The sequence below is a fragment of the Leucoraja erinacea genome, chromosome 13 (assembly GCF_028641065.1).
Source record: "Leucoraja erinacea ecotype New England chromosome 13, Leri_hhj_1, whole genome shotgun sequence".
Lineage (NCBI taxonomy): Eukaryota > Metazoa > Chordata > Chondrichthyes > Rajiformes > Rajidae > Leucoraja > Leucoraja erinaceus.
The window spans coordinates 1,834,869-2,094,736 of record NC_073389.1 but is presented as its reverse complement, the minus strand read 5'-3'; the positions used below and the strand labels follow the sequence as shown (position 1 = coordinate 2,094,736).

The window sequence follows — 259,868 nt, the reverse complement described above, 5'->3', positions numbered from 1 at the left end:
AATCCAATTGAGAATTTGTGATCAATTACGGAAGGAAAGGTCAGCACAAGTGAGCCATAATTTAGCTGTGGTATCAAGATGAAAAACATCAACTTAGAATGAGTTAGAGATTACTGAAGGTTGCTCATGTTTATTATTAGTCAGAGTCCTATAGTCTTACAGCACAGAAAGAGGCCCTTTGGCCCAACTTATCCATGCTAACCAAGATGCCTCATCTACACTAGTCCCACCTGCCTGCATTTGGCCCATATTCCTCTAAACCTTTCCTATCCAAATACCTGTCCAAATGTCTTTCAGATGTTGTTATAATACCTGCCTCAACTACCTCCTTTGGTAGCTCATTCCATATACATGGATAGGATAGGTTTACATGTATATATAGGCCAAATGCAGGCTGGTGGGACAAGTGTACATGGGGCATGTTGGTCAGCATGGACAAGTTGGGCCAAACGGTCTATTTCCATGCAGCATTACTCTATACCCACCAAAGAATTGCCCCTCAGGTTCCCATTAAATCTTTTCCCCCTCATCTTAAACCTATGCCCTCTTGTTCTTGATTCCCCTACTTTGGGTAAAAGGCTCTGACCATTCACCCTGTCTATTCTCACTCATGATGTTGTACACCGCTAAAAGATCACCCCTCAGCCTGCTGCACTCCAAGGAATAGAGTCCTAGCCCACCCAACCTCTCCCCGTGGTTCCAAAGATGCCGTGTGCTTTCAGAGTCACCGTCCCCTTTCCATAAGTACATATTCACAAACCTTCACAAGAACCAAGCATAATGCAAAATACATTTTAGACCTTGAAAATTAAACTTGCATGTGGGAATGGGACCAATCTCACCCGAGAATCTCTCGGCCGGTTGACGTAGGAACGAGATATTCTTTGAAACATTTGTTTCATCCACTGCTCTTGCTTCTTCCCATGTGTTTCTGCCACTGACAAACCAGCAATTATTCTGAACATCAACTAACAATGCGGAAGGAGATACAAAGTTTAAACAATAGAAGAAAGGAATTGTTAGGCATTTTTATTCAAAAGGCAACTCTTTATGAACCTGTCTTTCAGCAAGTCTAAATTAGAAAAGCAACATATTAATGCAAAGTGAATGCATTTAACGTCAAAGATACTACGGATTTACTATCCCGAGTGTGCAGTTCTGGTCATCCAGCTGCCACAAGGGTGTCATTAAGTTGACATTCCCATCCCCCTCCCCTTGTGCCCCAACTGTACTCACGCCGACCTCTCCCCAATCCTTCCACCTGCATTCCTTCCTCTAGCTTCACAATTCACAACTCTTCAATCCTTTTGTCTCACACCATCTTCTTTTCATCTCTGGGCTTTGTTCCAATCATCAGCTTATCGAGATAACCTCCTCATCTGTATCAACCTATTACCTGCCATTCTTTGTTCTGCCCCATCTCTCTTCCAGCTTTCTTCTCCCAGCCTGAAGAAGGGTCCCAGCCCGAAACGTCACATATCCATGTTCTCCAGAGATGCTGCCTGACCCGCTGAGTTACTCCAGCACTCTGTGAAACGTCACCTATCCATGTTCTCCACAGATGCTGCCTGACCCGCTGAGTTACTCCAGCACTTTATATCTTTATTTGTATAGATATTTGGATAGGAAGGTTTTGAGGGCTATGGGCCAAATGTAGGCAAACGGGACATGCAGAGTGTGCCAACTTAGTTGGCAGGACAAGGTGAGCCGTAGGGTTTGTTTCCGTGCTGTACAGATCTATGACTCCATTTGCCTGTCAAATATCTGAAATGTAGGAGTAAGACATTGGTTGGAAAATGCACAGAGCTAGGACAAAATGTCTGCAGGACGGTTTGGGCCCAGAGTGACGTGCTTGCAGTGTGTTGACACACACACTATGCACGTGACCTGTATGCAGAGGTTCAACTTGCCCATGATGACCAAGATACCCCATCTACATTAGTTCTGGTCTGTGTTCCTCTGAACCTTTCCTATCTATGTACCTGTCCAAATGTGTTCTCAATGCTGTTATAGGATCTGCCTCAACTACCTCCCCTGGCAGCTCATTCTATTTCCCCACCACACTCAGTGAAAATGTTGCCCCTCAGGTTCCTATTAATTCTCTCCCCTCTCATCTAGGTTGGTTTAAGAGGCATTCAAAACACTTTGCCTTGTAGCTGAGATGTGAAACATATGAGCTGGGAGGTTCTGCAGGAAGGAGGCAATGCTGGAAAGACTTTGTGGGGTTCTGCTAACCACACTGAAGGATCTAAGGCAGGGGTCGGCAACCTTGTTCTGCATAAGGGCTAGAACGCGTGTTGGATAACAGTAAAAGGATTAGTCTGTCAGCATGGATTTATGAAAGGGAAATCGTGCTTGACTAATCTTCTGGAATTTTTTGAGGATGTGACAAGTAAAATGGATGAAGGGGTGCCAGTGGATTTAGTATATCTAGACTTTCAGAAAGCCTTTGATAAGGTCCCGCATGGGAGACTGGTGACTAGAATTAGAGCGCATGGTATTGGGGGTAGGGTGTTGACATGGATAGAAAATTGGTTGGCAGACACGAAGCAAAGAGTAGGAGTGAATGGGTCCTTTTCAGAATGACAGGCAGTGGACATCCTTGTGATTGAGGCAGTGCAGCGTAGGTTCACGAGATTGATCCCTGGGATGGCGGGACTGTCATATGAGGAAAGATTGAAAAGGCTAGGCTTGTATTCACTGGAGTTTAGAAGGATGAGGGGTGTTCTTATAGAAACATATAAAATTATAAAAGGACTGGCAAGCTAGATGCAGGAAAAATGTTCCCCATGTTGGGCGAGTCCAGAACCAGGGGCTTAAATTTAAGACTGAGGTGAGAAAAAACATTTTCACTCAGAGAGTTGTGAATTTGTGGAATTCCCTGCCACAGAGGGCAGTGGAGGCCAAATTATTGGATGGATTTAAGAGAGAGTTAGATAGAGCTCTAGGGGTTAGTGGAATCAAGGGATATGGGGAGAAGGCAGGCACAGGTTATTGATTGGGGATGATCAGCCATGATCACAATGAATGGCGGTGCAGGCTCGAAGGGCTGAATGGCCTCTTCCTGCACCTATTTTCTAAATGTGTATGTGAGTGGATGGCGGGCCACATCTATCTATCGGGGCGCCGCTGCTCCGGGCGCTCAGCGGGCCGGATGATTCCGGGAAAAAATATCCGTCTGTGGGACGGATGATTTTGGGTTACGGGCTGCATTCGGCCCGGGGACCATTGGTTAGCCAACCCATGGTCTAAGTTATACTTAAAAATCTGGAGGAACTCAGTGGGTCAGGCAGCTTCTGTGGAGGGAATAGGCAGACAACATTTCAGGTCAGGACTCTAATTCAGACCGATTGGAGCAGGGGGGAGAATGCTGGAAAAGAAAGGTGGGGGCAGGACAATGCCTGGCAAGTGAGAGCTGGGGCTCAAGGATCTCCACAGATACTACTTGACCCAAGTGAAGGGTGTGTGTGATTGGCAGATGAGTGGTAAAGGGCTAGAGATCAGGGCAGGATTTACATGTAAGCTTGATAAACTTAAGCTCAGGGCCTTGAGATCTAGGGGGGCCTCGCAGAGCCAGATTTACCACTAGGCATCATAGGCTGAAGCCTAGGGCCTTGAAATCTAGGTGGCCTCCACCCAAGACAGGACACCTGCTGTTCAAATCTCCCCCCCTGCGGGGCCCCCCTCTCTATCTCTCCCTCTCTCTGTCAATCTCCGTCTCCGCCCGCCATCCATATCCGTGTCCGGGCCGCCGGGTCTCCGCTCTCCGCTCGCTCCTCATCCGCCGGCACGGCCGGCCGGCCACCTTGCACATGCGGACTGCCACGACCAGCACGTCCTCCCCTGCACATGCGCACAACCACGGCCAGCACAACATCGGCCGCCCTGCGCATGTGCACTGCCACAGCAACTGGTCGGCGCTGGGCACTTTCTCCCTCGCTTTGAATTGTGGGAGATCTGGCCGCCATTGCTGTCCGGTCACCGCCTCGCCGCGACCGCTGAAAACCAACATAGAATTACTCTCTGACCCTGGATCTGGAGTAACTCCCTGGAGTAACTCCCTGGAGTAACTCTTGCTTCTGGTTTCCTGGTCCTCCATAAATATTCTAAATGGAATTTAAACTGGAGGTGGTGGAGGGCTGAACAATAACAGCCTATTGCATTTTATCTGTTCATTCATTGTGTATATATATGGTCTATGGTATATAGACACACTGAACCTTTATCTCCTGTTCTGTATTATATTTACATATTCTGTTGTGCTGCAGCAAGCAAGAATTTCATTGTCCTATCTGGGACACATGACAATAAAACTCTCTTGACTCTTGACTTGGACTTAAGTAAAAAGGGTTCTTGGGGGAAAAAGAGGTACCTTAAAGTTGCGTCTGGTTGGGTAACTATGGTAGGGTGAAGACTATTCCATGCTTTAATTGTGCGGGGGAACTCCATGGAGCAGCCAGCAACTCTGGATAGAAGAAATTGGGTGACGTTTCGGGCAGAGACCCTTCTTTATACTCCCTCTGGTTTTAGTGTTTGTAGTTTAATTTAAAGATACAGTGTGGAAACAGGCCCTTCGGCCCACCGAGTCCACGCCGACCACCGATCACCCGTATTCTAGTTCTATCCCACACATTAGCGGAGTAAGCCAAGAGTCATGAGTGTTTTATTCTCTCACGTCCCAGTTAGAACAATGAAATCCTTACTTGCAGCAGCACAACAGAATATGTAAACATAGTACTCTGTAAACAATGTTATAAACGAGAAAACAAAGGTGTATATTTATATATGAATAAATACTGTATGTGTGTAACTCAACAGGCCAGACATAATCTGGACAAAAGGAAAATATTAGGTTTTGGGTTGGGTCTGAAATAGGTTCCTGCACATCTTTGGAATGTGGAAGGAAATAAAAGCACCCGGAGAAAACCCATGCGATCAAAGGGAAAAGGAGCAAACTCCACACAGCAGCACCCATATTCAGGATCAATTCCGGGTCTCTGGCAATTTTAGGCAGCAACTTTATGGCCAATGTACTGCCCCATAGTCTTGAACTGAATTAAAACCTACAGTAGCTGTAAAGGGGGACATAGCGTCATTTAGAGATTTAAGACTGAAAATGGATAGTTTATTTTATTTAGTAATCAAAGTTATTAACGTATAATTTTGTGTGTGTTGGAAAATAAAATATAGTGGCACAGCTGGTGGACTTGCTGCCTCACACGCCAGAGATCTGTGTTCGATCCTGTCCTCGGGCACTGTCTGTGTTGAATTTGCACATTCTCCCTGCAAGCGTGTAGGTTTCCTCCCACATCCCAAAGACCCATTGGCTTTGTAGGTTAACTTGTCTCTGTAAAATTGCCCCTAATGTGTAGGGAGTGGGTGAGGAAAGTGGGATAACAGAACTTGTGTGAATGGGTAGACGAAAATGCTGGAGAAACTCAGCCGGTCAGGCAGCATCTATGGAGTGAAGGAAATAGGCGACGTTTCGGGTCGAGACCCTTCTTCAGACTGATGGGAGGGTGGGGGGGGGGGGAATGGGAGAAGAAAGGAAGAGGCAGAGACAATGGGCTGAGGGAGAGCTGGGAAGGGGAGGAGAAAGCAGGGATTACCTGAAATTGAAGAAGTCAATGTTCATACCGCTGGGGTGTAAAATGCCCAAGCGAAATATGAGGTGCTGCTCCTCCAATTTACGGTGGTCCTCACTCTGGCCATGGAAGAGACCCAGGACAGAAAGGTTGGATTCGGAATGGGAGGGGGAGTTGAAGTGCTGAGCCACCGGGAGATCAGGTTGGTTATTGCAGAGCAAGCGGAGGTGTTGGGCTACTCTTGGTCTCACCGATGTAGAGCAGCTGACACCTAGAGCAGCGGATGCAGTAGATGAGGTTGGAGGAGGTGCAGGTGAACCTCTGCCGCACCTGGAAAGACTGCTTGGGTCCTTGAATGGAGTCAAGGGGGGAGGTAAAGCGACAAGTGTAGCATTTCCTGCGGTTGCAAGGGAAAGTGCCAGGGGAGGGGGTGGTCTTGGTGGGAAAGGACGAATTGACCAGGGAGATACGGAGGGAGTGGTCTCTGCGGAAAGCAGACAGGGGAGGAGATGGGAAGATGTGGCCAGTGGTGGGATCCCGTTGGTAGACAAAAAATTGAAGTGCTGCTCCTCCAATATGCAGTGGGCCTCACCCTGGCCATGGAGGAGGCCCAGGACAGAAAGGTCAGATTCGGAATGGGAAGGGGAGTTGAAGTGCTGAGCCACCGGGAGATCAGATTGGTTATTGCGAACTGAGTGGAGGTGTTGTGCAAAGCGATCGCCAAGCCTGCGCTTAGTCTCACCGAGGTTGATCATACGCTGAATAATCCAACCACATTTTTGTTTGGAAGTGGAAAGAAATAATAAAAATTGCATTCATTGCAAAGAGCAAAAAGAGTTGAGATACTGTATTATAATTTTGCTGCATATCATTGTGGTATATATCATGTCTTGATTGGTGAATATGTTTAGTTTGTGACTTTATTTGAAGCAGAAATAATATGTGAATGCTTCATTGAGCATAATTCCGACTGGTAACTACACACTTCGTCCGAGCACATTATCGCACGTGTCATGCAAGCCGTCTTAAATGACCACCTAAACTGTCATTTGGCAACTTAAAAAGCTGCCAAGGTTGCCCGGCTGGCAACAGGGAAAAAAGGTTAAGTGAGAGGTGTATAATATTTTTGACACTGTCATAGGCCTTTCTTACATATGCTGTCACAACGCACTGTAGTCTCTAAACAACCCTTCAGTAATTTTCCTTGCCCTCCATTTCAGAATAATAGCGTTTTAAGCCAATAACTCGACACTAGCACTGGCAATAAATAAATAAATAAATAAATAAATAAGCGCTCGGCTGCAAATCGGTGTCAATCTGGTGGACCATCTTCCTCTAGTCGTGTGGGTGGGGGATTGGGAGGGGCCTCACAAGTGGAACCGCTTAGGGCCTCTCTTCATCTAAATCCAGCCCAGCTAGAGATGATAAGAGGATGTCACCTGTCCATTCCCTCCACAGATGCTGCCTGACCTGCTGAGTTCCTCCAGCACTTTATGTCTTACCGTGCTTTGTTCTGCCCCATCTCTCTTCCAACTTTCTTCTCCCACTCTTCAATCAGTCTGAAGAAGGGTCCCGGCCCAAAACGGCACCTATCCATGTTCTCCAGAGATGCTGTCTGACCTGCTGAGTTACTCCAGCACTCTGTGAAACATAGAAACATAGAAATTAGGTGCAGGAGTAGGCCATTCGGCCCTTCGAGCCTGCACCGCCATTCAATATGATCACGGCTGATCATCCAACTCAGTATCCCGTACCTGCCTTCTCTCCATACCCTCTGATCCCCTTAGCCACAAGGGCCACATCTAACTCCCTCTTAAATATAGCCAATGAACTGGCCTCGACTACCCTCTGCGGCAGAGAGTTCCAGAGACTCACCACTGTCTGTGTGAAAAAAGTTCTTCTCATCTCGGTTTTAAAGGATTTCCCCCTTATCCTTAAGCTGTGACCCCTTGTCCTGGACTTCCCCAACATCGGGAGCAATCTTCCTGAATCTAGCCTGTCCAACCCCTTAAGAATTTTGTAGGTTTCTATAAGATCGCCCCTCAATCTTCTAAATTCTAGCGAGTACAAGCCGAGTCTATCCAGTCTTTCTTCATAAGACAGTCCTGACATCCCAGGAATCAGTCTGGTGAACCTACTCTGCACTCCCTCTATGGCAATAATGTCCTTCCTCAGATTTGGAGACCAAAACTGTACGCAATACTCCAGGTGTGGTCTCACCAAGACCCTGTACAACTGCAGTAGAACCTCCCTGCTCCTATACTCAAATCGTTTTGCTATGAAAGCTAACATACCATTCGCTTTCTTCACTGCCTGCTGCACCTGCATGCCTACTTTCAATGACTGGTGTACCATGACACCCAGGTCTCGCTGCATCTCCCCTTTTCCTAGTCGGCCACCATTTAGATAATAGTCTGCTTTCCTGTTTTTGCCACCAAAATGGATAACCTCACATTTATCCACATTATACTGCATCTGCCAAACATTTGCTCACTCACCCAGCCTATCCAAGTCACCTTGCAGTCTCCTAGCATCCTCCTCACAGCTAACACTGCCCCCCCAGCTTAGTGTCATCCGCAAACTTGGAGATATTGCCTTCAATTCCCTCATCCAGATCATTAATATATATTGTAAATAGCTGGGGTCCCAGCACTGAGCCTTGCGGTACCCCACTAGTCATTGCCTGCCATTGTGAAAAGGACCCGTTTACTCCTACTCTTTGCTTCCTGTTTGCCAGCCAGTTCTCTATCCACATCAATACTGAACCCCCAATGCCGTGTACTTTAAGTTTGTATACTAATCTCTTATGTGGGATCTTGTCGAAAGCCTTCTGGAAGTCCAGATACACCACATCCACTGTCACCTATCCATGTTCTCCAGAGATGCTGCCTGACCCGCTGAGTTACTCCAGCACTCTGTGAAACGTCACCTATCCATGTTCTCCAGAGATGCTGCCTGACTCGCTGAGTTACTCCAGCACTCTGTGAAACGTCACCTATCCATGTTCTCCACAGATGCTGCCTGACTCGCTGAGTTACTCCAGCACTCTGTGAAACGTCACCTATCCATGTTCTCCAGAGATGCTGCCTGACCCGCTGAGTTACTCCAGCACTTTATATCTTTATTTGTATAGATATTTGGATAGGAAGGTTTTGAGGGCTATGGGCCAAATGTAGGCAAACGGGACATGCAGAGTGTGCCAACTTAGTTGGCAGGACAAGGTGAGCCGTAGGGTTTGTTTCCGTGCTGTACAGATCTATTTGCCTGTTAAATATCTGAAATGTAGGAGTAAGACATTGGTTGGAAAATGCAGAGCTAGGACAAAATGTCTGCAGGACGGTTTGGGCCCAGAGTGACGTGCTTGCAGTGTGTTGACACACACACTATGCACGTGACCTGTATGCGGAGGTTCAACTTGCCCATGATGACCAAGATACCCCATCTACATTAGTTCTGGTCTGTGTTTGGCCCATATTCCTCCGAACCTTTCCTATCTATGTACGTGTCCAAATGTGTTTTCAATGCTGTTATAGGACCTGCCTCAACTACCTCCCCTGGCAGCTCATTCTATTTCCCCACCACACTCAGTGAAAATGTTGCCCCTCAGGTTCCTATTAATTCTCTCCCCTCTCATCTAGGTTGGTTTAAGAGGCATTCAAAACACTTTGCCTTGTAGCTGAGATGTGAAACATATGAGCTGGGAGGTTCTGCAGGAAGGAGGCAATGCTGGAAAGACTTTGTGGGGTTCTGCTAACCACACTGAAGGATCTAAGGCAGGGGTCGGCAACCTTGTTCTGCATAAGGGCTAGAAGGCGTGTTGGATAACAGTAAAAGGATTAGTCTGTCAGCATGGATTTATGAAAGGGAAATCGTGCTTGACTAATCTTCTGGAATTTTTTGAGGATGTGACAAGTAAAATGGATGAAGGGGTGCCAGTGGATTTAGTGTATCTAGACTTTCAGAAAGCCTTTGATAAGGTCCCGCACGGGAGACTGGTGACTAGAATTAGAGCGCATGGTATTGGGGGTAGGGTGTTGACATGGATAGAAAATTGGTTGGCAGACACGAAGCAAAGAGTAGGAGTGAATGGGTCCTTTTCAGAATGACAGGCAGTGGACATCCTTGTGATTGAGGCAGTGCAGCGTAGGTTCACGAGATTGATCCCTGGGATGGCGGGACTGTCATATGAGGAAAGATTGAAAAGGCTAGGCTTGTATTCACTAGAGTTTAGAAGGATGAGAGGGTATCTTATAGAAACATATAAAATTATCAAAGGACTTGACAAGCTAGATGCAGGAAAAATGTTCCCAATGTTGGGCGAGTCCAGAACCAGGGGTCACACACAGTCTTAGAATAAAGGGGAGGTCATTTAAGACTGAGGTAAGAAAAAACATTTTCACCCAGAGAGTTGTGAATTTGTGGAATTCCCTGCCACAGAGGGCAGTGGAGGCCAAATTATTGGATGGATTTAAGAGAGAGTGAGATAGAGCTCTAGGGGTTAGTGGAATCAAGGGATATGGGGAGAAGGCAGGCATGGGTTATTGATTGGGGACGATCAGCCATGATCACAATGAATGGCGGTGCTGGCTCGAAGGACCGAATGGCCTCCTCCTGCACCTATTTTCTAAATTTGTATGTGAGTGGATGGCGGGCCACATCTATCTATCGGGGTGCCGCTGCTCCGGGCGCTAGGCGGGCCGGATGATTACGGGAAAAAATATCCGTCTGTGGGACGGATGATTTTGGGTTACGGGCTGCATTCGGCCCGGGGACCATTGGTTAGCCAACCCATGGTCTAAGTTATACTTAAAAATCTGGAGGAACTCAGTGGGTCAGGCAGCTCCTGTGGAGGGAATAGGCAGACAACATTTCAGGTCAGGACTCTAATTCAGACCGATTGTAGCAGGGGGGAGAATGCTGGAAAAGAAAGGTGGGGGCAGGACAATGCCTGGCAAGTGAGAGCTGGGGCTCAAGGATCTCCACAGATACTACTTGACCCTAGTGATAGGTGGATACAGGTGAGGGTGTGTGTGATTGGCAGATGAGTGGTAAAGGGCTAGAGATCAGGGCCGGATTTACATATAAGCTTGACAAACTTAAGCTCAGGGCCTTGAGATCTAGGGGGGCCTCGCAGAGCCAGATTTACCACTAGGCATCATAGGCTGAAGCCTAGGGCCTTGAAATCTAGGTGGCCTCCACTCAAGACAGGACACCTGCCGTCCAAATCTCCCCCCCTGCGGGGCCCCCCTCTCTATCTCTCCCTCTCTCTGTCAATCTCCGTCTCCGCCCGCCATCCATATCCGTGTCCGGGCCGCCGGGTCTCCGCTCTCCGCTCGCTCCTCATCCGCCGGCACGGCCGGCCGGCCGCTTTGCACATGCGGACTGCCACGACCAGCACGTCCTCCCCTGTACATGCGCACAACCACGGCCAGCACAACATCGGCTGCCCTGCGCATGTGCACTGCCACAGCAACTGGTCGGCGCTGGGCACTTTCTCCCTCGCTTTGAATTGTGGGAGATCTGGCCGCCATTGATGTCCGGTCACCGCCTCGTCGCAACCGCTGAAAACCAACATAGAATTACTCTCTGACCCTGGATCTGGAGTAACTCCCTGGAGTAACTCTTGCTTCTGGTTTCCTGGTCCTCCATAAATATTCTAAATGGAATTTAAACTGGAGGTGGTGGAGGGCTGAACAATAACAGCCTATTGCATTTTATCTGTTCATTTATTGTGTATATATATGGTCTATGGTATATAGACACACTGAACCTTTATCTCCTGTTCTGTATTATGTTTACATATTCTGTTGTGCTGCAGCAAGCAAGAATTTCATTGTCCTATCTGGGACACATGACAATAAAACTCTCTTGACTCTTGACTTTGACTTAAGCAAAAAGGGTTCTTGGGGGAAAAAAGAGTTTACCTTAACTTTAGTTGCGTCTGGTTGGGTAACTATGGTAGGGTGAAGACTATTCCATGCTTTAATTGTGCGGGGGAACTCCATGGAGCAGCCAGCAACTCTGGATTGAAGAAATTGGGTGACATTTCGGGCAGAGACCCTTCTTTATACTCCCTCTGGTTTTAGTGTTTGTAGTTTAATTTAAAGATACAGTGTGGAAACAGGCCCTTCGGCCCACCGAGTCCACGCCGACCACCGATCACCCGTATTCTAGTTCTATCCCACACATTAGCGGAGTAAGCCAAGAGTCATGAGTGTTTTATTCTCTCACGTCCCAGTTAGAACAATGAAATCCTTACTTGCAGCATCACAACAGAATATGTAAACATAGTACTCTGTAAACAATGTTATAAACGAGAAAACAAAGGTGTATATTTATATATGAATAAATACTGTATGTGTGTAACTCAACAGGCCAGACAGAATCTGGACAAAAGGAAAATATTAGGTTTTGGGTTGGGTCTGAAATAGGTTCCTGCACATCTTTGGAATGTGGAAGGAAATAAAAGCACCCGGAGAAAACCCATGCGATCAAAGGGAAAAGGAGCAAACTCCATACAGACCGCACCCATATTCAGGATCAATTCCGGGTCTCTGGCAATTTTAGGCAGCAATGTTATGGCCAATGTACTGCCCCATAGTCTTGAACTGAATTAAAACATACAGTAGCTGTACAGGGGGACATAGCATCATTTAGAGATTTAAGACTGAAAATGGATAGTTTATTTTATTTAGTAATCAAAGTTATTAACGTATAATTTTGTGTGTGTTGGGAAACAAAATATAGTGGCACAGCTGGTGGACTTGCTGCCTCACACGCCAGAGATCTGTGTTCGATCCTGTCCTCGGGCACTGTCTGTGTTGAATTTGCACATTCTCCCTGCAAGCATGGAGGTTTCCTCCTACATCCCAAAGGCATATTGACTTTAAAGGTTAACTTGTCTCTGTAAAATTGCCCCTAATGTGTAGAGAGTGGGTGAGGAAAATGGGATAACAGAACTTGTGTGAATGGGGAGACAAAAATGCTGGAGAAACTCAGCGGGTGAGGCAGCATCTATGGAGCAAAGGAAATAGGCGACGTTTCGGGTCGAGACCCTTCTTCAGACTGATGGGAGGGTGGGGGGGGTGGGGGAAGAAAAGAAAGGAAGAGGCAGAGACAATGGGCTGAGGGAGAGCTGGGAAGGGGGAGGAGAAAGCAGGGACTACCTGAAATTGAAGAAGTCAATGTTCATACCGCTGGGGTGTAAACTGCCCAAGCGAAATACGAGGTGCTGCTCCTCCAATTTACGGTGGGCCTCACTCTGGCCATGGAAGAGACCCAGGACAGAAAGGTTGGATTCGGAATGGGAGGGGGAGTTGAAGTGCTGAGCCACCGGGAGATCAGGTTGGTTATTGCAGACCAAGCGGAGGTGTTGGGCTACTCTTGGTCTCACCGATGTAGAGCAGCTGACACCTAGAGCAGCGGATGCAATAGATGAGGTTGGAGGAGGTGCAGGTGAACCTCTGCCGCACCTGGAAAGACTGCTTGGGTCCTTGAATGAAGTCAAGGGGGGAGGTAAAGCGACAAGTGTAGCATTTCCTGCGGTTGCAAGGGAAAGTGCCAGGGGAGGGGGTGGTCTTGGTGGGAAAGGACGAATTGACCAGGGAGTTACGGAGGGAGCGGTCTCTGCGGAAAGCAGACAGGGGAGGAGATGGGAAGATGTGGCCAGTGGTGGGATCCCATTGGTAGACAAAAAATTGAAGTGCTGCTCCTCCAATATGCAGTGGGCCTCACCCTGGCCATGGAGGAGGCCCAGGACAGAAAGGTCAGATTCGGAATGGGAAGGGGAGTTGAAGTGCTGAGCCACCGGGAGATCAGAGTGGTTATTGCGAACTGAGTGGAGGTATTGTGCAAAGCGATCGCCAAGCCTGCGCTTAGTCTCACCGAGGTTGATCATACGCTGAATAATCCAACCACATTTTTGTTTGGAAGTGGAAAGAAATAATAGAAATTGCATTCATTGCAAAGAGCAAAAAGAGTTGAGATACTGTATTATAATTTTGCTGCATATCATTGTGATATATATCATGTCTTGATTGGTGAATATGTTTAGTTTGGGACTTTATTTGAAGCAGAAATAATATGTGAATGCTTCATTGAACATAATTCCGACTGGTAACTACACACTTCGTCCGAGCACATTATCGCACGTGTCATGCAAGCCGTCTTAAATGACCACCTAAACTGTCATTTGGCAACTTAAAAAGCTGCCAAGGTTGCCCGGCTGGCAACAGGGAAAAAAGGTTAAGTGAGAGGTGTATAATATTTTTGACACTGTCATAGGCCTTTCTTACATATGCTGTCACAACGCACTGTAGTCTCTAAACAACCCTTCAGTAATTCAGTTCCTTGCCCTCCATTTCAGAATAATAGTGTTTTAAGCCAATAACTCGACACTAGCACTGGCAATAAATAAATAAATAAATAAATAAATAAATAAGCGCTCGGCTGCAAATCGGTGTCAATCTGGTGGACCATCTTCCTCTAGTCGTGTGGGTGGGGGATTGGGAGGGGCCTCACAAGTGGAACCGCTTAGGGCCTCTCTTCATCTAAATCCAGCGCAGCTAGAGATGATAAGAGGATGTCACCTGTCCATTCCCTCCACAGATGCTGCCTGACCTGCTGAGATCCTCCAGCACTTTATGTCTTACCGTGCTTTGTTCTGCCCCATCTCTCTTTCTTCTCCCACTCTTCAATCAGTCTGAAGAAGGGTCCCGGCCCAAAACGGCACCTATCCATGTTCTCCAGAGATGCTGTCTGACCTGCTGAGTTACTCCAGCACTCTGTGAAACATAGAAACATAGAAACATAGAAATTAGGTGCAGGAGTAGGCCATTCGGCCCTTCGAGCCTGCACCGCCATTCAATATGATCATGGCTGATCATCCAACTCAGTATCCCGTACCTGCCTTCTCTCCATACCCTCTGATCCCCTTAGCCACAAGGGCCACATCTAACTCCCTCTTAAATATAGCCAATGAACTGGCCTCGACTACCCTCTGCGGCAGAGAGTTCCAGAGATTCACCACTGTCTGTGTGAAAAAAGTTATTCTCATCTCGGTTTTAAAGGATTTCCCCCTTATCCTTAAGCTGTGACCCCTTGTCCTGGACTTCCCCCACATCGGGAGCAATCTTCCTGCATCTAGCCTGTCCACCCCTTAAGAATTTTGTAAGTTTCTATAAGATCCCCCCTCAATCTTCTAAATTCTAGCGAGTACAAGCCGAGTCTATCCAGTCTTTCTTCATAAGACAGTCCTGACATCCCAGGAATCAATCTGGTGAACCTACTCTGCACTCCCTCTATGGCAATAATGTCCTTCCTCAGATTTGGAGACCAAAACTGTACGCAATACTCCAGGTGTGGTCTCACCAAGACCCTGTACAACTGCAGTAGAACCTCCCTGCTCCTATACTCAAACCCTTTTGCTATGAAAGCTAACATACCATTTGCTTTCTTCACTGCCTGCTGCACCTGCATGCCTACTTTCAATGACTGGTGTACCATGACACCCAGGTCTCGCTGCATCTCCCCTTTTCCTAGTCTGCCACCATTTAGATAATAGTCTGCTTTCCTGTTTTTGCCACCAAAATGGATAACCTCACATTTATCCACATTATACTGCATCTGCCAAACATTTGCTCACTCACCCAGCCTATCCAAGTCACCTTGCAGTCTCCTAGCATCCTCCTCACAGCTAACACTGCCCCCCAGCTTAGTGTCATCCGCAAACTTGGAGATATTGCCTTCAATTCCCTCATCCAGATCATTAATATATATTGTAAATAGCTGGGGTCCCAGCACTGAGCCTTGCGGTACCCCACTAGTCACTGCCTGCCATTGTGAAAAGGACCCGTTTACTCCTACTCTTTGCTTCCTGTTTGCCAGCCAGTTCTCTATCCACATCAATACTGAACCCCCAATGCCGTGTACTTTAAGTTTGTATACTAATCTCTTATGTGGGACCTTGTCGAAAGCCTTCTGGAAGTCCAGATAAACCACATCCACTGTCACCTATCCATGTTCTCCAGAGATGCTGCCTGACCCGCTGAGTTACTCCAGCACTCTGTGAAACGTCACCTATCCATGTTCCCCAGAGATGCTGCCTGACTCGCTGAGTTACTCCAGCACTCTGTGAAACGTCACCTATCCATGTTCCCCAGAGATGCTGCCTGACTCGCTGAGTTACTCCAGCACTCTGTGAAACGTCACCTATCCATGTTCCCCAGAGATGCTGCCTGACCCGCTGAGTTATTCCAGCACTTTATATCTTTATTTGTATAGATATTTGGATAGGAATGTTTTGAGGGCTATGGGCCAAATGTAGGCAAACGGGACATGCAGAGTGTACTAACTTTGTTGGCAGGACAAGGTGAGCTGTGTGGTTTGTTTCTGTGCTGCACAGATCTATGACTTCATTTGCCTGTCAAATATCTGAAATGTTGGAGTAAGACATTGGTTGGAAAATGCACAGAGCTAGGACAAAATGTCTGCAGGAAAGTTTGGGCCCAGATTGACGTGCTTGCAGTGTGTTGCAGCTCTTTATGTCTTCTTTTGTTAACCAGGATCAGAAGTTGTTTCTTTCTACTTGGAAAGGTCTACCCTAACCGCCCGAAACCTCATCTGTCCATTCCCTCCACAGATGCTGAATTCCACTAGTGCCCCACCTGTACTCACACCGACTTCTCCCCAATCCTTCCATCTGCATTCCTTCCTCTAGCGTCACTTGTGGTTTGCATAAGATTACAGCACCTGCTGTTCCTTGTGTCTACAATTGTCTAAGTTTTATGCGTTTTCTTTGGAACAGGGGAGACTGAGGAACGACTTAGTTGAAGTTTATACAAGTATGAGCAGTCTTAATAGAATAGAAAATGAAAAATTTAAACAACTACAGTAGTTGAAAATCTATTAAACAAAAGAAAATGCTGGTGACACTCAGCAGGTCAGTCCGCATCGGGACGTTGGCGCAGCGGTAGAGTTGCTGCCTTACAGCGAATGCTGCGCCGGAGACCCGGGTTTCATCCCGACTACGGGCGCTGTCTGTACGGAGTTTGTACGTTCTCCCCATGACCTGCCTGGGTTTTCTCCGAGTTCTTCCGTTTCCTCCCACACTCCAAAGTCGTAAATGTTTGTAGGTTAATTGGCTTGGTGTATGTAAAAATTGTCCCTAGTGTGTGTAGAATAGTGTTAATGTGCGGGGATCGCTGGTCGGCACGGACCCGGTGGGCCGAAGGGCCTGTTGCCACACTGTATCTCTAAACTAAACTAAACTAAACTAATCGGTGGAAGGAGAATGAGAGTGAATGTTACTGCATGGAGACTCAGGGGTCAGAAACAGAAAGGAGTCAGAAAAAGCTTGTAAAGCTGCAGGAAGTGTGTGGAGTAGGAATTGTCTCTGACAGGGTGAGAATGTGGAGAACATCCTTGCAAGAAAAGACACAGAGTGCTGGAGTAACTCAGCGGGTCAGGCAGCATCTCTGGAGAAAAGGAACAGATGATGTTTCGGGTTGACTGTCCCAAATGTCACCTATCTATGTTCTCCAAAGATACAGCCTGGCCTGCTGAGATTCTCCAGCATTTTGTGTCTTCGGTATAAACCAGCATCCGCAGTCGCTTCCTACACAAAAGAATGTGGGAGTTACAGAACACAGAGCAAAAGTAGCAGCAAGTCTGGGTATGTCCTCCACTCTCAGAGAGAGAGAGATAACTGGTTTATAAAAAAACACAACAAATGCAGGAGTAACTCAGCAGGTCAGGCAGCATCTTTGGAGAACATGGGTACGTGACGTTTAGGTCAGGATCCTTCTTACAAAAAAAGATACAAAGTGCTGGAGTAACTTAGTGTATCTGAAGAAGGGTCCTGACCCGAAACGTCACCTTACCATGCTCTCCAGAGATACTGTCTTGACCCGCTGTTACTCCAGCACTCTGTGATTTTTTTGGGGGGGATTTCACTAATGCCCCCGTCCCACTTAGGAAACCTGAACGGAAACCTCTGGAGACTCTGCGCCCGACCCAAGATTTCCGTGCGGTTCCTGGGGGTTGCGGGTAGTTGCTCAAGGTTGCAGGTAGTCGGAGCAGGTTGGGAGACTGACGAAAACCTCCGGGAACCGTACGGAAACCTTGGGTGGGGCACAAAGTCTCCAGAGGTTTCCGTTCAGGTTTCCTAAGTGGGGCAGGGGCATAAGGACATTGGTTGGGGATGGGGAAGGGAGGTTGCTACTTTGGGCTTTTTAAGGTGTCCTTCCTGGATCCAGCAAGATAGTTCAACATTGTGAGTTTACTGGGCTCTTTCCTCAGCCCTGCCTTTTTCAAACCACAGCAGGCTTCTCGTGACTACGGTCGGGCAGAGAGAGAGAACCTTGAACCAGCCAAGGCCCTGGCCATGAGTTTCATTACTCTTGTCAGTTCAGCAGGTTAGTTGTTGAAAACAGCCCTTTAATGATTAACATATCATAGATAAACCATGTTATTTTATAGATCAGTTTGGCATGGAAGGATATGCAGCTCTTTGAATCTGTGCTGGATTATTCTTTCAATATAGTTTTTGATTGATCGAAAGAGACAGCATGGAACCAGGCCCTTCGACCCACCGAGTCCATGCTGACCATCAGTCTCCCATTCACACTAGTTCCAAGTTATCTCACTCAGACCCACTCCCTGCACAGTTTTTATTGAGGTTAATTAACCTGTGTTACAGTGGAGCAGCTAGTTGAGCTGCTGCCTCAACGCACCAAAGACCTGGGTTTGATCCTGATTACAGATGCTGCCTGGACAGAGTTTGTACATTCTCTCTGTGACCACGTGGACTTCCTCCAGCTGCCCTAGTATCTTCACACACTCTAAACACATGCCCCTAGTGTTAGGGATAGAACTAGTGTGAATGGGAGACCGATGGTCAGGGTGGACACGGTGGGCCGAAGGGCCTGTTTCCACACTGTGCCTCTAAACTAAACTATCTTTGCAGTGCCTTTTTTGTGACATTACGCACCAATACCGCATTCCACCAATAAGATAAATGTCATTATTTTATTTTGCGGACACGGACACTGTTATTTATCGATGGTTGCCGCACGCCTCTTTTTGTTTACAAATCAAAAAGCACCGCATCTTTGAGAAGAGACTCAAGCAGTCACAGGGAATATGCATTAATTCTGCACAGATTGCATGGGATGTCAGGATCAAACCTGGGGTTACTGTGAGGCAGAAATTGTACTAAAAAGGACACAGAGTGCTGGAGTTACTCAGCAGGTCAGGCAGCATCCCTGGAGAACATGGATAGGTCACTTTTCGGTTTGCGACTCTTCTTCAGACTGATTAACTGCGCCACTGTGCACCCCCCCTAATAATATTTTGGTTTCATAATTCAGCAGCTGATGGTTCAGAAGTGGGCACAAAAAAGGAAAGCTTTTTGAAGAACCTTGGAGCCAGTGCTGATGCCTTTCCTATCCTGCACTTGTTCTACCACAATTCACTTCTGCATTGCTTGCAAATGAGGCAAATGATCAAAATGTGTTTATATGTAGGTTGATAGCTGTTAATATGGTAGGGTGCTCATGGCATGGAAACTGGCCATCCAGCCCAACGATATGATTCTATAGACAGGGTGAATGCACAGTCTTTTACCCAGAGTAGGGCAATCAAGAACCAGAGGACATTGGTTGAAGGTGAGAGGGGAACGATTTAATAGGAACCTTTTCACACAGAGGGAGGTGGTTATATGGAACAAGCTGTCAGAGGAGGTAGTTGTGGCAGGTACAATAACAGCATTTAAAAGACATTTGGACAGGTACATGGATAGGAAAGTTTGAGAGGGAAATGGGCCAAATGTGGGCAAATGGGACTATCTTAGATGGGGCATCTTGGTCGCCATGGACAGGCTGGGCCGAGGGGCCCGTTTCCATGCTGTATGAGTCTATATGTGGTGGTGGGACTGGCAGAGCTCATCCTACTGAAGAAGCTTGTTTCTGATCCGGATGCAGCCTCTGTGTATGATCTCGCTTTTCAACCTCTTGCATTTACTTTGTTTATGCCACAAATCAGGCACTTAATGAACATTCAACCTGATTTAGTTTGGAGCATAATTTATTTTACTGAGCATGGCTTCATCTCTTGGTATAGGCACAAGCAACTGGAGATGCTGGTTTGCCAAGAAGTACACAGAGTGCTGGAGTAACTCAGCAGGTCAGGCAGCATTTCTGGAGAACATGGATATGTGACGTTTCACAGAGTGCTGGAGTAACTCAGCAGGTCAGGCAGCATCTGTGGAGAACATGGATACGTGACATTTCACAGAGTGCTGGAGTAACTCAGTGGGTCAGGCAGCATCTGTGGAGAACATGGATACGTGACATTTCACAGAGTGCTGGAGTAACTCAGATTTTTGGTTATTGAGTAGAGCTACTACCTGTGGAAAAAAAGCTGTTTTTATGTCTGGCTGTGGCAGCTTTGACAGTCCGGAGTCGCCTTCCAGTGGGAAGTAATTCAGAGATTTTGTGGCCAAGGTGAGAGGGGTCATAGATGATCTTGCCTGCTCGCTTCCTGGCCCTTGCAGTGTACAGTTCATCAATGGGGGGAAGGTTGCAGCCAATAACCTTCTCAGCTGATCGGACGATTCGCTGCAGCCTCCGAATGTTGTGCTTGGTGACTGAGCCAAACCAGACCATGATGGAGAAGGTGAGGACAGACTCTACGATGGCCGTATAGAATTGGACCATCATTGCCTGTGGCAGGTACACAAAAAAGCTGGAGAAACTCAGCGGGTGCAGCAGCATCTATGGAGCGAAGGAAATAGGCAACGTTTTGGGCCGAAACTCTTCTTCAGACTGATCGGGGGGGGGGGGGGGGGGGGGTGGGGACAAGAAAGGAAAAAGCAGGAGGAGCCCGAAGGCTGGGGGATGGCAGGAGACAGCAGGGGAGCTGAGGAAGGGGAGGAGACAGCAAGGACTAACAGAATTGGGAGAATTCGATGTTCATGCCCCCAGGATGCAGACTCCCCAAGCGGAATATGAGGTGCTGTTCCTCCAATTTCCAGTGTTGCTCGCTGTGGCCATGGAGGAGACCCAGGACAGAAAGGTCAGAGACAGAATGGGAGGGGGAGTTGAAGTGCTGAGCCACCGGGAGGTCAGCTTGGTTATTGCGGACCGAGCGGAGGTGTTCGGCGAAACGATCGCCCAACCTCCGCTTGGTCTCACCGATATAGATCTGCTGACATCTAGAGCAGCGGATGCAATAGATGAGGTTGGAGGAGATACAGGTGAACCTCTTTCGCACCTGGAACGACTGCTTGGGTCCTTGAACGGAGTCGAGGGGGGAGGTAAAGGGACAAGTGTTGCATCTCTTGCGGTTGCAAGGGAAAGTGCCCGGGGAGGGGGTGGTACGAGAGGGAAGGGAAGAATTGACAAGGGAGTTATGGAGGGATTGGTCTTTACGGAAGGCAGATATGGGGGGAGATGGGAAGATGTGGCGAGTGGTGGGGTCACGTTGGAGGTGGCGAAACTGACGGAGGATTACTATTTGTATGTGACGGCTGGTGGGGTGAAAGGTGAGGACTAGGGGGACTCGGCCCTTGTTGCGAGTGCGGGGATGGGGAGAGAGAGCAGTGTTGCGGGGTATGGAAGAGACCCTGATGCGAGTCTCATCTATGGTGGAGGAGGGGAACCCCCGTTCCCTGAATAGTGAGGACATTTCAGATGCCCTTATGTGGAACGCCTCATCCGTGGAGCAGATGCGATGTAGACGGAGGAATTGGGAGTAGGGGATGGAGTCCTTACAGGAAGCAGGGTGGGAAGAAGTGTAGTCCAGATAGCCATGGGAGTCAGTGGGTTTATAGTGGATGTCGGTCAGAAGTCTATCACCTGCACTGGAGATAGTGAGGTCAAGGAATGGTAGGGAAGTGTTGGAAATGGTCCAGGTGTATTTGAGTGCCGGATGGAAGTTAGTGGTGAAATGGATGAAGTCAGTCAGTTGTGTGCGGGTGCAGGAGTTGGCACCAAAGCAGTCGTCGATGTAGCAGAGGTAGAGGTCGGGGATGGGGCCCTGGTACGTATTGAACAAGGATTGCTCGACATAACCGACAAAGAGGCAGGCGTAGCTGGGGCCCATGCGTGTGCCCATAGCTACGCCTTGTGTTTGGAGTCAAACGAAAAGTTATTGAGGGTAAGGACCAACTCCGCTAGGCGGAGGAGAGTGTCAGTGGCCGGGTATAGGTTGCTTCTCGGGTCGAGGAAGAATCGGAGGCCTTTGAGACCATCCTGGTGGGGGATGGAGGTGTAGAGTGACTGGACGTCCATGGTGAAGATGAGGGGGTGAGGGCCTAGAGAATGGAATGCGCGGAGACGACAGAGAGTGTCTGAGGTGTCTTGAACATAGGTAGGGAGGGATTTAAACAAGGGGGATAGGATGGAGTCAAGGTATTTGGAAATGCCTGTGGCAGATTGTGCTTCCTCAGCTGCCGCATGACGTACATCCTCTGTTGTGCCTTTTTGACTATAGAGTCGATGGTGACCCCCCATTCAATGTCCTTGGAGAATGATGGTTCCCAGGAACTTAAAAGACTTCACAGATGTGACTGTGGTGTGGTTTGTTGGTGAGTGGGGTCAGGGGAGGGGGAGCTCTCCTAAAGTCTACAATCAATTCCACTGTCTTAAGAGCATTGAGCTCCAGGTTGTTGAGATGCCCCAGGATGCCAGCTGTGACACTTCCTGGCTGTAGGCAGATTCCTCCCCATCCTGGATCAGTCCAATCAGGGTTGTGTCGTCCGCAAACTTGAGAATCTTGACAGAGGAGTCTGTGGAGGTGCAGTCGTTGGCGTAGAGAGAGTAGAGGATAGGGGAGAGTACGCAGCCTTGCGGTGCTCCCATGCTGAGAGTTTGCGGGTCCTAGATATGCTTCCCCAGCCACACATGCTGCTTCCTGTCTATCGGGAAGCTGGTGATCCACCGACAGAGGGGTTCAGGCACAGTCAACTCGGAAAGTTTGGAGTGTAGTAACTCTGGCACAATGATGTTGAATGCAAAGCTAATATCAACAAACAAAATCCTCGCATAGGTCCCCTGGTGGTCTAGGTGCTGGAGGATGAAGTGCAGGCCCAGGTTGACTGCGTCATCCACAGATCTATTGGCCCGATATGCAAACTGCATTGGGTCCAGCAGGGGGTTTGTGATGTTTTAAAGCTTGGCCAGCACAAGCCTTTAAAGGGACATCATGACTACAGTGGTCAGTGCGACAGGCCTGTAGTCAATAAGACCAGTAATCCTTGCCTTTTTGGAATGGAGGTGGAAAGGGAAGAGGACAAATGGGTGCGCATCCAGGTGAGGCACAGGGAAGAGAAGAAGAAAAAAGGAGGGGGGAGGGGGGCGGGGGGAGAAAAGGGGGGTGTTGTTTACCTAAAATTGGAGAATTCGGTGTTTATATCTTTGGGTTGTATGCTACCCAAATGGAATACGAGGTGCTGTTCCTCCAGCGTTTGTTCTCACCCCCACCTCTCTTTCATATTTCCCCCAACTCCTACAATCAGTCTGAAGAATGGACCTGACACAAAAAGTCACCTATCCATGCTCTACAGTGAAGCTGCCTGACTCGCTGAGTTATTCAAGCATTTTGTGTCTTTTCAAAACAAAATCTCTTCTGAGGCAGTCTTCAAGGATCAAAGATGATTTATTTCCACTGCTCATACACTATCTTCTGTGGCCATGAATTTAGTGGATATTTAGCAAAAGAATGATGTCATTTGTCCTTGCTGATAGCCTCCAGATGAATAGACAGGGCCATGGACGTAGCAGTCATTGAACAGTTAATCACTAGAAGCATTGCCATCATTTATTTGCATAAAGGAGGAGTCCTTTGAAATTAACTTTGGTATATAAACAATAATGAACAGTATCCAAGCTACAGAGCCAAAGCAACCTCCGCCTAACCGCTGGTGTACAACGTTGACTGTGAACACTAAATCACCACAATGTCTGTTTCTGGAGACATCTACCTTGTGACGGGAGGAAGTGGATTTCTTGGAAAGGTTATCATTGGACTTCTGATTGAGAAAGCTTGCGATGTCTCTGAGGTCAGATTGTTCGACAAAGTAATACACGCAGAACATGTGGCGAGTTTACAAGGTATGTGACCCTTTACAGAGCGATGACTTGGTTCCACATTGTGACTGCCCCACTGCATAATCTCCTCAAGGTATGCCTACTATGCAACGGTAGTTCTGTTGGACACAGAGTATTGGAGTAACACAGCGGGCCAGCCAACATCTCTGGAGAACATGGATCAGTGATGCTTCAGGTCGGGACCCTTCCTCAGACTGTCGGACACTCTCACTCCTCCTGCTCTGTGGCTCCTGCTATTATTCAACCATGTTTCGGCCCAGACTTAATACCACACCCACGTGTCTTCCCGCCAGTCACTTGCCTCACAGCTTTTGTCTTTTCATTTCAGCCTTTGTCCACCATCTACCTATCAAAACCCCTCTCACCTGTATTCATCTGTCACTTGCCAGACTTTATCCTGCCTCTCCTCTCTTCCAGCGTTCTTCCTCCCCACTACAAACGGACTGAAGAAGGATCGCAATCTGAAACATCACCTATTAATGTTCTCCAGAGAGGCTGCCTGACTCACTGAGTTACTCCAGAACTGTGTCTTTTATATAAACCAACATCTGCTGTTGTGTCCACGTCTCTCTAATAGAGTTATTTCAGTTGATTTTTTATCAATAATTGCTTCTTGAAAATTGTGCAAGGCATCAACATGTAATTCAGTGAAAAAAATCTGACGGCTTGAGTGAAATTAATGCAGGGCTTAACCATTCATTATAGACATTAACAATCTTAATACCAAAGAAAGACACAGAGTGCTGGAGTAACTCAGCGGGTCAGGCAGCATCTGTGGTGAACATGGGTAGATGACGTTTCACAGAGTGCTGGAGTAACTCAGCGGGTCAGGCAGCATCTGTGGGGAACATGGATAGGTGATGTTTCACAGAGTGCTGGAGTAACTAAGCGAGGTGGGGTGGGGGGGGGGGGGGGGGGGGGGAGGGGAGGGTGGGGTGGGGTGGGGTTGGGGGTTAATAGGCCAATAATTGAACAAAGGCCGGAGATGGACAAAACACAGAAGATGTGTGACAAAAGGGTTGAAGAGTTGTGAATTGTGAAAGCAGAGAAGGAATGTAGGTGGAAGGGGAGAGAGAAGGGCAAGTCCAGATGGGGATAGGAGGGGAGGAGGAAGAAGAGGGGTGTGGAAGAGAAAGGTGTGGGGGAGGGGGCATTGGAGGTTACCTAACATTGGAGAATAAAATGTTCAACATTTGTCAATTTGGAATCTCCAATATTATTCGAGCTGGAATGTCGTCGGGCAAGCATGGAATATTTGAAAACACCCCTCCATGAAATGTTATTATATTTATATGCTAACTACAGTAAGAAAGATTCCATTGTTTTGAAGTTTTGCATTGTTTTAAGTATCTCTAGCGTTAATGGTTATTTAGTTCTGGTCTTGATACCGAGAGTTGAATGATTTATACTGATCTGCAACGGAAACATTTTGTTAAAAACAGACACAAATTGTTGGAGTAACTCAGTGGGTCAGGCTGTATCTCTGGAAAACATGGAAAAGTGTCATTTTGGGTTGGGACCCTTCTTCAGACTGATTTTGTGTGTGTGTGTGTGTGGGGGGGGGGGGAGGAGGAGAAAGCAGCAAGAGAGGATGGCAGGACAAAGCCTGGCAGATAATAGGTTGATACAGGTGAGGTGGTTTGATAGGCAGATGGCTGGACTAAGGCCAAAGATGACAAGACACAAGGTGCATGAAATAAGGGTTGGAGAGTTGCCAATTGTGCAGTTTGAGGAAGGAATGTAGTTGGAAGGGGAGAGATAGGTGTGAGTCCAGGTGGGGCAGAGGAGGGTGGAGGACGGGGGGGGGGGGGGGGGAGGAAATAAGATGGGGCATATGGGGGAAGAAGGGAGAGAAGGAGGGTTATGTAGTTATGTAAAATTGGGAGAATTCATTGTTCATATCATTATGTTGTGTGTAAGTCACTCCAGCTACTCCAGCACATTGTGTCGTATATTTTTTCCTCCCCTCCTCCATCTAACTGCCTGCGTACCTGCAGAATCAGGTGGGCTCTGGGCTTACCCAATCTACCCTGGTAATCCATGGCAAGTTTACATTGGCAGTCCAGTCTCACTCACTGTCACCCCTAAAGGTGTTTGTCACTCTAACAATGTAATGGTCTCACCAAGATCGCTGTGCAGTAATGCTCAGGCACTTATTATTAATCTGGTGGAGTAGGACTTCACATTGTCACATCCGAAGAAGGGTCTCGACCTGAAACATTACCCATTCCTTCTCTCCAGAGATGCTGCCTGTCCCACTGTTACACCAGCACTTTGTGTCTATGTTTGACATATTGATTGATAGGTACAGCATGGAACCAGGCCCTTCAGCCCACCCAGTCCATGCTTACCATTGATCACCCATTCACACACATTGCATGTTATATCGCCTTCTCATCCACTCCCTACCCACTAAAGGCAATTAACCTACACACCTGCATGTCTTTGGGATGTGGGAAGAAACTGGAGCATTCGGAGGAAACCCACATGGTCACAGGGAGAACATGCAAACTCAACACACAGACAGAACCCAAGATCAGGATCAAACCCAGGTCTCTGGCGCTGTGAGGCAGCTGCACTACCTGCTGCACCGGACAGTGGGAAAGAAGAAATGCATGGGACTCTTGCAGCAAACAAATATCTGAAAAGATTCAAGGAACGTACTGAAATAAGAGGAATGGATTGGGTAGATGCACAGAGTCTCTTGCCCAGAGTAGGTGAATGAAGGACATAGGTTTAAGGTGAAGGGGAAAAGATTTAATAGGAATTTGATGGGTAACTCTTTCACACAAAGGTTGGTGGGTGTATGGAACAAGCTGCCAGAGCAGGTAGTTGAGGCTGGGACTATCCCAACATTTAAGAAGCAGTTAAACAGGTACATGGATGGGACAGGTTTGGAGGGATATGGACCAAGCGCAGGCAGGTGGGACAAGTGTAGCTGGGACATGTTGGCCGGTGTGGGCAAGTTGGGCCGAAGGGCCTGTTCCCACACTGTACCACTCTATGAATCTAGATTCAAGATTCAATTTAATTGTCACATGTACCAATTAAGGTGTAGTGAAATTTGAGTTACCATACAGCCATACTAAGTAAAAAGCAAACATACACACAGCAGATCAAATAGAGTTTAACATAACCCCCCACCGCAGTGGAGTCCACATTCCTCACTGTGATGGAAGGCAATAACGTTCAGTCATCTTCCTCCCGTGTTCACCCGTGGTCGGGGCCTTTGAACGGGGCTGTTGCCGACAGACCCGCAGTTCAAGTGGTCGGAGCTCCAACACTGGCGATCCTCGGCAAAAGATCCCAGGCTCCACGATGGTAAAGTCCCTGTCCCACTTAGGAAACCTGAATGGAAACATTTGGAGCCTTTGTGCCCCACCCAAGGTTTCCATGCGGTTCCCGGAGGTTTTTGTCTGTCTCCCTACCTGCTTCCACTACCTGCAACCTCCGGGAACCTCATGGAAACCTTGGGTGGGGCGCAAAGTCTCCAGAGGTTTCCGTTCAGGTTTCCTAAGTGGGACAGGGGCTTTAGTCCGCGCCGCTCCCCGCAGCTGGAAGCTCCAGGCCCATCTCCAAGAAAGGCTGCATCACTCCACGTTGTAGGCTGCAGAGGGGGGGGGACGGAGATGCAACACGGAAAAAAATCGCATCTCCGTCGAGGTAAGTGACTGGAAAATGTTTCCCCTGATTCCCCCTCCCCCGAACCCCCTACATAAAACATACCAAGATAAATTAAAACAAACATATAACTGTAAATAGCACAATCTATTGTCAGTTAAGTGCTGGATTTGAAGAGATTTCCCTGCCTGCAGCACTGGCTGGATGTTTATGGCACACATCCACAGATTCTGTCTGTTCCATTAGATGGTAAACTTTGCTCCAGAGAAACTAAATAGCTGTAGTTCAGATTATCCTTCATGTGGACCAAGCAAAGCCTATGATATTTTACTGGAGTATTCAGTTATTAATCCTTGTCCTTGAACCCAGAGTGTCAGAAGGTTGTTTGTGCTATGTGTGCTGAGAATGTCATCCAGCTTGCAGACTGTGCAATGGCCTTGTACGATATGATACAGACCTCACAAGGAGCAAGGACTTCCTTTGGCAAGCTCTGCCAGTGCATGGTGCATGAAGGGAACACAGTCTGTGTGATTTGTCCCTCAAACAGTTCTGGGCAGAGATGGCAATCAGCGTTCTGCTGCATGACTGGAGCCAAAGGGACCCGCTACCTGACAAGAGACCTGCTTAAAATGCAGCCCCCAGCCGGAGCGACTGCCAACCTCGCGTTTAGGTTGTTACCACCAGGAACCACGATGGGAAATCACCCATCAACTGTAGACATCTGGCCGGCAGGGGTGGGTAGGACCTGCGATCAGTACAGATGCAACAAGGGCAACACTGGGGAGCTGGATAATAAAGGGCCTGGATACAGTGGATGCGGAGAATATGTTTCCACTAGTGGGAGAGTCTAGGACCAGAGGATGCAGCCTCAGAATAAAAGGACTTACCTTTAGAATGGAGGTGAGAAGGATGGGGTTGAGAAGGAAAGGCACATCAGCCATGATTGAATGGCAGAATAGACGATAGGCTGACTGGCCTACTTCTGCTCCTATGACTTACAGGATGAATGTCTTTAACTAGAGGGTGGTGAATCTGTGGAATTCATTGCCCGAAACGGCGGTGGTGGGTAAGGCATTGGGTATTTTTAAAGTGGAGGTTGACAGGTTCTTGATTAGTTAGGGTGTCAACGGTTATAGGGAGAAGGCAGTGGAATGGGGTTGAGAGGGAAAACATATCAGCCATGAATGAATGGCGGAGCAGACTCGATGGTCCAAATTGTATCATTCTGGGGATGGGGATCATCTGCGACCTGAGGTCATCTGTGACCAGCCCCGATATGTTCAGATGTATTTCTTTGCTTCCAGTTTTTTCCCCACTCCCTCTACTACAATCAGTCTGAAGGAGGGTCCTGAGCTGAAACATCATCTACTCGTGTTCTCCAGAGATGCTGCCTGATCCGCTGAGTTACTCCAGCACTCTGTGTCTTTCTCCGATTGAAATTGTCAATTGGGTGGTGGTTGGTAAATGAAGGGGGAGGGGATCTTCAGTTGGAGGCAGCCTGAGGTCTGGCAAACTGGTTGTTGGTCAGGAAGTGGTTTAAGGTGGGACTGTCATGCTGTGAGATAGCATTGGACAGATAGATACAAGTAGAGGAAACGTTAACAGAGATATGGGCCCAATGTGGGCAGATGGGACTAGCGTAGATAGGGCATCTTGGCAGCATGAGCAAGTTAGGTTGGTGGCCATGTTTCCGTGCTGTATTTATTTACGACACAACCAACTGGTTACTAAAAAAAGACACAAAGTGCTGTAGTTATAGATTTTTCACTGAATGAATTTCACTGTACCTAGGGACAGATGACAAGAAAGTACCACTGAGTAACTCAGTGGGTCAAGCAGCATCTCTGGAGAACATGAGTAGGTGATGTTTTGAGTCGGGCCCCTTCTTCATACTGTTTCATATTGTGTTTTAAGATGAAACTTTAGTTCTCTCTGCCCATTTAGCTCAGCACCACACGCCATCCCATGCTGAACGAACCGACAGCTGACATTTTGTCCTATCAAGTGGAGCTATGCATGAGAATCAAAGGTTCACCACCGAGAACCTGCAAAAGTATTTGCAAGTGTCTACAAAGCAAAATATACAAAGCAAGATCAGGTGGATCAAGTTCTCAAGTGCATGCGTGAAAATGGATGTAATAAATCTAATGATTTTGTTTCCTTCATAACATTTGTTTTGCAGCTTTGGTTGGAGGCAGAGTTAAGCTGAAGGTGATCCAAGGAGATCTGAGAGATAAAGAGGTCGTGTGGAAGGCCTGCCAGGGAGTTGACTGCGTAATTCACACCGCTTCCTTGATCGATATCTGGGGTCTCTTCAGCAATGAAGAAATAGAAGCTGTCAATGTTGAAGGTATAACGTGAAGTAAAGGACAGCAAGTCATGGAAGGCTCCCGCATCCTAGTCATTGTACTAGTTTCACTGTCATCCTGCTGAGTTTCACTCTTTGTACTACTCATTATCATCTTCCTCACCGCCAGCAATGGGCCATTGTGGGCTCCACCTTTCCCTGATCATCGTTGTTGGCTTTGATATCTGCATATCTTTCATTCATTTGTTCTCTCTCCCACTTCCCCCTCCCCTGACTCTCAGTCTGAAGAAGGGTCTCGACCCAAAACGTCACCTATTGCTTTTCTCCAGAGATGCTGCCGGACCTGCTGAGTTAACCCAGCACTTTGTGTCTTATTTCTTTGTGCCCACACCGATTTGACAAATTTGCAGTTCACTTTTTTGCTTCCTATTCTGCAAATTTGGATGGATTGCAACACTAACATGTGCCCATCAGTCTGTGCTTGCAAAACCTAGAACAAAGCAATTGCAAGAACTCTTAAAGCTGTCCAAGCTCACCATTTCATTGCAAGGTATAAAACCTTGTGTTTAGGATTTCACCCATTAATAGAACATAGACTGTAACCAGGGGCAGAAAACCCGGGGGGTGGGGGGGGGGGGCAGAGTGGACACGTCCCCCCCATGTTTTGAGAGGTGGGGGACATCCCCCCCAAGTTTTTGTGATCCAGATTTTTTAACACGGAGAAATCTCCGCTTTCCGAAGGGCAGGGGGGGTGGGACTGATGATCGGGGGCGCCGATTTGACGAGAGACATAGGTCAGCAGGCAATGGGGACGGGTCATGATCATTCAGCGCGATGATTGGAAGAGGGAGGAGTGGGGGGGGGAGGGGGGGGGGGGGGGGGGGGGGTGGGACTGAGGATAGAGCTCGATGAATGCAGGAGGGAGACGTGGCACAGATCTGCACCTCATCCGCAGCCAGGGTCTCCGGCGCTGTCCCGAGTACCCGCCCCCCACCGGTGGCCAGAGAGGTCGGCAGCAAAGATCTTCCGCTATAGGATCTTTGGCCGGGAGTTTGACGGGCGCGGTGCCCCCAGGCCCACAGCCAGTGCAGAGAAGCAGCGCTAAACCCAGCTCAACTCTGCCTGTCCCGCCAGGTGAGCCTACAGCCCTCCCTGGACTTGCGGGAAATATGGCCAGCGCTGAGAAGCAGCGCTGGTGTCCCGTCAGTCCAGGCAGGGCTGTAGTTAACCCGGTGAGACAGGCAGAGTTGAGCTGCATTTAGTGCTGGATTGAACCTCCGAAGCCTCATGTGTGTGTGTGTGTGTGTATGTGTGTGTGTGTGTGTGTGTGTGTATGTATGTGTGTGTGTGTGTGTGTGTGTGTGTGTGTGGCCACCAAAAATTGTGTCCCCTCCATGTTTTGATAGCGAGTTCCGCTCTTGAGTATAACAGCACAAGAACGCGCCCTTCAGCCCACGATGTCTGTGCCAAACATGGTGGCAAAACCATAGTTGATTTACCTGCATATAATCCATATCCCCCCATTCCCTGCATATCATATGCCTATCCAAAAGTCTTCTATGGTATTGGATATCGTTTCTGCCTCAACCACCAACCCTGGAGGCATGTTCCAGGCACTCACCACGCTCACAAGTAACAAACTTGCCCCATACATCTCCTTTAAACTTTGCTCATCTCACCTTCAAGCTATGGCCTCTAGTCATTGACATTTCCACCCTGGAAAAAGGTTCTGACTGTCTATTCTATCTATGCCTCTCCTCATTCTATATACTTCTATCAGGTCTCCCCTCAACCCTCAACCTCTGACGTTCCAGAGAAAACAATCAAAGTTTAGTTTAGTTTAGTTTAGTTTGGAGATATAGCGCGAAAACAGGCCCTTCGGCCCACCGGGTCCGCGCCGACCAGCGATCCACGCACATTAACACTATCCTACACCCACTTGGGACAATTTTTTACATTTACCAAGCCAAATTACCGACAAACCTGCACGTCTTTGGAATGTGGGAGGAAACCGAAGATCTCGGAGAAAACCCACGCAAGTCACAGGGCAAATGTACAAACTACGTACAGACAGCGCTCATAGTCAGGATCGAACCCGGGTCTCCGGCACTGCATTCACAACAAGGCAGCAATTCTACCGCTGTGCCCCCATGACCGAGTCTGTCCAGCCTCTCCCTGCAGCTGATGCTGATAATACAGGCAGCATTCTGGTATATTGCACATGTTTCGGTCACCAATGCTTTTACCCCCAAGGTGAAATACAGACCATCTACTCAATGGTGTTGGATATCATTTCTGCCTCATCCACCAACCCTGGAGGCATTGTCCAGGCACTCACCACACTCCTACGTCATATCTGTTTGGCTCTGAGATCCATTGGAATGGTTGCCTCTCATGTTAGGAATGTCTGGTTAGAAACTGAGTGTGCCTTGTGAACTAGGTTCCCCATAGACCTAACATGCCTTGCGGCGTGGACTTTTTTATTAACCACCCCATTGGGTCGTTTGCCTAGGCTGGGTGAACTCAGCTCAACCCGCTGAGTTCTCCCAGTGTTCAGTTTTTGTGTTCCAGATTCCAGTCTCTGCAGTTCCCTTTTGTATTCAATTAATAGCAATATCCGTAGAAACAAGGAACTACAGATGCTGATTTACCAAGGAAAGACACAAAGTGCTGGAATAACTCAGCAGGTCAGGCAGCATCCCTGGAGAGTATGGATAGATTTCATTGCGGTTAGGACCCTTTTTCAGACTGGAGAAGGGTCCTGACCTGAAACATCACCTATCCAATAACAACCTCTGGTTCAACAATGCTTAAAACTCATATTGCATGGTATACTCAGTTCCTAACCAGACAGTTCCAAAATGTGGCCTCACCAATGTCTTATACACCTGTAACATGATCTCCCAACTTATATACTCAATACTCAGACTGATGAAGACCTATGTGCCTTTTAACTGCAGTTGTACAGGGTCTTGGTGAGACCACACCTGGAGTATTGCGTACAGTTTTGGTCTCCAAATCTGAGGAAAGACATTCTTGCCATAGAGGGAGTACAGAGAAGATACACCAGACTGATTCCTGGGATGTCAGGTCTTTCATATGAAGAAAGACTGGATAGACTCGGCTTGTACTCGCTAGAATTTAGAAGATTGAGGGGGGATCTTATAGAAACGTACAAAATTCTTAAGGGGTTGGACAGGCTAGATGCAGGAAGATTGTTCCCGATGTTAGGAAAGTCCAGAACAAGGGGTCACAGTTTAAGGATACGGGGGAAGTATTTAAGGGCCGAGATGAGAAAAACATTTTTCACGCAGTGGTGAATGTGTGGAATTCTCTGCCACAGAAGGTAGTTGAGGCCAGTTCATTGGCTATATTTAAGAGGGAATTAGATGTGGCCCTTGTGGCTAATGGGATCAGGGGGTATGGAGAGAAAGCAGGTACGGGATACTGAGTTGGATGATCAGCCATGATCATATTGAATGGCGGTGCAGGCTCGAAGGGCCGAATGGCCTCCTCCTGCACCTATTTTCTATGTTTTTATGTTAACCACTGCTACCTGTGACGCTACTTTGAAGGAACTGTGTACTTACACTCCTCGATCCCCCTGCTTGACAACCTTCCCCAAAGCCCTAGTCAAAGTATTGTCGGGTTATTGAGTTTAGAAGTTAGGATATTATGTTATAATTGTACAAGATATTGGTATCGCCGCACTTGGAGTATTGTGTTCAATTTTGGTCATCTTGTTATAGGAAATATGTTGTTACGCTGAAATAGTACAGAGATGATCCATGAGGATGTTGCCAGGACTTGAAGTCATGAGCAAAAGGGAGAGGTTGGGCAAGATAGGACCTTATTTGTTGGAGTTCAGGGGGCTGAGGGGTGATGTTATAGAGGTGTATAAGAGGGGAATAGATAGTGTGAATGCATAGAGTCTCTTACCTGGGGTTGGGGAATCAAGAACCAGTGGGCATAAGTTCAGGGGGAGAGGGAGGTGGATATATGGAACGAGCTGCCAGAGGTGGTAGGTGAGACTGATAATACAATAACATATAAACGACATTTGGACAGATACATGGCAGGAAAGATTGGGGGGAATATGGGCCAAACACAAGCAGATAGGACTAGTGGAGATGGGGCATGGTCAGAATGGGCAAGTTGGGGTGTAGGGCCTGTTTTCATGCTGTGTGACTCTCAACATTTATTAATAAGTATTCTTTTAGAGATACAGCATGGAAACAGGCCCTTTGGCCCACCAAGTCCGCCCGACCGACCAGCGATCCCCGCACATTTACGCTTTCCTACACACACTCGGGACGATTTTACATTGGTAACAAGCCAATTAATTAGCCTAGAAACCTGCACATCTTTGGAGTGTGGGAGGAAACCGAAGATCTGTGAGAAAGCCCACACGGTCATGGGGAGAACGTACAAACTCCGCACAGATAAGCGCCCGCAGTCAGAATTGAACCCGGGTATCTGGGGGCGGTGAGGCAGTAGTTCTACCGCTACTCCACCGTGCCGCCCTTTACCTATTGAGGTTATTTCTTGTTCATTGTTTAAGTGCCGTTTGTGTTTCTAATCTGCTCTGTGTGATGTTGTTGGATCTATTTTGGCAGGAAGTCAGTTCTTGCTGGAGACCTGCATTGCGCTGAACGTGAAGCGCTTCATCTACACCAGCAGTGTGGAGGTGGTGGGGCCCAACGCAAGAGGTGATCCCATCTACAATGGGGACGAAGACATGGTGTATGCCAGCAATCTGAAGTTTCTGTACAGCAGAACCAAATATGTGGCAGAGCAATTAATCCTAAAGGCAAATGGGTCCAGCCTACCTAACGGTGAGCAGATGGTGACGTCTGCCTTACGGCCCATGTACATCTACGGTGAGAATAGTCGCTTCCTCCTGGGACATTTGGATGAAGGAATCATCAACGGGGACGTCCTACAGAGAACATCCAAGAAGCAGGCTCTTGTTAATCCGGTCTATGTAGGCAACGCAGCTTGGGGCCATGTTACATTGGCCAGAGCTATGAAAGAAGAGGGCAAGAAGGAGATAGTTGGTGGGAAGTTTTATTACATTACAGATGACACCCCACACATGAGCTACTCAGATTTTAACCAAGAGATGATGAGCGTTCTGGGGTTCTCGCTTTCACCACATCTCCCCTTGCCCCTGCCGCTCTTCTACTTTGTCGCCTACTTAATGAAGACGCTGGAGTTTCTGCTCAGGCCTTTTGTCAAGTATGTGCCCAAAATAACCCCGCAACTCATCACAATGCTGAACACCAGGTTCATCTTTACCAGCGACAAAGGGCGGAATGACTTTGACTATGCCCCACTCTACAGCTGGGAAGTGGCAAAAGGAAAGACCATTGCATGGTTGGCCTCCGTTGTACAAGAGCGAAGAGAGTTTTTAAACAGGAAGTAACACCTACGCTGCCTGAAGCCTGGGCGTTAGTGGGTAGAAGTTTGACGTCTGAGTGGTTTATCTGGTTAAAGTCTTCCCAAACAATTTGTTGTCACTTGTATAATGTGGTTGGAATTTAAAGGCAGAGTACTCCCTCATCACTTGCCATTCAAAGTTACCATCGGACAAAGACATTGGAGCAGAATTAGGCCATTCGCCCATCGAGTCTACTGGGTTACAAGTCCACAGTACTTTAGAATGGTCACCCTGACAGGTAGTGATTATAGATATTTCTATGGATAATATCTGCAGGTGATAATAATAACCCTAACCTAACCTAACCTAGTTTCAATTTGTTGGCAATTGATGTCGAATTGGTAATTTTAATATAGGGTATAGAATCTTGAGTATGATTTGATCCAAGTTAAGTCCTATTCAGCGGTCACAGAGCGGTACAACGTGGAGGCAAGTCCTTCGGACAGACGTCCATGCTGACCAAGTCCATACTGGGCTTGTCCCATTTGCCTGCGTTTGGTCCACAGCCCTCCAAACCCTTCGTAGAACCACTTGCAGATCTAATCATCGTGGAAACATTCTTTGCTAGTCTATCCAATCATTTGCACATATCCTAGGAGTGTTTATATAGAACTATACAGCACAGGAACAGGCCCTTCAGCCCACAATGTCTGTGTCAAGCATGATGCCAAGGTAAACGTTTCTCTGCCTGTATGTGATCCACGTCCCTCCTTCCTTATCTGCCTGTGTAAAAGACTCTTGAAACGCCACTGTGGTATCTGTGTCCACCACCCGCCCTGTGTAACAGTACATCACTGAGTAACCTTTAACCGTGATTATTTGTTTTTGAAGGCAGAGACCACACGGACAGTTCACTCAACCAGTGCGAGATTTATGGCAGTGGAAATATTTATACTCAACAACGCCTGCTGCCCCCCTGGGAGAGCGGAAGATTTTGTCCACAGTGTGATCCGCAGTTTTTCCCTTGGCACCAGTCATGACCTGGTCTGAGGGTGACGTCCCAACTACAGAGAGTCCTCCAGGCAAATGTAAGCCCCTCGGGCACGTGCAAACCAGCACAGCTCATTCTTTCATCAATCTCCCCGGCTGGCTGCTTCGACATGGCTGCTGCCCCGTATGTAATCTGCCCCAGCCCTGGAACAGTTGCTTCCCCTGTACTAATGCACGGTCAACTCCCACCCCCCACTAGCATCCTCGTTAAAATTACATATCAGATATGTCATGGCAAAGCAAGGAATCACTGCTCACGGTCTGTGATTTAACTCTTCCCCAACAGCCTGGTAGTGCATTCCAGGCACTCACCACTCTCTGTGTGTGAAATACTTGCTGTGTTAGAGTGTGGCAGATCTTAGAGTGCTGGTTCCAGAAGAGGATTTTATTGTCAACGTTTCAATGTTATTTTATTGTCGCATGGATTTCAGTGGGGTGAATATTTTTTTTTTGTGTGCAGTTTATACACAATCTTACTATACATAAACGCAATCAAACATACGCACAAGAGTGTAGGCAGTAGATTACACTCAGGCAGTACATAAGAGTCGCCATGTTTCCAGTGTCATTTTGTACCTTCAAGTACAAAGTTGCTATAAATGTGGTCTCAACTTGGCCGTAAAGGCCCGTTACCCTGGCGACGGCACCAGGTCGGTCGGAGTTGCAGGGGTCAGCCTGGCCAGGCAATGTGTCTGGGTCCTCCTCCGCTGCTCCGCCACTCCATGCCACTGCAAGTCGCGCCTGATCTAATCAAGCCCCAGGCTGCTGTCGGGCCTCCCGTGGCCTACTCCACTGATGCCTCGATCCTGACACCTCACACATCATTTCCTTGCCTTAGTCCGCCACCACTCCAACTCCGTGAGGGTTTGTAGGTTAATCGATCTCATTAAATTGCCCCTGGTGTGTAGGCAGTGGATGAGAAAATGTGATAACAGAAAACTAGTATGAATAGGTGATCAATGGTCGGCATGCACTCGTTGGGCCGATTTTATATCAAAATATTAGTTTTGCTTTATCTCAGCAGTTTGGCTGGGGTTGTATATTTCTAGTTTGAGCTTACAGTCTGAAGAGACGTCACATTGATTACAGTCTGAAGAAGGGTTCCAACCCAAAACCTCACCTATCCATGTTCTCCAGAGAGTCTGTCTGACCTGCTGAATTACTCCAGCATTTAGCCTTGTACTCACGATTGTAGCATCTACGGATCCATGTGTCTCTGACTTGGTTATAGTGATGTGTTGGGGATTCACTCCTTGTGTATCAATTTATGTACTCGCTGTGGATAAATTGCAGAGATTTAAATCAATCAAGCTATTTTGTTGTGGGATTAATAGAGGAAATGTAGCTGCCACTTGCCACGAGAAGAAGGGGAAGTCCTGGAGGAAAGACCTTGCAATCTGTGCAGACGTGAAGATCACCACCCCTACAATCAGAGATTTGCATTCCCTGTACCCATAATTCACATTTATGTATCGTATCATTTATGAATAAACTGAATACATATAAAGTTGATGATTCAATTTAATTGTCACATGTACTAATTAAGGTACAGTGAAATTCGAGTTACCATACAGCCATACTACAACAGAAAGCAAAAATACACACAGCACATAAAATAGAGTTTAACATAAACATCCACCACAGTGGAGTCCACATTCCTCACTGCGATGGAATGCAATACAGTTCAGTCATCTTCCTCCTTTGTTTACCTGTGGTCGGGGCCTTTGAATGGGTCTGTTGTCAACGGTCCGCTGTTCAAGCCCTCTAGTCGGGATGATCGAAACTCCGGGGTCAGGATGGATCGGAACACTCTGCGGCATGTAGCTCTAGAGTCGACCATTACTTGCCGGAGACCACGGGCTTCATGATGTTAATGTCCACAGGCCCCGCGGTTGGAGCTCCAACACTGGCGATTGTCAGCAAAAGATCCCAGGCTCCACGATGGTAAATCCGCGCCGCACCCGTGACTTGAAGCTCCGGGCCGGTCTCCAAGAAAGGCCGCATCACTCCACATTGTAGGCCGCAGGGGGGGACGGAGATGTAACACGGAGAAAAATCATATCTCCATCGAGGTAAGTGACTGGAAAAAGTAGTTTCCCCTGATCCCCCCCCACACCTCACATAAAACATACCAAGAAACATTAAAACAAACATTCAAGACATACATAAAATATTAAAAACAGAGAAGGGACAAGACAGACTGCTGGCGAGGCGGCCAAACATCAATTGTGACATTTACATTAGAAATCAAAATATTTAAATCTAATTTTACAGTGCCAATTTTAAGGAAGGACAGATCAAGTTTAATTATTCCGTTCATTTCCTTACTTATGCAAGAAGAATAAAAGTTTAAACAGAGCTCCCAATAGATGCACGGCTAAATTAGTAACAAAAACAAGAAAATGCTGGGAAATTCAGCAGGTGAGACAGCATTTGTGGAGAAAGGAACAAACTTGGTATGGCACGTTGTCACACGTACAGTGAAATTAATTTCAATACTTGTAGACAGTCAAGTATTGAAATTATTGTTGCAGTCAAAAACACTTCATCAGAATGATGATACATTTAACCAACTTAGTCACACCTTCCAGGACTCAACATACTTTATTTAGAAATACAGCATGATAATAGGCCCTTCTGCCCACCATGTCCATGCCGACCATTCATCACCAGTTCACATTAGTTTCATGTGATCCCACTTTCTCATCTACTCCTCACACACCAAGGACAATTTATTGAGGACCAATTAACCCTATAAATTGGTCTTTGGGATGTGGGAGGACACTGGAGCACTCAGAGGAAACCCACGCAATCACAGGGAGAATGTGCAAACTCCACACAAACAGAAACAATATTCTTTCATTGTTTTTTTTTATTACTGTTCTTCGCCTTACTTTGTATTGTATTGTATTGTATTCAAATTTATTGTCATTGTCTCGGTTTGAGACAACGAAATGAATTTCCCTTACAGGCAGTATCATAAAAAAAAATCACAAAAAAATAATAAAAATAAATAAAAAATAAATAATAAAACATATTAAAAATAAAATTGAAATTGAATTAAAAAAAAAGCACAAACACAGAAAGTCCACGACACAACATAACATAAATGGCACCAAGGTGAGGAAGGCACCATAGTCCAGCCAGCCTCCCCTTCGTGTTCATCCGTGGTCGGGGCCTTCCGAGCACCCGCAGTCGCCGCCCCGGGTGGCCCGATGTTCAGGCCCTCACGCCGGGCTGGTGGAACGCCGACGCCGAACCCCGACGGTGAGCATCCTCCTCCTCAGCGGCCCGGACCTCCTGATCAGCCGTCTCCCGCTGCCGGAGTCTGCCGCTCCTGAGTCCGCAGGCCTAGCCGCCAGAGTCGCAGGACCCTGCGCTGTCCATCAGCGCCGCTCGCGTTGGGAGCTCCGCAAACCGCAGCTCCATGATGTCGGTGCAGCAGGTCCAGCACTCCGGGCTCCAGACGGCGACCCCCGGTAAGGCATCGCCAGCCCCGCGATGTTCCAGCGCTGTCCCGCCGCTGCTGGAGCTCCGGTCGATCCCGGCAGGAAAGGCCGCGCCAATCCAGGTAGGTAGGCCGCTGTGGGGGGAGGGGGGAGGGGCGAGGACGCGGCTCGAATAATAGTCGCGTCCTCACCAGGAAGCGGCTGAAGTACGGTATCCCCCGCACCGTGCCCTCTTCCCCCACATAAAGACACAAAAAAAACACAAAAAAACCCACTTTTACATAACTAAATAAACAAAAAAACAAAAAGATACCGGGCTGTAGGTGGAGGCTGCTGGCACCAGCGCCACCGGAAGTACAACACCAATTACAAACAGATAATTAATCCCCTTAATCCATGCATAGAGGCTGAACAGCTGGGGGCGGCAGAATTGAAGTTTAGTTTATTGTCACATGTACCGGGGTACAGTGAAAAGCTTTCATTGTGCGCAAACCAGTCAGTGGAAAGACAATAGGGTGGTCAAAAAGCTTAGTACTAACTTAGTACTAACATGATACAGGTGCACAACCTTTTATCCGAAGATCCAAATAACGAAAACCTCCGAATAGCGACATTTTTTCAGTCCTTGAAAAAAGGTCCTTGAAAACGTTCACCGAGGGCGGCCCGCAGAGGTGACAGCTGAACCTCCGGTCGGTCCTCGAAGAAAGGGGAACTAAATCCCCATTCATAAAAGAGGTGAGGGTATATTGCGCGGGAGGGTTAATAATTGACAATCTGCTGCTGCCTGCCCGCTGAGGTTAAAAAGTTCCCACGGTAGACTCACGATACACAGTGTATCGTGAGTCTTGCGTGGGAACTTTTTTAACTCAGCAGGCAGCAGCAAATTGTCGCTCCCTTCAGTTTCACCCCACCTACACCCCTCTGCTTCCCGGCCATGTGTGTGACCCCTTCCCTCCCCTCTCCAGCTCCCCGCGCATTGCACCGGCGCGGGGGGTTTGCACTGTCTTCACGTCGGAGCCAGTGCCAGTCACCGGAGACGTCAGGACCAACGGGACACCGGCCCCCAGGCCCACTGCAAGCACAGAGAACCCAGAGACCCACAGCCAGCAGCAGCCCAGCCCCGTTCCAATTCCAGAGGAACACGCTCTCCGCTGTCCCCGTAGGGACCGAAGCTGATGGTGTGCAAGGTACGTCTTGGTCTTGAGGTTGCGGATGAGGGGGCGCAGCTCGGGCTGTGGGCGAACTGCCACTTGTCGCTGTAGCGGCGCATCGGGGAGCGGGTTCCTGTTGGTCCTGACGTCTCCGGCCATCCCCCTGGACAGGAGCTGAGAGACGTCAGGACCACCAGAAGCCGCTCCCCGATGCGCCGCTACAGCGACAAGTGGCAGTTCGCCCACAGCCCGAGCTGCGCCCCCTCATCGGGACACCGACCCCCAGGCCCACTGCAAGCACGGAGATCCCAGAGACTCACAGCCAGCAACAACTCTAGCCCAGCCCCGCTCCAACTCCGGAGGAACCTGGGTTGCGGATGAGGGGGCGCAGCTCGGGCTGTGGGCGAACTGCCACTTGTCGCCGTAGCGGCCCATCGGGGAGCGGATTCCTCTGGAGTTGGAGGGACAGGGAGACACAGCGGCTTTTGAGATTGGTGGGCAATCACTTCCAAAGTTCTGCCAACACAGTCAGTACACCTCTCCTACACTTGTCTCCCGCACTAAGATCATCTCGCAGAGAAGGATCCCAGCCTAACCCTCCCTATTCTCTCCTATTCTGCAAGAAAAACCTACATTGAAGACTCAAACTCGCGATCGAGTAACTGCCGGGATCGAGGCGCAAACTCGCGACCTTACGGATATGAGCCGAGCACTCTACCACTGAGCCAGCCGTTAAAATCTACGCTAAAAATCTTCCATTCCGAAAACCGAAAAATTCTGAATTACGAAAAGTGTCTGGTCCCAAGGCTTTCGGATAAAAGGTTGTGCACCTGTACATCTAACTAGCCATATACTTAGTACAGGTGCACAACCTTTTATCCGAAAGCCTTGGGACCAGACACTTGTCGGATTTCGGACATTTTCGGATTTCCGAATGGAAGATTTTTAGCGTAGATTAGGTAGGTAGCGCGGGCGGCTTGAAAAGTCTGGAGCAGCTGGGGAGCAGCTCTGGAGACCGGGAGAATCATTGCATAAATGTTAGTCAGTTAGTTTGGAGGGAGTTTATGTGGTGGTGGTAGAGTAGGGGTGAAGGAGGAAGGGGGAAACTTTAATTCTTAGTCCCTACCTGGTCGGCGACTCCCAACCTCGCGGAGCTGGGGGCTCCGTCTGGCCGCGGGCTGCGCCGGTTGGAGCTCCGACCTCGGCAACTCTACCCCTGGCTGCGCGGCTCCAAATCCAGCGACGCTCCGCGAATGTTGGGGAGTCGGTGGCCACAGCGCTCCGGAGCTTGCCGCACGGCGACCCGGTAAGGCATTGCCCGCTCCCCGCTGGTGTCCCAGCGCTGCGACGCCGCCGACTCCCAACATTCTCGGAGCTGTGGCGTCAGGCCGCGGGCCACGCTGGATTTGGAGCGCCTCGCAGCCAGGGGTAGAGTTGCCGGGGTCGGAGCTACAACCGGCGCCGCCCGCAGCCCCACCGGCCACAGCGCTGTGGAGCTTACTGCACGGCTACCCGGTAAGGCATTGACCGCTCCCCGCCTCTCCGACCAGGTAGGGGACTAAGAATTAAAGTTTACGCCTTCACCCCTCCCTTCACATAAAAGCCCTCCAAACTAACTGACTAACATTTAAGCAATGATTTACAGATGTTTAAGTGTCTCCCGGTCTCCGGGGAGGAGGCAGCCGCTACAGTAGTACAGACCTGGGTTGACCGTCGGTCGTTTCGGGTCAAGTTTGGCGCCAAACGCGAGCTTTGGTGCGCAGACGACATCTGGAAAAAATGGCCGGTTTTCGGAGTTTTTCGGTTTCCGGAACACCGGATAAAAGGTTGTGCACCTGTACTAACATGATACATCTAACTAGCCATATACTTAGTACTAACATGATACCACATCTAACTCGCCATTATTCCATGTACAACTTTATCAAAAAACTACAAGCAATAATCACGTTCAGCAGTAATTGCCCATTTTGCATTGTGTAACCGTCGGTGTGTTCAATCGATCAAAGCACCTATTCCTGCTCTGAGCCTGATATCTAGGTAGTGTAAAGTGGACATTGTGTTTGTTTTGTTCAGTCTCTTATGCGAATGTTTATTACTGAGATTGCACCTGCTTCTATGTGGCATTGTGTGCCCGTCCCTGTGCCAATCACATCTTTTCAGATGGTACATACATATATGTTGAGAGAAGCGTCATTATTTGAATTGCTGAATTGCTGAAATACAACACATACTTGGCTGCAGTTTGGGTTACTGATCCAGGCAACCCAACAGTTTCAAGAGACAAGGAACTGCAGGTGCTCGTTTACAATAAAAGACACAAAGTGCTGGAGTAACTCAGCGGGTCAGGCAGCATCTCTGTAGAACATGGGGTAGGGGAATCAGTGGCTTTTTGTAGTCATCAGTCCCCTGTCATGGAGACAGAGAGTTCAGGAAAGGGGAGACAGGTGTCAGAGATAGTCCTTGCGGGCAGGGTGAAAGTCAATGGTGAAGTTCATGAAAACCTGAGTTCTGCACAAATACGATTGTGTGGAAATCCAGAGGGGGACCGGGGATGGGGGGAGGGCTGTCCCCCCCATGTTTTGAGAGGTGGGCAACAATCCCCATGTTTTGTGACCTTGGTGCTACAGCCTGTCCCAGGGCAGCTCACCTGCCCCACATACCAAAGACATGCAGGTTTGTAGGTTAAGTGCTTTGGTAAATTGTCCCTAGTGTGTTGGATGGTGCTAGTGTACGGGGTGATTGGTGGTCGGCGCGGACACGGTGGGCCAAAGGACCTGCAGCTCCCAGGTTGCCTGCCCCAGGTCTGGCCACCTGCGTGACCCGGGACTGGCTGCAGTTCCCAGTTCGCGAAAATGAACTTGAAAAAAACGGCCTGCGGGCCGGATGATTTCGGGTTACAGCCGGATCCGGCCCGTGGCCCATAGGTTACCGAAGCCTGCCCTAGATGTTAGGCCTTTTTTGTGTCCCCCCCATGTTTTAAAAGTGATTTCCACCCATGCCAGCCTCGATGCAGTCTTTGATAAAGCAGAGGAAGGGTTGGGGGAAGGTGCCAGAGTACGTTTAGAATACAGCTTCAGCATTTGCCTTTTCCAAAGTTGCTCCACAACATTTACTTAAAAGCAGTTCAGAAATAAACAGGTAAGAATTTCATTGTTCTGTTCTTAGTATATTTGACAATTTTACTTCGGAGTCACGTGAGTGACTACGTGAAGAACCCGCTCAGCGCGCATGCGCGGCATTAACACCAGCAGTGCAACAGGAGTTAGGCGCTCCCGCTACAGAATGAAACGGACCGTCAGGTGAGTACCCTGAGGTTGGGTTTCTATTACAGGGGAGCCTTTTTTCTGCTTGTGTTTTACAGGCAGAGAAAAAGGCTCTGGAACAAAACTGTCCCCCGTTCATAGAAACATAGAAACATAGAAATTAGGTGCAGGAGTAGGCCATTCGGCCCTTCGAGCCTGCACCGCCATTCAATATGATCATGGCTGATCATCCAACTCAGTATCCCGTACCTGCCTTCTCTCCATACCCCCTGATCCCCTTAGCCACAAGGGCCACATCTAACTCCCTCTTAAATATAGCCAATGAACTGGCCTCAACTACCCTCTGTGGCAGAGAGTTCCAGAGATTCACCACTCTCTGTGTGAAAAAAGTTCTTCTCATCTCGGTTTTAAAGGATTTCCCCCTTATCCTTAAGCTGTGAGCCCTTGTCCTGGACTTCCCTAACATCGGGAACAATCTTCCTGCATCTAGCCTGTCCAACCCCTTAAGAATTTTGTGAGTTTCTATAAGATCCCATCTCAATCTCCTAAATTCTAGAGAGTATAAACCAAGTCTATCCAGTCTTTCTTCATAAGACAGTCCTGACATCAGAGTAGGAGTAAACGGGTCCTTTTCACAATGGCAGGCAGTGACTAGTGGGGTACCCCAAGGCTCAGTACTGGGACCCCAGCTATTTACAATATATATTAATGATCTGGATAAGGGAATTGAAGGCAATATCTCCAAGTTTGCGGATGACACTAAGCTGGGGGGCAGTGTTAGCTGTGAGGAGGATGCTAGGAGACTGCAGGGTGACTTGGATAGGCTGGGTGAGTGGGCAAATGTTTGGCAGATGCAGTATAATGTGGATAAATGTGAGGTTATCCATTTTGGTGGCAAAAACAGGAAAGCAGACTATTATCTAAATGGTGGCCGATTGGGAAAGGGGGAGATGCAGCGAGACCTGGGTGTCATGGTACACCAGTCATTGAAGGTAGGCATGCAGGTGCAGCAGGCAGTAAAGAAAGCGAATGGTATGTTAGCTTTCATTGCTAAAGGATTTGAGTATAGGAGCAGAGAGGTTCTACTGCAGTTGTACAGGGTCTTGGTGAGACCACACCTGGAGTATTGCGTACAGTTTTGGTCTCCAAATCTGAGGAAGGACATTATTGCCATAGAGGGAGTGCAGAGACGGTTCACCAGACTGATTCCTGGGATGTCAGGACTGTCTTATGAAGAAAGACTGGATAGACTTGGTTGGATAGCCGCCCGAAGAGGCATCCGGCAGGTGTTCCCGATTTCGGACGGGACGTCTCTCCACCCGCACGGGGGGGGGAGAGAGAGCCGCCTGAGCTGCTGGAGCGGCTCTCGGAGCAGGTGCCTGCGAGACGCGCTGCTTGAGGGGCGCTCTCACTTCTACAAGGCACAAAAGCTCTAGAAGAACCTGTCCCCCGCTCGACTCCAGCGGAGGAGCGTTCCATTGCAGTGGGGGCAGCAACAGGCGGTAGGAACTATTACCGGGCGCTCCGCTATCCCCATCACTGCACCGAGCCCAGTCCCGCTAGTGCCTGAGCTGCGGGCTGGATGTTTAGCCATCCGAAGAGGCATCCAGCCGGTGGCTTCTGACTTGTCGGAGGGGACGTCTCTCCACCCGCATGGGAGGAGAGAGACAGCCGCCTGAGCCGCTGGAGCGGCTCCTGGAGTAGGAGCTCCTGCGAGACGCGCTACGTGAGGGGCAGTCTCGCTGGAGGGTTCAGGCATACCCTCCACAGTGCCTAGGCACTGCCCATCGCTTCCTCCTTAGTGTGGTTAGCTTTGGGGTGACCAGGGCTGGCTGGGCTGGTCATGAAGAGGGGTCACTGGCTGAACAACATCGGGAGTATGCTTGAGGTACAGGATCAGGAAGATGCTGGGTGTGGCCGCTATGTGGCTTCACCACGAGCGAGATGGCTTTTCAGTCTCAACTGATGGCCAGCCTATTACTTGTCTTTTCCAAAAAACCTCTCCAAGACAGGTAGCCATGAGGCGTTGGTTTTATCACGCCTCCCCTAAATTGCATTTACTCAAAGTGCCCGCTATTATTGGGGGATACATTGAGCAGCGCATTTCACCAAATATTTTAAAAATGCATTTGATACCCTGACGTCGGCTATCATGTCCACCTGCTCATTCCAGAAGGGCAGGGTAGTATGGCAAAACACCTAACCCTACTGTTCAACGGTATACCCCATAACTTCTCAAGTGAAGTCACAAACCTGCCCTCAATCTATGAAATTAACAGGACTATGAGAACGCCGACCTCACAAGCACAGATCCTGCTACCTGGCACTTACCAAACCAGTCCTAAAAAACTGGACGAAGTGTTCAAACTATTCGGCACAAGAGGGCAGAGTCTGGAATGAGCACCACACAGAAGACCAGACAGCAGTACCTCTACGCGTCCACCAGGTGCATCTACCTCATGGTAATGGTGAAAGCTCGGGGCCTGCATGCCAAACCCGTAGCATTTTAAGCCACGGCCCAGAGCAGGCCCCAGGGAAAATGTGCCACCCCCAACAAACATCGTCCCTACAAGAACAAGGAACCAGAAACTGAAGAAAACAACAATGAAGACAGATAAGTATGGTTCCTACCATCACATAAAGGTGAAGGGTTGTACTAACAAGGGGTGGGTGAATCACGCCTGGTTAGGAAGCTATCATTCTTGGTAGTTATATACCAAAAAATAAATACAAGGGGAATAGAATTAATATCTTGCCACCAATTCATCAAGCACCCCAAGGGGTCTACCCTCCCACGATGGTGAATGTCGCACCATCATTGATAAACCACTGGAGTATTTCACCAGGTATACCCATTCATGGGATTTGTAACTACTACCATGGAACCAAGGATACTTTATGGTAGACATCGACCTTGAAGATGCATACTATTCAGTACCTTCTCATATACGTTTCGGATATACCGCAATTACCTGGATGGAGTAACCATGATGAGCGTTGCGGCATTCAAGTCAAAGCTATCCAGTATCAACTAGCCCTGACACTTAGAAACATTCCGTCATGGCATGTCTATATATTAACGACAGACTATCCTTGGATACAGTTTTAACTGCATCACTTCTCGGCCTTTTGGCTAAGATCAAGTGTAGTATCTGTTCTTATCAGTTTAATATCTGATACGTCCCTTATCTAGGGACCATATATTAAATTGATTTTTGGAACAGGGAGATGGAATAGGGGCTTGCTCCGTCCACTCCACGCATCGACCCAGTATTGCAGTGCCTCTGGGAACGGTGCACAAAATATAGATCCAGATATTTACGTTGTCCATCCACAACTTTGTCATCTGGTATTCATTAAGACTATCAGTTATGGTACATTAACCACCAATCAACTACGTGGCAAAGTAATTGGGATAATAGCAGCATTACCAGCTACTGAAAATTGTACCTTTCCTATGAGCTGAGATACTAATGTTCAAAACGATCTCCATACCTGTAATATGGGGGCAAATGGATTAATCTGGAGTGTAATCATGGAATTTATCGGGAGGGAGGATTATGGTTGTACCCTTCCACCTGTTTTGAGTAACATCTTATGTGTCCTGATGTGTTACTGAGCTTGTAATACTTAATGCCAATGTGAATTGACTTAAACGTGTTATATATTAACTTAATTCTAGTGAAGCATTTGCTCAGTAATCCACCAAATTTGCATGTTCGTTTATAAATTAACAACATCACAGTGGTGGCATATACCAAACCACTTGGGCGGAGAACATCGATATTAGGAGACAATTTATTAACAATTGGTAACCGTATGTCGTCAAACATGTTTGACCATCAGTAACTCACCTATCAGGTGAGCTAAATACTGTAAACATACATTTAAACCAAAAATATTTGCTGAAATTACTAAGCAATATGGACACCAGATAGCGATTCCTTATATCCAATTAAATCACCACGTACTAACTTACGTCACATGAAACCAATCTCAAGGCAGCGGCAATGGAGACATTCCCGCGTATTGAGGGGTGGGGGGAATCTAATCTCTATGTTTCTCCTTTCCTTCTACCTCTTCAATAGGTACTATGGCTTCATCAGTCGGGTACTACGCAAATTACAGTGGACCAAGTCCACAGGCATGGTTCCCAGTGATCCTCGATATGGTCATTAAAAGAATTGCAGAATTGGGAAGACCATTGCTGTGCTTGGATCAGCAGCACTATCAACCTGATGACAGCATTCCGTCGCATATCCTAGGGAACATACCTGAGGAGCATCAAGAAATGGGACACTGTTTTCCAAAACAGGAATTACACATTCAACTACAACAAAAAAACTGTACTGGAGCTCCTGGCAGGTCTTCACCACAATGAAGGAAATGTTCTGTCAGCCTACTCAACTTGGGTACTGCTCACTGGTGATCAGTTACAGGAGAGGTATATTCAATCCATTCCCCAGAAATAGGTACACCCAAATTGGGATGTCAGTGAAATCCTGACATACCTTAGGGGATGATCACCAGCCAGGTCACTCACCCTGGAACAGCCTACCCTGAAGATGGACATGCTGGTGGCCTTACCTCAACACAAAGAGCCAGTTCTCCCATCTACTGCGATTGGACAACATGGTTATAACACCAGATAGTGTCACATTCCCATTCAAGGGTTGGCCAAACAGAACAGACCAGGAACATCAGGTCCAGTCATGAAATTCCGGACATACCCACCTGAACCACGTTTTATGTGTCATGACCCACTTAGAGATCTGCATCGACACATTAAGGAATACCGAGGGAGAGGAAAAAGCCTTATGGGTCAGCCACAGGAAACCTCTTGGTCGGGTGACGAGCTAAACTATCTCTAGTGGCTCAAGCAGGTACTGGGAGTTGCTGGAGTAAATACTAACGTGTATAAATCTTATTCCACCAGGACAGCTTCCACGTCAGTAACTAAGAGGATGGACGAGCCTATGGACCACATCCTGGCGACTGCAGGGTGGTCTAGGGAGTATACGTTCCAAACTTTTATAACAAACCACTGACAGAACCTGTATCGTTTGCAGAAAAAGAATCTGCAAAAAATATATAATTTAAGCCCGGGGGAGCAATTGGTCTTGTTGTTGTTAATAACACCATTATTGTTTTTTACAAACAGATTCATGGTTGATTACGATAACATACTTCCTCCCTCGAATGACTTCGGCAGCGAGTGAAGTATGAACTGTTACACGGTTTGAAATCACAGAGCTTTGAAGTCTTCACGTAGTCACTCACGTGACTCCGAAGTAAAATAGTAAGATTAAATGAGAATTTACCAGTTTGAAGTTTGATCTGTATTTTATGAGGAGTTACGATGAGGGATTACGTGCCCTCCGCTCCCACTCTCAATAATATGGATCAAACTGATAAACTGATGTCTCCTTGTCTTACTATGTTTATTTCAATAACTGTGTCTATCTGTGATTCCAAACCGCTGCTTTGAAGTATGCCGCGCATGCGTGCTGAGCGGGTTCTTCACGTAATCCCTCATCGTAACTCCTCATAAAATACAGATCAAACTTCAAACTAGTAAGTTCTCGTTTAATCTTACTATTAAACATGATAGACACAAAATGCTGGAGTAACTCAGCGGGTCACGACGCATCTCTGGAGAACATGGACAAGTAATGTTTCAGTTCTGGCCCACAACGTCACCTATCCATGTTCTCCAGAGATACTGCCTGACCCATTGAGTTACTCCAGCACTCTGTGAAACGTCACCCATCCATGTTCTCCGGAGATGCTGCCTGACCCGCTGAGTTACTCCAGCACTCTGTGTTGATCTTTGGTATAAACCAGCATCTACAGTTCCTTTTTATTATATTTTATAACAATTAAACATTCTGGACTCTTCCAGGCATTATGTCTAGGGAAGAACTGCAGATGTTGGTATAAACTGAAGGCAGACATTTAATTTCTTCATTTTTCCCATCCAAAATGTCGCCTAGAATGGCAATTAGTGTCTTCAGTGAATGGAGACACAAAGAACTGCAGGTGAGATATCTTAAGCAAAACACAAAGTACTGGAGGAGCTGAGCAAATCAGGCAATGTCTATGGAGGGAATGAACAGACGGCGTTTCGGGTTGGGACTCTTCTGAGAATGTTGTTAGATTAATTCTATTGTTACATGATGAATCACACAGCTTTAATTTTTGAATTGTGTCACATAGCCTAATGCACCATACCTTCCATAAATCCTGCCTGTTTGCCACTATGGAATGCCAAATCCGTAGCAGTCAAGCCATGTGCTCGATGCCTCCTGCTGGAGAGAACTGCAAATTACCTCAGGCATAACCACCAAGCTTGAAATAAAGTGCTGGGGGAACTAAGATGGTCAGGCAGCACCTGTGGAGGGAATGGACAGGCGTTTCGGATTGGGACCCTAACTCAGACTGACAGGTGACATTTTGGATTGTGACCCTAAATCATAACTGGATTCTAGTTTGAGATGACAGTCGGGGAATGAGATGTGCATCACAAGAAAGAAACATTGAAAACATGTACTGCAGGCCCACCACCGATTTTCCAGCAACTGATGATCCGGCACCTCTTTTAATCCAGACAAAATTACGAATTGGGAATGATTCTTTGCAGCAGCAGTATATCTGCGCGTCCCCCTCTTCCCCATGTCTTTGGGATGTCTGAGGAATCAGATTGTGAGTGTGAATGAGCCGGAGGGCCGATGCAAGATTAAGTGAGTGGGCCTGGCTGGGACACAGGCGGAGAGCATAGCAAGGCAGTCCCTGAACAGCAGCCCAGCTCTGACTTTAAGTTGTGTACTGATGACTGTGCCCCCGTGTGTCCCATCTTCTCCCTTCTTGTTCTCCGGATAATTCACCATGTTGAGCAGGGATCACCATATTATTATTATTATGAATTATTATTACGTGTCCTCTGTTGGTCTGGCAAAACGGATAGTGCGGCAAGGCTGTGGAACCAAGGGTGCCAGGAAATGGGTGGTGGACCTGCGCATATTTATTGATTTTCAGTCACCAGCTCTCCTTTATAAGCAGTTTGCAGAGATATGATAGAATAATACTCCAAAGTACCAAAGTTTACAGCACCTGTTACTTTCTCCCCGCTGATGACAAGCCAGGGAAAGCTGGGAAAGTAAAGCCAGTCACGCATTCTGTCATTAACCATCTCTCTTGCACTCATCAACCCAACTAGTTCTCAACACAGGAGCTGTTCAAAGATCTGTAATAAATGGTGAACTGAAGGATACACAAAAATACCATTTTAATGAATGAATGAATGTTGAGAGAGAACAAAATGTAGCTAACACTGGAGGAAGGCATGGGAATTGTATTAGGTAGGAACATGGAGGATTTGATGAAGGAGCCAAAGGTTCCTTACATATGTTATGTTTGAGGCCATGGCGCACAGTAGTCTTTGGGGAGGGAAAGCAAGTCTTGGTGCAAGATAGTTAAAATGGATTGGGGTTTAACAGGTATGGTAGCTGAAAGAATTCATAAGTAACTTGATCTTGAGTCTTTTCTCAATTTAACATCATAATTTTAAACAAATCATCTTTCTGTAAAATAAAGTTAATAGTTTCAGTACATTTTGTTGATTTTATTATTTATCACTACAAAGTTTAGATAAGAAAGTCAATTCCCCCCAGAAATCTATAATTACTAAATTTGGGGTTACATTATTTTTTATTTGGACACAGCAAGAAAATGTTTGCATCGGAAGTTTTAACAATGGTTGGTTTGAATTGTTAGGCAATTCATGAAAATGGGTGGAAATTGCATGAAAATTGTCCGTTTCATGATAAGTCAGGTTCCACATGAGACGCAGCTCCCAACTGCATCTGAAACAAAGAGAAAAGGACAATCACTATTAAGATACGCCAGATCTTAAATAGTAACAGAATAATATTCTCACAACAAACTATCAGCGAGTCGGACAGCAATCCATTTTCACAGTGACATGAGAGACTGCAGATGCAGCAATCTTAAATGAAAAATAAACTGCTGGAATAACTCAGTGGGTCAGGCAGCATCTTTGGAGGGATGGATAGGTGACGTTTCAGGTCAGAACCTTTGTTCCAGACCAGAGGAAGGGACACGACCCAAAACATCATCTGATGCACAGACTGTGCCTGATGGATTTATTTAGATTACCTTAGAGTTTAGAGATACAGTGTGGAAATGGGCACTTTGGTGCACTGAGTCCATGCAGACCATTGATCACCCGTTCACACTAGCTCCATGTTATCTTATTTTCCCATCCACTCTTTACACGCTCAGGGCAATTTACAGCAAGCCAATTAACCTACAAACCCGCACGTTTTGGGGATCTGGGAGGAAACCCACATGGAGAACATGCAAGCTCCACACAGGCAGCATCCAAGATCATGATTAACTCGTATCTCTGGCGTGGTGAGGCAATTTCATTGACGCTTAATTGGCTTGAGGCTAAATCCATCGCGAAGCAATAAACTGAGAATTGATGAGCCATCAATGTTTTCCCGTTTCAGGTGTAATCCCTACCTGTTTTCAGAACTTTGTGAGAACGAGTGATGTCTGTGCGATAGGTGGGGTCAGTACACATCAGTCTCACTCCTGCACACATTCCACCCTTTGGCAATTCCACCGGTCTACACTTGTAAACGCTTTCTGTTAAAACTGGTGACGTTTGTTGAGGACTCAACATTTTTATGTGTCATTCTGCATTCAGACATGGCTCCCAAGCCCGGCGACTCTGTGTGCTAGTCGCAGAAGTGGATCCGCAAATCATGCATTGCAATCGCTCCACTCTTTTAAATCTGCAGTCCGACTGCAACATTTCTTACTTTAACTATGCTCTTCTTCATCTCCTCAGTTATTCCCTTTATCCTGTATCTGTACACTGTGGACGGCTCAGTTGTAATCATGTATCGTCTTCCCACTGACGAGTTATGGCCCTGTCCCACGGTATGAGTTAATTCCAAAGCTCTCCCGAGTTTGTCCTGATTCGAACTCGGAGATTTACGGTAATGGCTGCTCGTCGGTACTCGGGGCTCTCGTGGACATTTTTCAACATTTTCCAAGAGCTCTCCCGAGCTTATCTGCCGTTAGCGAGTCTTACGAACTGCTAAGAGACGTCACCGAGCTCTGAGGTACCCGCTACGTATATTCTCCGTGCTTACCACGAGTTTGATTTTTTTTAAACTCGGGAGAGCTCTTGGAATGAATTCGTACCAAGGGACAGGGCGATTAGCACGCAACAGAAAGCTTTTCACTGTAGCTCAGTACACGTGACAATAAACTCAGCTCAACTTAAGACAGCGCTTTCATAAAGTTGGGTTTTATTTTTCTGAAGGACTTGATTTTATTGCAGGCTATTCCAGCTGGTGGAATAAGATAAGTGTTGCCTGGACAGCTGATAGACAGCCTGTAGATGCAAGATGTGAAAGATGCTTTGGGATTGCTCTTCCTCAATCGCCCCCTCTCAACTGAGAATTAGCTCGAACTCGAGCAACCGCTGATAGTGAACATTGAAAGGATATTTGCAGTAATGGGGAGGAACAATTCCTCTGCCTCAGTCTGGATGCCCAAGTGATGACAAAGGTAGCCTGCGCCTTCAGTACACTCCAGACCAATCGCTATGGCGTACAGCTCAATCTCCATATCAGTCTTCAAGCCTGCTGCTACCTGAGAAAGTAAAGTGTTTAGTTAGCAAGAATGCTTTGGAGCATTTCTTACCCAGTGCAAAAACACATTGCTTTGGTTCACAACAAGACATACAATTATAAAGTGAGACAGATAGTATTAAATGTAAAACACAAAGTGCAGGAGGAACTCGGCAGGTCAGGCAGCATCTAGGGAGGGAATAGACGGGTGACATTTTGGGTGGGGATCTCAATCAGTCTGAAGAAGGGTCCCGATCCAAAATGTTGCCTGTCCATTCCCTTCGCAGACGCTGTGTGACCTGATCAAGATTCCAGCATCTGCAGTTTATTGTGTCTTTCTTTGACATTTTGGTGGTTTCAGTTGCACATAAATAAAAATAATCTTTTACATTTAAAGGTGACTAGACAAAGTGGGACCGTTAGGTCCCGTCCCCTCAACGGGCGGTTGCGGGGAGTAGCCTTCGGCTTCACACACACTAACCACCTCACACACACACACTAACACCCCCTTGATATTATATTAACATTATTCATTCGCCCCTTTTACCCCATACCCCGCCCTATCCACTCACATATAATCCCCAACTGCGAGGGAGGGGGTAGGGATTGGTGGGGGGGGGGGGGGGGGGGGGCGCGGAGTCACAGGGGAGGGCTGGTTCCCGAACGCAATACTCCACCACTCACCCATAGGTCCCAATACTCACCACACCCTAGAGAGGGAGGGGGGGGGGGGGGGCAGAGAGGGAGGGAGGGGCAGAGAGAGAGAGGAGGGGGGTCAGTGAGGGAGTGGGTCAGTGAGGGAGGGGGCAGAGAGGGAGAGCGCCGAGCGGGAATAATCAGAGAGGGAGGCGAGCCAGAGAGGGAGGATACAGCGAGGGAGGGGGGAGAGAGGGAGGGGGCAGAGAGGGAGGGGGGGCAGAGAGGGAGGGGGCGGAGGGAGCAGAGAGGGAGGGGGCAGCCAGGGAGGAGGGACAGAGAGGGAGGGGGGCAGCAGGGAGGGAGGGGGGAGAGAGGGAGGGGGGTCAGTGAGGGAGTGGGGTCAGAGAGGGAGGGGGGCAGAGAGGGAGGGGGGGGAGAGAGAGGAGGGGGTCAGAGAGGGAGGGGGCATAGAGGGAGGGGGGCAGAGAGGGAGGGGGCAGAGAGGGAGGGGGCAGAGAGGGAGGGGCAGAGAGGGAGGGGGCAGAGAGGGAGGGGGCAGAGAGGGAGGGGGCAGAGAGGGAGGGGGCAGAGAGGGAGGGGGGAAGAGAGGGAGGGGGCAGAGAGAGAGGGAGGGGGCAGAGAGGGAGGGGGACAGAGAGGGGGGGGGCAGAGAGGGAGGGGGCAGAGAGGGAGGGGGCAGAGAGGGAGGGGGGACAGAGAGGGAGGGGGCAGAGAGGGAGGGGGGCAGAGAGGGAGGGGAAAGAGAGGGAGGGGGGGCAGAGAGGGAGGGGGCAGAGAGGGAGGGGGGCAGAGAGGGGGGGGAGGGGGAGGGGGAAGGAGAAACAGAGAGGGAGGGGGAACAGAGAGGGAGGGACAGAGAGGGAGGGGGCAGAAAGGGGCAGAGGGAGGGGGGCAGAAAGGGAGGGGGGTCAGAAAGGGGGGGGGGGTCAGAAAGGGAGGGGTGTCAGAGAGGGGAGTGGATTGCAGAGAGGGAGGGAAGGGCAGAGAGGGAGGGGCATTTAGAGGGAGCAGGAGGTAGAGAGTGAGGGGGTAGAGAAGGAGGCGGTAGTGCGAGGGGGAGGGGTAGAGGGATGGGGAGGGGGTAGAGGCAGCCCCTACCCATGTCATAGAGCAGCAGCCTCCCCACCAGGCAGCGGAGGGCTGGCCGATTGTGGCTTCCGCGAGGGGAAGCCCACCCACCCGCGTGACAGACGACCGGGCGGTGGAGACGGAGAGGAGGTCGTCCCCCGTGACGGCTAGAAATCGACAGGTTGGATCCGGATCACCGGCGAGGAAAAGGCTTCACGATTCCCCGAGTCCCTGCGATCGACGGAGGAATCGCAGGTCTCCATAGACGGCCTCTCCCAGAGGGGGTAATGGCCGCTAGGACCACCTTCCCACCTTGCTGCCTCGGGCTCTCACCCGCGCCCGGGACCTCAGGAGGGCTCTGGAGCTCGGAAGAGCTCGGGAGTGCTTGGGAGCTGCAGTACAGAGCTCACTTGCTCGTTCTTTCTGTGTCTTTTGAAGAACCGGGGGGGAGGGGATGACGTCACTCGCTGCGTTTGGAACATAGCTCTGCAGGCCGTGAGGAGCAGAGCCATTGTGACGTCATCAGCGAGACCAACTCGTTTATTTCCCAAGTTATTTGAGACGTGAACATTTTCATAAATAACTCAAGAAATAATGTATGACATTTTCAGAGAAGGCGATTTTTTACTTCACGGCATAGATCTCTATCAGAAAATTTCACCATTAGCACGTCGTGTTTTCGCGGGGAGATGTGAATCGCACACGAACATCACAGAAATAAATCCACATCCAAGATCAGAGTTTTATCGTTATAAAGGCATACAATCTGCACATATCAAACAAATCGTGTACTCTCCTCACATTTCCTCACAATATTTTTAAATTAATGATTGCTTGCAATAACTTCCCATTATAGGAAATGGAATGTGTCCATTCACAATTACAGCTCTCTTTGCCTTATCTGTTCTTACGGCCTCATCTATTGGGCATCAACCTGATAAATATACGTTATTGTATTCTGCTTTTCACATTAATTGAATAAAGGATTATCAAAAACATGGTTTATAAGTTTAGTTTAGCTTATTGTCACGTGTGCCGAAGTACTGTGAAAAGCATTTTTTGTTGCAGGCTATCCAGTCAGTGGAAAGACTATACATGGTTACAATCAAGCCATCCACAGTGTACAGATACAGGATAAAGGGAAAGTAAAAAATGTTGCTGATACGGGAATAAGGGAATAATGTTTAGCACAAGATAAAATCCAGTAATGCCCAATTAAAGATCTTGTGGTGCGTGGGTCTCAAAAAGGAAGAGAGGAGTCAAGTATTTTGAAAGGCACATTTAATTATGTTCATCCTGGTTGTAGGGAGGACCAAATGAGAGAAAGATGGCACCCAAACCCTCTGGTTAAGGGCCGCCTCTGGACTGAACCACCCCCGTGCCGAGGGGTTCGACAGCTATGATGGCGCGACCCTTGGTAGCCGCCACAGGACCCCCCCGCAGAACCTGAGGCACGAAACGCACCGGTGGGCGCACGATCCGGCCAGCCCGCGTGCGGAAGTCAGCGGAAGATCGTGGGGCTGGCAGAGGCATAGGTGGATGGACAGGTCGAGGGAATGGTCGAGGGGCCAGCGGGAGGACAGGTGGAGTGACAGGCGGAGGGAGCCATGAATGGGGGCGCCCTCGAGGCCGAGGTTGGGCAATGTCCAGGTGCGCCAGCTTCAACCGGTCGATCGACACGGCCTCCGGCCGGCCCCCCATGTCCAGCACAAAAGTCGTCTGCCCATGTTCCAGCACCCGGAATGGGCCCTCGTACGGCCTCTGGAGTGGCGTCCGTTGGGCATCACGGCGCAGGAAAACATACGGGCAGTCCCTGAGGGCTGATGGCACATGCGGGCGAAATGTCCCATGGCGGGACGTCGGGACGGGTGCGAGCCTGCCAACTCGCTCGCGAAGGCGCTTTAAGGTGGAAGCGGGCGTTCCCTGCTGCCCCGGCGCCGATGGCACGAACTCCCCGGGCATCGTGAGTGGCGACCCGTACACGAGCTCCGCCGATGATGAGGCCAAGTCCTCTTTGGGAGCGGTCCGGATGCCCAGCATGACCCACGGCAACTCAACCATCCAGTCTGGGCCGGAGAGTCGCGCCTTCCGCGCTGCCTTTAGCTGCCGGGGAACCTCTCCACTAGACCGTTAGCTTGCGGGTGGTAAGCCGTCGTGTGGTGTAGCCGCACCCCCAGCAAGCGAGCCATGGCTGACCACAGCTCGGAGGTGAACTGTGGCCCCCGATCTGAGGAGATGTGCGCCGGCACCCCGAAGTGAGCAATCCAGTGCGCGGACAACGCACAAGCGCACGTATCCGTTGAAGTATCGGCCAGTGGAATGGCCTCCAGCCACCGCGTGAAGCGGTCCACCATTGTGAGAATGCGGGTGATGCCCCTGGACGGTGGAAGGGGCCCCACAATGTCCACGTGGAGATGGTCGAATCGCCGGTGAGGTAGACCAAACTCCTGGAGAGGCGCACGGACATGGCGCTGGATTTTTGCCGTCTGGCACGGAATGCAGGTGCGAGCCCAATGGGCAACTTGCTTGCGCAGACCGTGCCACATGAAACGAGCGGCCACTAGCGCCGTTGTTGCCAGGATTGATGGGTGAGACAGTCCGTGGATGACTTCGAACACCCTCTGGCGCCAGGCGGCAGGGACGATGGGGCGCGGCTGACCGGACGGTACATTGCACAGGATCATCGTTCCTCCAGGACCGAGAGGGACATCCTCAAGGCGGAGGCTGGAGATGGCAGTCCGGTAGGCGGGCATCTCATCGTCCATGAGCTGTGCCTCTGCCAGAGCAGAATAGTCCATTCCGGGCGCCACCTCAAAAACGGCGTTGATAGCGGGGCGGGAAAATGCGTCGGCCACCCGGTTCTCCTTCCCCTCGACGTAGCGGATAGATGTCGTATACTCCGAAATGTAGGCCAAATGCCGCTGCTGTCGTGTGGACCAGGGGTCGGAAACCTTTGCCAGGGCGAAAGTGAGCGGCTTGTGGTCCGTGTAGGCGGTGAACGGGCGGCCCTCCAGGAAGTAGCGGAAGTGGCGCACTGCCAGGTACAGAGCCAGGAGCTCGCGATCGAACGCGCTGTATTTCGTCAGCGCGCGGTTGAGGAGCCGGCTGAAGAAGGCCAGGGGCCGCCAACCTCCGCCCGTCAGTTGCGCCAGCACGGCACCAACCGCCGACTCCGAGGCGTCCACCATGAGAGCAGTCGGGGCATCTTCTCGCGGGTGCACCAGCAGTACGGCCCGAGCAAGGGCCTCCTACGCGTCGCCAAATGCTGCCACTGCCTCGTGGATCCATTCAACGTTCTTGTTCTGCCCACCCGCCAGGAGCTGATACAGCGGACGCATGATGTGGGCCGCGGATGGCACGAAACGATGGTAAAACGCCACCATACCGACAAAATCCTGCAGGCCGCGCACCGTGCGTGGGCGGGGAAACCGACGGATGGTGTCGACCCTGTCAGGCAGGGGAACCGCACCTTGTGCAGTCACGCGGTGGCCGAGGAAGTCAATCTCGGTTACCCCAAAACGGCACTTGTCGAGGTTGATCGCCAAACCATGTTCGCTGAGCCGCTGACAGAGCTGCAGAAGGTGGGCACAGTGCTCCTGCTGCGAGCGGCTGGCCACCAGGATGTCATCCAGGTAAATAAATACGAAATCGAGGTTGCGACAAATCCCGTCCATTAGGCGTTGAAAAGCCTGCGCAGCGTTCTTGAGGCCGAACGGCCTCCGTGTGAACTCATAAAGTCCGAATGGCCCTGATGGACGGACACCGCATGTGTCTGCTATTCGAACAGTGAATTTTATTTGAAGCAGAAATAATGTGTGAATGCTTCATTGAGTATAATTCTGACTGGTAACTTCGCGCTTCGTCCGAGCACATTATCACACGTTTCATGCAAGCCGTCTTAAATGACCACCTAAACTGTCATTTGTCAACCTAAAAAGCTGCCAAGGTTGCCCGGCTGGCAACAGGGAAAAAATGTTAAGCGAGAGCCCTGCATAATAAAAAATCGAAAATAGATGTTTATACATTTTTGCAAAGTAATTAAAAAGAAATCATTTAAATATCATATTTACATAAGTATTCAGACCCTTTACTCAGTACTTTACTCAGTACAAAGGCACCTTTGGCAGTGATTACAACCTCAAGTCTTCTTGGGTATGATGCTACAAGCTTGGCACACCTGTATTTGGGTAATTTCTCTCATTCTTCTCTGCAGATCCTCTCAAGCTCTGTCAGGTTGGACGGGGAGCGTTGATGCACAGCTATTTTCAGGTCCCTCCAGAGATATTCGATTGAGTTTATGTCCGCGCTCTGGCTGTGCCACTCAAGGACATTCACAGACTTGTCACGAAGCCACTCCTGCGTTGTCTTGGCTGTGTGCTTCGGGCCGTTGTCCTGTTGGAAGGTGAACCTCCGCTCCAGTCTGAGATCCAGAACGTGCTCTGGAGCAGGTTTTCATCAAGAATCTCTCTGTACTTTTCTCCGTTCATCTTTCCCTCGATCTTGACTAGTCTCCCAGTTCCTGCCGCTGAAAAACATCCCCACAGCATGAGGCTGCCACCACCATGCTTCACCGTAGGTATGGTATTGGCCAGGTGATTTCCTCCAGACGTGACGCTTGCCATTCAGGCCAAAGAGTTCAATTTGGGTTTCATCAGACCAGAGAATCTTTTTTCTCCTGCCTTTTGGCAAACTCCAAGCGGGCTGTCATGTGCGTTTTACTGAGGAGTGGCTTCCGTCTGGCCACTCTACCATAAAGGCCTGGTTGTTGGAGTGCTGTAGATATAGTTGTCCTTCTGGAAGGTTCTCCCATCTCCACAGAGGAACTCGGGAGCTCTGTCAGAGTGACCATTGGGTTCTTGGTCACCTGCCTGACCAAGGCCCTTCACCCCGATTGCTCAGTTTGGCCGGGCAGCCAGCTCTATGAAGAGTCCTGGTGGTTACAAAGTTCTTCCATTTAAGAATGACGGAGGCCACTGTGCTCTTCGGGACCTGCAATGCTGCAGAAATTGTTTAATACCCTTCCCCACATCTGTGTCTCGACACAATCCTGTCTCGGAGGTCTACAGACAATTCCTTTGTTTTCATGGTTTGTTTTTTTTCTCTGACATGCACTGTCAACTATGGGAACTTATATAGACAGGTGTATCATATAATCAAGTTGTAGAAACATCTCAAGGATAATCAATGGAAACAGGATGAACCTAAGCTCAATTTTGATTGTCACAGCAAAGGGTCTGAATACTTATGTAAATGTGATATTTCAGTTATTTATTTTTAAATACTTTGCAAACATTTCTAACCTGTTTTCACTTCTTCATTCTGGGGTATTGTGAGTAGATTGATGATTAAAAAAAATGAATTTAATCAATTTTAAAATAAGGCTGTAACGTAACAAAATGTGGAAAAAGTGAAGAGGTCTGAATACTTTCTGAATGCACTGTAGATCTGCACTCTGTATCTTCCCCTTTGCTCTACCTATTGTACTTGAGTTTGCACTGATTGTATATGCGTATCTGTTTGGATAGCATGTAGAACAAAGCTTTTCACTGTACCTCGTTATGCTTGACAATAATAAACCCAAACATAAACTATGGTGATTTAATGCCTGTTTAATAGAATGACTACTTACGGGTCCTGGTTTATAGTACACTCTGAGTCCAGTGGCTGGTGGAGGCTGTTTCACTCGAAATCTACACAGAAATGATCAACCAGTTCAAGCATTCCGTTTTAGCCATGAGCATGAATTTTAACCATTAAAAGAAACATACAAATAGTAACAACAGTGCCAGTTTTGTGGATTATGATGATATTTTGGCGGATGCAAAGACGGCACTAAGTTTTCCGAACTGATTTATTAACACAATAGCTCCAACCCCCGGACGCTTTGGGCACCATATGCAGAGGGGAAGCCCAAGGGCTATACGAACAATCGCCGGACAATCCCCATGCCTTCCATAAGCTGGAACTCGTCTCGCGCGATGCGCAGTTTATCGGGCGGGAGGCGGCGAGCGTGGGCATGAATCGATGGGCCCTCAGTGGGAATGTGGTGGACCACGCCATGACAGGGCGCGGCCCCATCGAACCTGGGCATGAGCAACCCTGGGTATTCGGTGAGAACGGCTGCGAAAGGTTGCTGGATCTCAGCCACCTCGTTGAGTTGCTGTTGGGGCGTGAACGGATTTCGCGGCTTGGCAGGGCACAGGTCCAACAATGGAACCATTCGCCCGCCATGCACATCGACCAGCAGGGAGAACACGCGCAACGTCAGCTGGGCGACGTCAGCAACGGTGAACTTCCACCTATACGGGTGGGAGTCGAAAGTTAAGTCCAGGGTCCGCGTACCGTAAGTGCGAATGTCGCTCCCGTTAATGGCCGAGAGGACGTGTCCTACCTTACCGACGCGGGTATCTCAGGCAGTCGGTGGTATGTTGGCGATGGCACTGGTGTCTACCAGGCAACGGTGGCCGGAGTGGCTATCACGGACGTAGAGGCGTTCGTTTGAGCCGATCACGATCGCCTCTATAGGCGATCGGCCGAGGCATTTCCCAGTAACGAACGGGGGCTTTGGCATCTTCGGGCTTCCAGACCGTAACGGATATGGTAGTAGCACCAACGTTGTTGGCTGTAAACCTCCGGCAGCGGCGATGCTTCTTCAACGCTGGCCGGATCCTGACCTTCGTCCCGATGTCGTCTCGGTTGCACCTGTGCTGTGGCAGTGGGGTGGATGAAAGAACAAACGTCCCGCTGTCTGTGGGTCCACAACTTGTCGGCTCTCTCCGCGAGGTGCTGGGGATCGCTGAAATCGGCCCCGGTGAGGATCAAACGGACCTCGTCTGGCATCTACTCCAAGAACGCCTGTTCGAATAGCAGACACATGCGGTGTCTGTCCATCAGGGCCATCATCTTCGCCATGATGGTGGATGGATGCTGATCGCCGACACTGTCTATGTGCAGGATCTTTGCCGCCCTGTCCCTATGGCTGAGACCGAAGTTATGTAACAGCAGGGCCTTCAAACCTTCATACTTTGCGATCGTCGGTGGGTCTCTAATATACGGCAACAGCCTCGAGGCACAATCCTGTGGCAGAGCTCCTACCACATGGAAGTACATTGTGTCATCCGCAATTATTCGATGCAGATGAAACTGTGCCTCAACGTGGGCGAACCCGAGGTTGATCTGGCCAAAAGGAAGGTAGCTTGAAGCCTGGTGAGCCCTGCCTCGTGCCGGCCGATTCTGTGGGGACATAGTCCTCCTGCATGATCTCTGGTCTAACGGCGGCTGGACAGGTCGGGGTCACCAATTTGGTAGATGCAAAGACGACAACCAAGTTTTCCGAACGGAACAATAGCTCCTTGGCTTACAGGTCTCTGCAGACACGTCTGACCACAAAGGTGGTCAGCAACACAACTGTGGCGCAAAAGCGAAACCGCGCAAAAACAGCAGCCCCTCCCGAGTCACATGACCGCGGCTTCCGAACGCCGGGTTCGATACTTGCGTGTGCCAGCAGGCGCCGCTACAATATACCATTTGAAGTTACTCTTTACATCCTTATAAAATGCCCTGATAGTGCGGAATATCTCAGAATAAACGGCAAGAATAAAGTGTTCTATTGCATATAAAGTGCTGGATTAACTCAACAGATCAGGCAGCATGTCTGAAGAACATGGATAGGGGATCCTTCTTCAGCTTGTCTTGCTGAGTTACTCAGTTACTCCAGCGCTTTGTGTCTTTTTTTGCAATCCGGCATAGCAATTCCTTGTGCCTCCTTAGTGTGAAGTATGACTCAAGCCAACAGAGGCCTTGCCCATTGACTTCAGCCTCACTGTGTCTTTACTTACTGCAGCTGTTGATGAACTGGGGTGTTTAAAACCCTCTGTATGGTAATTAGCAATAAATATTCTAACAAATTAAAATTTAAATGTTTCACCTTCAGTGAGATTTCAGTGAGATTTCATGGTGGTCTCTCGTGAAAGAGGTCTATTTTGCGTCATGTTTCATCTCTCCGGTGCAGTCACTGTTTTGATTTATGCCCACATTTGAACCACACATGAATGGACAATGATGAATGTGGCAAGCTGTTTCAGGAAATACCCACTGTCTTCCACGAATAAAAAGGACAACATCTTGCATCTGAAGCCATTTTAGAGGAATAAATGATTGACTGACTTCTATTTGCCTTCAGGTGAGTGAGTTGTTGTCTGTAACCTCTGCTTGGCATTTCTCTGCAGCACATCAGCTGAGTTTATTGGTGGATGGGGAGATGGTCAATGGTTGAGTGTGCACGGCACTGACACACACTGAGCTGTGAATGGCCTGCTGTGGCCAAAATGTTGAGGAGTAGCGGAATGATAACGACTCACCCTAGCCTATAGAGATGACATGTATGTGCCTCCACCACCAGGATGTGGCAGTTTCTACTCTGTACCAGCAGAAGGGCTTTACTAAATCCTGATCCTATGTTCCCACTTTCCAATAAGGAAATTAAAAAAGGGAAACTCTTGTGTCACTCTTCCACACCGAGTTTGAAAAGGAGAAGTTGTACAGAGAATGTAATATGTTAACATAATTTTTGTACCAATGTATTGTACTTACTTCTAATAAATAAATTAAAAAAAAAAGAAAAAAAAAAAAGAAAAGAAGATATTAATATTGGAGAAGAAAATACCTGCAAGAGTCTATTCCAACGTTCTTCAGTAAAATAGTGTAAGCGTAGGTGAAGCCTTCTTGTAGGATACCAAAATTAACCTCCCTTGGGAACAGTTCAAAGCCTCGTGTTGGTTCCTTCCACAGACCACCCGCTACAGGTCCAGCAACAGAAACTGTATTGACTTTTCTTCTGACTGGCTCTTCTATAACTGCAAACTGTAAAGAATGCAGACATGTTAGGAGTAGTCTTAATCCTGTTTATTTTCATGCTGGAACATAGAAGGTGGAGCAGTACAACACAAGAATAGGCCCTTCAGCCCACAATGATCATGCTGGACAGAGTCAAACTGCATAGAAACAGGCCCTTTGGCCATTCCAATCAAGCCCTATCTATGCAAGTCCCACTTGCCCACATTTGGTTCATATCCCTGATTCCTGTCCTGTCCATGTATCTGTCCAAGTTCCTTTAAATCCTGTTATTGGAACTGCCTCAACTACCTCCTCTGCCACCTTGTTCCATGTACCCACCATTCTATTTGTGAAAAGGTTGCCTTTGGTTTCTAATAAAATCTTCCCCTCTCACCTTACACCTATGTCCTCTGTTTTTTGATTCACCAACTCTCTGCATTCACCCTATCTATTTCTGTCATGATTTTGTACACCTCTAGAAGATCACCCCTCGGTCTTCAAATAAAGTCCTAGCCTAACCTCTCTCTATAGCTCAGCCCCTCGAGTCCTGGCAACATTCTTGCAAATCTTCTCTGCACTTGTTCCAGCTTAATGACATAAACATGATGCCAAGTTAAGCTGATCAACTCTGTATAACCCTATAACTCGACACATTGTGCAGAAGCCGGCTGGGCTAATTAATTAATTGTATCACAGTGAAGTCTCTGGTCAATGTGACTCTCAGAATATCAATGGAGGGGTAGATGCAATGGAATGCCATTGATTACAGAGGGAAATTCAACTTTCCCCTTTTGGAAATAGTCATTGCTTTGCATATGTGTTTCTTGCTAACTTTGCAAATGTTTCTTGCTAACTTATCATCCATGTCTTAATCTTGAGCTTGCTGCATGCGGGCATAGAAGCATAGAAAATAGGTGCAGGGGGAGGCCATTCGGCCCTTCGAGCCAGCACTGCCATTCATTGTGATCATGGCTGATCGCCCCCAATCAATAACCCGTGCCTGCCTTCTCCCCATATCCCTTGATTCCACCAGCCCCTAGAGCTCTATCTAACTTTCTCTTAAATCGTCTAATTTTCTGTATTGCCTCATGTATCGCCTCATTTTCTGAGGACTTGCCAATGGATTTATAACGTGTGAAATCATCAGCAAATATCCTCACACTGGTGATAGAAACAGGCTCATTGATGAAGTGCCTGAAGGCAATTGGTCTGGAAACCTCCACGGGAAAGTAGTGCAACTCAGGCGATCCATCTCCACATTACTTCGCCACCTACTTTGGTAAATTGGTCCTATGATATTGAAGATAGACACAAAATGCTGGAGTAACTCAGCGGGACAGACAGCATCGCTGAAGAGAAGGAATGGGTGTCGTTTCGGGTCGAGGCCCTTCTTCAGACATTCCAAACGTCACGCATTCCTTCTCCCCAGAGATGCTGTCTATCCCACTGAGTTACTCCAGCATTTTGTGTCTATCATTAGTTTAAACCAGCATCTGCAGTTCCTTGCTACACGCTCATATGATATTGATATAGTTTAGTTATCATATGCAATATTTAATGTAACTCTTACCCTCTGATTAGGCAGCGAAAATGGCTTTGAACTCAAAATGGCTGCTGGAAGTTTCACCTTCTCCTTCCGTGGCTGGTTGGCTACATCAAGCACCAGGCTTTTGTGGAATATAAGGTTACTTCCATCACCTGGTAACTCTTCTGGCTTGTATTCCACCATTCCATTCACTTGTCAAAGGGAAAGATTTACTTAGGATAATCAGAATATTCCAAATACTGCTAAATCCTTCACATTACAACATGAATTGTAATTGTAATTAATTTGTAATTGTAATTAATTTATTAGCTAACTTATCATCCATGTCTTAATCTTGAGCTTGTTGCATGCAGGCATGTATCGCCTCATTTTCTGAAGACCTGCCAATGGATTTCATCGTGTGAAATCATCAGCAAATATCCTCACACCGGTGATAGAAACGGGCTCATTGATGAAGTGCCTGAAGGCAATTGGTCTGGAATCCTCCATGGGAAATTCCTGCAACTTAGGCGAGTATGTAAACATACAAGTAATTTGATTTCCCAACAAGCCATTGAAACAAGGTACTCCCATTGTGACTACAGTGAAGCAATTCCCAGCACAGTGGAAATAATTAAATTGAAGTTATTGGAAATACACTGGAAATGCTGGAAATACTGGCATGCTGGGCAGCAACTGCGGGGAGAAAATCAGAGCTAATGTTTCAGATCAGTGACTGTTCACAAGAAATAGGAAGAGTGAGTGGAAAAACAGGTTTTCAGATGCAAAGAATAGGGGAAGGAGAAGGGAGCGTGAACAGAACACAAAAGGTTTCTGCCCTTTCATATATTATCTGCACCTCATCACCTGTCTGTCTCTAACTTTTACCAATTTTACTTTCTCTGTGGGAAATAAATATTAAAAGCGAAGCTCTTCCAGCATTATGTTTTAGTTTGGGTTTTTGGGTAACATTTGTCATTTATTGCTGACAGTAAACTTGAGATTTTCGAGGCAGCACTTTTGGGCATTTCTAAAATTTGCAGCCTAATGCAATTTTCTCCATGTTGTAGTGAAACACAAAGTGCTGGAGGAACTCAGCGGGTTCACAGATGCAGCCTGACCTGCTGAATTCCTCCAGCACTTTGTGTTTTGATCAGGATTCCAGCAACTGCAGTTCCAATTTGCCTCCATTTCTCCATGATTTATTTGTATTACTTACAAATTTGTATTATGTACTGGGGAGAGTTTGTGTTTAATTCATAAGTTCATAAGTGACAAGAGCAGAAACAGGCCATTTGGACAATCAAGTCTACTACACCATTCAATCATGCCTGATCTATCATTCCCTCTTAACCCCATTCTCCTGCCTTCTCCCCATAACCCCTGAAACCCGCACTGATCAAGAATCTATCTATCATCTCTGCCTCAAAAATATCCATTGATTTGGCCTCCACAGCCTTCCGTGGCAATGAATTCCATAGATTCACCACCTTCTGACTAAAGAAATTCCTCCTCATCTCCTTCCTAAAGGAACATCCTTTAACTCGGAGGCTATGACCTCTGGTCCTAGACTCTCCTCCTAGTGGAAACATCCTCTCCACATCCACTCCGTCCAGGTCTCTCTATGTAGGGCATGCTGAGATACGTGTGCCGGCATGTTTATCCCCAATATGTTGTACGGCATGTCGTGTCTTGTCACTATGCCACTGTCAAAATCCATTCCATTGACTACAAAGGAATGGAATGCCTCTGAATGAATTTCAGAAGCAGAGTAACGCCTGAGAAGTCAGCCAAGAGGGAGAGAAAACAAAGCTGGAAGTGGAAGCTAGAAATGCAGTTGGTAACACAGGCAGTGGCTACAAAAGCCAGTAATTAATAGGGTCAGAGTACATAAAAAATGTTCAAAAGTACAGCTTAAAGGTACTATATACAGATGGGCAATATCTCTGTAAGAAGGTGGATGAATTCATAACATAAATAATCATAAAAAGGGAAGACCTAATTTGCCATCATGGCTATGTGGTAAACAAAGCAGGTAACTAAATATTCCAATGCTATAAGATATATTTTCACGGTTTAGGAAAATATACTATGACTCAACTCTAAATTTAGTCTAAAATATGAAATGACAAGAGATCGATACTAACTTGCCCCGATATCTTTCAATTTATTCGCAGGAATGGAAAGTGGTTTGTGCAAGGAGCAAGGGTTGTTTGATTTCGGAGAGCACTGGTCCTGTTCAACAATTCTATGCCCAACAGATTTTGCTAAAGAAACAGAAAGAATGCTGGTCACATTTCTATATTTAATGTTCTTCATCAGCTTGCATCATTATTGTTATGATCCAGAAGGAAAGACCTAAATAAACATTCAGTTATCATTCTTCCTGTGTCCAAGGAAATATACTGACATGTAAGTAAAGTTTAGTTTAGGTTAGAGACACAGCATGGAAACAGGCCCACCACGTCCATCCATTGACCATCAATCACCCATTCACACTAGTTCTATATTATCCCACTTTCGCATCCACTCCCGACACATTAGGGACGATTTACAGAGGGCCAATTAACCTACAAAGCTGCATGTCTTTGTGATGTGGGTGGAAACCAGAGCATCCTGTGGAAACCCACGTGGTCTCAAGCAGAATGTGCAAACTCAACACAGACAGCACCCAAGGCAGGATAGGACCATGGGTTTCTGGCGCTGGGAGGCAGCGGCTCTACCCACTTCAAACACGAAATCTAGACGGTTCTGTCCAGATGGGATTAGAAAAGGTGATGATGCTTAAAATAAAGAGAGCGATAAGACTGCAGGTGGTCAAATATAGGGTGAAATTTTAACTTCCTTGGCTGACAGTGCTACAAAATTCAAAGATTGTATTAACTGTCTTATATCTACTCTCTAACCACTGGATGCTAAGTGTGCTACCTTCAGGAAACCTAAAGCAAGAGAAACCACATTGAAATATTTACCTTAAGATCCGGATTTCAATGCCAGTTTTCCTCAACACGGAAAAAGTTGCAACTGAGAGTGCAGTATTCAAAATGCCAGTACATGGAATCAAGGCCACAGATTTAAAAAATCAGTTTAGAACATGGAGGAGTACCGCATGGGAACAGGCCCTTTGGCCCACAATGTCTGTGCCCAACATCATGCCTGAACATGTTTACGGACAGGGGGTCCATTTCACGGTGGCAGGTGATGGTGAGTGTGAGGTGTTGCATTTTGGGATGTTGAACATGGGCATGATCTACACAGTTAATGGCAGGCCTCTGGGTAGGGGTTATAGAGCAGCAGAGGGATGTACTCCGGTGGGTTGGTGCCAGCTGCCTCCCACCTCACAGCCCCCCCCCCGGTATCTTTTGGTTTTTTTGGTTTATTTAGGTGTTGCATTTTGGGATGTGAACATGGGCATGATCTACACAGTTAATGGCAGGCCTCTGGGTAGTGTTATAGAGCAGAGGGATCTAGGAGTACAGGAAAGAACTGCAGATGCTGGTTTAAATTGAAGGTAGACACAGAATACTGGAGTAACTCAGCGGGACAGGGAGCATCTCTGGAGAGAAGGAATAGGTTACGTTTCGGATCTTTGGGCATTTTGGCCTTCATCAGTCGGAGTATTGAGTATAGAAGTTGGGAGGTCATGTTGCAGTTGTATAAGACGTTGGTGAGACTGCATTTAGAATATTGTGTTCAGTTCTGGGCACCTGTAATAGGAAAGATATTGTCAAGCTTGAAAGGGTTCAGAAAGGATTTACGAGGATGTTGCCAGGACTAGAGGGTGTGAGTTATAGGGCGAGGTTGAGTATGCTGGAATGCAGGAGGATGAGGGGGAATCTTATAGATGTATACAAAATCATGAGAGAAATAGATCAGGTAGATGAACATAATCTCTTGCCCAGAGTAGGGGAATTGAGGACCAGGCGACATATTGTATGTTCAAGGTGAAGGGAAAAATATTTAACAGGAATCCGAGGGATAGCTTTTTCACACAAAGGGTGGTGGGTGTATGGAACAAGTTGCCAGATAAGACAGTTGAGGCTGGGACTATCCCATCGTTTAAGAGACAGTTAGACAGGTACATGGATAGGACAGGTTTGTAGGAATATGGACCAAGCGCAGGCAGGTGGGACTTGTTTAGCTGGGACATAGTTGGCTGATGTTGGCGAGTGGGGCCGAAGGGCCTGTTTCCACACACTGTATCACTCTATGACTCTATGACATGCGGGTACCATACACATCAGAGCTTGGGCTAAACTTGGGCCAAAATATAGATCAATAAATGGATGAGGGCACTGAATGTTATATTTACAGGTTTACCGTCTATATGAAACCTGGTGGAATTGTGAGCTGGAAGATGGACAAGGCTTCAAGTTGAGGTTGACGAAATGAGTGATTGGTAACTATACAGCGGGCAGAGTATAATGTGGATAAATCTTAGAATTGTACGGTACAGGAATGGGCCGTCTCTGCCCAGCTGATCAGGCCAACCCTGATGTCTGTCTATGCTAATCCCATTTGCCTGTGTCTCTACAACCTTCCTATCCAAGTACCTATCCAAATGCTGCCACCAGCTCCTCCGGCAACTTGCTCCAGATCACCACCCTCCACGTGAAGCATGTACCCCTCTCACCTTCTAGTCATAGAATCCCTGCCCTGAGAAAATGATTCTGACTTTCTACTCCATCTCCTCAGATTATAAATCTCTGTCAGGCCACCGCTCAGCCTCCTGCATTATAGTGAGAATAACCCCAGCCCCTCCAATCCCTCCTTATAACCACAGCCCTCCAATCCCAGCGAATCTCTTCTGCATCCTCTCTTTCGCTGACTTCAGCTTCTCCCTCTGTTAAACTGTAGTTTCTGGACTAGGATTGAGGAGGTGATAGGGATCTTAGAAAGCAAACGTCTAAATCAGATAGAGCCATTGCTGTTTTTTGTGACTATGCGGTGACTGAACAAGCTGTAAACTAGATTGATGTATAGCAGGCAGTAGCTGTTATATGCTTCCCAGCAAAGTGGCACAAAGGTGCAGCTGCCTCACAGTGCCAGAGACTCCGGTTTGATCCTGACCTCTGTGTGGAGTTTGCACTTTCATCCCATGACCAGTATCTGCAGTTCCTTGTATCTCCTATAGACTGTGGTAGTTCTGCGTGCTTGTGTCAATAATGTAATTAAATAAACTATAAAATATTGTAGGTGACCTTTCACCATTCCAGCATCTGCAGTTCCTTGTGTGTGCACCATAATGTACCTGGATTGTAACATTGACCTTGAGGGAACGCCTCCTGTGTTGGGCAGCCTGATCTCTTGAGGCAGCATGTGTCCGCCACTGAGTGATGAGCGGCAGATAGCTGGGTCAGTCCGTTATTGTTTTCTGAAGAGTAGAAAGGTAGAATGAGACTAAATACCTGCACCTCACTCAGTTTGCACACATGGCTGCTTATGTAAAACAATTCACCCCTACTCTTTTCCTGGAATCAAACCTCCCCATTTTTTTGCATTGATCCTTTAACAGAACATATTGATAAGCAATCAAGAAGACTCCTTCCACTATTGCCCCTGAACCTGACTTCAATTGCTCCATGTACCAGCTGTTTGTTTGCCAGACTTCAACTCCCTGACCACCTGATTCCTTCAATGTCCTTTCCCTGTCAACCTCCACTCTCTCCTCATACAGACTTCCCAATAACTCTCCTGTGCCTCTCCACTATACTAGCCAATGTCCCCTGACTTCTGGCCAGCTAGTTCAGTACTCTGTTCAGTAGCAAATGAGCATTTGGGTGATGTCACCTTCCGCCCTTCCACCAGGGACAGCATTTATTCCTCCATAGCCAGAGAGAGTCCACACACAAACTGGAGGAACAGCGCCTTATATTACAACCTAATTATATGAATATTGAATTCTCCAACTTCAGGTAACTAACCGACCAACAATCCCTTTTTTTCCCCCCTCCCCCCTCCTCCGCCTCACCCAGACACACACACTTTTCTCCCCAACCTCCCCTTTCCAACTCTATTCCTTCCCCTGGGATCAAAATTTGCACTTCTTCTATCCTTATCTTACCCTTCTCTTTTCATCTCTCATCTTTGTCCTACCCTCTGCCTATCAACCTCCCCCCCCCCACCTCTATCCACCTATCACTCGCCAGGCTTTGTCTTGCCCTTCCTCTCTTTCAGCTTTCTTCTCGTTTACCCGCTCACTCCCCACCAGTCCGAAGAAGGAACTTGATCTGAAACGTCACCGATCCATGTTCTCCAGAGATGCTGCCTGACCCTCACTCAGTCATAGTGTTCAAGAAGGAACTGCAGATGCTGGAGAATAGAAGGTAGACAAAATTGCTGGAGAAACTCAGCGGGTGCGGCAGCATCTATGGAGCGAAGGAAACGTTGTCTATTTCCTTCGCTCCGTAGATGCTGCCGTACCCACTGAGTTTCTCCAGCAATTTTGTCTACCATAGAGTCATAGAGTGACACTGTGTGGAAACAGGCACTTTGACCCAACTTGCCCACATCCCCCAACATGTCCCAGCTATACTAGTCCTACCTGCATTAGTTTGGTCCATATCCATCCAAATCTGTCCTATCCATGTACCTTTCTAACTATTTCTGAAACAATGGGATAATCCCAGCCTCAACTACCTCCTCTGGCAGCTTGTTCCATACACCCACCACCCTTTGTGTGAAAAAGTTACCCCTCAGAGCCCTATTAAATGTTTTCCCCTTCACCTAAACCTATTTCCTCTGGCCCTCGATTCACCTACTCTGGGCAAGAGACTCTCTGCATCTGTGATCCACTGAGTTACTCCAGCACTTTGTGTGTTTTTTTTTGTAAACCAGCATCAGCAGTTCCTTGTATCACATTTTGACTGTGGTAATTCTGTGATGATCTTGCTAGTATTATGATGAAAAAAAAACGATGAAATATTTTACTTGACATTTCATGATGTGACCCATCTCCAGATTGAAAAAATATCCTGACCCGAAATGTTACCTGTTCCTACCCTCCATAGATGCTGCCTAACCCACTGAGTTACTCCAGCACGACGTGTTTTACACAGGGTTCCAGCAAGTGCAGTTCCTTGTGTGTGCACCAGAATGTACCTGGATTGTAACATTGACCTTGTGCGAAAGCCTCCTGTGTTGGGTAGCCTGATCTCTTGAGGCTGCATGTGTCCGCCACTGAGTAATGAGCAGGAGCTGACTGTGTCAGTCTGTTATTTTCTGAAGAGTAGAAAGTTAGAATTTGTTATCTGAGAAATTAGACTTATTAATATCACATCAGTCAGTTTGCACATGTGAATGCTCATGTAAAAAAACTCACTTCTCTTTTCCTTGAATCAAACTTCCGCAATGTTTACACAAATCCATTAACAGGCCATATCAATAAGCAATTGAGGACCCACACCTCCTACCACGATAGGAGCAGGAAGGTTCTACTGCAGTTGTACAGGATCTTGGTGAGACCACACCTGGAGTATTGCGTACAGTTTTGGTCTCCTAATCTGAGGAAAGACGTTCTTGCCATAGAGGGAGTACAGAGAAGGTTCACCAGACTGATTCCTGGGATGGCAGGACTTTCATGTGAAGAAAGACAGGATAGACTCAGCTTGTACTCGCTAGAATTTAGAAGATTGAGGGGGGATCTGATAGAAACTTACAAAATTCTTAAGAGTTTGGACAGGCTAGATTCAGGAAGATTGTTCCCGATGTTGGGGAAGTCCAGAACAAGGGGTCACAGTTTAAGGATAAAGGGGAAATCTCTTAGGACCGAGATGAGGAAAATATTTTTCACACAGAGAGTGGTGAATCTGTGGAACTCTCTGCCGCAGAAGGTAGTTGAGGCCAGTTCATTGGCTATATTTAAGAGGGAGTTAGATGTAGCCCTTGTGGCTATAGGGATCATGGGGTATGGAGAGAAGGCAGGTACAGTATACTGAGTTGGATGATCAGCCATGATCATATTGAATGGCGGTGCAGGCTCGAAGGGCCGAATGGCCTACTCCTGCACCTCTATTCTATGTTTCTATGATTGCCCCTGGTCCTGCCTACAACCGCCCCATGTCCCAGCTGTGTGATTGCCAGACTTCCTGCTTCATGAAGGTCCTCTCCCTGGCAACCTCCACAGCCTGTGAATGTTGACTTCCCAACACTTGTCCTACACTGCTCCATGATATTTGTCAATGTGCTCTCACCACTGGTGCAGCCCTGACCCTTACACCAGCCGTAATTCTGCCCGTTTCAGTAGCAAAATGAGCAGCAGAATGTTTGGGTGATAAGACTTTTTGTTCTTCCATCGGGTGTTCCATTAAATCATCAGCTTTCATCAGTTATCAGTTTGGCTGCCACTTCATCAATTGATTCTTTCGTGTTATCCCATTGTAATCAAGATATACCCAAATGTTGACTTTCCCTGATATTAGGACAAATTTGCAGCATTGACAGATGCTGCCTGACCCGCTGAACAGAACAATATTTAGTAAGGTAAAAGAAACACACTGCGATCATTGAATCTTACATGTTCCCATCAACACTCTCGTAGATTCACAAATAATTACAAAATAACCCAAATGTCAAATAATAACCCCCTCTGCCCCTCTGTTTCCCGTTCCCATCATCTTGATATGTGCACATTTCTCCCAACATCTCGCACCCCACACACACCAGTCACTTTGCTCCTTTCCCCTTCTTCCCACACTCAGCTCCTATTCGACAGTCCTCCATTTCCCTTTTATCTCTTTTCTTTCCCCTTGCCATCCTCTTCCACCCATATCACTCCCTCCATCTTCACACTTCACTTCTTTTCTCTCCCTATCTGACACGCTTTTGTCTCCTTTTCACCTCCAGCCTTTGTCACTTACTCCACTCATCTGGCAATCCTCCCCCCCTCACCTGTATCCACCTATCACTTGCCAGGCTTTGTCCCGCCCCCACTTCCCGTTTCCAGCTTTCTCCCCACATCTCTATCAGTTTGAAACGTCGCCTGTCCGATTCCTCCACAGATGCAGCTTGACAAGCTGAGTTCCTCCAGCACTGTGTGTTTCATTGAAGATTCTTGCATCTGCAGTTCCTTGAGCCTAGAACATAGTTACCCTGTCTGGAGTACAGTTGTTGAGAGACAATCGCATGTTGAGTGGAGCTATCTTTTCTTTGGAAGCTGCAAGTGCCTGTCCCCATTCCACGAGCTGGCATTGGATCTGCTGGGCTGTGAGTAACATCTATCCAAATAAAATGACACAATATGACCAGGGCAAAGCATCTGTTATTCCATGTTCACAAGTTATAGGAGTAGAATTAGGCCATACGGCCCATCGAGTCCACTCCGCCATTCAATCATGGCTGATCATTGCCTCCATGCATTGTCCTGCCTTCTCCCCAGAACCTTTGACACGTATTCTAATCAGGAATTTGTCTATCTCTGCCTTAAAAATATCTGCTGATGGCTTCCACAGCCCTCTGCGGCAATGAATTCCATAGATTATCTACCCTTTCCTCACCTCCTTTCTAAAAGAGTGCCCTTTAATTCTGAAGCTATGACCTCTGGTCCTAGATTCTCCCAACAGTAGAAACATCCTTTACACATCCACTCTTATCTATGCCTTTCTGTAACTTATTCTGTGAGTTTCAATGAGGTCCCCCCTCAACCTTCTAAACTCCAGCGAGTATAGACCCAGTGCTGTCAAACGCTCATCATATGCTAACCCACTCATTCTTGGAATCATTCTTGTAAACCTGTTCTGGACCCTCTCCAGAGCCAGCACATCCTTCCTCAGATATGGGGCCTAAATTTGTTCACAATATTCCAAATGCAGCCTGACCCAGCGCCTTATAGAGCCTCAGCATTACATTTCTGTTTTTTGTATTCCAGTTCTCATGACATAAATGCCTTCCTTACTACCGATTCGACTTGCAAATTAACTTTTTGGGAGTCCTGCACCAGCACTCCCAAGTCGCATTGCATATGCCAGTTTGCAGAAATGAATGAAACAAACTCAAGAAATGTTAGAAACATACAGCAAGAAATTCAGAGAAGAATTGTTTCTCTCCAAGTGGTGCAGCAGGTAGAGCTGCTGCCTCACAACCAAAGATTGGCTTTGATCCTGACATAAGGTGCTGTCTGTAAGAGTTTGCACATTCTGCAATTGATGGCGTGGGTTTTCTTCGGGTGCTCTGGTTTCCTCCTACGTCCAAAAGATGTGGATGTTTGTGGTTAATAGGCCCTCTGTAAATTGCCCCAAGTGTGTAGGGAATGGATGAGAAAGTGGGATAACATGGAACTAGTGTGAACGGGTGATTGATGGTCAGTGTGCTCGTGGTACATGGCCCAATTTCTCCCAAAGACTAAATCTTTTGTGTCTGACAACATCATCGTAAATCTACCCTGCACTATTTCCAATCTTTTCTCGAGGGTCTATAGCATCTTTTCATTAGCAGGGCCACCAAAACTAAATGCAATACTCGTGTGGAGTATTGTCATCAATGCCTTATACAACTGCAACATACCATCCCAACTTCTATACTCAATGAAACAGAAGCACAAGTAGTTGGAGTAACTCAGCGAGTCAGGCAGCATCTCTCGAGGACATGGATAGATGACGTTTCAGGTCAAGACCCTTCCTCAGATTGAAGAAGGTCCCGACCCGAAACCTCACCTATCTCCTCCAGGGCTGCTACCTGACCCGCTGCATTACTCCAACACTTTGGGTTTTTTTTTTGTTGTAAACCAGCATCTGCAGTTCCTCATGTCTCCCCTCTATACTCAATGTTCTGACTGATGAAGGCCAGTGTGCCACGAGGCTTCTGGTGATGTTATTCATTTGCTGCTTATGTGTTCATTCTTTTAATATTTCTCACTGACTTATATTAGTTAAACTAATATTTTTCTTCTACATTGTAGCCACAAATAAACTGGTCTTGATACTATTTGCCAAAGCTGGTGGTTCCGTTCTGGACGTGGGCAATAAGCAGTGGCAGTGCCAATGATGCCCAAAAATCATACAGGGGCAACACATTGGTCAATTGTGAAAATAAACTTCATCTAAAGCCTGCCACTGATCAATGAATGATTGAATACAGAATGTTCAGTGCTCTGGAATGTAGAATATTATATATTTGGATTTACTGTAAGCTGTACCATTGACATTGACAGCGCTTCCATTTTTTCACCAGTGGCCCTGCATCAAGTTTAGTTCAGGGTAGACACAAAATGTTGGAGTGACGCAGCGGGACAGGCAGCATCTCTGGAGAGAAGGAATGGGTGGCGTTTCGGGTCGAGACTGTTCTTCAGACTGATCAGTTTGAAGAAGGGTCTCATCCCGAAATGTCACCCATTCCTTCTCTCATGAGATGCTGCCTGTCCCGCTGAGTCACTCCAGCATTTTGTGTCTGTCTTCGACAAACTGGCCTATTTGCCTCGTGAGCTTCCGTGAAAAAAGTAGACAAATGTACCTTTGATTTAAACCAGCATCTGCAGTTCTTTCCTACACATCAAGTTTAGTTTAGTTTAGTTTAGTTTAGTTTGGAGATACAGCACGGAAACAGACCCTTTGGCCCACCGAGTCCACACCGAGCAGTGATACCAATGTACTAATGCTATCCTACACACTAGGAAAAATTTACAATTTTACCGAAGACAATTAACCTACAAACCTGTACGTCTTTGGAGTGTGGGAGGAAACTGGAGCCCCCGGAGAAAACCCACGCAGGTCACGCTAGTTGCCAAGTCTGGACTATTTACACACATCAAGGTTTAGCTGAGCCATTGAACATTTTGCAGATTTACCTTGGTGGACTCCTATTTTGCAGCAACATGGAGAACATTGGAAATTAAAATAGGAATGTAGGAACAAACCAAAACATGAAGTATGCAAGAAAGGACAGATTCAGTCCAGTGGCCTTGACATCCACCATCATGAAATGTTTTGAGAGGCTAATTATGGAACATATTAAATCCAATCTACCCAGTGGCCTTGACCCACTGCAGTTCACCTACCGCCACAACAGGTCTATGGACAATGCCATCGCCTTGGCCCTACACTCATCCCTGGAACACCTTGATAAGAGAGACACCTACGTCAGACTCCTATTCATAGACTACAGCCCTGCCTTTAACACCAATATACCATCCAAGCTCGTCACCAAACTCACGGGACTTGGTGTCAGCACTCATCTCTACAACTGGACACTCAACTTCCTGACCAACAGACCCCAGTCAGTGAAGCTAGGGGACAAATCATCCTCTACGATAATCTTCAACACAGGTATTCCACAAGGATGTGTTCTCAGCCCCTTCTTTACTCCTTGTACACCCACCACTGTGTAGCCACGTACAAATCTAACACGATTTACAAATTTGCAGACGACACCACCATTGTGGGCCGGATATCAAACAGTACAGGAAGGAGATTGAGAACCTTGTGTCCTGGTGTGGAGCCAACAATCTTTCTCTCAATGTCAACAAGACAAAGGAGATAGTGATCGGAGTTCAGGAAGTGAAGCGGTTCACACACCCCAGTTTATATTGACGGTGCCCAAGTAGAGATGGTTGAAAACTTCAAATTCATAGGATTCAATATCACCAACGACTTCTCCTGGACCACCCATATTGAAGCAACCACCAAGAAAACACAACAACGCCTTTACTTCCTTAGAGGGCTTAGGAAGTTTGGCATGTCCCCTACAACTCTCACCAACTTCTACAGATGCACCATAGAAAACATTTTATCAGGATGCATCACAGCTTGTTTTGGGAACAGCTCCACCCAAGACCGCAAGAAATTGCAGCGAATTGCGGACGCAACCAAGACCACCACACAAACCAACCTCCCTTCTATTGACTTCATTTTACTTCCTGAGAAGATTAGGAGATTCAGCATGTCGAAGAGGATTCACCTAAACTTCTACAGGTGCACGGTAGAGAGCATGCTGACTGATTGCATCGTGGCCTGGTTCGGCAACTTGAATGTCCAGGAGCGAAAAACACAAAAAGTTGTGACCACTGCCCAGTCCATCACCGGCTCTGACCTCCACCATCGAAGGGATTTATCGTAGTCGCTGCCTCAAAAAGGCAGCCAGCATCATCAAGGACCCACACCATCCTGGCCACACACTTATCTCACCCCTGCCATCAGGAAGAAGGTACAGGAGCCTGAAAACTGTAACGTCCAGGTTCAGGACCAGCTTCTTTCCTACAGCCATCAGGCTATTAAACACAACAAAGATATAGCTCTGAGCTCTGAACTGCAATAGACTATATTATTATTTGTTATTTGCACTATATTTGCTATTTATTTAACTTTTTCTTTATTTTTTCCTGTTATGTACAATGTTTCCATACTCACATATTCTGTTGTGCTGCAGCAAGTAAGAATTTCATTGTCCCGTACGAGACATATGACAATAAAACACATTGGGCCAGCAACATAATCAAGGACAAATCGCACCCTGGCAACTCCCTCTTCTCCCCTCTCCCATCAGGCCAAAGCTATAGAAGTGCGGAAACGCACACCACCAGATTCAGGGACAGTTTCTTCCCAGCTGTTATCAGGCAACTGAATCATCCTACCACAAACAGAGAATAGTGCTGAACTACTATCTATCTCTTTGATGTCCCTCGGACTATCCTTGACCGGACTTTGCTGGCTTTACCTTGCACTAAACCTTATTCCTTTATCAGGTACAGTATCTATATACTGTAAATGGCTCAATTGTAATCATGCTTTCTACTGACTGGTTAGTACGCACCAACAAAGCGTTTTCACTGTATCTCGGTACACATGACAATAAACGAAACTGAAATGAAACTGAACTGATTGAGATCACACACATTCTCTGAAGTCTCATCTACAGCTAGGCAGATTCACGAGCATTTAGTTATCATCTCTGGCTTTGCTCATCCATTTGTCAATAACGCCTCCTCCCACACCTGTATCCACCTATCACTTGTCAGGCTGTGTTCCCCTCCACCTCTACTTTCAGCTTTCTCCCCCCTACTCCAATTAGTCTGAAGAAAGGTCTATCCATCCCCTCCTGAGATGCTGCTTGACCCTCTAGGTTCCTCCAGCACTTTGTGTTTTGCTCATGATTCCAGCATCTGCAGTTCCTGTGTCTAGAAATGAGCTTACCTGGATTGGGATCGTGATACTGAGAGATCACTGTCGCCTGTGGTGATGAGCTTTCTTTTCTTTTGAGGGGGCAGGTGCCGGAATCCATCCCGGGAGCTGGAGCTGGAGCTGGAGCTGGGGCTGGGCCCTTAGTAATATCTGTTAATAAAAAGTTATTCATGATCTTTGAGTTGTGAATTTGTCGAATTCCCTGCCACAGAGTGCAGTGGAGACCAAGTCACTAGATGGATTTAAGAGAGAGTTAGATAGAGCTCTAGGGGCTAGTGGAATCAAGGGATATGGGGAGAAGGCAGGCACGGGTTATTGATTGGGGACGATCAGCCCTGATCACAATGAATGGCGGTGCATGCTCGAAGGGCCGAATGGCCACCTCCTGCACCTATTTTCTATGTTTCTATGATTCGTAGCTAATTTTATTTTTATAAACACTTTAGGCAGTCAAACGTAAGGGGAATGTATACAGTAAATAGCAAGACTCTAAATAGCATTGATGTACAGAGGGATCTTGGGTCCATTGGGCGGCACGTTGGCGTAGCAGTAGAGCTACTGCCTCACAGCGTCAGAGGCCCGGTTTCGATCCTGACCACGGCTGCTTGTCTGTATGGACCTTGTACGTTCTTCCCGTAACCTGCGTGGGTTTTCTCCGAGATCTTCGGTTTCCTCCCATACTACAAAGATGGACAGGCTTGGAGGTTAATTGGCTTGGTACGGATGTAAAAAGAATTGTCCCTGGTGTGTGTAAGGTAATGTGTTCATGTGCGGGGATCGCTGGTCGGTGTGGACTCGGTGGGCCGAAGGGCCTGTTTCTGCGCTGTATCTCTTAAACTAAACTAAACTAAACTAAAACTCCCTGAAAGTAGCAACACAAGTTGATAGAGTGGTAAAGAAGGAATCTGATGTGTTTGCCTTCATAAGTCAGGGTATTGAGTAAAAGAGGGTAGACAAAAGTGCTGGAGAAACTCAGCAGGTGCAGCAGCATCTCTGAAGCGAAGAAAATATTCAATGTTTCTGCCCTAAACCCTTCTTCAGACTGATGTAGAGTGGGGAGAAGAAAGGAGAAAGGAAGAGGAGGAGCCAGAGGGCTGAGGGAAAGCTGAGAATGCGAGGAGACAGCAAGGACTACCAGAAATTGGAGAAGTGAATGTTCATGCCGCTAGGGTGCAAACTGCCCAAGGCGGTTTATGAGGTGCTGCTCTTCCAATTTCTGGTGTTGCTCACTCTGGGAATGGAGGAGGCCCAGGCCAGAAAGGTCGGATTCAGAATGGGAGGGGGAGTTGAAGTGCTGAGCCCCAGGGAGATCAGGTTGGTTAATGCGGACCGAGCGGAGGTGTTCAGCGAAACGATCGCCAAGCCTACGCTTGGTCTCACCGATGTAGATCAGCTGACATCTAGAGCAGCGGATGCAATAGATGAGGTTGTAGGAGATGCAGGTGAACCTCTGTTGCCCCTGGAATGACTGCTTGGGTCCTTGAATGGAGTCGAGGGGGGAGGTAAAGGGACAAGTGTAGCAACTCTTGCGGTTGCAAGGGAAAGTGCCCGTGGAGGGGGTGATGCGGGAGGGAAGGGAAGAATTGACCAGGGAGTTATGGAGGGAGTGGTCTTTGTGGAAAGCAGACAGGGGGGGAAGATGGGAAGATGTGGCGAGTGGGTGGGGTCACGTTGGAGGTGGCGAAAATGACGGAGAACTATTTGTTGTATGTGACGGCTAGTGGGGTGAAAGGTGAGCACTAGGGGGACTCTGCCCTTGTTGCGAATGGGGGGATGGGGAGAGAGAGCAGTGTACGGGATATTGAAGAGACCCTAGTGAGAGACTCATCTATAGTAGGGGAGGGGAACCCCCGTTCCCTGAAGAATGAGGACATTTCTGATGCCCTGGTGTGGAACACCTCATCCTGGGAGCAGATGCGGCATAGACGGAGGAATTGGGAGTAGGGGATGGAGTCCTTACAGGAAGCAGGTGGGAAGAAGTGTATTCGGATAGCCATGCTCACCTCCGTTCTAAGAATCATCTAATTCTTAAAACTGTGGGGAACCCCGGTTCCTGGAGAATGAGGCCAACTTCGGATGCCCTGGTGTGGAACTAGCATCCTGGGTCCATAGGCGGCATAGACGGAGGAATTGGGAGTAGGGAATGGAGTCCTTACAGGAAGCAGGTGGGAAGAAGTGTATCCTAGATTGCCATGCTCATCTCCGTTCTAAATGGTCTCCCCTAATTCTTAAACTGTGGCCCCTGGTTCTGGATTCCCCCAACATCGGGAAAATGTTTCCTGCCTCTAGCATGTCCAACCCCTTAATCTATATTACTAAAATTCTGATCTTGACCGCATTTGCCACACTGTGGCGTGATTTCCGAGAGCTCAGATCCGCTCTCCACCTTTCGGTTTTTTAAAGATTTGCCATTCTCTCTGCTGCCCCTGCTGGTGGGAGGTGGAGGGACTATAAAACCCGGAAGTTGTGTGCCTCAAGTCTCTTCAAGATGGAGGAAGGCACAGGGTCACGTTTCTCTGAGCTGTGAATAACAAAAAAATTCTATTGGTTCTAAAGCTTACAAAAAAAGTCTATTGGTTCTAAAATCTTGCAAAAAAAATTCTATTGGTTCTAAAATGCTTGCAAAAAAATGTCTATTGGTTCTAAAATGCTTGCAAAAAGTGTCTATTGGTTCTAAAATGCTTGCAAAAAAATGTCTATTGGTTCTAAAATGCTTGCAAAAAGTGTCTCTATAGGTTCTAAAATGCTTGCAGAAAGGTCCAGTACATAATCTCATCGACGGAGGTCAATTTAAAAACAATCCCAGCTACCATTGGTGGTTTTTTTTGTAAAATATTGCTTTTTTGATAACTTACACTCACTTTTTTTTGTTTATTCACAATTATGTGTTGTATGACTTAACAATTTTTATGTACACTTTATTTTATGTTTTTCTCTTTCCCTTAATTATGTTTAATAGTGTCAGGAGATGTAAAACTACTGTAGAAATTATGAAGGACCACTCTGGACTCGGGATTCCGAGATACTTGGCTGCATCACATGAATCATATAGTCTGGTAATAATAGCCAATGCAAGATAATAGTCGAATAAATATCGGAGGTCTCACTTTCTGTAGTTGGAACATCAGAGGTGCGAACGAGCCAATTAAGAGGGGTAAAATTCTGGCACAATTAAAATCATTAAATATGGATATTGCTTTCCTGCAAGAGACACATTTGAAACAACAAACTCCGATCAGATTAAGGGCAAACTGCATAGGTCAAACCTATTACTGCTCATTCACCTCTAAAGCAAGAGGCACGGCCATTATAATTCGGAAGGGTATACCTTTTAAATGAAAGAAATCCATCTGATAAAGAGGGAAGATACGTCATAGTCACGGGAGACATTTACAATACACCATTAACTATGATAAATATTTACGCGCCTAATTTTGATAACCCACAATTTTTAAAGAAAATAATAGATTTAATCGCAGAGCAAAATTATCAAAATATAATAATGGGGGGAGATTTTAACTGTGTTATAGACCCATACTTAGATAAATCAATAAAGGTAGGAAAGCGTCTTGTTAAAACTAAGACCTGTGAATTTTTAAGTACTTATATAAAAAATAACAACATAGCTGTTGTTTGGAGAATAGCAAATCCAAGTGGTAGGGAATATTCATTTTACTCATCAGTTCATAAAACATATTCACGAATTGACTATTTCTTATTGGACACAAAATTAATCCCATATACGAATAAACCATCATATCATAATAGTATTATTTCTGATCATTCACCATTGACTTTTATACTTAAAATTGAGGGAATGCCGGGTATAAAACCGTTTTTGGAGATTCAACGCACAAATATTAAATAACCCGCAGGGCTATGAGTATATAAAAGAACAAACAACATTTTTTTTTCGAAATAAATGACACACCGGGTATTTCTGCACCGTTATTATGGGAAACCTTCAAGGCATATATTCGCGGCATCATAATCTCTTACCAAAGTTTTCAAAATAAAGAAAATAAAAGAGAACTTCAGCGGATAGAACAGGAAATAAAATTACTAGAACTGGACAATGCAACCATAGATAAACATAATAAGATAAATTTATTGAAATATAAAATCAATAGAATACTATCGGCAAGAGTAATAAGATTATTCCAAATTACAAAACAAGCACACTTCGAATTTGGGGATAAGCCACATAAATTAGTTGCGAGGCAACTGAAGCAACAAGAAAAGGAAAAAACTATCACTAAAATCAAATCGGACAAGGGTGAGTTTCTAACACTGCCAAAGGATATTAATAAGAGGTTTGCCCAATTTTATCATAATTTATAGTAATAATACAGATGTCAGTAAAATTACAAATTTTTTAGATAATTGCAATCTCCCAAAATTGGATAGTTTAGAACAAGATGAATTAGGAGCACGGATTACTAGTGAAGAAATAAAACAAATAATAAACTCACTGAAAAATGGGAAGACCCCAGGACCAGATGGTTTTAGTAATGAATTTTATAAAAGATTTCAGGAGTCAATTGTACCAAGATTACTCAATTTATACATGCAGGCTTATACCGAAAATAAACTACCAGAAACCCTAGCAGAAGCAACAATAACGCTTATACCAAAAAAAGATAAAGATTTAGATGAACTGGGTTCTTATAGAGCTATTTCACTTCTAAATACGGATCAGAAAATTTTAGCAAAGATTCTAGCAAGAAGACTGAATAATTATATTAACAATTTAATAAATACGGATCAAACGGGATTTATACCCAAAAGACAATCATTTAATAATTTGAGAAGGCTTTTCAATATAATGTACTCTCACAATGAGGACAATGAAGGTATTTCAGTTGTTACACTAGATGCAGAGAAGGCATTTGATCAGGTAGAATGGCAGTATTTATACAAGGTACTCCAAAAATTTAATACGGGAGAGAATTTTATTAGATGTTAAACTACTTTACGATAGACCTACGGCAAGAATATTAACTAACAATACGCTATCTCCAAAATTTTACTTATCAAGGGGTAATAGGCAAGGTTGTGCCTTATCACCATTGCTATTTGCCCTTATGATAGAACCGCTGGCCGAAAGGATTAGAAATCACCCGAATATTCACGGATATAACACTAAGGACTCAAAGAATAAAATTTCATTATACGCTGATGATATCCTTTTATATATTACTAATACACAAACGAGTATACCCACCTTATTAACACTAATTGAGGAATTCGGCTCTTTTTCAGGATATAGAATAAATTGGAATAAAAGCGAAATTATGTCTTTAAAACCACAGGATTCGAGACACTTACTAAAATTCCCCTTCAAAATTGCAACAGAAAAATTCAAGTATCTGGGTATTCAAATTACGAGAAGACACAAATCATTATTTAGTGCCAATTTTATGCCACTATTAAATAAACTGAATGATATGATTACATTTTGGAAAACGCTCCCGCTCTCATTGATAGGTAGAATTAACGCTATAAAAATGACTTTCTTACCACAATTAATATATTTGTTTCAAGCGATCCCAATATATATTCCAAAATACTTTTTCAAAAAACTAGATTCTACTATCACTAATTTTATATGGGATTACAGAGCACACAGAATTAAACAAAAGCATTTGTGTAAACCTAAAGAAGTTGGGGGTTTATCATTACCTAACTTTATGTATTACTACTGGGCAGTGCATATTAAGAACATAATGTATTGGTTGGATAGTTCCACTCAGCAGTTGGAGTGGATAAGAATGGAGAAAGAGGAGTGCTATCCGTACGATATAGGAACGATCTTGCTCTCACCGATAAAATTGAATAGTATAATATATAAGAAGAACCCAATTATTCACAATACAATAAGAATTTGGAAACAAATAAAAGTATCCTTGAAATTAAATAATCTATCAGTACTAACCCCCACTATTGAACAACCCCGCATTCAAACCATCTCTCATCGACAAAACATATCAACAATGGGATAGACTGGGGATTAGGAAAGTAGGGGACATGTATGAACTGGGCAAACTGTTATAATTTCAACATTTAAAATTAAAATTTAAACTGAAGGGTAATCAATATTTTAAATATATACAGATAAGTGACTTTATGAAGAAATATACACATAGATTTCAAACTATATTTTTAGACCCTTTAGAAGAAGCAATGAATATTAAGGCTGATTCACAAAAACTAATATCATACTTTTATAATAATATATTAAATAGAGAGATTACCCTCAACAGAAGCACTGAGAAGATTGGGAACATGAACTAATGATAAAGGTCTCAAAGGATAGATGGGAAAAGTATCTGATGAACACACATAATTGTTCTATTAATGCAAGACATAATTTAATTCAATTCAAATTATTGCATAGACTATATTATTCAAAAACGAGGTTGAATAAATTTTATCCAAACGTCTCTCCCAGATGCGATAAATGTTTGTTTCAAAACGCTAATATAACACATTCATTTGTAGGATGTACAAAGTTGAATACATTTTGGAGCGATATATTTGATATATTTACAAAGCCAAGAATAGAACCTAAAACGGAATGGATTATATTTGGAATAATAGTAGAAGGTACCAATTTAAATAAAGACCAAAATGTTTTTTTTAATTATGGGTTAATAATTGGAAACAAATTGATACTTAAATTTTGGAAAAATACAATCATACCAACTGTTAAAATGTGGATTAGGAATATGATGGATATAGCACGCCTCGAAGAAATGAGACTCCGACTAATAGATAAATATGACCAATTCTTAAGGAGTTGGCCTCCTTTCATCGACTTTTTGGAATCATGTGATGCAGCGGTGCCGTAAAGATTACTGATTTCAGTTCATGACGTGGATAGATCTACATCTCCGAATACAGATTTGAAAATTTCTCTTTTAAGGGGCCTTCTCTCCTATTTCTACTTTCCACTTTTTCTTTTTTTTTTTTATATACACACTTCACGTTTTTCTATTCTCTACCATCTATTTTTCCTCTTTTTCCCCTTTCTATTGTTTTCTTTTTCTTGTCTTGCTTACTTCCTTCTCAAAACATAAAACTAGAGGTTGTACATAGAATGGATTATGGTATGACATAGTTGGCACCTAAAATTAGGTTCCACTGTACTGTTTTGTACTTCTATTAACTTCTAATAAAATAAACAACAACAAAAAAACAAAAAAAAAAAAAAAAAAAGGTCTCTATTGGTTCTAAAATGCTTGCAAAAAATGTCTATTGGTTCTAAAGCTTGCAAAAACATGTCTATTGGTTCTAAAGCTTGCAAAAATATGTCTATTGGTTCTAAAGCTTGCAAGAAAATGTCTATTGTTTCTAAAGCTTGCAAAAAGTGCCTCTATTGGTTCTAAAATGCTTGCAAAAAGTGTCTATTGGTTCTAACATGCTTGCAAAAAAATCTCTATTGGTTCTAAAGCTTGCAAAAAAATGTCTATTGGTTCTAAAATGCTTGCCAAAAATGTCTATTGGTTCAAAAATGTTTTCTAAAAAAATGTCTATTGTTTCTAAAATGTTTGCCAAAAAATGTCTATTGGTTCTAAAATGCTTGCAAAAAAATGTCTATTGGTTCTAAAATGTTTTCTAAAAAAAATCTATTGGTTCTGGGTACTAAAGCTTGCAAAAAGTGTCTCTATTGGTTCTAAAATGCTTGCAAAAAGTGTCTCTATTGGTTCTAAAATGCTTGCAAAAAGTGCCTCTATTGGTTCTAAAGTGTGTGTGCGCATCGTCTGTCTGTGCGTGCGTATGTATGAGTGGCTGTGTCTATGTAAGTGTCTGTGGATGAGTGTGTGAGTGTCTATGTATGAGTGTGTGTATGTGTGAGTGTCTGTGTATGAGTGTGTGTATGTGTATGAGTGTCTGTCTGTGTGTCTGTCTGTGTGTCTGAGTGTGTGTCTGTGTGAGTGTCTGAGTGTGTGTGGGTCTGTGTGTGTGTCTGTGTGAATGTGTGTACGTGTTTGTGACTATGTGCGTGTGTCTTTGTGTTTTTGTGTATTTCTGTGTGATGTGCGTGTGTCTTTGTGTTTTTGTGTGAGTGTTTGTGTGTGTGTGTGTCTGTGCGTGTGTGTGTGTGGCTGTGTGTGTGTGTGTGTGTGGCTGTGTGTGTGTGTGTGTGTGTGTGTGTGTGTGTGTGTGCGCGCACTCTGCTTGAAATGCTGTGCAATTGGATTTGAGGTTGGACGCGGCCTGCACTCTGCTTGGTGTGCTGTGAGGTTGGACTTGCTGCCTGCACTCTGCTTGGTGTGCTGTGAGGTTGGACTTGCGGCCTGCACTCTGCTTGGTGTGCTGTGAGGTTGGACTTGCGGCCTGCACTCTGCTTGGTGTGCTGTGAGGTTGGACTTGCTGCCTGCACTCCACGATGACTTTTGAGGTAAATTCTCAGATTTTCTTTGATAAAATTTGACCGTTTAATCTCTCTATATTAAAATTGTCTTTTTTTTATATCAAACGCAAAGTGTTATCAAGAGGCAGTGAGCAGCAGAACACAGCAAGAAACACAACAAAAAAAACTTAATAAATCTCATCTTTAACATTTAAATTGTTGTTATATTTTAAGTCATTCACATTTTAAACTTTAATAAATCCTTTTTCCACCTGCCATGCCTACGTGCTCTTCATCATAATAGTAACCTAATAGGCAGGAATGGCTGCGCTGTCGGAGAGCGGAGAGGGAGGGGGGGGGGGGGGGGGGGGGGAGGGGGAGGTGGACTGAATGTGTGTGGGGGAGGGGAATGGCATGGAACAGAGTGGGGGGGGGGGGGTGAAGGGAGGAGGGTAACTGAGTGAACTGCCACCACCAGCCATGAGTGACTGGGCTGCCAGCCCACCAACCATGAGTAAGTGAAATGCCAGCCCACCAGCTGTAAGTGACTGAAGTGCCAGCCCACCTGCCATGACTCACTGAACTGCAAGTCCAAAAATCCATTCAGTCCACAATGTACATACTATCCCACTGGAAACCAGTCCTTTCAGTGCACAACAGCCTGAGTGACTGAGCAGCCCAGCCAGAGTGACAGAGCTGCCAGCCCAAGAATCCATTCAGCCCCCAATGTCCATACTAGTACTCTGGAAACCAGTCCTATTGACCCATAACACACATACTAGCACTCCAGAAAGCCTCACCCCCCCCCCCCCCCCCACCGGCCAGCAATATTGGAATATTGCATTGGGGAACCAGCCCTCCCGTGTGAAGCTGGGACCCAACGGGTCCCACTTAGTTTATTAATCTTATATGTTTCAATAAGAATTCCTCTCATCCTTCTAAATTCCAGAGTATACAAGCCCAGCCACTTCATTCTATCAACAGATGACAGTCCCGCCATCCCGGGAATTAACCTTGCGAACCTACGCTGCACTCTCTCAATAGCAAGAATGTCCTCCCTCAAATTTGGAGACAAAAACTGAGCACAATACTCCAGGTCTGGTCTCACTAGAGCCCTGTACAACTGCAGAAGGACCTCTTTGCTCCTATACTCAACTCATCTTGTTATGAAGGCCAACATGCCATTAGCTTTCTTCAATGCCTGCTGTACCTGGTTGCTTACTTTCAGTCAATGATGAACAAGGACCCCCAGATCTCATTGTACTTCCCCTTTTCCCAACTTGACACCATTTAGATAATAATCTGCCTTCCTGTTTTTGCTACCAAAGTGAATAACCTCACATGTATCCACATTAAAATGCATCTGCCATGCATCTGTCCACTCACCCAACCTGCCCAAGTCATCCTGCATCCTCATAGCATCCTCCTCACAGTTCACACTGCTACCCAGACAGAGTGGGCCAAAGGGCCTGTTCCTGTGCTGTGCAGTGTTGATTCAATGTATTTAAATAGGAATAATTGCCATTAATAAATGAATGATTTTGAAAATAATGTCTTATCTGTAGAAAACTTTATCTTGTGAGCTATTGTAAGCAACACCATTTATAAATGCTTTGTTTTTTCTTCTTTTCTCATCAATGCTTCTGCTTTCACATCGAAGGTTAATCGAGCCAGTCTACAATTTCAACATTTTATTTAGGCGGATGCCTTCTCCGACCAACATGGGGATCATTCAGAACTTAAAGTCAGAGAGCGGTAATCAAATGCATTTTCATTAATGACATGGGTAGATGCATAAATCGGTTACATTAGAGTTTACCTGCATTGGGGTATGGAAACTGAGAGGTCACCTCCTGATGTGTTGGGCTGCCTCTTCTTTTGAGGGGGCAGGTGTCTGGCTCCATTCCATGGGCCTGGGTTGGCTTTGCTGGGCTGTCGGCAACATCTGATGGAATAAGCCAGTGATATTAATGTCAGGTTACATAGATGAAGAAACAAAGAACTGCAGATGCTGCTTTATTCCAAAGATGGACATAAAGTACTGGAATAACTCAGTGGGTCAGGTAGCATCTCTGGAGAAAAAGGATAGGTGATCTTTCGAATCGGGTCCCTTCATCAGACATCTTTGGAAACTATATTTACACTTTTGTTTATTCAAAGCCAATTATCTTTATACAGAACATGAGAGGCTTCTGTGATTCACTACTTTTGTTTTGGTACCCCCATCTACCCTTTCATCATTGAAGTGTCTTTCAGGTACAATATTTTTTGATAAAGAAATGAATAGCTCCTTTTAATTGCTGAAAGCACACACCAGAAGACTCAGGAACAGCTTCTGCCCCTCTGTTATCAGGCTTCTGCATAGTCCTTCACAAAGTAAGGGATTCACCTTATTGCGGACATTGGACTTTGTCTGTGGAACTGGTGTGTTACAATGCTGAGAACTATATTCTGCACTCTGTATCTTCCCCTTTGCTTTACCTATTGTACTCGAGTTTGACTTAATTGCATTTATGGATGGTATTATCTGACTTATTGTATAGCATGCAAAACACAGCTTTTCAATGTACTTCAGTATATGTGACAAACAAACCTACCTATTTTCCAGTATCGATAAATTAATTTCAATGATCATATAGTGTAAATCTCCTTCCAGCTGTTCAGTAAAGTGTATGGAATTAGTTCCCTCCTATCAGCAACTTATTTCCTTGAAGAATGCAATCTAAATATGGATTTGAACAATGCTCAATATAATCTGTTACTCCTACCTCTCCAGGATACATTGGAGTACAGGTTAGGTCACAATTCTAAACCATTCATCAAAACATACATATCGGCATCAAACTTTAATCTAAAGTGGGCAAATAAATCTGGAATTTTAATTAAATACTTGTCCTGGTAGTGGCAAAACTGTAGGACAAATAAGAGCCCAATATGAATGATTCCTAACTATCTCAGCAGTTTTGCTTGGCGTCGGATAAAGACCATTTTCTTCTCTCCCTTCCCCCTCCCCTGTCCACTCCCCTGGAATCATACCCATTCCTCCCCTTCCCACTCCCCTTCCCAATTTGCACCTCTTCGTTCCTGACCTCACACTTTTGTTGTTTCCACTCTGGCCTTTGTCCAACCATCAACCAAAACCACCTGTACGCACCTATCAATCATCAGACTATGTACTGCACTTCTCTTCAGGCTTTCTCCCTTCTCCCCACCACCAGAATTAGTCTGAACAAGAGACCTGACCTGAAACATCACCTATCCATGTTCTCCAGAGATGCTGCCTGACTCGTTGAGTTACTCCAGCACTGTGATCACAAAAGGTTTACCTGTATTGGGGTATGGAAACTGAGAGGTCATCTCCTGATGCGCGGGGCTGCCTCTTCTTTTGAGGGGGCAGGTGTCTGGCTCCATTCCATGGGATGGGGAAGGCTTTGTTGTGTTGTTGGCAACATCTGATGGAATAAGTTAGTGATATTAATGTCAGCTTGCACAGATGAACATTTCTTTGGAAACCATATTTTCGCTGTCTTTTCAAAGCCAATTATCTTTGCACAGATCACAAGAGGTTCATGTGATTCAGATTTGTTGCTTTTTTTTGTTTTGGTGCCTCCTCCATCCTTTTATCATTAAAGTGTCTTTCAGGTACGATATTTTTTGATAACAAAATAAATTACTTGAGAGTGGCACAAACAGACTCAGGAACAGCTTCTTCCCCTCTGTTGTCAGACTTCTCAATGGTCCTTCCATAAGCTAGGGTACTGTCCAATTCACCTCTACCCCATTGCAGACATTGGACTTTGTCTGTGGAGCTGATGCTCTACAATGCTGAGAGCTATATTCTGCACTCTGCGTCTTCCCTTTGCTCTGCCTATTAGTTGGATCTGATTCTATTTGTGTATAATATTATCTGATCTGATTGGAAAGCATGCAAAACAACGCTTTTCACTGTACTTCGGTAAAGGTGACAATAATAAACCCACCTATGTTTCAATGTTAATAAATTAATTTTTATGATCTGACTGAAATCTCCTCCCAGTTGTTTAGAGAAGTGTACAAAATTAGACCCCACCCACATATTTCCTTGAAGTATGCAATTTAGATGTAGCTTTGGCCAACTCCCATTATAGTTTATTACTCCTATACATCCCTGACTGAAACGTCACCCATCCTTTTTCTCCGTTAATACTGCCTGACCCGCTGAGTTACTCCAGCACTCTGTACCTGTCCATGTTCTCCAAAGATACTGCCTGACCCGCTGAGTTACTCTAACAATTTGTGCTTATCTCCAAGGTACAGTTACAGGGATGGCAACCAGAATTCTGAATTACTGATTCTAAGATGTAGCAGCCATTTGCTCAAACTTTAAATATAAATTGAGCAAATTAATCTGGAATTTTAAATAAATGCTTGTCTTAGTATCTGCAAAACTGATAAAAGTCCAATATAATTGATTCCTAGCTATCTGCTCAGTTTAGGTTCAAATAGGGCAAAGACCATAAATATCAGATTTCTGCTTTGATAATTCATGTGGATATCAGAAGGTTGACCATAAGTTTTCAGGTTCGGATGCAGATGATATACTTTTATATATTACAAATTCACAAACGAGCATCCCGACTTTATTAAATTTAATAGCGGAATTCGGTTCTTTTTCAGGATATAGAATAAACTGGAATAAAAATTTCCATTTAAAATTGCAACGGAAAAATTTAAGTATTTGGTTATTCAAATTACTAGAAGATATAAATCATTATTTAACGCTAATTTTACACCACTATTAAATAAATTGAATGCCTTGATTAAATTTGGGAAAACGCTTCCGTTATCATTAATTGGCAGAATAAACGCTATAAAAATGATATTTCTACCACAAATAATATATTTATTTCAATCCATACCAATATATATACCAAAACAATAAAAACAAAATTAGACTCTAATATTACCAACTTTATTTGGGACTATAAAGTACATAGAATTAAAAGAAACCATTTGTGTAAACCCAAAGAGGTTCGGGGACTTGCACTTCCTAATTTTTTGTATTACTATTGGGCAGTGAATATTAAGAATATAATTTACTGGTTGGACAGTTCTTCTCAACAGATGGAATGGGTAAGAATGGAGAAAGAGGATTGTTCTCCATACGATTTTGGAGCGATCCTCTTCTCCCCGATAAAATGGAACAACACATTATATAAGAAGAATCCAGTTATACATAATACAATACGAATCTGGAAACAAATACAATTAACTCTAAAATTAAGAAACCTATCAGTGCTAACACCAAAAGTGAATAATCTGGTATTCAAACAATCTCTTATGGATAAAACGTACAGACAATGGGAAAGATTGGGAATTAAAAAGGTAGGCGACATGTATGAAATGGGAAACGTATTATCATTTCAACAATTAAAATTAAAATTTAAACTGAATAACAACCAATATTTTAAATATTTACAGATATGTGATTTTGTGAAGAAATATATACAAATATTTCAATGTATAATTTTAGATCTACTAGAAGAAGCAATGAATATTAAGGCGGACTCATAAATATTAATATCATACCTATGTAATAGTATTTTAAACAGAGAATTACCATCAAAAGAGGCAATTAGAGAAGACTGGGAAAAATAACTAATGATAAAAGTTTTGAAAGAAACATGGGACAAGTATTTGATATATATATATACATAAATGTTCGATTAATGCTAGACACAATTTAATTCAATTTAAAATACATAGATTATATTATTCCAAAACTAGACTGAATAAATGTTACCCAAATATTTCTCCCATCTGTGATAAATGTCTTTCTCGAAATGCCAATATTACACATTCTTTTGTTTCTTGCACAAAACTTTATAAATTTTGGTGTGATATTTTTGATATATTTACAAATCTATTTAAGATAAAAAATGGAACCTAATACTGAAAAGATTATATTTGGAATAATGGGAACAAATTAAACATATCCCAAAATTCATTCTTTAATTATGGGTTAATAACAGCAAAAAAACTCATCCTTAAAGTTTGGAAAAATGCTACTATACCAACGCTTAAAATGTGGATTAGTTGGACACTGCACACCTGGAAGAAATGAGACTCCTCCTAATAGATAAACAAGACTAATTCTTAATGAGTTTCCATTTATTGATTTCTTGGATTCATGTGGTGCAACAGTATAGTAAAAATTAAAGTTTTCAGGTATGGGTGAAAGATGATCAATAGTATAAAAACTTACCTCCTTGCACCGATTTGATAATCTCCCCCCCTGCTTTCTTTACTTGCTTATTTATTTTCCTCACCATCTCTTTTTCCTCCTTTTTATTCACACACACTAGACTTTCCTCTATTCTTTACTATCTCTTTCTTTCTTATTTCTCTCTTTAAAAAAAATTAAAAAAATGAAGTTGTACAGAGAATGTATTATGTTAACAAACCTTTGGGAACCTGTAAAAAGGTATCACTGTATTGTACTCACTTCAAATAAAATTAAAAAAAAACAAAACAAAAGCATTCAGGTTCGGTTTAATTAATATTAATTTGCTCCATAAAGAGTCATAATTCTGCTATCTTCACTTCAGACTGATCGCAGAGTAAATATTCTTCTCTATATTCACTATGAACCAATCAATCCTGGTCTTGCTGGTTCTGTCATCCGTTCCATTCAGAATTAAACTGGACTCAAATAATTTACCTGCAGTGAAACTTTGGTACTGAGCACCCACTGTCTCTTGAGGTGGGTTGTCTCTTCTTTTAAGACTACAGGTGCCAGTCTCTGCATCATCGGGTGATGTTTGGTAGAGTAATCTGTTTGTAGCACCTGATGAAGTAAATTTGCACTGCTTGTTAAGAGAAGAAACTAGTATCACACATACCCATCTATTTGAAACAACGATCAGTTCCTTTTAAAATCACATTTTCCTTTCACATTTCTTGCAAAAACATCTTGCATAGGAACCATATCCAGGCAAATCTTACCATACATGAGTACAATCATACAAGATGGACCAAGGAAGATTAAATAAAAAAGATCAAAGCAATGTTTGAAAAACCTTTGCCCCACTTTTCCTCAGGCTGTATTGAATGCATGTCTCTTTATATTCTTTCTTAGTACATTATACATGTCATTTACTCACAGACCTCAGTGTTTGAACATTCCTCCCCCAGATCTTGATTTGACTTTTTAGGACAGATTTCATTGTAATTTCTCATTTCCTCTTTAAAAGCACCAGGATCTTAAAGAATTTCTACTATTTACTAAATTTGGGAAAACAGCTTACTGATTAACTGAGTATTCTCCGAAATGAGTGCTTAATTGTGATCTTCTTCTTCATGCGTATGGCATGCACAGCCTAAAGTTGTAGGACAACTTGTTCTATTTGATCTTATTTGATTGTGCACACCAGGTTGTTTGCATTCGTCAAAACAGGGCGGACCATGTGAAGGTTGCAAACTCCCACCCCCTTAATTGTGATTAGATTAACTCTCAGTGTACTTTATTTTACATCATCTCAAATATGTTTCTGTTAATTGACAGGGACAATTCACACCTTTCTCTTAAAACTAACGTGGAAAATAAAGGTCAATATTTTGCAAGTTTAAGTCTCTTAATAAATATATACCATAACGTGGCATTCCACAAAGTGACTAGTAAAAATGGCCATAAATTTAATGACAAGAATACAGATTAAAAAATAATTAAAACGCTACTGAACATTGTAATTTGGGCACTTTGTGTGTCCTAAATTTGTTAGAAACTGGATATACATTACAACAACATTAATTTAGACTTCCCTGCAGTTGTTCAGAGTAAAATACAACATGCTGAAGGAACTCTGGGTGTCAGGCAGCATCTGTGGAGGGAATGGACAGATGACAAGATGACATTTCTGGTTGGGACCCTTACAACTGATGCAGTAGGGGCGAGTTATACCTCCACAGATGCTCCACTGAAGTCTGTCCCACTGAGTTGCTCCAGTACTTTGTGTTTTTCTCAAAAATCCAGCATCTACAGTTCCGTGTGTCTCCAGCAGTCCAGAGTATATGCCAGAAATATTTAAAGATTAATAGATAGATCAGAGCAGGATTATTTTTGAAGGAATCTTGTTTGACCCTTCTCTGATGCCTGATTGCCACGATGTATACTCATCCAGCAACTCCTACTGTTTCCTGCCACCCTCACCAGGGATACATAGCTATTGGCTGTTAGCTTATCACTATGGACTACTGGTTGAAATAAGCATTTTTAGGTCAATTTTATTACCTTTTTTTTTAGGGATACAATTACTTTTATTCCGAAACGAAACAAACATACAAAAAAGTAACATGATCAAAGCTGACTTTGTGGCAGTTTACAAAACAAGTCATCAATTTTAATATAACGTCGTCAACATCAGTATTACATTTGAACTGCCGCGGCCATGGAAGGCCTCCAAAGTTCCCGTGGACACCGCGTGTTCCCACTCTAGGCCATCTTGGCCAGGCACAGGAGTAGACCGACAGGGAGACGCCCCCCCCCCTCTCCCTCCCGACCCTCCCCCCTCCATACCGGGTGCCCAAATATCAGGAGTGTGGGGCTAAAATGAAGCCAAAACTTGAGGAGCAGCCCCTTCAGATAGTCTAAACAGGGGCTGCAACCTCTCACACTCCATGTACCGTGGGAGTTCAGTTTACTGCTGAGCAGATTTTGTTGACACTGCCCTGATTTTGGCAGTCGTACATGACGTTTTAAGTCCTGCCCTTGGGTCACGTTGTGGGATTATCTTCAGAAACGGGGTGGGAGGAAACATGAAATACATGAAAAGTTGCACAAGAACAGCGAGGATAAGAGGGATGATGTGGAAGGGGTACTGCACTACACATATTCAGGTAATAATATGTCCATATAACCTGTCAGGGTGCATCATACGATGCATGATGTGCCTTCACTTTGGAAAGGATTTAATCAGTGAGCTAAGTCGTGGGCTGCAGCCCCACATAGAAACATAGAAAATAGGTGCAGGAGTGGGCCATTCGGCCCTTCGAGCCTGCACCGCCATTCGATATGATCATGGCTGATCATCCAACTCAGTATCCCATCCCTGCCCTCTCCATACCCCCTGATCCCTTTAGCAACAAGGGCCACATCTAACTCCCTCTTAAATATAGCCAATGAACTGGCCTCAACTACCTTCTGTGGCAGAGAATTCCACAGATTCACCACTCTCTGTGTAAAAAATGATTTTCTCATCTTGGTCCTAAAAGACTTCCCTCTTATCCTTAAACTGTGACCCCCCTAGTTCTGAACTTCCCCAACATTGGGAATAATCTTCCTGCATCTAGCCTGTCCAACCCCTTAAGAATTTTGTAAGTTTCTATAAGATCCCCCCTCAATCTTCTAAATGTTTTACTCTGGGTCATTGGGCTGCTTGTCATGATCTCCAAGACTTTAACTCCTGCTGATGCATCTCACATTGCAGTCAATCATTGTGATGGGAAGGTCACTGTGACCTTCTATGCCAGGCAGAACATTAACATTTCATTCTCCACAATCCCCATCTTAATTTTAATAGGAGGCTCCTGATGAATCTTTCTCTTCATTCAGCCCTTTTAAGGTTGGTTCACGTGTTGGTTCACTCAGTTTTCTGCAACCATTGCTTTGACTTTTTAATCTTCCTTGATCCATCTTGGATGACTGTACTCATGTATGGTAGGATTGCCTGGATATGGGTAGCATGCAAGAAGTTCTTCACTTCTTAATTTTTAATTTAAAGGCAGGACAGTGGCACAGCTGGTAGAGCTGCTGTCTCATAGCGCTTAAGACCCAGGATCGATCATGAAGTTGGATACTGTCTGGGTGGAGTTTGCACGTTCTTCCTGTGACCGCGTGGGATTCTACGGGATGCTCCTGTTTCCTCCCATTTCCCAAGGACGTGCGGGTTCGTAGGTTAATTGGCCTCTGTAAATTACTCCTAGTGTGTAGGGAGTGGACGCGAAAGTGGGATGACATAGAACTAGAATTGAAGATCAGCATGAAGAGACAATAATAAGCCAATACTCACCCACATCTGAATCAGGGTAATCTGATGAACTTGGAGCTGTCATTGTGCGATTGGGTGAATAACTCATACCATATGCCTGCACAAAACAACGTTTTAGATTAACATTTTGTTTTTATATATATTTTGTATATATTTATATAGATATTTATAGATTTTGTTTTATATATGAACAAATGATATTTGTTTCACAATGGGACAGGTAGCATCTGTGAAGGGAATGGATAGGCAACATTTTGGGTATCTTCATTTCTATCAAGCTGCCCATGCAGCAGAGATGAAAAAATATCTAGCTACTGCTATTAAGTAACTGAAGGCAGCAGAAATTAGGGGCTTATGCGACCTGTGAGGTGGAATTAGGGACTGGGATGGTGTATAATGGCATTGGGTGGCGGAGCTGAATGAGACCAGAGGCTGAATGGAACTGGGGAAATTGGAGAGAAAGTCACTGAATCTTAAAATTGTTAGGGAGGTAAATTACATTTTTCCAAACTACTAGGCAGTCTCAAGATCTGATTTTCTTGAGGGGGTGGGAGATTGCAACCTTCACATGGTCCACCCCATTTCGATGAATGCAATCAACCTGGCGTGCACAAACGGAAGATCAAAGAACAAGTTGTTTTACAACTCTAGGCTGTGCATGTCATACGCAAGAAGGAGAAGAAGATTTTCTTGAATATTATTGACTCGGAAATCTGAACGAACCATTAGTCTCTTTCCTGTACGTGCCAAGGCCTTTCATTCATAAGAAATTACAGGGTATTTTTATTTTGTGCTTTTGCAATGTGGTTATTGGCACATTCTATCTATATTGTAAATATGTATGCTTCTCGTGTTGTATAAATGGGGTACAAAACCAGTTTTTATTGTGCCATTGGACGTGGAGAGGATGCTTCCACTATGGGGAGAGTTGAGGACCAGAGGTCATAGCCTCAGAATAAAAGGACGTTCCTTTAGGAAGGAGATGAGGAGGAATTTCTTTAGTCAGAGGGAGGTGAATCTATGGAATTTTCTGCCACAAAAGGGTAAGGTGGCCAAGTCAATGGATATATTTTAAGGCAGAGATAGATAGATTCTTGATTAGTATGAGTGTCAGGGGTTATGGGATTAAGGCAGGAGAATTGGGTTGAGTGGGAAAGATAGATCAGCCATGTTTGAATGGTGGAGTAGACTTCATGGGTCGAATGGCCTAATTCTGCTCCTATCACTTACAATATGAACTTAAGAACATAGTAGACGTTTGCTTTGGTATATGTTCATTTTAAGATAATGTTATTTGTTTTTAAATCTCTGAATGGGCTCGCCCCGCCTTACCTCTCTGAGCTGCTCCACCCATACGCTCCTGCCCGGTCCCTCAGGTCAGCTGGTCAGCTGCTCCTGGAGGTACCGAGGTCTAGTCGGAGGCTCAGAGGAGATAGAGCCTTCTTTGTTGCTGCTCCGGCACTCTGGAACAACCCTGCCGTTGCACATCAGACAGGCCCCCTCACTGTCCATCTTCAAATCCAGTGTTAAAACACATTTGTACTCCCTGGCTTTTGACCATGCCTGAGACTTTGCTTCTGTTTGTGGTGTTTTTGATGTTTCTTTATTTTACATGTCTTTTCCTACTATTTATTTTGATTGTTATTTTTGGTGTGTATTAACTTTTTTGTCAATGATTAGTGATGGACAGCACTTTGTTGCAGCTATGTTTGTTTTTAAAGTGCTCTATAAATAAAATTATTATTATTATTATTATTATTATTATGTGCATGGAAACCTACACACAAAATTATTCTTCCTGATTCCTGCTCTGATAAGCACCAAGCAATGTCCCAATGCTTCCCGCAGTATAGGGCAGCACAGTGGCACAGCTGGTACGGGTGTTTCTTCATCGCACCAATACGGTAGGTTGATTGGCCTCTGCAAACAGCCACTAGTGTCTGGATAAGTGGCAGAATCTGGACAGGATTAATGATGAACATAATCAAGTCCAAACCCTTGTCCAGCTCTATCCCATGGCAGACGCTAGACTTTGTCTATGGAACTGATGCGCTACAATGCTGAGATCTATATTTGGCACTCTGTATTGTGTTTGGGTTTGAACTGATTGTATCTAGGTATGGTATATCAGATCTGTTGGGGTAGCATGCAATACAAAGCTTTTCACTCTACCTTGGTATATGTGACCATAATAAACCTAAACCTAAAATCCAGAGGACATGCTGGGAAAAGCACCAAACTGTATGAGTGTGTCCGAACTGTATGCGCGTGCCTCAGACACCACTAACCAAGCCCACGTTGAACAGGGAGCACATTTGACAGATGCTGGAATCAACACCCTTGATCCCACATAATCCAACTTTGTCAACCTCTGCATTCTGTCGGGGTGCAATTACTAAATTAAAGCGCTGAGATTTTTGCAGTAATCCTTAAATAGCCCTCATTCATAAACGGAATCTTAATCTTAAATAATTGAATCATTTTAGTTTAGTATAGTGAAACAATGTGGAAACAGGCCCTTCGGCCCACCTAGAACATGACGATCAACAATCACCCACAATAAGGACAATTTACAGAGGTCAATTAACCTACAAACTGCAAATTTTTAGGATGTGAGAGGAAACTGGGGCACCTGGAGAAAATCCACACAGTCACATGGGTTGAAGTGATACCTGGGTTGTGGCGAGAGCCTTGTTCACGTCAGAAAGAAAGTATGGTGGGATAATCATATTCTCCAGAGCCAGTATGGAGACTTTTTCTTCTTCAAGCTCCTGTCTGTTATACATGGATTGTTAGAAGGTAGTCAGAAGGTATAACAAATAATCACATCTATTCCCAATGACAGTATCCAGTGTTAATATTCTTCTCTAAAATACCATTCTTCTATCAAACAACATGTAAGTTTTTAATTTCTGAATTTGTATTGAAGACTCCATAGACATTCATGAAATAGACACAAAAAAATCTGGAGTAACTCAACGGGACAGTCAGCATCTCTGGAGAGAAGGAATGCTTGACGTTTCGGTTTGAGAGCCTTCTTCAGATTGGTTGGGGATCAGGGAACCAAGAGATATAGACGGTGATGGAGAGAGATAACAAACAATGAATGAAAGATATGCAAAAAGTAACGATGATAAAGCAAATTATTATTATTTTACTTACTTAACCTAACTTACTTAACTATTTTACTTACCTTACTGTACTAAATTATTTTGAACTGCGTATGCTACTAAATGCGGATTTTCAAAGAACCACTAACCACGTGTGTTCATGATGATAATCCTTTCTAAATGAGCATTTGGAACTAATTACTAATGTAATTGAATGAGTGCTTGGCAAAATCCAAACATTAGGTTTAAATTTTTATCATTCAACAAAATTCTAATCCCAAAACTAAAACTTACTACTCAACCATTGACCAACAGGGAAATTACAACGTTGGAGGATTAGATGTATATTTCATAACTAATTCAAAAAATGAAAAATCTTACTTTGTTCTTCAGTGCACAGCAACTGCTTAGTGTGGCTCTGCAAATTCCAGACCGTGATCTATGTGGGCTGTGGAGTTTTAATTACTTGTTTTTGACAAGATGTGGAAGTTGCTTGCTTTAGATTGTGTGAATAGGTGCATCTAGGTGGTGGAACAAAGCAGGTACATGGATAGGGAAGGTTGAGAGCGATTTAGGCCAGATGCAGGTAATGGGACTAGTGTAGATGGGGCATTATGGTCGGCGTGGACGAGTTGGGCATGTTTCCGTGCTGTATGAATCTATGCTGCTGCTCTTCTCATTAAACCACAGAAATCTTCCTTCCCTATAAGGGCCACCAGAGCGAGGGTTCTTGGTTACACAAGATTATTGCCATTATTCTGATTAGAGACTCTTGCCAAGGCACTGAAGTTTTGTAGGCTCAGTGCTAAAGATCATTGGGGCTCTTGTTTGATGAGCCATGAATTTAATAAGCTATCACAATTGTAAAGGACAATAGGCAATAGATAATAGGTGCAGGAGTAGGCCATTCAGCCCTTCGAGCCAGCACAGCCATTCAATGTGATCATGGCTGATCATCCCCAATCAGTACCCCGTTCCTGCCTTCTCCCCATATCCCCTGACAGCTATCTTTAAGAGCTCTATCTAGCTCTCTCTTGAAACAGATAAATCTACTGGTAGATAGGGAAGAAGCCCTATAAAAAATAATTTAAACAAAGTATATCTTATTGGGTCACAAGTATTCGCAAATCGATAAGTTAATTCGCAAATCGGTAAGTTAGCGAATTAGTTAATTTATCAGCCAATATAAGTAAGGTTTGCTCTAGGGGAGTGGACTGTCGGGGAGTGGCCTTGTCGAGGGAAGTGCCTTGTGAGAAAAGAGCGAGTCTTTGGCTCGAGAGACTTCAGCGAGGAGGCTGAGAAGAGGAAAGTTGGAGAGGGTGAGACAGTGAAAAAATGACAGGCAGCTGATTCAGTGTGAGGCTTGCAGGATGTGGGAGGTCAAGGGCACTACTGGTGCCTCTGGCTGCTACAACTGTGGAAAGTGTGTCCAGGTCACGAAGGATCGTGTTGGGGCACTGGAGAGGCAACTGGATGACCTCAGGATCATCTGGGAAAACGAGAGTTTCCTGGACAGGATCTACAGCGTGATCGTCACACTGCAGATAATGGAAGAGAGAAGGTGGGTGACGATGAGGGAAGAAAGCTTGGAGTACAGGAGACCCCGGGGGATGTACCTATTGAAAACAGGTTCACCCTCTTGGAAGCTGTCGGGACAGAAGACATTGCCATTGTGTGTGGGGGACAGGTCTGCGAGTCAAAACGTGGTGCTGAAGCAAAGCCGAAGAGACAGACATCAGGCAGAGCTGTGGTAATCCTGAGAAGTACAGACAGGGGTTTCTGTGGCAACAGGTGGGATTCAAGGATGGTGAGTTGCCTCCCTGGTGCCAGGATCCAGGATGTCACGGACCGATTACAGGGCATCTTCAAGGTCAAGGTGAGCAGCCGGAAGTGGTAGTGCATGTCGGCACAAATGACATCGGGAAGAAGAGGAAAGAGATTCTGCAGCGTGACTTTAGAGAGCTTGGAAGAAGGCTGAAAAGCAGGACCTCCAGGGTGGTTATCTCCAGTGTGCTTCCAGTTACTCGTGCTGGTGAGGGCAGGAACAGGGAGATAGCAGATCTGAACGTGTGGCTGAGGAGCTGGTGCAGGGAGCAGGGATTTAGATGCTTAGACCACTGGGACCTGTTTTGGGGTAAGGGTGAATTGTACAAAAGGGACGGGTTGCACCTTAACAAGCGGGGGACCAGCATTCTGGCAGGCAGGTTTGCCAACGCTACACGGGTGGTTTAAACTAAATAGTGGGGGGGGGGAGGAGACAAATTGTAAATACAAGGATGGAGTTAAAGGGAAAGAGAGTATAAGAATAGTTACGAAAGACACCAGAAATAATGGGGCAGAAAGCTCAGGAAGGGATAGGAGAGTATGGCCAAGTGAAATAAGAATCGATGTGAAGAATGAAGGGAGTAATGGATTAAAGTATTATATATGAATGCACGAAATATAAGAAATAAAGTGGATGAGCTTGAGGCTTAGTTGGCATAAATTGGCAAGTATGATGTTGTGGGAATTACAGAGACATGGCTGCAAGAGGACCAGGGCTGAGAACTGAATATCCAAGGGTATACCTCCTATCGAAAAGACAAACTGGTGGGCAGAGGGGGTGAGGTAGCTCTGTTGGTGAGGAATGAAATTCAGTCCCTTGCGAGGGGTGACATAGAATCAGGAGATGTAGAGTCAGTATGGATAGAACTAAGGAATTGTAAGGGTAAAGACCCTAATGGGAATGATCTACAGGCCCCTAAACAGTAGCCTGGATATAGGGTGCAAGTTGAATCAAGTTAAAATTGGCATGTCACAAAGGTAATGCTACGGCTGTTATGGGAGATTTCAACATGCAGGTAGACTGGGAAAATCAGGTTGGTACTGGACCACATGAAAGGGAGTTTGAAGAGTGCCTTCGTGATGAATTCTTTGAACAGCTTGTACTGGAGCCTACCAGGGAGAAGGCAATTCTTGATTTAGTGTTGTGCAATGAAATGGATTTGATAAGGGAACTCGAGGTGAAGGAGCCATTAGGAAGTAGTGACCATAATATGATGTTTTAATCAACAACGTTTAAAGAGCAACAGAAGTTAACTAAAAGGGCAACACGGGGAGAAAAGATGAGGTATGAAGGAAAGCTAGCCAAGAGTATAAAGGATAGTAAAAGCTTCTTTATGTAAGTGAAGAAGAAAAAATTAGTTGAGACCAAAGTTGGGCCCTTGAAGACAGAAACAAGTGAATTTATTATGGAGAACAAGGAAATGACAGTGGAGTTGAACAGGTACTTTGGATTTGTCTTCACTGAAGAAGATAGAAACAATCTCCAACATGTACTAGTGGCCAGAGTGACCTGGGGTGACAGAGGAACTGAAGGAAATTCACATTAGCAGGAAATGGTGTTGGGTAGACCGATGTGACTGAAGGTTGATAAATCCCCAGGGCCTGATGGTCTGCATCCCAGGGTACTTAATGAAGTGGCTCTAGAAATCATGGACGCATTGGTGATCATTTTCCAATGTTCTATAGATTCAGGATCAGTTCCTGTGGATTGGAGGGTAGCTAATGTTATCCCACTTTTTAAGAAAGGCAGGAGAGAGAAAACAGGGAATTATAGACCAGTTATCCTGACATCGGTGGTGGGAAGATGCTGGAGTCAATTATAAAAGATGAAATACCGGCACATTTGGATAGCAGTAACAGGATCGGTCCGAGTCAGCATGGATTTACGATGCATTAGTCATGCTTGAGTAATCTTCTGGAATTTTTTGAGGATGTAACTAGGAAAATGGACAAGGGAGAGCCAGTGGATGTAGTGTGCCTGGACTTTCAGAAAGCCATTGACAAGGTCACACATAGGAGATTAGTGGGAAAAATTAGAGCACATGGTATTGGGGGTAGGGTACTGGCATGGTTAGAAAATTGGTTGGCAGACAGGAAACAAAGAATAGGGATTAACGGGTCCTTTTCAGACTGGCAGGCAGTGACTAGTGACAGGCAGTGACTGAGCAAGGCTCAGTGCTGGGACCGCAGCTATTTACAATATACATTAATGATTTAGATGAAGGGATTAAAAGTAGCATTAGCAAATTTGCAGATGATACAATGTTGGCCTTCATAACAAGAGGAGTTGAGTACAGTAGCAAAGATGTCCTTCTGCAGTTGTACAGGGCCCTAGTGAGACCACACCTGGAGTATTATGTGCAGTTTTGGTCTCCAAATTTGAGGAAGGACATTCTTGCTATTGAGGGAGTGCAGTGTAGGTTCACGAGGTTAATTCCCAGGATGGCGGGACTGTCATATGTTGATAGAATGGAGCGGCTGGGCTTGTATACACTGGAATTTAGGAGGATGATAGGGGATCTTATTGAAACATATAAGATTATTAAGGGTTTGGACACACTAGAGGCAGAAAACATGTTCCCGATGTTGGGGGAGTCCAGAACCAGGTACCACAGGTTAAAAATAAGGGGTAGGCCATTTAGAATGGAGATGAGGTGGGAGTCTGTGCATTTATGTAAATAAAGCTTGGTGCATGGACACTACCATCATCGAGAGTCACTGCTCAGCTAACCTCGAGTTTCTCATGGTTAAATGCAGACCATTCTTTCTTCCCAGAGAGTTTACTTCCACTGTTGTGACTGCAGCCTATACTCCTCCGGATGCTAATGCTAAGCTTGCAATGAAGGAACTGCATACTACCATGAGCAAACAACAGACTCACAACCCCAAGGCAGCCTTCATTGTTGCAGGTGACTTAAATCACTCCAACTTGAAGACTGTACTCCCCAAATTCCACCAACATGTCTCCTTCGCCACTAGAGAAGACAAGATACTGGACAAAGTTTACACCAACATGGCTGAAGACTACAAAGCCGTCCCCCTCCCCCACCTTGGACAGTCTGATCACCTCTCATTGTTCCTGCTCCCAAAGTACTCTCCACTCATCAGACGTGTTAAACCCACAGTGAGGACAGTTAAAGTTTGGTCAGAGGGAGCGGACTCCACACTTCAGCAGGGTTTTGGAAACACTGACTGGAATGTGTTTGCAGCCCAGGCCACCCTTGACTCCCACACGGACATTGACTCTTATACCTCCTCCGTTTTGGACTTTATCAACTCCACCATCAACAGTGTCACCTCCCTCAAACGGATTACCACTTTCCCGAATCAGAAGCAATGGATGAACAGAGAGGTCAGGCTACTGCTGAAGGCAGGTGCCACCGCTTTCAGGTCAGGCGATGCTCGGGCCTACAGTTCATCCCGGGCTAACCTGTTGAGGGGCATCAAGAAGGCCAAGCATAGCTACAAGCTAAGGATCGAGGAGCACTTCAACAACAACTCCGATCCGCGGCGCATGTGGCAAGGCATCCAGGCCATCACAGACTACAAACCCACCAACTCCACCCCTACATTCAGTGACGCCTCCTTCCTTGAGGAGCTAAAACACTTTTATGGTCGCTTTGACAGGGACAATCAAGAGGTGGCCATCAAGGCTGTGCTCCCTGCTGATCACTAACCCCTCGCACTCACCCCCATCAACGTGTATGCGGCACTGAGCAGGACTAATGCACGTAAGGCTGCTGGCCCTGACGGCATCCCCGGGCGCGTGTGCTCAGGGCCTGTGCTGCGCAGCTGACAGACGTCTGGACTGACGTCTTCAACCTGTCACTTGCCCAAGCAGTTGTCCCCATGTGCTTTAAAACCACCTCCATCATGCCGGTGCCAAAACACTCCACTGCGGTAAGCCTCAACGACTTCCGCCCAGTTGCACTTACTCCCATCATCACTGAGTGCTTCGAGAGGCTGGTCCTGGCGCACCTCAAGGCCTGTCTACCTCCCACACTGGACTACTAACGCAAGTTTGCCTACCGCAAAACCAGGAGTATAGAGGATGCCATCTCCACGGCACTTCACTCGGCCCTCTCCCACCTCGACAACAGAGACACTTACGTAAGAATGCTGTTCATCGATTTCAGCTCAGCATTCAACATCCCCTCCAAACTGACCACCAAACTCAACAACCTGGGCATCAAGCCCTCCCTCTGCAACTGGATACTGGACTTTCTAACCAACAGACCCCAGTCTATTAGGTCAGACAACGACACCTCCTCAACCATTACCCTGAACACTGGCTTTCCATAGGGCGGTGTGCTGAGCCCTCTCCTCTGCACCCTCTTCACCTATGACTGCACACCTGTACATGGTACTAACACCATCATCAAGTATGCAGACGATACAACGGTGATTGGCCTCATCAGCGACAACGATGAGTCAGCCTATAGGGAGGAGGTCCAGTTCATAGCAGCATGGTGCGCTGACAACAACCTAGCCCTTAACACCAAGAAGACCAAGGAGCTCATTGTGGACTACAGAAGGTCTAGGGGTGGCACGCACATCCCCATCTCTCTCTGCCCTCACTCTCTACCCCCCCCCCCCCCCCCCTCTCTAGACGCGCCTGCGATTTGGGGGCTATGCGTCAGTAGATAGGCTGATTATGGGGTAAAAGGAACAAATTAATAATATTAATATATTAACAAGGGGGGTAGTTAGCTTGTTGGGGAGGGTAGTTGGTGTGTGTGGGGGGGTGGTTAATGTGTGTGACGCCGCATGCCGCCTCCCCCCCCTCAACCGCACGTTGGGGGAACAGACCCAATGGGTCTGCACTTGGTCTAGTACATATATATATTTTACTGTTCCATTATTCTGTGTTCGCACTTCTGGGTGAGATGCTAACTGCATTTCATTGTCTCTGTACTTGTACACTGCACAATGACAATAAAGTTTGAATCAGAATCTGAAATGTTTTTACACCCAGAGAGTTGTGAATCTGTGGAATTCTCTCAGAAGGCAGTGGAGGCCAATTCTCGGGATGCTTTCAAGAGAGAGTTAGATGGAACTTTTAAAGATAGTGGATTCAAGGGATATGGGGAGAAGGCAGGAACGGGGTACTGAATGTGGATGATCAGCCATAATCACAGTGAATAGCGGTGTTGGCTCGAAGGGCCAAATGGCTTACTCCTGCACCTATTGTCTATTGTCCCCAATGTAACAGTGCTGGCATCCTGGAAATTACAGGTTTATGCTGCCAAAGGGTCAGGTTCCACTTTGCTTGATCATTTGTTCAATTTAACCTGTTCCTCATTTTGACATGCCTGTTGAATCTTCCTTCGTTCATTGTTACCTGTATAGTGCAATTTTCTGTGGCCATTGGGATATATAATCTTGTTTGGTGGTCCTGCAGAAATATGACAAAGGAGGATTACTAAAAGATCTGACAAGTCATCCGCAACCCCTTATGATCTAAAATTATTACATAAAAAGTTTAATATAGAACATTGAACAGCACAGCGCAGTAACAGCCCCTTCGGCCCACAATGTCTGTGCCAAACGTGATGCTAAGACTAACTCTTGTCTGCCTGCACATAACCCATATCCACCCATTCCCTGCACATCTGTGCACCTATCCAAACGTCTCTTCAATGTCACTGTTGCATCTGCCTCCACCTTCACCCCACTTTCCAGGAACTCACCACCCTCTGTGTGAAAACTGTCCCCGCACATATTTTTAAACTTTACATGCAACAAAACCTTTTCACTGGCACACGTGACAATAAATGAAACTTTAAAAAAAAAACTAAAACTTTCATTATGGGAAGACGCATGGGATGAAAGTTTACAATATATACATCATTGCTCGTTAAACACTAGACTTTGCTTAATACAGTTTAAAATATTACATCGAAGACAAAATTAAATAGGATCTTCCCAAGTACTTCCCTCTCTGTGATAAATGTCAAAGAAACCAATTTAACTCACATTTTTGTAACTTGCATAAAAATGCAACATTTCTGGACGGACAGTTAAACATTTTTATCTCTAAAGTTATCGATAATCAACTGGACCCAGATCCAAAATGAATAATATTAGGATTATCAGAACATACCGCAAACCTTACGATAAGCCAGAGACACTTTCTTGATTACAGATTATTAACTGTGAAAAAATTAATACTTCAATTTTGGAAAAAAACAGCAACTAACACATGTGGATTACGGAAATGACCGAGACCTTGCATATTTTTAAAAATATGGTCTCCATTTATTGAATTTTTTAAAAAAGTAAACTGGTTTAACACAAAATTAAAGTCTCAACTTGAGCTTAGGGTTGGATGAACAACTATACTCAACATCTCCCAGATCTATCTCCACAATCTTTATATTTGTAATCTCCTTTCTTTCTTGTTTCCTTTCTTTTCTATTGGTTTACAGTTTCTCTTATCTCTTTCTTTCTTTATTTCTTTTCTTTAAAAAAAATCTTAAAAATTGAAGTTATGTAAGAACTATGTAACCAGTTTGTCGTTTATTATCATATGTACATATGCTTTTAATAAAAATATTATTTAAAAAAAACTAAAACTAAATTTTAAAAAATAGACGCAAAGTGCTGGAGTAACTCAGTGGTTCAGGCAGTGTGTGTGGAGAAAAAGAATGGGTGCCGTTTCGGGTCAGAATCCTTCTTCAGATGGCATATACCAGCACCTGCAGTTCTTTGTTTCTCAAACTAAATAAACTTCCATCAAGTCTCCCCTCAACCTCCAACATTCCAGGGAAAACAATCCAAGTCTCTCCAACATCTCCCTACAGCTAATAACCCCCTAACCCAGGCACCTTCCTGGTAAACCTCGTCTGCACCCTCTCCAAAGCCTCCACATTCTTCTTTAGTGGTGATGACTGGAACTGAATCCACCACACCGCAATTTCTTTGGCTTTATGTCTCTAAAGTGGCCGGGCAACCCGTTGTCTGAAATCAATAACAAAACAAGTTGGAAGAGCCGAAACGTCACCTATCAGCATGAATTTACGATGGGGAAATTGTACTTGGCTAATCTTCTGGAATTTTTCGAGGATGTAACTAGTTAAATGGACATGGGAGAGCCAATGGATGTAGTGTACCTGGACTTTCAGAAAGCTTTCGATAAGGTCCCACATAGGTTAGTGAGCAAAATGAGGGCACATGGTATTGGGGGTAGTGCTGAAATGGATAGAAAATTGGTTGGCAGACAGGAAACAAAGAGAAGGGATTAACGGGTCCCTTTCAGAATGGCAGGCTGTGACTAGTGGCGTACTGCAAGGCTTGGTGCTGGGACCACAGCTATTTACAATATACTGTATATTAATGGTTTAGATGAAGGGATTCAAAGTAACACTAGCAAATTTGCAGATGACACAAAGCTGGGTGGCAGTGTGAACTGTGAGAAGGATGCTATGAGAATGCAGGGTGACTTGGACAGGTTGGGGGAGTGGGCAGATGCAGTTTAATGTGGATAAATGTGAGGTCATCCACTTTCATAGCAAAAACGGGAAGGCAGATTATTATCTAAATGGTGTCAAGTTAGGAAAAAGGGAAGTACAACGGGATCTGGGGGGTCCTTGTTCATCAGTCAATGAGAGTAAGCAGGTTACACAGAAAAGCTGGAGAAACTCAGCGGGTGCAGCAGCATCTATGGAGCGAAGGAAATAGGCAACGTTTCGGGCCGAAACCCTTCATCAGTCTGAAGAAGGGTTTCGGCCCGAAACGTTGCCTATTTCCTTCGCTCCATAGATGCTGCTGCACCCGCTGAGTTTCTCCAGCTTTTCTGTGTAACCTTCGATTCTCCAGCATCTGCAGTTCCCTCTTTAACAATGAGAGTAAGCATGCAGGTACAGCAGGCCGTGAAGAAAGCGAATGGCATGCTGCCCTTTATAACAAGAGGAGTTGAGCATAGGACCAAAGATATCCTTCTGCAGTTATACAGGGCCCAAGTGAGATCACAACTCACTTGGGAGTATTGGGTGCAGTTTTGGTCCCCTAATTTGAGGAAGGTCATTCTTGTTATTGAAGGAGTACAGCGTAGGTTCACAAGGTTAATTCCTGGGATGGCGGGACTGTTATATCCTGAGAGAGTAGAGCGGCTGGGCTTGTATACTCTGGAATTTAGAAGGTAAAGAGGGGATCTTATGGAAGCATATAAGATTATTAAGGGTTTGGACATGCAAGAGGCAGGAAACCCGATGTTGGGGGAGTCCAGAACCAGGGGCCACAGTTTAAGAATAAGGGGCAAGGCATTTAGAACAGAGATGAGGAAACACTTTTTCACACAGAGAGTTGTGGGTCTGTGGAATTCTCTGCCTCAGAGGGCGGTGGAGGCCGATTCTCTGGATACTTTCAAGGGTGAGCTTGATAGGGCTCTTAAAGATAGAGGAGTCAGGGGATATGGGGAGAAGGCAGGAACGGGGTACAGATTGTGGATGATCAGCCATGATCACATTGAATGGCGGTGCTGGCTCGAAGGGCCGAATGGCCTACTCCTGCACCTATTGTCCATGTTCTCCACAGATGCTGCCTGACCTGCTGAGTTATTCCAGCACTCTGTGTCTTTTTGTGTAGACTTACCTCCCAGTGTCTACTTTTGTCCACACACATGTGTCCCTCTCTGGTCTATTCATGTAAGTGGATGCCACCGCTTCCTCATAAATTGAGGCAACATCAACTGTAACATATAACGGACCGTTAAAATACTAATATTCGACAAGGACTGTAGATGGTTTATGCATGCAACCTATAATGTAGCTACCTCATCACCATTAACACGCCCTCTCATATCAGTATAACTATGATCTCCTCCCCTCCCCTCCTCCCATTTTGTCCTGGTACGCCTGAAGGCTGGGTGCTGCCAGTGCTGGGACGTGTGTGCCATGCGCTATAATAAAGACTCTTGTAAAGGTTACAGTGTGTCAGACAAAGTCCCTTTACAAGGGCCATCAAGCTTATTACATCATACTAATGCACTTGCATGAAATCAATGCTGGTTTTACTCATTAGAACACAAAGTGTTGGAGTAACTCAGTGGGTCAGGTTGCATCTCTGGAGGACATGGATTACCATGCAGGGATCCTTCTTTAGACTCAGACCCGCTGAGTTACTCCATCACTTGGTGTACTACACAAGGTCCCAGCATCTGCAGTTCCTGTGTCCCCAGTAGCCATATTCATTGCATTTTCCAATCATCTATGCATACTGACAGTTAATTAAAAAAACGTTCACATTTGCTTATTTTAGTTATTTAAAATAGCAGAGGAAACTTGAAACAAGAAAATATGCAGAAACCCTCCTTTGCAGTTATTAATTCTACAATTAAATTTAGGTCACTATTGGGGAGGTGTAGGTTCAGATGAGTTAAAGAAAAATAACGGCCACACTTTTACGCTTGCCAACAACACAGCGAGATGCAGCTGGGAGAGTTGCTGCCTCACAGCTTCAGAGATCGGGCCAATCACAACCTCTGTCTGTGTGGAGTTTGCACGGTCTCCTTGTCACTGTTAGGGACAATTTATAGAGGGCCAATTATCCTACAAACCTGCACGTCTTTGGGATGTGGAACCCGGAGGAAACCCACACGATCACAGGGAGAACATGCAAACAACACATGGATAACAATGCCCAAGGTCAGGATTGAACACATGTCTCTGGCGCTGTGAGGCAGCAGCTCTACCTGCTGCTTCTCACAACTTGGAAATGTACCTTTGCCTGCTTCCTTCTCTTCCATGTGGCATACATCATCTTCAGGGAAGGACTGTGCGGGAAGAATGGTATTATTATGCAACAATATCAAGTAGAAATAAAAGTCATAGAAGATATACTATGTAAGGATGTAAAGTGAGTGAAGCACCATATACATGAACCAATAGTATACCTGGAATAGAACGTGGATTGGTACAGAGCAGGAAAAGGCCCTTCCCTAAAATCCCCAACATCCACAGCCAACCTTTGAGGAAAGTGTTCCAGGGTCCACTTCTAGTTTTAGTCCCAAGGACAAGGTTCAAGAACAGCTTCTTCCAGCAACCATCAGGCTTTTGAATACTTCATAACACTAACCACACAACTATGATCTTCAATGCCTTTACGGACCTATTAAGCTGCAGCAAGTAAGAATTTCATTCTTCCATTGCTCGTACATATGACAATTAAACACTCATGACTTGACCTTGAATGTTAAGATCAACAATACTTTATGGATTCCTCTTTCTTGCCTTTTTCATGAGGCTCTGGTGGGTCAGGAACAAATGGATCACTGGTAACGCAATAAACCATTTTCTTTGGATTATTTTGCATGTTTGTGTTTTGACTGACGTCTCATTTGTTGGCCATTGTTATTGAAATGCAAAAGTGCAGACCTTGTCTTTTTGGGCTATGTACAAGTTTTGGTTGCATCATTGATGTCTCTGGCTACTGTTTGTGCTTTTTTGTTACTGAGAAAGACACAAAACGCTGGAGTAACTCGATGATGTTTTGGGTCGAAACACCCCTCATCCGTGCTCTATGGAGATACCACCTAACCCGCTGAGTTCGTCCTGCACTTTATGTCCTTTTTTGGTAAATTCCTTGCATCTACATTTCAGCCACTGAGAACAGTTTTGAAACAATGTACTGTTTTTGGCATTTAAACTGATGTTTAGCGATGTATAGAAACAGAAAATAGGTGCTGCACCACCATTCATTGTGATCATGGCTGATCGTCCCCAATCAATACCCCATGCCTGCCTTCTCCCCATAATCCCTCAATTCCATTAGCCCCTAGAGCTCTATCTAGAGCCCCTGTCCCACTTACGCAACCTTGACACGCTAATTAAGCGACCTCGTGACCGCGTTGAGGCGTGACGGTCCCCCGAAGGTCGCCCGCGATTTCATGCGTTCGCACAGCCGTCTGGAGCACGTGACATCATTTGAAGATGGACACAAAGCTGCAGTAACTCAGCGGGACCAGCAGCATCTCTGGAGAGAAGGAATGGGTAACATTTCGTGTCGAGACTCTTCTTCAGTCTGAAAGTAGGGTCTTGACCCGAAACGTCACCCATTGCTTCTCTCCAGAGATGCTGCCGGTCCCGCTGAGTTACTCCAACATTTTGTGTCTATCTTCAATTTTCTTGGCCCCGCTCTGGGAGTCGAAGTGGGGGCGGATCCGGACCGCAACGGCCGTGAGCCCCAGGCCGAGTTCGGCGATCGTTTGCCAGCTTCTGCTGCTGTTGAAGGTGAGATGTTGCGTCGCGACAGGGTCTAGGGCCTGTCCCACTTTGGCCGTCAGTTATGCAGCAGGCTGTTGCCGTGCGAAGATTTTGTTTGCTACAAAAAGTTCAGAGCCCGGAGCGATGTCGCGCACGACTACATACCCCTCCGCGCTTCTCAGTGGAACCGACCCCGCATGTCCATACGATGCCCGTGCGTCTCAACGCGACGACGAGGTCGTTTAATTTGTGTGCCAGGGACATGTAAGTGGGACAGGCTCTTAACTCTCTCATAAATTCATCCAGTGATTTGGCTTCCACTGCCCTCTGTGGCAGGGAATTCCATAAATTCACAATTCTCTGGGTGAAAATGTATTTTCTTACCTCAGTCTTAAATGACCTCCTCTTTATTCTGTGACTGTGCCCCCCTGGTTCTGGACTTGCCCAACATTGGGAAAAATGTTCCTGCATCTAGCTTTTCCAGTCCTTTTATAATTTTATTTGTTTCTCTAAGATCTCCCCCTCATCCTTCTAAACTCCAGTGAATACAAGCCTAGTCTTTTCAATCTTTCCTCATATGACAGTCCCGCCATCCAAGGGATCAATCTCGTGAACCTACGCTACACTGCCACAATAACAAGGATGTCCTACCTCAAATTAGGAGACCAAAACTGCACACAATACTCCAGATGTGGTCTTACCAGAGCCCTATACAACTGCAGAAGAACCTCTTTACTTCTATACTGAAATCCTCTTGTTATGAAGGCCAACATTCCATTAGCTTTCTTCACTGCCTGCTGTACCTGCATGGCAACTTTCAGTGACCGGTGTACAAGGACACCCAGGTCTCGCTTCACCTCCCCCTTACCTAACCTAACCCCATTGAGATAATAATCTGCCCCCTTATTTTTGCCGCCAAAGTGGATAACCTCACATTTATCTATATTATACTGCATCTGCCACCTCACTCAACCTGTCCAGGTCACCCTGCAACCTCCTAACATCCTCTTCACAGTTCACACTGCCACCCAGCTTTGTGTTATCCGCAAACGTGCTAGTGTTGCTCCTAATTCCCTCTTCAAAATCATTAATATATATGGTAAACAGTTGCGGCCCCAACACCGAGCCTTGCGGCACTCCACTCGCCACTGCCTGCCATTCTGAAAAGGACCCGTTCACTCCTACTCTTTGTTTCCTGTCAGTCAACCAATTTTATATCCACGTCAACACCCTACCCCCAATACCATGTGCTCTAATCTTAGTCACCAGTCTCCTGTGCGAGACCTTATCAAAGGCTTTCTGAAAGTCTAGATACACTACATCCACTGGCTCCTCTTCATCCATTTTTTTACTTGTCACATCTTCAAAAAATTCCAGAAGATTAGTCAAGTATGATTTCCCTTTCATAAATCCATGTTGACTTGGATGCGAGTCAAACTGTGAGTCACATCATAAATAAATATGAACATTTATTCTTGGTTTAATTTGCAAATGCTTCAAGTTCTAGCAGCATTTTCCTACCTGAACCAATTTGAGTAGATCAGCAGCGTGGGCAACCTCTTCTTCACTGCGTGGTTCCTTCAGCATCATCTCATGCTCCGCACGCTCCCTCCGTAGAATAAGCTCTATGTATTCCTGCAATTACAATCCCAACCAAAGGCGTTAAGACATTTAGAACTGACCTGCAAAAGAAAGTTTTCATGACTAAGGTTCTTACATATCACAAACTTCAGTTTTGGCATTAGCTGCGTGCAGTAATGGCTACAGAAAGAAATGCTTCTGACTCCCTCTAGGGTTCGGCCGTTATCTGAATTTAGGTCATGTGCAGCTTGTTCCTGATTCTGTTAGCAAATGCTCTCTATGTTGACAGCTATTTTAATTTGTCCGAGACCATTCTGTCTGAAGAAAGGTCCCGACCCATAACAACACCTACTCTATCCATGTTCTACAGAGATGCTGCTTGACCTGCTAAGTTACTCCAGTACTTTGTGGCTTTTCTTGTAAATCAGCATCTGCCTTGTGTCACTATTCTGATATTATTGGGATACTCTAGGGGAAACATTTAAGTCATAATGTTGCATTATTGGCTAACATTTTGAATCCCTACCTCCATCAGCAAAGTAGAAATATAATCTAGGTTTCCTTTACATGCGACACTTGGAAGAGAAGAACTCCCATAAATAAGTCAGTCTCCAGAGTTAAAGAAAGCGCCTATACTGTATATTATACTGTATTGCTAAAGTTCTGGAGTAACTCAGCAGGTTAGGCAGTATACTGTATATAGAGAACCTGGATAGGTGATGTTTCGGGTCGCGATCCTTCTTCAGACTGAAGGGTCCTGACCCGAAACATCACCTATCCATTCAATCCACAGATGCTGTGTGACCTGCTGAGTTACTACAGCATTTTGCGTTTTGCTCAAGATTCACGCATCAGCAATATCTTGTCACCTATTTGCTATCACTTTCTGTACTGGATCTATAATTTAATAGGAGTAATACATTGATAGTCAAGATTCAGTCAAAAGTTGTCCTAAAAACTCTACACTTGGTTGAGTAACCTTCCGGTGTTAGTACATTCAGACGTTCAGAACTGATAGGAGCAGAATTAGGCCATTCAGAACATCAAGTCTACACTTCCATTCAATCATGGCTGATCTATATTTCTCTCTTAATCCCATTCTCCTGCCTTCTCTCCATAACCCCGGACACCCGTACTAATCAGGAATCCATCTGTCTCTGCCTTAAAAATATCCACTGCCTCCACAGCCTTCTGTGGCAATGAATTCCACAGATTCACCACCCTCTGACTAATGAAATTCTTCCTCATCTCCTTCCTAAAGGACTGTCCTTTAATTCGGAGGCTATGACCTCTGGTCTAAGACTCTCCCACAAGTGGAAACATCCTCCCCACATTCACTCTGTCCAGGCCTTTCACTATGCGGTAAGTTTCACGAGGTTCCCCTTCATCCTGCCATCTGGAAGAAGGTACAGGAGCCTGAAAACTGTAACATCTAGATTCAGGGACAGTTTCTTCCCAACAACCATCAGACTATTGAACACTCCAATCTCCAACTAAACTCTGAACTACGAACTGCTTTGGTTGCACTAGGGACATTGGGCTTAGTTTTGTCTTTGCACTTTATTATTTTTTTTTAATTTCTTGAACTTTTTTTTGTTTATTATATTACTTATTGAGTACTGTGATACAGAGCGATTGTGCTGCTGCTGCTGCTGCAAGTAAGAATTTCATCGTTCCGTTTCAGTCCAGGTTGGTTGGAAAATCTGCAATTAGATTCTGCCAAAATCCCACAAAATATGTGGAAGAGTTACCTTCAGACAGTTCTGCATCATGAGCTTCTTTTCTTTGTTGATGGGCTCGTATTGAAAGAGCTGATGGACTTCCAGGACTGGGGGACACTTGATGACAACAGGAGTTGGGGAGACTGGCTGTGATGCTGGCTGGTCGCAGGGCTGCATGCCGACGGGAGGCCCTGGCACCTTGCACTGGAAGCAAGAAGACAACCAGAAGAAGATGTCAGACAATTTCTGTACCTGGCAGTCCTCTATCTTTCAAATTGTATTGCATTTAATCTCATAAAATGAAGAGAATTTTACAAAAGCTCTGTAGGTCCCAGCCTGATATGCCATCTATACATAGACACAAAGTGCTGGACTAACTCAGCGGGACAGGTAGCATCTCTGGAGATATGGATAGGTGACACAAGGTTGGAACTGGGCAGAACGTGAAGGCGTTGCGGGAGTTCTCCGGGAGAAGCGGTTGCGGGGATCTCTCCCCGGGTCTCTTCTCCCCGGACCCGCGAGCTCCGATGTCCCAGTCCACCGGACCTCTGGGTCATGATCTTTCTTCAGACTCTCCTTTTTCCTATCCTTTTCCGTCAGAGATGTTGTCCGATCTGCTGAATTTCTCCAGCACTTTGTGTTTTGCTCAAGATTCCAGCACCTGCAGTTCCTTGTATCTCCAGATGAACATTGATTTCTTAAATTCAGTCAGAGTATACAAGCTGGGCTTGTATACTCTGGAATTTAGAAGGATGAGAAGGGATCTTATTGAAACATATGAGATTATTAAGGGTTTGGACACTCTAGAGGCAGGAAACATGAACCAGAACCAGAACCAGGGGCCACAGTTTAAGAATAAGGGGTAAGCCATTTAGAACGGAGATGAGGAAACACTTTTTCACACAGAGAGTTGTGAGTCTGTGGAATTCTCTGCCTCAGAAGGCGGTGGAGGCCGGTTCTCTGGAGGCTTTCAAGAGAGAGTCAGATATAGCTCTTAAAGATAGAGCAGTGAATGGATATGGGAAGAAGGCAGGAACGGGTACTGATTGGGGATGATCAGCCATGATCACATTGAATGGCGGTACTGGCTAGAAGGGCCGAATGGCCTACTCCTGCACCTATTGTCTATGTCAACTTAACGTACCCTTCTTACTAGAAGGTAATCATGTAGAAAATCTGGGAGTAGATAATTATAGTCATATATCACTTTAAAACAGGTCATTATGTGTGAACTTTGCATGTTCTCCCTGTGACCCCGTGGGTTTACACTGCATGATCTGGTTTCATCCCACATCCCAAAAATGTGTTGGTTTGTAGATTAATTGGTCTCTGTAAATTGCCTGTAGTGCGTATGGAGTGGATGAGAATGTAGGATAACATAGAACTAGTGTGAAAGGGTGATTGACGGTTGGCGTGCACTCGTTTGGCTCAATGGCCTGTTTGCTCTCTGCATCAATCAATGGATTCATCCCACCACATATACACTGACCAGGAGACACCTCTCTTATCAGTCGTATCTTCCGGCTCTTGGGCTGCAGCCATCTCTGCCTGGGTGATTCAATTCCTCATAGTCATACAGTGTGAAAATGGGCCCTTCAGCCAACTTGCCCATACCGACCAAGATGCCCCATCTACACTAATCTCACCTGCATGCGTTTGGCCCATATCCCTAGAAACCTATTCTATCCATGTACCTGCTCAAATGTCTTTTAAATACTGTTGTAGTAGCCACCTTAACTACATCCTCCAGCAGTTTGTTCCATATACTAGCAATGTTATAAAATTTTGAGATTTTTAAAATCAAGTCTGCAATTTATCCCATCAGATAAGGCATACAAAGAAGTTTAATTTGACACCTAATTCACTTTCATATCTCAAGTATTTAAAAAGTTATGGCCATTTTCATACTCGGAAATTAGCATCTTGTTCCCTATTGATTTTCTATGGATATAATAAAAAAGCTGTGATCATGGACAGTCAAAAGCCCATAACTTTCTTAAAAATTAAGAGAACTGAATGAAATTTTCAGTTATCATAGACTGAAGCATTCTGAAACAAATATAAAATAATCTTACTTGGATGACCTGAAATTAAAGCATATAATTAGTTAATTACCCAATTGTAGCTAATTTCAAACTTCAGTTACTAGATCTAAACATCTATCCATTTCTTAATAAATGATTAACATTTTTAAATAGCCTAAGTGTCCAAGTAATATTCACAAATAATTCACAATAAAACATGGTTTTAAAATCACATTTACATTAATTTATAGGCCAAATGGAAGGAATTTAGTGTTCAATTGCTGTAAATTAAAGTCCATTTAAATCAGCTTTCTAGTGGGACCCTGTGAACGCGCTGGTTTAGAACGTTCACATTGCGGTGGATTTGTGCCCCAAATGCCCAGAAAAATACTGCGGGATATAATTGGGCCCAAATTAGCTACTCGCAACATTAAACTTTGTAGAAAGGGATCTTAAGAAGCCCTTTATAACGTAAAAATAAACAGCCTACTTTCCGTTTTCCCCTGTATGAGATCCGACCCGTTGTCGGCGGTCGGGGGTTTAGAGGTTAATTTTTAACCTACTATAACAAGTAAAGAAAGCCCTTAAAACTAAAAATAGCTCCAGCTACAGAATCTTCCAGTGATTTTTCATTAATAATTAACTAGGCTGAAAAACCTCGATTTGAACAGCCTAGGGAAAATCGCGTTTTAAACCCGCCCCCATCTAAAATCGCGCACACGGGCTGGGACAGATTTTCAGTGATCTTCAGGTAGGCTTTGCAACATACCTACATATACCCTCCATCTTCATCTGGAAACTTCTAAATTAATGTCAGGAATTCTGCTTTCACCACCTTCCAGGGTGTGTGTTGCAGCTCCACACCACTCTGGGTGAGAAAGGTCCCCGCCTCAGATCCCATCTACTCTTTCCGCTGGATCTATGTCCTCATATTCCTGCAGTCTGCCCTATCTATACCCGTCATAACTTTATAAATCCCAAACATGTCCCTTCTTATCCTAATAAAGTCCACATGTCACCTAACTCATGTCATGAGGGGAATAGGTAAGGTGAATGCACAGAGAATTTTAGCCAGGATAGGGCAATCAAGAACCAGAGGGCATAGGGTTAAAGTGAGAAAGGAAAGATTTAATAGGAACCTGAGGAGCAACTTTTTCACACTGAGGGTGGTAGGTATATGGAACAAACTTGCCAGAGGAGGTGGTTGAGGCAGGTACAATAAAAGATATTTAAAAGACACTTCAGCAGATACATGGCTAGGAAGAGTTTAGAGGAATACAAGCTAAATGTGAGCAGGTGGGATGAGCATAGATGGTCGGCATGGACAAGTTGGGCCGAAGGGCCTGTTTTCATGCTGCATGACCATATGACTGTTATATACCTGCGCTATCCCCCTCAAGGATCTTGTTCACCAAGGTCTCTCTATCCCTCCACAGGACCCTACCAGTCACCATGAATGCCTTATGGGGCTATCCCACTGTACCAGCTAATTCAAGAGCAAGTACGTAGAATGTACATAGTGGGAACGTCGGAGCTCGGGAAGTCTCTTAGTGGCTCGTAGCGCTAACGGCAGGTACTTTGGAAATGCGGTAAGCTCGGTAAGACTCGTGAAGATTTTTCAACATGTTGAAAACGTCCAAGTACCTACGAGCGGCTATTACCGTAATTCTCCGAGTTCGAATCAGGGGAAACTCGGAAGAACTCTTGAATTAGCTCGTACATTGGGACAGCCCCATTAGCCTCAATGGTGGTCCCAAAATGCATCATCTCTTATATACCTGGATTAAACTGCATCTGCTCTTTCTCAGCCCATATCAGCAACACATCAATATCATCCTGTAGACCAGGACAATCCTACACATTATCAACAAATCCAACAATCATCATGTTATTTGCACACTTACCATGCCTCCTACTTAAAATCAAGAATCAATTTATGATGCAAGGGTCAAGAGTGTTTGGTTGTCATATATCCCAAAACGGAACAATTCAGTTGAACAGAACAAGCAGGTTGCTACTGGAATAAATTGTTTACACAGGTTTTGCAAGTAAAGTTTCCTAAAAATGTCTTAAGTACCAATAAAACTACAAAAGGGAATTGTCAACAAAAATGACTGACAACAATCCAACCATTCTTTAGTATTATTATTTGAAAGAATTAGAGATACTTCTCTCTGAGGAAACGTGTCCCATCTTCTTGATTGAAGGTTGGGGGGGATAATATTAGCCACATCTTTCTTAATTAACCAGCGTGATCCAATATCCTCAGTGGATGGTTTGAGAAAAGTAATCCCCAAGACACCTGTTCCAGAAGAGATGATATAAAGTGAGAGTTAAAAAGAAATATTCCTTTCAAGACTTATACATGCCAAATAACTTAGAGGTTGTTTTGTGAGCATAAGCATATAATGATTTAGTTTTACAAAGTAAGCTCTTCTCAGCTCTTCCCATGCATACAAAGATCCAATGGTCTTGGCTAGTTAGTTTATATGGATTATCCATGTCCAATAGGATAAATACACGGGTTGTTTTTGGAATACTGCAATGATTCTGCCTGTGTTGAAAATGCCAGTAAATACCTCCTCTACCAAACGGAGACATGAAATAATACACTTTACGGGGGATGTAAATGAATTCACGGATTCATAACAAGGCAGCAACCATTCAGTTTCTGAAGTTTCTCGCTCTCACATGAGGGCATATTAGATGACATTTGCATCATTTTGCCTCTCCCTGCAGACAGCTCCTCTTCAAAAGGATTAGCTTCCATGGCCAGAATGCATAGGTTGTACATGACAGCATGCAAAAGAACTCAAGCAATGATACTGAATGTTGTATTGCATTATAACCAAGGCCGTTTTAATGCATGGGCACGCTGGGCATGCCTGGGGCCCCACCAGCATAGTGGCCCCATGCTAATCTATGTATGTTGTGACTTGCTGTCAATAAATAAATACTACACTATACTAAACTATAAATATGCATATTTAGCATGTGTTTTACTAAAGATAATGAACTATATACATGTAAATTTCTATGATAAAGTGGACATTGGCATATGCCTGTGATTTAGTATCACGGTCACCTCTGCAACCATAAGTGCATGAATGTGTACGTATCTCACGCGCTACAGAACTGGAAATCATGGAAAAGGGAACCCATCGTATTTATCTGCAAACATTTGTGAGGAATTTATTGAATTAATGGGACAACATGTTCTTTATGCTATTCTTGAAGAAATAAAAGAGTCAAAGTTCATGTTCATAAACTGCTGTTCATGCTCTGTATGGGGGTTTTGAGAAAATTAAACATGCATTGGATTCTGTATCAGCTGCCACTGAACAGGAAGTGAACAGGAAGGACTGCAGCTATTTACATTATACATCAATGATTTGGATGAAGGGATTCAAAGTAACATTGGCAAATTTGCAGATGACACAAAGCTGGGTGGCAATGTGAACTGTGAGGAGGATGCTATGAGAGTGCAGGGTGACTTGGACAGGTTGGGGGGAGTGGGAAGATGCATGGCAGATGCAGTATAATGTGGATACATGTGAGGTTATCCACTTTGGCAGCAAGATCAGGGAGGCAGATTATTATCTGAATGGTGTCATGTTAGGAAAAAGGGAAGTACAACGTGATCTGGGTGTCCTTGTTACTGAAAGTGAGCATGCAGGTACAGCAGGCAGTGAAGGAAGCTAATGGAATGTTGGCCTTCATAGCAAGAGGAGTTGAGAATAGGTGCAAAGAGGTCCTTGTACAGGGCCCTAGTGAGACAACACCTGGAGTATTGTGTGCAGTTTTGGTCTCCAAGGCAGATTACTGTCTAAATTGCATCAAGTTGGGAAAAGGGGATGTACAAAGGGATCTGGGGGCCCTTGTACATCAGTCTATGAAAATAAGCATGCAGGTACAGCAGGCAGTGAAGAAAGCAAATGGCATGTTGGCCTTTATAACCAAAGGAATCGAATATAGTAGCAAAGAGGTCCTTCTGCAGTTGGACTGAGCCCTAGTGAGACCACACCTGGAGTATTGTGTACAGTTTTGGTCCCCTAATTTGAGGAAGGACATTCTTGCTATTGAGGGAGTGCAGCGTAGGTTTACAAGGTTAATTCCCGGGATGGCGGGACTGTCGTATGCTGGGAGAATGGAGCAGCTGGGCTTGTACACTCTGGATAGAAGGATGAGAGGGAATCTCACTGAAACATATAAGATTGTTAAGAGTTTGGACACGCTAGAGGCAAGAAACATGTTCCCGATGTTGGGGGAGTCCCGAACCAGGGGCCACAGTTTAAGAATAAGGAGTAAGCCATTTAGAACGGAGACGAGGAAACACTTTTTCTCACAGAGAGTGGTGAATCTGTGGAATTCTCTGCCTCAGAGGGCGGTGGAGGCAGGTTCTCTGGATACTTTCAAGAGAGAGCTAGGTAGGGCTCTTAAAAATAGCAGAGTCCGGGGATATGGGGAGAAGGCAGGAACGGGGTACTGATTGTGGATGATCAGCCATGATCACATTGAATGGCAGTGCTGGCTCGACGGGTCGAATGGTCTATCTCTGCACCTATTGTCTATTGAACACAAGACGAGAGGCAGAAGGATTGAGCAAGAAAATGGAGAACCTGGAAACGATCTTTCTCACAATTCTTTGGAATGACATTCTTGAAAGAGTGAACAGAACAAGTAAGGTCCTGCAGTCTGAGGATGTGAACACACTTGTTGTCATAAATCTTCTTGAGTCTCTGAAAACCTGTCTTCAGGAAATTAGAGACAAACTTAGTGAATATGAATTGAAAGCCAGGAGTAGGTGTCCAGATTCAGATTATAGCGATGTGAAAAAACGAAAACGAAATGTGTAGGTAGGGAACACCAGTGCACTGCTTTGCCCGGGGGCCTATAATGCTGTTAAGGTGGCCCTGATTATACCTTCAGTGTTCCTCTCCAGTAACACCTTATCAATGGATGGCCTCTGAATTTCCTATCCCACACTTGTTGCCAAATGCTGTGAAATTGCTAAAGGGCTCTGCCTCTGCTAAAATCTTTAGTGATTCGACTAATACGATTTTAAATCACTGCCTTCATTATTGTGACATAATGATGGGAGGATTGCAGTCTGTTTTTGTATTCAAACCAGGCTTATATGAAGATTGTGGAAAGGTAAGAGTTCAGAGAAGATTTACGGGGATTTTGCCAGGACTTGTGAGCCTGAGCTACAGTGAGAGGTTGGGCAGGATAGGACTTTATTCCTTGGAGCACAGCAGGCTGAGGGGTGATCTTATAGAAGTGTATTAGATCATGGGAGAAATAGATAAGGTGAATGCACAGACTCTTTTACCCAGAGTAGGGGAATCAAGAACCAGAGAACATAGGTTTAAAGTGACGGGAGGGGAAAGATTTAATAGACAACATTTTCACTCAGAGGCTGGTAGGAACAAGTTGCCAGAGGAGTTAGTTGAGGGAGATACTATATTTGAAAGGCATTGATCAGATACATAGATAGGAAAGGTTTAGAGGGATATGGGGCAAACAAGAGCAGATGGGAGTAGCGTAGAAGTGGCATCGGTGGGCATGGGCAAGTTGGACGAAGGCCTGTTTCCATGCTGTATGACTCTATAAATGATTATACACAGGTACTGTAGAATGTAAGGTACACAAAAATGCTGGAGAAACTCAGCGGGTGCAGCAGCATTTATAGAGCGAAGGAAATAGGCAACGTTTCGAGCCGAAACACTTCTTCAGAATGTAGAATGTAAATTAGTAGCAGGCCGGAAAAGCATTTTGGAGAAATCAAAACACAAGAACTCATTGCAGTCAAAATTACTGTTCAGTAGACCACAATGGTTTTGTTACAAGTGCTTTAAGTGTGTTTCAGATCATTTGAACGTGTCTTATGACCTGGGTATTCTGGCAACTGCTCTTTCAACACTGCTGTAGTTGAATTGGTGCATGCTTGATATATGTATTCTTCAACGTCACTTGATCGTAATAATTCAGTTCCTGAGCCATCGGCATGCAGAATAAACAATCTGTTGGGTGAAGGAAATCGATGTTACATGTACATTTATACAATATTACATATACGTTTCTTAATAATTATTTAAAGGTCAGGACGACTGCTGATTAGATGGTGATGCAGATCACAGGCACACAAATATCCACTGTCAGCACAATGGGGTCACCTATTGTCATGTATTGTTGAATGATCAATCTAATTGAGGCAGGTGTCAATAAGCAAAGAAAGTCATATGGCTAAGAGCCAAAGAGCCATATAACACAGAGGCAGCCTGTTCAGCCCAACTTGCCCATGCCAAGCAAGAAGTCCCATCTAAGCTATTCCCACTTGCCCACATTTGGCCCAAACCTTTCCTATCCATGTACCTGCCCAATGTCTTTTAAATGTTGTTATAGTACCTACCCCAACTACCTCGTCTGGCAGCTTGTTCCATGTACCCACCACCCTCTGTGGAAAAAGTTGTCCTTCAAGTTGCTATTAAATCTTTCCCCTCTCACCTTAAAGCCATGTCCTCTAGTTCTTGATCCCCCTACCCTGGGAAGAAGACTCTATGCATTCATCCTATCTATTTCCTTCATGATGTTATGTGCCTCTATCAGATTACCCCTCAGCCTCCTGCACTCAGAGGAATAAAGACCAAGCCTGCCCAACCTCTCCTTTCAGCTCAAGCCTTCGAGTCCTGGCAACATCCTCGTAAATCTTTTCTGCACTTTTTCCAGTTGAAATACTTCATTCCTCTAGCAGGGTAATCAAATCTAAACACAATACTCCAAATTTGGCCCAATCAACGTCTTATAATAAATATTTTTAACAGTTAAGAAACATTGTTGAAAAATCAAGTAGTACATCACTAGACACACTGTCAAAAGGTACTCAAGAGAAAGGCTCAAATGGGCAGATGTGGAAGCAAAAATCAGAGTGCTGGAGGACGAAATTAGTCTAAAGAAGGGGTCCGACCCAAAATGTCATCTCCCCAATCTCTCCCCAGATGAGGCCTGACCCACTGAGTTCCTCCAGCACTTTGTAGTTTACTCAAGATTCTAGCATCTGCCATTCCAGGCAGATGTAAGAGCCACATCAGTGTTACATCAAAACCCAAAGATACTTAGTGATCTTTAGTTAGTGTTTCATTTTATATTTTAGTCACACCAGCAATAATCCCACGTGCAGGTTAATCCAACTACTATAAAATTAAAATTGAAAATAGGATTCAATCGTTTCCACACCTTATTAATACATTGAATGCAATGCAAACTTTCAGGTAGTTGGTGGAACAGTGTTAACTAACTCCACCATTATTGATGGTGCAACATGGACCTGTTCTGTAGGCAATGAAACAGAATAATGAAAGATGGCATTGGGACCATGTTTTCAATATTCATTGTAGACCTATTTCCCTGCACAGGCAAAACCTTCTTGACAGGAGATATTGAATGTTATATTTATTCTGTATGTGGGGGTTTCTCACTTATGCACTGGCTGACTGTCCAGTATAATCCTTTAAAAGTAAATTAGTAACAAACCTTGGGCTGTGTTTGCTGTACGTGATGGGTTCATGTTTAACCAGTTGGTGATCGCTCTCCTCCTTGTCATTGTAAATGGTAGAAAATATATTTCCATCTAACATTACCTAATGTATAAAATGAAATAAGTTTGAACTATCTTTATAAATCATGCCATAGATGAATTTGCAATCGTTACTGGTTACAGAACATCTTTATCATACAAATTACATTCCGTATAAAGCAGAATCACTCATCATTTACATCATCTTTAGGGATCCCTGCTATTTTTTTTATTCTACACCAACTCTTCATCTTTACATATGTCTATACTGATCTGTTTGACTTTTGTTTCCCATTAACTTAAATTCTCAATGACGCTCCCATCCAGCAGATGATACAGAAGTTTGAAAGCGCGCACCACCACTCAGGAACAACTTCTTCCCCTCTGTTATCAAGTTTCTGAATGGTCCTTCCATAAACTAGGCTACTGTCCGATTCACTCGGCTCAGTGCTGGGACCCCAGCTATTTGCAATATATATTAATGATCTGGATGAGGGAATTGAAGGCAATATCTCCAAGTTTGCGGATGACACTAAGCTGGGGGGCAGTGTTAGCTGTGAGGAGGATGCTAGGAGACTGCAAGGTGACTTGGATAGGCTGGGTGAGTGGGCAAATGTTTGGCAGATGCAGTATAATGTGGATAAATGTGAGGTTATCCATTGTGGTGGCAAAAACGGGAAAGCAGACTATTATCTAAATGGTGGCCGATTGGGAAAGGGGGAGATGCAGCGAGACCTGGGTGTCATGGTACACCAGTCATTGAAGGTTGGCATGCAGGTGCAGCAGGCAGTAAAGAAAGCAAATGGTATGTTAGCTTTCATTGCAAAAGGATTTGAGTATAGGAGCAGGGAGGTTCTACTGCAGTTGTACAGGGTCTTGGTGAGACCACACCTGGAGTATTGCGTACAGTTTTGGTCTCCAAATCTGAGGAAGGACATTATTGCCATAGAGGGAGTGCAGAGAAGGTTCACCAGACTGATTCCTGGGATGGCAGGACTGTCTTATGAAGAAAGACTGGATAGACTTTGTTTATACTCTCTAGAATTTAGGAGATTGAGAGGGGATCTTATAGAAACTTACAAAATTCTTAAGGGGTTGGACAGGCTAGGTGCAGGAAGATTGTTCCCGATGTTGGGGAAGTCCAGGACAAGGGGTCACAGTTTAAGGATAAGGGGGAAATCCTTTAAAACCGAGATGAGAAGAACTTTTTTTCACGCAGAGAGTGGTGAATCTCTGGAACTCTCTGCCACAGAGGGTAGTTGAGGCCAGTTCATTGGCTATATTTAAGAGGGAGTTAAGATGTGGCCCTTGTGGCTAAGGGGATCAGGGGGTATGGAGAGAAGGCAGGTACGGGATACTGAGTTGGATGATCAGCCATGATCATATTGAATGGCGGTGCAGGCTCGAAGGGCCGAATGGCCTACTCCTGCACCTAATTTCTATGTTTCTATGTTTCACCTCTACCCCTTTGTGGACATTGGGCTTTGTCTCTGCAACTGATGCACTACAATGCTGAGAACTATATTCTGCACTCTGTATCTTCCCATTTGTCCTACCTATTGTACTTGAATTTGACGATTGAATTTATGTATTGTAGTATATTATCTGATTGGTTAGCATGCAAAACAAAGCGTTTTGTTATAGTGTACACTGTATTACAAGTGACAATATTAAACCTAAACTTAAATATGCTGAAGTCGGTTTGTAAAACTCAATTACTGCACTAGAAGTACACGTCATTAAAACTCTCTTGCTTTGAAATTCAATGTCATGATGCTGTCTTTTTCAGCATCGTGTTGGAAGCAGCAAAGGTCAATAATAACCATTTCTGGGAATGTTTAAGTGGATACATGCATTGTTGGTCACCATTGAGAGTATGATGCAACTTCTGCTTCAAGGGTGCAAGAGGTGACACACTACATATTCTGCACTGTATGTTGCACTTTGTTCTACTATCGTACTTGAGTTTGATCTGTCTGGACAGCATGCAACACAAAGCTTTTCCTTGTACCTCTCAACACATGATTATAAAAAACCTAAATCTAAATCGATGATGCATTCCCCATGCAACCATCCTTTTGGATCATTTCATAGTGATACTGTCCTGGGGATGCCTTGTTTGACATTGATTGTTTGATTGAACAATACAGCATGAAAACAGGCCCTTCGGCCTACCAAGTGCATGCCGACCATCGATCACCCACTCACACTAGTTCTATGTTATCCCATTTTCTCATCCACTCCCTACACACTGGGGGCAACTTACAGAGGGCCAATTAACCTCTACACCCGTATGTCTTTGGGATTTGGGGGAGAACCCTGGGACAACATTCCTTACTCCGGCAGTGCTGACTTGGGAAGTTTGGAAGTTCATTAGACATTCGCCAATGTAGCCTCTCCGCAATCCCAACCCTTCCACATTTAGACTATCATCCACTGTCAGACTCTCCCTGTTTACACAATTCCCAAATCCACAGTTTGTCTTCAGACCCCAAGTTTCTCTGATTTTCCCCGATCCGTCCTAATCACTATTCTCCACTTTCCAACAATGACCTATGACCCATAGTTCTGCACATGAAACTCTCTCTGGGGAATGCTGTGAAAATCGCAGAATATTTTATGCTAAAGTAATTGGAACACAGTCCTGACGACTCTCAAGGCAAGTCTTCCTTTAATTATCTCTGTAATGAAACAAATTCGTCCTGGAATTCCAGTTTTATTCATTGGGCTTTTACGAGAATTTCAACCAAATCCATTTACTGGAGAAGATGGGCATACTATTATTTTTAATGAAAGCTAGGACATAAAACCAGGGTGAATAGGGCAACTATTGCATAAATTATGAATGGTATATTGCATCACCTGGAAATAATTTTTCTCTAGATCCATGACCTCACAGATGATTGGTGAGTCACATCTCATAAAATAAGCACCGCACTGCAGTTCCATTTGATTGATAGTAGTGAGCATTCCAACATCATTATTGGTCCCCGATGTGTATACAGCATTGCTATCCTGGTCAATTAAAAGAGTCCCCGTACTTGCTGGAAAAACCTGAAAAGCAAACGACAAGAAGTACGCTTTTTATCGCAAGACCGCAATGAATTGCAGAGAATTGTGGACGCATCTCATGCCATCGCACAAACCAACCTCTTCTTCCATTGACTCAATTTATACCTCACTGCCTCGGCAAGGCCAGCAGCATAATCAAGGACGAGTTGTACCCAGGCCACTCCCTCTTCTCCACTCTCCCATCAAGCAGAAGGTAATAAAAGTGTGAAAACCCACACCTCCAGATTTAGGGACAGTTTCTTCCCAGCTGTTATCAGGCAACTGAATCATCCTACCACAACCAGAAAGCAGTGCTTAACTATTATCTACCTCTTTGGTGACCCTAGGACTATCCTTGATCGGACTTTGCTGGCTTTACCTGGCACTAAACGTTAATCCCTTGTCATGTATTTATACTGTAAATGGATCAATTGTAATCATGTATTGTCTTTCTGCTGACTGGTTAGCACGCAACAAAAGCTTTTCGCCGTACACATGAATTTTAACAATGAACTAAACAACAGCTGAGTATTCCAGCATTGAAAACAATTGTGATCATCAGGAGGGAGAGGGTGGATTGATTAAACACAAACCGGTCACTTACAACAAATTCACCCAAGAATCAAGGATAGGAAGGCATAGCTTTAAGTTCACGAGTGTAAAGTTTAAAGGAGATGTATGGGAATTTTTTTAGAACAGAGATCATAAGGTCATAAGGTTATAAGGGATAGGAGCAGAATTAGGCAATTTGGCCCATCTGCCATTCTGCCATTCAATCATGGCTGATCTATCTCTCTGTCCAAACCCCAGAGGTTCTGGGGAGAAGGCAGGAGAATGGGGTTAGGAGGGAGAGATAGATCAGCCAATGATTGAATGGCAGAGTAGACCATGGGCCGAATGGCCTAATTTTACTTCGGAGTCACGTGAGTGACTTCGTGAAGAACCCCGCTTCCACGCATGCGTGTCATATCGCTACACGCATTGCAACGAGTCACACAGGGGGGAACGGCGTTCCCCAAGCGGGAGAATTTGAAAGTCGGGAACAGCAGGTAAGAGACTCTGCGTTCCTTTTTTACTACTTACTTTTAGGTGGCTGCGGAAAGCCGGCGGGGAGACCCGTGGAGGGCGAGCAGCCAGCAGCAGCAACAGCACGAGTTTCCCTGGAGGGGAACAACCTGAGCCCGACTTTGCTCCCGCACCGGCAAAATTCACCTCTCGGCCGGGCGGGAAGCAAAGTAAAAAAGGTCCCTATGCCAGTCTCAAACGAGACTGGCTTGGGAGCAGTCGGTAGCAGCCAGCGCAGAGGCTGCGGGACAGACAGCTCGGACCAGCGAGGGGCTCGGAACACTCAGCGAGCGCAGCGGCACTGATGGAGTCGGAACGGGACGTTCGGGCTGAAAACCTTCTTCAAAAGGTAAGGCCCAGGGTCCAGGGGATCCATAGGTACAGCCGGGGTTACCGGCTGCGGAACTGCCGCGAAGGACCAGGCCCGTGAACACCGGGGTCGGTCCAAGCGGCTCGAACCCGACACAGGGAACGACGGTCACCAGCGGGAGAAGGAAAGTCGGGAACAGCAGGTAAGAGACCCTGCGTTTCCTTCAACTTACCTTCTAGGTGCAGACATGGACCAGGTCCATGTAAGGCCGGCGGGAGAACCACGGAGGAGCGGCAGCGGCAGCAGCAGCGGCAGCGGCAGTGGGAGCCGGCAGCTGCAGGAGCACCGGCAGCTGCAGCAGCACTAACAGCGGCAGGAGCACAGACAGCGGCAGCAGCACAGGCAGCAGCAGTGGCAGCTGGCACTTCGTGAGGAGCTGGCAACGGCAGGAGCAGCATGGGCACATCGATTCCCGGAGAGGGAAAAACACCTGTGCCCAACTTCGCTCCAGCATGGTGAGAAAGTTCATTTCTCGACAGCAAAGGACTTTGCAGTTGACTGGCTGCAATCTACTACAAGGGACCAGTATGTGAGTACCAGGGTCAGTCCCATCGGGGTTTTAGTTACAATAATCGCTTCTGGGCTTTTTGGCTAAGATCAAGTGTAGTATCTGTTCTTATCAGTTTAATATCTGATACACCCCTTATCTACGGACCATATATATTAAATAAAAACTATAGTAGCTGTTATCATCAGTTTTAATGTCTTATATGTCCCTTAGCTAAGGACCATATAAGTAGGAGTGCCCAGAATTGAGGGCATTAGAGTGGGGTTGGCCGGCTGCAACGACCACTAGGGACCAGTACCGTCAGTACGGGGGTCGGTCCCAGGGGTCTAAGATAAAGGAGCAGCCAGGAGTGCTGAGAGCGTTGAAGCCAGGTTAAAGGAATAGATGGAAGCAGCTGTGCCAGTTATCCCCCTCACCGGCCATATCCACTTCACGGAAGGAAGGACAAAACTGGAGAAGGAGGACCATGGAACAGCGGGCAGCCAGCAGCAGCCAGCGGCACTTGGATCAACCGTAGTGGGATCAGCTGTGCCCGATGTCGGCCCCGCACCGGCCAGATCCATGTGACCGAGCGGTAGGCTAGACACAAATTAAACAAGGTAGTGGACTCAGAAGGGTCCGACTTTGCATAAAACCACCGGCAACCAGCGCCCGAGAGGGCTGGAGCGGGAAGAAGCGGTGTATGGAGCCTTGCTCCAACGTGATAAAACCACAGCAGTACCTCTTTGAGGGCTGCACAATGCTTCTACCCCATCAGAGGGGAGCACTGTGGGTCAGTTCTGGGTTGACTTGCAAGAGGGGTCCGCAGAACAAAAGACAAGTGGGCAGCAGTTAAGCCCCACAGGGGTACCCCGTGCGGGACCCTAGAGATCTCTAACTCTATAAAAAAGAGTAGGCAGGACCCTGATGGGCCAGAGCCTGGTAATACAGCGTCCCATGATCCTAACACAGCAGGGACTCTGCTGGACATGGTGGCTGATTACTTTAGCCAAGTCAAACATGGGTAGACTTGGATCCAGGATGGCAATAGTATTACTATATGTCTGGCCACATACGCCAACAAGAAAAATTTACAAACACTGGCCAGACATCTGCCACCTGGCAACGGTGAGGCATTACAGGTGCCCAGTGTAAACCAATGCATTTGGCAGCATATGGACGAACATCAGGAACCAGGACCTCAAGATCCAGAGAACCTTCAAGGGATTGACGGAAGGCATCATAGCATACACCCGCACCCTGGACTAAACGTAGGTAACCAAAGACCATCAAGACGCACTAGATCTGTTTAATAATATGCAATATGACCTGAACTACAAGTGGAAGGCGGCCATTCAGCCAGCACTAGGACCCCAAAAATGCTACCATTTGCAAACAAAGAACCGTGTGTGGACCGTGTGTGGACTAAGCCAAGACACTGGGGCTCATTAAGGCCAGCGCAAGGGCCTATTTTGGAGCATGATACCAGCCACAGGCAAGGCCATAAAAAATGTGGCTCATACCAGTAGCAGTGTCAGAAATCAATATAACCTGCAGGATCCGTTTTAGGGTATGGCCAGGGCGGCCACCCTGGAAGATGCGGAAGCCTAAACCTCCCACACAACCCCGAACAAGAAATATTAAACCAGAACCTTATTTTCTTCTGTTAAAATAGGGACCTACGAGGGTAGGGGAGGTTGCAACATTACAGTTATGTATGGTATATAATCACTACAGATTCATATAATCTCAGCAGTATTCAGGGTTATCTGATAGGGTTTTTCTCATCCCAATAACCACAGTACATCATACACCAGAAGGGCATTTTGTCCTTACATAAACCAAACAATCTAAAACCCACATGGTGCTACAAGATTTGTACACGAAAGATTGGATTGAACATATTTATTAAAATAAAATAGAGTAGGGTTGCAGGATTATCATTGATTTAACCCTAAACACATTTGTTCTAGATATTCATTTTAAGATGGATGCTCTTATTATTGATAAAGACTTGGTGTCAGTTGCGGGTTTCTATATGGCAGGCATTGACTCAATAGAGGAACTTTGGCAATATAGAGCTTACAAAAGGGGCAATCATTAGCCCCAATATTATGTACTAAAATTCGTAAACCAGCTTGGCATTGTTATGTAAATAAGCCATAGGGTGAGGTTTTCCCCCGTTCGGACCCATCAATGGGGTACTAGGGTAAATTCAACCACACTCGGCATCTGGAATTTTCAGAGTACCCGACTGACCTTCTCAATCATGGTTTTCAGTCTTACAGGGGATGGTGTTAGAACCATGTTCCCTATGAACATTGCCAAAAAATTGTTGATTTATCCAGTGACTGGAGACTCCATGCCATAACACTATGGATTTATTGATTTGTAGAGTCTAACAGACCCATTATACTGTCAGACAGCACGATGAATCTCATCTCATCTGCACTAAGACTGTCAACACGGACGCATCACCTTGGACACATCAAGAAATGGGGCATATACTGCTTGGACAACAATCTCGGCCAAAAACATTCTGGCCGTATTGGGATTTTAACAAGCCTCCATTAGGATAATCGATGGAGCTACAGTGCCATCAATAGTGCCACAAGTGCACTCTCCAATTACCTATCACAAGGATCGGAACGGCACGCGGTGGGAGCGCACCCCTGGTAAGCAAACCAGGTACTCCGAAATCTGGGACGTGGGTGTCGTTTTCTCAACATGCTGAGGAGCTGGTAGCTCATAACAGCGTTGTCACCTCAGTAACAGACCAGGAAGATGGTTATGCTCATGGTGTTATTTACCGCACAACAAGTCCAGCCATTAAGCAAACAGAGCCTGGACTGCCTGATCATCTCACCGAGAAACTGGTGTTGTCATACAGGATTTAATAAAAGAAAACAGATCGGGTTCCTCGGGTCTAGGGTTTGATTTTATGGTACACCCATATGGCAAACGACTGTGTATAACAAGACACATCTAACAATACATAGCATATACTCGGAACATTCGAGGTCAGAGTATGGAGTTGTTTATCTCTTACAAGAAACTGCATGATAGGGTCACGACTCAAACTATATCAAGGTGGCTCAAAATGGCAGGAATAGACACTGATGTTCCAACTCTCATTCCACCAGGACTGCAGCAACATCCGCAGCAATATTGTACAGGTACCCACAGACCAAATCCCCAGAATGGCAGGAGGGTCATTTTAAAAAAGGGTTTTTTCCACAGGTTGTATAATAAACCAGTTTATTTGGAGCCATCATTGTATTAAGAAAACATTTTAGGTTCAACAAAATAATTTGGCCGATAGGTTACAGGGTTATGATTCTCAAAATTTTAAAAAGTGTTATATTTTTTTCGTTATACCACACAACTCTTTGTATAATTGTGTTTTAAAACTACTAATGATGCTCTCTCCCAATACCCAAGGCAGTTGTGAAGCATGGACTCGTTCCACGGCATGAGGTCACAGAGCTTTGAAATCTTCACGAAGTCACTCACGTGACTCCGAAGTAAAATAGTAAGATTAAACGAGAACTTACCAGTTTGAAGTTTGATCTGTATTTTATGAGGAGTTACGATGAGGGATTTCGTGCCCTCCGCTCCCACCCTCGTATGATCATATCAAAAACTGGTATCTCTTTGATAATCTTACTATGTTAGATCATTATAGGTTCCTGTGACCTCACACCGCTGCTTTGAAGTATGACACGCATGCGTGGAAGCGGGGTTCTTCACGAAATCCCTCATCGTAACTCCTCATAAAATACAGATCAAACTTCAAACTGGTAAGTTCTCGTTTAATCTTACTATTCTATGCCAATTCCTTATGACCTTATTCTTCTGTCTTCTCCCCGTAACCCCTGACAACCGTACTAATCAAGAATTTATCTATCTCTGCCGTACAAATATCAATTGACGGCCTCCACAGCCTTCTGTGGCAAAGAATTCCACATGTTCACCACCCTCTGCCTAAATAAATCTACCAGAGAGTGATAGATGCCTGGAATGCACTGCCACGGATGGTGGTGGGGGCAGATACAATAGTGGTGCTTAAGAGGCTTTTGGATAGGGATATGCAGGGAATGAAGGGATATGGATCTGTTCCCTTAAGCAGAAAGTCGTTTGTACCTAAAGGTATAGTGTCTTAAAGACAGTTGTAATAATTATACAATTACTTATTGTTATAAACAATGAGATTTATTCTTATTGTTAAGAAGAAAGGATATCATATTTGAAACACTGTTGTCACCTTTATCTTCCTGAGCTTATGGAAAAGAGTCCTGTGGAGACATTATTTGTCCTAATTAGACATTTACCAATGTCGCATCGACTACCACTTATCTTTTAGATTTGGAAATTGCAAGATGGGGTCAGAATGTGGCGATGCTCAGCGTGCTGTTCCAGAAGAGGATCTATGGTACTTATTTATAGTGTGATTTGACTGGATAGCACGCAGGTCAAGCTTTTCACTGTATCACTCTACATGTGACAATAAAGAAACTGATTGACTGGCTGATTCCAACCATATCATAAACTGTATCCCAATCACTTGGCGTTGTCGGTAAACTCAGAATGAAAGATAAAATGTGACCACGAATTAACTCTTTAAAGTACTGCAGATCTACTGTGCCATGCTGATCCTTTTAGAGTCATACAGCATGGAAATAGGCGCTTCAGCCCAACTGGTCCACACCGACCAAGAAACCCTACCTCAGCTAATGCTTCCTATATGCCTGTGTTTGGCCAACATCCCTCTAAACCATTCATAAATAAATATTGGGGTGTACCATATGCTTAACTAATAAGCTTGATCCTCATTGCTTTGGTTTAAGAATGGCTTTAGCTGACACGTTACCTGGTAGAGTCCATGCGGCTTGGCAATGATGGTTGTGCCGTTTCCAAACACAGCACAGCAGGAACAGTCATCCCAGTTCATTAACGCTGTGGCAAATCCCACACACTCCACCTTTATGCACTTAACGTACCTGGTCACTTTTTCTGCAAAAACACACAACCGTTGAAGTGATTATTTACATTTCTTAAACTTAAAATGAGAATTTGATATCAGTTGGAAATATAATGGGTTAACAGAAAGGAGATTTTTGTTTGCGATGGATTTCCAGCAGGGTGGAGCTCCCCGAGTCCACCCTAGTCCAGTACTGGCCTAATTCTACGGGCTATTAACCATGCCAGTGGGGGTACCAGAATTGAATATCCTTCTCTCTTATGACCAGTACTCACCTACAGTACAACGCACTGATAAGGTCATTGATTTCTTTCAGTATTAAAGTGAGGCCTGATGCCAGTACACTGTGACCCTGACCCTTGTGTTAAGATCCAGATCACTGTGGTTTGTGGTTGCTTATGTAGCTTCTGTTATTCATTCCCTGACATGACTTTGCTCATCACACTTAGGGGAATATCAGAAAATCAGGGGGAAGATTATTTATTGTTTGAAGCAATGCAAGCATATGGCAGAGGGCAGAAGACAAATTAAACTATTGGGATATGTAAAATAACTTTGGGAGGTATTTCCAGCATCAGGTAACTCTAAAAATAGCCCTGAGATCTTCTGAGTGGAGTTAGCATTGGGACTTGGTTGAAATGAAAGATACAGCATGGAAACAGGCCCTTTGGGCCACCGAGTCCACACCGACCATCGATCATCAGTTCACACTAGTTCTATGTTATCCCACTTTGTCATCACTTCTCCACACTAAGGCCAATTTACAGAAACCAATGAACCTACAAACCTCGCACAGCTTTGGAATGTGGGAGGAAACCGGAGCAACTGGAGAAAAGCCACGTGGTCACAGGGAGAACGTACAAACTCCACACAGACAGCACCTGGTCAGGATCAAAGCCTGGTCTCTGGTGCAGTGAGGCAGCAGCTTTACCAGCTGGGCCACTGTGTTGCCTTGTACCAACATTCCCCATTCCTCCAAAGTGGCTCATTCCAAATTCAAAGGCTTATTTTGCTGGTTCAGATGAATACAGCCTGTCTGTCTTTTTTTGTTGTTGTTTTTTTTGTCTAGTTAATGTAATTGTTCGTGTTTTTTAATACTGTTTTTAACTGTGTATATGTGGGGGGCGGGGGGGTGGAGGGGGAAACTTAAAAAAATCTATTTCCTGTCGGGTCTCCGTTGTCGTTGCGGCCTAGCACCGTGGCGCTGCCTCCAACCGGAAAGACCTGTGGGCTCCAGTCGCAGAGCCTGTGGACTGTGATATCGGGAGCTCGCGGGTGCCTGGGGGAAACCACTTTTTGGAGCTCCAGCAACGCAACTTCTCCAGCCCGTGTCGCGACGTTGGAACGACCCGGAGCGGGGCCTTACATCGCCCGGCGCGGCTTTAACGGTCACGGGACATTCCAACGCCCGCCGGCGGCTCCATCTTTGTGACATTTTGACCTGGAGCGGGGCCGTACATTGCCCGGCGTGGACTTAATGGCCGTGGGACTTACCATCGCCCGCCTGGGGCTTCAACATTGGGAGAAAAATGGTGCACAGGGGAGAGAAAATACTTTGCCTTCCATCACAGTGAGGAGGAGATTCACTATGATGGATGTTTGTGTGAATTGAATTGTTTGTGTGTCTTGTAGGAATTGTTTGTATGGCTGTTGAAACAGAGTTTCGTTTGAGCCTCACTGAGGTTCAAATGACATTGAATAAATATTGTATTATTGTATTAAGAGACCCGGAGTAGTGACAGGGATTAAGATAATGTCACCAGTCAATGTTAGCAGGCCAGAGTAAACCCTTCTCATTAAACTGTGCTGAAATTACTTTCAGACATGAAACCCTGCTTCCAATGAATATCAACCAGATGTCTCTGATGTTCAGAAGCTTGCATGCAAAAACCATTATAAACAAAATACAATCGTAATGCTATTCTACATGTAAAATCAGCTAAAAATCATATGTTTTTACATCGTGAAATCATTAATAAAACACACAAACGAAATAAAAAAGCAAGTTATAGTCATAGAATCTTGCAGCGAGAAAACGGGACATTCGGCCACACTACACTAGTCCCACCTGCCTGCGTTTAGCCCATGTCCCTCCAATCCTGTCCTATCCATGTACCTGTCTAACTGTTTCTTAAACCTTGCGATAGTATTTGCCTCAAGTGCATCTCTGGCACTCATTCCATATACAATCACCATTTGTGTAAAAATGTTACCGCTCAGGTTCCTATGAAATATTTCCCCCCCTCACCTTAAACTTCTGGTTCTTGATTCCCCTGCTCTGGTAAAGAGACTCTGTATACCTGTATAAGATTACTCCTCATCCTCCTCCGCTCCAAGGAATAGAGTCCTAGCCTACTCAACCTCTCCCATTAACTTAGGCCCTCAAATCCTGGCAATATCCTCATAAATCTTCTCTGCACTCTTTCCAGTTTGAAATCTTTCCTATAACGTGGTGCCCAAAACTGCACACAATACTCTAAATGAGGCCTCACCAATGTCTTATACAATTGCAACATGACCTGCCAACTTCTATTCTCAATGTAGGCCTGATGTAGGCCAATATGCCAAAAGCCATTTTGACCACCCGATCTACCTGTGATGCTACTTTCAATGAACGATGCATCTGTATGCCTAGATCCTTCTGCTCTATAACAATCCGCAGAGCCCTATCATACACTGTGTAGGTCTTGTCCATGTTAGTGCTCCCAGAATACACCTCACATTTTTCTGCATTAAATTCCATCGACCATTTCTCAACCCACCTGCTGCAAATTTTCACAACTTATTATCTACAATACCACCCACTTTTGTGTCAACTATAAACTTGCTAACTATGCCATGCACGTTCTCATCCAAATCACCGATATAGATGAAAAACACCAATGGTCCCAGCACTGAACCCTGAGGCACACCACTAGTCACAGGCCTCCATTCGGAAAAGCAACTTTCCACAATCACAGACAGTCTCACCTGGTCCAGGAACAACACTGATATTGTCAAACGGGCCCATCATCGACTGCACTACCTGAGGAAACTCAAACAGGCCTCACTTCCCACCAACATCCTCAGGACTTTTTACAGGGGTACGGTGGAGTCTGTACTCACGTACTGCATAAACACGTGGTACTCCAACTGTAACTGCTCAGACAGGAAGTCTCTGCAGAGGGTAGTGAGGGGAGCAGAGAGGATCATTGGCGTCTCCCTACGCTCGGTACAAGAACTGTTCCAGAGCCGCTGCCTGAAAACAGCACTGAGCATCAGGCAAGAGATACCGTAGCATCAAAGCCCGGACAACCAGACTGCTAAACAGCTTCCTTCCACATGCTGTGAGGCTACTAAACAGTCACTCCACCTGATTCTGCTGCTCTTGCACTGACAATTTAATAACTGGCACTGGCTCTGGCCACTCAGCTGCTCTGGACATTTTATGACTGATTTTACTTGTATTTTAATGTTGCTGTTTTTGCCTACACTTTTTTAAACTATTTGTACTGTATTATCAGGAACTGGATTGTTTTGTTATTGTTTTTATTTTATGCGTGAAATGTTTAAGTTGTATGCTCTGGTATTCCCTGGGAAACGTCTTCTCATTTTGCACTGTACAACTGTTGCTTTGCAAGATGACAATAAAGGATCATGATGATGATGATGATCACCCTGTTTCCTTCCATGAAGCCAATTTTCTACCCATTCAACTATCTCTCCTTGAATCCCACGGAATCTAACCTTCCAAACTTATTTTTGCCTTTTTCCAGGAAGCTGTACGATCCTTGTTCAAATGAATAAACTTGTGGAGACTCAAGAAGCTACAGATGCTGGAATCTTGAGCAGAACACCATGCTGGAGGAAATCACCAGGTCAGGCAGCAAATGTGGGAGACCAGAGGACACAGTTTTAAGTTGAGAGGGGCAAAGTTTTAAGGAGATGTGTGGCGCAATATGTTTTTACACAGACGGTGGTGGGTGCCTGGAATGCCCTGCCATGGGTGGTAAGATTTATATACGATAGTGGCATTTAGGAGGCTTTAGGATGTGGAGGTTGCTGCAAGAAATAGTTTAATTGTTCTGCTTAGGGACATATGACAATTAAACAATCCAAATATCCCTTGGATATGCAAGAAATGGAGGAATATGGATCACCTGCAAGCTGAGGTGAATACTTGAACTTGGCAGCATGTTTGGCCTGTTCCTGTGCTGTGCTGTTCTGTTCTGTTAACTCACACATATGGCTTGACAATGAACAACTTCTGCTTCTGCTTCTGGAAATCATTTATATAATTCACTTGGACATTTCTCCTCTGGAGGAATTGAAAAATTGGTGTCACAAGGTTTTTGACTAAATGTTGAAAGCAGAATTCCAGAATCACAGCTTGAATATTGTAATTTATTTTTGCTCGTATTGTTTTAGCTGGAGGTCATCCAAAACATTGCTGTCCATTTTCTACCTTATGCCAAGTCTTGTTTGCCTAATGTCCCACTGCCTATTGACCTACATTGACTCCAGTTATAGTTCCCATCCTTGCTTTCAGTTCACTTCAAGGCCCTTTCCCTCCCTAGCTCGCTCATGTCGTCCAGCCCACCAAATGCCGGAGATGTCTGCACTTCCACAAATCTGCCTCTAGATCACACTGCAGCTGACCGAGGTGACTTCAGTTACCAAAAACTGAAACTCTGACTTGCCTCTCTAGCACTCTCTTTAAAAGTTACTGCCCTGACCCTAAGCGAACTACTACAGATAATGGAAATCTGCCATCAATTTCAACATTCATTCCATCCAGACTTCTTTCCCGTTTCCCTGTTTCATTGCAACTAGTTCTACCTCTAAGTTCTGATGAAAGGGTGGCAGAGGGTGGTGATGCTGGGGAAGGCGGTGGAGACAAATACAATTGTGGCGTTTAGAAGGCCTTTAGATCTGCACATGGATTTGTAGAGAATGGAGGGATATGGATCACATGCAGGCGGAGGTGATTAACAACTTGACATTGCGTTTGGCACGGACATTGTGGGCTGAAGGGCCATTCCCATGCTGTACTGTTCTGTTAACTCATCGATATGTCATAACAATGAAATAATAATGAAATGTTTCTGATTTTGTTTTGAAAGTCGCATATAATTCACTTGTACGTTTCTTGGACCAGGCAGATACAATAGTGCCGTTTTCATAGGCTTTTAGATAGAAACATGGATATGGATCATGTGAGATTAGTTTATCTTGGCATCATGTTCGGCACAGACATTGTGGGCCAAAGGCATGTTCCTGTGCATACTGTTCTATGTTCTAAGGGTCACATTAACTCGGTTTATATCTCCACAGATGGTGCCTGACCTGCTGAGTATTTCCAGCATTTTCGGCATAAATTTAACCAAGTTATTAGTCATCTGGATAAACAAGGGACTGCAGATACTGGTTTACAAAAAAAGACACAAAGTGCTGGAGTAATTCAGCGGGCCAGGCAGCAACACTGGAGAACATGGATGGGTGACGTTTCATATCGGGATCCTTCTCAATCCCAAAACATCACCTATCCATGTTCTCCAAAGATAGACACAAAAAGCTGGAGTAACTCAATGGGTCAGACATTATCTCTGGAGAGAAGGAATGGATGACACAGTTCATTCCTGCACATTTCGTCTTTCGAGAGATGCTGCCTGACCTGCGAGGTTACTCTAGCACTTTGTGTCTTTATTAGGCATCGACTCTAATATCTTTTTAGATACAAGGAACTGCAGATGCTAGCTTAACAAAAAATAACACAAAATGCTGGAGTAATCCAGCGGGTCTGACAGTATCCCTGCGGAACATGGATAGGTGATGTTTCGGGTTGGGTTCGAAGAAGGCTGTTTAAATATTTATACATTGTTGATTGCTACATTTTATTTGATAATGCTTCTGTGAAAACCATTGGGATTTCCTGCTGAATTAAAGGCACAGCTAATTGCTGCTGTTCTCGTACGAGAAGATGTTTTGCTGACTGAGGTTTGAAGGATGCTTTCTTGAGAGCACCCATGTCTTTCGAGAATACAATATATGAGCACCCGAGTGACTGGAATCCACTACTACAGTATGATATGAAACATGACATACATGCTACATTAATATGTCAGTTGGTTAAAATGCAAATAAAATCTCATATAAACAGGAATAACAGGCCTTATGTTTACCATTTTCATCTTGCATCACGGAATCTGGGATTGAGATATCCTGAAAGAATGTTGTAATCCTAGTTCCATCTGCATGTTCCACCATAGTGTTGTCATTTGCAAACACTGTAATTACCTTGTCCTGTCTTGTAATCATTATCTGTGTGCCAACATATATTTACTTAGTTAAGAGTAATTCACATGCCATGTCCCACTTTCCCGAGTTACTCACGAATTCTCCCGAGTTTTCCCCTTGATTCAAACTCGGAGATGCCAGCCGTAGGTACTCAGGGCTATTTTTTTTACTCAAGGTAATTTTTCAACATGCAGAAAAAACGTCCAGACTTACCTGATGCCCCGAGTACCTGGGGCTGGCATGCCGGCCTCCTACGAGCTACCTTCAGGGGGCTGGCGCATTGGACGAGCCGCTGGCGAAATATAGCGGCCGAATCCCGCTACGAGTGCATACTGTCGTCGCTACAAGACACTTCACATTCTGCGTGAGTTTGAATGTGTGTGAAGGGGAAAGATTTGGCAGCCACGCATTCGTGAGGGCAGCTCGGGAAAGAGGTGACAAGTCCTGTAAAGCCATTCTGAAAGGCCTACATCCATTATTCTTTGAAAATCAATTTGTGAAATTCGTGCCTCTCGGAGGGGGACACTAGATTCAAAAAAAAAACATGCCTCTGGATTAGAAAGTTTAGAATGTTTTAACTATTGTGTGTAGTTCTGGGCGCCGCCACTACAGGAAGGATGTGGTGGCTTTGGAGACAGTGCAGAGGAGGTTCACCAGATTGGTGCCTAGTCTAGGGGGTGTTAGCTATAGGGGGAGGTTGGACAGACGTGGATTGTTGTCTCTGGAACATCAGACCTGATAGAAGTATATAAAATTATGAGAGGCATAGATAGAGTAGACAGTCAGAATCTTTTTCCCAGGATGGAAAAATCAAATACTAGAGGGCATAGGTTGCAGGCGAGAAGGGCAAATTTTAAAGGTGGTGCGCGTGGCTGTTATTTTTAATGCAGAGGGTGGTGAATGCCTGGAATGTGCTGCTGGGATTGGTGGTTGAAGCAGATAACCTAGTGGCATTTAAGAGACTTTGGATAGGCATGGGGATATGCAGGGAATGGAGGAATGTGGAGGTAGATAAGTAATGGTCGTGGCATCATGTTTGGCACAGACATTGTGGGCTGAAGGACCTGTTCTTGTGCTGTACTAAACTGTACTGTTCTAATGTCAGAAATACCTGGTGAAAGATTAAGCAACCGCTGCTTCATTAACTGGTGGGCTGAGGTTAAGATGGAGCAGTTGAGCTAGTGGGGGCAGCTTGCTGACGTTGCTAAGGGAATGCACAGGAAGCCACTGGATATTGGGTTAACTTCAGGGTAACAACCTTTCAAAAGAACTGTAAAATTGAGAAATCAGGTGTATTGAGTATAGAAGCTGGGATGTATTGTTAAAATTGTACAAGGCATTGGTGAGGCCAAATCTGGAATATGGTGTACAATTTTGGTCGCCCAATTATAGGAAGGATGTCAACAAAATAGAGAGAGTACAGAGGAGATTTACTAGAATGTTGCCAGGGTTTCAACAACTAAGTTACAGAGAAAGGTTGAATAAGTTAGGTCTTTATTCTCTGGAGCGCAGAAGGTTAAGGGGGGACTGGATAGAGGTCTTTAAAATGATGAGGGGGATAGACAGAGTTGATGTGGACCAGCTTTTCCCTTTGAGAATAGGGAAGATTCAAACAAGAGGACATGACTTCAGAATTAAGGGACTGAAGTTTAGGGGTAACATGAGGGGGAACTTCTTTACTCAGAGAGTGGTAGCGGTGTGGAATGAGCTTCCAGTGGAAGAGGTGGAGGCAGGTTCGTTGGTATCATTTAAAAATAAATTGGATAGGCATATGGATGAGACGGGAATGGAGGGTTATGGTATGAGTGCAGGCAGGTGGGACTAAGGGAAAAAAGTTGTTCGGCACGGACTTGTAGGGCCGAGATGGCCTGTTTCCGTGCTGTAATTGTTATATGGTTATTATTAGTTGCTGAGAAGAGGGGGTGTGAAAAGAAGTAAAAGAATATATTCGGGATAGATTGCAGATGAAAATTGCTCAGTTGACAGACACTAAGAGAGTGCTGAATGCTGGTTAATCACCCCTGATTCTAGTGGAAGATTTAAATAGAGGGAGATGAATGACCACAGTTGAGAGAAGAAAAGATGAAACAGTGAGATGCAAAACAAAGCAGTTGTTGGAAACCTGAAATACAAGATCACTCTGAAACACAAGGAGCTGCAAAAGGATCATGCATAAAGAACAAAGTGCTGGAGTAACTCTGCGGGTCAGTCAGCATTTGTGGAGGGAATGGACAAGCGGCGTTTAGGGTCGAGACACTTCCTCAGACGGATTGCAAATGTGGGAGAGAAAGCTGGAAAAGAGGTGGGGGTGGGACAAAGGCTGGCAATGATAGTTGGATACAGGTGAGGGGGGTTTGATAGCAGGTTAGAGGTGAGAAGGAGACAACAGGATGTCAGATAAGGAAGGAAGAGGAGGAGTGAAATGTAAATCCAGTGTGGGGGATATATTCTGGAAATATTCAGTAGATCAGCTGGCATGTCTAGAGAATCCTAAGGACTCTGAGAAAACATAGAACGGGTGTAAACAAACAAAACATATTAGGAAGGTGTGTAATTAGAAGTTTGCAGATTTAACACCATAGATACATACAGTAGAAATAATGAGGCTATAAATGCAATAAAAAAAAGACATCACACTCACCTCTCCAGTTCCTGGGTCTGTGGCTTTGTAGACTAAGATAGGTTTTATATCCAACTTCTCTGTGCCTTTGGTTCCGATAACTAACCCAATGGGTGTAGTGGTTATCCAAGTACCAGGCAAAGGTTCTATTGGAGGAGGGACTGGTGTTGGAGGAGGAAGTTCTTCTGCACGTGATACAGGTTGTTCAATATGACCATGCTTTCCTAAAGAAGCAAACAAATGGGATCAATCTCAGAAACATCTTTATTCATCTTTCCTCGTGTAGGGAAGAAAAAGCAAGTACTGTTGTATGAAATGCACATTTATAACTCTATCAAAAAGGACAGATTTTCTTTTAACGCTTCACACACCGAAGCAGGGAAGAGATTTGTGAAACATGAGTTATGAAACTGAGTTTCACAGATTCACCACCCTATGGTCGAAGAAATACTTTATCTCCATTCTAAAGGTACGTCCTTTTAACTCTGACGCGGTGCCCTCTAGTCCTAGATTATCCCACTACTGGGAGCATCCTCTCCACATCCACTCTATCTGGGCCATTCATTATTCGGTAGGTTTCAATGAGATCGCCTCATTCATCTTTCTAATCTCACAAGTAATGAGCTGTTCAATCCTGAGATGTATACAAAATGTTGGAATAACTCAATGGGTCAGCCAGCATCTCTGGAGAGCATGATTAGGAATAGTTTCGGCTCGGAACTATTCTTCAGGCCTATCCATTTTGCAATTCATTTTCATTACATCTGTTCAGCCCTCGTTACCTTTCCTCGGTACTTCCTCATTGACTTTTGTTGGTTCCTCCTCCTTTGGTTCTGGATTTTCTGGTTCAGGCTGGTCTGCAGGTGGTTGGGGAATGGAAACAGGACCTGAATCTGGACTTCTGCTCACAGTCCCATCAGCAAACAGAATCTGAGGATAACAAGGAAAGAATAACAATAGGATTACATTACCAACAACACAACGCTATTTATTCCAAATACCCCTTGAGCTCCATTCTTTCTTCCACATGAGAACCCTCAGCAACATCAAATGAAAAAGCAGCAGCAGCTTCTTTAAGCAATTTATGGCACCGGATTCCAGCTTATGCCTTTGCCTCTTTCACTGATTCCATGGAGTTGAAGATACAAGGACATGTTCCTACTTTGAAACCTTTAACTGTACTTGCTTGCTAAAGTACCCAAGTGCTGGAGAAATTCACTGGGCAGGCAGCATCTCTGGAGAACATGGATAGGCAACGTTTCGGGTCTGATTGAAACTGATTGTGGTGGTGGGGAGGGAGAGGAATATATAATAATCAATAATATAATAATTTCATAACTGTGATACAAGGTGACCATACTAGTGCATAACCTGTCCTTCGGGCAATCAAATACAACGTTCATGGAAGATCAAGTGTTGAAGAGCTTGATAGTTGTTGGGAGGAAGTTTCTTGAACTGCTATAGATGACATGGTGTAAATAATCTGCATCACTGTAATAAAGGGATTTGTAAGGTTTTGACCCAGTGAATTCCACAGGACTGTGAAGATTCCCACAGCGATGCCCTTAGATTCCAATCATAATCATCTTTTGTGCCCTGTATCACGCCAGTGGTGGCATTTTCTCCAGTCCAACCAACTCCCATTCAACTTTATTCAAAATTATTATACATTATTTGTGAGTTATTGCGTTTCCAGTCCTGCTATGCGACTGCAAGTAAGCAAATTGTTCCATTGTTGGTACATATGGCGATTAAACACTCTTGACTCTCGAAGTTGCCCATGTCTATAGTCTGTTGGAGCCACACTTGTCCAAAAGATGCATTGTAGCAATATTCACCTCCTCTCTGGAATCTAACTTTATTTTGTTCATATTTACATTTTTGTTTGCATTTTCCACAAGGCCATTTTGGTCAACAAATTCAATATATATTCCGCCGAAAACAAAATGTTTGTGTAATTGAGCAGAGGGAAAAGACTGGAAAACAGATTTGTAGCTATTTCCCCATAATTCAGAATGAAGTTAATAAATCAGGAATGCTTTACCTCAGTGGATCCATCCATCATGTACTTCACCACTGTTCCCTGGAGTGTAATGACTCTTGATGCTTCCTGCATTGCAGGCCACTTCCGAGCTGACTCACACGGCTGGAAGCCTTTCGTTTTGATGGGATAGCTCTGACGCAGCAGTATTCTTTCTTCATACTCGTCTTCACTGTTAATACCTTGAAGATGGAACCAACGTGGAGAATGTGAATATACTTAGGAACATGAAGCGAGAAACAACTATAGCCTGCAACCAAGAAAACTAAAATTAAAACTACTAGTGTCCTTTCCAAAACGCCCAAAGTGCTGGAGGAACTCAGCAGGCTGGGCAGCATCTGTGGAGGGAATAAACAGATAATGTTTTGGGTCAGGACTCTTCTTCAGACATTGCACTTTAGGAACTAGAGTAAGTTGCAATGGATCAGTGTGAAGAAGCGTCCCGACTTGATACATCGTCTGTCCATTCCCTCCACAGATGCTGCCTGACCCACTGAGTTTCTCCACCATTCCAGTACCTGCAGTTTCTGCTCTCAAGTTTCTTTCCAACTGTATTCTATTCAGTACAGCAAAATTACATTCAACTACAAATACAGTTCAACTAAATAAAGTTGAGGTCAGTGTAATCATGATCTTTGAAATCTCCTCTTCTAATCAAATTTAAATGTTGATATAGCATCAGTGAAGTTTTTGTTTTGTAGCAATGTTTGTATGGAGCGTCAGAGTTTAATCCTGATAGAAGTCTATACAATTCTGAGAGGCATAAAAAGGGCAGACAGTGAATATCTTTCTCCCATGACTAAAGGGTGCAGCTTTAAGTTGAGAGGCTCAATGTTTAAAGGAAATGCTTATTTTTTTACACAGAGGGTGGTTAGAATATGCTGCCAGAGTTGGTGCTGGAGGCAGACATAATTGTGGCATTTAAGAGGATGGATATGAGAGAATGGAAGGGTACGGATCACGTGCAGGCAGTGGAGATTAGTTTAACGTGGCATCATGTTCAGCAAAGACATGATACCATTTATTCCAAAGAAGAAGAAAGATTCTAAGGGGAGTAGGAGGCAACTGTGGCTGACAAGGGAAGTCAAGGACAGTATAAAAATAAAAGAGAAGAAGTATAACATAGACATAGCAAAGATCAGTGGGAAGGGAAGCCAGAGGATTGTGAAACTTTTAAAGAGCATCAGAAGATAACTAAAAAGGCAATACAGGGAGAAAAGATGAGGTACGAAGGTAAGCTAGCCAAGAATATAAAGGAGGATAGTAAATGCTTCTTTAGGTATGTGAAGAGAAAAAAAATGGTTAAGACAAATGTGGGTCCCTTGAAGACAGAAACAGGTGAATTTATTATGGGGAACAAGGAAATGGGAGATGAGTTGAACAGGTACTTTGGATCCGTCCACTAAGGAAGACACAAACAATCTCCCAGATGTAATAGTGGCCAGAGGACCTCGGGTGACGGAGGAAGTAAACAAAATTCACATTAGGCAGGAAATGGTGTTGGGTGGACTGATGGGACTGAAGACTGATAAATCCCTGGGCCTGGTGGTCTGCATCCCAGGGTACTTAAGGAAGTGACTCTAGAAATTGTGAATGCATTGGTGATCATTTTCCAATGTTCTATAGACTCAGGATCAGTTCCTGTGGATTGGAGGGTAGCTACTGTCATCCTACTTTTTAAGAAAGGATGGAGAGAGAAAACAGGGAATTATAGACCAGTTAAATTGACATCGGTGGTGGGGAAGATGCTGGAGTCAATTATAAAAGATGAAATAGCGGCACATTTGGATAGCAGTAACAGGATCGGTCTGAGTATGGATTAACGAAGGGGAAATCATGCTTAATTTTCTAGAATTTTTTGAGGATGTAACTAAGAAAATGGACAAGGGAGAGCCAGTGGATGTAGTGTACATTATACATTAATGATTTAGATGAAGGGATTAAGAGTAACATTAGCAAATTTGCAGATGACGCAAAGCTGGGTGGCAGTGTGAGCTGTGAGGAGGATGCTATGAGGATGCAGGGTGACTTGGACAGGTTGGGTGGGTGGGCAGATGCATGGTGGATGCAGTATAATGTGGATAAATGTGAGGTTATCCACTTTGGCAGCGAGACCAGGGAGGCAGATTATTATCTGAATGGTGTCATGTTAGGAAAAAGGGAAGTACAACGTGATCTGGGTGTCCTTGTCACTGAAAGTGAGCATGCAGGTACAGCAGGCAGTGAAGAAAGCTAATGGAATGTTGGCCTTCATAGCAAGAGGAGTTGAGCATAGGTGCAAAGAGGTCCTTGTACAGGGCCCTAGTGAGACAACACCTGGAGTATAGTGTGCAGTTTTGGTCTCCAAAATTGAGGAAGGTCATTCTTGCTATTGAGGGAGTGCAGCGTAGGTTCTCGAGGTTAATTCTCGGAGCGGGACTGTCATATGGCGGGACTGTCATATGTTGAAAGAAAGGAGCGAGTGGGCTTGTGTACACTGGAATTTTGAAGGATGAGAGGGGATCTTATTGGAACATAAAAGATTATTAAAAGATTGGACACGCTAGAGGCAGGAAACATGTTGCCGATGTTGGAGGAGTTTAGAATCAGGGGCCACAGTTTAAGAATAAGGGATAGGCCATTTAGAACGGAGATGAGGAAAAACTAAGAGAGTTGTGAATCTGTGGAATTCTCTGCCTCAGTGGAGGTCAATTCTCTAGATGCTTTCAAGAGAGAGTTAGATAGAGCTCTTAAAGATAGCAGAGTCAAGGGATATGGGGAGAAGGCAGGAATGGAATGCTGATTGTGGATGATCAGCCATGATCACAGTGAATGGCAGTGCTGGCTTGAAGGACCGAATGGCCTACTCCTGCACCTATTGTCTATTGACATTGTGGGTTGATTGATGTGTTTCTGCGCTGCACTATGATCTATGTCAGTGCTGCACAATGACCTACTTACTTACTTTTTATTACAGACTCAAGGTCCATATAAAAGACAGGACATTACATAAATAAATTACATACAAAGGCACAATAAATTGCATACAAAAGCACAGTAAATTACTTACAAAAGCCAAATATATGGTTTAAGATTAAGAATGAAAAAAAAAAATCAGTGTCCTACAACGAGACAACTATACCGATGTCTCCACAGCTGGGATTGGTAGCGTGCAGTGCTAAACCTTACGTTTGATAAGGCCAAGATTATTTCATTTTCAGTCATTAATCCGGCAAATAAATTTAGACATAATATTTCTTTAGACAGTTTGTAAAGTATTGGCTCCTGCAGCCACAAACATTTCACTTGCACGACAACATCTATGTCTCTCAAGTAATATTCTGATGGCATCCTTATAAGCTACTTTAAGTCTTAAGAATATCTTATCTGCAAAATTCCCCTGTGTCTAACACCATTGTTAACCTCAAATGGGGCTGAGACACTATTGCCCCATTTTATTTGCATAGTCTGGTGGGCATACCAGTAAGCCAGAATTCTCACAATGTATTTAGGCACCCCTCTTTGACTCAATTTAACAAACAGCTTTCTATGATTAACACGATCAAAGGTTTTGGAAGCATCAATAAAACACATAAGAATTGATGAGTTTTTACCTCTATATTTGTTTACAATTTCCTTTTAGGCATATATACACGTCAGTGTCATGTTTAGCTTTAAAACCAAACTGGTTATCTGCGGAGTTAACAAACTCATTTAGCCTATCATGCAGAATTCTTTCTAGGACTTTTGACAATATGCTGGCTAAAGCTATGGGCATGTAATTATTTAGGCTGCCTATTTTACCAGCTTTGTCCTTAATGACTGGCACTAACAGAACAGCCAACATTGATTCCAGAACCAGGGGTCACAGTCTTAGAATAAAAGTGAGGCCATTTAAGATTGAGGTGAAAAAAAACTTTTTCACCCAGAGAGTTGTGAATTTGTGGAATTCCCTGCCACAGAGGGCAGTGGAGGCCAAATCACTGGAAGGATTTAAGAGAGAGTTAGATAGAGCTCTAGGGGCTAGTGGAATCAAGGGATATGGGGAGAAGGCAGGTACGGGTTATTGATTGGGGACGATCAGCCATGATCACAATGACTCGAAGGGCCGAATAGCCTCCTCCTGCGCCTATTTTCTATGTTTCTATGAGTCTGGTAACAAACCATGAATCATGAAGCCAGTAAAACAAATAGCAAGGAGAGGACCGATCCTCATACTGGCATATTTAAGATGTTCAGCAAAAATATCATCTAAGCCACTTGCTTTGTTGTTGGACAGCTTGTTCATGGCATGATACACCTCATGTGACATAATGACCATTGAGCCCTTACTCGCAATATTGTCCACCCTATACAAATCACATTGGACACAGTTAAATAAAGTATTATAATGTTGTTGTCATAACTCCGTGATATTAGCTGTTCCAGAGATTGCATCTGCAGTGCATGGTAGAGATGTTTTGCAACTGTTAAGAACTCTCACTTCTTTCCAAAAATCAGTAGCATTGTTACTTAGCAGCTTCTTGGCCATGGAATCAGCCCTCATAACTTGCTCATTTTTACAGATGAAGCAAACAGCATACTTGTATCTTGCATTAGTGAGCTTCTTATACTCAAACACAGGCCCCTGTCTGGGCCTACCTGCCATAGCCCAGGATTTAGTGGCTTCACTGGCTTCAGCATGGTATTCAGCTACATACTTATTCCAGCCAGGCCTGAAGTAATGTGTCTTATTGATATGCTTGCAGTAGGGCTTACTCCCTACATATAAAGTGCTTACTATATCATTATACATGGAGCAGATAGCTCTCATATGCTTCATGTTTAAGAAAGAACTGCAGATGTTGGAAAAATCGAAGGTAGACAAAAATGCTGGAGAAACTCAGTGGGTGAGGCAGCATCAATAGAGCGAAGGAATAGGTTACGTTTCAGGTCTCGATGCAAACCGCCACCTATTCCTTGTCTCCATAGATGCTGCCTCACCCGCTGAGTTTCTACTGCATTCTCCTTTGCTTCGCATCCTTACAATTAACATTACTACACATAATTGCATCTTTAGGTAGATGGATATTGCTTAAGGGTTTATCTGTATGAGTATAAGAGGCTGATGGCTTCCTTTGTGACACTATTTCTATCTCTGGATACCACAGGTAGGTGTTCAACATTTATTGTCATAGCAACAGGTATATGATCAGTCAATGCCGCCCCATTCAGAATGCTCGTCAACCCAATGAGGCCTGTGCATCAGATGTACTAATACAGTGGTCCAGCCATGACGTAGTTTGCCTGGCCGCACTAATATAGGTTCATGTTCATTTATTTTCACAAACGCCAATTGGTATAGTGAAATTCATTGGCCAGGTCAGTCATACAATTTAAAAAAAAGCAACAGACACAAAAAACACATTTTAACATAAACATCCATCGCACTGACTCTTACACATTCCTCACTGTGATGGAAGGCGAAAATAAAGTTCCAAGTCCTTCCCTTGTTGTTCTTCCTTGGTCGGGGGCCTTGAGCCCTCCGTTGACGGAACGATCTTGAGTCCCGTAGCCAGCGGCGTTTGGGCCCTCCGCGTCGAGGCGTTCAGCTCCCGCATCGGGGAGTTGTCAGCTCCCTCGCTCCGGGCGATCAATCCTCGCCTCTTGTCTGGACGAACCTTCTGCGGCGTTGGAGCTCCCGACTAGCCACTCCTGAGACTGCGAGCACTTGATGGTAAGTCCGCAGTCCGCGGTGGGAGCGATCCCAGGCATGGGATCCGCTCCTATGGTAAGTCCGCACCCCGTGGTGGGGCTCACTACAGTCCGAGGCGGCTTCCAGCTCCAGCGATGGTAGGCCGCAGAGTCCGGAGAATGTGATCCGAAATTTGATCACCTCCGCGGGAAGGTAAACGGAGAATGTGATCCGAAATTTGATCACCTCCGCAGGATGGTAAGAACCTGAAAAAACAAAGTTTCCCCCAACCCCACCACCTCCCCCCACATAAAACAAACAGAAGAACATTAAAACAAACTTTAAACAAACGCTAAAAATAACTAAAAGGTTGAAAAAATGAACAGTCTGTCGGCAGGGCTGCCATCTCCCTCCTCCGGCGCCCCCTATAAGTATAAGTATCTACTATCTGTAGGTAAAAGCACTTTGCTTGACAATATCAAATTATTATCTTGACAGAACTGAGCCATATGACTGGCAAATAATGAGTTCCTGTCTGAGATTCTTAGATGATATAAATTGTTCAGGAAAAGAATCAAAGAAATGCCACATCCTGTAATGCGAATGACAGAATATCAGTGATGAAACATCCTGGAAAAATATTCTCTTACACTTTCCCTATCAGCTTCACTCATTTCACACAAGGTAAGTCAATTCTTAGAGTCAATTTTGATCAAATGTAGCAAACAGAATTTGAGAAATATTGTGACAGACCTATGGAGAACCCAGTGAAAAATGTTGCCAGCAGTCCATCTGGGGAACATGCGTTCAAACACAAGAATGCTGGAGCTTCTGGAACATCATCTGGAAAGGCTTCACCTTCATTCTCGAGCAGCTCTGTTTCCACCTGTATACAACAGCAAGCAGTTGTAATCAAAGTACTGATTATCTACAATCCCCGCACATTTCACCCCACCCCTGGTCCCCCTCCAGCTCCATCCTTCCCTCTGCCTTTCCATTTCACTCGTCCTCTTCCCTTTTCTGACACCCTTTTGTCTCCTTTTCAGCTCGAGCTGGTTCACCCAACTGCCTATTAAAATTCCTCTATCCATCTATCACTCACCAAGCTTTGTCCTGCTCCCACCCCTTTTGCAGTTGTCTCATCCTTAGTGCAATCAGTCTGAAGAAGGGTCCCGACCTGAAACATCGCTGCTCTGTGTCCTCCACAGATGCTGCCTGAACCGCTGAGTTCCTCCAGCACATTGTGTTTCACCCAAGATTCCAGTTTCTTGTTTATGTTCATAGGCCATAAGAGAAATAGGCCATTTGGCCCATCAAGTCTACTCTGCCCTTCAATAATGGCTGACCTTTCCTTCTCAACCCCATTCACCTGCTTTCTCCCAGTAACCCTTGATGTCTTTACCAATCTAGTATCTGTCAATCCCCTGTGTATTCACAAACACTGCCTTTCTTATTCTTAAATTGAGAGAACCCTTCCATATTATTTGAATGAACCTCCTTTGAGCTGTTTTCACACCTTACACTTCCTTATCTATGTATCTCCCTCTCCCCTGACATCAGTCTGATAAAGGGTCTCGACCCGAAAGGTTACCAATTCTTTCTCTCCAGAGATGCTGCCTGTCCGGCTGAGCTCATGAACTCAACATGTACCTTTGGCTCCTCCTTTGGTGGTGGTGGAGGTTCATCCACTGGAACACTCAGAACAGCTTCCTTCTTCTGCTTCCCTTTTCCTGAGGTAGATTTGTTCTTGGTGGATTTCTCTAATTTAATAGTGGATAATGGAGTGACGGAAGGTGGCCGAGGGAGTTGGACTGGCGGGATGTTCAGAATTTCAGCCAATATTGGATCTTCTTTAACTATAAATAAAATATTTCAGTGAGTGTAATGGGCAAAACTGTTTTCTTTACACAATATCCTTACTTGATTTGTGGAATACATTTGTTTTTAGTTTTAGAGATATGTGTCTTGTGTCTACTATTTACAAATGAAAGAAAGTGACACCAAAAATAATCCCATCTTTAGTGAAGGCAGGATTTAATATGTGAATGCTAAAGATACCCTGAGTAGGAGAACCAAGAACTAGAGGACATAGGTTTAAGGTGGGGGGGGGGGGGGAGGAAGATTTAATAGGAACAACAATCTTTTCACACAGGGTTTATGGAATGAGTTGCCAGAGCAGGTAGTTGAAACAGGTGCCAGGACAGCATTTAAAAGACACTTGGACAAGTCCTAGTCAAACAGTGTGGAAACAGGTCCTTCAGTCCAACTTGGTCACACCGACCAAATATCTCTTCCACACTAGTCACACCTGCCTGCGTTTGGCCACACAACCTATCCTTGACAAACTTATACCAATGACAGCCAGTATTGCAGCTGTACTCTTCCAGCTATTACTTCCCAGCTTGAGTGTATAGTCAGTGGAGTGAGAACGTGTCCATAGGAAGTGCTGTAGCAATTACATTTTTCTTCCGCTGTCCCTTCATTTGGGTGCTCCTCGTGCTTCTGCTTCCCCCTCTCCTCTTCCCCGACTCCTCCTCTGCCTAACTCAGTTGCTCCCCCAATCCCTCCTGCTGCCGGCAAAGACTGGAATCCTCTTTATGGCGAAGGTGTAGAGTACGTTGCAAACAACAACAGAGTATCCAACCCTCCATAAGGGCGCTGCTGGAGGGTGTAAACTCTGTAATCTTACAGTAGCACATTGGTGCCTCAATAGAAACATAGAAAATAGGTGCAGGAGTAGGCCATTCAATATGATCATGGCTGATCATCCAACTCAGTATCCCGTAACTGCCTTCTCTCCATACCCCCTGATCCATTTAGCCACAAGGGCCACATCTAACTCCCTCTTAAATATAGCCAATGAACTGGCCTCAACTACCTTCTGTGGCAGAGAATTCCACAGATTCACCACTCTGTGTGAAAAATGTTTTTCTCATCTCGGTCTTAAAAGACTTCCCCCTTATTCTTAAACTGTGACCCCTTGTTCTGGACTTCCCCAACATCGGGAACAATCTTCCTGCATCTAGCTTGTCCAAGCCCTTAAGAATTTTGTAAGTTTCTATAAGATCCTCCCTCAATTTTCTAAATTCTAGATGTGGCTACTGCCTTACAACGCCAGAGACTGTAGTTCAACAACGGGTGCTGTCTACATATTGTATGTAGGCATCATCCCTCCAAGATGGCGCCTCCCTGCGACGCCATTTTGTCTGCGGCACAACAGGAAATCTTCAAACATGGTATTTCTAAGCTCACCTGTATTAAAGAATCTGCAGAAACCAGCGATGTAAGTAACGAGCTGCTAACGCATTTAATTGCATTAGCGCTACTGCGATCTCCTGGAGGTAGCGACTGTGTGGGCATTCCCGATCGGAGGGGAATCCCCGACCTCGCGGAGACTCGCAAGTACTGTACCTTTAAACACAGAGGAGGGCTTCATGGAGTACGGAAACGTGGTCATTGGGCAGGACTACAAGTAAGACTGAAGCGTAGGGGACTTCGGCCCCCTCTCCATCCTCCTGGCCAATATACAGACCCTTGAAAATAAGGTGGAGGACTTGTCAAGGCTGCTTTACCAAATGGGGCTGAGGGAATGCTCTGTTCTGTTTCACAGAGACATGGCTCACCTCAAGCTCCCCAGACTCAGCAGTCCAGTCTGAAGGGTTCTCCATCCACTGTATGGACCATACATTGGCATCTGGGAAAGGGAGAGGAGGGGGCGTCTGCCTCATGGTCAACTCTGCGTGGTGCTCAGACGTGGCAGTCCTGTCCAACTCCTGCTCTCCACACCTCGAACATCCGGCGGTGAAGTGCCGTCGCTTCTACCTACTGAGGGAATTCACCTCCATCATCCTGACCATGGTCTACATCCCACCCCAGCAGACGTCTGGCACTGGAGGAGCTGCACGACGTAGTCAACGAGCACCAGACAGTTTACCAAGCATTTACCACCATTGCCGGGGATTTCAACAAGGCAACCTGAAGAAATCGCTCCTTAACTTCCACCAACATGTCTCCTGCAGCACCAGAGGACCTAACACCCTTGACCACTGCTACATGGCCATCAAAGACGCCTATCGCTCTTTCACTCGCCCTCACTTCGGTAAATCCGACCATACTGTGGTGCTGCTTCTTCCTGCCTACAGGCAGCAATTGAAGAGCGCACCCCAGAGGTGAGGACTGTACAGAGCTGGTCGAGGGAGACAGAGGAACAACTCCAGGACTGTTTGGAGTCTGTAGACTGGGCAATGTTCAGGGACTCATTACAAACTTCATTAGGAAATGTGTGGAGGACTGCGTCCCAACAAAAACCTTCCGAGTGTTTCCCAATCAGAAGCCTTGGATGAACAATGAGATTCGCGTTCTTCTGAAGTCCAGATTCCGGGCATTCAGGTCTGGTGACACAGAGGTCTACAAGAAGTCCAGTTACGACCTTGGTAAGGCCATCAAAAAGGCCAAAAGGGACTTCTGCTCCAAGCTGGAGGATGAGACTGATGTTCGGCAACTGTGGCAGGGCTTGAATGCCATCACCTCCTACAAGGCAAAACCAGGAGGCAGCTCCAATGACAGCGAAGCATCACTCCCTGATGGGCTCAATGTGTTATACGCACGCTTTGATAGGGAGAACACTGATGTGCCTTCCCGAGCCCCCATCCGCCGTGATGGTATTTCAGTCAGTCACAGAGGCCGACGTCAGAAAGTCCTTCAGAGGGGTGAACCCTCGGAAAGCACCTGGACCTGATGGTATACCCCGTCGTGTTTTAAAAATCTGTGCGGACCAACTGGCGGGAGTTTTTACGGACATTTTCAACCTCACTTCTGAGGTCTGAGGTCCCCACCTGCTTTAAAAGGGCATCAATAATACCGGTGCCCAAGAAGAGTAAGGTGACGTGCCTCAATGACTATCGACCAGTGGCACTAACATCTGGGGTGATGAAGTGCTTTGAGAGGTTGATTATGGTGCATAGCAACACCTACCTCGCCAAGAACCTCGACCCACTACAGTTCGCTTACCGCCACAACAGATGCGGTGGATGCGATCTCTCTGGCTCTCCACTCCGCTCTGGACTACATGGACAACAAAAACTTGTATGTCAGGCTGTTATTCATTGACTACAGCTCGGCATTTAATACCATCATCCCCTCCAAGCTGGTTACCAAGCTCTCAGATCTGGGTCTCTGCACATCCATCTGCAATTGGATCCTCGACTTCCTCATCCACAGACCACAGTCTGTCCGTATTGGTGGAAACGTGTCATCCTCGATAACAATCAGCACAGGAGCACCTCAAGGCTGCGTGCTCAGCCTCCTGCTTTACTCACTCTATACTCATGACTGCGTAGCCAGACATAGTGCGAACTCCATCATCAAGTTCGCCGACGACACCACTGTTGTGGGATGAATCACTGATGGTGATGAGTCAGAGTATAGAAGTGAGATCAATCGATTGACCAAATGGTGCCAGCACAATAACCTGGCCCTCAACACCAGCAAAACCAAGGAACTGATTGTGGAATTTATAAGGGGTAGGATAGGGACCCACAATCTCATTTATATCAACGATGGTGGAAAGGGCCAAAAACTTTGAATTCCTGGTTGTGCATATTTCCGAAGATCTTTCCTGGTTCCAGCACACTGATGCAATTATAAAGAAGGCACATCAGCACCTCTACTTCCTGAGAAGATTACGGAGAGTCGGTATGTCAAGGAGAACTCTCTCGAATTTCTACAGGTGCACAATGGAGATCATACTGACTGGTTTGGCAACCTGAACGTCCAGGAGCGGAATAAAATGCAGAAAGTTGTGACCACTGCCCAGTCCATCATCGGCTCTGACTTCCCCACCATTGAGGGGGATCTATCGCAGTCGCTGCCTCAAAAGGCTACCAACATCATCAAGGACCCACACCATCCTGGCCCCACACTCATCTCCCCATTGCCATCGGGAAGAAGGTACAGGAGCTTGAAATCTGGAACATCCAGGTCAAGGAACATCCAGGTTCAGGAACAGCTTCCTCCCCACAGCCATCAAACAAGCTCTGAACAATAACAGTCTATTATTACTATTGCACTTTATCTGTTTATTTATTGTGTATATATATCGTCTATGGTATATAGACGCACTGAACTTTTATCTCCTGTATTATGTTTATATACTCTGTTGTGTTGCAGCAAGCACACATTTCATTGTTCTATCTGAAACACATTGCAATGAAACTCTATTGACTCTTCTCTCTTGTTCCTAGTGTATGGAGGGTAGTGTAAATGTGCAGAGATTGCAGGTCGGCGCAGACTCGTGGTCCTAAGAGCCTGTTTCCACGCTATATCTCTAAACTAAACTACTTCACATAATACAGTGTTGTAGATATTAAAATATTTTGTGCTTATATAATTAACAGAAAGCAATTGTATTTTGTGTGTTTAGCATTTTATTTGTTTATTTTATTTACCTTTCTTCTGCTTCTTTTCAGGGACATCTTTACTAAGTGTTAAGATTATTCCATCATCCAGTACAGCTGAGAATGACCCAAACTTGCTGAGTGACACGTGGCTCCTTTCTTCGTCTGCATGAATGACACAACTTCATAAACAAAATATTTTCCCCACAAGCATGTGTATTAATCACACTAGCTAGCCAGAATGTTATCCCTCATGTTTCTCAGAGAGTATTTTAAGAACATGTTTCTAACTTTTGAAAACAAAACTTTGCAACATGTTTCTTTCATGATACAATGGCTCATGAACAATTCAGGAACTGCAGAATGTTAGCGCATATGAACGTTTTAACATATAACATATAACATATAACAATTACAGCACGGAAACAGGCCATCTCGGCCCTACAAGTCCGCGCCGAACAAATTTTTTTTTCCCCTTAGTCCCACCTGCCTGCACTCATACCATAACCCTCCATTCCCTTCTCATCCATATTCCTATCCAATTTATTTTTAAATGATACCAATGAACCTGCCTCCACCACTTCCACTGGAAGCTCATTCCACAATGCTACCACTCTCTGAGTAAGGAAGTTCCCCCTCATATTACCCCTAAACTTCTGTCCCTTAATTCTGAAGTCATGTCCTCTTGTTTGAATCTTCCCTATTCTCAAAGGGAAAAGCTTGTCCACATCAACTCTGTCTATCCCTCTCATCATTTTAAAGACCTCTATCATGTCCCCCCTTAACCTTCTGCGCTCCAGAGAATAAAGACCTAACTTATTCAACCTATCTCTGTAACTTAGTTGTTGAAACCCAGGCAACATTCTAGTAAATCTCCTCTGTACTCTCTCTATTTTGTTGACATCCTTCCTATAATTGGGCAACCAAAATTGTACACCATATAATACTCCAGATTTGGTCTCACCAATGCCTTGTACAATTTTAACATTACATCCCAACTTCTATACTCAATGCTCTGATTTATAAAGGCTAGCATACCAAAAGCTTTCTTTACCACCCTATCTATATGAGATTCCACCTTCAAGGAACTATGCACGGTTATACCCAGATCCCTCTGTTCAACTGTATTCTTCAATTCCCTACCATTTACCATGTACGTCCTATTTTGATTTGTCCTGCCAAGGTGTAGCACCTCACATTTATCAGCATTAAACTCCATCTGCCATCTTTCAGCCCATTTTTCCAAATGGCCTAAATCACTCTGTAGACTTTGGAAATCCTCTTCATTATCCACAACACCCCCTATCTTGGGATCATCTGCATACTTACTAATCCAATTTACCACACCTTCATCCAGATCATTGATGTACATGACAAACAACAATGGACCCAACACAGATCCCTGAGGCACCCCACTAGTCACCTGCCTCCAACCCGATAAACAGCCATCCACCATTACCCTCTGGCTTCTCCCATTCAGCCACTGTTGAATCCATCTTGCTATTCCTGCATTTATACCCAACAGTTGAACCTTCTTAACCAACCTTCCATGAGGAACCTTGTCAAAGGCCTTACTAAAGTCCATATAGACAACATCCACTGCTTTACCCTCATCAATTTCCCTAGTAACCTCTTCAAAAAATTCAAGAAGATTAGTCAAACATGACCTTCCAGGCACAAATCCATGTTGACTGTTCCTAATCAGACCCTGTTTATCTAGATGCTTATATATATTATCTCTGAGTATCTTTTCCTTTAATTTGCCCACCACTGAAGTCAAACTAACAGGTCTATAATTGCTAGGTTTACTCTTAGAACCCTTTTTAAACAATGGAACAAAATGCGCAGTACGCCAATCCTCGGGGACTATTCCCGTTTCTAATGACATTTGAAATATTTCTGTCATAGCCCCGGCTATTTCTACACTAACTTCCCTCAATGTCCTAGGGAATATCCTGTCAGGACCTGGAGACTTATCCACTTTTATATTTTTCAAAAGTGTCAGTACTTCTTTTACTTTGAACCTCATAGTATCCAGAGCTACTCTACTAGTTTCCCTTACTAGTTTTGTGATACTTTAGTTGATTGCTTATGGTGCCTTTGAGTGGCAGAGATAGAACAGCACAGAAGTGGTTGGATACTGCAAGGCTCTACCTGAGTGGGTGATGGAAGGAGGCACTGTCACACCATTTAAGATATTTCCGGATGAGCACTTGAAACATCAAGGCACAGAAGGCTAAAGACCAGGTGCTGAGGTTAGTATAGATGAGTAGATGCTTAAAGCATAAAACATAGAACAGCAAAACATGATGGCAAGATAAACTGATCTCATGTGTGTTTTGATGATCCATATCCCTCATTCTCATGTGCATAAAAGCCTATCTTACGCCACTATTGTATCTGCCTCCACCACCACCCCTGGCTATGTTTTCCAGGCCCCTGCTACTCTCTGGGGAAAAAAAATATTTGCCCCATACATCTTTTAGATAGATGCGTGGATATGCAGGGAATGGGAGGGTTTGGTTCATGCCCAGGCAGAAGAGATCAGTTTAACTTGGCATCATGTTCTGCACAGACACTGTGGGCCAAAAGGCCTGTTCCTGTGTTGTACTGTTCTATGTTCTAAGATATGCCACTGAACAAATTAGATCACAAATCAGTTGTAATTAATCTTGCGACATAATTGAAGTTCCTTTATTTCATTAAACACTTAAGGATGCTCTGAGAAATATTCTTTCTCACCTTCCTGAAAAATGTTTGACTGTGATTTCACTGCTGGCACGACTATTTCCTCCACGTTCTTCATGGGATCTGTGATGTAGGTGAAGAAATTGTGACCATCCTTCATGACACATACCTGAATAATTGTTGAACCTATTGAAAGAGGCAACAAAATACTTTGTAATCATTTTATCACAACCCTTTGTTGTTTAATTACATTGGAATACTTAAATGAAAAATCTGTATCCTTCAAATCATCATTTAGAGTTAACAGGCCATAGGAAAAAAATGTGAAATGATTCTAATGGCTTGATGAATGTTGTGAGTGAAACCAAGCTCTATTGTTCGTGATTATGTGGCTCTAATTGAGTTTGCTGTTCATTCCCCCTACATTTCTGATTCGCTTATGTTCAGAAAGATGAATCAGGCAGACCAAGGTGATTGCAGAAGTTGAGGAATCATAGGGGATAAGTCATTTGAATGATTTTCCAATTCCGCTTAAGACCTTTCTCCTAATTTCAGAGTAAGATGGCAGCACCTTGACCAGAGTGCAGTCAGTGGCACTATTTCTCTGTCACATAGTCCTTATAAGTCATAGGAGCAGAATTAGGCCATTTGGCCCATCTAGTCTATCATTCAATGATCTGCCATTCAATCATGGCTGATCTATTTTTTCTCTCAACCCCATTCTCCTGCCCTCCCCCCATAACATTTGTCACCCTTACGAATCAAAAATTCTGCCCTATGTACCCAGAGACTTGGTGCCATGCTCAGTCAAAAAGTATGGCATTCTTTCCTCTGCCGTTCAGTGTTTGTATTCAGATGTTTAGTCATAGGGTGGTGAATCTGTGGAATTCAGAGGGCTGTGGAGGCCAAGTCAGTGGATATTCTTAAGGCGGAGATAGATAGATTCTTAGTTTGTACAATTGTCAGAGGTTATGGGGAGAAGGCAGGAGAATGGGATTAAGAGGGAGAGATAGATCAGCCATGATTGAATGGCGGAGTAGACTTGATGGGCTGAATAGCCTGATTCTACTCCTATCTCTTCTGACTTAATGACCTTGTGATCTAGACATTGACCATGATGAATCCATGAAGCTCAAACTGAATATTAAGAAGCAAGGACTGATGGGAAGATGCTGACCAATAAAATCTCCAATTTCACCTGACAATCCTCCTCCCTCTCTCTTCCCTGTGCCCCACCCTCCACCTCATCCTGTACACACATTTTCCCTACTATCCCACCCTCCTTTCCACCTTCCCTCCCCTCCCACCGATCCCAAATCAGTGAATAAAAGTTCAAACACTAACGTGTGTTTGTATCTGCAAAATAAGCTGTTTTGAAGTATACTCGTAATGCGAGTCTTGCTTTTCACAAATGACACATTCCAGCTTCTGAGCAATGTTAATGGTGTACAAGTAGTTACGGGCCTGTCCCACCAGCATGCAATTGCATGCGGCTAGCGCGACCAAACGTGGTCGCTTGAGGCATATGGCCGCGCGGGGCCAGTCCCACTTCCAACCGCGGAGGTGTATGGAGTTGTGCAGGGCTGGTCCCGACATCGCGCGGGGCTCCGAAAATCCTGCACTGTCCGAAAATTCCGCGCGCCAACGGCATGCCGGCCCTCAGGTGCATTGAAGGCGTAAGCAGCATCTTGACGGTGTACGCAGCATCTTCACATCGTACGCAATGTTGTGACGGCGCGATTACGTCACCGCCGACGCCGTGCGACGTCCAAATTTAGTCGGCCCGCCTCCTGCCCGGCAGATTGGTGAGTATGACTTGATGGGCTGAATAGCCTGATTCTACTCCTATCTCTTCTGACTTAATGACCTTGTGATCTAGACATTGACCATGATGAATCCATGAAGCTCAAACTGAATATTAAGAAGCAAGGACTGATGGGAAGATGCTGACCAATAAAATCTCCAATTTCACCTGACAATCCTCCTCCCTCTCTCTTCCCCGTGCCCCACCCTCCACCCTTTGAGTATATAAGCTGGGATGTAATGTTAAAATTGTACAAGGCATTGGTGAGACCAAATCTGGAGTATGGTGTGCAATTTTGGTCGCCCAATTATAGGAAGGATGTCGACAAAATAGAGAGAGTACAGAGGAGATTTGCTAGAATGTTTCCTGGGTTTCAACAACTAAGTTACAGAGATAGGTTGAATAAGTTAGGTCTTTATTCTCTGGAGTGCAGAAGGTTAAGGAGGGACCTGATAGAGGTCTTTAAAATGATGAGAGGGATAGACAGAGTTGATGTGGACAAGCTTTTCCCTTTGAGAATAGGGAAGATTCAAACAAGAGGACATGACTTCAGAATTAAGGGACAGAAGTTTAGGGGTAATATGAGGGGGAACTTCTTTACGCAGAGAGTGGTGGCGGTGTGGAATGAGCTCCCAGTGGAAGTGGTGGAGGCAGGTTCATTGGTATCATTTAAAAATAAATTGGATAGGCATATGGATGAGAAGGGAATGGAGGGTTATGGTATGAGTGCAGGCAGGTGGGACTAAGGGGAAAAAAAATTTGTTCGGCATGGACTTGTAGGGCCGAGATGGCCTGTTTCCGTGCTGTAATTGTTATATGGTTATGACAAAAATTACGTCACGCGCGAACTTTGCGCGTACATAACGCGTACTTACCGCGAACTCCGCTTCCATTTGGTCGCGCTAGACGCATGCAATTGCATGCTGGTGGGACAGGCCCTTAAGAATTCTGATAGGTTCAGTAGTGATCATTCAGTAAAGGATTATTGAGGGATTATCATGTCATTACCATGTAAGAAGTTGGTGGTTTTCACTTGAATGTGTCCCCCATCATCTGGGAAAAGAGACTTGACTTCACCAGCTACTCGAACCACATCATTTCCAAAATTATAGCCTGTAAACTGCAACAAACAGGACAGATTTACTTTGCATTGCATTGGTTTACTTTAGAGATACAGCATGGAAACAGACCCTTCAGCCCACCCAGTCGGTGCTGACCAGCTATCACCTTGTGCACAAGCATTATACTACACCCTTGGGACAATTTACAATCTTCACCAAAGCCAATTAACGTACAAACCCAGACATCATTGTAGTGTGGGAGGATACTGGAGCACCTGGAGAAAACCCACGCTGTCACAGGGAGAACGTACAAACTCCGTACAGACAGCACCCGTAGTCAGGATCGAACCTGGGTCACTGGAGCTGTACCGCTGCACCTCTGTGCCACCTCATATTTTGTAGACAACAAAATAATAATTCTGGTGGAGATAAATTTACATGCAACAAAGTGATTTTAAAAAGTTATGTGGAACTTTACTAAAGCTATGCTTGAAAATTAAATTTCCATTTTAATTTCTAGCAATAACCTAAGTGGTTGGAGGGGACAAAAATCAGATATTCCCAGGACTGATGTTGCGACTTTACCTTTCAACTTTTGCTAATTATTGCCAATCTTAAAGAACATTGAACAGCACAGTACAGGAACAGGTCCTTCAGCCCACAATGTCTGTGCTGAACATGATGCACCTGAACATGATAAACCAATCTCTTCTGAACATGATGCACCTGATCAAAATCCTTCCAACCCCTGCATATTCATGCATTAGCTGAAAGCCTCTTAAATGCCACCGTATGGCATCTGCCTCCACCACCACCCCAGGCAGCGCGTTCCAGGCACCCACTACTTTCTGTGTAAAAAATATGCGCACCTCACATCTCCTTTAAACCTTGCCAATTACTTTCAATTTTAAATGTCAACATTCTAAACTATGTTAATATACCAAACCTTGTAGAATTGTTCGACTGGCTCAGCTTCAGGTGCTCTCTCAGGTGCCGCTAAAGTCGGTTGTGATGCTGGTTCGTCAGTAACTTTAGTCTCCAGTTTTGATAATCTTGCTGTTGATTTAATCGATTTGGAGGCCGATAATTGTGCCCTTCCTTCCTTCTTCTTGCTCTCCGGCCTTTCCTTCTTGGTTTTTTTTTCCTTTTTCTGCTCATCGTCTTTTATTTTTTCCTGGTCTTTCTTCCAAGCCTAGGAAACAAGGAAGTTGTAAATCTGTCAGGAACATATAAATTATCTGCATTAAAATGTCCAACCAGCCCTTATAACTATATGACCATATAACAATTACAGCACGGAAACAGGCCATCTCGGCCCTACAAGTCTGTGCCGAACACTTATTTTCCCCTAGTCCCATCTATCTGCACTCAGACCATAACCCTCCATTCCTTTCCCATCCATATACCTATCCAATTTATTTTTAAATTATAAAAACGAACCAGCCTCCACCACTTCCACTGGAAGCTCATTCCACACAGCTACCACTCTCTGAGTAAAGAAGTTCCCCCTCATGTTACCCCTAAACTTCTGTCCCTTAATTCTTTTTTTTTTTTTTTTGAAAATATTTTTTATTGGAGATAGGTACATAAACTATTACATCATTACTGTCTTACATTTTTAAATTGATAATATTGTCAGTTATTATTACATTGTCTCCAATACCTTTTGCCTTTTTCTTCCTTTTTTTTTAAACTAGATAGAACTAAAGAGATAGATGAAGTAAAGAAAGAAAAGAAAGAGAAGAAAAACAAAAACAAAAAAACAAAAAAAAAAAAAAAAAGAAAAAAGATAGTTAAAGAAGAATGGAAAAATTTATTAAAATAAAAAACTTCGTTCGAGATATGTTCGTACATTTCAGAGTATAGCATTTCATCCATTCTTTAGCCCGAGTGCTAGTCAGGTTCCTGTGCTGAACTATTCTGACCCTTTAAGTAATCAATAAAAGGAGACCATGTTCCAACGAATAATTCCTGTTTGTCCAACAGGGAAAATCTGATTCTTTCCACGTTTAAGGTCTCCGTCATTTCTATAATCCACATTTTGATTGTGGGGGCCGTAGGGCCTTTCCAAAATTTTAGAATTAATTTTTTTCCTGTTATTAAACTATAATCAATAAAGTTTCTTTGTGTTATTCTAAATGATTGATTTAATTCTAATATTCCGAGTATTATTAATTTTGGATCTGGGTCCAATTGTGTGTTGGTTACTTTAGATATTATACTGAAAATATTTACCTAGAATTTTTTAATTTTTATACAGTTTGCAAACATATGAGATAATGTAGCTTCTAAATGTTGACATTTATCACATATAGGTGAAATATGTTGAAAAATTTTATGTAGTTTTGTTTTTGAATAATGTAACCTATGTATTACTTTAAATTGTATTAGAGAATGTCTGGCGTTTAGTGAACACTGATGTATGTGTTGCAAACTTTCTTCCCAAGTATCTTTCGTTATTACTTGATTTAATTCTTTTTCCCATGTTTGTCTGTGTAAGTTCGTCGAAGGAATGTCACTGTCTAATAAGATATTATATATATAAGATATTAATTTTTCTGTATTAGGATGTTTGTTCCAACATTCATCAAGAATTTCTGAGTTTCTAATTCGAAAATTTTGAGAGTTCGATTTTACATAATCTCTAAGTTGAAGATATCTGAAATAATCATTTCCTCGAAGTCCATAAGTCTGTTGCAACTCCTGAAATGTCAGAAAAGTGCCTTCCTTGTAAAGTTGTCCCATATTTTTAATTCCATAATTCTTCCATTGTGTAAAACCCCCGTCCAACCATGAACACTTAAACAAAGGATTATTCACAATTGGAAGAAAAAGTGATAAATTATCTAATTTTAATGTCTTTTTTAATTGTTTCCAAATTCGTATAGCACTAAATATTATAGGGTTTTCCCTATAAATGTTTTTGTTTAATTTAGACGTAGCAAACAATATCGAACCGATATCAAAAGGTAAACAATCTTCCTTTTCCATTTTTAACCAGTCTGGTTGATGATCTATTTCTTCCAACCAGAAATTCATATTTTTAATATTAACTGCCCAGAAATAAAACAAAAAGTTAGGTAAAACCAAGCCTCCATTTATTTTTGATTTACACAAGTGTCTTTTGTTTATCCTATGATTCTTATAATCCCAGATAAAATCATTAACAATAGAGTCCAATTTTTTTAAAAAGTTTTTTGCCAGATATATCGGAATCGTCTGAAAAAGGTATAATATTTGCGGTAAAAAAATCATTTTTATGGCATTAATTTTGCCAACCATTGAGATAGGAAGTGTTTTCCAGTATTGAATGTTCTTATGTAGTTTGTTCAGTAATGGGGGGAAATTTGCTTTAAATAATGATGTATATATCTTAGTTACATAAATACCTAGATATTTAAATTTTTCATTTACTATTTTAAATGGAAATTGTTGTATTATCTGTTTGTTATGTTCCCTTATTGGCATAATTTCACTTTTATTCCAATTTATTCTGTATCCTGAAAGTGAACCAAATTGGGTTATTAGCTTTAATAAGTTTGGGATACTAATTTCTGGTTTTGTAATGTAAATTAATACGTCATCTGCGTATAGAGAAATTTTATTCACTGTGTCCTTTGTGTTATACCCATGTATTTCCGGATGCCCCCTAACTCTTTCTGCCAGTGGCTCAATAGCAAGCGCAAATAATAATGGAGATAACGGGCATCCTTGTCTACAACCTCTAGATAGGCTAAATTTAGATGACAACCTTTGGTTAGTAAATATTCTAGCCGTGGGATTTGTATATAACAGTTTTATCCATGTACAGAATTTCTCCCCTAGCTGCATCTTTTCCATCACCGAAAATAAATAAGACCATTCGACCTGATCAAATGCTTTTTCAGCGTCAAGTGAGATTATTGCTAGATCTTCATTAATAATTCTCTTGGAATATATAATATTAAATAATCTTCTTAGATTATAATATGAGTACCGTTTCTGAATAAAGCCTGTTTGGTCAGGGTGTATTAATTTATTCATCACTGTACTTAATCTATGCGCTAGTATTTTAGTTAATATTTTCTGGTCTGTATTTAAAAGTGCAATTGCTCTGTATGATCCCGGGTCTTCCGGATCTTTATCAGCTTTAGGAATAAGTGTTATTATAGATTCATTTAAAGTGTCTGGAAGTTTCTGTTGAGTATAGATATACTCATACAGTCTTTGTAAACGTGGGCAAAGCAAATCATAAAATTTTTTGTAAAATTCGGAGCCTAAACCATCTGGTCCTACTGCTTTACCATTTTTTAAAGAGCCAATAGACTCCTCAATATCCTTTATCGTAATCTCCCTTTCTAACAATTCTCTATCGTTTGAATCTAAACCTTTTAAATTACATTTTATTAAAAAATCTGCTATTCCTTCTGATTGTGCTATGGTTTTAGTTGAATAAAGGTTATGATAGTATTGGAGAAATCTATCATTTATGTCCTTGGGCATTTTTAATAATTCTCCTGTCTCTGTTCTAATTTTATGAATTATTTTTTCCCCTTCCATTTTTCGTAACTGGCGTGCTAATAGTTTTTGTGGTTTGTCTCCAAATTCAAAATGTAATTGTTTGGTTTTTTGATAAAGTTTTATTACTTGTTCTGAATACATTTTATTTAATTTATATTTCAATACAGCAATTTTATTATGTTTTAACGTAGATGGCATTCTCGCATTTTCTATATCTAGTTGCTTGATTTCACTTTCCAATGTTTGTTGCTTAATCCTGTTCTCTTTATTATAAAATGCTTGAGCAGAAATTAATGTACCTCGAACATACGCTTTGAACGTTTCCCACATAAGAGAAGTAGGTGTGTCAGGGTTGTCATTTACCTCAAAAAATATTTGAATCTGTTTAATAATATATTCCTGGCATGATCTTTCGTTCAAAATTTGTGGGTTAAATCTTAAATGTCCCTTAATTCTGAAGTCATGTCCTCTTGTTTGAATCTTCCCTACTCTCAATGGGAAAAGCTTATCCACGTCATCTCTGTCTATCCCTCTCATCATTTTAAAGACCTCTTTCAAGTCCCCCCTTAACCTTCTGCGCTCCAAAGAATAAAGACCTAACTTATTGAACCTTGTTGACTGGTTCTTTGAAGAACAGAAGAGTACGTCAAGCACATATGTAAAGCACAACTATATGGGCTGACGAGCCCTAACCCTGAATACTACATACTGTTTTTGGTTTCTTTATTTAAGAAGTATTCTTCGAGTGAAGAAGGATCACTGGGTTTAATACCGGGATGAAGGGATAGTATTTTCAGGAATGATGGAGTAGGTCAAGCCTGTACTAATTTAGGTGAGTAGATTGAGAGGTGATTTCATTGAAACTTGTTAAAAAGGTGTTGCTATGGGCCACTTCTCAGATGCAAGCTGAGAAGTGGCCTGCAAAACATTTTCTGTTCTTGTTCTATCTAAGTCTACCACTTTACCTGCTTAATGGACACTGCTGCCCCTAATCTCACCTGAACCATAAACATCATCAAGAGACACTTGAGATGCTGGAACCTTGAACAAAAAAATAAACTGCTGGAGGAACTCAATGGATCAGACAGCATCTGGGGAAGGAAATGGATGGGTGGCTATTCCAAGTCCACCAACTCACACACTCCATTCTCACGTGTATTCTCAAGTCAAGTCAAGTCAAGTCAAGTTTATTTGTCACATACACATACGAGATGTGCAGTGAAATGAAAGTGGCAATGCTCGCGGACTTTTGTGCAAAAGACAAACAACAAAACAACCAAACAAATTATAAACACAATCATAACACACATATTCTTTTACATAATAAATAATAGAAGGAAAAAACGTTCTGTAGAGTTAGTCCCTGGTGAGATGGGCGTTTACAGTCCGAATTGCCTCTGGGAAGAAACTCCTTCTCAACCTCTCCGTTCTCACTGCATGGCAACGGAGCCGTTTGCCTGACCGTAGCGGCTGGAACAGTCCGTTGCAGGGGTGGAAGAGGTCTCTCATGATTTTGTTTGCTCTGTAGTTGCACCTCCTGTTGTATAGTTCCTGCAGTGGGGTGAGTGAAGTTCCCATAGTACGTTCGGCCGAACGCACTACTCTCTGCAGAGCCTTCTTGTCCTTGGCAGAGCAATTCCCAAACCAGATGGTAATATTCCCGGACAAGATGCTTTCCACCGCCGCTGCGTAGAAGCACTGGAGGATCCTCGGAGACACTCTGAATTTCCTCAATTGCCTGAGGTGGTAAAGGCGCTGCCTTGCCTTACTCACCAGTGCTGAGGCGTGTGATGACCATGTCATATCCTCAGAGATGTGGACTCCCAGATATTTAAAACAGTTCACCCTATCCACAGGATCCCCATTTATACTCAATGGAGTGTACGTCCTCGGATGATGTGCCCTCCTAAAGTCCATGATCAGCTCCTTCGTTTTTTTGATGTTCAAGAGGAGGCTGTTATCCTGGCACCAGAGTGCTAGATCAGCCACCTCCTCCCAGTAGGCCTTCTCGTCATTGTCTGAGATCAGGCCCACCACCACAGTGTCATCAGCAAACTTAATTATTGAATTGGAGCTGAACCTGTTCTGATGATGTAACAGATAAAAGTATGGCTTCTACACAAAATTGAAATCATTAAATAAATAAAATATTGATATGTTTTAAACAGGTGATGCTTTTGCTGACACAAATGTGAAATACTCACTTTAAGTGATCCTTCACGAATGAAAGATTCATTCATTTTTTCTTTATCTTCCTCTTCAACAACTGGTTCTGGCTTGGGCTGAACTTTTAAAGCTTGAAAGAAAAAAAATATTATATCATTATCTGTGACCTATGATTAGAAAAAAGATCACTATGTATCCTATCAGATGCTTAAGATGTTTCTAGGTCCTTCATCACCAATGGAGTACATGGGAATGGAGTACATTGCAAGGACTATTAAACAAATAAAAGAAAGTGAATGGCTGACTAGATGGATGTATTTTTGACTGACGGAACATCCTTTGGCCTTGGCGCTAGAAAAACTCACTGTACGTTTTCAAATGAGGGCTGGCATCTTTTATTTGCTTGCCGCTCTTAATGTCTCCCACATCTCAGTCAGCTGCCTGGCAATTTAAAACACAGTGGAGATGTAGGCATGCCTGGCAGATGATTCACTCCAAGTGGACCACACGGTTTGTCAGCGGTAGAGCTGCTGCCTTACAGCGCCAGAAACCCGGTTAGTTGTCTGTACCGGGTTTGTACGTTTTCCCTGTGACCGTGTACGTTTTCTTCGGGTGTTCCCGTTTCCTCACACAGTCCAAAGACGTACAGGTTTGTAGGATAACTGCCTTTTGCAAACTATAAATTGTCCCTAGTGTGTAGAATAGTGCTATCACTGGTTGGCGCAAACTCGGTGGGCTGAAGAACCTTTTTGCATCCTGTATCTCTAAAGTCCCACTTATTGTGGTTCAGTGATGTCCATGTCCTGTCTGGAAATAGTCAGGCTAGCATCATGATATCCAATTCCTCAGTCTCACAATGAAAATAGAAACATTACAAATATTTGCATCTCGGATATTACAAATCCTTATGACTATAAAAGTGTAAGAGTGTGTGTGTGTGTGTGTGTGTGTGTGTGTGTGTGTGTGTGTGACATCTACTCAAAAAAAGACACGTGAATGGGAAATTTTTGTATATACCGGTAGAGATTTACCCCCTAGAGTGCGATATCAACTTACCTGAAAATTTTGTGTTTTATTTCTTGAATTATTAATAAAAACTTCACAAATTCGATCCAACTTTGAAATCAAAATGCCTGTTTTCATTCGCTGATGACGTGACAATGGATCTGCCTGTCGTCTGCTCTTGCTGCGACTGATGTCACCTCTCACCCCTCCCTCCACCCCCGTTGTTCAAAAGTCGCCTTGTCGACTGAATTCGTTCGCCTGCTCGCGCCTTGGCTCGTCTCTGCCTCCCCCTCTCTTCCCCCTCTCTCTAAAACCCTCCCTCCCCTCCTGTCTCTCTCTCCCCCTCTTCCCCCCTCTCTCTCTCTCTCTCCCCGTCTCTCTCTCCCACTCTCTCTCTCTCTCTCTATCCCCCTCTCTCTCCCCCCCATTCTCTCTCCTGCCCTCTCTCTCCCTTCCCCCTCACCCTCACCCCTCTCTCTCTCTCCCCCCACCCCCCTCTCTCTCTCTCTCTCTCTCTCTCCCCCTCTCCTCTCTCTCTCCCCTACCTCTCTCTTCCTTCCTCTCTCTCTTTCCCCCTCCTCTCTCGCCCTCCTCTCTCTTCCCCCTCTCTCTCCCTCCCCCCCCCTCCCTCCTCTCTCTCCCCATCTTAGTGTGTGAGTGATGCCGCAGGTGTGGAATCACACACATCAGAGACCAGTAAATCACATGGCCCACATCGGCCCACAATTGTCGTGCACACTTGATGGCAAGTTAAACTAATCTCTTCTTCCTGTACATAATCCATATCTCTCCATTTCCTACATATCCATGTGCCTATCTAAATCTTAAACACCACTATTGTATCTGCCTTCATCACCACCCGCTGACTGGATAGCACACAATAAAAGCTTTTCACTGTACCTCTGGTACATGTGACAATAAACTAAACTGTCTGAGAAAGGGTCTCGATCTAAAACGTCGTCTATTTCCTTCGCTCCATAGAAGCTGCCACACCCGCTGAGTTTCTCCAGCATTTTTGTCTACCATAAACTGCACTAAGCTAAGTAAGCGGTCTTCCAGGCACCCATCGTTCTGATCTTAACAATGCTCTGCCTTCAAAATGTTATTAAATCTCTGACTTTATGTGGGCAATACAAATTTATCAGCAGAATAAAATATCTGCAAAGTAATATTTTCTTCTTTTTTTTTAAATATTTTTTTATTAGAAGTACAATAATGTAGTACATAAGTACCTAATACATAATAAGATAATACAATTCATGTACAACTTCGTGTTTCAAATTTAACAGAATAGAACAGAAAATGAGACAAGCCAAAATAGAGAAGAAGTGTTAGATCATGAGATAGTAAAGAAAGCCCAAAGATAGTAAAGAAAGCCCAGGGGATAGAGTGGAAAAACGAGAAGTGACAAAAAAAGAGATGGAGAGAAAGAAAGGAAATAAAAATAAAGAGATATACCTATTTAATATCTTTATCCACCCTTCACCCGGTTCTGAAACGTTTAATTTCTAAGGTGGTGTTGCACCATATGCTTGTAAAAAGTCGATAAAAGAAGACCAAATCATTAAGTATTGGTCTGTTTTGCCTAAAAGTCTAATTTCTTCAAGATGTAAGATTTCAGACATATTTGTAATCCACATTTTGAGCAATGGTGTGGCTGCATTTTTCCAAAATTTAAGTATAAGCCTTTTTGCCATTATTAAGCCATAGTTAAGAAGAGATTTTTGAAAAGTAGTTAGTTTACATAAATAGTAATATTTTCATTCTTATTTTCTACAAACACTAAATTCCTCCTGTAGAAAAAAAGGAGGGGCCGCGGAGCATTTTTGAAAGTGGGGGGCTGAGCGATCATTGATCACTGGCCTTGGGGATACCCAGCGAGGGTGTGGAGCTACCGAGTGAGGAGAAGGTGTGGGAGGGGGGGGGGGGGTAGGGACTTTTTGAAATTTGATGTATTAAAATAGTAAGATTAAACGAGAACTTACCAGTTTGAAGTTTGATCTGTATTTTATGAGGAGTTACGATGAGGGATTACGTGAAGAACCCGCTCAGAGCGCATGCGCGGCATACTTCCAAGCAGCGGTGTGGAATCACAGGTAGACACAGTTATTTGAAGTAAACATAGTAAAGAAAAGGAGACATCAGTTATCAGTTTGACCTATATTATGAGGGTGGGAGCGGAGGGCACGTAATCCCTCATCGTAACTCCTCAGAAAATACAGATCAAACTTCAAACTGGTAAGTTCTCGTTTAATCTTACTATTTTACTTCGGAGTCACGTGAGTGACTACGTGAAGACTTCAAAGCTCTGTGATTTCAAACTGTGTAACAGTTTTATTTCACTCACTGCCGAAGTTCTTGAGGGAGGAAGTGTGTTATCGTAACCAACCAATGAATCTGTTTTTCGAGAAACAAAAAATGGTATTTAGTAACAATAACAAATTAATTGCTCCCCCAGGCTTAAATTAAATATTTGCAGTTTGTAAAACAAACTGCAAACAAGTCCGGTTTCGTCAACGGCTTATTGTAAAACTTTTTGAATGTCGTTTCCCTCGACCATTCTGCTGTCGTCAGAATATGGTCAACCGGTACGTCCATTCTTTCGGCCGTTGATGTAGACACTGCCCTGGTGGAATGAGATTTGAAAAAAGTTAGTGTCTATTCCGGCAGCCTTCAGTACCTGCTTGAGCCATCTTGCAATGGTTTGGCTCGTTACCCGGCCATGAGGTTTTTTGTGGCTGACCCATAAGGCTTTTTCACTCCCTCTGATGTTATAGGTTGTGTCTATATAATATAGTAGATAGGTCATGACACACAACCGCGGCTCTGGCGGGTAAGCCCGGAACACCACAACTGGATTGGCTATACCTGGCCTGCTCTGTTCTACCAGACCCTGGATGATGAACGAGATCTGGTCTGGGGTAGTCACCATGTTGTCCAGTCGCAATCGATGTAGTGACTGGACCCTCTGGGTGGATACAAGTGCCATCCACATGAGCGTTATCAGGGTAGTTTGTTCAAAGCTGAGGGATCTGGCTGGTGGCCATCCCCTGAGGTACGTCAGGACCACACTGACATCCCATAAATGGGTATACCTTGGTCTAGGGGTTTGATGTTATAGATGCCCTTCATTAATTTGACCACCAGTGGATGGGATCCCATTGGCTGTTGTCCTGGTGCTGGTTTCAAATAAGCAGACAGGGCATTACTTGCTGTGTTGACGGCATTGTAGCTGATTCCTCTTTGTGGTGTAGGTAGGCCAGGAACTCCAGTGCGTTGGTGACTGTTGCTGTTGTGTACGTGGTCCCTGTTTCCTGGCAGTACTTCTCCCATTTCTTGATGCTGGTTAAGTACTGCTTCTTAGTGGATGTTCGAAAGGGATGCTGACATGGTGTTGACGGTTTGTTCTGACTTCAACAAACATGTCATGCAGTATTGGGAACCATGGCTGTGTAGGCCAGTCGGGTACTATCAACGATTTTATGCCTCCCATATGGTTAATGTAGGCCACCACCGTAGTATTATCCATTTGTAACCGTACATGCAGTGATGCATATTTGATGTATATGCTTTTAATCCATAAGACACCCAACATCGCTAAATAATTAATGTAATGTAATGTAAGTAGTAATGATGACTTTAGGTTAGTCCATCTACCACCTGTTAGATAATGATAGGGCTGAAACTATGCCAGATTTTATAATGCAATGGTCCGAATTCTGTAGCCAGGAATGCTGCTACCATTTTCCCAATTACTCTTGCTACTTGTCAAATAGTTGGTTGCTCGTTTGATCATTAGATTGTGGCATAATTGTGCCAATTCAACCGTTTTGTCTTTTGGCAAGTTACAGTCATATGGACTGAATTAATTGTGAAGTCTAAGTAGTCTATGATAGTGGATGGCTTCAACTTTGATTTATCTGGATGTAAAACAAACCCCAGGGTTTCGAAAACTGTTTTGTAGCTGAAAAACAGCTGACATAGCCAATTCCATGGTCTTCTTATTAGTTTTGCCAGGGCTGGTTTTAGTATCTTAATGAATAACCTTGAGCTGACGTTACCCCATGGGGGTAATGCTTTAACTGTCATAGTTGCCCCCATCCAGGTACATTTTAGGTATCTGCGTAGATCCTTTTGAATGGGTACTGAATAGTAAGCATATTTGAGGCCAATGCTTGCCATAAAGTATCCTTTGAAATTAGATTCCTTATTTTACATATTTTTGTAGGCACCAGACCCACCTACCACCATGGATATGGGCATTTCTTCTGTCTCTTCCCAGACCAGCGAGTCTGGCGCGTTGTCTGATGTGGCGGTAATGTTGGGGGGTGGCGCATTTTCCATGGGGTCCTGCTCTGGGCCGTGGTCTAAAAGACTACCAGGCATAAAAAAATGCGGTCCCCGAGCTTTCACCAGTCCCATATGGTAGACGTCGACTGGTGGACGTGATGGGGTGCTGCCGCTTGGGTATTGTATTTTTGGGGTTTGCTCGTCCTGGGGCCTGCCCTCATGAGGCCGAAAGTTTTTATTCCCATGAGGTTTTTTGCCAAAGAGCAGTGAGTCTGACTCAGTGGCTGGGGCTTAGCACAACCCAAATTTGGGATTTAGGGCAGGTCTTATGATTTATATACGGAGGTAATTTATCTCGCTCTGCGTGTTGCTCAACAGTGCGAGAGTGATTTGATATTGAGTGAGTGGTCATCTCCGTATTGTCCACAGAAAACGAGCAAATGGTGTGATGGTTGACGTCAGGAGCCTGAGGATCCGCTGCAGTATCAGCTCCTGGTCCGAGTATTTGTCCCGACGTGCCCCCAGATTTGGCTGTTGACTGCCGGCACTTTGAAGGACTATAATTTATTGGAGCTGTACATTTTAAAGCCTCATTAACCACCTGCTCCTGTGGGTGCCTGTCGGAGAGGTGGTCAATGCTGGCCGTTAGTTTTTAGGCTCTAATGGCCTTCCTGCACGTGGGGTAGCCACGTAGGGGTCCACACACACCCAGCAGCTCTTCCTGTTCCTGCACCCCTGGCATACTCCCGAATTCTTCAGCCAGCGACCCCCTCTTCATGACCAGCCCAGCCCTGGTCACCCCAAAGCTAACCACACTAAGGAGGAAGCGATGGGCAGTGCCTGGGCACTGTGGAGGGTATGCCTGAACCCTCCAGCGAGACTGCCCCTCACGTAGCATGTCTCGCAGGAGCTCCTGCTCCAGGAGCCGCTCCAGCGGCTCAGGCGGCTGTCGCTCTCCCATGCGGGTGGAGAGACGTCCCCTCCGACAAGTCGGGAGCCACCGGCGGGATGCCTCTTCGGATGGCTAAACATCCAGCCTGCAGATCAGGCACTAGCGGGACTGGGCTCGGCGCGGTGATGGGGATAGCGGAGCGCCCGGTAATTGTTCCTACCGCCTGTTGCTTCCCCCCCCCCTGCAATGGAACGCTCCTCCGCTGGAGTCGAGCGGGGGACAGGTTCTTCTAGAGCTTTTGTGCCTTGTAGAAGCGAGAGCGCCCCTCAAGCAGCGCGTCTCGCAGGCACCTGCTCCGAGAGCCGCTCCAGTGGCTCAGGCGGCTTTCTCTCCCCCCGTGCGGGTGGAGAGACGTCCCGTCCGAAATCGGGAACACCTGCCGGATGCCTCTTCGGGTGGCTATGCATCCAGCCCGCTGCTCAGGTACTAGCGGGCTGGGCTCGGCACGGTGTCGGGGAATAGCGGAACACCGGGTAAACGCTCCTACCGCCTGTTGCTGCCCCCCTCCCCGACGGAAAACGTTCCTCCTCGAATGGGGGACAGTTTTGTTCCAGAGCCTTTTTCTTGTAAAACACAAGCAGAAAAAGGCTCCCCTGTAATAGAAACCCAACCTCAGGGTACTCACCTGACGGTCCGTTTCATTCTGTAGCGGGAGCGCCTAACTCCCGTTGCAGCCGCTGTTGCACTGCTGGCGTTAATGCCGCGCATGCGCGCTGAGCGGGTTCTTCACGTAGTCACTCACGTGACTCCGAAGTAAAATCATGTTTTAGTGCATTGTAGAAGTATGATTTCAATGTTTTTTTTTTGTATTTTTTAGATAATGTACATGAGAGATAGGAGCAGGTGATTATTATTATTACTTTTGTTATTGCTCGACCTCCAAAAACAGGCCATCCACCACCTCAAAAGATGGGGTGATATATCCCCCATTTCCCCCTCCCTCCCCAATCGACGTCAGTGCCTTCCACGGTTCAGAAAATTTCACAAAAAACCTTTGAAATGTGTTATAATTTCAAGTGCTATTTTTTTTTGTTTGTAGTTGGAAAAAATGACACGAAATAATCATAACATTTCCTGATTTTGCAAAGTCATACAAATTATGTTTTCCTCGGGGGAAATTTTTTGTATTTTGAAAGTATGCGGTAACAACGGGAGCTCGCAGGTCCCTGGTGGGAGACCGCTTTTCGGAGCTCCTGCAACGGCAACTTCTCCTGCCGGAATTGCAGGGTTAAATGACTCGTAGCGGGCCTAACATCGCCCGGCGCAGCTTAACGGCCGTGGGACTTACCATCGTCCGCCGGGGGCTTTAACATCGGGAGCCCCAGTTCGTCTAGATGCTGCAGTTGGACTGCTGGACCGCGGGAGAAGAACAAGGGAAGAGATAAGACTTCCATCACAGTGAGGAGGTGTTGGAGATTCACTGTGATGGATGTTTGCGTAAAGTGAGTTAAGTGTGGGTCTTGTTTTTTTTTGTAATGTTAAGACTATAGAAAATGTAATTTTGTTCAAATCAAGCTGTTTGAATGACAATAAAAGGCATTTATTCTATTCTATTCTATTCCTTTTGACGAATATTTCATTTTGATTTGAATTTAGAATCATTAAACCATGACATTAATAGAGGGGGTGAATGTTTGTGGAAACTTTATTTTTTTTAAAGTAAGACTTTTGAGAAATTTAAAATGCATTAGAAATATATGTTTCAATGCATTGAGTCTCTTGCCCGGAGTAGGTGAATCAAGGACCAGAGGACAGATTTAAGGTGAAGAGGGAAAGATTTCATAGGAATCTGAGGAGTAACTTTTTTCACACATAGTGTGGTGGGTGTATGGAACAAGCTGCCAAAGGAGGAAGTTGAGGCTGGGACTATCCCAACATTTAAGAAACTGTTAGACTGATACATGGATAGGACAGGTTTGGAGGGATATGGACCAAAAGCTGGTAGTGTCGCTGGGTCATGTTGGTGGGTTTGGGCAAGTTGCGCCGAAGGGCCTGTTTTCACGCTGTATCATTCTATGACTACATTATACCTCCACCATGCATGAATGCTTCAAAATCAAGTGGTCGAGTTTTATTGCCATATACTAAAGCAAATAAACATTGAAAATAGGTGCAGGAATAGGCCATTTGGCCCTTTGAACCAGCAATGCCATTCAATATGATCATGGCTGTTTATCTAAAATCAGTATCCATTTCCTGTTTTTTCCTCATATCCCATGATTTTTCTAGCCTCAAGAGCAAATGTAACTCTCTCTTGAAAACATCCAGTGAATTGGCCTCCACTGCCTTCTGTGGCAGAGAATTCCACAGATCCACAACTCTCTCCTGAGTGAAGAAAGTTTGTCCTAATCTCAGTCCTAAATGACCTACCCCTTATTCTTAAACTGTGACCGCTGGTTCTGGACTCCCCCAACATCGGAAATTGTTTCCTGCAGTTACACTAAGTGAAAATCTAGCAGGCAAGCAGAATGCTTTCTATCTTCCACCGCTTCTACCCAGTGCTTGGTACCTACTTCCAGCAGCCACTGGTTGTCCTCCAGGATGCACCGAGCCTCAGCCTGGTCCATGCTGGCCACCAGGGCGAATTCGGCACAGAGACTCTCACGGCAACGGCACAGCACTTCCGAAGCCTCCGATGGCCCGGGACTCTTGCACTGAGTCTGCTGCAGCGAGCGGCTCACCAGCCCGGCAAACACTCGCCAGCCCCGGCTCCCCATCCGCATCTGCCCCTGCCGCTGCTTCCATCCCTCTCTCCGCCCCAGCTCTCCAACACCCACGACCAGGTTGCTTAGAGCACAGCAGCGCCTCGTCCAAAGCCGGAGACACTGAAACATATCTAACCAAAAAGGTCGGGGGGGGGAGGGGTACAGCCCCCGCCCCACCGGTTCTGCAGCCCATGACCGCAGATGCTGATTTATACCAAGGATAGGCACAACATACTGGAGTAACTCAGCAGATCAGGCAACATTTCTGGAGAAAAAGGGTTAAGATTTGGGTCGGGATCCGTCTTCAGAAATGTTACATCCTTTTTCCGTAGAGATACTGCCTGACCCACTGAATTATTCAGCAATTTGCGTCTACTGGATTCTTCCTTTTCTCCCAATACGCTTCTTTAAATAGATTTTGATTGAAATGGTCATTTCAGCAGATGGCGTTGTGTACCTTGAGATTTATTTCCTGAGCCAGCTTTGCCCCTCTTTAATTTCTCAGCAGTGGGGACGGGTTCTACAGGTACTTCAGGTGGAGGCGGCAGTAATTTCTGAGCTTCCAGCAGAGCTTCTTTGGCTGCCAACTCCTCCTGGTACTTGACTTCCTCTTCTTCCACCCAGTCTGTGATCAAATGAGCAACATGTTCCACATAATTTCTGAGGGGATAAAATCAAATAAAATGAAAATCACATCCTATTATGAATTTTAGAACATCTTCATTTAAGTTACTTGATGTTCCTGATCATTCTCATCTTAGATACACCTCTCAAACATAAAATAATAATAATTTCAATATTGTCCATGGTATAGTCATGAAATTCAGACATTAGATCAGAGTCATTAAGGAAGGTCAGGCAGGTCCAACACCTGGGTGTCATGGTACACTAGTCATTGAAAGAAGGCATGCAGGTGCAGAAGGCAGTGAAGAAAGCGAATGGTATGTTAGCATTCATAGCAAAAGCATTTGAGTATTGGAGCAGGGAGGCTCTACTGCAGTTGTACAGGGCCTTGGTGAGACCACACCTGGTGTATTGCGTACAGTTTTGGTCTCCTAATCTGAGGAAAGACATTCTTGCCATAGAGGTAGTACAGAGAAGGTTCACCAGACTGATTCCTGGGATGGCAGGACTTTGTTATGAAGAAAGACTGGATAGACTCGGCTTGTACTCGCTGGAATTTAGAAGATTGAGGGGGGATCTATTGTATTGTATTGTATATCTTTATTGTCATTTCCTGAGTATTCACATACCCAGAGGAAACAAAAAAACGTTGCTCAACAAGTGTCCATTCAGTGTGCATTAAAAATAAATAGAAATAAAAAATACATGTATCATGAACAAATTTAACACTCTACTAAACATTCAACAGGCGTTCCGATCGGCAGCGGCACAACAGTGGCTCTGCTGCAGTGTGTCCAGGTTGGGGGTTTGTGCGCGATACTTGGCAGGGGGCAAAGTCCATTTAGCAGTCTTATAGCCTGTGGGAAGAAGCTGAGGAGCATCCTGCTGGTTTTGCAGCTAATGCTCCTGTACCTCTTCCCAGATGGCAGGATGGAGAAAAATGTCATGCGATGGGTGGTAGGGGTCTTTGATGATGGAGATGGCTCTGCTGATACATCTCTTCCTGTATATGTCCAGCAGGAAGGGGAGTGGAGCACCAATAATCCTGCTGGCGGTCTTCACAATCCTGTCTAGTTGGTGCCGTTCGTACGCCTTGCAGCTCCCGAACCAGGAAGTGATGCCGTAGGTCAATGTGCTCTCGATTGTCCCCCTATAAAAAGTCCGTAGGTGTGTAGTGGGGAGACCTGCTTTACGTAGTCTTCGGAGAGGGTGTAGTCGCTGCTGGGCTCTCTTGACCAGTGCTGTGGTGTTGGCCGTGGACGTCAGGTCATCAGACAGATGTAGTCCTAGGAACTTCATGCTGCTGACCCTTTCCACATCAGCTCCGTCGATGTGCAGAGGTATATGGTGTTGTTTCCCCGCCCTCCTGAAGTCAACCACCATCTCCTTAGTTTTTCCCACGTTAAGAATGAGTTTGTGGGATTTGGACCATCCTGTGAGCAGCTCCACCTCCATCCTGTACGCCGACTCATCATTGTCACTGATGAGACCCACCACTGTTGTGTCATCAGCGAACTTGTTGATGAAGTTGTTGTTGAGTCTAGCGGTACAGTCGTGTGTCAGCAGACTAAACAGCAGGGGGCTTAGGACACAGCCTTGGGGTGAGCCAGTGCTCACGGCTATGGTTTTTAATGTCCTACTGCCCACCCTGACTGTCTGCTGCCGTTGCGACAGAAAGTTCAGGAGCCAGTTGCATGTGCCAGCATCAACCCCCAATAGCTCCAACTTCTCCACTAGCTGCTGCGGAATGATTGTGTTAAAAGCAGAGCTGAAGTCTATGAAGAGGATTTTTCTGATCGAGATGTGACAGTACGAGGTTCAGTGTTGTTGAGACTGCGTCCTCTGTGGATCGGTTGGCTCTGTAGGCGAACTGCAGTGGGTCTAGGTCGGCAGGTAGACTATTTTTGATGTGCTGCATAACTAGTCGCTCAAAACACTTCATTACAATGGGTGTTAGAGCCACTGGTCGAAAGTCATTATGGCAGGCTGGGTTTGGTTTCTTCGGGACAGGGACGATGGTGGCACTCTTAAGACAGTTGGGCACTACTGCCTGGCTGAGTGAGATGTTAAAAATGTCTGTGAAGACATATTTCAGTTGCTCGGCACAGTCTCTTAAAACGCATCCAGGAATGTTGTCCGGCCCTGCAGCTTTGCGTGGATTGACGCTGGCAAAGGCCTTTTTAACTCCGGCTGCGGACAGCCTGAGCGACTGGTCACTGGGAGATGGCAGTAGTGCACGTGTCTGGGTGCTGTTTTTAACCTCAAACCGTGCGTAGAACTCGTTCAGTTCATCTGGTAGGGTGGGGTCGTTTTGGCATATCCACAGCGGGGGGGGGGGGGGGCTTGTAGTCAGTGATGGTATGAAATCCCTGCCACAAGCGACGTGTGTCTTTGTCATCTTATAGAAACTTACAAAATTCTTAAGGGGTTGGACAGGCTAGATGCAGGAAGATTATTCCCGATATTGGGGAAGTCCAGAAGAAGGGGTCACAGTTTAAGGATAAGGGGGAAGTCTTTTATGACCGAGATAAGGACTATTTTTTTCACACAGAGAGTGGTGAATCTGTGGAATTCTCTGCCACAGAAAGTAGTTAAAGTCAGTTCATTGGCTATATTTAAGAGGGAGTTAGATGTGGCCCTTGTGGCTAAAGGGATCAGGGGGTATGGAGAGAAGGCAGGTACAGGATACGGAGTTGGATGATCAGTCATGATCATATTGAATGGTGGTGCAGGCTCGAAGGGCCGAATGGCCCACTCCTGCACCTATTTTCTATGTTTCTATGTTTCTATGCTATGGAATAATGTAGGGGATTCATATCTTACATAGCTCATAGGGCAGTACAGCACAGGAACAGGCCCTTCGGTCCACAATGTCTGTGCTGAACATGATGCCAAGTTAAACGAATCTCATCTACCCGCACCCCTCACCTCTCCATTTCCTGCATGTCCTTGGAACTCTCTAAAAGTCTTTTAAATTCCACCTCCATATCTGCCTCCACCACTACCCCTGGCAGTGTGTTCCAGGCACCTACCACTGTCTGTGTAAAATAAATGTGCCCAATATATCTCCTTTAATCTTTGCCCCTCTCAAAACTATGCCCTCAAGTCTTTGACATTTCCATGCTGAGAAAAATGTTCTGACTGTCTACAAACCTCTGCCTCTCATAATGAAATATACTTCTCTCAGGTCTCCCTTCAAGCTCAGGCATTCCAGAGGAAACCATCCAAGCCAGTCCAACCACTCTTTAAAGCTCACCAGTGCCTGTGCATCTATATGATCAGCCTCCAAATGACACAAGGCCACAAGAGTCACACAGATTATAGCACACAATGGAGAGTGGTACAATTCAGATTCAGATTCAATTTTAATTGTCATTGTCAGTGTACAGTACAGAGACAATGAAATGCATTTAGCATCTCCCTGGAAGAGCGACATAGCAAACGATTTGAATAAATAATAATAAGTGTCCGGGGGGGGGGGGGGGGGGGGGGGGGTGATTGGCAGTCACCGAGGTACGTTGGTGAGTAGAGTGACAGCCTGAAAGAAGCTGTTCCTCGACCTGCTGGTTCGGCAACGGAGAGACCCGTAGCGCCTCCCGTATGGTAGGAGGGTAAACAGTCCATGGTTGGGTTGAGAGCAGTCCTTGGCGATGCTGAGCGCCCTCCGCAGACAGCGCTTGCTTTGGACAGACTCAATGGAGGGGAGCGAGGAACCGGTGATGCGTTGGGCAATTTTCACCACCCTCTGCAATGCCTTCCGGTCGGAGACAGAGCAGTTGCCATACCATACTGCGATGCAGTTGGTAAGGATGCTCTCGATGGTGCAGCGGTAGAAGTTCACCAGGATCTGAGGAGACAGATGGACCTTCTTCAGTCTCCTCAGGAATAAGAGACGCTGATGAGCCTTCTTGATCAGAGTAGAGGTATTGTGGGTCCAAGAGAGGTCATCAGAGATGTTGACTCCCAGGAACCTGAAGCTAGAAACACGTTCCACCTCTGTCCCGTTAATGTGGATGGGGGTGTGCTTGCCGCCTCTGGACTTCCTGAAGTCTACAATGAGCTCCTTGGTCTTCTTGGAGTTAAGGGCCAGGTTGGTGTCAGCGCACCATGCTGCTAAGTGCTGGACCTCGTCCCTGTAGGCCAGCTCATCGTTGTTGCTGATGAGGCCAATCACCGTTGTATCATCTGCATACTTGATGATGGTGTTAGTCCCATGTACAGGTGTGCAGTCATAGGTGAAGAGGGAGTAGAGGAGGGGGCTCAGCACACACCCCTGTGGAACGTCGGTGTTCAGGGTGAGGGTTGAAGAGGTGTGCTTGTCTAACCTCACAGACTGGGGTCTGTTGGTTAGAAAGTCCAGTATCCAGTTGCAGAGGGAGGGGTCGATGCCCAGGTTACCGAGTTTGGTGATCAGTTTTGATGGTATAATGGTGTTGAATGCTGAGCTGTAATCGATGAACAGCATTCTTACGTAAGTGTCTCTGTTGTTGAGGTGGGAGAGGGCGGAGTGAAGTGCCATTGAGATGGCATCCTCCGTACTCCTGTTCTTGCGGTAGGCAAACTGATAGGGATCCAGTGTGGGGGGTAGGCAGCTTTTGAGGTGTGCCAGGACCAGCCTCTCGAAGCACTTGGTGATGATGGGGGTAAGTGCAACTGGGCGGAAGTCGTTGAGGCTTGCCGCAGTGGAGTGTTTTGGCACCGGCACGATGGAGGTGGTTTTAAGGCAAGTGGGGACAACTGCTTGGGCAAGTGACAGGTTGAAGATGTCAGTCCAGACGTCTGTCAGCTGCGCAGCACAGGCCCTGAGCACGCGCCCGGGGATGCCGTCAGGGCCAGCAGCCTTACGTGCATTAGTCCTACTCAGTGCCACGTATACGTCGTAGGGGGCGAGTGTGAGGGGTTGGTGATCGGCAGGTAGCATAGCCTTGATGGCTGTCTCTAGATTGTCCCTGTCGAAGCGGCCATAGAAGTGATTAAGCTCCTCAAGGAAGGAGGCGTCGCTGGATGTGGGGGTGATGTTGGAGGGTCTGTAGTCCGTGATGGCCTGGATGCCTTGCCACATGCGTCGGGGGTCGGAGTTGTTGTAGAAGTGCTCCTCAATCCTGAGCTTATGGCAGTGCTTGGCCTTCCTGATGCCCCTCTTCAGGTTAGCCCTGGATGAACTGTAGGCTCGAGCATCGCCTGACCTGAAAGCGGTGTCCCGTGCTTTCAGCAGTAGCCTGACCTTGCTGTTCAATCACACGGATTGGGTGCCAAAAGCGGCCTGGTAAAATGAGACATTATTTTTCCGCTTTCAATAGCGTCCCAACGTTGGACTCAGGCTGTAATTGGATGTTTTGCTGGCAGCACATGTTTGCTGGACAGTTCATAAACGGAGTGCATAATGTTGTAAATTCTCCACCAGTTCTGCTGGGAGGTGCACATGAATAACTGATGCCTGGATAAACCTCAAACAGGGCCTGCTCCTTCATTAACTTTTAATTAATTAAGGGATTCACTGCAAAAGACTGAGGAAAGTGACGATCAATTTTGACATGCTTGCATTGTTTGAGTTTATTACTTTTTAAAAAAGTATTGCAATTGCTTATTTAAAAATATATATATTTTAACATGCTTATAATATATTATGAGTATTTCTGAATGTCAGTAACATTATGTTTTTTCCAATCTTCTGGTCCCTCAAATGTTTAAACAATTTTGTGTGGCAAGTTTGTTTTGTCCTCTATGCTGTTCCCTCCCCACATTACAGATTACAATCAAGGAAAGGTTTGTCACTATGCAGTGTCTTGCTGGGAGAATTATGTGAAGCAGGTTTGAATAGTTTTTATAAGTCACCTGTTCCACCCCAGTCACTCCTTCTTCTCCCTGCTCCCGTCCAGCAGAAGATCCAGAAGCTTGAAAGCGCGCACCATCAGACTGAGGAACAGCTTCTTCCCCTCTGTTATCAGTCTTCTGAACGATCCATAAGCTAAGGTCCTGCCTCATTGCCCTCGACTCTCTGTGGAGATTGGACTTTGTCGATAGAACTGATACGCTACAATGCTGAGAACCATATTCTACACTCTGTATATTTTTCCTGCCTGTATCTATTGTGATTGAGTATGAACTGTTAGTATCTATGTAGAGTACATCTGATCGGAATGGATAGCATGCAAACAAAGATTTTAACTGTACTTAAACTTAAAGCTTAACCTCAAATACTGGGCTATGTATATTCTAAATGAGACTGGATGAACATTCACGTGAACATCAAATGCATCAAGTTACCACTGGAATGCTGGGTTTGCATTCAGAATGGATAGATTAGATAGATGGGACTGGTGTAGTCAGGGATGGCATGGTCAGCTGGGCTGAAGGGCCTGCTTCTGTATTGTATGATTCTGTGAGAGTCCTACAAGCCACACTTGCAATGAAACAGCAAGATTGGTTGGCACATAACTTCACAAACTGCACTCAGATAAGGTTTGTTGATAGTATAGATGCAATCAGCAGAAAATAATCAGTAGAAACAGGGAACTGCAGATGCTGGTTAATACACAAATGGTCACAGAGTGCTGGAGTAACTCAGTGGGTCAGGCAGCATCTCTGGGGGAACATGGGATAAATGATGTTTCAGGCCAAGATGCTAATCATCCTGATTTGAACATGTACACATTGCATCACTATTTGACTTTCACTGTACCTTAATTGGTACACATGACAATAAAAGACCTTTGAAACTATTCAAGCTTGTCCAATCATAGACCCAAAACATGTATAAATCATAAGAAGCATGATTCAATCAAACACTTCTGTTTGATACATCCCTGATCTGGAAAAAAAAGTTAATTTTAATGAACAGCTGACTTCACCTAAAGGGAAAATTAGGTCAGACATGTTGTCTGTTCCTTTACTCCAGAGATGCTGCCTGGCCCGCTGAGTTACTCAAGCATTTAGTGTCCATCTTCAGAAAATTAGGTCAGCAGGAATACACACCTGAACCCGACATCAGAGTGCAGGGCTGCCTCCCAAGACTGGATACATTTACGGTGTTTGTTCATGGGATTATGTAAGACCAATAGTATGGAGTTGTCCTGCCTGTGCTGGTACGTATCCAGACATCTATAAAATGGCACCGCTTCCTGAAGAACCTAAAAATATACACGCTGCAATGCTTATATTGATAAAAGCAGAGACAAAGGGATGCGATACTATATATAAATGATGCCTGGCATGATAACCAGTCCTTATTCAAATGTACACGTAGGCTTTAAGACTTTTAGACTTTGAGTGATACAGCACGGAAACAAATATATTGGTCCACAGAGTCCGTGCCAACCAATGATCACCCTGTACACTAACCTACACACTAGGTACAATCTTATTGTTTTTACCAAGGCCAATTCACCTACAAACCTGCACGTCTTTGGAATGTGGGAGGAAACTGGGGCACCCCAGAAAAACAGGGAGAACAGAGAAACCATCCAAGCTCATCAACAAACTCACGGGATTTGGTGTCAGCACTCATCTGTGCAACTGGATCCTCAACTTCCTGACCAACAGACCCCAATCAGTGAGGATGGGGGACAAATCATCCTCCACGATAATCGCCAGCACGGTCTCTCCACAAGGGTGTGTTCTCAGCCCCCTTCTTTACTCCTTGTACACCCACCACTGTGCAGCCATGTACAAATCTAATTCAATTTACAAACTCACAGAAAACATCACCATTGTGGGCTGTTATCAGGCACCTGAACTCCATTTATACTTCACGCTGCCTCTGCAAGGCCAGCAACATAATCAAGGACAAGTCGTATCATGGCCATTCCCTCTTCTCCCCTCTCCCATGCGGCTAAAGATATAGAAGTGTGAAAACGCACACCTTCAGATTCAGGGACAGTTTCTTCGCAGCTGTTATCAGGCAACTGAATCACCCTACTACAACTGGAGAGCAGCCCTGAACTACTATCTACCTCATTAATGACTCTCGGACTATCTTTCATCGGACTTTACTGGCTTTATCTTGCACTAAACGATATTCCCTTATCATGTATCTGTACACTGTGGACGGCTTGATTGAAATCATGTATTGTCTTTCCGCTGATTGGTTTGCAGCAACTAATGCTTTTCACTCTACCCTGGTACACGAGACAATAAACTAAACAGAAACTCTGTACAGACAGCACCCGTTGTCAGGAGTCCCCCAAATAGCCATATAACTTGAAATTACAATAGAAGCACCAAAGGAAATGTAGAAAGGAAAAAATACACAACATTTAAAGCTATTCATGGTATATGTTTTTACATTGCAATATTAATGTTAAGTTTTGTTTAGTTTAGTTTAGAGATACAGCATGGAAACAGGCCCTTCGGCCCACTGAGTCCACACTGACTATCGATCACCCATTCACACTAGTTCTATGTCATTCCGCTTTCTCATCCACTCCCTGAACACGAGGAGTAATTTATAGAGATCAATTAATCTACAGCCCCGCATGCCTTTGGATGTTGGAGGAAACTGGAGCAACCGGAGGGAACCCACACGGTCACAGGGAGAATGTGCAAACTCCACACACAGAGAGCGTGGTCAGGATTAACCTTTGGTCTCTGGCCCCACGAAGCAGCAGCTGCGATGCTATGCCACCATACTCATTCCTGTCAATCAGGATCTACATTATTCAGCCAGAACAAGGTTTCTCCCGTTCTTCATTTTCTCCTTTACCAACCTCTGCATTCAACAGATCGTATTTTACTATTTCCATCATTTTCAAAAATATTCCAGAGTCCCCTTCCTGCACTCCAATGACATTCTTCACGTCATGACTCCCTAGTCCTTCCAATTCCACCAGTCCCTCCCCTCTTCACCTTTCCATGCAAGTGCAGGCGATGTAATGCCTGTCCTTTTATCTCTTCTCTTCCAAACAGTAGTTGCATGTGAAACAGTGACTCACCTGCGCTGCTTCCAATCTGCATTGTATGTGGAGCTCATGAAGCAATCTCCTCCGCACTGGAGAAACCAAACACAGACTGGGTGATCACTTTGTGGAGCACTTACTTTCGGTCCACAGGGCAATCCCTTGTTGCCTGTCATTTAATTCTCCATCCCTGTGGAGTATACCTTGGTAAAGGTACAGAAGTGTGAAAATGCACAGGTCCAGGTTCAAGGACTGTTTCTTCCCAGCTATTATCAGCTATTCTATCACCGATTAGAGAGCAGTTCTAAGCAACTGTCTACCTAATTGGAGACCCTCGGACTTTATTGGACTTTACTGGCTTTATCTTGCAATTAACTTTATTCCCTTTATCCTGTATCTGTACACTGTGGATGGCTCGATTGTAATCATGTACTGTCTTTTTGCTGACTAGTTAGCACACATCAAAAACTTTTCACTGTACCTCACTACAATTGACAATAAACTAAACTCACTCCAATTCTCATCTCTTTGTCTCTACACTTTCAGAATGAGGTAGAATATAATTATAATTGTAATGTGAAAGCAATCCTCATGTTTACTGGAAATAATATTTAAGTTACCTGCATCAGCACTAATGGATCATGTTGCTCAGCATAGCACCATTCCGTGAGTGATCGGAGCTGCAGTTTCTCGATCTGTTCTATATCAATCCTTAGACTGTAATCTTTAATCTAATGAGAGTAAAGAAATGCTTTGTTCTTCAAATTCCTTCTTGACAGATGCTAATCACATTTTGAAAATTGGATTTAAAGGTACAAGTAGGATAAATATTGTCACTTAAGATTAAAAACAGATAAATCAACAATGCATCAAAATTTCTGAAATGAAATTGCAAATATTTAAGGTTGCCGGCTAGAATTTGAGATTGTTTTAAACTTAGAGTTTCCTATAAACATCGGTCCATGCTGACCAAAATGCCCCATCTATGCTAGTTCCACCTGCCCGTGATTGCTCCATATCCCTCCAAAACTTTCCTATCTATGTACCTGTCTTTTAACAAAGTTGTTGGGAGTTGTTCGATACTGAAAAACGGATATATTATTTTGCATGTCCAGTGTCCCCAGAGATGTTATCAGGCTCTGGTGAACACCGAAAGTGAGCCTCACCTTTGAAAGCTTTACTGCATTTACTATCCAGATATTTAAAATTCCAGCTAAGAAATACATAGCTACTTTTACTGTGGCTCAAGCAAATGCAGGCAAGATTGGAGCCAGGAGATCAAGGCCAAAATAACTTCTCCTGCATCTACTTTAAAAAAAAAACAAATGAAAAACAGCAGAAAAAAACAAGGAACTGCGGATGCTGGTTTACCATAATAGACATAAAGTCTATTATGGTAAACTCAGTGGGTCAGGCAGCATCTCTGGAGAACATGGATTGGTGACATTTTGAGTTAGCAATTTTCTTCAGATTGGAGAAGGGTCTGAAGAAGGGTACAGACCAGAAACATCACCTATCCTTGTCCTCCTGAGATGGTGCGTTACTCCAGGACTTTGGGTGTTTAAAAAAAAAAAAGAAAAATAGCACTGAACGGCCAGACCATAGGCGAACTATTAAACGATGGAAGCCTTTCAGTGGTCCAGCTCTTTGTGTGGAGGCAACCACTTGCAGGGATTCCATATTGGTTAATGATCAATTGCACAATCAATTTGCAATGCCTCCATTGTGAAAAAAAGTGGTCTGTGGATAACAATGACATTCAAAGAAGTGTGCATTTCACCTCATAATTTCTTATCAGTTTTCATACCTTTTCAATTAAACTCTCTCTTCTGCTTTCCCTCTCCGTCATTTCAGGATCATTTGCAAGTTGTTCTGAAAATAGATTTAAACTCTTAGTTTTTGTGAATTGGTATTTTTAAATAGATGCAGGACGGGGGAGATGATTTGAGAAATTGGCAGTGCATGATAATTACACCACGTTGCCTTAGATCTTCCAGCTATTTCATGGTTAGCGTTGGTCTGAGGAAGACTCACAGGCAACGTGGACATGCAAAGTCTTCTTTACACAAATAAAATGAACACTATGAAGAATAGTGTTAACTGTTATGGTAGATGATAGGCAAAAACCGTGCTGAAATCAATCTAAAATATTACTGTTGCTAAGAGAATTAGGTTCTTCTAATTTCATCTGCTCAGTTCATTAAATATTTTAGACTCTAAATTGCTAACATCAGTCCACAATGCCTGAAATACATATTTATAACATTGATTTTGATATAATTGCTTGATTGAAAGGTACAGCATGAAAACAGACCCTTCGGCCCACTGATTCCGCGCCGACCATCATTCGCCCGCTCACACTAGTTCTGTGTAATCCCACTTTCTCATCCACTCCCCACACACAAGGGGCAATTTACAGAGGCCAATTCACCTACAAACCCGCATGGCTTTGGGATGTGGGAGGAAACCAGAACACCCAGAGGAAATCCATGCAGTCACAGGGAGAGTGTGGAAACTCCATATGGACACCACCTTAGGTCAGGATCGAACCTGGGTCTCTGGCGCTGTGAGGCAGCAACTCTACCAGCTGTGCCACTGTGCGGCTCTTTACAAGTTGATATTAATATGAATTAAACTTTGGAGAAATGGAGTACAAAAATAGTGATTAATACCTGAACTGGGTGAATTATTGCAGACCCTTTTGCATTTGCTCGAACGCTGTTTATTAACCTTTAAAGGGCATGTGTCACCTTCTTCAGAGCCTTTGGTATATGGGTCCTCTGGAAAGGAACAATGAAAACTCAGCTACTGACTGCAAACAATTGCTTCATTTCTAAGAAAATTATCTCAGAAGGGCCAAACAGAATTTGACATTAAGACAATTTAAAAAAAAATCTGATTATTGCTGCAGACTGTTTCCCCTGAAGAATTTAATTTGAAACTTTAGCAAATGTTATTGAACAGGAAGAAAGCAGATACCTGTTTTAAAAAACATCGAAAAGCATGAACAAACTTTGGATTTTCCTCCAGGAAATAGCAAGTACGTAGATTTTAGCTCTCTGTAGTGCAGCAATTAAATTGCAATGTAACACATGATGTTGTGGGGAAGGGACTTGTCAGAGAAACGATGGAAAAGGGGACTAGGCTTGGAAAGTGGAAGAGAAATTGAGGCAAGTGAGGAAGTTATTCTTTTATTTAATTCACAGGTGAGATATACACATTCTCATAAGGTCATAAGGAATAGTAGAATTAGGCCATTTGGCCCATTCTACTCCGCCATTCAATCATGGCTGACCTATCTCTCCCTCCTAATGCCATTCTCCTGCCTTCTCCCCGTTAGCCCTGACACCCGCACTAATCAAGAATCTATCTATCTCTGCCTTAAAAATATCCATTGATGGCCTCCACAGCTTTCTGTGGCAATGAATTCCACAGATTCACCAGTCTCTGAAATTTCTCTTCAACTCCTTCCTAAAATAACATCCTTTAATTCTGGCTATGACCTCTAGTCTTAGAGTCTCCCATTAGTGGAAACATCCTCTCCACATCCACTCTATCCAGGCCTTTCATAACAAACAATTCTGTATGTTTCAATGAGGTCCCCTTATTCTTCTAAACTCCAGCAAGTACATGCGAGTGCCAACAAATGCTCATCATAGGTTAACCTACTCATTCCTGGGATCAATCTTGTAATCCTTCTCTGGACCTTTTCCAGAACCAACACATCCTTCCTGAGATGATAAAGAAGGCACATCAGCGCCTCTACTTCCTAAAAAGATTACGGAGAGTCGGTATGTCAAAGAGGACTCTCTCGACCTTCTACAGGTGTACAGTAGAGAGCACACTGACTGGTTGCATCGTGGCTTGGTTCGGCAACTTGAACGTCCAGGAGCGGAAAAAAATGCAGAAAGTTGTGACCACTTCCCAGTCCATCATCGGCTCTGACTTCCCCACCATCGAAGGGATCTATTACAGTCGCTGCCTCAAAAAGGCTGCCAACATCATCAAAAACCCACATCATCCTGGCCACACACTCATCTCTCCGTTGCCATCGGGAAGAAGGTACAGGAGCCTGAAATCTGGAATATCCAGGTTCAGGAACAGCTTCTTCCCCACAGACATCAGGCTATTAAACACAACATCAAACAAGCTCTGAACAATAACAGTCTATTATTACTATTGCACTTTATCTGTTTATTTATTGTGTATATATATGGTCTATGGTATTTAGACTTTTATCTCCTGTTCTGTATTATATTTACATATTTTGTTGTGCTGCAGCAAGCAAGAATTTCATTGTCCTATCTGGGACACATGACAATAAAACTGTCTTGACTCTTGACTCTTGATATTGTGCCCACAATTGCTCACAAAATTCCAAACACAGCATTACCAGCGCCTTATAGAGCCTCAGCATTACATCCCTTTATTTGTATACAAGCCCTCTTGAAATAAATGTCAGCATTGAGTTTGCCTTCTTTACTGCCGATTCGACTAGCAGATTAACTTTCCTATGCTCACCCTTTCACACTAGTTCTATGTTTTCCCAATTTCTCATTTGCTACTTACACAATTTAAAGAGGGCCAATTAACCTGCAAACCACATATGTTTGGGATTTGGCAGGAAACTGGTGAACCCGGAGGAAACCGACGCGGTCACAGTGAGAACATGCAAACTCCACGCAGACAGTACCCGCTGCCAGGATCGAACCCAGGTCCCTGGCACTGTGAAGCAGCAGCTTTACTGCTTAGATTGTAATGGTGAGCTCTTTCAGGCACATTTTCACTGTCACTCATGATGAGACAGAGCATATAACAAATCATGGCATTTAAACAGTGTGGCAATAAATGTGTGTTGAGACCAAGTCATTTTTAAAGTGAATATTGATAGGTTCTTGGTTAGCAAACGCATCAAAGGTTATAGGGAGAAGGCAGGAGAATGGGGTCTTGAGGGAAAAATAGATCAGTCATGGTTGAATGGCAGAGTAAACCTGATAGGGAATGGTTTAATTCTGCTCTTATGTTCTTTGCATAGATACAAAGTAGAAGCAATTTGGTTGAGCTAACTAGATTAGGAGAAGTCTGTATACTGCTGATTCAATATTGCTGCTGATTCAAATATTACTCTGCTTTTCTGACCAATACTGCCCTAGCCCTCAAACTAATGGGGCTTTCTCACGGTGCGACCTGACGCAAGACTTGAGTTTAACATCGTGGGAACCTCCTGCGATAACAGTACGGCATTCGTGGACAACCGAGGACCTCCGTGGCGCTAACGGCAGGTAGTCATGTAACTTTGTAAGGTCGGGAGAAAATTCAAACATTTTTGAATTTCTCCAAGAGTGACTTGAGCACTTTGTGGTGAGCGTTGCAGCATTGTATGAACGCAGATGCCAGTGTGATATCCGTGCGATATCCGTAATGACTCTTGCGGGTACCGTGGGAACTCCTGCGAACGGTAAACCTTGACAGAGGGGACATAAGGTGAGTAAAAAAGGTGGTCTCAATATCGCCAATGGACCATGTGTCCATCGAGGACGTCCCACCTAATTGTCATTGTTTGAGAATCTTTTTCACAGTAAGACTTGCAGAGATGCCTCTCAGAAAAGCGCAAAGAAAGGGGTCAAAGAAAGTCAGAAAGTTTTTAGCCATGCAGGTAAATGAGGAGGAGACTCAGCAAGAGAGACGGGTGGAGAGGCAAGAGGAGATGCCAGAGATACCACTGCCTGTGGGCTCCTTGGAGCAGGGAGAGCGTGATCAAGGTGGATTTGAGATTGCCTCTGTCAAGCTTCTGGGTTTACCGTTCGCAGGAGTTCCCACGGTACCCGCAAGAGTCATTACGGATATCGCACGGATATCACACTGGCATCTGCGTTCATACAATGTTGCAACGCTGCTCAAGTCACTCTTGGAGAAATTCAAAAATGTTTGAATTTTCTCCCGACCTTACAAAGTTCCTCGACTACCTGCCGTTAGCGTCACAGAGGTCCTCGGTGGTCCACGAATGCCGTACTGTTATCGCAGGAGGTTCCCACGATGTTAAACCCTTGTTAAGTCTTGCGTCAGGTCGCACCGTGAGAAAGCCCTTTAACTTTATATTCTTCGATTCACGTACATTATTCCTCAAACAAAAGAGTAAGAGTTTCAGCCACACATTTGTTTGCAAAAAGATTCATTATTCAAGCATTGCAATTAAACATTAGGATCCTGGTCAAAATATTTCTTGCAATATTTAAACCAGAATGATGGCTGGATTAGACAGCATTAGCTACTGGGATAGATTGGGCAGATGCGGTGTTTTCATAGGAACGCGAGGTTGCAGGGACACCTGATAGTATATAAAATTTAGGGTAGACAGTCAGAATCTATTTCCCAGGATGGAAAAAACAAATTCTAGAGGGAATAACTTTAAAGTTACCGGCAACATTTAAAGGAGTTTTTTAAGTCTTTTGGATAGGCACATGGATATACAGGGAATGCAGGGATATGGATTATATCTATTTGGCACAACACACATATTTAAAAACAGATTGATTGAAGTAATTCCATTCCCATTGCAAGGATTACCTGAATAATCGTTTGGTGCCTGCATCATCTTGGTATTAGCAATTTCTTTCATTTCCTTTGCAAACCTGACAGGGTCATCCCAGGGTATGTATGACGATTCAGGCATCTCCCCCAACATGTTCCCTTTCTCTTCCAATTCTCCATTTGCATCCACTTTGGTGAACTTCATGCTCTCAAACAAAAATTGCTTGAAAGTTCTTTCCACTTCAGAATTCGTCACCTTCTCTAAAATAATACGAAGAAGTGCAACCTGTCAATTGGATGAACTACAGACTGTCAACTCTGATCATCAACCTGAAACATTTGCTCCGTTTTTCTATGCTATTTCTATTACGTTTTGGATTTCCAGCCTCCAAGATAACTGATGTTATCTTCATGGAGCATCAGCTGCAACTTTGTTTACGACAAAACTAAAATGACATAGTTATGGTCATGAATCACATAAACTCAATTATTGCACGTGCAATAGAAAGGAAGTTTTGGGTTTTCCTCATGTCTTTGTTCCATGAGAATTTCTAAAGTGATGGAGATTTTCAGGTTTAATATCATTTTTCTGCAATCTTAAGCTTACATTTTACAAAGAAAACTAATTGAGTTTTACAGCATGGAAACAGAACCTGCCACCCACTAATTCCATGCTGATGCTACACGGGACGGCTTCAACTAGATTGGCAGGGGGGTGGGATCTCGTGCAGGACAGAGGCACAGGAGAGGCTAGAAGTTGGTATGGAGGGTGGGGTGGGGTGGGAAAGGTTAATGGACAGAACAGGCAAAAAGCAGGAGAGTGAGAAAACAGGGTTGGTTTAAACTGCATGTATTTTAATGCAAGGGGCCTGACGGGTAAGGCAGATGAGCTTAGGGCATGGATAGGTACGAACGACTGGGACGTTGTAGCCACGACTGAAACCTGGTTAAGGTAGGGGCAGGTACACACAAATGCTGGAGAAACTCAGCGGGTGCAGCAGCATCTATGGAGCGAAGGAAATAGGTATCGTTTTGGGCCGAAACCCTAAGGTAGGGGCAGGACTGGCAGCTCAATGTTCTAGGGAACAGGAGCTTCAGGAGAGACAGGGGTGAGGGGAAAAGAGGAGGGGGAGTTGCATTGTTGGTTAAGGAGGATGTCACGGCCGTGGTCAGAGGTGACATTATGGACGGGTCATCTAGTGAGGCTATATGGGTGGAGCTGAGGAACAAGACAGGGATGATCACCTTGTTGAGGGTGTACTACAGACCCCCAAATAGTCAACGGGAATTAGAAGAGCAAATGTGCCGGGAGATTGCAGACAGCTGCAGGTCAAATAAGGTTGTTGTAGTTGGGGATTTTAACTTTCCAAATATAGCCTGGGAAATTCATAATGTGAAGGGTTTAGCTGGGGTGCAATTCATCAAAAGTGTTCAGGGGAGTTTTCTTAAACAGTATGTAGAGGCCCCCACCTATGAGAGGGCAATGCAGGTTCTAGTATTGGGAAATTGGGAAGGGCAAGTTGATGAAGTGTGTGTGGAGGAGCCTTTTGAGACCAGTGACCACAGTTCGATTGGGTTTAAGATAGTTATGGATTGGGACGGAGAGGGTCTGTAATAGCACCACCTTTGTGTCGGAGGATTGTTAATGGTCACAAATAAACCACAGTTCACTGTGCAGTCGATATCCGGTCACCAGAGTGTCAACTCGTGCTTTATGTCTCAGCATAAGATATCACAAAAGGGCGACGAGGATGGGATCGCGGATTCCCCAGCTTTATTTGTTCATGTAGATAAGGAATTCTACGGATTCATGGGGAAGTGTTGTATAACTTTCAGTGTCAAGGAAAGCTGAAAATCCGGTCACAAAGTTTGGGTTCATGAAGCACGTGTGGTGAGATTGTTAGAAATCCAAGATGGCGGTGCCCAGCGGGTACATCGGATGATGGGGTGAGTTCCAGCAAAGCAGGGAAATGTTCAGTGCGTACATCGAACGTTTAGAGATGTTCTTTGCTGCGAATAACATTACTGAAGTAGAAGCTTCTGATGCGGAATCAAGATGTTTGAATGAAGCAACTCAAGCTACGAAAAGAGCAATTTTCCTGACTGAAATGGGTCCCAATATTTATGAAATGGTAAAGAAATTGTTAGTTCCAGCCAAACCAAAGGTCACGCTATTGAAGAATATTCTTAAGAAGTTAACAGAACATTATGACCCTAAGCACTTAGAAATAGCTGAAAGCTATTTATTTGGAACGAGATGTCAACTTCCAAAGGAGGACATTAGTCATTTTATTGTGGCACTCAAGAGGTTATCAATTCATTGTAATTTTGGAAGTTTCCAAGATCGGGCGTTAAGGGACCATTTTGTGTGTGGACTGAGAAGTGAGCAGGTCCGCAGTAAGCTGACGATGGTGTGTGACCTGACATTTGAAACAGCTTGTAAAACTGTTCCATCAATGGATATGGCAGAGAGCGGTTCTAGAGAAGTCAGCACAACTTCTAGCCAACCAGCCGAAGAGTTGAACAAGCTGCAGTCCAAAACCAAACCTAAGTCGACAAAGACGTCAGAGAATCGTCATCCAGGCAAGGGTAGGAAGACTACTACAGTCATGCTATCGCTGTTGGGCTCACATCTAGCACAGTCTTGTTTGTTCCTCAAGGTGGAGTGTTACTCTTGTCACAAGATGGGACATCTAGCGAAGGCTTGTCGCAAGGCTAAGCAGAGCAACGGTTCAACAACAAGTAAGCATTTTCAGTCGCTGCATTCTGTGGATCAACTGCAGGCAGAGGAAGAGCCTCTTGTCATGTACACCATCTGCAGCAATGAGCTAGTAAACCGGTAAACAAAGAATGTGTCCGTGCAAATCCAGTCGAATGAGCGTGATTCCAGAATCTGTGCATCGGGAGAAGCTGAGTCAAATTCCTTTGGAAGTGAAGGGAATTGAGCTACATGGTTACTCTGGAGAGAAGATCCAATGTTGGGATGCGTACATGTACCAGTTAGGTATAAGGAGCAACAGGCGGAGTTGCCTCTCGTAGTTGTAAAGGGAGATAAACCTGCTTTGCTAGGTAGGAATTGGTTGCAGATCTTGAAGCTCAACCGGGACTAGATATTCCTCGGTCGCGCAGAATTCAAGTGTCCAGAGGACGTAATCGAGCAACATCCGAAGGTGTTCAGCGACCAGGGAGAGCCAATCAAGGGGTACAAGGCGAAAGTGCGCGTGAAGCAGGATACGGCACCAGTGTATTGCAAACCCTGGGCCGTACCGTATGCACTTAAGCACAAGGTTGAGAAAGAACTGAAAAGATTTGAGGCTGAGGACATTATCAGTAAGGTAGAAAGTAGTGAATGGGCAACACCCATTGTAGTTGTACCTAAACCTGATGGTAATGTTAGACTTAGTGGGGATTATAAGGTAACCGTAAACCAGGTACCTGAAGGTTGCTACCAGATACCCTACCAATGGCAGATGATTTGTTTAGTACCCTCACAGGTGGCCAAGGCTTCACAAAAATGGACTTGACAAATGCCTACTTGCAGTTAGGTGTAGATGATGAATCTAAATCTAAATCCAAGCTGACTATCAACACGCATTTGGGATAGTTTCAGTTCAATAGGCTCTCATTTGGCATATCATTTGGCAGAGGCAGGGACGAGTGAGTACTCCAATGTCGGTACACCTCGCAAATAAGTACTCCTGTTTGAGTACGGTTGGGGGTGACAGCCTGCCCGGGGGTAGCGAGAGCGGACGGGCCTCCAGCACAGAGACCGGCCCTGTTACTCCTGAAGGTAGGGACAAAAAGAAGAGGGCAATAGTAATTGGGGACTCTATTGTTAGGGGGTCGGATAGGCGATTCTGTGGACGCAGTCGGGAGACCAGGATGGTGGTCTGCCTCCCTGGTGCCAAGGTCTCGGACATGTCTCAACGCGTCCAAGATATCCTGAAATCAGAGGGAGAGGAGCCTGAGGTCGTGGTACATATAGGTACCAATGACATAGGTAAAAAAAGGGAAGAGGTCCTGAAGGGAGGATTTAGGGAGTTGGGAGGAGAGTTAAGGAAAAGGACCAAAAAGGTAACAATCTCAGGATTACTGCCTGTGCCACGTGACAGTGAGAGTAGGAATGGAGCGAGGTGGAGGATAAATGCGTGGCTGAAAGACTGGTGCAGAGGGCAGGGATTCAAGTTTCTGGATCATTGGGACTTATTTTGGGGAAGGTGGTACCTGTACAGAAAGGATGGGTTGCACTTGAACCCGAGGGGGACCAATATCCTGGTGGGGAAATTTGCAAAGGCTACTGGGGAGACTTTAAACTAGAATGGTTGGGGCGAGGGACTCAAATAGAGAAAGCTAGTAGACAGAATGGGAGGCAGGAAGCAGAAAAGGGAAGCACTCGGGCTCAAGAAGAGAAAGAAAAAAAAGGAAATAAACAGAGAATAAGAGGCGGAAGTTTCTTAAATGTGCATATTTTAATGCTAGGAGCATTGTAAGAAAGGTGGATGAGCTTAGAGTCTGGATAGACACCTGGAAGTATGATGTTGTGGCGAGCAGTGAAACATGGTTGCAGAAGGGCTGTGATTGGAAACTAAATATTTCAGGATTTTGTTGCTTCAGGTGTGATAGAATTGGAGGGGCAAGAGGTGGAGGTGTTGCATTGCTAGTCAGGGAAGATATTACAGCAGTGCTTTGGCAGGATAGATTGGAGGGCTCATCTAGGGAGGCTATTTGGGTGGAACTGAGAAGTGGGAAAGGGGTAGCAACACTTATAGGGGTGTATTATAGACCGCCAAATGGGGATCGAGAATTGGAAGAGCAAATATGTAAGGAGAGAGCAGATATTAGTAGCAAGCACAAGGTAGTGATTGTGGGAGATTTCAACTTTCCACACATAGACTGGGAAACACATTCGGTAAATGGGCTGGATGGTTTGGAGTTTGTAAAATGTGTGCAGGATAGTTTTTTGCAGCAATACATAGAGGTACCTACTAGAGGAGGGGCAGTGTTGGACCTCCTGTTAGGAAATGAGACGGGAGAGGTGCCGGAGGTATGCGTTGGGGAGCACTTCGGGTCCAGTGATCACAATACTATTATTTTCAATATAATTATGGAGAGGGTCAGAACTGGACCTAGGGTTGAGATTTTTGATTGGAGAAAGGCTAACTTTGATGAGATGCGAAATAATTTAAAAGGAGTGAACTGGGACATTGTGTTTTATGGGAAGGATGTAGAAGAGAAATGGAGGACATTTAAAGGGGAAATTTTAAGAGTACAGAATCTTTATGTGCCTGTTCGGTTGAAAGGAAACAGTAAAAAATGGAAAGAGCCCCGGTTTTCAAGGGAAATTGGACATCTTGTTCAGAAAAAGAGGGAGATCTACAATAATTATAGGCAGCATGAAGTAAATGAGGTGCTTGAGGTGTATAAGGAATGTAAAAAGAATCTTAAGAAATAAATTAGAAAAGCTAAAAGACATGAGGTTACTTTGGCAAGTAAGGTGAAAGTAAATCCAAAGGGTTTCTACAGCTATATTAATAGCAAAAGGATAACGAGGGATAAAATTGGTCCATTGGAGAGACAGAGTGGACAGCTATCTGCAGAGCCAAAAGTTGAGGGGGAGATATTGAACAATTTATTTTCTTCGATATTCACCAAGGAGAAGGATATTGAATTATGTGAGGTAAGGGAAACTAGTAGAGTAGCTATGGATACTATGAGTTTCAAAGTAAAAGAAGTACTGACACTTTTGAAAAATATAAAAGTGGATAAGTCTCCAGGTCCTGACAGGATATTCCCTAGGACATTGAGGGAAGTTAGTGTAGAAATAGTCGGGGCTATGACAGAAATATTTCAAATGTCATTAGTAACGGGAATAGTCCCCGAGGATTGGCGTACTGCGCATGTTGTTCCATTGTTTAAAAAGGGTTCTAAGAGTAAACCTAGCAATTATAGGCCTGTTAGTTTGACTTCAGTGGTGGGCAAATTAATGGAAAAGATACTTAGAGATAATATATATAAGCATCTGGATAAACAGGGTCTGATTAGGAACAGTCAGCATGGATTTGTGCCTGGAAGGTCATGTTTGACTAATCTTCTTGAATTTTTTGAAGAGGTTACTAGGGAAATTGACGAGGGTAAAGCAGTGGATGTTGTCTATATGGACTTTAGTAAGGCCTTTGACAAGGTTCCTCATGGAAGGTTGGTTAAGAAGGTTCAACTGTTGGGTATAAATGTAGGAGTAGCAAGATGGATTCAACAGTGGCTGAATGGGAGAAGCCAGAGGGTAATGGTGGATGGCTGTTTGTTGGGTTGGAGGCAGGTGACTAGTGGGGTGCCTCAGGGATCGGTGTTGGGTCCTTTGTTGTTTGTCATGTACATCAATGATCTGGATGAAGGTGTGGTAAATTGGATTAGTAAGTATGCAGATGATACCAAGATAGGGGGTGCTGTGGATAATGAAGAGGATTTCCAAAGTCTACAGAGTGATTTAGGCCATTTGGAAGAATGGGCTGAAAGATGGCAGATGGAGTTTAATGCTGATAAATGTGAGGTGCTACACCTTGGCAGGACAAATCAAAATAGTAAATGGTAAATGGTAAATGGTAGGGAATTGAAGAATACAGTTGAACAGAGGGATCTGGGAATAACCGTGCATAGTTCCTTGAAGGTGGAATCTCATATAGATAGTGTGGTAAAGAAAGCTTTTGGTATGCTAGCCTTTATAAATCAGAGCATTGAGTATAGAAGCTGGGATGTAATGTTAAAATTGTACAAGGCAAGGTTGAATAAGGTCTTTATTCTCTGGAGCGCAGAAGGTTAAGGGGGGACTTGATCGAGGTCTTTAAAATGATGAGAGGGATAGACAGAGTTGATGTGGATCAGCTTTTCCCTTTGAGAATAGGGAAGATTCAAACAAGAGGACATGACTTCAGAATTAAGGGACAGAAGTTTAGGGGTAACATGAGGGGGAACTTCTTTACTCAGAGAGTGGTAGCGGTGTGGAATGAGCTTCCAGTGGAAGTGGTGGAGGCAGGTTCGTTGGTGTCATTTAAAAATAAATTGGATAGGCATATGGATGAGAAGGGAATGGAGGGTTATGGTATGAGTGCAGGCAGGTGGGACTAAGGGAAAAAAGTTGTTCGGCACGGACTTGTAGGGCCGAGATGGCCTGTTTCCGTGCTGTAATTGTTATATGGTTATCATCAGTCCCAGGGATTTTTCAAGGGGTGATGACACAAATTCTAGAGGGAAGTGAAGGTGTGGGGTGTGTTACTTGGATGACATCCTCATCTCAGCCTGACAGGCAGACACATGATGAAAGGTTGGAAGAGGTACTCACACGCCTTGAAACACAAAGAGTGAAGGCACAGAAGTGTGAGTTATTTCAGAACTCGGTAGAGTACAGGTCATAAGGTAGACAAGGATGGTCTACACCGTACCAAGTGTAAAGTTGATGCGATGAAGAACGCACACACTCCCAGAAACATTTCTGAGATCCGATCCTTTTTTGGATTAGTGAACTATTATGGGAAGTTCGTGCCAAATCTGTCTACCTGTTTTCATCCCTTGAACGAGCTCTTGAGAAAAGATGTACCATGGAAGTGGACACGTGAATGTGATCAAGCTTTCAAGTCATGTAAAGCTCAGTTGGCAGAGGTGTTTGTTCATTACGATGTCAATAAGCCAATGCAGTTAGCATGCGGTGTTGGTGCTGTGATCTCTCATGTGCTAGAAAATGTAGAGGAGAGGCCAATAGCATTTGCGGCTAGAACACTCAGTGCCAATGAGAGAAATTATGCACAAATAGTGCGAGAGGTTTCATTGATTTTTGGCGTTAGGAGGTTTCACAAATACTTGTATGGTAGAAGCTTTGTAATCGAGACAGATCACCAGCCGTTGACAGTGATCTTAATACAAAAGCACACATACCAACTCTGGCAGCAGCCAGAATGCAAAGATGGGCATTGATATTGTCTGCATACCAGTATGATATTCACTGTCATAAGTCAGCAGAGCACAGCAATGCTGATGCCATGTCTAGATTACCTTTGGAATCGGAGGTGATCCCAAACAAAGAGGACTTGTTTTATTTCTCTCATGTAGATGAGTTACCTATCACTTCAGGGGACATTCGGAAGGCTACTAGCACTGACAGACTTTTGTCAAGAGTGCAGGAGTATGTTCCAAATGGATGGCCAAACAAATTGCCAGATTCAGAGGAAGAACTGAAACCATTCTTTGTACGTAGGAATGAACTTTCAGTAGACCAAGGGTGTGTCATGAATGGAGAGCGAGAGTTGTAACCCCTGAAAGATACGGAGTAAAATTGCTAGGCGATCTTCATGATCAGCATTTGGGAATGTGTCTAACACAGAGTCTTGCTAGAATCTATCTGTGGTGGCGTGATCTAGATAAATACATAGAACAAACGGTGAAAGAATGTAGCACATGTCAAGCAATTGGAAATAATCCACCAACTGTACCTCTACAACCATGGAAATGGCTGGCTAAAGTGTGGCAAAGATTACACGCTGACTTTGCAGAGTTAGATGGACAACAGTTGTTCATTGTGATTGATTGTCACTCCAAGTGGGTAGAGGTGTTTCCGATGAACAAAACGACATCCAGCAAAACGATAGACATGTTGCGAGGATTGTTTGCATCCTACGGATTTCCAGAGGAATTTGTGTCTGATAACCAGAACTGCCAAGTTTTGTCAGAGGATTTCAGTATTCTAGTACCTGAAAATCAGTATTTTGCTGAGGAAATCAGTATTTTTACGCGGTTCCTTTTTGCTGCAAATAATGTTATATTTATGTGCGGAAATACCCATGTAAGAGTGCAAGAATGCATAACTTTGTTACCAATTGACATGTCTTCTACGCACCTTACTTGATCTGTGCATTCATTGCCATCACTTTGTATACTGCTGTTTGAACGGCTGCTTCCTGCTTTTAGCACCAGATGATGATGTAGAAGCCATTTTGGAAGCCTCCCTCTCCCTCATTTGCTCCCTCTCTTTCCCTCCTTCCTTTCTTTCCCTCCCTCTCCCTCCCCTCCCCCCCTCTCTCCCTCCCTCTCGCCATCCCTCCCGCCATCCCTCCCTCCCTCCCACTCTCACCCTCTCTCTCTCCCTCCCTGCTTCTCTCCCTCCCCCTTTCCCTCCCACCCTCCCTCTCTCCTTCCTTTTTTTCTCCCTCCCTCACCTATTCTCTCCATCCCTCTCTCCTCCTTCTCCCCCTCTTCCTCTCTCCCTCCCTCTTTCTCCCTCTCTCCCTCCTTCTCCCTCTCTCCCTCCCTCCTTCCTCCCTACCTCTCATCCGCCCCTCTACCTCTCTCCCCCCTCGTCTCTCTGCTCCTTGAGCAGACCCACCGTTCTGTAAAAATCAAGGCCAATCCCAATGTAACTGCAACCCCCACTGGTAACTTTTCACCACTAGTCATATCCAGAATTCTACCACTGCCTGAAAAATAATCAAAGGTTCAACTTCCACTGAGAAAGAGAATTCCAAAGATTAATTGTTAAACGAGAATTTCCCTGAACAGTCTGTGACCCATAACGTTGTGGCCATAGCGCTATATTTAGAGCCCATAGCACTGTAGCCGACAGCTCTTTGTTTAAATTCCCACACGTTAAACTGACAGCGCTCTATTTAAACCTGGAGCGGGACAGGCAGATCAAAGCTTACAAAAATAATCATCCAGATCTTGAAATATGCATGATGCCCTCATTATATTCAGGTATAAAAATGACCTTTATTAAAATCTGACAATGTGCACTTTAACCACCTGTGATTTTTCCTATTGCAAATTTCAAATTGTGGAGTACAGATGCAAATAAATAAATGATGGGTCTTTGTCACAAACAATATGGAGGGCACTGTGGTTGAGGCTGGGTCTATCCCGTTGTTTAAGAAACAGTTGGACAGGTGCATGGATAGTACAGGTTTGGAGGGTTATAGACCAAGCGCAGGCAGGCAAGTGGGACTAGTGTAGCTCGGACATTGTTGGCCGGTGTGGGCAAGTTGGGCCGAAGGGCCTGTTTCCACACTGTATGACATTTTTCACTCTCCCCATATACTCATCAACTTTCCTACTAACTATTTTCCCCAGGTCTATCACTCACGTACACACCTGTGGCAACTTACAATGGGCAATTATCATTGTGTAAATAAACATAAACTAATTAAGTAATAACCTGACTGAAATAATGGAAAGAGTGAACCATGTTGTCACATCTTACCACTGGTACAATGGTACATAAGGTCTTGAATATTCGCCAATCGTTTATCTTCATGTTCAGGAGAAGGAGGAGTAAAATTAAGGGACGTCGCCACTAGTGACGTTTTCATCATTTCCTGCTCAACTTTGGCAGGGTCAAAGCCCTGAATTACCTGTAACAGTAGCAAGATGCAAATGGTTAATTTCTTATAAAAGTGTTTTATCTCCACAATTTTTAACGAGGAAGGGGAGAAGGAAAAGAAACAGGAGGTGGAATAGTCCATTTGGCCATTATAAGGATTAAAATACACATCACAGTATTGTGCAGTGCTTTCTTTGTACAAATAAAGGTGCCAGTAAGTGTCACCTGTCTGGAAAACAAAATAAAGATGTTTAACATTTTAGAGGTGCCGATACGCTGTACGGACACATACTACTACATAAAAAGCACTGGTATTATGTGATGTACTTCCACAAACTTGTCTTTTCCCTATGTTTATTGGATCTGGATTCTCCCATCAGAAGAAAGAGTTTACTTCTGTCTACTCTATGACTTCCCCATAAGCAACAATTCTGAAGAATACATTCTAGTTTTGGCAACCTATTTTTGCAATTTAACCCAATAAAGATGTACAGGTTTGTAGGCTAATTGGCTTGGTACAATTGTAAATTGTCCCTCGTGTGTGTAGGATTATATAATCACGTGGGGATTAGTCGGTGCGGACTCTGTGGGCCAAAGGGTCTGTTTCCATGCTTTATCTCTGAACTAAACTAAATTAAACTAAACTACACTAAACTTTGGAATCCAGATACTACTGTGGTAAATTTGCAGTAAACGTCTGACAGTACAAGAAATCAAGGCGTTCTCAAGAAGCAGTCTCAAGAAATTGTGCTTACAGTAAGTGGCCTGCAGGCTCCATTGGAGCGTTACAGTAGGACATTACATCCAGTCAACAGTTGTGAAATCACTTTGAAGAACTAAAGAGTGACTAGTTTATCCAGGGTACATTAATGATAATTCTCAGCCTTATGGAACTATTGAGAACGCAAACAGCATACCCACATAAAGAAGCCTAGGTACCTTCAGATGGTGTGTCCGCTGTGTCATAGTGTCATGGAGATTAAGAAGGAGGGGCTGTTTCACCTTTACATATTCTTGGATTTGTTCAGAATTGCTCATCTCCTCAGTTATGCTCTGTATAATAATATTAATTCAAAAAAACATTATATCGCCCATCAAAAGGTTTAAAAAAATCTATTCATGGAAAATAGTTCCACATATCTGTATTATAAGGATTAAAATATTTACTTACCATTTGACGATTAGAGCAAAAGTTATACATGTTTGGATTATGAACAGATTAAACAAATACCAGAAACACATGAATAGGCAGATTATCAATTGAAATTAAATAAGTTTGAGTAAAACCCTTCATCTGAAATCACACCGAAAATTCTAAAAGATTGTTTGATTATAGGTCCTGACCCAAAATGTTATTTGTTCATTTCCCTCGCCCGAAGCTGCCGAACCCGCAGATTTCTTTCAGTACTGTGTCTTTCTAGAAAGGAGTGGTGGGAAGTCACAGTGCTCCACCCACCCACCTGCCATTGCTCTATGTTCCCTATATTATTATGACAACATTCTTAGAATAAAGGGGAAGTCATTTAAGACTGAGGTGAGAAAAAACGTTTTCACCCAGAGAGTTGTGAATTTGTGGAATTCCCTGCCACAGAGGGCAATGGAGGCCATATCACTGGATGGATATAAGAGAAAGTTAGATAGAGCTCTAGGGGCTGGTGGAATCAAGGGATATGGGGAGAAGGCAGGCACGGGTTATTGATTGGGGACGATCAGCCATGATCACAATGAATGGCGGTGCTGGCTCGAAGGGCCGAATGGCCTCCTCCTGCACCTGTTTTCTATGTAACACTGAATTTGTACTGATCCTTTTGTAAACTTGAGGCCTAAAGTCTGGTACACAACGTCTGTTAAATGTTGGTTACACAAAAAGGCTGGAGAAACTCAGCGGGTGCAGCAGCATCTATGGAGCGAAGGAAATAGGCAACGTTTCGGGCCGAAACCCTTCTTCATATCTGTTAAATGTTGATTGGAATTCAAATTCTATTCACAGAAGACAAACCAGTCTCACCCTGGTCACTCCCTCTTCTTCTCCCATCAGGCAAGACGTACAGAAGTGTAAAAATGCATGTCTTCAGATTCAGGGACAGTTTCTTCACAGCTGATATCAGCATCTGAACTATCCCATCACTGACTAGAGAGCGGTCCTGACCTCCCATTTACCTCATTGGAGTCCTTCGAACTTTCTTTAATCTGACTTCATGGGACTTTAACTTAAACACTATACCCTTTATCCTGTCTCTGCACACTGTGGACAGCGTGATTGTCATCTCGTATAGTCTTTTCTCTAACTGGATAGCAAGCAACAAAGAAAGCTTTTCACTGTACTTCAGTACAGGTGACAATAATAATAGACTAAACTAAAATAAAATGAGAGAATAAGAGAAGCATAAACTCGAGGGATATTTGTTGTTCTGACTGTAGTTTGAACGAGAGGAGCACCTGTTCTTCTTCCTCGTGGATCGATTGCTCAGTGGCTTCCTCTGCCGGAAAATTCTTGTCTTCATTAGTCACCTCATCCTGCGTACATCAAAATAACAAGAAATAATGACAAACATTGATTTCTGTTTCTTGTTGTATTTAAGTACAAAAATCCATCTACTCTAAAACTGGAGAACGAATGAAGATTTCCCTGTTATATCAGCCGCAGACCTTTGTCATTGACGGTCCCATTTCATGCTCTCTCACTCTTACCACAAGTCTCTCCCAACCCACCTCACCAGGCTCCACTCCCTACGTTACTCCACCTAACAGTCTCTTTATATCAGGTACTGTTTCAAATATAATAAATAGAGGTAAAAAGGAACGCACAAGGAAGTTGAGGTAAGGAACAAAAATCAGCATTCAAATGATTAAAGAAGTGAGCCGGTTACCTGTTTTGTTTCGGCAGATGGCGGGTCTGTGGACTGTACATTCTGCGGCACGTGTTGGGGCTTCTTGAGCTCTTTAACAATTTTCTGCGCACATGTTTCAATGGGGAAAACGTCAAAGTATTCAATACTCGTTTTTTTTCTTCTAGATCAGGTCCCATTAACCATATAACCATATAACAATTACAGCACGGAAACAGGCCATCTCGGCCCTACAAGTCCATGCCGAACAAATTTTTTTCCCCTTAGTCCCACCTGCCTGCACTCGTACCATAACCCTCCATTCCCTTCTCATCCATATGCCTATCCAATTTATTTTTAAATGATACCAATGAACCTGCCTCCACCACTTCCACTGGGAGCTCATTCCACACCACCACCACTCTCTGCGTAAAGAAGTTCCCCCTCATATTACCCCTAAACTTCTGTCCCTTAATTCTGAAGTCATGTCCTCTTGTTTGAATCTTCCCTATTCTCAAAGGGAAAAGCTTGTCCACATCAACTCTGTCTATCCCTCTCATCATTTTAAAGACCTCTATCAGGTCCCCCCTTAACCTTCTGCGCTCCAGAGAATAAAGACCTAACTTATTCAACCTATCTCTGTAACTTAGTTGTTGAAACCCAGGCAACATTCTAGTAAATCATTCATTAAGTAGATATGAATGTTAATAGTTTTTTTTAAAATAATTTTTTATTTAGGGATGTGCTGGTGTGACAGACGTGGAACAGAGGTTCACTGATTAACACATGCGTGCAGGACAAAGAAAGCAAGCTTTCAGCAAACGTTTCGAGCAAGCACAACTCAAAACATTTTACAAGATTTATTACGGTATAAATGTCAACACAGTCCATTGTTTTAAATTGCCTTTGCTTTCATCACAACTCAAGTTATGACGATGGCACGTAAGGCATGAACTACGAATCACCACCTTTGTGACCATAGAGGTACTACCAGCACCAGGTCTCCAGACCCTCTCTAGACCAGGGACCCAGGGATAAGATATCCTCCTAGAAAAGACCCCGCTCTGATGTGTGTTCCAGACTGGCATTTTGGGTTCAAGTTCAGATCCAGGTCTGTTTTATCAGCTTCTCCACTTGGTGACGTAGATGGGACCACAATTGGAAAATTGTGAAGATAGACACAAACTGTTGGAGTAACTCAGTGGGACAGGCAGCAATGCTGTATAGAGGGAATGGGTTCTCCAGCATTTTGTGACTATCTTCTGTATATCCAGCATCTGCGGTTCCTTCCTACACACATGGAATATTGTGAGCAGTTCTGGTGACTGTATTGTGATTATGCCTGACACGTGCAGAAAGGTTTCACAAGGACATTGCCAAGATTAGAAGGTGTGAAACATATGGAGAGATTGGACAGGCTAGGATTTAATAGATTTTTCCTGCAGTGAATGAGGCTGAGGGGTGACCTTACAGAGGTTTATAAAATCATGAGGGTCATAGATAACCTGGATGATTACAGTTTGTTTCCCAGGGTTGGGAAGTCTAAAACTAGAGGGCATAGGTTCAATGCTTTGGCTTGGCTGTGTAGAGAGCGAGTGGATTGGATTTAACGTCAGGTCCGTAGGTGAGCAGCAGGAGCCATCCTGAGCATTTGGCACGGCTGTGGAGAGAGTGAGCGGCAGCTGTTCGGAGCGAGCGAGCAAGGGAATTGTTTATGACATCAGGATCAATTCATTGAAGCGTAAGTAAATGTAAGGGTAGGTCTAGCTGTTGGGAGCTGCCTTGTTGAGGTGAAGTGTAAGTCTTTGGCTCAGGGGTCTTCGGCGGGTAGGCGGAGGCAAAGTGACTACTGGGTTTTGATTTAAATTTAATGGTTACGTCGCAAAGGGGGGTTGGCTGATTGGTAAATATGTGAATAATTCCTTTCCTTTTTACACTGTACAATTTAGTGATCTAGGCAGAGACAGGACCCCCGGTTGAGTAAAATAAATCCCCAGTGAAACTAGTTTGATTTAATTGAACTTAAATTAAGGGTTAAGTCATGGCAGTACTGCTCGGCGCTGTGGTATGCTTCTCCTGTGCAATGTGGGAAATCACGGATGCTTCCAGTGTCCCTGACGACTATGTGTCCAGCTGCAGCTCCTGGCGAGCCGCATGGCGGTGATCGGGCTGCGCATGGATACATATTGGAGCATCCGTGATGCTGAGGGTGTCATGGGTAGCACGTTTAGTGCGTTGGTCACACCGCAGATGAAGGCGAGGTGGGACCAGCACAAACCGAATGGTGTTCACCTAGGATGGTAAAGGGTGCTCAAGTAGAGAGGCAATGGGTGACCAGCAGACAGCTCAAGAGATGCCAGGTAGTGCAGGAGTCCCCTGCGGCCATCTCCCTCCAGAACAGATATACCCTTTTGGATACTGTTGGGGGAGATGGCTTCTCATGGTAAAGGCAGCAGCAGCCAAGTTATTGGCATCATGGAGGGCTCTGCTGCTCAGGGCAGGAAATCGAGTGGGAGAGCTGTATTGATAGAGAATTAGAAACAGAAAAACATAGAAAAAATGTACAGGAGGCCATTCGGCCCTTCAGTACTCCATTCCTGCTTTCTCCCCATATCCCTTCATTCCAATAGCCCTAAGAGCTATATCTAACTCTCTCTTGAAAACATAGATTGGCATTATACATTGATAGTTGGTGCTGCGGTCGCAAAAGAGACTTCAGGATAGTCTGTTACCTCTCTGGTCCAAGGATCAAGGATGTCTCTGTGCTTGATCCTTGGGCATCTGCATGGGAGAGGGTGAAGTGGCAGTTGTGGTGATGCACGTAGGTACCAACGACAGAAGTAAAACACGGGATGAGTCCCACAAAGCAAAGTTAGGGTTAGGGGATAAAGTAAAAAGTAGGACCTCAAAGATGAAAAGTCTCTGGATTACGACCAGTGCCACGTGCTAATAAGAGTAGCAATGACAGGATATTTTGGACGAATATATGGCTTGAGAGATGGTGCAAGGGGAAGGATTCATATTCCAGGGGCATTAGAATCGGTTCTGGGAGAGATGGGACCAGGACAAACTAGGCTGGACTGGAACCAATGTCCTCGGGGGAGTGTTTGCTGGTGCTGTTGGGAAGAGTTTAGACTAATATCGCAGGGGGACGTGAACCAATGCAGGGAGACAGAGGGTTATGCATTAATGCATTTCGAATTAATTAATTACGAATTAATGCATTTCGTTGTCTCTGTACTGTACACTGACAATGACAATTAAAATTGAATCTGAATCTGAATCTGAATCTTATAAAATGAGGGCAGAAGCAAAAGGTAGAAGGGAGAAAAGAAAAAGTGGAAGGCAGCGAGATCAATGGCAAAAATCAAAAAGGGCCACATTACATCATACTTCAATAAGGGCTAAGATTGTTAAATCAAACCTGAGAGCTTTGTGCCTTAATACGTGGAGCATTCATAATAAGGTGGATAAATTGAAGGTACCCGGACGTGGTGCCGATGGACGAGAAGCCGAAGCAAAGAAGTCAAAGCCAAAGAACCGAATGGAAATGAGGCAGAATCGCCAAAAAACCGAAAGAGTACAAAGCTGAAACGCCTACTAACTGAAAGGATGGGATCACTAAATGCAAACTAACTGAAAGGACGGGACGCCTAAAAGCCAACTAACCGAAAAGCTGCATCGCCTAAAAGCAAATTCACCGAATGGCCGCTCTGTCGAAACGCCACCTACCCGAAAGGCGGCGTCGCCTACAGGCCAACGGACCAACTGCCACTCAACAGAAAAGTCCAATAACGCACATGACGTTGCCGGGGGTCGGGGCTTATCAGCGATTGGTCCAGACCCCCGTGCCCATCACATCATTGTGAAGAGATGAACATTATCCCACACCTCTGCTCCACCCGACCCACAGCCCACGGAGGGTGGCCGTGGAAGAGTGGGGGCTGTCCCGAGGGATGCGCACCTTCGGCCACTTACAACTTGGTGCTTGGGTTCAGATTGCCCAGTCATGGCTTGTGTGGGAAAATGACCCCCACCCTCCTGTCACCCCACGCTCCTGTCTCCCCCCACTCTGTCTATCCCTTCTCTCTCTCCCCCTTCTCGCTCTCCCCTCTTACCTCTCCCCACACTCCTGTCTTCCCACACTCCTGCCTCCCCCCACTCTCTCTCTCCCTTCTCTCTCTCCTGCTCTCTCTCCCCTCTTATATCTCTCCACTCTTCTCTCTATCCCACCTCCCTCTCCCCCTTCTCTCACTACTCTTCTCTCTCTCCTCTTCTCTCTCCACTCTTCTCTCTCTCCACTCTTCTCTCTCCCATCCTCTCTCTCCTCTTCTCTCTCCTCCTCTCCCCCTTCTCTCTCTCCCTTTGCTCTCCATCTCTCCCTTCTCTTTCTCCCCTTCTCACTCTCCTCCTCTCTCTTCCCCTCCTATCTCTCCCCCCTCTCTGTCCCATCTATCTCTCTCCCCAATTCTCTCTCTCCCCCATCTCTCTTTCTCTCCCCCTTCTCATCTGTCTTCCTCTCCTCTCTCTCTCACCCCTCTCTCTGCTCCCTCCCCTTCTCTCTCTCTCCACACACAAAACAGGCAGCATCTCTGGAGCGAAGGAATGGGTGGCGTTTCGGGTCGAGACGCTTCAGACTCAGTCTTCAGGTCTGAAGAATGGTCTCGGCACGAAGCGGTGCATCGCGGTCAGTGACTGGGTGGGCGGGTGCTCGCGCCAGTGGAGACGGAGGAGAGAGGAGGGGGAGAGAGAGAAGGGGGAGAGAAAGAGAGAAGGGGAGAGAGAGAGAGAGAAGGAGAGAGAGGGGAGGGGAGAGAGAGGGGGAGAGAGAGAGGAGAGAGAGAGAGAGAGGGGAGAGAGAGAGGAGGGGGAGAGAGAGAAGAGAGAGAGAAGGGGAGAGGGAGAAGCAGGAGAGAAAGAGAGAAGAGGGAGAGAGAGGAGAGAGAGAGAGAAGAGGGGAGAGAGAGAGAGAAGAAAGAGAGAGGAGGAGAAAGAAGAGGAGAGAGAGAAGAGGGGAGAGAGAGGAGAAAAGAGAGAAGAGGGAAGAGAGAGGAGAGAGAGAAAGAGAGGGAGAGAGAGAGAGAGAGAGAGAGAGAGAGGAGGAGAGAGAGAGAGGAGAGAGAGGAGGAGAGGGGGGAGAGAGAGGAGGAGAGAGAAGAGTACGAGAGAGAGGAGAGAGAGAAGGGAGAGAGAGAGAGAAGGGGAGAGAGAGAGAAGGGGGAGAGAGAGAAGGGGGAGAGAGAGAAGGGCCGAAGATGCACATCCCTCGGGTCAGCCCCCCACTCTCCAACGGTCGGGTGGAGCGGAGTTATGGGATAATGTTCATCCCTCCACAGTGATGTGATGGACGCAGGGTTTGGACCAATCGCTGACAAGTCCCACCCACCGGCAACGTCATGTCCGTTATTGGACTTTTCTGTTGAGCGGCAGTCGGTTCGTTGGCATGTAGGAGACGCCGCCTTTCGGGTAGGTGGCGTTCGACAGAGCGGCCATTCGGTGAGTTTGCTTTTAGGCGACACAGCTTTTCAGTTAGTTGGCTTTAGGCGGCACGCCATTTTGGTTAGTTGGCATTTAGACGTCCCATCCTTTCGGTTAGTTGGCGTTTCGTCTTCGTACTCTTTCGGTTTTTTGGTGTTTCGACCTCGTTTCCATTCAGTTCTTTGGCTTTAACTTCTTTGCTTCGGCTTCTCGTCCGTCGGCGCACACAGAGTTGAATGCGCAATTAGTTGTTAATGGACATGATATAGTTGGGATTATGGAGACATGGCTCCAGGGTGACCAAGGCTGGGTTTTCAATATTCAGGAAGGATAGACAGAAAGGAAGAGGAGGTGGGGTGACATTGCTGGTTAAAGAGGAGATTAATGCAATAGTAAGGAGAGACATTGCTTGGATGATGTAGAATCTGTATGGGTAGAACTGCAAAATAGCCAAGGACAGAAAATGCTTGTTGGAGTTGTATACAGACCACCAAATAGCAGTAAAGTTTGGAGATAGCATCAAACAGGAAATTAGTGACGCGTGTAGCAAAGGTACAGCAGTTATCAAGGGTGACTTTAATCTACATATATATTTGGCCAACCAAATTGGTAACAGTGCTGAGGATGAGGATTTCCTGGAATGTATACAAGATGGTTTTCTAAGCCAATATGTAGAAGAATCAACTATAGTGCAGGGCATCCTAGACTAGGTATTGTGAAATGAGGAAGGATTAGTTAGCAATATTGTTGTGCAAAGCCCCTTGAGCAACAGTGACCATAATATGGTAGAATTCTGCATTAAGATGGAGAGATACACTGTTTAAATTAGAAAAAAGGGTCCAGAACTTAAAGAAAGGAGACTTTGATGGCATGAGATGGGAATTGGCTAGGATAGATGGGCAAATGAGACTTAAAGGGTTGCAATGTCAACGATTTAATGATCGTATGGGAGAATTAAAACAATTGTTCATCCCTGTCTGGCGTAAAAATAAAACATGGCTCAACCGTGGCTAACAAGGGAAATTAGGGATTGTGTTAAATCCAAGGATGAGCCATATAAATTCGCCAGAGGAAGCAGCAAAAGTGAGAGAAATTTAGAATTCAACAGAGGAGGATGAACGGATTAATTAAGAGGCGGATAATAGAGCATGTAAGAAAACTTGCGGGAAATATACAAACTGACCGCAAAAGCTTCTTTAGATATGTGAAGAGGAACAGATTAATGAAGACAAATGTAGGTCCCTTACAGTCAGAAACAGCTGGATTAATAATGGAAATCAAGGAAATGGCAGACAAGTTAAACAAATAATTTGACTCTGGACTTCCTTCACTAACAAAAACACAAACAATCTCACAGAAATACTAGTGGACCAAGGATCTAGTGGGAGGGAGGAACTGAAGGTAATTCACATTAGTCAGGAAATGGTGTTGGGTAAACTGTTGGGACTGAAGGCAGATAAATCCCCAGGGCCTGATGGTCTGCATCCCAGAGTACTCAAGGAGGTGGCCCTAGAAATCGTGGATGCATTGGTGATCATTTTCCAATGTTCTCTTGACTCTGGATCAGTTCCTGTGGACTGGAGGCTAGCAGGGAATTATGAACCAGTTGGCCTGACATCGGTAGTGGGGAAGATACTTGAGTCGATTATTAAAGATGTTATAGCAGCGCATTTGGAAAGCAGTGATGGGATCGGTCAAAGTCAGCATGGATTTATGAAGGGGAAATCATGCTTGACTAATCTTCTAGAATTTTTTGAGGATATAACAAGTAGAATGGATAAGGGAGAGCCAGTGGATGTGGTGTATCTGGACTTTCAAAAAGCCTTTGACAAGGACCCACGCAAGAGATTAGTGTGCAAAATTAGAACACATGGTATTGGGGGTAGGGTATTGACATGGATAGAGAACTGGTTGGCAGACAGGAAGCAAAATGTAAGAATTAACGGGGCCTTTTCAGAATGGTAGGCAGTGACTAATGGGGTGCTGCAAGGCTCAGTGCTGCGACCCCAGTTATTTACAATATATATTAACAATTTAGACGAAGGAATTAAATGTAGTATCTCCAGGTTTGCGAATGACACAAAGCTGGGTGGCAGTGTGAGCTGCATGGAGGATGCTATGAGGCTGCAGGTTGACTTGAATAGGTTGGGTGAGTGGGCAGATGCAGATACAGTATAATGTGGATAAATGTGAGGTTATCCACTTTGGTGGCAAGACCAAGAAGGCCGATTATTATCTGAAAGGCGTAGGAAAGAACTGCAGATGCTGGTTTAAATCGAAGGTAGACACAAAATGCTGGAGTAACTCAGCGGGACAGGCAACATCTCTGGAGAGAAGGAATGGTGACATTTCGGGTCGAGACCTTTCATCAGACTGAAGAATTGGTTAAGAAGGAACTGCAGATGCTAGAAAATCGAAGTACACAAAAAAGCTAGAGAAACTCAGTGGGCGGAGCAGCATCAATGGAGCGAAGGAAATAGGCAACATTTTGGGCCGGGTCTGAAGAAGGGTTTCGGCCCGAAACGTTGCCTATTTCCATCGCTCCATCGATGCTGCTGCACCCGCTGAGCTTCTCCAGCTTTTTTGTGTACCATCAGACTGAAGAGGCCTGGACTGCCTGTCTTGCTGAGTTACTCCAGCATTTTGTGTCTACCTTCGATTATCTGAATGGTATCAGATTAGGAAAAGGGGACTTGACACCTGGGGTCCTTGTTCATCAGTCATTTAAAGTAAGCATGCAGGTACAGCAGGTAGTGAAGAAAGTAAATTGCATGTTGGCCTTCATAACCAGAGGATGTGCGTATAGGAGCAAGGAGGTACTGCAGTTGTACAGGGCCCTGGTGAGACCGTACCTGGAGTATTGTGTGCAATTTTGGCCGCCTAGTTTGAGGGAGGACATTCTTGCTATTGAGGGAGTGCAGTGTAGGTTTACCAGGTTAATTCCCAGGATGGCAGGACTGACATATGAATGAATGTATCAACTGGGCTTTAGAAGGATGAGAGGGTATCTTATAGAAACATATAAAATTCTTGAGGGATTGGACAGGCTAGATGCAGGAAAAATGTTCCTGATGTTGTGGGAGTCCAGAAACAGGGGCCACAGTTTAAGAATAAGGGTTAGGCCATTGAGGACTGAGATGAGGAAAAACATTTTGACCGGGAGAGTTGTGAATCTGTGTAATTCTCTGCCACAGAAGGCAGTGGAGGCCAATTCACTGGATGTATTCAAGAGAGAGTTAGATACAGTGGCTCCTCGGGCTAATGGAATAGGGGAGAAAGCAGGAATGGGGCACTGATTTTGGATGATCAGCGATGATCATATTGAATGGCGGTGTTGGCTCGAAGGGCTGAATGACCTATCCATGCATCTATTTTCCATGTTTCTATAGAGGTAGGATTTAAGTGACAGAGGTAGGATTTAAAGGAGACCTTACAAAGAGGTTGGTACATATAAGGAATGAGCTGGCAGAAGAAGTGCAAGAGATGGGCACAATGACAACATTTAGAAGACACAGTGGATTGTAATGGTGGAGAGGGATACAGATCAACTGCAAGCAAACAGCAACAGCTCAGGAAGGTATCTTGGTCAGCATCACCTCTTTCAATGCTGTATGGGTTTATGACTTTTAGAATACGTTTTGTTAGCACTGTATGACACTTTAGCACTACATGGCACTTTAAATGAGAATACAGTAAATGACGTGAATTATGGAGCAAGCATTTTTTGTTTTGAGATGTTGGCATTTTGGTACCTTTTTCTCAGCTTCAGATATGGAGAGACTAAGCACAGTCGATATTAAATGATCTACCAGACTCTGCTCCAGACCATCTTTTCTTGGTTTCGGAACAATTTCACATGGAGGAGTTAGATTTTCTTCCGTTGCAACAACCTGCACATAACACAGTCATCAATGTTCATTAAGTGTTTGGAAACTCTCTCAGAGCAACAGTTACTTCATTCACATCAAATTCTAGGTATAAGGGTAATTATGCCGATCATTTATATTCCAACATTAAAAAGGTGAAATATTTTGCATTATAAAGGCAAAATCATTTGTTCTATTAGACTCAGTCAGCTATAAAAAAAGACAAAGCCTTGGTCAGCTATAAAAAAAGACACAAAGTGCTGGAGTAACTCAGTGGCACTGGACAACATGGTTAGGTGTCGATACAGGTCGGGACACTTCTCCAGACTCTCAACTCTATGTGCACCTGTTAAAATAGCTAAAGATAGACCAAAGTGCTGGAGTAACTCAGCGGGTCAGGCAACATCTCTGGAGAACATGGGTAGGTGACGTTTCGCAGAGAGCTTGGAGTAACTTAGCGGGTTAGGTAGCATCTGTGGAGGACATGGATAGGTGACATTTCACAGGGTGCCGGAGTAACTCAGTGAATCAGGTAGCATCTCTGGCGAAAATGGATGGGATACTGCTTGGGTTGGGACCCATTCATCCTGGCTAGTTGGATGAAGAAGTTATGGGGATGTTGATATGTATAGGTGACATTTCGGGTCAGGACCTTTCTATTATTGTAAAATGCAGTTTCTGAGGACAGAAGGAACATCCAAAGTACCTACAAAAATTAGTCCACATGCTAGATTTCTCTTGTGGAACCTGTTGCCCTCTCTTGCCATTCCCACAATATTGAAATGCCCATCTTGTTGCATCAGATGGACCCAGAAGTTAGGACTCAGGAAAGGCCCCACAAAAATTCTTGGCAGCAAAACTCCTCTGTAAACTGAGGACAGCCAGAGATATCCCACCAGCATTGCCGACTTTCAATAATCAAAGAAAACTATCAATGTTTCTGACTATCATAAAGATATAAATACTATTAAAGATTAAGCAATTGACAAAGTTTAAAAAGGTAACATTGTTAAAAATTCAACTAAAACATTTTAATAATTTTTAAAAAGTGATACAAAATACAGTTAAAATATAGTAACATAATGTCAAGGAAGCAACAATGATGCATCACACAAGACAAATTACCAACATCATTTTGGACCTCAACTAAAAGTTTTGTGTGTTTTCAACACAGTGACAAAATAATGCAACGTTCCTCCCACATTTCCTTCACCAAAACCTTTCTTTAAATCTTGAGAACCAAATATAAATGATTAAAAGCTTAATTAGGCTAACCATTCCTACAAAATTATCATCAGTTTAGGATAAAGCTCCGAACACCTCGTTATTGAAATAAATATCATATAGCGAAACATCAACTCAAATTAATTTAGTTTAGAGATGCCGCATGGCAACTGGCCCTTTCGACCAATGAGCCAACAGAGACCTGTTTTCACTAGGTCTATGTAATCCCACTTTCCCACCCACTGCCGACACACCAGGAGCAATTTACAGAAGCCAATCAACCTGCACGTCTTTGACACATGAGAGGAAACCGGAGCACCCAGAGGAAACCCACTTGGCCACAGCAAGAACGTTCAAACTCCACACAGACAGCACATGAGGACAGGATTGAACTCTAGCGCTGTGAGGCATCAGTTCCACCAGCTGTTCCATTGTGCCACCCTAAATTGTGTATGGTATCAAAGAAAGACAATAGAAAATAGACAATAGGTGCAGGAGTAGGCCATTCGGTCCTTCGAGCCAGCACCGCCATTTAATGTGATCATGGCTGATCATCCCCAATCAGTACCCCGTTCCTGCCTTCTCCCCATATCCCCTGACTCTGCTATTTTTAAGAGCCCTATCTAGCTCTCTCTTGAAAGCATCCAGAGATTTCCACAGACTCACAACTCTCTGTGAGACAATAGACAATAGTGAGACAATAGGCAAGGTTTGCTAACAATGTGCAATGATGTTACTAAATTCAGATACAAACCTGTTCCAACACACAGTGTAATATTAAAGGCACAGAGAGACTCTCCAGGGGTATTAGGCTCATTAGATCATTATAATACCTCATATCGACTTGTTGGTATGTTGAAGTGTCTATTTAAAACAAAACAATTATTTATTACGTTTGCAATGTAGTGTGCATAGGAATTAATGAAAACAAACTTTGAAATAATCACAATCATTTGCCCTTTACTATTCAGATTTAAAAAAATACAGTGATACCATTTCTCCTAAAATGCTGCACTTGCAAATGAAGGGTCTAAAGAAGGGTTTCTGCCCGAGTCGTTGCCTATTTCCTTCGCTCCATAGATGCTGCTGCACCCGCTGAGTTTCTCCAGCATTTTTGTGTACCTAGTGAGAGTTTAATGTTTGGTGCAGCAGCATTAGATTATAAAGAAAGCAGAGTGGTATGAGATAAAAATTGGGTGAGGTTGTGGTGTTGTGAATGTTCATACAGAATACTGTTAAAGTAATGTACATGAATATTAGAGATGCAAAAGTGAGTACACAAAATTGGACATTGGTCTGCTGGCTTTAAGTTGTGAAAAGGTTTTAACATGTCTCGATTTTGTTCCTCTTGGAAACTAGCACAAAATATGGAGGTATTAACCATCTTACTCAAATTAACTAATAAAAGACACAAAGCACAAGAGCATCTCAGTGGGTCAGGCAGCATCTGTGGAGAACATGGATAGGTGACGTTTCACAGAGTGCTGGAATAACATAGAAACATAGAAATTAGGTGCAGGAGTAGGCCATTCGGCCCTTCGAGCCTGCACCGCCATTCAATACGATCATGGCTGATCATCCAACCCAGTATCCCGTACCTGCCTTCTCTCCATACCCCCTGATCCCCTTAGCCACAAGGGCCACATTTAACTAAGCGGGTCAGGCAGCATCTGTGGAGAACATGGATAGGTGATGTTTCACAGAGTGCTGGAGCAACTCAGAGGGTCAGGCAGCATCTCTGGAGAACATGGATAGGTGACGTTTCACAGAGTGCTGGAGTAACTCAGCAGGTCAGGCTCCATCTCTGGAGAACATGGATAGGTGACGTTTCACAGGGTGCTGGAGTAACTCAGCGGGTCAGGCAGCATCTCTGGAGAACATGGATAGGTGACGTTTCACAGAGTGCTGGAGTAACTCAGCGGGTCAGGCAGCATCTCTGGAGAACATGGATAGGTGACGTCTTGGTTGGAACCCTTTTTCAGATTGATTGTGGTTGGGGGGTGGGGAGGTGGGGAAAAGAAAGCTGTAATAAAGGAGACAGTAGGATAAAGCCTGGCAAGTAATAGGTGAATACAGGTGAGGGGGGAGGGGGGGGGGGGTTGATAGGCAGATGAGTGGACAAAGGCCCGAGATACTTGTTCCCTGTTTCAACATCAAATGAACTAACGTTGGGAAAATACCACATGGCAGAATGATAAATCATGGCCTCATGGTGCAACAAAACCTTCGTCCGTTTCATTGATCATTGCTATGGTGAAGGCAGGTCCAATGGCTTTCTGCCGTGCAGCCTATATATAAACTGTACCCTTTCCCTTGAGAAATTACTCTTCGAAAAATGTATTTCCCCTCCAGCTAACTATAAGAAGTTAAAGACAGCACAAAATTAAACTCTGAAGATTATTGAGAGTAGGGCCTAGCTGTGTGACCTGAGCTTGTTGGGAGCTAACGATATGCATTAAGCTTGCATCAGGCCTATTTTCTGCCAGAACATTCAGATGTGGGTCAGGCTGGGATGTGCTGGATTCATTTAGAACAAAGAAGATAAAGGAACAGGCCCTTTGGCCCACAATGTCTGTGTCAAACATGATGCCAAGATAAACTAATCCCCTCTGCCGGCGTGGGATCCATATCTCCCAGCATTTCCATGTGCCTATCTGACTGCCTTTTAAACACCACTATCGTATGTGCCTCCACCACCACCTCTGGCAGTGTGTTTCAGGCACCCACCATCCTCTGTGTAAAGAAAACTTGTCCCACACATCTCCTTGAGATTTTGCCCCTCTCACCCTTAAGCTGTGTGCTGGAGTCTTTGTGAGGGATGTGACCCAGGTTGCAAGGGTTCGTCTCTGTTGTAGAGTTTAAGCATGACTCTGTGCCAGTGACAACATGCAGCATGGACAAATCTTTTTTGGCTAGATGTAGAACCAAGGAACTGCAGATGCTGGTTTACAGGAATGGACACAAAGTGCTGGAGTAACTCAATGGGTCAGGCTGCAGCTCTGGAGAACGTGGATAGGTGACATTTCAGGTCGGGACTCTTCTTCGGACTCAAGAAGTCTGAATAAGAGTCCCGACCCAAAACATCACCTATCCATGAATCTTTTTTGGCTGCTGGGTACACCAATGCTACCATTACCCACACTACGGCGATGTTAGATCAACTCTCCAATCAAAAACAAGGCATCATTTTGCTGTTGGTGGACTGGAGCTGATGAATCACTGAAGGAACTCATTACCTATGTTCAAAAAGCAAAAAAGAATTGGTGGTTTTCACCAACTGGAAATGTTAATTAAAAGATGTTAACCACACAACATAATGAATCAGATACCTGGCTCGGGAGAAAGTGACAATTGGACTGAGGATTGCTTCAACCTGCTGATAGGAGTCTGAAGTCCAAGCAACTGTAGGAGTAACAAACACAAAGTGCTTTAAAGCCAAGAGTAACTCACGGAATTTCACCTGCTTTATCTCACTGTTTTATTCATCTTTAATCCCGGTTTAACTGCTTTATTGATCATATTATGGCCATGTTTAACCATCATAGCGTTTCTTGCATTCTGGTTCTTTCAATTTATTTCAGTACCTCCCACCTATTTTCTTTGCATTTTTGCACGGCTTACAACCAACGTATGTTCACATTGGCTCCTAAATCAAGTACAAATATATGAAGTCAAGAATGTTTAAAGAAAAATTATTTCTGATTGGAGTGCATCTGTTCTGTGTATTCTGAACGACTTCCTTAAAAGTCTGACATTGCAATTCATTGACTCCATTACCTAATGATAATTTTATTTAAATTATATGAAAACTATAATTTAAAATTTTAATCAGCATTTATAATTTGGGTAATATAATCAAAATATTTAACAGAAAATAATAAAGTGAATCAGGGTGGCACAGTGGTGCATCGGGCAGTTGCTGCCTTACAGCGCCACAGACCCGGGTACGATCCTGACCTCGGGTGCTGTCTGTGTGGAGTTTGCACGTACTTCCTGTGAGCACACGGCTTTCCTCCGGGTGCTCCGGTTTCCTCCAGCATCCCAAATAGATGTGGGATTGTAGGTTAATTGAGTCTGTAATTTACCCCTAGTCTGTGGGTAGAGGATGAGAAAGTGGGATAACATCGAACTAGTGAATGGGTGATCAATGATCCGCATGGACTCGGTGGGCCAAAGGGCCCGTTTCTATGCTGGATCTTTCCTTTCCTTTCCTTTCATTTCATTTGCAATAGAACATTTTTGATATGTTGCTTTACCTCTTCATATTTTGAAGCTTCTGGGACTGTAATCATCTTGACATTGAGCACATAATTCTTATACTGTCGTCTCCATTCTTCACAATCGTATATCATGGTAGCAATATCTTCAAATATTGCTGCACCCAGCTCCACCTGACAAGAAATAAATAAAAGTATTTAAAAAACATGCCAAGGAAAATTCAGCAAGGTGTTAATGGCAAAATGCCACAACATACAGGATGTAAACAGTCGTAAAAAATAAAATTTCACAATGACATAGGTTTAAACATAAAACATTACAGAACAGGTATAGGCACTTCGGCCCTCAATGCCTGTGCTGAACATGATGCCACATGAAGCTAATCTCCTCTGCCTGCACGTGATCCGTATCGCTCCATTCCCTGCATCTTTCTGTGAACATTCAAAAGCCTCATAAACGCCACTGTTATATCTGCCTCCACCACCACCCGTGGCTGCATGTTCCATGCATCTCCTTCAATCTTTGTCCCTCTTACCTTATGACAAAGCTCACTAGTCTTTGATTCTTCCACCCTGGGAAAAAACTGGTCTGATGTTTCTCATCATTTAATATACTGTATTTCTATCAGGTCTCTCCTCGGCCTCCCATGCTTCAGAGAAAACAATCAAAGTTTGTGCAACTTATATGAGTGTATAAACCAGTGGCTTCTACCCTCTAATCCATGCAACATTCTGGTAAACCTCTTCCCCAAAGCCTCCACAGCCTTCATGTAATGGGGGCAAATAGAACTGTCAACAATTTGGTTTGGATTTTATTTAGATTATTTCAATGCTTTGGTGAATAGCACAACATCCTCCACCACTGAATAATCTTGAATTAAACTAAATTCAGCTACCATCACAGTCAAGTCAAGTCAAGTTTATTTGTCACATACACATACGAGATGTGCAGTGTGAAAACCTGTCATTATGCTTTGGAGTTTAACGAATAAAATGAACTCTTGAGCTGGAGGGAAATGGACAGAATTAATGGAGTCAACAATTATTAAATATTTATCAGTGTATTTTTTAAAGCAGCGACAATGACATGGTGTGATTATTAGGAATGAAATACAAAGGGAAGAGAAAGCAGGAAACCAAAAAAATCACTGGAAATCTTTAGGCAAACATTACTAGCCATGCAACACTGTAACAAGCTTCATATTTAAAATGCAAAAGGCATGATGGAAATATTACCAGGGACCATCTAAATTATATTTGAGGATAACTCAATAGATCTAGTGGGGAATAAATCAAGTTATTCAAATAGTTTGTATTAATGTTTAATTTAAGACATTTTCTGGAAATTAATGAGAAGTTCTTTAAATCTGGTAATATTTACAGCCTCTCATCCATCACGAAACCGGCCTGAGGTGAAAACCAATGCATCATTGCGCATGGCACTTCAAGCATTCTACCGAACCTTGTGGTTTAGAACATAATACATCACAAAGGTACACAAAAATGCTGGAGAAACTCAGCAGGGGCAGCAGCATCTATGGAGCAAAGGAAATAGGCGACGTTTCGGGCCGAAACCCTTCTTCAGACTGATCGGGGGGTGGGGAGAAGGGGGAAAGGAAAAAGGAGGAGGAGCCCGAAGGCGGGGGGATGGGAGGAAACAGCTCGAGGGTTAAGGAAGGGGAGGAGACAGCAAGGACTAACAAAATTCGGAGAAATCAATGTTCATGCCCCCAGGATGCAGACTCCCCAAGCGGAATATGAAGTGCTGTTCCTCCAATTTCCGGTGTTGCTTACTCTGGCAATGGAGGAGACCCAGGACAGAGAGGTTGGATTGGGAATGGGAGGGGGAGTTGAAGTGCTAAGCCACCGCGAGTTCAGGTAGGTTATTGTGGACTGAGCGGAGGTGTTCGGCGAAACGATCGCCCAACCTCCGCTTAGTCTCCCCGATGTAATTCAGCTGACATCTAGAGCAGCGGATGCAGTAGATGAGGTTGGAGGAAATACAGGTGAACCTTTGTCGCACCTGGAACGACTGTTTGGGTCCTTGAATGGAGTCAAGGGGGGAGGTGAAGGGACAGGTGTTGCATTTCTTGCGGTTGCAACGGAAAGTGCCCGGGGAGGGGGTGGTACGGGAGGGAAGGGAAGAATTGACAAGGGAGTTGTGGAGGGAACGGTCTTTGCGGAAGGCAGACATAGGGGGAGATCAGAAGATGTGGCGAGTGGTGGGGTCACGTTGGAGGTGGCGGAAATGGCGGAGGATTATTTGTTGTATTTGCTGGCTGGTGGGGTGAAAGGTGAGGACTAGGGGGACTCTGTTGCGAGTGCGGGGATGGGGAGAGAGAGCAGTGTTGCGGGGTATGGATGAGACCCTGGTGCGAGCCTCATCTATGGTGGCAGTGGGGAATCCCCGTTCCCTGAAGAACGAGGACATTTCCGATGCCCTGGTGGTGGATCTTCCTGTGGATTAAATATAATTGGTGTCCATTGCAGGTATGGGTTAGTGAGGCCTGAAGTTCAGGGATTGTCGATGTGAGGTCCTGCTGGTGCCGGCGCATCGCGACCAGGGTGGATCTCAGTGCCCGGTTGGAGAATTGCTGGGTATGCCGGTGGATGGCCAGTCGGTACCTCTTTCACCCCACCAGCCGGCAAATACAACAAATAATCCTTCGCCATTTCCGCCACCTCCAACGTGACCCCACCACTCGCCACATCTTCCCATCTCCCCCTATGTCTGCCTTCCGCAAAGACCGCTCCCTCCGCAACTCCCTTGTCAATTCTTCCCTTCCCTCCCGTACCACCCTCTCCCCGGGCACTTTCCATTGCAACCGCAAGAAATGCAACACCTGTCTCTTCACCTCCCCCCTCGACTACATTCAAGGACCCAAGCAGTCGTTCCAGGTTCACCTGTATCTCCTCCAACCTCATCTACTGCATCCGCTGCTCTAGATGTCAGCTGATTTACATTGGGGAGACTAAGCGGAGGTTGGGCGATCGTTTCGCCGAACACCTCCGCTCAGTCTGCAATAACCTACCTGAACTCCCGGTGGCTCAGCACTTCAACTCCCCCTCCCATTCCCAATCTGACCTCTCTGTCCTGGGTCTCCTCCATTGCCAGAGTGAGCAACACCGGAAATTGGAGGAACAGCACCTCATATTCCGCCTGGGTTGCTTGCGTCCGAATGGCATGAACGTTGAATTCTCCCAGTTTTGCTAGCCCTTGCTGTCTCCTCCCGTTCCTTAACCCTCGAGCTGTCTCCTCCCACCCCCCCGCCCTCGGGCTCCTCCTCCTCCCTTTTTCCTTCCTTCTCCCCCCCACCCACCATCAGTCTGAAGAAGGGTTTCGGCTCGAAACATTGCCTATTTCCTTCGCTCCATAGATGCTGCTGCACCCGCTGAGTTTCTCCAGCATTTTAGTGTACCTTCGATCTTCCAGCATCTGTAGTTCCTTCTTGAACACATAGTACATCACAATGTCTGTGCTGAACTTCCACACTTTCAGTCAATTGAATCTGAATCATATATTTTCTTGAATAGGTGCCGACAGGTCTTCCATTATTTAGGTTTAGGTTTATTAGGTTTACCGAGCTTTGTTGTGCATGCTATCCAACCCAATTGGATATAGTGTCGTAGAGTGTCATAAATGCGATCAAATCGAACTCAAGAACAATAGGTGGAGCAAAGGAGAAGATACACAGTGCAGAACATAGTTCTCGGCATTGTAGTGCATCAGTTCTGGAGACAATGTCCAATGTCCACAATGGGGTAGAGGCGAATGGGACAGTATCCTAGCTTACGGAAGGACCATTAAGAAACTTGATAACTGATGGTAATAAGCAGTTCTTGAGTCTGGTGGTGTGCACTTTCAAGTTTATGTATCAACTGCCAATGGAAGCAGGAAAAAAGAATGTCCAGGGTGGGACAATTTTTTGATTATGTCCTCCAGAGATACTGTCTTACCCACTGAGTTACCCCCAGCACTTTTGCTTTGATTATGTTGGCTGCTTTCCCAGGCAACATGAGGTATAGATGGTGTCAATGGCAGGAAGTCCGGTCAGTGTGATGGACTGGGCTACTTCTGCAACTCTCCCCAATTTCTTGTGATTTTGGCAGAGTTATTCCCAAAGGAAGCTGTGATGCAAACTGACAGAATGCTTCAGTTAATGATTAAGTACAGAAAATATCCAATATTTTTCAATTATAGTTTGAATTTGTTGTGCGCACCTACCGGCAAAGTTACGCATGAGAAAGTTTAAAGATTTAAAAGTGGATTCAGCTGTAGATTTAGAAGCAATAAAATGGATGCTTTCACCTTTCTCCTATGACACTAACAATGTTTTTGCCCTTCTTCCATAACACTGGCGAGATAACAGCACAAATACATGAATATTTATATCATAGATATAAACAATCAGAAGAATGTTCAGACAACGGTTCTTTCCCTTTGCTCTACTGATTGCAATGTACAAACAATCGATGAACAAGGTCAAAAACAAGAGTGCTTGAATCTGCAGAAAAATAGCTTATTTAGCATAACCATATATGGGCTAACCTTTCCTCTCTCAGAAGAACCTGTCAATCTTAACAGGCAAGAGGATGTACAATGCTCTGTAAGATAAAGTATTGCTTAATTGGGGTATAAATATATCTGCTTGAACATTACCTCTTTGTGTGGGGACAGAGTGACTCTGTATAGTCTGTATTTTACATACTGTAAGCGATGGCCACGCCCACCTGGGCGAAATAAAGATTTTACTACTTGATTACTAATTTTTATTGCATTTTGAGTTGATACTGACCTTTGTATCATCAGTCCAATCATCTGGTAACATATCCTCTCTCACAGTACACTGGAGTCTGGCAATATCAAACAGTTTAGATCCAAGAATTCCACTATTCAGAACTGGCTCCAAGTAGTTCCAAAAAAATTCCAGACTTTTGATGGCCTTCTCTTTCTGCTCTATCTCTGCTTCAGTAACTACAAACAGCAATGATTTTGAAAGAAATGTGTTATACATGTTCTTAAGGATACTTTACATTTGTGGTGGTGTCTTATTGCACTCCCCACCGCTCTTAAACACATCACTCCACACTTATCAGGATTACAATACACGGGGCTTTTGGTTTAAAAAAAAAAGACACAAAGTGCCGGAGAAACCCAGTGGGTCAGGCAGCATTTCTGGAGAACATGAATAAGTAACATTTTGGGTCGGGACCCTTCTTCAGACTCTCTGCCTGACCCGCTTAGTTACTAGAGCATTTGTACCTTTTTTTACTAACCAGTAATTGCAGTTTCTTTTATGGCCATTTGGTAAATCCGTTTCCAAAAAAGATACATTAATATTCTGAGCAAACTGAACATAGAGTCATGGACTCGTAATCATGCTGCAAATAAACAGTTTCTTCCACACATGCTGACCATACAGTCCCTATCAATGCTAATCCCATTTACCAGCACTTGGTCTGTAGATGATTATGCTTCGGTGAGTCAGTGTGCATCTAAATGCATCTTAAATGTCGTTGAAGCACCTGCCTCCATTTTCTCACCTTGGATTCCAGAATGCAATCACCCTGTGACTACAATACATTTTTCCACAAATCCCCTTAAGTCTGTATCACTTTACATCTCTGCCCTATGGACATAGACACCTTTGTTTTGGTGGAAAGTTTCTTACGATTGTTGGACTTCATTCTTTGGAGCGTGTGAGGCTGAGGCTGATGAAGCTGGGGAGATGCAGTCTTTTATGCAGGGTAGGGGAATCAAGAACCACAGGGCATAGGTTTAAGGTGAGAGAGGAATGATTTAATAGAAAACCAAGGGGCAACGTTTTCCACGCAGAGGTACCAAAGGAAGTAGTTAAGACAGGTACTATAACAACATTTAGAAGATACAGTATTTGAACAGGTACATGATTAGGAAAGGTTTAGAGGTATATGGGCCAAACGCCAAGTAGGTGGGACTATGGTAGATGTGGCATGTTGGCAAGTTGGGCCGAAGGGTCAGTGCCGTGCATGCCGCATTGGTAGTTTACACCCCAATGGTTTTGGCATTATATTTTACTATGTCAGATAACCTAACGATGTTACCAAACTTACCTTCAGCGGCGCTGCAGTTCTCCCACTGGCCGTGTGCGCGACTTTAGAGGGGGACGGGATTAAAATCGAGTTTTCTAGTGCATGTCGGAGGTGGATTTCCTCGGGCTGCTAGCTGCTGAATAAAAATCGATCCGACTTCCGTTCCCAATTTTTTAAATCGCGAGACAATTTAATAATTTGATTAAAATAAAAAGTGATTTCTAACGCCCTCAATGCCTACAACGTGACGGATCGCATGAATGGGACGAAATAACGGGCAAGTCGTATATTTTACATATGAACGTGCTTCTTGGGATGGCTTTAATCAAATTTTACGCTGCGAAAATGTGATTTGGGTCCCATACGAACCGGCAGTGTTTTTGCTGCCGATATGGAGTTCAAATTCACTTCAAATGCAACGTTCCAATCGATCGTGTTCCAAAAAAATCCACTCGCAAGATGATTTAAATGCTCTTTTTTTTGGACAATCATGTCATAGAGCATCTTTTTTTATTTTAATTTATTGTCTTCATTTTTGTGTTATTTTTGTGTTATTGTCTACCCACAGTTAATATTTTTATACTAAATATCAGTTTTAGTCCCATGTATTGTGCACAAAAATAATAATTTTGATTATATTTAGTGGATGTTTCTTGATTAATTTATGGGAATTAAACATCAAATTCCTTCCATCTGGCATATGAATTCATGTTAGTGAGATTTAAAAATCATGTTATATTGTGAATTCTTGTGTGAATGGGATTAGTTTGTTATTTGGATACTTAGGCTATTTAAAAAATATATCCTTTTCTTAAGAAATGGAATCTACAGGACATTCTTAATGGGAAAGTAGTGGGCAGAAAGGCATGTCATGTGTGGTTTGAAGAGCAAAAACTTGTAGTTTACAATGCCAAAATTGAAAAGTTGAGGAAAAACAAGGTGTACAGAGTTGCTTATTGGTTACAATCTGAGGAGTATGATGATGCTACTGATTATGATATGCCAATGTACCAGCTAGCAACTGATCTTCTCCATAAAGACTTGGTCTATTGCTAGAAATTTTAATTTATTTACCTATCTGTTATGGACTTACAGCATATATTACAATAATATTAAAGTTCTGATCTTGAGAATACCACATTTTTGAATTTTCAAGGCAGTCTGGGTGTTTATTACTATTTCTGTCACAATGGTCAATTTTGTAATTGACTACAATTAGGTAATTAACTAATTATATGCTTGAATTTAAGGTCATCCAAGTAAGATGTTTGATATTTGTTTCAGAATGCTTCAATCTACTATAACTGAAAATTTCATTCAGTTCTCTTAATTTTTAAGAAAGTTATGGGCTTTTGACTGTCCTCGATCACAGCTTTTGTGTTAAGTCAATGCAAAAGCAATAGGGAACAAGATGCTAATTTCCGAGTATGAAAATGGCCATAACCTTTTAAATACTGAAGATATGAAAGTGAATTATGTGTCAAATTTAACTTCTTTTTATGCTTTATCTGATGGGATAAATTGCAGACTTGATTATTAAAATCTCAAAATTTTGTAACATTACTAGATAACCTATCCCTATGAATAATAAATCCTATTAATCAGACAGATCTCATCTGCATCTGACCTCAGAAAGGGCAACAAACAGACCTTCAAGTATCTCAGGGATTTGCTCCTCAGGTTCAATAATGTCCGTTTTCGGAGGGTTCTTATTCCTTTCATAACGGATTTTTATTACAGCAGATATATCAATTCCTAATTCTCCCAAGAGGAGGAGGAGCTGAAGATTTTGGAAACCTTGAATGATGATGTAGCGATGAGGACCATCATCAGGCTCGTCATCTATAAAGAAAAAAAATGTTAATGTGACGGCAGCTCTTCCTGTCTGATCTCATATCATGCATCGTTTCCTTCAATTGCAAGGCAGATATTGCAGCAGAATGTTATTGGACTAATCATTTTGAGATGTAGGAAGGATGCTGGTTTACAACAAAGATTGACACAAAAAGCTGGAGTAACCCAGCACGCCAGACGGCATCTCTGGAGAAAGGGAATAGGTGACGTTTCGAATCGAGACATTTATTCAGACTGGGTGTCCGGGGAAAGGGAAATGAGAGATATAGACAGTACCAGAGAAATGAATGGAAGATATGCAAAAAGCAAAGATAATCAAGGAAATGTGGAGCTCACAATGGTCCATTGTTGGCTGTGGGATAGGTGACAATGAGTATACAGACAGAGGAATTCACAGGATGACGGTAAAACTAGTACAATGACTAGGGTTGGGGAGGGTTGGAGAGAGAGGGGGTTGCAAGGGTTACATGAAGTGAGAAATCAATGCTCATACCAGTGGGGTGTAAGCTGCCCAGGCAAAATATGAGGTGCTGTTCCTCCAATTTGAGATGGGCCTCACTCTGACAGTGGAGGAGGCCCAGGACAGAAAGGTCAGTGTGGGAATGGGGGGAGTTAAGGTGTTTAACAACCGGGAGATCAGGCCTAGGCGGACTGAGCAGAGGTGTTCAGCGAAACGATCGCCGCTTGGTTTCGCCAATGTATAGGAGTCCACACCTGGAACAGAGGATACAGTAGATGAGTTTGGAGGAGGTGCAAGTGAATCTTTGCCTCACCAGAAAGGACTATCGGGGTCCCTGGATGGAGTCGAGGGAGGATGTATAGCGACAGGTATTGCATCTCCTGCGGTTGCAGGGAAAAGTACTTGCAGAGGGGGTGGTTTGGTTGGGAAGGGACATGTTAACCAGGGAGTTGCAGAGGGAATGGTCTCTGTGGAAAGCAGAAAGGGATGGAGATGGGAAAATGTGCCTAGTGATGGGATCCCATTGGAGATAATGAACATATCAGAGGATTATGTGCTGTATACGATGGCTGATGGGGTGGATGATGTGTGGACTGGGGGGACTGTCCCTGTTGTGACTGGGGGGAGGAGGAGCAAAGGCAGAACTGCGGGGTAACGAGGAGACCCGTGTGAGGGCCTCATCTATGATGGAAGAGGGAACCCCTTTTCCCTAAAGAATGGGGACAGATGTCTTGGTGTGGAACACCTCATCTCGGGAGAAGACGCAGCCTAAACAGAGGAATTGGGAGAAAGGGATTTGGAGGACTGGATTAATGATCAGGAGCTGCCTTCAAATATGTTTGGGCAGATGGGGAATTTAAATTCAATTAAATAGTTAAAACTGAAATTAAGATGGAAAATCGTCTGGTTCACTAATTTCCTTTAGTTTTTACTTATGGGATGGAATTGCTCAACTGCTTTCTGAAATGGGTTAGAAATCAAGTTGCGGACACAAGGAACTGCAGATGCTGGCTTACACAAGAGGACATAAAGTGCTGGAGTCTTTACTTTGCCAGGATTGCACACAAACTAAAGTATTTCACTGTACCTGGATACACGTGACAATAATGAACTAAACTAAACTAAGCTCAGCGGGTCAGGAGAACATCTCTGGAGGACATGAAGAGGCAATATTTTGGGCCGGGACCCTTCTCCAGACTCAAAACGTCACCTATCCATGTTCTTCGGAGATGCTACCTGACCCGCTGAGTTACTACATATAACCATATAACCATATAACAATTACAGCACGGAAACAGGCCATCTCGGCCCTACAAGTCCGTGCCGAACAAATCTTTTTTCCCTTAGTCCCACCTGCCTGCATTCGTACCATAACCCTCCATTCCCTTCTCATCCATATGCCTATCCAATTTATTTTTAAATGATACCAATGAACCTGCCTCCACCACTTCCACTGGGAGCTCATTCCACACCGCCACCACTCTCTGCGTAAAGAAGTTCCCCCTCATATTACCCCTAAACTTCTGTCCCTTAATTCTGAAGTCATGTCCTCTTGTTTGAATCTTCCCTATTCTCAAAGGGAAAAGCTTGTCCACATCAACACTGTCTATCCCTCTCATCATTTTAAAGACCTCTATCAGGTCCCCCCTTAACCTTCTGCGCTCCAGAGAATAAAGACCTAACTTATTCAACCTACCTCTGTAACTTAGTTGTTGAAACCCAGGCAACATTCTAGTAAATCTCCTCTGTACTCTCTCTATTTTGTTGACATCCTTCCTATAATTTGGCGACCAAAATTGTACACAATACTCCAGATTTGGTCTCACCAATGCCTTGTACAATTTTAACATTACATCCCAGCTTCTATACTCAATGCTCTGATTTATAAAGGCTAGCATACCAAAAGCTTTCTTTACCACCCTATTTATATGAGATTCCACCTTCAAGGAACTATGCACGGTTATACCCAGAAACAGCACTATCAGTCTGAGGAATGGTCACAAAACATCTTAAAACCAAACCAAACAAATTTAAATTCTAACCAAACAAGGGTCCCAATGCATCATCTGTCCATTTCTTCTACAGATGCTGCTTGACCTTCTGCATTCCTCCAGAACTGTATTTTGCACAAGATTTGCACAACAGCATTGGCTGTTCCTTGCAACTCCAATGTAGTGACTTAGATATCCCAGTCTCAATACACCCCAAGGATGAAGAGTGATTTGCAGCAAAAAAGACAATTCATATTTTGAAGTACATTCGGGTTATTTTCCATTGATGCTCAGTGTTACTTTTCTACACTGCATATAATTATGAATGGAGACTTACTAATGCATCTATCTATAAACTCCACTTCACCCCGCTTCAATAGTTTGGTGGTCTTTTTGGGTACTGGTGGTTCAGGAGATTTCCTTTCCACTTTGGCCTTCCCTTTGTTTGCAGACTTTCTGTCAGCTTTTTTCTTGCCAGCACTTTGTGAGATAGTTGTCTCTTCCTCTCCTGGAGCCTGTGCCAAGAAAAAAGGGAAATGGATTAAAATTTCAAAATGTCTTTGACACCAGGGCGATCATGGTGGTGCAGCGGTAGAGTTGCTGCCTTACAGCGAATGCAGCGCCAGAGACCCGGATTCGATCCCAACTACGGGTGCACTCTGTATGGAGTTTGTATGTTCTCTCCGAGACCTGCTTGAGTTTTCTCCGAGATCATCAGTTTCCTCCCACACTCCAAAGATGTACAGGTTTGTAGGTTGATTGGCCTGATGAATGTAAAAATGGTCCCTAGTGGGTGTAGGATAGTGTTAATGTGCAGGGATCGCTAGTCAGCGCGGACCCAGTGGGCCGAAGGGCCTGTTTCCGCGCTGTATCTTTACACTAAACTAAACAAAACCAAACCAGATTATTATAAAGCTCTGCCACCAACATGCAGCAAATTATACCAAATTAGTCTGCAGAAGGGTCCCAACCCAAAACGTCACCTATTCCTTTTCTCCAGATGCTGCCTGACCCGCTGAGTTACTCAAGCCTCTGCAGCTCCTTCCTACACCAAATGACACCTCCTGTATCTATCTATATATTACTAAAACGCTCATCTTGTTTTTTTTGCGTGTGTGCATGTGTGTGATATTCCAAAACCTCGCCAAAACGGTACACAATAGCGCTACAATATTTGGCCCACCTTACTCACCATTGTCCTGTGATGTAACAAAAACAAATTTAGTTCGGATTGATGTTATATTTTACGTTATTGATATTTTAAACTTTACAAAAAAAACTTTTCAAACCACTTTTCCACTTGCCCTGCTTGTCAGCCGCATTCATCGACATCACAATGACTTCACAATGGGTTCCCGAATCTCGTTTACATAATAAATCACGATTTAAAAAAAAAACTCAGTTTTAACCAAATTTTTCTGATTTCATTAATGGCTAATATTGTGTTATGTTATTTTAAAGCAAAATCCCGATTTTTGTTATGGGGAGGGGGGTGGGTTGGGTGGGGGGGGGTGGGTTGGGGTGGGTGGGATAGGGGGGAGGTCTCATTAAAAAAAATTGTGATTTTCATTGTGTGTGGGGTGGGATGGGATAGGGGGAGGTGATGAGTGGGGGAGCAGGGGGATAGAGGGAGAGGAGAGGGGTAGGGAGGGAAGAGGGAGGGGGGGGGGGATGTGGGGGAGGAGAGGAGGGAGAGTGGGCGAAGAGGGGGTTGGAGAGGAGGGGTGCAGTGGGGGAGCTAGGGAGTGGGGGATAAAGGGAGAGGAGGGCAGTGGGGAGGTGATGAGAGAGAATGGGGGAGTTGGATAGTAGGAGGTGAGGATTCGGGGAGCAGGAAGATAGAGGGGGGTAGGGAGGGGAAAGGGGTTATGGAGGGAAGGAGGGACTGAAGGTACGGGAAAGGAGAGAGAAGGAGAGGTGAGGGATGGGAGTGGGGAGGGGAGGAGGAGAGGGGAAAGGAGAGGGAGGGTGAAGAGGAGGGGGCGGGAATGCTGAGGGATGAGGGGGAATAGAGGAAGATACGGGTAGGAAGAGGGATGGCGAGGCACAGTTGATAGAGAGTTGCCATGACTCGCGTCACAACGAGGATCTCTGGTGTCACAACGGGAACCCCTCAGCCGCGTCTGCGCTGTTGGGGGCTATGGGTGAGTGGTGGAATATTACACTGGGAGAATGGGGCCCAACTTAGTCTAGTATTATATATGGCTCAATAAATGCAAGTGAAATTTAAAAACAGAAATATTTTTCATGTTAAATTAGTTGGAGTAAGTTATTACTTTGATTAGTTGATTGAAAGGTACAGCATGGTAACAGGCCCTTCGGCTCACTGGGTCCACGTCGAACATCGTTCACGTTAGTTCTGTTATCCCACTTTCTCACCCACTCCCTGCACACTAGGGGCACTTTATTGATTCAAGAGTCCAGACAGTTTAATTATCATATGTACTGACATGGAACAATGAAATTCTTACTTGCAGCAAAATTAGTACAAAAAACAAAACAAAAGCCCAAAGCCCCAAGACAGTTCATAGTTTGAAGGTTAGTTGGTGTTTGTGATGTTGTTTTTTAGGAATAAGATGTTCCTGAATCTGGAGGTCATGATATTCAGATTCCTAAATCTTTTCCCCAATGGCAGAAGTGAAATGAGAGGTTCAGGGGTGGTGTGGGTCTTTGACGATGTTGGCTGCCTTTTTGAGGCAGCGCCTCCCATAGATTCCTTCAATGGTGGGGCGTTCATTACTTGTGATGGACTGGGCAGTCCACCACTTTTTGGCACACCCTTGTAGTCCCTTTCCTCCTGTGTCCCTCTCCCTGGCTTTACATGTCATTCCTCCTCTTCTCACCTTATCCAAAACCCTTTTGTCTCCTTTTCATTCCTAGTCTTTGTCATTTACTTCTGCCATCTGCTAATCAAACTGCCCTCACCTACCAGTTGCCGCCCCCACGTTTCCAGCTTTCTTCACCTTTCTACAATCAGACTGACGAGACCCGACCCGAAACTTCACCTGTCCATTCTCTCCAGACGTGCTGCCTGACCCACTAAGTTACTTGAGCACTTTGTTTTTTATTTAAAAGATAAATCACGTTGCGCATGACTGCTTAGTCATAGTGCCATACTAACCAGTATGGCACATGCTCTTTCACCTAATTTGCCCATGATGACTAGGATGCCCCTTCTACACTGCCTGCCTGCGTGCAGCTCATATCCCTCTAAACCTTTCCTATCCATGTACCTGTCCAATGATACATACTTGTGATGCAAATTGCTCACATCTATATAATTAAAAGTCTGATCTTAACTACTTCCTGTCTGCACTGTATATTGATTTTAGAAAAAACGCTACCCTGTATCGTTGTGATTTTTGGCCATCTTACTCACAGTCCACCTCCACTGAGCCAGCCTTGAGGATTTTTCCCATCGATGAAAAATAAAAAAGTTATGTTTAAAAAACCTTGAGATCAGCTGATTGGTCCTCTCGCCTGTCAATCACCACGATGAAGGTAACACCCCCTTCCTGGCGGGCCGGGGGGGGGGGGGGGGGGGGGGGGGGGGGGGGGGGGAGGACTATGAAATCCCGGATGCCTGGACGCGAGTCACCCTGCAAGATCGCAAGGGAGAGGCCACGACTGTCATTCTAAGCTGTGAATCAAGCTGTGAATCAGTCTGCAATGCACTTGCAATAAATAATTTGTTAGCCCTTAACGACAATGCCGTGAGCTGTTTGGCCTGCTGCCCTGCCTGTGCTTGAAAGTGCAATGCTTAATTGGAAATGAAATGAAATGGTAATGCCATGAGTTGTTTGGCCTGTTGCCCTGCCTGTGCTTGAAACTGCAATGCTATATTAGGTCCAACTGTGTTTAGAAGGAATAAATGCTTTATTAGGTCTGAATGTGTTTGGAAGGAATAAATGCTTTATTAGGTCTGACTGTGTTTGGAAGGAATAAATGCTTTATTAGGTCCGACTGTCTTTAGTCCAAAAGTCCAGCTCATTTTATGACTTCCGCTTACTGGACAGGTTGCACTGATTGCGAAATTTCCGGTGAGTGCAGAGGTCGCGCTGATTGCGGAAGTGCCACTGATTGCGGAAGCCCCACAGTGGAGAGGCCACGCTCAGCCGTGTGAGTAGATTCAAGAAAGTTTACTGTCATATATATGGTATGTGAGTCAGTGTGTGTGTGTGTGTGTGTGTGTGTGTGTGTGTGTGTGTATGTGCATGTGTGAATGTGTGTGTGTATGTATGTGTGCGTGAGACTGTGTGTGTGTGTGTGTATGAATGTGTGTATGACTGTGTGTGAGTGCGTGTGTGTGTGTGTGTCTGTGTGAGTGTGTGTGTGTGTGTCTGTGTGTCTGTGTGTGTGTGTGTGTGTGTGTGTGTGTGTGTGTGTGTATTGGAATTGGTGGAGAAGTGGAATATTGCGTTTGGGGACCAGCCGTTCCATGTGAAGTTGGGACCCAACAGGTCCCACTTAAGTCTAGTTGGTCTGATATTGGCTTTCAGTGGAGATTTGTCAAAACCCAACACTACTATCAATATTATGGATGATATGCAAAATATTACTCTCAAGTAGCAAAAGTAACCATTGTAACCATGGTTAATTGGGTAATACTTAAGCTTCGGATGACTTACAATGACAATTGTTTTGCATTCACTTCACATGAAGACGCTTAAGCCAAAAACAAAACCCGTAACATTAAGTAAACTTACTTTCATTTCAAGGCCTTTACTTTGAAGGTCTTTCTGTTTGAGCCACAGGACCTGAAACTTGAGCAGTTTAGCCATCAGTAGCAATGGAATCTCTTCTCCTTTAGACAGCAAGGCCCACGCTGTTTCTGTGATCTGGGATGTCCAAATAATTCACGCAGATGAAATGGTAAAAATGGTGAAAGTAATACGTGTAGTTACTGAAACACATTTATGCCCTTTTAAGAATATCCCAGAGTGCTGTAGCACCAACAAAGTTATGCAGGAAAGCTACAATCTACATTCTGAAAACTTCCTTCTGTTTAGAAGTAAACAACCATGCAGTCAACCATGCAGTCAACCGTAGAGCAGTTAGAGGCAAAGGTCTCTAAAAATATTAGAATGGGGATTCCCCATTGATTCGCCAAGCTAAGGATGTGGATGGTATTCACGATGAATTCTAACATGGTGCAGCTGGTGGGAAGGGAATCAGGGTAACAAAATAATCAGAATTCAGCAAGACCATTTACTCCATCTAAATTCATCAGTACAAGATGCCAATGTTACCCGCACAAGAATTTTCCGTCATCCACATTTAATCATTCTTTGCACAAGGTGGCATTTTCTGGGAGCTGTAAAGAGGCAAAGTTTTTTAGTAGGTTAAACCTGTAACTCTTAGCTCTGTTCCAATGATTTACTTAGCTGAACATTTCCTGCATCCACTTCATAAGTGTTTTTGTTGCAAGACATTTGCCCAAATGCTTCTTTTCCAAGACTAAATGGCTCAGTGTCTCTATTTATTGAGATTACTGGCACTGAAGATGAATTTACTCTGAATTGCCTCAAATCAATCTGACTAGAAAACTAATTAGTAAAGTCCCTTGACTTTAAAAAAGACACAAAATGCTGGAGTAACTCAATAGGTCAGGCAATGTCTCTGGAGAACATGGATAGGTAACGTTTCGAATCGAGACTCTTTTTCAGGCCGATTATTCCTAGTTGGATCCTGTTAGAGGAAAAGTAGAGTTCAGATAAGTAAAAGGGATTTGGAGGAACGGGGAACTGCATATGCTGGAACCTTGAAAAAAACAAAGGAATATGGATCACGTGCAGGCAGGGAAACATAGATTAATTTGGCATTGTTCGGCACAGACATTTTGGGCTGAAGAACCTGTTCCTATGCTGTACCGTTCTATGTACTACGTCAGTGTGATACCAGAAACGTGAGGGTATACTCATCAGGAGAGGCCGAACATGCAAATCTCTTTCCCCTTAAGCAAAATGTTGACGTATGACCTAGTAGAGATCTTTACAAGGAGGGTTTTGAGTAGACGCAGAGGAAATGTCCCCATTTATGGAATGTGGTCAGAGTTTCTGTGGCAAATAATTTGAAAGTATGAGTGTGACTAGAGGGAAGGATGGAAACAGTGGCCAAGGAAAAGAGATTGTGACAGATACGAGAAGAAGATATTAACATGGTTTTCATAATGTTTCTTAATTGAGTGGCACAGAGGCACTTCTAGTAGAGCTGCTACTACACGGCGACAGAACCTTGGGTTCGATCTTGACCTCGAGTGTTGAGTGTGGGTGGGGTGGATGTGAGGGAGGAATGGCCCGCAAGATTGGCTCTTTACTTCTGAATCCTACAATATCATCTTCTGATCCAGGGTCCGTCATGTGGAATAGGATGAGATGTGCTCACGCTTCTTCTTCCATAAGGTTCACAGGGCTGATCAACAGCCTTATAATGAATGACATAAGGAATTGGAGGCCATTAACATTGTTGAACGTTGATTATAAGATCCTGTCTAAGGCCATCGCCAACCGGGTCAAGTCTGATTTAGAACAGGTAATCCACCCGGACCAAACCTGTGCTGTACCTGGCAGGAAAATCTCAGACAGCCTGGCACTGCTGAGAGATCCCATTGCCTATGTGCAGGACAGGTCAGCTTGGACCAGGAGAAGGCCATTGACAGGATATCACACACGTGCATAAGGAATGTGCTATCCAAAATGGATTTGGGGAGGGAATGAGGAATTGGATCCAACTGCTCTACACTGATATCTGTAGTGCAGTCCAAATCAATGGGTGGGAATCAGACAGCTTCCCCGTCAGGTCTGGAGTCAGGCAGGGTTGCCCTCTCTCCCCTGTCTTGTTCATCTGTTGTATAGAACCTTTTGTCGAGTCCATCAAGAAGGATGTGAGCATAAGAGAAGTGACATTGCCAGGCAGTGGGGGCACTCAGGTCAAAACCTCCCTGTACATGGATGATGTCGCCGTCTTCTGCTCGGATCCAGGTTAGGTCTGCAGCTTGATCAGTATCTGTGACCAGTTTGAGTCAGTCACGGGAGCCAGGGTGAACCGCAGGAAGAGTGAGGCCATGCTCTTTGGCAAACTGGCCCGACCGATCTTCCGTCCCCTTCACCATTAAGCCTGCTTCGGGGGGGGCTGAGGCGTTTGGCAAGAATTGGCTGGAGCAGATAGTCAAGGTAGGAAAAAATCTGGAGCTGTGGAAGCGGCTCTATAATGGGGAAATATTTGGTTATCAGGTGTGAACTGCCCTCGGAGCTGCAGTACTTGGCCCGTCCCTCCCTCTTACTCCTCAGCATCACCCGGGCCATCGGCAGACGACGGGGGTAAAAACGTGTCCAATGTCGCCCTCACCCTGATGACCACCTTCATTTGTGGCTGTGTCAGGTGGAGCGTAGAGTCAAGGCACGTGGGCACCAAGTGTCACTACCTGCTGAGGTTCTACCTGTCACGAGTGTTGCAAAGGATTTGCATGGCACAGATGCCATGCAATGTGCCAGTCAGCCGGACATTGCCGCACCATCTATCGTTCATGGAAAGGTTCTTCCGGACCAACACCTTTGACCACAAGTCCATCGGGCAGTGGTCAGCACGGAATGGCCTCCAGGGAAATGACTCCATGGATACGGCATGTGGTTACAAGAGCAGACTGTGCAACTTGTCTGGCGAAATGCCTCATTGCTAGAACTCACCAACAAGCACCAAGAGCTGGCTTCGCTGGCGGTGAAGGGAGCCCTCCCAGTTAGATCCTTCATGCACCATCGGAACCTCAATACCAGCGCACGCTGCCCTCGGGACGGCTGCTATGGAGAGGAGACGGTTGCCCTCCTCTTTACAGAGTATCGATTTGCAAAGAGAGTCTGGAGAGGTTTGCATGGGTTCCTATCACGATTTATTCCGAACAGCTCCGTCATAGAGGACTCTTTGAGTTTCGGACTGTTCCCAGGGACGCATTCAGAGACGGACCACATTGCTGCTGGACAGTCATCAACTCGGTGAAAGAAGTCCCTTGTTCTGCCCGAGCTTTGTTGAGCTCCCAGCAGAGCGAGATGTCCGTTGGGGAATGTTGCCGACTGGCCCACTGTAGACTGCAGAAGTACGTGCTGAGGGACACACTGAAGCTGGGTGCAGCCAACGCCAAGGCTCTGTGGGGGAGAACCACAGTCTAGGGTCCTTCTGCTGCTGGACATGGGGGGCAGGGCGTGGTGGAGACTGGAGACACCCCTCAAAATAAGGGAAAGGATTCTATGCCATGAGGCCACATGTGTGGCCAGGGTGTGGGGTGAAACTGTGTAATTTGTGTAAATAGTATTGAATGTATGAAAAGTCTCCGATGATGTCGGACAAATGTTTTGCACGGTTTCTGGATTGTACACATTTGTTACTTGAATAAAGTTTATTTTGATTTTTAAAGAAGTGTGTGTGTGGAGTTTGTACGATCTCTCTGTGACCGCGTGGCTTTCCTCTGGGTGCTCCGGTTTCTTCCCGCATCCCAAAGACATACGGGTTTGCAGGTTAATTGACCTCTGTAAACTGCAGAAGGTTTACAGAGTACAAAATCTGAAGAGATTTATGTGTTGCGGTGATATATTTTTTTTTAATTAAGCAGCATTTTGCATTTGAGAAGCATTAATACTTTGTAAATAATGCTCCTAGCTATGGCTGCAATACTTTGCATTACTAGTAAAATTGGGACATGAACACATATTATTTACAACTAACATTAAACGATTGAACGTTGATATATTTCTTCACAGAGACTGCTTCTGCTTCAATCCATTTCACAATATTTAAAGTTGCTGGTGTAGAAATGATTACCTCATAAAACATAGGGAGATCGGTTAGCTTCTGATTCTTTACGTCTCCAAGCTCAGAGATCTGAAAACACAGTGCATGGTAAGAAAATTATTCGAATAAATTACCATTTCTTCTGTTATTTACACGTTTTCCCCTCAAACCCTCTGAAAGCTGATTTCTACAATTGGATAGAAAATCAATCGTACCACCTCCATATGGTACTTGAGTAGTTAAAAAATAAATCATAAAAATGTTATATTTAACGTACAAGTAAAGTTCCCTGTAGTCAGCAGGAGTACTCCTCAATTCCAAACTTGGAACAGCACACCCACTGTTAACACTTTCATTATCTGCCTTTATGACCTGTTAAATCCACTTCTAAATTTTACTGAATTGCAAAGAGTTCTGTCTTCTGGGTTTGTGCCAATTGAAACAGGATTGGGACAGCTTTGCTTCTTTAAAGGAGCTCTCCTTAGTTGGCTCCAGCTGTTCCATGATGTGTAAATCCTTTATATCATCCTCTCCACACTAGGCTGTGCTGCCGTCAGGGTGCTTTGAAAGAGAAGCGCTCATTGTGCAGAGCTTTCTTCCAGAATTACTTATTTTCTTCTGTAAACGGAGCACTGTCAAAACTTCTGAAATTGTTCAAAGTAAACAAGAATTCCTCTAAATGGAAATGCAACACAACTAGTGTTTGCACCATATTTCCTTCCATTATTAATCTGTAAAAATGTCATTGTTCTGTTGTCATACATACAACAATTAAACACTCTTGACTCGACTCTTGACATCTCTTTGAGTACCTGACAACATGAAACAAATGGCTTTACATTATAACAGCGTGCACTTACCAGCTTCAGCGTTCCTTCCCAGGAAATGGTACTGAAGAGCTTACGCAGTGGGACTTCGATAGCTGCAGAGAGGGCAGCAAGGAACATCTCATTCTCCAGGTCCTCACCCACCGCAAAGTAAATAGCGGGCCTCCAGTGCTCCTGTAACACCAAGTAAACCAGTGTGAGAATAAAAACAGTTACACATTAATTTCCACTATTTGCTTCACACAAGCCTGTTCTCCCACAAGCACATTTACTTATCCTGTACCTTTCATGCTTCAGTAAGTACTGCAGGATTTCTCCTTAACCTTTCAGCAGAGTCAATGCATCAGTCTATGACATATCTGCCACCTCCTGCTCAATACTATCACCACAGCGCCACAGCTGGTAGAGCCACTGAATCACAGCACCAGAGATGCAGGTTCGATCCTGACCTAAGATGCTGTCTGCATGGAGTTTGCACGTTCTACCTGTGACCGCGTGAGTATTCTCCCACATCCCAAAGACGTGTGGGTTTGCAGGTTAATTGGCCCTCTGTAAATTGTTCCATGTGTATAGGGAGTAGATGAGAAAGTGGGATAACATAGTGTGAACGGGTGATCGCTTCTCAAACATTGGAAAAGTACCATTCTTTCCGATAGTTGGGTCAGTGCCAACCATTCCCATCACATCCCTTCCATTTCAAAGCAGCTTCCAACATGTGCAGGAGATGTCATTATCTGCTCTTTGGTCTTCCAGCTGTCACGTTGATTGTTTTGCAAGATATAAATGGAATACACTGGATTGGATTAAGTATGGATAAAGTATTGTCTGATGCAGGAAGAATTTTTATGAGCCTGAATGATAGATAACAGTTTCCACTGGAGTCACTGCGATCTCTGGAAGTGCAAATTAGTGCCTGATAAGTTATTGGGCTACTCCTCTTTGTATTATTCCCATTTTTCCCTTTACAAAGGAGCCTTCATAACATTGTTCTTTTCCATATTTCTCTCTTTGCTATTCTACTGCGCCCATTTAAATCTCATTTAAATCACTTGCCTTTACATCATCAAAAATATGCTGGAGAAACTCAGCAGGTCAGTCAGCATCGGTGGAGGGATGACGTTTTGGATGAGGACCTTTCTTTAGACTCATCAGGACGAGTGTTGCTTATCTTGCAATTGCATTGGAACGTGCCAAGAGTAGGCACTTTGTGGAGCAGGAAGAGTGACTGTGAAGACTATTAATTATTGGACCCCTTACAGTGGGTTGCAAAAGTTTTCATACCCCTTGAACTTTTCCACATTTTGTCACGTTGCAACCACAAACGTAAATGTATTTTATTGGGATTTTATGTGATAGGCCAACATAAAGTGGTGCATAATTGTGAAGTGGAAGGAATATGATACATGGTTTTTACAAACAAAAAACTGAAAAGTGTGGCGTGCAAAAGTATTCAGCCCCCCTGAGTCAATACTTTGTAGAACCACCTTTCGCTGCAATTACAGCTGCAAGTCTTTTGGGGTATGTCTCTACCAGCTTTGCACATCTAGAGACTGAAATTTTTGCCCATTCATCTTTGTAAAATAGCTCAAGCTCAGTCAGATTGGATGGTGAGCGTCTGTGAATAGCAATTTTCAAGTCTTGCCAGAAATTCTCAATTGGATTTAGGTCTGGACTTTGACTGGGCCATTGTAACACAAAGCCAAAAACCTCCCTCCCCCCAACTGCCCTCACCACCTGTCTTCAAGCTATCAGCAACTGGATGTCACTCAACCTTCTAAAACTCAATGGAAATAAAACAGAAATCATGCTAATTGGCTCAAAGTCCACACTCTCCAAAACCACCCGTTCACCATTTCAGTTGATGGCTCACCAATACCCACCTCCTCCCATGTCAAAAGTCTTGGCGTCATTCTGGACAGTACACTTTCCTTTGGCCCCCACATTAGCAATATCACACACTCTGCATACTTTCATCTCCGCAACATCTCCAAACTCCGCCCCTCCCTCTCCAAAGACAATACAAAAGTCCTCATCCATGCTCTGGTCACATCCCGCATCGATTACTGCAACGCCCTCCTCACTTGCACCTCCAATAAACTTCTTCATCGCCTCCAATGCATTCAGAACACTGCAGCCCGGATCATCACCCGCACCAGATCATCGGACCACATCACACCCATCCTCACTCAGCTCCATTGGCTCCCTGTCAACCACCGGATTAACTACAAGATTTTACTGCTGACCTTCAAAGCCCTACACCACCTTGCTCCCCAATACCTCTCTGACCTGCTGCTACCATACACTCCTTCCCGGTCACTTCGTTCCTCCTCAGCTGCAATTTTAACTGTCCCCACATTTAGACTCAGCACCATGGGTGCCAGAGCCTTCAGCTGCTCTGCCCCACGTCTCTGGAACACTCTCCCACCTCCCATCCGTCACCTGGACACTATCAATCAATTCAAATCACAATTCAAAACACACCCATTTAGATTAGCATACCCAACATAACTTCCACCATGTTCACCCTGATTTTAATGACTTAAAATGTTTTGTGTATTTTTTTTTTTGTTTTTTGTTTTTAATCAACTTGATTTTAATATTGATAAATGCATTGTGATTTTATGTCCTGTAAGGTGTCCTTGTGTGTCCAGAAAGGTGCCAGCAAATAAAATGCATTATTATTATTATTATTAACACATGAATATGCTTTGATCTAAACCATTCCATTGTAGCTCTGGCTGTATGTTTAGGGTTGTTGTCCTGCTGGAAGGTGAACCTCCGCCCCAGTCTCAAGTCTTTTGCAGACTCTAACAGGTTTTCTTCCAAGATTGCCCTGTATTTGGCTCCATCCATCTTCCCATCAACTCTGACCAGCTTCCCTGTCCCTGCTGAAGTAAAGCATCCCCACAGCATGATGCTGCCACCACCATGTTTCACAGTGGGGATGGTGTGTTCAGGGCGATGTGCAGTGTTAGTTTTCCGCCACACATAGCGTTTTGCATTTAGGCCAAAAACTTCAATTTTGGTCTCATCTGACCGGAGCACCTTCCTCCACATGTTTGCTGTGTCCCCCACATGGCTTGTGGCAAACTGTAAACGGGACTTCTTATGGCTTTTTTTTCAACAATGGCTTTCTTCTTGCCACTCTTCCATAAAGGCCCGATTTGTGGAGGGCACGACTAATAGTTGTCCTGTGGACAGATTCTCCCACCCGAGCCGTGGATCTCTGCAGCTCCTCAAGAGTTACCATGGCTGCTTCTCTGATCAATGCTCTCCTTGCCCAGCCTGTCAGTTTAGGTGGACGGCCATGTCTTGGTAGGTTTGCAGTTGTGCCATACTCTTTCCATTTTCGGATGATGGATTGAACAGTGAACAGTGAGATGTTCAAAGCTTGGGATTTTTTTTATAACCTAACCCTGCTTTAAAGTTCTCCACAACTTTATCCCTGACCTGCCTGGTGTGTTCCTTGGTCTTCATGATGCTGTTTGTTCACTAATGTTCTCTAACAAACCTCTGAGGCCTTCACAGAACAGCTGTATTTATACTGAGATTAGATTACACACAAGTGGACTCTATTTACTAATTAGGTGACTTCTGAAGGCAATTGGTTGCACTGGATTTTATTTAGGGGTATCAGAGTAAAGGGGGCTGAATACTTTTGCACGCCACACTTTTCAGTTTTTTATTTGTAAAAAAATTTGAAAACCGTGTATCATTTTCCTTCCACGTCACAATTATGCGCCACTTTGTGTTGGTCTATCACATAAAATCCCAATAAAATACATTTACGTTTGTGGTTGTTACGTGACAAAATGTGGAAAAGTTCAAGGGGTATGAAAACTTTTGCAAGCCACTGTATGTCTCTTGCTTTATGGGCTTTATATGGGCAGACGCGAGCTTTATCTATTATTCATCCCTGCAGAATCTCCGATAACTTGAATCAAATAATCCAGATCACAGCCTAATTCTCATTGATAGTGGATGCCTGCCAGAATTGTGGCACAAGCTTCGCACATTTTCCTTAAGGTAAGTCGGCAAACATCGAATATATACATTCTCATCAATTGTTAAAGGAGTAAATTGAGTCAGGAATTGTTAAGGTATATTATTTTACATAAATTATGAAGAACATAAGGAAGAAAACACTCTGTATCTCCTAAACGTGTTATTACAGCTATAATTCTAACTCTGAATTCATGATTAGGTCAACGCCTCCAGTGTTTTATGGTGATAATTACATAAAATTAATTTTAAAAAGGCAGATATACAAATATGACAAATTACACTTAGACAGAAAAGGAAACATTTCCTTAAATCTAAATTATTTCAGAAACCAATAAGAAGGATTTTAAATTGCAGCTGCTTGTTTACTTCATTTATATTAAAAGCAGGGAAGTACCATACTGGATACAAGTAACAATGGACACTGGAAACATGATGCTATGATGCCCCTAGTAAAAACTGTTTTGAAAGTGTGTTATTTTGTGTCCTTTGTTGAAAAGTATATAAAGGTACGAGAGGCATGGATAGGGTTGACTGTCAGAACCCTTTTCCCCCAGATGGAAATATCAACAATTAGAGGGCATAGTTTTAAAATCAGAGGGGGAAAGTTTAAAGGGTTAAAAATATGTGAGGGACATATTTTTACAGGGTGCCTGGAGCACGATCCCAGGGGTGGTGGTAGTGGCAGATACCATAGCAGCTTGACTGTTCATCGGGCTGTTTCTCACCACACTAATAACCTGAGTATTTTCAGTACCTGCGGTATTTTAACTATCCAAATATTGACTAAAAAGTTGATGAGGGCAGAGCTATAGATGTTGTATATATGGACTTGATAAATATGGCAAAGTATTCAACAAGGTTCCACGTAGGCTGCTCTGGAAGGTTAAATCACATGGGATTCAATCAGAGATAGCTGAATGGATAGAAAATTGGCTCATGGAAGGAAGCAGAGGGTGATGCTGGAAGGTTGCTTCTCAGACTGGATGCCTGTGACTAGTGGTGTGCCTCAGGGCTTGGTGCTGGACCCGTTACTGTTTGTCATCTGCATCAATGATCAACATACAGGGCAAGATTAGCATGTTTACAGTTGATACAAAAATGGGTGGTTTTTGCAGATAATGAAGATGGTTGTGAAAAATTGGAACAGGGTCTTGATTGATTGCCCAGGTGGGCTGAGGAATGGTTGATGGAATTTAATACAGAGAAATGTGAAGTGTTGTATTTTGGGAAGTTTAACATGGGCAGGACCTACGCAGTGAATGGTAGGGCTCTGGGTAGTGTTGTAGAACAGAGGGATCTAAGAGTACAGGTGCATTGTTCCTTGAAGGTGGAGTCGCAGGTAGATAAGGTGGTCAAAAAGGTTTTTGGCACTTTGGCCTTCATCAGTCAAACTATTAAGTACAGAAGTTGGATGATCATGTTGCAGTTGTATAAGACATTGGTGAGGCCGCATTTAGAATATTGTGTTCAGTTCTGGGCACCATGTTACAGGAAAGATGTTGTCAAGCTGGAAAGGATACAGAGAAGATTTACGAGGATGTTGCCAGGACTAGAGGTTCTGAGCTATAGGGAGAGGTTGAGCAGGCTGGGACTCTATTCCTTGCAGCACAGGAGGATGAGAGGTGATCTTATTGAGGTGTATAAAATCATGAGAGGAATAGATTGGGTAGATGAACAGAGTCTCTTGCCCAGAGTAGGGGAATTGTGGACCAGAGACATAGGTTTAAGGTGAAGGGGAAGAGATTTAATAGGAATCTGAGGGGTAACTATTTCACACGAAGGGTGGTGGGTGTATGGAACAAGTTGTCAGAGGAGGTAGTTGAGGCTGGGACTATCGCAAGTTTACGAAACAATTAGATAGGTACAGAGATAGGCCTGGTTTAGAGGAATATGCGTCAAACTAGGGCAGGTGGGACTAATGTAGCTAGGACATGTTGGTTGGTGTAGGCAAGTTGGCCTGTTTGCATGCTGTATGACTCTAAATCCATTTAACTGCCTTTGCTCCATATAGATATCCAGGGAAAGAAGGGGCATTATTTACGTGCAGGCGGTGTTTCAATTGGCATCATGTTAGGCACAGACATTGAAGAGTAAAGGCCTGTTCCTGTGCCGTATGGTTCTATGTTCCAAAGTTATAATGTTCAACTTACCCCTTCAATCTGAGCTACCAGTAGTCCTTCCTCCCATGCTGTGGAACTTGCCTGTGGTTTCTTGGCTGCCTTTGCAGACTTTTCTTTCTTCGGCATCTTCTATTTGTGTTTCTAGTTTCTAGTTATTATTTGGCAACATAAATCTACTGGGATATAAAACATAAATAACAAAGCCTACTTTTTAAAAATATCCCCAAAACATTTTATCCTGCTGCCTGCTTGTAAAATGCATTCCTGAGGTTTCACCCTGGAGAAATGAGTGCCATTCCCCCTTATATCTCCAATTCTCAATTAGCAAAAAAAGGGACCAAGCCATATTGTTGTATACCATCCAAATCATAAGTCCCTGAAGTTCCCAGCCAAGATACCAGCCCACAATAAACCATTAAAAACATACAAATAAATGCTTGCTTGAGAAACAATGATGTTAGCTATCAGCATAGTTAAGAAGCTACATCCGTTCTTGGAACAAACCAAGCAATCTTTAATGAACTAACAATAAGAATGAATGAATGCTTTATTGTCACAGTGAAATTCTTTGCTTGTGTACCCAAGGTATGCAAATAGTCGCCACATAAGGGTACTGACAAAGTTAAAGTAACTGCGCCAGGTCCTCATTTATTCTCACCAACCCCCCTCACGGCAGTCTCCTCTCTCCAGTTCCTCCATTGTTCCGTCCCTCAGCAGTAGTGTCCTCACGCCACATGGTCCGTCCTCTCCACTATCGCTGCCGGATTCTCTCCGTACGACGCAGGCCTTGCAGGCCCAGACTCCGCTTCCGCCAACCCAGGCTCTGTCAGCCACGTGCTCCGCCAGCCACGTGCTCCGTCAACTGCGGGCTCTGCTGATTCTGCCGACTCTGCCAGCCGTAGGAGGCGTTTAATGTAAGGCTCTATTCAACAATCTAGTTGAATGGTACAAGTATATGCCCATATACTTTTCATATCAGTCTTGACAGTAATTTGAGTGTTGACAAAATGACAAAGATACCCAGACTGCTCTAACTAGTAAGGGACACAGAGTGCTGGAGTAATTCAGCGGGTCGGCCATCATTTCTGGAAACTATGGATAGGGGACGTTGCCGGTCGTGACCCTTCTTCAGACCAGCACGTTGTGTCCTGTTTTGTAAACCAGCTTCTGCAGTTCCTTGTTTCTATGTTCTAACCAGCACTTGGTTACATATTTATAACACCATCTGGAATACAAGTTATTCATTTTCTTAAGCATTCTAACAATTGAGTCATTGTTTTCCAGGCCCCCACTCCCTCATCTTCACTATGGATGTCCAGTCACTCTACACCTCCATCCCCCACCAGGAGGGTCTTAAAGCCCTCTGTTTCTTCCTCGACCGCAGAACCAACCAATCCCCCTCATTCAATACTCTCCTCTGCTTAGCGGAGCTGGTCCTTACGCTCAACAACGTTTCCTCCCATTTCCTCCAAATCCAAGGCGTAGTTATGGGCACGCCCATGAGCCCCAGCTATGCCTGCCTCTTTGTAGGGTACGTCGTGCAATCCTTGTTCAAGGCGTACCGTGGCCCTATCCCCGAACTCTACCTCCGCTACATTGATGACTGCATTGGTGCTACCTCCTGCACCCTTGCAGAACTCACTGAAACTCACATTTCACCACTAATTTCCATCCGGCACTCAAATTCACCAGGACCATTTCTGACATCTCCCCACCATTTCTAGACCTCACTATCCCCATCACAGGTAACAGATTACTGACCGACCTCTACTACAAACCCACTGACTCCCTTGGCTATCTGGACTACACTTCTTCCCACCCTGCTTCCTGTAAGGACTCTATTCCCTACTCCCAATTCCTCTCTCTACGCCACATCTGCACCCAGGATGAGGTATTCCACATCAGGGCATCAGAGATGTCCTCATTCTTTAGGGAACGGGGTTCCCCTCTTCTACTATAGATGAGGCTCCACCAGGGTCCCTTCTAGCTCCGCTCTCACTCCCCATCCCCCCCCCAATTGTAAAAATGGCAGAGTCCCCCTTGTCCTCACCTTCCACCCTACCAGCCATCACATACAACAAATAATTTTCCGACATTTTCGCCATCTCCAACAGGATCCCACCACTGGCCACATCTTCCCATTTCCTCCCCTTTCGGCTTTCCGCAAAGAATGCTCCCTCCGTAACACCCTGATCAATTCGTCCCTTCCCACCCAAACCACCCCTTCCCCTGGTACTTTCCCTTGCAACTTGTCGCTTTACTTCCCCCCTCGACTTCATCCAAGGACCCAAGTCGTCTTTCCAGGTGAGGCAGAGGCTCACCTGCACCTCCTCCAACCTCATCTATTGCATCCTCTGTTCTAGGGGTCAACTGCTCCGTATCGGTGAGACCAAGCGCAGGCTTGGCGATCGCTTCGCCCAACACCTCCGCTCAGTTCGCATTAACCAACCTGATCCCCCGGTGGCTCAGGACTTCAACCACCCCCTCCCTCCCATTCTGAATCAGACCTTTCGGTCCTGGGCCTCCTCCATGGCCAGAGTGAATCCCACAGAAAATTGGAGAAGCAGCAGCTCATATTTTGCTTGGGTAGTTTACACCCCAGCGGTATGAACATTGACTTCTCCAAGTTCAGGTAGTCCTTGCTATCTCCCTCCTTCCCCTCCCCTTCCCAGCTCTCCCACAGCCCATTGTCTCCGCCTCTTCCTTTCTTCTTTCTGCCCCGCCCCCCCACCCCATCATCAGTCTGAAGAAGGTTCTCGACCTGAAACATCACCTATTCCTTCGCTCCACAGATCCTGCCTCACCCGCTGAGTTGCTCCAGCATTTTTGTCTACCTTTTTGCAATCTGTCCTTGTAATTAAACTATATTGCATTTGGAGTTCAAAATACGTAATGAGTCAAGTTATCTTAATAAAAAGAGTTTGGTCCAGATTCCCAGCCAATACAATAATTAATAACTATACAACTTTACATAGTTGATTTTGAAATATAACATTTCATGTCAATAGGTAGAAAAATAGGAATTCAGCCAAGTAACAAGATCATATCAGATCTGTGGCCCCAAATCATTAATTACAAAAACAGAATACATGCTCTGGTGAAAGGACACTGACCACAGACAATAACTTGGTTTCTTCACTGGCCCACAGATCACCTTTGAGTATTTCCACTACCTTGGCTCTTTGACAATCCAAACCCATTTATCTGCCTTTGCCCCTTATAGATACGCAGGGAATGGAGGGATATGGATTACGTGCAGGCAGTGGAGATTAGTTGAACTTGGCATCCTCTTCGGCAATGACATTGTGGGCTGAAGGGCCTGATTCTGTGATGGCCTGGTCTATGTTCATATTTTTATGTAAATTTAACATCTGGTAGAATTGCAGAAGATTCAAACTTCATTCATGCTTTAGTAAATGTTTCCTCATAAGTAGCTTAAGTTTGATTTTAACGTGATGAATTCTAGACCATTGGATAGAGAGAATGTCTTGAAGACTTCAATCGAATCATCTTTGAGTCTAGTTTAGTTTAGTTTAGTTTATTGTCACATGTACCAAAGTTTTTTGTTGCGTGCTATCAAGTCAGTGGAAAGACTATACATGATTACTTTCAAGCTGTTGATAGTTAAAGGGAATAACATTTATTGCAAGATAAAGTCCAGCAAAATCCGATTAAAGATCGTTTGAGGGCCTCCAATGTGGTAGATGGGTGCTCAGGACTGCCCTCTAGCTGTTAACCATAAATTCCACAAAATACAATCCTGGTCTAGGGCATCTCTGCATGTAATTTACCTCTTGGAGTCCAGGTATCATTCTCGTAAATCAAAGTAACATTCCTTCAAATGCTCACAGTGTGTGCTGGGTGCGGTCTGACAGGGTTTTGTAAAGTTGTAGTACAATCTCTTCCTCTTGTATTCTAAAATAAAAACAGAAAATGCTGCAAATGCTCAGTGTCATTGGATTGAAATATTAACTGTTTCTCTCTTTTCACACATAGCCAGACATGCCCATAATTTCAGAGAATTTTCCTTTTGTTTTCAGTTTCTATAGGATTTATTGCCACCCAATGCTACTGGCGATGGGCCGTCATGATTTGATCATAAATTCATAAGACTTTGGAGCAGAATTAGGCCATTGGGCCATCCAGTCGCCATGCAATCATGGCTGATCTTTTTTCCTCTCAACCCCATTCTCCTGACATCTCTCTGTAACCTATGGCACCTACTAATCAAGAACATATCAATCTCTGCTGCAATTCATGTGTAGGAAGGAACTGCAGATGTTGGTTTATACCGGGTCAGGCAGCATCTCTGGAGTAAAGGAACAGGTGACATTAAGGGTCAACACCCTTCTTTAGACTGAATACGTCTTTGGTATGAAGAAGAATTCCGACCCGAAATATCATCTGTTCCTTTTCTCTAGTGATGCTGCCTGACTCACTGAGTTGCTCCAGCACTTTGTGTCTATCTGCTGCAATTCACGTGGTGAAAGTCCATTATGTTGAGTTAGTTAACTTAAACTCAGTGAGAGAGAAGAAAATGTGCTACATGTCCGAGTTATGGTGGACATGGGACATAGAAACATAGAAATTAGGTGCAGGAGTAGGCCATTCAGCCCTTCGAGCCTGCACCGCCATTCAATATGATCATGGCTGATCATCCAACTTAGTATCCCGTACCTGCCTTCTCTCCATATCCTCTGATCCCCTTAGCCACAAGGGCCACATCTAACTCCCTCTTAAATATAGCCAATGAACTGGCCTCGACTACCCTCTGCGGCAGAGAGTTCCAGAGACTCACCACTCTCTGTGTGAAAAAAGTTCTTCTCATCTCGGTTTTAAAGGATTTCCCCCTTATCCTTAAGCTGTGACTCCTTGTCCTGGACTTCCCCAACATCGGGAGCAAACTTCCTGCATCTAGCCTGTCTAACCCCTTAAGAATTTTGTAAGTTTCTATAAGATCCCCTCTCAATCTCCTAAATTCTAGAGAGTATAAACCAAGTCTATCCAGTCTTTCTTCATAAGACAGCCCTGACATCCCAGGAATCAGTCTGGTGAACCGTCTCTGCACTCCCTCTATGGCAATAATGTCCTTCCTCAGATTTGGAGACCAAAACTGTACGCAATACTCCAGGTGTGGTCTCACCAAGACCCTGTACAACTGCAGTAGAACCTCCCTGCTCCTATACTCAAATCCTTTTGCTATGAAAGCTAACATACCATTCACTTTCTTCACTGCCTGATGCACCTGCATGCCTACTTTCAATGACTGGAGATGCTGGGACCTAGAGCAAATACTGCTGGAGGAACTCCACAGGTCAGGACTCAGGCAGCATCTGTGAAGGGAATGAAGCAGAAGGAATCTGAAGAAGGGGCCTGACCTGAAACGTCACCTGCCCATCCCCTCCACAGATGCTGCTTGAACTGCTGAGTTGCTCCAGCACTTTGTGTCTTTGTCCAAGTTATCATGATAGGAATCTGGTCATGTGCAACTGCTGCACTGGAAACTCTAAAGTAGAGCCCCGGCTGCATTGGAAAGAGCTGTGTCTGTCACAACATGAGGTGGCCAACAAGGAAATACTTCACGTGGGTTTAAACCACCTGCCTTACTGAAAAGGTACTACTGGAAGGTACAAGTCAGGGTGGGCATTTAACATGTGAATTCCCCTCTGCCAGCTAGACAGCACTGCACATCTGGAATGCATCAACAGTCCTGATACCCAGCATTGTTATGGAACAAATAACAAACGTGCTAAATGTCATGAATTTGTCCCAAAAGAACATAAAAGAACATATTTAAAGTTTGGAGCACGGGGGGGCTGGAGCACTTTGGGGTAGGGAGGGAGCGCTGGGAGGGGGATGGTGAAGAGGGGGTGAAGGGCTGGGTAGGGAAAGAGGGAGCGCAGCATCTGGTGGTGAGGGACCGCCCCAGGGTGGGGGAACGCTGGGTGGGGGGGGGGGGGAGGGAGCGCCGCGTAGTGAGTGAGTTAGGGAGGGAGTGAGTGAGGGAGGGGAGCGCCGCGGGGGGGGGGGGGAGGGGAGTGAGGGAGCGCCGCGGGGATTGAGTGAGTGAGGGAGCGCCGCGGGGGGGGGGGGGGGGTGGAGTGAGCGCCGCGCCGCGGGGAGTGAGTGAGGGAGCGCCGCGGGGGGGGGGGGAGGGAGTGAGGGAGCGCCGCGGGGAGTGAGGGAGGAGGGAGCGCCGCGGGGAGTGAGTGAGGGAGCGCCGCGGGGGGGGGGGGGAGTGAGGGAGAGGGAGCCGCGGGGGGGGGGGGAGGAGTGGGGGGAGCGCCGCGGGAGGAGTGCCGCGGGGCGGAGGTGAGGGGGGGAGTGAGGGAGCGCGCGCGGGGGGGGGGGCAGTGGGGGAGCGCCGCGGGGAGGGAGTGAGGGAGCGCCGCGGGGGGGGGGGGGTGAGGGAGCGCCGCGGGGGGGGGGGGAGTGAGGGAGCGCCGCGGGGGGGGGGGAGTGAGGGAGGGCGCGCCGCGGGGGGTGGGATGGAGTGAGGGAGCGCCGGGGGGGGAGGGAGGTGAGGGAGCGCGCGGGGGGGGAGTGAGGGAGCGCCGCGGGGGGGGGGGGGGGGGAGTGAGGGAGCGGGAGCGGGGGGGGAGGGGAGGGAGCGCCGCGGGGAGGGGGGGTGAGTGAGGGAGCGCCGCGGGGGGGGGGGAGGGGGAGTGAGGGAGCGCCGCGGGGGGGGAGTGAGGGAGGGAGCGCCGCGGGGGGGGAGTGAGGGAGCGCCGCGGGGAGGGGGGGGGAGTGAGGGAGCGCCGCGGGGGGGGGGGGGAGTGAGGGAGCGCCGCGGGGGTGAGGGAGGAGCGCCGCGGGGAGGGGGGGGAGTGAGGGAGCGCCGGGGGGGGGAGTGAGGGAGCGCCGCGGGGGGGGGGAGTGAGGGAGCGCCGCCGCGGGGGGGGGTGAGGGAGCGCCGGGGGGGGGGGGGGGGGGGGGAGCAGGGGGAGTGAGGGAGCGCCGCGGGCAAGGAGTGGGGGGAGCGCCGCGGGGGGGGGGGGGGGGGGGGAGTGAGGGAGCGCCGCGGGGTGGAGGGAGCGCCGCGGGGAGGGGGAGTGAGGGAGCGCCGCGGGGAGGGGGGGGAGTGAGTGAGGGAGCGCCGCGGGGGGGGGGGGGGGGAGGGGGGAGTGAGTGGGGGAGCGCCGCGGGGGGGGGTGAGGGAGCGCCGCGGGGGGGGGGGGGGGAGTGAGGGAGCGCGCCGCGGGGGGGGGTGAGGAGGGGGAGTGAGGGAGCGCCGCGGGGGGGGGGGGAGGGAGGGAGGGAGCCGCACCTGCCGCCTGAGCGCCGCTTGTACCGGTTGCCGTGGCAACGACGGGCAGCAGACGCCAACAAGGCGACAAAGGAGCAAGATGGCCCCGCTCCACAACGAGCGCAGTCCTCCAGCGCCCTGCGCCCCCTGGCGGGCCCCGCCGCAAACCAACCCATAGCCCACCCCAGCCTCCCTCCCTCCCTCCCTCTACTCAGAGAGCCTCAGTCCACCTGCCACAACATCCACCAACCTTCTGCTCAACATTGCTTTGCTCTTCCTCCGCTTGTTTCCAATTGATATTAGCAATGAACTTACAAAATGCTCTGACTATTTGTATGGATATGTCTTCTGATGTTGCCCATGTGTGTGTCATGGAGCAAAGATGCCCAGGAGCGAAGTCTGCAAAATGTTGTATCCACTGCCCAGTCCATCACCAGCTCTGACCTCCCCGCCTTCGAAGGGATTTATCAGAGTTGCTGCCTCAAAAAGGCAGCCAGCATCATCAGAGACCCACACCATCCTGGCCACACACTCATTTCACCCCTGCCATTGGGAAGAACGTACAGGAGCCTGAAAATTGTAACGTCCAGATTCAGGAACAGCTTCTTCCCTACAGCCATCAGGCTATTAAACACTACAACCTCAGAAAAGCTTAGAACTACAATAGACTATTATTATTATTATTGCACTACTATTGTTCGTTTTTTGAGTATGTGTATATAATATATATGTGTGTACTTGTGAGTATCTTCTCCGTGGATTGTCACCTTGTGGAGAAGCTTGTGTGGACCTGAGAGTGATGCCGTCTGGAACTATGCTCCTGGTAGGGCCACCGATGGCGGTAAGATCGAAGGGGAGGTCTCTGACAAAGAGCAATCCAACCAAGACCTCGACGGTGGAACAGGCGGAGGACGATGGTTGACCTATGTGGAGCAACACAACGGCTGGGAAGGCGGATGAAGGCTGCAGCAGAAAAGTCTCCAGTCGTCTTGGACTCCACGCCACTGGATCCATACCCAGATCAGTCAAGGATCGTAGGGTGGCTGTCTGTGCACCAGTCTCCCCACGTCACGCACAAGCATCCTCCATATAGGGAATAACACCCTGGAGACACCCATGGTCAGCCATGACCGAACGGGGCTTAAGAAGATTGTGAGTATGTGTTTTATACACACTGAACTTTT

The 259,868-nt window shown here is 44.8% G+C and overlaps 2 protein-coding genes, 1 non-coding gene and 1 pseudogene across 4 annotated transcripts; 3 read left to right on the top strand and 1 right to left on the bottom strand.

Annotated features, from left to right (window-relative positions):
• Nucleotides 1-23,488: 23,488 nt before the first annotated feature.
• Nucleotides 23,489-37,031, top strand: hsd3b1 (hydroxy-delta-5-steroid dehydrogenase, 3 beta- and steroid delta-isomerase 1). The gene is made up of 3 exons (XM_055644264.1): nucleotides 23,489-23,695; nucleotides 29,496-29,663; nucleotides 34,238-37,031. The coding sequence occupies exons 1-3, from the start codon at nucleotides 23,542-23,544 to the stop codon at nucleotides 35,044-35,046; spliced, it is 1,131 nt and encodes a 376-aa protein (XP_055500239.1). The 5' UTR covers nucleotides 23,489-23,541; the 3' UTR covers nucleotides 35,047-37,031.
• Nucleotides 37,032-47,030: 9,999 nt separating this feature from the next.
• On the top strand, nucleotides 47,031-47,221 carry LOC129703135 (U2 spliceosomal RNA). The gene has a single exon (XR_008724517.1). It is a non-coding gene; the product is annotated as a U2 spliceosomal RNA (small nuclear RNA).
• Nucleotides 47,222-51,605: 4,384 nt separating this feature from the next.
• On the bottom strand, nucleotides 51,606-258,784 carry spag17 (sperm associated antigen 17). Of its 2 annotated transcripts, none has more exons than XM_055644261.1 (60): nucleotides 258,706-258,784; nucleotides 255,230-255,353; nucleotides 251,469-251,614; nucleotides 245,347-245,487; nucleotides 244,517-244,576; nucleotides 240,412-240,543; nucleotides 236,043-236,220; nucleotides 233,051-233,242; nucleotides 230,125-230,303; nucleotides 225,368-225,502; nucleotides 224,441-224,513; nucleotides 221,866-221,975; nucleotides 219,774-219,911; nucleotides 210,586-210,669; nucleotides 210,155-210,232; nucleotides 208,655-208,768; nucleotides 207,596-207,746; nucleotides 197,392-197,616; nucleotides 193,497-193,604; nucleotides 192,632-192,696; nucleotides 191,445-191,555; nucleotides 188,906-189,060; nucleotides 181,764-181,966; nucleotides 172,393-172,484; nucleotides 166,635-166,880; nucleotides 165,636-165,747; nucleotides 162,878-163,009; nucleotides 160,187-160,300; nucleotides 155,391-155,596; nucleotides 154,494-154,626; nucleotides 148,091-148,269; nucleotides 146,829-146,976; nucleotides 146,068-146,270; nucleotides 143,312-143,450; nucleotides 137,040-137,182; nucleotides 130,059-130,250; nucleotides 127,154-127,260; nucleotides 125,513-125,643; nucleotides 121,789-121,922; nucleotides 117,627-117,800; nucleotides 115,816-115,929; nucleotides 112,814-112,865; nucleotides 111,686-111,782; nucleotides 108,435-108,488; nucleotides 100,832-100,934; nucleotides 98,181-98,256; nucleotides 94,835-94,960; nucleotides 91,461-91,586; nucleotides 89,954-90,079; nucleotides 79,791-79,928; nucleotides 74,760-74,885; nucleotides 72,772-72,891; nucleotides 70,922-71,044; nucleotides 67,818-67,937; nucleotides 65,716-65,882; nucleotides 63,976-64,172; nucleotides 60,940-61,000; nucleotides 53,460-53,604; nucleotides 52,462-52,599; nucleotides 51,606-51,779 (listed from the first exon to the last, which is right to left on the bottom strand). In XM_055644261.1, exons 3-60 carry the CDS (start codon nucleotides 251,562-251,564, stop codon nucleotides 51,745-51,747), a joined length of 7,557 nt encoding a protein of 2,518 aa, XP_055500236.1. In that variant the 5' UTR covers nucleotides 251,565-251,614; nucleotides 255,230-255,353; nucleotides 258,706-258,784; the 3' UTR covers nucleotides 51,606-51,744. The 2 variants fall into 2 exon arrangements, with proteins under 2 accessions (XP_055500236.1, XP_055500237.1); XM_055644262.1 differs by having other exon boundaries at nucleotides 251,469-251,611.
• Nucleotides 132,254-132,361, top strand: LOC129703124 (U2 spliceosomal RNA; annotated as a pseudogene).
• Nucleotides 258,785-259,868: the final 1,084 nt, after the last annotated feature.

Coding starts and splice junctions, on each gene's coding strand:
- hsd3b1 (XM_055644264.1), top strand. CDS start 23,542: ATGTCTGTTTCTGGAGACATCTACCTTGTGACGGGAGGAAGTGGATTT. Junction 23,696..29,495: donor ACATGTGGCGAGTTTACAAG/GTATGTGACCCT, acceptor TTTGTTTTGCAG/CTTTGGTTGGAGGCAGAGTT. Junction 29,664..34,237: donor AGAAGCTGTCAATGTTGAAG/GTATAACGTGAA, acceptor CTATTTTGGCAG/GAAGTCAGTTCTTGCTGGAG.
- spag17 (XM_055644261.1), bottom strand. CDS start 251,564: ATGCCGAAGAAAGAAAAGTCTGCAAAGGCAGCCAAGAAACCACAGGCA. Junction 111,783..112,813: donor AGAGAAGGAAGCAGGCAAAG/GTACATTTCCAA, acceptor TATATGTTACAG/TTGATGTTGCCTCAATTTAT. Junction 108,489..111,685: donor ACAAAAGTAGACACTGGGAG/GTAAGTCTACAC, acceptor ATATTTCTGCAG/GACCACCAAACAAGATTATA.